The 288,358-nt window shown below is 42.0% G+C and overlaps 1 protein-coding gene across 2 annotated transcripts; it reads left to right on the top strand.

Annotated features, from left to right (window-relative positions):
• Nucleotides 1–62,367: 62,367 nt before the first annotated feature.
• LOC106564712 (VPS10 domain-containing receptor SorCS1) lies at nucleotides 62,368–219,924 on the top strand. Of its 2 annotated transcripts, none has more exons than XR_006757943.1 (27): nucleotides 62,368–63,359; nucleotides 143,704–143,771; nucleotides 146,925–147,024; nucleotides 163,124–163,282; nucleotides 171,824–171,897; nucleotides 174,130–174,194; nucleotides 175,148–175,266; nucleotides 176,961–177,050; nucleotides 179,416–179,595; nucleotides 183,041–183,187; nucleotides 184,242–184,344; nucleotides 187,340–187,416; nucleotides 192,303–192,394; nucleotides 193,145–193,252; nucleotides 195,049–195,166; nucleotides 197,195–197,328; nucleotides 198,354–198,467; nucleotides 200,541–200,712; nucleotides 200,994–201,180; nucleotides 202,320–202,453; nucleotides 202,996–203,119; nucleotides 204,071–204,183; nucleotides 209,076–209,210; nucleotides 215,896–215,995; nucleotides 216,670–216,775; nucleotides 217,656–217,821; nucleotides 218,179–219,924. XR_006757943.1 is itself a non-coding variant. In XM_045691193.1 (27 exons), exons 1-27 carry the CDS (start codon nucleotides 62,547–62,549, stop codon nucleotides 218,241–218,243), a joined length of 3,867 nt encoding a protein of 1,288 aa, XP_045547149.1. In that variant the 5' UTR covers nucleotides 62,368–62,546; the 3' UTR covers nucleotides 218,244–219,924. The 2 variants fall into 2 exon arrangements, 1 of the variants encoding a protein (XP_045547149.1); XM_045691193.1 differs by having other exon boundaries at nucleotides 217,652–217,821.
• The last annotated feature ends 68,434 nt before the right edge of the window (nucleotides 219,925–288,358 follow it).

The raw sequence follows: 288,358 nt of genomic DNA, 5'->3' as shown, positions 1-288,358 counted from the left end.
TATTTCCAACAAAGTCACAACAGGGTTTGTGAAAGCTGAGACAAAAAGGAATATTTGCAGACTACAGTAACAATGACAGATACACGTTTATTATTTATTTGTCACATGCTTCGTAAACAACTAACTAACAACTAGACTAACATGGTCCTTTTCCAACAATGCAAAGTTAAAGATACAAAATAAATAAATAGTGACACAATAAATAAATACACAGTGAATAACGAATAACAGTAAAAAATAACTTGGCTATATACACAGGGTATCAGTACTGAGTCGATGGGCAGGGGTATGAGGTAATTGCGGTAACTATGTACATATAGGTAGGGGTAAAGTGACTAGGCAATAGGATAGATAATAGACTGAGCTGTAGCAGCAGCGTATATGGAGCAGTGGCAGCAGTGTGTGTGTGTGTGTGTGTGTGTGTGTGTGTGTGTGTGTGTGTGTGTGTGTGTGTGTGTGTGTGTGTGTGTGTGTGTGTGTGTGTGTGTGTGTGTGTGTGTGTGTGTGTGTGTGTGCGCGTGTAGTGTGTGGGCGTGTGTGTTGGGGTGTCAGTGTAAGTATGTGTGAGTGATTGGGTAGAGTCTAGTGTGTCTACAAGAGAGTTAGTTAAAAAAAAGGGTCAATGAAGATTGTCTAGGTAGCCATTTTGATTAGCTATTTAGCAGTTTAACTCTTACTAGCTTATGTTATTATTATCCATGTTATATTCTGTGGCTGGATTTGCTAATCGACATATGCCTTCTCCCGGGAGAAGAAAGATGCCAGCTCATGTAGCAAATCTAGCCACAGCAAATAGCTAATGTCAAAGTGAATTTAAAAAACTAACATTTTGGGCAAATTCATTGAAAATGAAATACAGAAATATCTCATTTACATAAGTATTCACACACCTGAGTCAATACATGTTAGAATCACCTTTGGCAGCGATTACAGCTGTGAGTCTTTCTGGGTAAGTGCTTTGCAGACATGGAATGCACAATATTTGCACATTATTCATTTTGAAATTCTTCAAGTTGGTGGTTGATCATTTCTAGACAGCCATTTTCAAGTCTTGCCATAGATTTTGTAAGCGTATTTAAGTCATAACTGTAAGTAGGCCACTTAGGAACATTTAATGTCATCTTGGTAAGCAACTCCAGTGTTTTTTTTGCCTTGTGTTTTAGGTTATTGTCCTGGTGAATTTGTCTCCTGGTGTCTGTTGGAAAGCAGACTGAACCAGGTTTTCCTCGAGCATTTTGCCTGTGCTCAGCTCCATTCTGTTTCTTTTTGTCCTAAAAAACTCCCTAGTCCTTGCCGATGACAAGCATAGCCATAACATGTTGCAGTCACCACCATTCTTGAAAATATGAAGAGTGGTACTCAATGATGTTATGTTGGATTTGCCCCAAACATAATGCTTTGTATTCAGGACATAAAGTTAATTTATTTTCCAAATTTTTTGCAGTTTTACTTGAGTGCCTTATTGCAAACAGGATGCATGTTTTGGAATATTTTTGTTCTGTATAGGCTTCCTTCTTTTCAATCTGTCATGTAGGTTAGTATTGTGGAGTAACTACAATGTTGCTGATCCATCCTCAGTTTTCTCCTATCACAGCCATTAAACTCTCTAACTGTTTTAAAGTCACCATTGGCCTCATTGTGAAATCCCAGAGCTGTTTAATTCCGCTCTGGCAACTGAGTTAGGAAGGACACCTGTGTCTTTGTAGTGACTGGGTGTATTGATACACCATCCAAAGTGGAATTAATAACTTCACTATGCTCAAAGGGATATTCAATGTCTGTTTTCTACCAGTAGGTGCCAATAGTTGCACTTCTTTGCGAGGCATTGGAAAACCTCCCTGGTCTTTGTGGTTGAATCTGTGTTTGAAATGAACTGCTCAACTGACAGACCTTACAGATAATTTTATATGTGGACTACGAAGATGAGGTAGTCATTCAAAAATCACACTAAACACTATTATTGCACACAGAGTCCATGCAACTTATTATGTGACTTAAGCGGATGTTGTCATGACAGAGGGGTTGAATAATTATTGACTCAAGACATTTCAGCTTTTCATTTGTAATTAATTTGTAAAAAGAAAATTCCACTTTGACATTAAGGGGTATTGTCTGTAGGCCAGTGAAGAAATCTCAATATAATCCATTTGAAAGTCAGGCTGTAACACAACAAAATGTGGAATACTTTCTGAAGGCTGTGCATTGTTGGTTAACACTTTTAATGCGGGGATGAATAGCCTAAAAAGGTTACCAATGTTATTATTCACCAAGTAATAAGAGGGGGGAGGGAGAGGGACTGTGGTGGGAGATAGAAGGCAAAAATATTTGAATTGCCTTGCTTTGCCAAGCACCCACTTTGTATCAGATTATTGGACTGGTATGCTACTCTGTATATCATACTTAATTCATCACATCCGAGACCTTTAGAAGAGACATGATCAAACAGAATAGACATGACCAGACAGACAAAGAAATTGGAATTGCTGAGACATCTTCTTGTTTCTGATCTTAGATTACCCCAACAAAATGGTCTGGCATTACAAAATAAAACTGAAGCGTGGTATTTACTGTGACCTATCTCAACTCCCCGTTGAGGTGTCGGTCTCTTGACGTGTGTCCATAATGTTTAGACACCAACCAGGGATCTCAGACTTCAATGCACTCACAGCAACCGTGATCAAAATGACGCAACTAGAAAGGAGTAGCTGGAAGTATATGTAGGCCTACACGTAGTAACTGCATAGAATAAGCTGCTAGTAGAAGTTGTAATAGCTACATGTAGAAGTACAGTAGCAGTAGAAGTGGTAACCAGTGGTAATTAGTAGTAGCTAGATTTGCTATCGAACTACGTTTGGTGTTCAAAAGGACAAGATGAAGGTCTCCATGTTTCTCAACACCGTGGCTACCTTCCGTTTGAACTCTCACCTCTAGAAAAGCCTTTCTGAGACATTCCTGTAAGCCCTGTGTCAGCGGTTATAGGGTGGCTTGGCTCGATACACAAAAGCAATTAATCTGGCCCTGTATTCCTCTGTGTGTGATTTGAAGCCTGGGTGACCTTCACCAGTAAATTGACCGCCAGAAAGACCTCTTTTATAACCTTACATGGCAGTCTTGAACCGCGTGTCGGCATGAATGATCTGACTCTGGGTTTGTTGGACTGAAATAGTCTTTCTGGAAAAGGGGGGGTTGAAGAGCGCACTGGTGGTGGTGAGTCATGGCTAGTTGTTTTCCGCTAAGGATTGTGCTATGGCAAGATCACATTGGTTTGATCTACAATGAACAAAAAGATAAATACGTTTACATTATGGCAGAGGCTCTTATCCAGAGGGACTTACAGTAGTGAGTGTATACATTTTAATTCATACTGGTCTCCCGTGGGAATCAAATCCACAACCCTGGCGTTGAACGTGTCATGCTCTACCATCTGAGCCACATGGGACCTGCAACATGTAAAGTGCTGGTCACATGTTTCATGAGTTGAAATAAAAGATCCCAGAAATGTTCCATACGCACAAATTAGTTTACATACCTTTTAGTGAGCATTTCTCCCTTGCCAAGATAATCCATCCAACTGACAGGTGTGGCATATCAAGAAGCTGATTAAACAGTATGATCATTACACAGGTGCACCTTGTGCTGGGGACACTAAAAGGTCACTCTAAATTGTGCAGTTTTGTCACACAACACAATGCCACAGATGTCTCAAGCTTTGATGGAGTGGTCAACTGGCATGCTGACTGCAGGAATGTCCACCAGAGCTGTTGCTAGATAACTGAATGTTAATTTCTCTACCAACGTCGTTTCAGAGAATTTGGCATTACGTCCAACCGACCTTACAACTTCAGACCACGTGTATGGCGTCGTGTGGGTGAGCGGTTTGCTGATGTCGACGTTGTGAATAGAGTGCCCCATGGTAGGTGTGGGGTTATGGTATGGGCAGGCATAAGCTACGGACAACAAACACATTTTATCGATGGCAATTTGAATGCACAGAAATGAGATCCTGAGGCCCATTCTGAGGCTCATTTTTTTTAAGGTATCTGTGACCAACAGATGCATATCTGTATTCCCAGTCATGTGAAATCCATAGGTTTTGGCCTAATTAATTTATTTCAATTGAATGATTTCCATATAAGGGAAAGGAAAAGGGGGATACCTAGTCAGTTGTACAACTGAATGTATTCAATTGACATGTGTCTTCCGCATTTAACCCAACCCCTTTGAATCAGATATGAACTGCAACTCAGTAAATTCTTTGAAATTGTTGCATGTTGCGTGTATAGTTTTGTTTAGTATATTTCTTGGGTGACTCAATAGCTGTACGTTTGCCATTGCCTCAAAATGGCGGTCTATAGTAATGGACTCATCAAACCTAATGTGGATTTCCCGTTTGGCAGGAAAACGCTGTTGATGTGTCCGAGCCCTAAAGTGGAGATAAGATAAGATCATATTCCCTAATTAACCAATTGCTCTTTTGAATTGAGACAACTGCTTTTGCACGATAGGCATTATCTTTACACATACAAAACATTGATGATAATAATTTTACCATCTCCTTGGTTTTATCTACAGACAATGCAACACACATTACATTCTGGATGAAGTCATCACAATTGACTAAGTTTGTCCAAAGACGATATTATCACCTAGGCCTCTTTACTCAATCATTATTCTCCCTCCCTCCTCATTATTCTCCCTCCCTCCCTCCCTATTTCTCTGTCTGTCTGTGTCTCTCACTTTCTTTCTCTCTACTCTCTCTGCAAACAAAATGGCTTATCCAGTGTTCCATCTGAATGACATGGAGATAATTATCGAAGTAAGGCCTCATCGGAATTCACCAGAAGCCCTCTCTTTCTATGAGACAATGTTACTATTGTGCTAAAATCCCTGTCAGCTATTTTTATCATATCAGCAGCCAGATCTGGTTGTCACTGAATTCATAGCAGAGAGTAATGAGTTTATATGCTCTGGAAAAATAGGGCGGTGGCAGTTGACAGCTTGAACGAGAGGAGTTTCTCGATAAACCAACCAACACCCTAGGGTTGTCTGGCAACTGAGGGGAGGGATGGAAGGATGGGGGGGGGGGGGCAATGAGAAATATAGTTATAATCAGGGGGGAGAAAATGAGATGAAGAAAAATATTGCATGATTACTATTCTGTCCAATGAGTGTTTACTGCGAGGAAACAAAATGACGGACGGCGGCCTGTGATGAGTGTGATTAAGTCGTAGTCCCTGATCGAATTAGAAGGTGAGCCACTGTGCATTAGGTTGGATTGCGGATTTGGAATTGTGCAAATGACTTGTCGCTGTGTTCTGGTAGGAAAAACACTTAGAATTTGTGCCATTTTATGGTGATGTTTGGAAACTGGGGTCTCCAGAACGGTTGTAACGAGATACATTTCTCATGAAGTTAATGTACATTATCTGTCATTACAGATTGTTGGCGGTGATGTTTTTGATAGTTTTCGATAGTCCTATAAGCATCCAAAGAGACACAAAAACAGCAATGGTGTTATATGTAATGATAACTGACCTTAAGCTATACGGAATCACCAGTGCTTGACTTGAACTGAAATAGGCGCCGGTACTCATTTTGGTTGGCGGTACTGTTTATATTTAGGTGCAGGAGCTCCACACTACTTTCTATAAGAGGAACAGGAGCTCAAGCAGTAGATAGTGTGAGGTGCCGTTACTCGGCTCCGGTGAGCTCCTGCCCAAGTCCTGAGAATCACAGTAACATACCTTTATGGTTGAAGAGAACAGCCTACATAATCTGTAAGCCTCACGTTCACTACAAAAACACAGAGGAATGATTCAGTCTGTTTTATTTCCTCGCACCCTATCCATCACCATTCAGGTGAGACACCTTTTTAATGAATCTGGATCACATCAAATGATCACATTCATCATGTAGACACGCACAATTCGCCAAATTGTTGTTTGAAATGGAAAGAGGGACTGACAGGAGACATATTCCCCCATCAATCGTCCCTCCATCCTGGGACTAGAATAGATTTGAGAAGTGCCGAATAATAATGTTTTGTTCTCCCCATAGACACATACTTAATGAAACGCGCTTTTGGAAATGTCGTTTTGTAAAGTAGCATGGAGTAGTCTGAGTAGTGCTTTATTCTCTTATCATCAAGCTGAACTGTATGTAGCTACTACAGAGGAAGACAATGAACAGCACAGGTCATCAAACTCGAACCAGGCTAACATTTAGTCGTGCAATTAATGAGAGGAAGCTTAAATAAAAAGGAATGTTGATAACAGGACACAGAGCATTTATTATGTAGCAACCTCCAAGGATGATTGGGTGGGAAAACATGGTACATTTGACAAGATTATTTGAAAATAATCCCCAAAATGACATCTAGAACCTAAATAGCCTCAACATCACTACAGTAACTCCAAATATATCACAGCATTTGACGACTGTGGCATGACACTCAAATCAAATCCAATTGTATTTGTCACATGCCCCGAATACAACAGGTGTTGAACTTACAGTGAAATGCTTACTTACAAAACCTTAACCAACAATGCAGTTTTAAGAAAAATACCTAAAAATAAATAAATAAATAAAAGTAACAAAAAGTAACAGTCTACACCCGTCTCTCGCAAACGTCAACATGAAAAACCCAGACACCTATCTGCGTCCTATCAACTGGTGGCAATATGAGGCAGTACAATCTCGTCATAAAGACTTCCTTGTTTTTCCATGGTGGTACCAATGATCCAACGGTCCGCAGCCCTCTCTATCTTTCACAGCCCAATCAGAGCTTCCCATTCTGGAGGCGTGCCAGGTGAGAGAGTTGGTGAATAACCAGCTAGGCAGAAGACCACCCAGTGTTTATTTAGTACTGAGAAGAGAGAGAGAGAGAGAGAGACTGAGAGAGAGAGAGAGAGAGAGAGAGAGAGAGAGACAGAGAGAGAGAGACTGAGAGAGAGAGAGAGGGAGAGAGAGAGAGAGAGAGAGAGAGAGAGACAGGGTTTGTTGGCAGGGAAGATGGCATCAGGGAGATTGATGAGGTTGCTGGATTTAATTACTTTTATTGGTGTTTTTGGCACAAGGTATCTTTGAGCTGTTTTTAGGGAATACAAATCACAGGCGTTGCAGGATTCACAGAATGGGCTAATCTCTCTTCTTCTCTCTAGCTTGTCAGTCATCATACCTGGAGAGAGACATATGTAAGACATGCGTTCCTCTCTAGGAGGTGTGGAAATATCAATGAAATACAAAGGTTTGGGAGAATTTCGGACACGTTTTGTGTCTGTTTGAGGTATCAGGATAGAATGAGCAGCTGTCCTTACATGCACCCAATATAGACCTCTATAAAGTTTTAGTTCAACATGATGTTGCCCAATAAAAACACACCGTAATATTGATATCTAGGGGTCATCTCTTTATTATGACAGATGTTACGCCCAGTGAGTCAATGGACAGATGTTGAGAGAAAGAGAGAGAGAGAGACATAGAGACAGAATAACATAAAGACAGGGACAAAGAGACAGAAAGGGACAGAGAGACAGAGAGACAGAAAGACAGGGACAGAGAGACAGAAATACCAGGACAGAGAGACAGAAAGACAAGGACAAAGAGACAGAAAGGGACAGAGAGACAGAAATACAAGGACAGAGAGACAGAAATACAAGGACAGAGAGACAGAAATACAAGGACAGAGAGACAGAAATACAAGGACAGAGAGACAGAAATACAAAGACAGAGAGACAGAAAGGGTCAGAGAGACAGAAATACAAGGACAGAGAGACAGAAATACAAGGACAGAGAGACAGAAATACAAAGACAGAGAGGTATATTGTTGAAAGGACTCCTATAGGTTGGCTGGTAATTATTTAGCCATATTGTGTGGGAGCAACAGTGAAGGATCTCCTCAGGTTTCTCAGCTGGCAGGAGATAAAGAATAGCTGCATTAGAGGAAATTCATTGGGGTCCTGTGTGTGTGTGTGTGTGTGTGTGTGTGTGTGTGTGTGTGTGTGTGTGTGTGTGTGTGTGTGTGTGTGTGTGTGTGTGTGTGTGTGTGTGTGTGTGTGTGTGTGTGTGCATGAGTAAGTTAGTCTAGAGAGGCTGTGTGCGTGTGCGTTTGGTCGGTCTAGATTTGGTCGGTCTAGAGAGCCATAACCTTCAGAAGACTGGTGATCACCCCCTTAGCTGTCGGTAGTAGAAGAGACACTCAGTACAGGAGTCTCTGTTGATGTGGTGATGACTGATGACAATAGGTGTTATTCTGAGGTGTGGATTGTACAAGCAGGTAGGGGGGATTGTAAAGAAGTATCCACTACTAGATAAGTCTTGTTTATGGAAATGATGGCATGGGTGTGTGTGTGTGTGTCTGTGCTTCCGTTTGTGTGTGTGTGTGTTTGGGTATGTGTGTGTGTTTGTGTTTGTATGAACTAACTATTCAGCACATTGTTTTTGATAAGAACGGATATATGAGGTCTCTTAGGAGCCACAAGTACTGCAATGTTTTATTGACTCGATAGAGGATTGTGAAACTCCTGTCAGATGTGGAGAGGACGAGCAGAAACAAAGGAATGATGCACCCGCGAAGAGAGATAAATAAGAAATGACCTTCGGTTATTAGTGTTCATTTTGTGTGCTGCTGGAGTCAAAGCGTAAATTATTACTTCACATGAACATCATGATGCCCTGAGGGCAGTTCACTACTTCCATTTTGAGGCAAATGTCCTCACTGTCAGATTTCAGTACCGTATCCCTCACCTTGCTCAGCTAGCATAGCAAGTATGATGGAAATGTGGAAAGTCAGAGTTTATCAGGAAATAGGGATCCCCAACCTCCAATTCCAAAGAAATGCATGAGATTACAGTGATCTTTTTCTTTGTTAGAGTGAAGTAATGACAGCAGGGAGAAAGAGCTTCAAATGAGACAACATGGACTATATCACAGAAAAAGTATTGAATATGTAACATATTAATCAGAGAATTTGGCCTCTTAGTTTACATGTTAATCTCCTGCAAACAGTCAGACACACATATAGAGTACAGAGCCAAAACAACCAAAAATGTGTCACTGTCCTACTACTTTTGGACCTCAGTATATAACCACCTGTTTAGCTGCGGAGCCATACTGCTTACTAAGTATTGTTTGGTAAGGACAAAACATAGCATCCCTGAGGCGTTACTGTTTTCAGTGCATCAGAAGCAATCTGCCTTGCTCGATACTGTCTGTCACCACATCCCGTTTCTTTTCTCCTCGCAAAAAAAAAAATAGGGTGCGTCCCGAGTGGTACCTTGTTCACTTTTAAGTGCACTTGGCAACACTTGCCCCTATGGACCCTGGTCAAAAGTAGTACACTATATAGAGAATAGGGTGCAATTTGGCACATTGCCTAGTCCTAGGTCTTCATTAGTGATGAAACACTGCAAAAGAGGTAATTTGCAACAGATTTGTACCTCGAGGGCCAAACCATTGTCACCCAATTTCAGCTGTATTATTCTGCACCCCTAGAATCAAGTGACCTGTCCTCTGCCTCCTCTCCCTTTTTCTCCTAATCATTTTCTCTAAAGAGAGAGGCATAGACGTGTGAAGAGTTCTGTTTGGGAGGTTATTTTGTCCTGGCTGGTGATTACATAGGCTCCAGATAGTGTGTGTGTGTGTGTGTGTGTGTGTGTGTGTGTGTGTGTGTGTGTGTGTGTGTGTGTGTGTGTGTGTGTGTGTGTGTGTGTGTGTGTGTGTGTGGGTGTGAGAGTGCGTGTGGTGTGTCCAACTTGAAGTGGCCCTTTGGTTGATAGCGCCTCACAGGACGCCCTGCTCTCTCCAAGAAACGGGCAGGTTTTCCAGTCTTCAATAACATCCCTCCCCTGAGGAAAAGTCATTGTCATTTCTAGTTGTTTGTCTGCTCAGTTTTGAGGACGGCTACGTGTTCATCAGTCCCAATTCTGTTCAGTTTGACACTTTGCTGATACCTCGGTGTGTCTGGTTCCTGGAGAGGAAACGGGAAACCGAAAAGGATCCCCATATAAGACAGTCATAGGTGTGTATGTTTGATAATGAGTGTCGGGGACTGAACCAGGCAAGTGCACCAAAACATAGGACAGATTGATGAGGCATTACGTGATGTAATCTGGCACAAAATGGCAGAACATGGACAGATTGATGAGGCATTAAATGATGTCATTTGGCACAAAATGGCAACCCTGCACCTGAGACTATTTCTCCCAGTTTCCCTAGGGATCACTGATTGATAGGTGTCACCGTGGTGGTAAGGTTTGTCCAGAGTACCGCCCATTAACCTGACTAGGAAGAGTTATTCACCTCAACTTCAGTTTAGAGAGATGGAGGAGCAGGTCAGAGGTATTGAAATAATAAGCAACTGAAGATAAAGTTGATATAAACTTTAAAGGTCTCAACCTATTACAAAGTTTCCATTGTATAACTTGAACTATGTTGATTTTTCTGTTCAAAGAAGATAGGTTCATGCCTTGTGGGTATATTTACTGACTGCAATTGAGAGCTACAAGACTGATTAATTGAATGCATGTTTCCAGATCCGCGAGACTATGTTGTAATAGGTCAACAGGAATATTCCATATACTTTGAGGGAAGAGGTCTTAAATTGTCAAAGTGTTCTTGTCCTAGCCAATTGAAGGATTAAGCTGGAGGGATTAAGGGGTGTGTGCATGCATGAATCAAAGGTCTTGTTCAAATACACCCTCTCTGTTTGGATTTCAAATGAGTTGAGGCATCAACTACTTTGATAATGCGTATTGGTTCTTTTCTTCTACTTTCACTTTGCATTTCAAGGACTTTTGCCGAAGTGTACATATCACTTGGCTACACTTGCAAAAAATACTATATCTTACAGATGACAGAGAAAAAAATATGCTTTGCTTTTAGATGTCAGGTTCGCTCTTGAAGTGAAAAAGATTTGTTTGCAGGTGAATTTGTTCTTTGATTGTGACAAGGCTCCATTTCTGAAAAACATGTCCTGATCATAAATTAATCTGATGACAACTGTACAGAGGCCACAGGCAGAAATTGTCATATGGCTGGGCCTGAGTAAAAGTGACTGGGCCAACATTTTCCAGCCAAAATACAGCAAAAATACCCAAACATCAGTCGTGTAGTCGTGGTGCATGGAGAAGTGGGTATACTCCAATTTTTTCCCAACATTTCCCAAACGTCCTGCCTGGCGAATGAAAGGCGTGAAATATTCTATGAGAAACAGATGTAGGCTACACTGAATGACCTAAAATCATGGCAATGAGAAATACATCCACCATGATATCCAGAACTAAATAATAGACCTAGCCCTTATGGCTGATATGTTAAGCTAAGGGACCAGATAAGCACAGAGGTAAGAAAATAAACAGATTTCTGTGGTGGTGCGTTACATGAGACCGGGATACTGGAGGAGTTCCTACACTTTACAGCAGCTGAAAGCTTGGATGCTAGTCGCTGTTTGTTCATCTCTGTATTGTGCGTTTTGCTAGAGGAGAATTATTGGTTACAAAAAAAAGCCTAGGCCACATTAAATTCCATACACCATGGTTTTCACATATTTCTGCCCTAATATTACTATTATTGTATAACTTTTCTAGGCTGTAGTCTTTGCCACATGATGTCTGTCGGCCTAGGCTATTTCATCTATAAGGGAAATGGTGATCGCTACCTGGTCAGGGCCCTGGCCTAAACCTCATAGCCTGTCCCTAAAGCTCTTCTATCGAGAAGCAAAATGAAGAGGCTAAACAATAGAACTCGTGAGACATGGGAATAAATGCACAACTCTCTTTTTGAATGCGAATATTAGGACTCAGAAAACAGAAAAGAGTGCAGAGCTGTCCAGTTCTGACATCTTTGATCTGATTCTCGTGCGCTCAGCCAGCACCGGCCAAGTCACATTACCTGCCCATGTGGCTGAATGATATAGGCCTTATGCTATGGTTTCACACTCACACTTTTCAAACAAATATTGATTTGTGTTTTTGTAGGCGCCTTTGTTCATGATTTCTCTAGTGTACGACATAATTGATAGGGCGTATGCCTCCGCTACACCACTTTGAGACGCATTAGTGGGGGATTAAGAAAAACTTGACTATACACTCCACTGCCTAACGTATTTATGGGAAAATGTGTGTGATCACATTGCATCATTTAACGCATAACACAGGATAAATGTGACCAAAAAACATAACAAAGTTGCCTCGACAAACAAGCCCGTTGTAGCAAAATAGGCAACGACAGAGCCTTTTAAAACAACATTGCTTACAAAACAGCCCGATGAATGTCTGAATCTGACAGTAAACAAACATAATGAAATACACAACATGTCTATCACTTACATATTCAGAGAGAGAGAGAGAGAGAAGAGAGCATCAGGCAAGTGTGCAGAGGTAAAATGGGAAATAATATGCTGTCACAAAATACAGATGATGGATGAAGCGTTCAGTCTGACAGTCCAACCTCATGAAATAATCAACATATTATCAGATCAGGTCGACCACTCCCACTCAAAGGAGCGATCTACAGTACAGGTCGGTGGATTCAGGACCATGGTCAGCGCATTGGCCGGACACCAGCTCGGCACTACATTGGAATATGGGCAAACAGCTTATTGCACAAGAAAGAATATAATGCCCTGAAAGTGTCACCATTTTTTCCATATGAAAACAGCCAAACACAATACAATGCAAACACTTTGGGCCTGTATCTCGAACTGTATGGCGGGCATAAAATGAATAGATTACTTTGAATTAGCAAACGCTGCTGTATAGGCATTCAGACATGAAAACATATTATCATTAAATATAATACCACAGAGGGTATGAATATAATTGCTCACTTTAATAAAAAAGCCTGGCCTACCAAGGCAGGCATGAAAACATGAAAACATCACACATAGCCTAATATCACGGTGGGTATGAATACAATAGCCCACTGGAATCAAACACATACAGTGCCTTCAGAAGGTATTCATACATACGTATTCCACATTTTGTTGTGTTACCACCTGAATTCAAAATGTATGAAAAAAATAAAATAATTCTCACACATCTACTCATAATACCCAGTAACGACAAAGTGAAAACATGTTTTTCAAAGTTTTTTAAAAATGTATTGAAAATGAAATACAGAAAATCTCATTTACATAATTATTCACACTATTTTTCTGTGACACTCCAAGTAGAGCTCAGGTGCATGCAATTTCCATTGATCTTCCTTGAGATGTCACTACAACTTGATTGGAGTCCACCTGTGGCAAATTCAAATGTTTGGACATGATTTAGAAAGAATCGCATGCGTCTATATAATTTCCCACAGTTGACAGTGCATGATAGAACAGAAACTATACCATGAAGTCCAACCGGGCAAGAAGGACCTTGGTCAGTAAGGTGACTGAGATGGGAGAACCTGCCTGAAGGGCAACAGTCTCTACAGCACTTCACCAATCTGGGATCCCAGCCACTCCTGAGAAAAAGGCACATGGAGGTTGCAAAAGGGCACGTGAAAGACTCTGAGAGCATAAGGCAAAATATTATGTGGTCTGATGAGACAAAAATATAACTCTCTGGCAGGAATGCAAAGTGCTAGAGAAAACCAGGCACAGCTCATCACCCGTCTAACACCATCCCTACTGTGAAGAATGGTGGTGACAGTATCATGCTATCGGGATGCAGGGACTGGGAGACTGGTAAGGATAGAGGGAACAATGAATGGAGCCAAATACAGGCAAATCGTTGATGAGAACCTGCTTCAGAGTGCAAAGTCCTTAAACCAGGGGCAAAGATTTACGTGGACAATGACCCCAAGCCTACAGCAATAGCAATGCTGGAATGGCTTCAGAACAAGAATGTGAAAGTCCTTGAGTGTCCCAGCCAAAGCCAAGACTTGAATCCCATTGAAAATCTGTGGAAAGACTTGAAGATTGCTGTTCACCGCCGCTCCCGATCTAACTTAAAAGAGCTTGACAAAATCTGCAAGGAAGAATGGGAGAAAATCCCCAAACTCAGATGTGCAAACTCAAAGCTGTAATCGACACCAAATAATGTCATAACGTCATAATGTCATAACAGCTGACGTAACTTGTCATAACCTGTCATAATATGGTCATAACACTGTCCTTACACATATATTTAGACCTGGTGTGACATTATTGCATTATTTTATGACTGGTTATGACACCTACATAAGAGTGTAAAAGCCTACAAAACCTACCACACATGGCAAAACATTCCATTACACCATAGCCTACTTGTCAACAGTATGTTTATGTTATATAACATTTTATGAAATTGTCCATAATAAATGAACATTGAAATTATGCACACATTGATGTCAGACATGCACCTACCCCAATGCTCTGTTCCTGATGACTGGGATGAATGCAGGAGCAGATTTCAGGAGCAGGACAAGACACCATCTTTTTTTACTGATGACTATAAGGGCATGTACAGTACGTGATAGGCCTATCTGGCTTATATGATTATGATGGTCATAATGCTTCTTGACAGTGCCACAAGAATGGCGCCAAAGGGGATGGCTCACGTTCGCGTTGTTTAGAACTTATTTTTTTACTTATTTTGTACATAATGTTGCTGCTACCGTCTCTTATGACCGAAAATAACTTCTGGACATCAGGACAGTGATTACTCATTTCGAACTGAACAAACATTTTTTCTTAAACGAGTCCGAAGCGAAGGATGTATTGCTTCTCGGGAACGGGCCCAAATCCCTGTCATTTGCGTGAAGAAAAGACAGAGAAAAAGGGGGCGGAGGTCAGGCTGCCTTCTGAGAATTCGTAGGCGAGTGAGTAAACCTCCACTACCATCCATTCTATTGGCCAACGTGCAATTATTGGAAAACAAAATGGATGATATATAAAATCAAGACAATCCTACCAACGGGATAGTTGGTAGGACTGTCAACTCTCCTTCCAGACCCACATTAAGCATCTCCAATCCAAAATGAAATCTAGAATCGGCTTCCTATTTCGCAACAAAGCCTCCTTCACTCATGCTGCCAAACATACCCTCGTAAAACTGGCTATCCTACCGGTCCTCGACTTCGGCGATGTCATTTACAAAATAGCCTCCAACACTCTACTCAACAAATTAGATGAAGTCTATCACAGTGCCATCCGTTTTGTCACCAAAGCCCCATATACTACCCACCACTGCGACCTGTATGCTCTCGTTGGCTGGCCCTCGCTTCATACTCGTCGCCAAACCCACTGGCTCCAGGTCATCCACAGGTCTTTGCTAGGTAAAGGGTTGAATAAATAACTGCTATAGCCTACTGCTCTTCTTTCAAACTACTCGTGTATCAGGGCACAAGGCGAGACCCAGATGCAGACACAGGAGGCAGATGGTTGGAGTGTTAGATGTTTAATGATCCAAAAAGGGATAGGCAAGAGAATGGTCATGGACAGGCAAAAGGTCAAAACCAGTTCAGAGTCCAGGAGGTACAGAGTGGCAGGAAGGCTTGAGGTCAAGGCAGGCAGAATGGTCAGACAGGCGGGTACAGAGTCCAAAAAAAGGCAAGGGTCAAAACCGGGAGGACAAGCAAAAAGAGAATAGAAAAGGCAGGAGCATGGGAAAAAAACGCTGGTTGACTTGGACATACAAGACGAACTGGCACAGAAAGACAGGAAACACAGGGATAAGTACACTGGGGAAAACAAGTGACACCTAGAGGGGTTGGAGACAATCACAAGGACAGGTGAAACAGATCAGGGTGTGACACCGTGAGTTCTATTGGGTGCTGAATATAACATTCAGCAAAAAATAGCTTGATCTGTCACATGATCTCAGTATATATACACCTGTTCTGAAAGGCCCCAGAGTCTGCAACACCACCAAGCAAGCGGCACCATGAAGACCAAGGAGCTCTCCAAACAGGTCAGGGACAAATAATATGGCACCACAACAAACCTGCCAAGAGAGGGCCGGCCACCAAAACTCACGGACCAGGCAAGGAGGGCATTAATCAGAGAGGCAACAAACAGACCGAAGATAACCCTGAAGGAGCTGCAAAGCTCCACAGCGGAGATTAGAGTATCTGTCCATTGGACCACTTTAAGCCGTACACTCCACAGAGCTGGGCTTTACGGAAGAGGGACCAGAAAAAAGCCATTGCTTGAAGAAAAAAAATAAGCAAACCTGTTTGATGTTCACCAAATGTCACGGCCGTCGTAAGGAGTAGATCAAAATGCAGCGGGTCCGTGAAGGCTCATATTTACTTTATTTAGAACACTACACAAAACAAGAAAACGAAGAAACCAACGACAGCTAAACAGTTCTGCAGGCTAACCATAGCAGTGCAAAAACAACACCCACAAAAGACAGGTGGAAAAAGGGCTACCTAAGTATGACTCCCAATCAGCAACAACGATGTACAGCTGTTCCTGATTGAGAGCCATACCAGGACAACACAAAGAAATACACAACATAGAAAGAACATAGAAATACAAAACATAGAACAATACCCAAAAACCCCTGACAACACAAAACAAACACACCCCTGCCACGCCCTGACCAAACTACAATAACAAATAACCCCTTATACTGGTCAGGACGTAATAGTACCCCCCTGCCCCCAAAGGTGCAGACCCCGGATGCACCTGAAACAAAAACTAATAAAAAACAATAACCCACAACAAAACAAATCCCCAAAACTACAGGGCAGGTAAGGGAGGGTGGCCACTGTCACCGACGGTTCTTGTGCAACACCCCCCTCCCCAATCCTCCTACCACGGAGGTGGCTCAGGCTCCGGCCTTAGTCCCCAACCTAACCTGTCCACCCCCGCTGAAGGCTCAGGGCTAAGGCGCGTCGCTGGAGACCTCAGGCTGATGCGCATCGCTGGAGACCTTGAGCTGATACGCGGCGCTGGAGACCTCGGGCTGAAGCGTGACTCTGGAAGCTCCGTACTGGAGGGCATCTCTGGCTGTGCCGGTTCCGAACTGAAGGGCGACTCTGGTTGCGCTGGTTCCGGACTGAAGGGAGACTCTGGCTGCGCCGGTTCCGGACTGAAGGGTGACTCTGGCTGCGCCGGTTGTGGACTGTAGGGAGTCTCCGTCGGCTCCGGACTGTGGGCCGTTTCTGTCGGCTCCGGACTGTGGGCCGTCTCTGGACTGTGGGCCGTCTCTGTTGGCTCCGGATTGTGGGCCGTCTCTGTCGGTTCCGGACAGTAGGACGTTGCCGGACGCACTGGATGGGGAACTGTCGCCGGAAGCTCTAGACGGGGCACTGTCGCCGGAAGCTCTAGACGGGGTACTGTCGTCAGAAGCTCTGGACGGGATACTGTCGTCGGAAGCTCTGGACTGGAGCTGCGCACTGAAGGCCTGATGTGTGGGGCTGGCTTAGGAGGCGCCAGACTATTTTCACGCACCACAGGGCTAGTGCGAGGAGCAGGAGCAGGACGAACTGGACTGGGCTGACGCACTGGAGGCCTGGTGCGTGCGGCTGGTACTGGAGGTACCAGACTGGAGACATACACCCTAAGGCTACTGCGAGGAGCGGGAACAGGACGTACTGGACTTGGCTGACGCAGTGGAGGCCTGGTGCGTGGTGCTGGCTTTGGAGGCGCCAGACTGGAGACACGCACCTCAGGGCTGGTGCGGGGAGTGGGAACAGGATACACTGGGCCGTGGAGGCGCACTGGCGATCTCGAGCGCAGGACTGGCACCACCCATACTGGCTGGGTGCCCGCTTCCCCCCGGCAACGCCAGCAACGCTGGCACCGAGCACACCGGCCTGTGGATGCTCGGCCTCAACGCCGTGCGCATCACCCCATAGCACGGGGCCTGACCAGTACCACACTGCCTCCGGTAAACACGGGGAGTTGGCTTAGGGCTCAACCCTGGCCCAGCCTCTCAGGCTTCCATGCCAGCCGGGTTCCAGCATAACACTCCCGGTCCTCTCCAGCCTTCCTCCATGGTCCCTCTCCGGCTAGGATCTCCTCCCAAGTCCACGACTCCAGATAGCTCCTCTCCAGCTCCTTACCCCGCTGCTTGGTCCATTTGTGGTGGGAAGTTCTGTCACGGCCGTCGTAAGGAGTAGACCAAAATGCAGCGGGTACGTGAATGCTCATATTTACTTTATTTAGAATACTACACAAAATGAAAAAACGAACGACAGCTAAACAGTTCTGCAGGCTAACCATAGCAGTGCAAAAAATAACTTCCCACAAAAGACAGGTGGAAAAAGGGCTACCTAAGTATGGCTCCCAATCAGCAACAATGATGTACAGCTGTTCCTGATTGAGAGCCATACCAGGCCAACACAAAGAAATACACACATAGAAAGAACATAGAAATACAAAACATAGAACAATACCCAAAAACACAAAACAAACACACCCCTGCCACGCCCTGACCAAACTACATTAACAAATAACCCCTTATTCTGGTCAGGACGTGACACCAAAAGGCATGTGGGAGACTCATACATATGGAAGAAGGTACTCTGGTCAAATGAGACAAAAATTTTGCTTTTTGGCCATCAAGGAAAACGCTCTGTCTGGCACAAACCCAACACCTCTCATCACCCCGAGTAAACCATCCCCATAGTGAAGCATGGTGGTGGCAGCATCATGCTGTGGGGATGTTTTTCATTGGCAGGGACTGGGAAACTGGTCAGAATTGACGGAATGATGGATGGCACTAAATACAGGGAAATTCTTGAGGGAAACCTGTTTCAGTCTTTCAGAGATTTGAGACTGGGACGGAGGTTCAACTTCCAGCAGGACAATGACCCTAAGCATACTGCTAAAGCATCACTCGAGTGGTTTAAGGGGAACATTTAAATGTCTTTGAATGGCCTAGTCAAAGCCCAGACCTCAATCCAATTGAGAATCTGTGGTATGACTTAAAGATTGCTGTACACAAGGAGCTGGAGCTGGAAGGGTTTTGCCTTGAAGAATGGGCAAAAATATCAGTGGCTAGATGTGCAAAGCTTATAGAGACATATCCCAAGAGACTTGCAGCTGTAATTATACAAAAGGTGTCTCTATAAAGTATTGACTTTGGGGGATTCAATTGTTATGCACACTCATGTTTTCCGTTTTTTTGTATTATTTCTTGTTTTTTCACAATAGAAAATATTTTGCATCTTCAAAGTAGTAGGCATGTTGTGAAAATCAAATGACACAAACCCCCCAAAAATCTATTTTAATTCCAGGTTGTATGGCAACAAAATAGGAAAAATGCCAAGGGGGTGAATACTTTCGCAAGGCACTGTACATAGGGCTACAGTGAGGGAAAAAAGTATTTGATTCCCTGCTGATTTTCTACGTTTACCCACTGACAAAGAAATTATCAGTCTATAATTTTAATGGTAGGTTTCTTTGAACAGTGAGAGACAGAATAACAACAAAAAAATCCTGAAAAACACATGTAAAAATGTTTAGAAATTGATTTGCATTTTAATGAGGGAAATAAGTATTTGACCTCCTCTCAATCAGAAAGATTTCTGGCTCCCAGGTGTCTTTTATACAAGTAACGAGCTGAGATTAGGAGCACACTCTTAAAGGCAGTGCAATTATTCGCAAATGTAAGAAACACAAAAGAACTGTCAATCTCCCTCAGCCTGGGGCTCCATGCAAGATCTCACCTCGTGGAGTTGCAATGATCATGAGAACGGAGGAATCAGCCCAGAACTACACGGGAGGATCTTGTCAATGATCTCAAGGCAGCTGGGACCATAGTCACCAAGAAAACAATTGGTAACACACTTCGCCGTGAAAGACTGGCAGTGCTCCTCCTGCTCCTCCTTGCACAAAGGCGGAGGTAGCGGTCCTGCTGCTGGGTTGTTGCCCTCCTACGGCCTCCTCCACGTCTCCTGATGTACTGGCCTGTCTCCTGGTAGCGCCTCCATGCTCTGGACACTACGCTGACAGACACAGCAAACCTTCTTGCCACAGCTCGCATTGATGTGCCATCCTGGATGAGCTGCACTACCTGAGCCACTTGTGTGGGTTGTAGACTCCGCCTCATGCTACCACTAGAGTGAAAGCACCGCAAGCATTCAAAAGTGACCAAAACATCAGCCAGGAAGCATAGGAACTGAGAAGTCGTCTGTGGTCACCACCTGCAGAACCACTCCTTTATTGGGGGTGTCTTGCTAATTGCCTATAATTTCCACCTGTTGTCTATTCCATTTGCACAACAGCATGTGAAATGTATTGTCAATCAGTGTTGCTTCCTAAGTGGACAGTTTGATTTCACAGAAGTGTGATTGACTTGGAGTTACATTGTGTCGTTTAAGTGTTCCCTTTATTTTTTTGAGCAGTGTATAGATAGATTTTAAGCCATCTTGATTGGGTGGGCCAGTTCAAGCTGGCCCTGCCATGGCTTCGCCTCGGCAACTGTGTAAATGAACTGCAAAAGTGACTATATTCTGATTTTAAACCATATTCTCAATATCTAGCTCTCAGCAGTTAGCAAACCATTTCACATAGAGCAAGCACACTCTTACAATATGTTATCCCTTTGTTAAAAGAGACATTATACAAAAGCTTGTAATCATGAAAATCACCATTATTTTGTGAAGTTTACACATTACCCTCTTCATGTGGCTATATAAAACAGTCTTCACACGAACATGAAACATCAACGATTTTGCCAGCTTATGATTATGAATGAGGTTTTGAATGTTCAATAATGTTGTTCCTAGGAGATAAATTAATTCCAATAAAGCAATCTCCACTAATCGTTTTAATAATCACCTTGGCTGAAGCACACTTCAGGAGCGGTAGCTACTCCTACGTATTGTACTCAGGCTTCATGTTGAGAGGAGCACTTGTACAAACACCACAGGGACTCTCAGTATGGTTGAGAAAAGGCAGCAGTCACTAGATTCTTTGATAGGTATTTCTCTCTTATATACCAACCTGAGTCATTACACAATAGATTGAAGAGTCATTTTCTCTGGCACTAACTTACCAGTCATTTTGGATATTTTCCATTCAGTTTGGATTCAAATCCTGCACTTTTAAGAGTCTACTAGGAATTGTAGAACAGTGTGCCTTATTATGACAATTTAATATAGTCAGCTCACTATAGCACCCCAACATGATTGGTTAGTTGATTGATTGACAATTGATTGACCCATTGGAAGGTCTCATCTACTGTCTACGGTCCTTTCCCTCTATCCTGGGTAGGAACTGTTATGTTAGCTGATGAATGATTGTAAGGAGGCTTGCGATTCCATTACAGTATTGACTATAGCTACTGGATCAATATAATACACAAGTGGACATTAGATGCAATTGCATGTTGATTGGGTTGATCCGCATTGATGAACACCCATTCACCCAACCATGGTTCATCCACCCTGACCACATGACCAATCCCTCTGTGTATCAATCAATTAGTGACCAGTTGAAACTAGTATTTCTCACATATACATTACCAGATGTACAACCCTTCTAATTTATGTGAAGTTAACATGCTTGGATATTTCAGTTACCTATTTAGCTACAGCGCCTTTAGAAAGTATTCACATCCTTTGGCTTTTTCTGCATTTTGTTGTGCTACAAAGAGGGATTCAAATGGATTTCATTGTCATTTTCTGTCAACAATCTACACAAAATTCTCTGTAATGTCAAAGTGGAAGAACATTTCTAAAATGTGTAATAAAATACTAATATATCTTGATTAGATAATTATTCAACCCCCTGAATCAATACATGTTAGAATCACCGTTGGCAGCCATTACAGCTGTGAGTCTTTCTGGGTAAGTCTCTAAGAGCTTTCCATACCTGGATTTTGCAGCATTTGCCCATTATTCTTTAAAAAAATTCGTCAAGCTCAGCCATATAAGCTTGATCATTGCAACACCACCACTTTCAGGTCTAGCCATAGATTTCCAAGTAGATTTAAGTCAAAACTGTATCTCAGCCACTCAGGAACATTCACTGTCTTCTTGGTAAGCAACTCCAGTGTAGATTTGACCTTGTGTTTTAGGTTATTATGTCTGGTGGAAAGCAGACAACCAGGTTGTCTTCTAGGATTTTGACTCTGCTTAGCTCCATTCCCCAGTCCTTAACGATTGCAAGCATACCCATAACATGATGCAGCCTCCACTATGCTTGAAAATACTGAGAGTGGTGCTCAGTAATGTGTTGTATTGGATTTCCCTTTGTATTCTTTGTAGTGACTGGGTGTATTGATAACCCATCAAAAGTGTAATTAATAACCTCAACATGCTCAAAGGGATTTTCAAAGGCATTTTTTACCCTTATTTTTCCAGGCAAGTTGACTGAGGACACGGTCTCATTTACAGCAACAACCTGGTGAATAGTTACCAGGGAGGAGAGGGGATGATGAGCCAATTGGAAGCTGGGGATGATTAGGCGGCCATGACGGCATGACACCAGGGTTAACACCCCTACTCTTACAATAAGTGCCATAGGATCTTTAGTGACCATAGAGAGTCAGGACACTGGTTTAACGTACAATCCAAAAGACAGTGTCCTACACAGGGCAATGTCCCCAATCACTGCCCTGGGACATTGTGTTATTTTTTTATAGACCAGACAAAAAAGTGTCTCCTTCTGGCCTGCCAAGACTACTTCCAGCAGCGTCTGGACTCCAGGGACAGACCAGGACCAACCCTGTTTAGCTTCAGAGGCAAGCCAGCAGTGCGATGCAGGGTGGAAGTGGGATGCACACTTCCATCTACCAATAGGAGTTTTTCTTTTTACATTTCTTTTTTGTTGCCTGGTCTTTGTGGTTGAATCTGTGTTTGAATTTCACTGCTCGACTGAGGGACCTTACAGATAATTGTATGTGTGGGGTACGAGATGATGTAGTCATTCAAAAATCATGTTAACCCCTATTCAAATCAAATCAAAGTTTATTTGTCACGTGCGCTGAATACAAAGGTGTAGACCTTACAGTGAAATGCTTACTTACAGGCTCTAACCAATAGTGCAAAAAAGGTATTAGGTGAACAATAGGTAGGTAAAGAAATAAAACAACAGTAAAAAGACAGGCTATATACAGTAGTGAGGCTATAAATGTAGCGAGGCTACATACAGACACCGGTTAGTCAGGCTGGTTGAGGTAGTATGTACATGTAGATATGGTTAAAGTGACTATGCATATATGATGAACAGAGAGTAGCAGTAGCGTAGAAGAGGGGTTGGCGGGTGGTGGGTGGGACAGAATGCAGATAGCCCGGTTAGCCAATGTGTGGGAGCACTGGTTGGTCACGCAAATTGAGGTAGTATGTACATGAATGTGTAGTTAAAGTGACTATGCATATATGATAAACAGAGAGTAGCAGCAGCGTAAAAGAGTGGTTGGGGGGGGTGCGCATACAATGCAAATAGTCTGGGTAGCCATTCAATGACCTGTTCAGGAGTCTTATGGCTTGGGGGTAAAAACTGTTGAGAAGCCTTTTTGTCCTAGACTTGGCACTCCGGTACCGCTTGCCATGCGGTAGTAGAGAGAACAGTCTATGACTGGGGTGGCTGGGGTCTTTGACAATTTTTAGGGCCTTCCTCTGACACCGCCTGGTGTAGAGGTCCTGGATGGCAGGCAGCTTAGCCCCAGTGATATACTTGCGGTCAGAGGCAGAGCAATTGCCGTACCAGGCAGTGATGCAACCAGTCAGGATGCTCTCGATGTTGCAGCTGTAGAACCTTTTGAGGATCTCAGGACCCATCCCAAATCTTTTTAGTTTCCTGAGGGGGAATAGGCTTTGTCGTGCCCTCTTCACGACTGTCTTGGTGTGTTTGGACCATTCTAGTTTGTTGTTGATGTGGATACCAAGGAACTTGAAGCTCTCAACCTAATCCACTACAGCCCCGTCGATGAAAATGGGGTGTGCTTGGTCCTCCTTTTCCTGTAGTCCACAATAATCTCCTTAGTCTTGGTTACGTTGAGGGATAGGTTGTTATTCTGGCACCACCCGGCCAGGTGTCTGACCTCCTCCCTATAGGCTGTCTAGTCGTTGTCGGTGATCAGGCCTACCACTGTTGTGTCGTCTGCAAACTTAATGATAGTGTTGGAGTCATGCCTGGCCATGCAGTCGTGGGTGAACAGGGAGTACAGGAGGGGACTGAGCACGCACCCCTGGGGAGCTCCAGTGTTGAGGATCAGCGTGGCAGATGTGTTGCTACCTACCCTCACCACCTAGGGGCGGCCCGTCAGTCCAGGATCCAGTTGCAGAGGGAGGTGTTTAGTCCCAGGATCCTTAGCTTAGTGATGAGCTTTGAGGGTACTATGGTGTTAAACGCTGAGCTGTAGTCAATGAATAGCATTCTCACATAAGTGTTCCTTTTGTCCAGGTGGGAAAGGGCAGTGTGGAGTGCAATAGAGATTGCACCATCTGTGGATCTGATTGGGCGGTATGCAAATTGGAGTGGGTCTAGGGTCCATGCAATTTATTATGTGACTTGTTAAGCAAATGTTTACTCATAAACTCATTTAGTCTTGTCATAACAAAGGGCTTGAATACTTATTGACTCAAGATCTTTCCATTTTTTATGAATTAGAAAAATAATTCAAAAACATAATTCCACTTTGACATTACGGGGTATTGTGGGACAAAAAAATCTAAACGTAATTCATTTTAAATTCAGGCTGTAACACAACATAATGTGTAAAAAGACAAGGGCAGTGAATACTTTCTGAAGGCACTTGATAAAACAACGTTTGGCTAAATCGCCATTAAATCGGGACATTATCACCAGCATTGATCTGCGGCCAATTTGTGAATCAGCAAAAAAGGTGTTGGGTGTGGGGAGGGAAAAACCAATCGGCCCCCTGTCCGCCATGATATTCACTCGTTTATGAATCCTCGGAGGGTGTAAAGGTTAAGAACTGTCATCAGATTAGCCATTGATTTCAATTAGTGCTGCCTGCTACTGAACAACCTTTGTCTGTCTGCGATCACTGCTCAGGTATTGATTCGCCAGGCTTGTTCCATTACGTTTGATTGCTGCCGGGGCACTGTCAGTTCTGAGAACCTGATTACCGTCTTTTCTTGCTCCCTCACATTTCCAACCACCCCTTTTTAGATAGATCCATGAATAAAGGTTTATAAAGGTTGCTAATAAGGTTAACCCCCGCATTGCATTCATATATGTATTTCGAAAGGTCAAACGGAGATATTATGGCTGTGGTAAAGGAAACAAAAAGGCTGGGAATGGCTCATTATGAACAGGGTACAGAGAGGCCTGGGTACCTGCCAACAGCACAGTCAGGTCAGACAATACACTATATACACTGGCTGACTAAGAATAAGGACACAATACAAATAGTCTTACAGCAGTGTTATAATAGGACAGTAGCTAGTTGAAATACATAGAGTTGTAAAGTGATAAACCAGTTTCTGGTTTCAAAACATTTTTTCGGATAATTCTGATTTCATGTAAAGATTTTGTTATATTATTGAAGAGCAAGGCTAAAACATTTCATCATTTCTCCAACATAGAGAAATATACTGATATCTTTTCCCACACAAACTGAAGTCAATTAATTGGGCCCCCACACTGGTCTACAGTACATCAATATTTTAGCCTATTCCACCATAGACTATACTCAGTGACAGCCATGCTAGTACAGGGCATTCAAATTGGAACTGAGCCTAGTCTCAAAATAGCTGCATCTACAAATCCACAAACATCACCACTCTGCTTGGTTAAATTAAATGCATTTCAGGCAATTAATGTCGTATAAATACCTATTACCATTCTGACGCTTGGAAGTTATGGAGTTTCTTGAAACTTTGAAATTAGTTTATTGATCCTCTTTGTTCTACCTATAACACGTTCTCTCGTCGAAATAAGTATTTTCATAGAAAATGTTTTATGTGTTTTTTCCCTTTGTTTTGCAGCAGAAATTGGTTAAATGAATACCAATGTAATTATTATTTACTTGTCTAAGTTAACGATCATTTAATAAAATTCAGCAAATGTATAAGTGTACATGAAATAATTCATTTTTACTCTGTGATCTGCACCACGGTTTTACATACACCAAGTTAACCACTAATTAAGGCTTTAAAACTTCCAGCAAATGTTTTTTTTTACATTGGTAGAACACTTTAGCAGAAGATGAATGCTTTTGTCAGACCACACTCCCACAAACTCCCCCAAAATAGAAGCATGACTGTCATTTACAAGTGTTCAAGCCTTCACCCACTTCCTAGCTGCCCAAAATCAATTCTAGAACGTCGCTAATTGGCCAGTAATTTTTGAATTTCCAGGTGGACGTTCAGAGAAGAAAAGTTATGTTTGAACTGTATAGAATCAATCAAAATAGTCTTCTATAAAAATATACCCATTTTCCTTTATTTGTCATTAAGGACCCAGGAGTTTCAAATAAAAAGGAATACTTCATACAAAATATTCCAACTGCCTACAAGGCCACTCATTGCTGCCCATTCACTGGGCTCTCATTTGAACACATTTTTAGCTCAAGAGAAGTCGGGGTAAGGCATGAAAAATACGAATCAATTACGATATTTTTCAGCTTTCGCTTTTGTTAAAGAACAAGAAACGACTAGTCTGGAATCCCTGGAATCCCTGGGAATCCATGGTGTGTCAGTATATTTTCTCTTCTGAGGTCTGGCATAACACAAAGATACAGTTCAAAGCTCCTCCATAGCTCAAAACCATTTAGTATTAAAATAGAGAGGGATAATCAGGATTTTTGACATGTATCTTTTTCTTTTATTCTCTGCAGGCCATGGCGTTATAGAGGACAGAGGACATTCCAGTACAGCTATACACAGGAGGAATCACGTAACCCTAGAAATGTCATCATCTTAATCACCTTTACCAAGCCCCAAAAATGGAAAACAGCATTGTTACACAGTACAGTAGGAGCCTACGATCTAGATATAGTCCACGTCTTATACGTCCAATGAATGTCCTGCTTTGAAAAGCCTCCATGACAGAGGAGGACGCCACAGACCTGTTACACCAGAGGACTGTCTCTCTCAGTGTGCCCGTCCATTCAGGTCACCCGCTGGAAAAAAATATGAATGTTTTTCATCCATATTAAAAGTCCTCTCTGTAGCTCCCTTTGGGGGAGTGCTTCACCCCTTCAACATTGTGGAGGGAGAGTGGTTAGTATTCCGATTGATAGATTACAAGGCTATAATCTCACCTCTTGAAAGGCACACAGTGTTGTAGGGATGGGATGCCACAGTGGGAGATAAAAGGATCTTCATGTCTAGAGCATTGGGCTGATTTAAATATAAGCAATGCTAAAACACAAAGTAGAATAGAGACGAGTTGAAGAATATATTAATTTTCAAATATGAGCAAAGTGTAGCCTATTCCACTGTGACCAGTTTCGGCCCAGTTTGGGAAACATGTTTGATTTAAATGTGTTTTTTAAATATCTGAATAAGTCTAGGTTGGCTCTGTCTTGTGGTTAAGTAATGCATTAATACTAAGTATAGTTAATTACAATAAATTGAGTCCATGTTTTATGCACAAGGGTAAACAGAAGAGCAGATTATACAGTATTTTAAAAATAAATCTAAGTATATTGGAATTTTTTGGATCAAAATCTTATTGTTAGATCTTGTAAATCATATTAATATGATTGAAGATTAAATTAACATTATACATTCATTTAAAATTAAAACAGCTCTCTATATTGTCATAACTGGTGAATGAACAATAGCAGTATCAAAGGCAGGTAAGATAGCTTCATAAATCATATTCAGGGCTAAAATATTTGAGTCCAAATTTGATACTTCCCATTGAATTGTTTGTTTCATAGGTACCTACCTATAGGCCAATATGAAGTCATGAGTTTTAACCAGAAATTCATTTGAGTTCTCTCCTTTCAATCCCACTCCCGTTTACTGACAAGGGAGTCTAGGACATTTGTCTGTGTCTGTAATAAGCTTGTGGTTTTACATATTGCACAAGTAAGGATGTTTGATTTGTAACTCCAAAGTCTATCAAGAGATATTTACGCCTGGTTGATTTAATACATCTGTAGTGCTGTAGCAGCTATAGGGCTGCTTCCCAAATGGCATCCTATTCCCTATATAGTGCAAGAGCCCTGGTCAAAACTAGTGTACTAAATAGGGAATAAGGATGCCATTTGGGATGCAGATAAGGATTTCTAGGACTAGGAGGTAAAGGAGGCCAGATTTACGGCATAAATTTGCCAGTTCCAATGTTCAGCCCTTTTCAGTAGATCTGAAGGATTAGTCGACAGCTAACGCATCTGCTCAGACATAACTACATGTATGACTACATCTGTATGGAATCAATATCTCATACTTTTGTGAAATTGAGTTTGGGAGCGGGTATGGAAGAGATGCTGAGATGGCCAGTTATTGGAGAACTTAGAGAATGTGATTTCACCCACAAAGGGGTTGGAAGAATTAAGATTCTTGTTTCTTTTCATTGTTTCTGTCTCCTTTTTATGAAAACATGCTTAGCATTTTAACTAGATAATCGCCTTCATAAGAGTCTAGCATGCTAAACAGGTATTTATGGTTGATACATGATTCCATATGTTCCTATGCTGTTCTTGACTAGGTACAGTATAGGCACTACATTTTGGGGATTATTCTAATACAATTTATGCAACAGTACAACACAACAACACCTACATGTCTCAACCATCCTACTTACTGTACCCCTTACCGCTATCTGGTCCAGTTTCATCATCACAAACTTCATACTGAATACTGATAGACCCGTATACCAACACACAAAATAGACAAGGAGTGCACATTCACTTTTTTTGTCCCCATGCAGTGTAGGCACTGCAGATAACCGGCTCTGAATGATTTGCACTTTCTTTTCCCAGTAGGACAAAAGCGACATGAGAATCCTCTCAGACTTCTAATCAGCGCTTTGGCTTTAGTCTCTGCATGGAAAACACTTGGGCAGAGAGATCTACTCTTAATAAGGATGGATTGTTAGATCATATGCTGTCTAAATTTGATCACTCTGTTATCGCAGAGAATTTTAAAATGCAAACGTGTAATGTATTCTATGTTTAAAAAGGCTTCAAAGTTTGCCATTTAAAATGTCAGATTGCCCTAATGAAAAATGTATCAACCCCTTCAAAATTATAATTCACATAATAATGAAAATGTCCTGTTCTTACAATTATTTTCCTGCTGTGAGAAACTGATCAAATTAAGACATACTATGTCTGTAATATAGGCCTAATCAATACAATTATCAGCAAACTCGGAAGCACTGTAGCTATACAGTCTGTTGATGTAGATCCAGGTAAAGCCCCCCCATATGTTACAAAACCAGCCAGCCAGCCTGTGAATACATCTACTCTTGCTATGTCTTAGGGTCCTAGGCCTGCCTATCTATGCCTTAAAGCAGTGTTTCCCAACCCTGGTCCTCAAGTACCCCCAACAGTATACATTTGTATTGTAACCCTGGACAAGCACACCTGATTCAAATTGTCAGCTAATCATCAAGCCCTCAATGAGTTGAATGAAGTGTGTTTGTCAAGAGCTACAACAAAACTATACACTGTTGGGGGTACTCAAGGACCACTGTTGGGAAACATTGCCTTAACCTGTCTGAATGTGTGCATTTGTATTTAAAATCATACATTATTTCCCTATCCATTCAACTCTATTTGGATTTTCTGAATACCCGGTATGTATTAGGGAAACAGGGCTATACATTTTGTTCAACAAGTGACTTAGTTTGACAACATTTGCCCTTGTAAATACATCTATAATGTATTCACATTGCACAGAAAATGTCATTGCACAACCCCCCCCCAAGTGCTAACCAACTGCTGATTTGTAATTCTAATACAAGGCGGAAAAAAGCGGTGTTGTTTTCTTGTGCGAGGTCTAGCTGGAGCAACTGTGATTTAGTTTGCTCTGATACCCACCTCATTATAATGACAGCAGCTCTTGCAAAACAACAGGGAAATAACCATCACCTAACTATTAACTCTAATTAGTAACTTCATGCAGACTTCTCAAGCCTCTAACAGCCATGTTCATATCAGAGCGTCTTGATCCATCAACATACGATACAGTATGTTACACATGTAAGACATGATAATACAAGGTTCTTCCCTTGCTGCTTCGGTCCCCGCTTGTCACAGAAACGATTATCTCTCACACTAACCGCATCAACAGTAGGGTTCCCCATTTAATTTGCTCAATGACGGAGGATAGTAATGAGCCTTATTCAATTTTCTAGCATGTTGTACAGTACATTAAGGCTGCGGGTAGAGCTTCAGCCTCTTTATCAATGTTCTTGGACATTATGAAGGTCCACATGTGTAGTGTTAATGTCTTTATGATAAACTCTACCACCCTGTAAACCTTCAACCTTGTAAACTGGAGCAAAAATAAATCCAACATGTATCTGCATTCATCAATGTGATCTAATTCTGATGAACAATTTTTGATTACTGGATGACTATGTAACAACATATTACTGGAGTAGTCACACAGTTATTGCACAGGTATATGATCAACTTAATGTAAAATAGAAAATAAACTTAATGTAAAGGTAGAAGAAAAACATACAGCAAAGGTATAAGAGAAGCTTAATGTAAAGGTACAAGAGAAACGTAATGGAAAGTTATAAGAGCAACTTAATGTAAAGGTATAAGAGAAACTTAATGTAAAGTGTTACCCAATAGCATCATAGTTTTGACATGTTTTCATATGCTAATTAGGAACCATGGCCTTCTCCACTTGTAATCTTACTGGCAAGAAGCCTACATAGCTCTCAAGGCTTTTCACACTGATGAATAAATGACAAAAATTCTGCCGTTCCTTTCAAAATCCCCTGCAATATCTTAATTCACCCCTTTCTCCTGGGAGTTGTGTGAGCAGCAAAGGGCCCATGATTGGCTTCCTTCTTGTCTTATTAAAGGAGAACGCGCCAGGTAGGCTCCCCTAAGCCTTTCCTCTGGCCTTTATTAGAATCTTGTGCAAACACAAGCCACACAGAGACGGATAAACGGTTGTATACGTAGCCCTTACCTGCAATCAAATGACCTAGTGGCCTCATGGGTGGAAGGTTATTCATATTTTTCATAACTTCATATTTAATAAACATAAAAAAAATATCAAATAAACACAAAAAATCTGGTGTTTCTATGTCAAACAGTTTAGTTATAGTTCAGTCTTCTGTACAGTATATAGAAAGTGTAATATTGGGAGGCAAACCCAAAACTGAATACATTTCAACTGTATATCTGACATGGTACAGGTGTCCTCTTTTTAAGCCCATAACCATGTGTGTGAGGTGTAGACTTTTGTTTCAAAGTAGATTTGTTTAAGACAACCAAGAAACACTCTGTGTGACCCTGATTTAGCCCACAGCAGTAAAAGGTTAGGTGTTTTTAATTTTCTCTGTTGTTCATTAAGGGTAAATACTACTTACGCATTATACGACAAGGCTTAGAAGATGTTAATTGGACTCGTTATGTGAAAGTTTAATGAATTATCGCAGTAAATTGACTGAAATAACAAAAACATACAAACACTGCATTCCTTTCAGTTATATTATGCACATTGTCATTGATTCAATCATCAACTTGATTTTTGGGATGATAAATGCAATTACAATTTGTGGCCGTTTCAGCCACATGATCTGTCAATGTTAAATCAAACGCCATATCGTGTCTTGGGCTAGTTGCTTCGTCTATCCTTCTCATTAACCTCTTGGCCCCAAAATGAAGTCTAACTGTCATCCAAAATGCTCAGCTCACATTTCATATCAAGATTCAGAACTGGGGACTTATTGTTCCTATCCAAAAACGTACATTTTTGGAGCATTTTCTTTCTACTTTCTCCTTCTGTTCTCTTGATCTGTCTTGAGGCTTCTTAATGCAGCAGTGATTTGTGAGGTCCACAGACGAAGACAGGGTTGATGGACTCACAGCAGCCACCCTACTATAACATCCTTCTGGTTCAGTAAAGCGTGTTGGTTTAACAAGTTCATGACAGCCAATGTTCAAGAATTGAATCCCTCCGGGGAGGCAACAGAAATATCCAAACTTTTTCCTGTTGCCTCTGTTGTGTGTATCTTACCTCACACGCACACAGAGATGAGCACATGCACGCACACACACACACACTACAGCACTTCTCTGCTAACAGTAGAGAGGCAGTACAGTAAGCAATCTTAACTGACCCCCCCTCTCCCACCTCCACCTCCATTAACGCTCTTGGCTGCGCTGGCAGATTTCTTCTTCATGGCCCTATTTAAAATAACGCTGACGTGCTAACAAATCTGACAATTAGCTATTTTTCTGTTTTAGTAACTCCACTGCAGTAACAATGAGTTCATATTTCCTTCTACTCCACCACACGCCGAGGAGGAGGGTGGGGACCTGAAGGAGAAGACGGCCCCGGAGAAGAGTTAATATAGACGTCCTTGTACGCAGCTACTTCGGCTTCGCTCTGCGACAGGCGTTTTTTAAACGGTGGTTATTAAACACCACCAGTGAGAAAATCACTATACATAGCACATGTCTCTGACCACACTATTAGCAGTGCAAAGCAAGACCTTTCTACAGTGTGTATCATCAGTGGCTGTTAACAATGTTTATTTTACACTTTTGTCATTTAGCAGAGAATCTTATCCAGATCAACATACAGTAGTGAGTGCATACTTTTTCATACTGGTCCCCCATGGGAATCAAACCCACAATCCTTGCATAGCAAGCACCATGCTTTGCCAACTGAGCCACATGGGACCATATCTGACGTTTATGAAAGAGCAAGGGATGTTGTGTTAACATGCCCTCAGCCTGGCCTACTGTGGAGGTATATTATCTTGATGTACTGGCTACTGGAGCCTACTCATCCTTCCTTACATTCATTTGACTCCCTGTGCTATAGCAAATTTGTGTTTGCATTATCGGCATGGATCTGGACTTCTGCGAGGGATTGCAGACAAAGGCATTCCATTTTCTTGACGAGTGAATATTTAGTGTTCATTGCAGGCCCAGTTGAATGGACCGGGTCCTTTTGAAGAGAAATCCTTCACAAGCGGTGCTACTGTCTCTATGCCTCCGGGTCTCCCAGTGTGTCTGAATGCACCGTCTCCCTGCTTGGTATTTCTATTCACCAAAATGATGTTTCTGACACTCCGAATATAAGCAATAATTGAAAACCGTCTTTGAAGAGGTTTCTTGCAACGTTGTGCAAAAAATGACAAGGACGTAAAGGCCTACAGTGTCACTCTCTAACAAAAGGGCATTGTGCTAATGCATCTAAGCTACAAAAGGCACATTATAATATTTATGATTTGATCTAATTAGTTGGGCAGAGGCATGGCATTGGCTCTTGGTAACGGTTGCTGTGCTTACTGGCACATGCTAATTTCTGTAATTGTGTGAGCGGAACAAGACCATTTATGGGCATTAATTTGAAAAACAAATTAAAATAGTTTTTACGTGGTACCTTCTCAATAAGATACATTCATTTGTTAAGGGTCAAACATTCATTTCAGTTTATGTGACTGGGAGAACCCTTAGCCTAGCATATTCCACTTTATATTAAGTTGTCCTACACCTGTGGAGTTACACTGTAATTAATCGAGTAATAACATGTTAATAACTGTGACTTTGATGTGAGGTTCTGCTCACATTATGTGCATAACGTGGTAAACTATTGGTGAATATTTGATTTTCCATACCACTTCCACATTTACAAAGGTAACTCTCCCATATATAGTCAGGATGGTAACCATTCACAAGATACCAAGACCGAAGAGTATTAAATTAATACAATATAAGAACTCTGATGATACAACCGGGAGAGTACTTTTTCAAGGACGACATAAAACATATTTCATTTACATGGTTTTTAAAGATGGTGTATATTAAAGGTATAAACTAATCCAATCAGAACAGGCTGACAAAGAGCTTGATATTTCAATAAACATCAAAGCCTCAAAGAGCCTGCGTTCGGTTTTGATGCTGAAAAGAAATGTTATTCAAGATACTGACAATGTAATTTCTGAATAATATGCTCGTGCAACCTTGATGTGTTAGCCACGTAGATTGTTTCAAAGAGGGTTTTGAGTTAAAGCTCTGTTTTTTCTTCCTGAAGGCAATTTCGTTGTTAAGAATCTCCTCATCGACAAGATAATAGTCAACAGTGTAAGGGTAGTTGTCGGGCTTGAGATAAAAGGAAGAGGACATGTAACTGGTCACTGGTGATGACCAGAATCACTTGGTCTCTGATAACCGTACTAGGTCATGTAAGGGTCTTAAAGGGAAGTGCAGTATTTTATAACATAATGCTGATAACCGTACTAGGTCATGTAAGGGTCTTAAAGGGAAGTTCAGTATTTTATAACATAATGCTGATAACCGTACTAGGTCATGTAAGGGTCTTAAAAGGAAGTGCAGTATTTTATAACATAATGCTGATAACCGTACTAGGTCATGTAAGGGTCTTAAAGGGAAGTTCAGTATTTTATAACATAATGCTGATAACCGTACTAGGTCATGTAAGGGTGTTAAAGGGAAGTTCAGTATTTTATAACATAATGTTGGATGGTTCCTCACATTGACAGCAGTCTATTGGCCTGGAGAAACCATCAACCATGGTTTGGTTTTCTTCAAACAGCCACTGCCATGTCAACTACCAGGTCATGTAAGGTGCTTAATTCAGTTGTATACCAGCATTGCCTGCAATGTGTTACCCAAAAGTGTGTTACCCAAAAGCCTATACAAAGCGAGTGTGACCAAAATGTGTTTTCATCAATGAATTCTCAACTTATGTCACTTAAAACCATTTAAATGCCTTCAATCTTAATCAGCAAAGTGGTCCGTCAAGGAGCAGGAAATACGTGCCAAATTCTATCTTTCACACACGAGCAATAAAGCATGTCGACTAGTCTAGTGGCTGTCTTAATATTGGCAGACGTAGGTGAAAGCGCTTTCATGACTATAGAAAAAAAACGTCTCTCGAGTGTTATTGTCTGTGACAACTAATCTCCATGCATTATTAAGAGACTAAACCAGAGAGTGATTGAGAGGAAGGAAGGAGAGAGAAAAAGGAGAGAGAGAGAAAGGAGAGAGAGAGAAAGGAGAGAGAGAGAGGAAGGAGAGAGGGAGAGGAAGGAAGGAGAGAGAGAGAGGAAGGAAGGAGAGAGAGAGAGGAAGGAGAGAGGGAGAGGAAGGAAGGAGAGAGAGAGGAAGGAAGGAGAGAGGGAGAGAGAGGAAAGAGAGAGAGAGAGAGAGAGAGAGAGAGAGAAAGAGAAAGAGAGAGAGAGAGAGAGAGAGAGAGAGAGGGAGAGAGAGAGAGAAGATATGCAAGCCGATGCAAGCCATGGCCCCAGATTTTGATCTGGAGGACTTGTGTCAAAAATGGTGACATAAACAATGTATCTCGCAGGGCCCATCAATAACACCCAAAGAGCTCCTAATGGAGGTATAAAGCTGGACAGATAAGAAGTTTGGCCAGGGGCATCCATAAATCACCGCCTCAGAATGACCTATATAAAAGTGAATGGCCGTGACAGGCGCACATAAATTACAAATGGATACTGTATTATAAGAAGTATTACTATTATTATAATTATCAAGGAGCCATGGACACCTTAAGTACATATAATATATTAAATATTCGGGGTAAGTGCTGCGGGTTACAGCACATTGGGGCAATGTGATTTATAGTACATAGACAATATTGTCAGCAATTGAGGCCTATGCTATAGTGATTGATTGATTTGTCCTATTAATATCAACACTACAGTTGTCATTGTTGGTGTTAGATATCTGTTTTTGCATGACCATTATCTCTGGGCAATTTCCTAGAACAACTATATGTCTGGTTTACCAAATACCAAATATCCTTTGTACAAGGATTTATAACTAACTAAACTAACTAACTAATCCCTGTTGTTTACATGTGGCTGTATTTGTTTGATTAATCAGCCAAAACAGTTTGATGCGTGAGGATCAGGAACATTTGTATCATGACCTTGAAGAGATGTTGACTTTGCGGTTTAGAGTTGAATCCCTGGGGGATACTCCATTATACTCCATGAGATATATTATCACCTACTTCTTCAATCTAACAAGAAAATGACCTTTCAACATAACATAGAGTTGGAGATGAGAATGAACTCATCAAAGATGAATTGCAAAACCGTGTACACTGCCTTCGTACATCAAACTTCACATCTTGCCTCAAGCCACCATTCCAAACCCCAGACAAAATTATTTCTGAATCTTCACTGTGGAGCCAAACATGGAACAAATGCCATTTGTGATGAAATTCTACATGATCGGTTTGATCTCACAGTGCATTACTTCACTGTTCTTTTAATCTTTCATCAGCATCAACCGCTTAAAGCTCCAACTGTACTGTCCCAATCACTATTACTATAATGAAGAACGCTCCAGCCGGCCCATTTATGACTAGAGCCTACATCAGCAGTATGGAACTGAGTCAGACAGTAGTTGCAGTGAAGCCTAGGCTTTAATGCTTCCTACTTCAGATAAATGTCTGTTTTTTAGTCAGAAAGGTTAATTTCCCAAAGACATCAGGTTAAAACTTTTTGGATGTGCCAAAACTTCTATCAGACTCCTTTTTCCCCATCCAACCCATGATAAGATGTCTGGGATTTGCAGGAAATTCAGCTGAACTGCAAACTTGCATCATTCCCCGTCCTCTAGCATAGGCCCGGTAATCAAGTGGAACTGGTTGAGACAGCTCTTCCACCTTGCATTGCTAACAGAGCTGAATGAAAGAGTTCTGGCCGCTGACTGGTCGGTGAAGTAGTTTGTCCCATTCTGTAACAAGTTCTGTCCAACGCTTGAGCAATGGGAAAGGCAGCTGCCTTTACCTCACTTGCCACAGAGAACGATAAAGAGAGTGAGAGATGGAGAGACCGAATGAGTGAGAGAGCAAGAATGAGGAGAGAAGGAATGACAGACAGAGAGAGAGAGAACAAGACAGAACACCAGAGAGAGAGAGAGAGAGTTAGAGAGAACAAGAAAAACGGAGAGAGAGAAAGAGAGAAAGAGAGAGAGAGCGCTGAAAATCATTTAAAGCTAAATGGCAACTAAGAATAGACTTTGAATCAATCAAGCACAGCTGTCTGGTGGCAGAATTAATATGTCCCTTAGAAAGCAACGCCTTCCCCCAAAGTCTGCAGCCTGAGCCAGACATACGTTTTCACAGCACATCGCTGAAATATTAGCACGGCCAAAAGACCAACATTTTTCTACTTCTAGAGCTTCACTTTTGTGAACCATGTAAAATGAGATAACAAATTAGGCATTTCTGAGGACGATAATAGCCTTCCCTGTGGCTCAGTTGGTAGAGCATGGTGTTTGCAACGCCAGGGTTGTGGGTTCGATTCCCACGGGGGGCCAGTATGAAAAAAAATATATATATGAAATGTATGCATTCACTACTGTAAGTCGTTCTGGATAAGAGCGTCTGCTAAATGACTAAAATGTAAATGTATAGTCTAACGGTCTCCCCTATAATTACTTTCAAAACTATGAAATGGTTGATAAACAGAGCATCTCTAAAACATTAGCAGTCAAAGCACTTTTTTTTTTTTTTACTTCTTCTGCTTCACTTCTGTGTCTAGTACCAAACATGTAAAACACAATATCCTACACAAATTGTGATTAAGTATCATTAAAGAAGAGTTGATAAAAGACGAGAACATAGTGTTTTGTTGATTCCTGTTGCCTTTTAGCATGCCTTCAAGCATGTTTTCACCAGATACAAATACCCAGATGAAAATAACTTTAACACATTCTATTTTTGACCACTTATAAAGAACATGAAATCCATCATACAGCAACTGCATTGAAAATGTACCTCCAAACAGCTCCCCTGTCTTTGTACCAGTATGTCAGTTACTGGTCTTGTGTTCTTGCTTTGATTTAACAACCCAGAGCTGCTAGCTACCTATCTCCTGAGAGTTAGAGTGACCTGTCTTGAAGGACCACTGTGATTCTAAGCCTGTGTGATGGACTCTCTGTATCCCTTCTCTCCAACAAAAAGGTCCCTTTAAACCTTACAAGCTAGTTGGAGCCCTGCAGCTTTGCACATTTCTCAGATGTATTTTGTGGAATACAGGTCTAGTTTCTCAGCACTTACAGCTATTGAGAAAGAAGCTAAAAGAAGTCCTGGAGTCTAGACACAGTGATCTGGTGTAACATCTCTGTTATGTGTCAAATAATGAGAAATTCACATGTGCAGAGGTTAACGCCATTAGTTCATTGCATGCATAATGCCATGAACATTAAAGACAACAAAGTCTGGTCCTTAACTTGCAGAAAGACACTTTTTGCATGTATCTCTCAGAGAGCTACGTAGAGTTTTACAAAGAATACTTAAGCCTCCTTCCACTTGCGCTTGTGAAAAGCTCATCGCTGCCAACGATGATATAATGGATGTCAAGTGAAACTCAGGCTCGCAAAAATCCCCACGTCCCATTTATCACTCTAAATCATTTCCTGCAGATTTCTCAAGACTACATTTATTGAATGCATCCATCTTTCTCTTGCTGGAGCTGCAGACAGAAATGGATGGTCAAGGAGCCTGGAGATTAAAGGACTACCCTAGCCCCACAGAGCAAGGTTGACAGTTCCTAAATGCTAACCACTGTTCATATCAGGTGCACATTTTGCCAGCACACTCACACACAGGCACATATGACTTGAGAGATAAAAGTGAAATGGCTGTATATTCAACTCTGTTGATTGGAGTGCTTGAGATCAACAATGCTTGTTTTCAGTGTTGTGAAATGTGAAGTGCTTAGTACAAATCAAAGACATGTCCTGTAGCCTACTGTAGTAACACAGCTGCAAATTTCAGCTCATCAAACATTGATTACATTTTGCTAACTTTAGGTAACCATGAATTGCTGTGACAGGTTGATACCAGTACAGAAACAACATGTGTGATGCTATGCTTTGTCATTTAAAGTCTGCATTAAGATAGTGCTTAACACAGCACTGTGCCCGGAGTCTCAAGCTCAACCACTAAATGGGTTAAAGAGATTTTGCACAATTGAAGATATTGACCGCAAGTGTTAACTATGCCCCCTCAGTGTTCTGTAGCTTAAAATGACTTGAAATGTATTCCGCCATTATGCATGGGTGCACCCCACCTCGCACCCTCTCGACCGACCCTCCGTAGAAATTGTTTCCTGCTTTTGCATGTGACCAGCCAAGAGGTCGTGACCCTCATTAAAAGATGGAGAAGCGGAGAGGGACCTTTTTTAGATTGCTGAATAGACTGCAGCCGAATTAGAATAAAGCTTTGAATGTCGAGCTGGCTGCTGCTGGCTGCTGAGAAAATGTTTCCTGTTTCGCCCGCAGTACCATTTCTATACGTAATCACCTAGCTCATGAAAATTGCAAAGGTAGCGGTGAATTATTTAAAGTGCCTAGCGTTGAAAATGATGTGTTGCACAGTGTCATAACTATCTATGGTGGTCCAGAGTAGACATGGAAGTCAAAGAAGCGAGGGAAGTAGATAAAAAGAAATCTTCGTAACTGATTTTTCTTTCTCATTCATTTATAGTGCTTACATTGGGTATTCCTCTGTTCTCAATATTTCTTTATTGGTACTCAAGGGGCTTTCTTAAACCCGAGCCAGGGTACTGTAGGACTCGAGAAGAGATGGAACGAGGAGAGAGGGAATGGAATAAGAAGTCGGAATAAAAACATATATGCATATTTGACATTGCTAGAAAGGGGTATTATATACTTATATGTTTCCTAAGGGTTATTCATGTCCAAGATTGTTTACCATAGATACACTACAAATATGTTGTTTTTATCTCATTATAATATATTCATTAACAGTATAAGAGTTCCTTGTTTTCTTTCCGCTGACCAAAGAGGAAACCCAGTCATTTTACCTTTATTTAACTAGGCAAGTCAGTTAAGAACAAATTCTTATTTTCAATGACAGCATAGGAACAGTGGGTTAACTGCCTGTTCAGGGGCAGAATGACAGATTTGTAGCTTGTCAGCTCGGGGATTCAAACTTGCAACCTTTCGGTTACTAGTCCAACGCTCTAACCACTAGGCTACCCTGCCGCCCCATTAGGAGAGAAAATATTGAAAATAGTTTGGTGTTTAACACCAGGGGAGTTCTGGGCTGATATGAGATGATTAACTGCAATCTTAATGTAATCCTTCAGGTTTCTGACCTCTTCCTTGTAATACAACCTTTTGCAGTAAGAATATAAATAGGTACGAGTCAAGCTAGGAGTAAATTAAAACTATGTTTCATATTGTGTTAGTGCAGATATATAGGTTATTAACTACGAGAGTAATGATGCAATGTTTTATGATATAAGGTAATGGCTATATTGTGTAATCGCAACAGCTATCAAACCAAGCCAGGCGTGCATTAACTATGGGTTGATTCAAACAATATTTATTTGTAATGAGATCATAAAGCATTATTGGTCATAAAACTGTGCATATCTGATCCAGTGGTTCTTGTGCTTGTTGAGTCATGCTTAGGTCCTCATAATTCTGGTGGCTTATGAGGTCGGTCGCTATAATGCTGGTGGTTGATGAGGTCCTTATAAATACATATTAATCACTGAAATATGAATCCCTTTCTGTCTGCGACGACAGGGAAGAGGATGGAATGGGAATCTGGCATTTTAATGAAGGTACAGTACAGGCTAAAAGTCATGACCACTACAGCAGAGGGGAAGTACCTTAGGTCTTGGATTTGGTTCCCCTAGCAACCTTTTCCTGTCTTTTCAATGCAACTAACGACTCACAACCAAATAAGTCAATTAAGACCTAGTTCATTCACAATGATGTCTTTAAATACAGTTATGGGGTTTGGCCAGGAGAATAAGTGTGATGACATTATATTTCAACACAGATATGTAATTAGGCAATGACCTTTTTATGCTGTCTGGTGATTTTATCTGTTGTTTTCTTCCGCCGAAAAGATATTCTAGTCAACTCACTGCAGCTACGGTGATTTGCTTTTCCCTCAGATCTAGTCACTCAGCCCAGGGTAGCAACTGGCCTCACATAATCACTGCCTCATGGGCATAGCCTTCACAGCATTTATATGCAGATTGCTTGTTAAACATTTGAAGACCGAACACTACCAGTGCCTTGGCAATTTCCCAACCCCCTAATGTCAAATGCAGTGCGCGTTTTAAACTGAGCCTTCACCAATTCCAGAGTATCTATTTTTTCTTACAGAAATCTTTAATTAACTTTCCATAACTACCTAATAAAATGGACAAACTTTGTCAACTTCTGCCACCTTTTCCCCTGCTTCATTAGTGAGTTTTTCACTGCCCAAGTGTCACTGGTACATTTGCATGCTTTAATTAATTTGGCTTTTTATGATAATAAGACACCTGAAATATTATCGGTGACATAATCCATTTAAACAATGACCCTATGGTGATGTATGTTTCATTCCGAAGTCTTTATGATGAGCCATTTTCCCTGCAATATACGATCCGAGGGTGTGTGTTTGTGTTATGAATAACCATCCATCTCACTCCTATTTAAAAAGCCAGTTACCCAGCTGTATTCTCAAATATATTTTAATACTGCAATGGATGAATAAGAGGTATAAATTGTGCATAATGGCTCATATTTCATGGCAACCCTGCAAAATATTAATGGCTATATACCGAGGTGTTGCTATGCCGTGCACATCAATAGTGGAATCAACAAGCAAGCAATCATATTTCTTAGTAGTTTCTGTGACAGGCCTACTGGAATGCCTGTTTTGCATTGTTTTCCCTAAAGTTTAATTTTGGCTACTACATGACGGTTAAGTTTTGCAGAATGATGATTGTTCAAAACAAATCTTTCGTTTCCCCATTTGCCTTTTAAATGTAGGTCGTGCCTCCCGAGTGGAGCAGCGGTCTAAGGCACTGCATCGTAGTGCCTAGAGGCATCACTACAGACCCGGGTTCGATCCCGGGCTGTGTCACAACCGGCCGTGATCGGGAGTCCCATAGGGCGGCGCACAATTGGCCCAGTGTCGTCTGTGTTAGGGGAGGGTTTGGTCGGGGGAGCTTTACTTGGCTCATCACGCTCTAGCGACTCCTTGTGGCGGGCCGGGCGCCTGCAGGCTGATGTCGTCTTCAGTTGAACGGTGTTTCCTCCAACAAATTGGTGCAGCTGGCATCCGGGTTGAAGTGAGTGGTTTGGTGGGTCATGTTTCGGAGGACGCATGACTCGACCTAGGCTGTTAGGGAGTTGCAGCGATGAAACAAGAACGAAATTGGGGATATAAAAAAAGGGAGTAAAATACAAAAAATTCAATAAAAATTACACAATTGAATTTTATGTCTAAAAGTAGGACGTTTTAGTTACTCAGTGGCATATAGTGAATGACTTGGAAACACTATTAAGTCATAACTTGTAATAAAGTATAACTGATAATAAGTATAACTTTTCTGTGATGCAGATCCTTCAGGTCTTAAACAGTTGATCAACTCAAACCTCTACTAGTTGTTGCAACATGTTGGCTGCAGCACCATGTAGCACACTGCAGATTCTAAGAATACTAAAATAACGGAATAGAGCTTTTGCTCCATTCCAAGTTCTCTCAAATTCAAGTCTGTCGACACCTGTGTTTAGTCAAGGTGTCAAACACACAGAACGCTGCAATTTCTACCTCCTCATTACCCATCATCCTTTGCTCCCTTAGCTCCTTCTCAACCCACACGTTACAAAGCAAAACAACAACCTCGATCCGACACAACCCTATTTAGGCTGCCACAGTGAAATACGCACTGACACAGATTTGGCACCTTGCCCTTCCAACCAATTTGATTAAATATAATCTCATTGTCCAGGCCGGGCTAATGAATGAGTCACCTTTGTCCAATAAACACTACAGCCGGCTAGAGGAACATGATCTCTTGAAAATGCATCCAATCTGATGATATATCAGCCAAACAGAATGATTGATTAACTGTTTTGCTCACCAATGCCCTTTTATAAAGCCATAGATTGCCAAGCCGCCGTTTTAGCAGCCTTACCCAAAACAACGATCCCCGCCGATAAATCGTCCATGCCGACCGATAGGGCGACTATTTAGTCATAAATATGCATAGTGAACTCAATCACTCAACATGTCATATATACACAACGGTCCTAGCCAACAATCTAAGCCTCTGCGTAAACAAATGTGTTATTTATTTAGGTTCATGTGTGGGTGTGAAGACGTTTGCGGTGTGAAATGTGAGGGTCAGCTGTTTTCAGGTGATTTGTTTTTCTACTGTGTGTGGTTTGGGCCATGTTAATATGGCAAGTGTGTACGAGCTATTTCCATGATTGAAAATGTTCTAGTTATAGCCCTACTGGAAATAGAACACTTAGTTGTTTTCCTTTAAGGAACACGGTTTCTTCCATCATGTACACACTGCAGTATGTGTATCTAGCGTGTTGGGTTTTCAGACGATTTGGTAGTAAACTAAAACCAAAATGCATTTAATATGTACAGAGCTCCGTCTGCTTTAGGGAATAAACACATTATCAACACATTGAAAATTCCGAACCACAAACTCTCTGAGTGAATACATTAGGAGGAGCATGGCCATGAAGAGCCCCAGGAGACCCAGTACTAGTGCCCCTTGATGAAACCAAAGGAAACCCCAAGTGAGTGGATCTATGTGTATTGGTAACAGCTTGACTCTGGGTCTGAGCTAGATAGTTTACGGTCACAGAGCTGTGGAGCCGGGTGCTGCGATGCAAACCAAACCATGAGATCTCTCTACAGGCTACGAGCATTTTTCACCTCTTAATTACAAGACATGATGCATTAAACCTGAATGTTACATGTTGACAATCTGCATAGTAAACAGGTGGGATAGTCAGCATCATTAACACTTTGAAAATTCCTCCCTTAGACATTAATATTGATACATCCACTTGTTCTATTAATTGAGTTAATGTGAAATTACACAGTCAAAACATTGAGGGATAATTTTGTGATCGTTTCTCACATTGGTGGTCAAAGAGGGACTAAAGGTGAGAATGCAGTGATGGCAACAATAATATTCGACTAGCTTCTCTGTGCAATTATTCACCAACGCATCACAACAGGGCATCACTGCTAACAGTTCGTGAGAAGCAAGACACATCTCTTATTAAACGGTTTTCTCAGACTGGCACAACAAGAACACTGACCGTGTTGCAATTAAATTCTGGCCCATGCCTCATATTAGTGCTTAATTAAACTTTTCACAATTATATCATTTGCAAACTCTTCCCTGGGTCAAAGTTGTCAGGGTGGCGAGGGGGGTAGAAACTTAAAGACATCATTATCTCGGTTCCACTAATAATTATTCTCTCAGGCTGGTGACTCTGTTCAGATGTGAGGTCAATTACAAATATACTGCATAGAGGTGCATGCAGTAGATGCATATTCAACCTGAGGAATGACGACATTGCTACCCTGCTGCATAAATTCCTCCACTGAACACGTTTGGTACATGGTAATAGGAGGTGGTGTGTGTATGGACCAACTTGGCATATTAGCTCAGTTTTGTTTTTAGTCAATACATTTAACAATTTTGTTTAAAGGCTTTTTAAAAACGAGTTTTCGATCGCCTAACTGTAAAAATGGACCCCTGCACAATCGTCACTTGCTGTAAATAAACTTCAAGGCCCAGGCATTTCAAGGATCGGTTGCGTGCAGGGTCTTCCTATCAGACTACCTATGCCCTTAGCGTTGGATATCCTGACTCCATTCATATGCAGGTTGAAGCTCTTGGATCGTGATCCATTGATCTGCTGGTTTAAGAACAGCCAGTGGTCGTGAAAAATAAGACGTCACTCTTTCAGCTTTAACAGGGGACTGAAACACTGTCACAGTGTGTAGAATAGCGGACCCAGAGTAGCCAATGGAGGTGATAGGTGGGAATGAGGAGGACCTGTGGTTGCAGAAAAAAATTGTATACGATATATTGCACATTTGGGATTTTCAGGAAGCATGGCTTGGCTTGAAAAACAGTTGTCCATAGCAACTTTTAGGATACAAGAAACTCACAAAAATGACGGATGATGGCGACTCTAAAGCTCAGCCTCTCAATTAGCTATAAAAAATATTTCCTAGTCAGACCATCATTAATCTGTTCAAAACAAATCAAATTGTATTTGTCACATGCGCCGAATACAACAGGTTTAGACCTTACCATGAAATGCTTACTTACAATCCCTTTACCAACAATGCAGTTCAAAAAATAGAGTTAAGAAAATATTTACTAAATAAACTAAAGTACAAAATAACACAATAAAATGAGGCTATATTCAGGGACTACCGGTACCGAGTCAATGTGCGGGATTACAGGTTAGTCGAGGTAATCTGTACATGTAGGTAGGGATAAAGTGACTACGCACAGACAATAAACAGGTGTCCTGGCTAATAGGCCTTATTTAGGAACATACTGTTAACCTCTCTGGTATCATTGGGACGCTAGCGTCTCACATCGACAACAGCCAGTGAAATTGCAGGGCGCCAAATTCAAACAACAGAAATCCCATAATTAAAATTCCTCAAACATACAAGTATTATACACCATTTTAAAGATAAACTTCTTGTTAATCCAACCACAGTGTCCGATTTCAAAAAGGCTTCACGGCGAATGCACACCATGCGATTATGTTAGGACAGCGCCTAGCCGTCCATACAGACATTTTCCAGCCAAGGAGAGGACTCACAAAAGTCAGAAATAGCGATTAAATTAATCACTAACCTTTGATGATCTTCATCTGCTGGCACTCCCAGGACTCCATGTTACACAATAAATGTTCGTTTTACATTTACATTTACGTCATTTAGCGACTTACAAATTGGTGCATTCACCTTATGATATCCAGTGGAACAACCACTTTACAATAGTACATCTATATCTTTTTTTTTTGGGGGGGGGTAGAAGGATTACTTAATCCTATCCCAGGTATTCCTTAAAGAGGTGGGGTTTCAGGTGTCTCCGGAAGGTGGTGATTGACTCCGCTGTCCTGGCGTCGTGAGGGAGCTTGTTCCACCATTGGGGTGCCAGAGCAGCGAACAGTTTTGACTGGGCTGAGCGGGAACTGTGCTTCTGCAGAGGTAGGGAGGCGAGCAGGCCAGAGGTGGATGAACGCAGTGCCCTTCTTTGGGTGTAGGGACTGATCAGAGCCTGAAGGTACGGAGGTGCCGTTCCCCTCACAGTTCCGTAGGCAAGCACCATGGTCTTGTAACAGATGCGAGCTTCAACTGGAAGCCAGTGGAGTGTGCGGAGGAGCGGGGTGACGTGAGAGAACTTGGGAAGGTTGAACACCAGACGGGCTGCGGCGTTCTGGGTGAGTTGTAGGGGTTTGATGGCACAGGCAGGGAGCCCCGCCAACAGCGAGTTGCAGTAATCCAGACGGGAGATGACAAGTGCCTGGATTAGGACCTGCACCGCTTCCTGTGTGAGGCAGCGTTGTACTCGGCGAATGTTGTAGAGCATGAACCTACAGGATCGGATCACCGCCTTGATGTTAGCAGAGAACAACAGGGTGTTGTCCAGGGTCACGCCAAGGCTCTTAGCACTCTGGGAGGAGGACACAATGGAGTTGTCAACCGTGATGGCGAGATCATGGAACAGGCAGTCCTTGCCCGGGAGGAAGAGCAGCTCCGTCTTGCCGAGGTTCAGCTTGAGGTGGTGATCCGTCATCCACACTGATATGTCTGCCAGACATGCAGAGATGCGATTCGCCACCTGGTTATCAGAAGGGGGAAAGGAGAAGATTAATTGTGTGTCGTCTGCGTAGCAATGATAGGAGAGACCATGTGAGGATATGACAGAGCCAAGTGACTTGGTGTATAGCGAGAATAGGAGAGAGCCTAGACCTGAGCCCTGGGGGACACCAGTGGTGAGAGCACGTGGTGCGGAGACGGATTCTCGCCATGCCACCTGGTAGGAGTGACCTGTCAGGTAGGACCAGGGGCGGAAATCCCGGGGGGGACGGGGGGGACACGACCCCCCCATCCTGGGAAAAATATGATTTGTCCCCCCCCAATATATCACTGAAACATAACTATGTAATTTAAATAATATTAATAATACGCAATGAAAGCAATTGTGCTGATTATAGACACTTAATAGTGCATTTTTAAGTTTCAAAACATTGCGACCCCCCCACCCTTTGCCTCACAATGGTTTGATCCACTGCCAGATCCTTAGTTGGCAAGGTAACAGAGGGGTCGTGTCCATTGTCTGAAAGGCACTCAATGAACGTAACTGACATAAGGTTAATCCAGTCAATCGCGCACACACAATAGCTAAATATGCAGAGCTAGCGCGCAAATATTAACTATTAAGCTAGCTAGTACCTATTCCATTTATGTGGCGTCGTCAAAGATGGAATCTTTGCTATCGTCAATTTATTCCAAGATCAGCATGCAGAGTCCCTGTGATAAGGTTAGCGATACACTGAAGTCCAAACTGAACAGAACTACACTCTCTTCTACCATTGTCTTAAATATATTTAATGGTCTCGTTGCAAAAGCTAAATTGTCGCAAGGGAACTTTTATTTATTTATTTTATTTCACCTTTATTTAACCCGGGTAGCAAAGATTATAGCAAACACCACTGAAACTGAATTGGTGCTCGCTAGCTTTGCAAATTCAGCTATTGTTGGAAGCCAGCCAATATGAAACAAACTATTAAAATTACAAAAGGTTGCAGCATATGTTGTGTAAATGGTGAACTCATACAGCTGTCAACTCTTGTCATTTTAATCCGTTTCACATTTGCTAGCTACCTTTTAGATCGAAGCCCAAATAGAATGATAGAAGATGATAGAAGCCCATCTCCTACTGTAAATAACCTACACACTGTGTGTGTGTAGCCAGCCAGCCAGCCAGGTAGAAAAATGGCAGAAAAATAAAAGACGGACATCAGAGTATTTTTCAATACACCAAAATGCATAGTAAGAACCCTAGTAGCCTAATATCTCAAAGACTAGTTGATAAAATGTTCATAAGAAAGAAATGAAATTCTAATGGAAATGTTTCACAATGATGTCATTAGGCAGAGCAGGCAACATATGGCACACAGACAGCAGAGTTGGGGACAGATATGCAGGGACAGACTGGCAGAGACAGGGAGTCTCAGGTAAGTTTGTTGAGTCTTTGTTTGGCAACATTATGAAAGGTTCTCCATTTTTTTGACTTGTAAAATAGGAACATAATTGGAAAATGCCATGGATACCCCCACTCTCAACTTAAACTGGTGACTGAACTAAGATTTGTTAAAGGCAATGGTATTGCTGTTGTGATTAGTTGTGTAGTTTTGGGTACCGGTAGTTAGGAGTACGGCAAACACCTTATTTCTTTGGTTCCTCAATATACATTTACCATATTACAATGTAGGCTATGTGTTACAGCACTACTTTCGGTGTCCCCCTCAGGAATTGCTCTTGAGAAAATTTCATGTAATTGTCCCCTCCAAAGTTAATATCAGATTTTCGCCCCTGGGTAGGACGCAATTCAAGAGTGAGCCACGCCGGAGATGCCCAACTCGGAGAGGGTGGAGAGGAGGATCTGATGGTTCACAGTATCAAAGGCAGCAGATAGGTCTAGAAGGATGAGAGCAGAGGAGAGAGAGTTAGCTTTAGCAGTGCGGAGAGCCTCCGTGACACAGAGAAGAGCAGTCTTGAAAACTGACTGATTTGGATCAAAAAGGTAATTCTGAGAGAGATAGCAAGAGAGCTGGCCAAGGACGGCAAGCTCAAGAGTTTTGGAGAGGAAAGAAAGAAGGGATACTGGTCTGTAGTTGTTGACATCGGAGGGATCGAGTGTAGGTTTTTTGAGAAGGGGTGCAACTCTCGCTCTCTTGAAGACGGAAGGAACGTAGCCAGCGGTCAAGGATGAGTTGATGAGTGAGGTGAGGTAAGGGAGAAGGTCTCCGGAAATGGTCTGGAGAAGAGTTGAGGGGATAGAGTCAAGCGGGCAGGTTGTTTTGTTCAATAAAGTCCCTCTTTATGTCCAAAAACCTCAGTTTAAATTGACGCGTTATGTTCAGTAATTGCAGAGAGCCAAATCAAATTACAGAAATACTCATCATAACCATTGATGAAAGATACAAGTGTTATACATAGGATTAAAGATACACGTCTTGTTAATCCAGCCGCTGTGTCAGATTTCAAAAAGGCTTTACGGCGAAACCACACCATGCGAGTATGTTAGGACAGCGCCTAGCCACAAGAAACCATACAGACATTTTCCAGCCAAGGAGAGGACTCACAAAAGTCAGAAATAGCGATTAAACTAATCACTTACCTTTGATGATCTTCATCTGGTGGCACTCCCAGGACTCCATGTTACACAATAAATGTTTGTTTTGTTCGATAATGTCCCTCTTTATGTCCAAAAACCTCAGTTTTGTTGGTACGTTTAGTTCAGTAATCCAAAGGCACAAAGCGCGCTCTCAACATCCAGACGAAAAGTCAAAAAAGTACAATAAAAGTTCGTAGAAACATATCAAACGATATTTAAAATCAATCCTCAGGTTGTTTTTGTCATAAATAATCAATAATATTTCAACCGGACAAAAGCTTCGTCAATAGAAAAGGAGAAACAAGAAAGGCACGCTCCCGATCACGCGCTGGACTCATGTCTGGAAATTTCCACTGTCCACTCATTGAAAGTGCTCTATCTCCCGCGTTTTTCAGAGTAAAAGCCTGAAACAATGCCTAAAGTCTGGCCACATGTAGAAGAAGCCAAAGAGATTGTGAACTGGGTCCTAAGTCTTCGTATGGTGGATAGGCTGTCAATGGAAAAACAGCCTTTCAAAATAAATCAAATCAAATTTATTTATATAGCCCTTCGTACATCAGCTGATATCTCAAAGTGCTGTACAGAAACCCAGCCTAAAACCCCAAACAGCAAGCAATGCATGTGAAAGAAGCACGGTGGCTAGGAAAAACTCCCTAGGAAAAACTCCCTAGAAAGGCCAAAAACCTAGGAAGAAACCTAGAGAGGAACCAGGCTATGAGGGGTGGCCAGTCCTCTTCTGGCTGTGCAGGGTGGATATTATAACAGAACATGGTCAAGATGTTAAAATGTTCATAAATGACCAGCATGGTCAAATAATAATAATCATAGTAGTTGTCGAGGGTGCAACAAGCACGTCCGGTGAACAGGTCAGGGTTCCATAGCCGCAGGCAGAACAGTTGAAACTGGAGCAGCACGGCCAGGTGGACTGGGGACAGCAAGGAGTCATCATACCAGGTAGTCCTGAGGCATGGTCCTAGGGCTCAGGTCCTCCGAGAGAAAGACAGAAAGAGAGAATTAGAGAGAGCATATTTAAATTCACACAGGAAACCGGATAAGACAAGAGAAATACTCCAGATGTAACAGACTGACCCTAGCCCCCGACACATAAACTACTGCAGCATAAATACTGGAGGCTGAGACAGGAGGGATCAGAAGACACTGTGGCCCCATCCGATGATACCCCGGACAGGGCCAAACAGGCAGGATATAACCCCACCCACTTTGCCAAAGCACAGCCCCCACACCACTAGAGGGATGTCTCCAACCACCAACTTACCGTCCTAAGACAAGGCCGAGTATAGCCCACAACGATCTCCGCCATGGCACAACCCAAGGGGGGGGCGCCAACCCAGACAGGAAGACCACGTCAGTGACTCAACCCACTCAAGTGACGCACCCCTCCCATGGACGGCATGGAAGAACACCAGTAAGCCAGTGACTCAGCCCCTGTAAAAGGGTTAGAGGCAGAGAATCCCAGTGGAAAGAGGGGAACCGGCAAGGCAGAGACAGCAAGGGCGGTTCGTTGCTCCAGCCTTTCCGTTCACCTTCACACTCCTGGGCCAGACTATACTTAATCATAGGACCTACTGAAGAGATAAGTCTTCAGTAAAGACTTAAAGGTTGAGACTGAGTCTGCGTCTCTCACATTGGTAGGCAGACCATTCCAGAAAAATGGAGCTCTATAGGAGAAAGCCCTGCCTCCAGCCGTTTGCTTAGAAATTCTAGGGACAATTAGGAGGCCTGCGTCTTGTGACCGTAGCGTACGTGTAGGTATGTACGGCAGGACCAAATCGGAAAGATAGGTAGGAGCAAGCCCATGTAATGCTTTGTAGGTTAGCAGTAAAACCTTGAAATCAGCCCTTGCCTTAACAGGAAGCCAGTGTAGGGAGGCAAGCACTGGAGTAATATGATCAAATTTTTGGTTCTAGTCAGGATTCTAGCAGCCGTATTTAGCACTAACTGAAGTTTGTTTAGTGCTTTATCCGGGTAGCCGGAAAGTAGAGCATTGCAGTAGTCCAGCCTAGAAGTAACAAAAGCATGGATTAATTTTTCTGCGTCATTTTTGGACAGAAAGTTTCTGATTTTTGCAATGTTACGTAGATGGAAAAAATCTGTCCTTGAAACAGTCTTGATATGTTCTTCAAAAGAGAGATCAGGGTCCAGAGTAACGCCGAGGTCCTTCACAGTTTTATTTGAGACGACTGTACAACCATCCAGATTAATTGTCAGATTCAACAGAAGATCTCTTTGTTTCTTGGGACCTAGAACAAGCATCTCTGTTTTGTCCGAGTTTAAAAGTAGAAAGTTTGCAGCCATCCACTTCTTTATGTCTGAAACACAGGCTTCTAGCGAGGGCAATTTTGGGTCTTCACCATGTTTCATTGAAATGTACAGCTGTGTGTCGTCCGCATAGCAGTGAAATTTAACATTATGTTTTCGAATGACATCCCCAAGAGGTAAAATATATAGTGAAAACAATAGTGGTCCTAAAACGGAACCTTGAGGAACACCGAAATTTACAATTGATTTGTCAGAGGACAAACCATTCACAGAGACAAACTGATATCTTTCCGACAGATAAGATCTAAACCAGGCCAGAACTTGTCCATGTAGACCAATTTGGGTTTCCAATCTCTCCAAAAGAATGTGGTGATCGATGGTATCAAAAGCGGCACTAAGATCTAGGAGCACGAGGACAGATGCAGAGCCTCGGTCTGACGTCATTAAAAGGTCATTTACCACCTTCACAAGTGCAGTCTCAGTGCTGTGATGGGGTCTAAAACCAGACTGAAGCGTTTCGTATACATTGTTTGTCTTCAGGAAGGCAGTGAGTTGCTGTGCAACAGCTTTTTCAAAAAAATTTGAGAGGAATGGAAGATTCGATATAGGCCGATAGTTTTTTATAATTTCTGGGTCAAGATTCTGCTTTTTCAAGAGAGGCTTTATTACTGCCACTTTTAGTGAGCTTGGTACACATCCGGTGGATAGAGAGCCGTTTATTATGTTCAACATAGGAGGGCCAAGCACAGGAAGCAGCTCTTTCAGTAGTTTAGTTGGAATAGGGTCCAGTATGCAGCTTGAGGGTTTGGAGGCCATGATTATTTTCATCATTGTGTCAAGAGATATAGTACTAAAACACTTTAGTATCTCCCTTGATCCTAGGTCCTGGCAGAGTTGTGTAGACTCAGGACAATGGAGCTTTGGAGGAATACCCAGATTTAAAGAGGAGTCCATAATTTGCTTTCTAATGATCATGATCTTTTCCTCAAAGAAGTTCATAAATGTATTACTGCTGAAGTGAAAGCCATCCTCCATTTGCGAAGGCTGCTTTTTAGTTAGCTTTGCGACAGTATCAAAAAGAAATTTAGGATTGTTCTTATTTTCCTCAATTAAGTTGGAAAAATAGGATGATCGAGCAGCAGTGAGGGCTCTTCGATACTGCACGGTACTGTCTTTCCAAGCTAGTCGGAAGACTTCCAGAAGACTTGAATACACTATCCAATCTCGGAAGACTTCCAATATAATAGTACTTCCTGGATGGATTTTCCTCAGGTTTTCGCCTGCCATATCAGTTCTGTTATACTCAGACATTATTTTAACCTCTATGGGCTAGGTGGCACGTCACCGTCCCACTCTATTCAGCAGCCAGTGGAAGAGCGTGGCGCGAAATACATAACCTCAAAAATGCAATAATTTCAATTTTTCAAACATACGACTATTTTACACCATTTTAAAGACAAGACTCTCGTTAATCTAACCACATTGTCCGATTTCAAAAAGGCTTTACAGCGAAAGCAAAACATTAGATTATGTTAGGAGAGTACATAGCCACAAATAATCACACAGCCATTTTCCAAGCAAGCATATATGTCACATAAACCCAAAACACAGCTAAATGAAGCACTAACCTTTGATGATCTTCATCAGATGACACTCCTAGGACATTATGTTATACAATACATGCATGTTTTGTACAATCAAGTTCACATTTATATCCAAAACCAGCTTTTTACATTGGCATGTGATGTTCAGAACATGCATTCCCACCCAAAACTTCCGGTGAATTTACTAAATTACTCACCATAAATGTTGACAAAATACATAACAATTATTTTAAGAATTATAGATACAGAACTCCTTTATGCAATCGCTATGTCAGATTTTAAAATAGCTTTTCGGCGAAAGCACATTTTGCAATATTCTGAGTACATAGCTCAGCCATCACGGCTAGCTATTTTGACACCCGCCAACTTCGGGGCTCACTAAACTCAGAATTACTATTAGAAAAATGGTATTACCTTTGCTGATCTTCGTCAGAATGCACTCCCAGGACTGCTACTTCCACAAGAAATATTGTTTTTGTTACAAATAATCCATAGTTATGTCCAAATACCTCCATTTTGTTTGTGCGTTCAGGTCACTATCCAAAGGGTAACGCGCGAGCGCATTTCGAGACAAAAAAAATTGAAATGTTCCTTTACCGTACTTAGAAGCATATCAAACGCTGTTAAAAATCATTTTTTATGGTATTTCTCTCGTAAAATAGCGATAATATTCCAACCGGACAATAGTGTATTCATTCAAAGAGGAAAAGAAAAAACAGCATGGTCGCGGGACCGCGCATATCCAATCTCTTTGTCACCAGGCAGACCACTGACAAACTGAGCTACCATACTCTGCCCAGAGACAGGAGACGCCTCAATACACTTTCTGAAGGCTTTAGAGAGCCAATGGAAGCCTTAGAAAGTGCAACGTTACCCCAGAGATACTGTAGTTTCGAAAGGGACTAGAAAGAAGAACTACAAATTGTCAGACAGGCCACTTCCTGCTTGGAATTTTCTCAGGTTTTTGCCTGCCATATGAGTTCTGTTATACTCACAGACACCATTCAAACAGTTTTAGAAACTTCAGAGTGGTTTCTATCCAAATCTACTAATAATATGCATATTCTCGTTTCTGGGAAAGAGTAGTAACCAGTTTAAATCGGGTACATTTTTTATCCCGCCGTGAAAATACTGCCCTCTAGCCCAGACAGTTTAACAGTTTTGGAAACTTTATAGTGTTTTCTATCCAAATCTACCAATTATATGCATATCCTAGCTTCTGGGCCTGAGTAGCAGGCAGTTTAATTTGGGCACGCTTTTCATCCAAAATTCCAAATGCTGCCCCCTACCCTAGTGAAGTTAAGAGTAGCACCGAAAATTTTCGACCAACCTTTAATTGGCGATACTCCTCAATTACCAACTTGGAACACATGTCATTTTAAACTTCCATGGCTAGTTTCAAGGGGTTTGTTTGAATTTACAAAATGATGTGTTATTTATTTTGCTACATGAAGTACAGTGCATTTGAAAAGTATTCAGACCCCTTGACTTTTTCCACATTTTGTTAAGTTACAGCCTTATTCTAAAATGAATTAAATATATAGTTTTTCCTCATCAATCTACACACATTACCCCATAATGACAAGGCAAAAACAGTTTTTTAGAAATGTTTGCAAATTTAATAGAAAAGAAAATGGAAATATCTAATTTACATAAGTATTCAGACGCTTCACTCAGTACTTTGTTGAAGCACCTTTGGCAGTGATTACAGCCTTGAGTGTTCTTGGGTATAATGCTACAAGCTTGGCACACAAGTATTTGGGGAGTTTCTCCCGTTCTTCCCTGCAGATCCTCTCAAGTGCTGTCAGGTTGGATGGGGAGCGTTGCTGCACAGCTACAGTATTTTCAGGTCTCTCCAGAGATGTTTGATCGGATTCAAGTCCGGGCTCTGGCTGGGACACTCAAGGACATTCAGAGACTTGTCCCGAAGCCACTCCAACGTTGTCTTGGCTGCGTACTTAGGGTCGTTGTCCTGTTGGAAGGTGAACCGTCACCCCAGTCTGAGGACCTGAGCACTCTGGAGCAGGTTTTCATCAAGGATCAATCTGTACTTTGCTACGTTCATCTTTCCCTCAATACTTATTTGCCTCCCAGTCCCTGCTGCTGAAAAACATCCCCACAGCATGGTGCTGCCACCACCATGCTTCACCGTAGGGATGGTGCCAGGATTCCTGCAATGTGTCACTTGGTCTTCAGGCAAAAGAGTTCAATCTCAGGTTCATCAGACCGGAGAATCTTGTTTCTCATGGTCTGAGAGTCTTTAGGTGGCTTTTGGCAAACTCCAAGCGGGTTGTCATGTGCCTTTTACAGAAGAGTGGCTTCCATCTGACCACTCTATCATAAAGGCCTGATTGGGGGAGTGCTGGAGAGATGATTGTCCTTCTGGAAGGTTCTCCCATCTCCATAGAGGAACTCTGGAGCTCTGTCAGAGTGACCATAGGGTTCTTGGCCACCTACCTGACCAAGGCCCTTCTCCCCTGATTGCTCAGTTTGTTTGGCCAGGCGGCCAGCTCTAGGAAGACTCTTGGTGGTTCCAAACTTCTTCCATTTAAGAATGATGGGGGCCACTGTGTTCTTGGGGACCTTCAATGCTTCAGACAATTGTTGGTACCCTTCCCTAGATCTGTGCCTCGACACAATCCTGTCTCAGAGCTCTACGGACAATTCCTTCAACCTCATGGCTTGGTTTTGCTCTGACATGCATTGTCAACTGTGCGACCTTATATAGACAGGTGTGTGCCTTTCCAAATCATGTCCAATCAATTGAATTTACCACAGGTGGACTCCAATCAAGTTGTAGAAACATCTCAAGGATGATCAATGGAAACAGGATGCACCTGAGCTCAATTTCAACTCTCATGGCAAAGGGTCAGAGTACTTACGTAAATAGGTTTTTCTGTTTTTGATTTTTAATACATTTCTAAACATTTCTAAAAACCTGTTTTTGCTTCGTCATTATGGGTTATTGTGTGTAGTTTGATAAGGATTTTGTTATTTCATATATTTTAGAATAAGGCTATAACGTAAGAACATTTGGAAAAAGTCTAGGGGTCTGAATACTTAACAAATGCACTGTAATCCATCAATGTGTATGCCACCATCTTATCTATTTCAAATCTTCTCGTATTGATCAACACAGGCGAGTGTCATGACATGCAGCCGTTTCCGGCACACACCCACCCACCGCAATCAATGAGAGAAGATTAGACATAGACAAGATGGTGTCGTACACATTGTTGGACTACATCATGGAGCAAACATTTATTTAATTTAATAACGGGGCAATTTCTCAATTCTAAGTCCCTGCAACTTGACAACATCACCTACCTAATAATGCCTTCCAGCCAGCTGGAACAGTAATAATGGTCTGACTAGGCAATATTTAATAGCTCCCACTGAATAGGGTTCCTACTGCAGCGAAGACGAGGCCTAAACACTAAACAGCATAACTAGGAATTACCCCTTTTCCAGCTCTAAACAGAGCCTACTGTAACTCTGACCTTTACTAGGACTAAAGAGTCAATCAGGACAGCTAAGGTCAACATGGAGACAGTTGTAAAATGGAGTTCAACCCTGAGCTGAGAGAAAAGGACAGCATTTCTACCTTTGCTCCTGAAGCTCAACACAACGATTAACCAATGAGAATGTACATTTAATTAGCTGAACTTTACTTTGTTAATTAGACAAGGCAATACTGTAAAAAACTTGATTTAAGTTAATTGCATGTATTACTTTAAATTACCATATTTAGTCAAGTACACTAAAAGACATAGAGCTGCATAAAATAGAACATGATTAGAGCTATTACTTAGGCACACTGAAAGCAAGGCTGAGAAGCACACTAATTATCTAACTCACCACACCTGTGCAATCAACTTGGTAGCAAACAATAATGTATATAAACCTTGGATTACAGATGGTATGTATTGGCCAATGAGAGGCTTAGAAGTCACCAGTCGACCATATTGGCACTTCCCAGAAGAAACAGTCCTCCATAGGAATGTTTCAAGGACAACATTTCATGTGTTTAAGTCATTTTTGTTGTTGTAGTGGGGACAGTAACATTAGAACTTTCAGAAAAATGACACTTTAAGGAAAAATAGTTTTTTATATTTATATGTTTAGCTCACATAATATAATTTAAAAGTATGCATTAAGGTGTCTGTAACAAAACAAACGTGGCAAAAACAAATGTAGACATTAATATATGCATTTCTTAAGCTTCCCAAAAAAAAATATTACGGTGAGGAAGTGTCCAGATGGAGGCACATTGTCTTCAAAACAGCGCCCCCAGTTAACCATCTAGTGTATATATAAATTATTGGTAGCAAACAATTAAAAAAAGGTCTATAGCCAGAGATCTGCATATAATGATGAGGTGCTCATGTCTCCACTCTAACAATGGGAGTCGTTGTCTCAAATGTAAGAAGGCAGAAGGTCATTAGTTACCAAAGCCAAAGTCATAAACCCCGCCCATTTCTACAATCTTTGAAAGGACATCCCAGCATCAGTGCAACAGAGCGAGAGACTGATGCGCCTATTGAAATAAAAGCCAGGCATCTGTCCTATTATTTTTAAAGACACTTGATTCATGAAAAAGTCATCATAGCATGGTTGAGGTAAACAATTCAAAAAAAAAGTCACAACTGCAAGATCTAAAACTGTGATCCCATAACAGATTGTTCTGTTCTAGTCTGGTGAGTCCAAATTTGAAGCTATGCTTTCCTCTTTCAGTACAGTGGGCTTCTGAAGTAAGAGTCATTAATAATTATCATTGCTTCACTCCGAAGACTCCCGGTAATGTTCAGTCTGCAGCAAAATATTAATATTTCAGCCCCGGTAGTGAAAGCTTTTAAAGTAGTCGCTCATCTAATCCCTCAAATGGATTAAGAGTGATCTTTTTCCCCCTCTTACCTGGGCTCCTCCAAAAAACTTTTCAGCAGCAGATGATGTTGATGAGAGTGCTAGGAAGTTTAGTCTAGAGCTCTGTTGACAGACTGCTTTTTTTTCTGATGGTGGATGGCTCATCTTCAGTCCCTTTGTTCTTTCTTGTTAGCAGGGCACTTAGGAACTGAAATAAGTTGAATTAAATAAAAATGAACTGTATGTAACAAGTTGAACTAAATACAACGGAATTGTAAGAAGTTTAAATAAATACAATTGAACTGTAATAAGTTGAACTAAATGAACAATAGGGCTTAAGTGTAAAAATTGTACTGTAAATAACAGTAAATCAGACATCAAATCATTCACAAACTGTCTTTATGGAAAGGACTCTGTTAATATTCCGGAAGATAATTATTTATTCTCATTGTTGTTGATAATAACTGCAACCATTTACAATTTGCAGCTCTATAGTCCAATTAAGCACCCTGAAAGAAAACATACATTTGGAGGCTTAAGTGAATTAAGGAGAGTACAATAAGTGCTTGATCAAGTACAAGTCGGTTGCTCCCGAACTGCACAGAGTGGCAAAACAAACCTTCTTCAAGATCACCCAATGTGAAAAATTTGGAACAATTTTTTTTTTTTATATTAACTTTCCACAAGGTAATCAAAACAACAATAACAACAAAAAACTATCTGGTATTCTAACACCATTCAGTGTGTTGAACAAGAAAGTCTCTGATGATAAATTCTATTGGCTGGCTTCAGTGGGTCCTTGTTATAAAAGCTACTGTACATGTCTAATGCTTTTATGACTGAGGCTTTTGGTTTTAGCTGGGTGACATCATTGCTAAGCTCTGGCTTGGTTCATTAGGGGAGATCTCTCATTGCCATAAAACCTGGGTCTCTCAGTTCTGTTTAAACGGATAATCCAATTAACCATGTCCCAATGTCTCACTATATTCACTAGACATTGGGGTCGATTCAATTCAAACGGAGCCAATTTAGAAGAAAGGAATTGAAATTTGAATCATGAATTGGAAACGGGGGTCTTAACATAACCACCCACGGTCAAGCCTACTTTTGTGACTTTTCATTATAGCAATTGGGCTTCTGATTCTCCCAAAGTCTGACTTTGGGTTTGAAACCTCATATTGTTATGGATGGACGGTCGGGCAATTAATCTTTCTGAGAAACAAACATCCCAAAACAGTGGAAATTGAAAGTGTTGAACTCTGCTGTTGAACTCTTCTCAATGAGTCACTGCCAACTGATTGCTCCTGACCTGATGATTGAACCCGGCAGAACCACACAGAGGGTGAATACCAAATAAAGGCTGTAATACGGGAAACATCTCTATTCAATAGAACTCTCTGTTTGAGACTCCACAAAGTAGAAAGAAAAGAACCATTCACTTGATCTCTTGTCTTTTCTAGCTTTTCCTGGAGCTGGAGACATTCGATTTTTTTCCCAAGACTTCAGTTCTTCCTTTTCCCTTTATTCTAGTCACCACTCCTTTTACCCCTTTAGAAAAAGATCCATTTGGCTGTGTTTAGACAGGCAGCCCAATTCTGATCTTTTTTTTTTTAACAAATTGGTCTTTTAACCAAAATATCTGATGTGAAAGGATCTCATGTGATAGGTCAAAAGACCAATAAGTGGAAAAAATATCAAAATTAGGCTGCCTGTCTAAACGCAGCCTATATGTAGATCATGTATTGGACAACTTCCTTGTTCGAGAGCTACTTTTATGAAGGGAATGTTTTGGCAGATAACTATATAAAAAGCCATGGCTTTTCTAGGTTGTGTCTGGCGATTTCAATTACTTGTTTGTGTTGGTGTTGCAGGCCTGTTTAATAGAGCCTATGGTTTTTATGATAGGCTATCTGTTGCTGTGGTGTTGAAATGTGGCCCTGGGAGCTTCACTAGGGAAATGCAGGGCTGCAGTAAAAGTAATTGAATCCCAAATGTATGAGTAGAAGTTGTAGCTATGTAGCATGGAGGCCCAGTTGATCATCGGTCACAGAAACTTCTAACCTGAAATAACAATTATAGCCTAAAAAAGGAGGTTCCGTGACTAAGTTACATTTCAATCAACTATTTGGATTACAAACGAGACATACATTTTCTTGTTTTTGAAAGAGTCCTTCAGTGAAGTTTCTTGTATGTCCTTCAGAAATCTTACTCAAAATATTCAAAGGGTAGTCTGAATCACCCACGCTTGACACACCTCTACAGTCACCTTCAGTCAGATGGCATCTTATACTTAACCGCCCTCCTTATGCGTCATGATACTGTACCTCCTCTCTCCCAGTCCCTCTTTCTGTGTGACTCATTGACCTTGTCGTGCATTCATAGTCCAAGTGCATACGAGAACACTACAACTGGGAACAAATCAGACAAAGTAGGGTCTGAATATCATATTCCGCAACATCCTCCAAATCAATTTCTGCTATTGACAGGGCATTGATTCTATGTGAATGGATGGCGTGTCCAGACATGGATGTGAGATGATGGGGTGTGAGACTCTACCACCCACTCACACACACACACACACACACACACACACACACACACACACACACACACACACACACACACACACACACACACACACACACACACACACACACTCTCAGCCAGGCAGCCATCTCCTCAATCACTCCCATCATCATGTCTATTGCTGTCTGCCTCAGTGTGTGTGTGTGTTTGTGCCTGTGTGCACACTGGGGGAAGAAAGGTGTGATAAGTGTCTTCCAGCCACGTGGGGCCTGCCCATCGCAGGACCATTAATCCAATCCAAAATGTCTGCTTAATGCAGTGTGCCATGGAGAGAGGCAATACTTAATATATTTTAGGTCTATGGTAGGACGTCAGGGGATTTAACACTTTAGGCCACCAAGAGAGGAGAAACATTCCAGTACAATGGGAATTCTATACCAATGACGGTGAATGAAACATTAAAAATACACATTGGGAATTGGATAGCCCACCACTGATCTAAAACCTTAACAAATACCATTAGATCGGTTTTTCATCTGAGGCCGACGTTATAGGCTACTTGGATGAAAGCCAAGAAAATCCATATTTTTATATCTCCATTTATTGTTTCAACAACTCTTTATGTTCTGAATATTAAGAAAAAAACAACTATCAAGGTGGTTTGTGTTAGTTTGTATTTCACGCTATGCATTTAAATGCTCATCAGCGCAACAATTATCGCATACATAATATATAGCGTATCACGTCATTAAAAGGCAGAGAAAAACAAACAGCTACATTTCTGGCGTGTTTGTGTTTCCCCCCCAAGTTACTGACATTGACCGTTTGCCCAGTCTAGGGACCTATGCCTTTTAAATGGTAACACTCTTCTTTCTGATGTGTGAAGAGAAATTAACATTATCTCATTATGATAAACGTACCTAGGCTATATGTTTACTCCAGTGTTCTTCACTGGCGGCATCTCTCACGTCATGAAATATTTTCAGATAAAAAAAATATTTACGGCGTCAATTTGGCACGGAGGCACGTTCTAGCAAGTCCCAGGTGACCTTGAGTCTCTTTTAGATGTCGGATGTATCGTGTAGGCAAGTGAACGACCTCACATTTCTTATGATGTTCTCACATCACACGTAGAGAGATAATCTAAAGCAGTGATTTCAAACTCATTCCACAGAGGGCCGCGTGTCTGCGGGTTTTTTGGTTGTTCCTTTCAACTAAGACCTAGACAACCAGGCGAGGGGAGTTCGTTACTAATTTGTGACCTTAATTCATCAATCAAGTACAAGGGTGGAGCGAAAACCCGTAGACCCTCGGCCCTCTGGAATGAGTTTGATACATGTGATCTAAAGTATATATTCTATAATAATTGTCATGCCCATATAGAGGTTATTTAAATCTTAATTATTGCTTAATACGTCATACCTCTGTGATCCGTAACATTATGCATAATTTGAGTTTAATTAATATTTTCTAATTTCGGACCCCCCCCAAGAGCAATATCACGACTATAACTTTAAAGCAATTAAAAAGATTCATCTTTCATCTTCTGAGAAATGTGATTGAGAAGTTGACTCTTATGCACAGTAGACCTAGGCCTACTGGTAGATACAATCTACAGCTGTTAGGGACATTGTTAACAAGACCATAGTAATAGCCAACAACATTGACAAAGGAATCATATAAACAATAGTATTTAAAGAGAGAGCGAATAAGATTACATACGTACGATAAATGCTAACAAATTATTTAATGCGAAATTATTTATTAATGCGTCGTTCTTGGTGAGGGGAAAAAACACAGACGCAAGAAGAAATCTCGCCTATCTTTTCCCCTGGATTCTACCAGCTCCTCCCCCGCGCGCGCAGGGCTTCATTTGATCATATCCTTCATCTGGGACCACTTCGCCGAGTCGCACTTTTTAACGCTGCAGAACAATTGGACGAGCCACAATTTGCGAGGAGGTCTGTTGCTTAACATCAATTACAGTCACAAAGGGAAGAGAGTAAAAAAAAAAGTATTGTATCCAGACTGAGCATCTTTCTTTGCCACCAGCTATGGAGAGGGTTGTCAGATTATGCCCTATTTGGCACAATAACGTTTTTTGGTTTATGCTTTTGATAATCATATATTTCTTTCTAGCCGCTAAATCAGAGCTAACTTGCAGATCATGTCAGCCGGGAGATAAGGGGCGTATTAAGGAATTACTGTTTAAAACGGACACACGAGAATTCGCAACAGGGTACGGAGAGGAAGTTATTGGAAATGGAGACGGGGCAATTGCTTCACGGAGTTTAAATTCTGCTAGTGCAGAAACTCAACAGCTTGATTGCGCAGCTGGGTCCGATGAATGCATCCAGGGGAAATACATCTACTCAAGGCGAAAACGGAATACTGACATGCTGTTCCGTTCCAAGAACGCACTACTCGATGGAGGAATGCACTACGGTGGTGGTAAACAGAGAAAATTCACCCCGCGCGGTGAGTACAAAGTTTCCAACCTGAAAATGAACCGTCATGCAGGAAATACAGATGTCGGGAAGACTCGCGCAGATTTAATTCCCGACATCTCACACAAGCACCGAGTTCGTAGGAACAGCCCGAGAGCTAATATTGGGGACGATAAAGTGAAGTTCTCCGGCTCACCCAAGAGAAGGGAGACACTACCTCTGAGTTACTCTCGAGAGGGCATCACCTCACCGGCTGGGCGCAGCAGAGTGACACGGTCCGAATTGCGATGGAGCAACGAGGACAGGAGAGCGGCCAGTTCGAGGCAGGACGAACTCAAACTCACCAGTTCAACCTTCGCTTTGACCGGAGATTCCGCTCACAACCAAGCCATGGTGCACTGGTCTGGGCAAAATAGCAGTGTAAGTGAATACTTGTACAGTTGTCTTAAAATAATATTGGTCTATGTGCACATTCACGCAGCGCATCAATGGAGAGAAAATGTAGCCATCAGTTTGACTTTCGTGAAATTGCGTGTGTGTGTGCGCGCGATGGTGCGCTTATAGAGTGTGGGATTCACAGGATAATTGCCAAAGCCAATTCGACATGCATCTCTTTTGTTGTTAAGTGATATCATCAAGTGCCTGAAGAAATCATGGCAGAGACACTCAAGACAGATAACACAATCACCTCAGCATTTGCTTATATGAGACAGTTTCCCCCATACTTTTCAGAGAGAGTCTGTCTGACCCTTCTCCCCATTCCTCATTACCCACACTTACTCCTGTCTGGAACGAAACTGATTTCATTTCAACACATCACCAGCTCTCATGCCCCCAGTGTTTCTGAGGGGGCTTGAAAAACCATCTTCCAAAGTGTGACCTTATGCATTTGAGGCGGGGGGATATCAAATACACCAACAGTATGACCTATTTATTCTGAGGCAGTAGTTAAATGGTCATCCTTGTCTCTTGCTAAGGGTTTCCTAATACACAGTGGTGCACATTTTTGTTCCTACCCAGCGCTAACACACTCTACTGAACTGTACTCTATACTGTACTGAACTCTACTGTAGTGTACTGAACTGTACTCTATACTGTACTGTAGTGTACTGAAATGTAGTGTACTGAACTCTACTCTATACTGTAGTGTAATGAACTGTACTCTTCTGTGCTGTACTCTACTGTGCTGAACTTTGATGTCCAAACTTGTGAAACATAGACATCTATGATTGGTTCAGATTTTGTCCAGTCTGGACCAACCAAATTTGGTCTTATTTGGGGGCAGAGCTCATAAAAATAATAGCCAGTGTGTAGAGTTATACCCAGGGACCCATGATGAAATTCCATTACTGTAATTATGTTACCGGGTGTAAATTCAAGTCAATAGCTGTTTGAATACTTGCACTAACCATACTATTTGTGATGTAAATTGAGAATGTAGTATACTTATTGGTCATAGTATGGAGAGAGTTAGTATGCCAAAAGTTCCCAGATGTCATACTACATTCATCAAAATATGAAGTATACACGCAGTGGACACTTTTTTTCTGTACTTTTAGGGCCCATAATGCAATTCTTCAGGAAATGGGCATGGCTTTACAACCATTTTCAGATTTGAAGAAAATGGCAGAAAATATGCAGCTGAAGTCCAACGAGAGCAGATAAAAATAAATTGCTTTAACTAATTATGACAAATGTTGAGCAATTTATTAAAGTAATGACTTTTCAAGTAAGTTAAGTTACACGTTATGTTGGCTGACAATGTGTTGGCTACTCTATCCTTGTGAACCGCATATCATTACACCAGTAGGTACTACTGGTATGGTAGCTAGCTACCTCGTTAGTTGGCTACTAATACATTGAACTTGCCAGTATATTAACTATATGCTAGCTAACTACCCAACGTTTATTAACTTGATTATTCACATCATTCTTAGCTAAGTGGTAGAGTCATTGTGAGTTCTCAGTGGACATAAATTCGCTCTGGCTATCTACTCCGATTTCAGAGCACTCTCGTCTGAGTGTACCAGAGCGAGAATAACTGATGAATTTACGACCGCTCAACACCTGTTGAATATGGCCGGTGTCAGTAAACATCAGCAAAAAAGCTCAATTAAATTTTTGCCAGCAGGACAGTTACAGTCACCAACGCTCTGGATAACATGAAAACAGCCCAACCAGCTCTGCTGTGGCGAGGAGTAAAATGGTCATAGTGAGGTGTTTTCTCATTTGTCTCTGGAAGTAGCTAGCCTGTTGCTCGTGTGCTTGACTGCAGTGCCGTTGTGATGGTCAGAATGCTTGGATCAACCCTACCCCTTGGCCAGTGTGCGCTCTGAACGCTCAGAGGGGAAACGCTCAGAATTTACAAATGGACAAAAATGTCTAGCTAGTAATTTATGCTAACAAGCTAGCAAGAGGTTGCATAGCAACAGAATCAACTTCCGGTAGACAGGCTTAGATCTAGTATGCTCAACTGAAAGGATACCATTCGTTTAGAGTATACTAAAAGGAACTAATAGTAAGTAGTATATACTCATTAAGTATGCAGTATGTTGGTATGGGATTTCGAACACAGCCAATGTGTCGTGTCATAGCTGACACCCCATTCTTTCTGCAGACATCGTTGAATCTTAATTCGGAGCAGATATTTACGATTTTTGGGGAAAACGTGGACCCATAAAAAATGAAGGGAGTTTGGAAACATAATTTGTCAACTTTGCATCTGCACAGTTCTTCCAGTAAATGTGTTGGTTTGTTGAACTTTGAATTCAATGTTATTTTTTATTTTTTTTGATATACATTTGTTGAATAGAAAAATTTGAGGCACAGCATAATTCTGTTACCGTGGAATTGCCCAGCAGCATCACCGCCATATGGAACCTGTGCTGTTTTGTGATATGAATAGATTGGGTTCTAATTGTGTGCAACTGTGAAACAATTCCCCCCTCTCTTCTCACTTGTGACGCAAGTAACTTTGTAATGAGCAAGAATAGATCTACTGCATTAAATATGTAGAGTTGTTGCTGTATGCAGAAATAAATAGAGACTCTTAGATTTTTCCCATCTCAGCGCTGCTGCAAATAAACAGATAGTTGACAATGCTTCGTGGAGCAGAAATGGAGGTGTCTATGTGTCTTTTTATTGGATGTGTGCTGCTGCTGTATATCTAACCTATTGGGCATTTACATAGTTAAGGTTATTAATGTTCCCACATGCTGTGTTTGTGCCAGATTGGAATATGAAGGAATATGCCTTCTCATAATAGCCCAGGAGACAGTGGTGGATTAAGTGATGAGGTCATGCAGTAGAGGAGATGAAGAGGTGTGTGTGTGTGAGAGAGAAATACTGTATGATTTTACATGTAGATGATGGATGATTCAAATGTTAGCCTCAAAATTGAGCTGAGATAATTTGTACATTCTGATCATTGTTTGGAGAGACGTTGGGACAGGCTTGGGATTTTAAATCTCATGGAAAGGTTACAGCAAACACACCAGAGTCCCAACGGGGGATATGTGGCACTAGCATATTCCTTGCATGCACATAAAAGTGTGCCAGGAGACTGCATATTTACATTATTGAAATGTCAGGGTATTAAATACTTTGCTTGTCATTCAAGATAACAAGATGCAGCCTGACACAGTCAATCCATGTAACAAGTTTACTCCGCATCTTTGGACTGCCTCAGAAGATATAGAATGTGCCCACATGCATCATGGGTATTTATATGGATTGAGTGGTATGGAAGTCAACGGCCCAATGCCGAATTTACCCCTTTGCCTAAGCACTTGTGGAGATCTGGTAGGTTAGGTAGAAGTTTAAACTACATTGCTTACACCAATCAAATTCTATCGGTTCTCCACAAGTGCATAGGGTGTAGGGCTTTGGGGTCCATTTGAGATTGGGCCAACATAGTGTTGAAGCTTCATCCTTGAATTCATGTTGCCACAGTACTCATCAGTATCGAGTATTGCTCAGAAACGTCTTCACTTTAGTCATAGCAGATCTGGGTTTAAATAGTATTTGTTTTCTGTCAAATATTTCAGCTGTGCTTGCCTGGTGCAATGGAACCAATGGAATCGTCCCAAAAGTGCCAACCCCGCCCATCTGGGATTCCATGAACCCAGGTCTGAGTCATATAATCAGAATCAATGAGCCAGAACCAAAGCCAGACTTGAACCAAGCTAGGAGCCATACTCTGGTTCCATTCGCCCAGTTGAGGCAGTTCTTTCTTAAGACAAAACCCATACTGAAAATGAAATGAGTTTTTAGCTATACAATGATCAAACATACTTCGAAACAAAAGCATTTCTCAGAGAAGTTTCTTTATGAGCCGAACAGAAGAAGAAAATCAAACGTTTTAGTAGCCAATTAGTGAGTGAGTTGATCACAAAGTTGGTGGAGAAGTGTGTTGTGAGAAACCAGCTGTCTCGGTTTGACGACGGTCTCTCTCTGGCTGTTCCTATGTGTTGAGGGAATCTATTTATGGTTCTGTACAGCAGTCGTCTCATACAGAAGTGGTGGCACATTTGCAGCAAAAAAATAAGAAAGTCCTCTTTCAAACTAAGATCTGTTTTTCTACCACATCAAATGTTCTGTAATTTGCTTGTGTACCAACAATTTGATGGTGTCAAGTTGACACGGGTCCTGCTTGCAGTAGTGGCCACGGCGTAGCCAGTCGTGTTAAACCGAGCACATTTACAACCTGTTATCCAAGATGGCTGAAAATCAAACAGGCAATTTAAATGAGCCGTATGCTAAACTGACAGACCCACACAATCAGGGCCACAGCAGTTAAACAAGGGAACACAACCATAGAAATGTACTATTACATATTCATTGGCCCTGCCAGAAATGGCCAGAGAAGAGTTTGTGTTTTCTGTTGCTATTTCTTTCCAGTCATTTGGCACTTTATTATTATCCTGCACCACCAACTGTGCTGTTCCTGTATTCCCACTCCTCACACCCCAACTCCCATGTACAAAACAGTGAGTCACAGTAACATCACTTGAATACGAACAACAATAACAGCAGCCTAACAAAGGCGCAGTGCAATCCACTCTTTCAATTATCCCCCATCTCCAAAAGGAATTAGCGATAGAAACAAATTTACTTGCATTGCAATGGGATTCCCTTCGAACTACAGTGGCAAAGGGGCTAATGGTAGTACTGAGCAACTGGTAAATATCTAGTCATATTCTATAATAGATACAAATATTTGTCATAATGTGCTACATTCAACAGTTGGTTGGTGGTTGTGGTACTGTACACACTAATATTTATTTGTATAGACAGACATACAATCTTGTGATAACTACTGTATCAATACCATATGATTGGCTTATCTTAAGGGAGAACATTTCCCAAGCTCTGTTCCCCCCTCCACCACCTCCCACTGGTAGGAGAGTTAACTCTGGTGTCTGTCTGGGATAATTGAGCCGCAGGGTATGTGCTGGGTCAGGCACTGATCAGGCGGCGGGCCCGCGGAGGCCGTCACGGTCCACTAGCCAGCGTTTATTTACCAGTCTGGCTAACAGCCCTCCCTCGTTTGCCTGTAAACAAAACCCACCAGGCCCAGGTTTGCTCTTCGCTTCTCACTTTTCTTTCTCAGACAACTCCCAGAGGATTATTCACAAATAATAGACGGCCTGAGTTGGAAAACCTTAACAAAATCTAGTAGCGATATTGAAGGCGTCAGCTTTCCTTGTTGTTATAGAGCCCCAGACTCTGCATGCATGGACAAATAATAAAACTGAGTTTATAAGTAATGTACCTGGGTGGCACTCTAATCCAACCCTAGGAGGCCTCAGGAGTGCACACTTCATTTCAGTAAGTGCCCTTTTCCCCTGCCTTCCACCCTCCTCCACTCACTGTTGGATCCTGTCGCAGTCATATTTTGATGATTTCATCATCTTTCATGTTTGCTTGCCCTGGACAATATTCCAGGTTCCTGTAGTGTTAAGTGAAGTAGATTAGTTATTTACCAATAGAGATTGAATCAAGTAAAAGCCAACTGGTAGATGATGCTTGCTGAGAGCTTGGGGGTAAATAGATTGCAGGGCTGTAAATGTAGGTGAAATAATAGTGTTTTTCATGCATGGTTTGGTGTCAAGATGTTGGACAGCAGGGATGGGAAGCCATTGGAGCACATTACTGCTATAAAATATACTTATCTGTCATTAACTATACAATTTATTTAATTCAAACCCATTCATTTTGAATATGTTTACAGATTTTATAGTTTTCACCAGCCAATTCAGCTGAAATGAACAACAAAACATTTTGTCACTTTCCTTTTTGAAAGTACCCCTAGTTTACCTTTTGACAAATGTTGGTTCATTCGGATAACTAACTCGCACTCAAATAACAGTCAGTGGTGCAGTCATACAAGTGCTAGTTCTCCCTCTCAGCACATCACACGTCTGGATGGATTCCCTCTTCATAATATCCAGTGACACGTCATATACCAGGCAGGTGGTGGTAATGGCATATTATCCTCTCTGGTTCCCCTCTCCTGCTCACTGGTGGCATTTATTTAAAGCCATCTCACATGCACTCATACACACTTAGGCAGACGGCGATGGACATGATGATGGGAGTGATGGTGATTGAGGAGCTGGCTGTGTGTGCTGTGTGGGAGAGATGTGAGGTGTGCTTAGCAGGGCCATGACATTAGAGGTGCATTGAAGCGCGATGGAAAGGCCTGGCTTCAAGGTGGAACACGATCAGTCTCTGCGAGAATTCATCCCTGTTCGGATATCGGCCTATGATTTATGTATATACTGAAGAGTAGGGAGACATCTGAGGATGACTAAAATATGGAAGGGGTTAATCAGAATGACTGAGTTATGAATCAGGTTTTTCCCTCTGCATGTGTTTCAGGAAAATGCTAAATGACTTGACAGTGAGTAGGAAATAGTAATATGTATATTTGTTGTGATGGGTGTTATGGTTGGTGTCATGCATCAGGTTAGACTACTTTAAAACAAAAACCCTGTTGACTTCTGGTAGAAAAGTTATGTTCACTATGATGTGGGTACTGTTGATGTCCACACCTGCTTCAAAACTGCAAAAAGGCACAGAAAATATGAATCATTGGTGGCATCATATTCTTACAATTACTTGAGCAGGGAAACACAATGCATTTTGTGACTCAAGTGTTGGATTTCCTTGATTGCCATGTTATTGAGTTGATTATCTTCTGTGTGTGTACGTCTCTGCTCTCCGTATGGAATAGAATGTGCCCAGTGCAGAGTTTTCATATTAGATTTGTTTGGTCAGATGTATTATTTCAGATTTGATTGTAAATGTTGAGTTTCACATTCAAGGCCTAGCCACTTTGGCAGTGAGTTGAACCACTCATGTTCGTAGCTCCAGTAAGTGGAGTTTGTCCTTTAACCAGAACTGGACAGAAATAGTAGAGGTTCCAACCTCCCAGTAGGAGGATGGTTGAGTATCTGGACCGTTCATATACTCACACATCCTGCTAATCCCATTGACATTTTGGACGTTTGATACAGCATGAGGAACATTTTGATGCATCAAGCCACTTTTCCACGTCTATCTTGCTAATCACATCGAGAAATTGAACGTTTTATACGTCCATCCAGCAACTTTTTCCCCAGTCGCGAGATAAGGCATTTGAACGACACCTTTTGTAAAGCAATCCACGGGAACAGCTGCATGATTCCAGATCTGATGATTATGTCCCTTCAGTAAATAGCTACAGGAAGATGGAGACGGATGGAAAAGAAACAAGATGAACATTTCTGGAATAGGTTGTGCTGCAACACACAGAGATACAACACACTCCTCCAGACACATACAGTAGGCCCTATATCAAGATGCCAGAATGGGTTCAGCTTTCAGCTAGTCTTCTTCTCTCTCCTCCTTAAACTCAGGCAAATAGGAATGAATTGGGATGAATCGCCGTGCACAGAGTGTGTACACATTAGTAGTTTCCTCGGAGCTCGTAGCAGCTCGTGTCCCCTTTCGCCATTCAGATTGACAAGGATGATTGTTGGCAGCTATTGAAAGACAGTCGGATGTCCTCTTTAGGCAGCCAGACAGTCCCATCTAGGCCCATCTCCGCACTGATCAGGTGCAGAATTGTATGTGGCACAAATTGAATGCCAGGCAATCTGTGACCCCGAGGAGTATGGCTGAAAGCGAAGATAAAAATGATTATTTTTTTTCAATGAAGAAACGCTGGGGAGGCAGACGGGGTGAAAGAGATGAGGTGGGATGAGATGACTGGCTCCAGTTAATTGACCAGGTCCAGATAAAACAAGGAGACCGAGAATGGTAACCCACCCCCCAAAAAATATAGAATGGCATTTGCTCTCCTTAGGAACCATCAGCCGACATGTGTTTCTCCTTTCAATAAATAGCTGGTTATGTCTGGCGCCGTCTATGGGCACTGCGACAAGATCAAACTCGAGATTAACCTTGTTTTTGCCCCACTTACGCTCTGGAAAACCGACATCTCACAATACAAGGGACTTTCAAAACCAAAAAGCGAACGGCAAAGTTCTCTTCTCCTTTTCTACCACACCCACTGGAGGTAGTTTTTTAATAGATTACGACTTTCTATGAGGACAGATAGGATTACTGTGCATTAATATCTATACGTTCCCCTCTGTACGTGACTTGGCTCTGTATCAGCTTCAGCTCAGAGCTTCTTTTTAATCGTGGGCTGAGAAATGACAATGCTATTATATAGAACATATATACAGTTTTTATTTTTGTCACCCATTTTAAACGAAAAATAATGTTATTTTTTTTTTATATTGCACCGGTTAATTAAGTCCACACAATATTTCTCCAGCTGGACGTGAGAGAGAGATCTTACATGTGTTATTGAAATTCCCCCTAAATGTTATTAAACATGCAGCTCGCTTTTGCCCAGAACAGAGAATTCTAGTTGCCCGCTTCCGCTGCTACCCACTGACAACATTAAACAACTGGAAAAAGGTTTACCACAGTGGTGTGGTTGCACACAAAAAGGGTTGAGTACCAGCTATTAATACAGTACAATACTGGATAGGTTCCGCAAATTAAAAGAGAGATTAGTTAATTTCCTCTTCCGTTTTTCTAAAAATGAACTTGTTCATTTAGATGATCTCAGTTCTTAAAGTGAAGGAGAGAGGATGAATATGTATAGGTAGAATCAACAAATGAACATGATGATTTATCTGTAGAATTAACCTTTTAGTGAATGAATTCAACTCAATCTTTTATGGTATGTAAATGACATCCTATCCGATGTTAGATGAAAAAGCACATTGGCTGTACCTGGCATGCATCGGTGACTGTTCACACTCTACTGATCATTTCAGTCTATATTCCCTTGGCAACATAGATATTGGACAAACTCTACTTACATTTTCAGTATACAATATTCCCTTGAGAATATTGCAGATTGGACTGTGAAGAAGTAACACTTTCAGCTGTCCTTTTGTGAACCTGTAAGGACTCAATTCTTCCCTCGGTAGCTTTAGATATTCTAGTCAGGTGAGTGGTGGCCCTATTAGCAGATTGAATAGAGGTATTAATATTAAATGAGGATTTATGGAAGAAAAAACCTTCCCTAGAATGCAACATCAAACAGCTGTGAGCGTGGAGAGGAAGGGCCCCCTGTCTTGATAAGGTGAGAGACATATCAAAGGCAGGTGTGAATTAATATGTTAAATAAATCATGCCCAGAAAATGTTAATTCCTTTGAATCTCTAAGCTGGTGCGTGCATATGAAAAAATACATAACTTTGAGGTGCAAAAACAAACCGATGTCTAATCTCATTGTTTACACAGTAAGATAATGTTTGTTCAGTAAATTAGTTTAGCATGTTTTTTTGGTGTGAGAAATCTGAGACTGACTGGGGTTGTAAAGCTTTTTTTAGCGTTCTGATATGTGCCTTGGACTGGTTCCCACCGGATTTGGTAGATCTGGAGACCGGGCGGCCATTTTGGTTCTGTCTTTGAAGTAAGGAATGGTTTGGATGAAATTTGCAGAGATAAGCCTGGTGCTTTTGGCAGCTCCCATCTGTGTGAAACCTCATTGAAAGACATGTCGGAGACTGATGAAGACATCTGGAGATACTACCTGCCACATCTGCCTGCCACAACTACCCGCATCCAAATGCGTTTACCTCAACAGCCCTCATCACTGCCAAATTACCATGTAGCCTTCAGATGAAGCTTTGATCGGGCTGCTCTCAATGTCGCAGCTCCCGGAGCCAACCGTCAACCATCAGTCTCCATTAGCTGCCACCAAAGTGACGGTTTTGACACCACACATAGGCTAGGCTACAGTAGAGGCATCCTGACTGGACTTTGTCTTTTAATCTCTACTCTCATAGTCTAGAGACCGGATATGGATGTCCGTTTCTCTTGTTGTTTTTCCTGGTCATTGACCCCATGTGTGTAATTGAGCCGTAGGTGTTCAGTGGCTTTGAATCCCATCACCATGTGCTAATCACCATCATCCACCAACCTCACGGTCATCCCCATCTCACCGATCTGATTTCCTGCATCTAAATGTTGTTACATATTAAATGTGCCTAGAATATAGTTGCATTAAAAGGGATGCTTTTTGGTGTGTCATTTCAATGTAAAGTTGTAGAGGGGGACAGTGGGAGTGCAGGTGGTGGTTGATTTCATAGTGTCTGACTACAGCGGGGCTTAGCTCATTAGTATTTCTGGGCTTTCGATTGGTGCACCAGGAAACAGGGACTTAATTAGTTCATCCACTCAGCAGCGATATGCTCATGGGGTTCACCGAGCCTAAATAAAGGCTTCTACCATTCAGACAAAGATGAATTCTCAGCCCTCTTCGTTGACATGGAGTTCAAAAGAAATCATCCAAGACTAGATACGTCTGGTGGTCTTGGTCAATTTAGTTCTGTCTCTGTGTATTACCTGTTTCATACTTCTTTGTAATGCCAAGATGCTCCAGATAGATGGGAGAGATTAGAGAGACGGGGATAGGGATATCTACCTTCACTCTTTCCCAAAGACCTTCATGGAGGAAGCTTGAGTGAGTCCTCTTGCGAGATTAGGTGATACTGTATTAGATTATTTTAGCATGAGTTGCGATAGAGAAGGGACATATTTCAACCTGCCAGATAGGGGGCTCATGGGAGCCCTGGTGGTGCGACACTGTATTACCTCCCAACTGCCTCCAACGTGGAGGATCGAAAGGAGTTTGTACATTCCATTATTCATGAATCAGTCATTTATTCATTATACATAGGTGGGGTTTTTCTAAAGCAGGTGGGCCTTTTTGATATTTAAATGATTTTTTTAATGGGACCCGGCCTTTTATTTTGAGGAAAAACAACATAACGTGCTTGACCAAACATCTCGAGTGTTTCTTTGTTTGGTGCTTCAATGACTATCTTTTCTAGGGATGTTTAAGAGGCAAAACCAGACCAATGTTTTCAGTCATTTTAACAATATACATCACCAAGTCTGTTTCATGCCCTTTCTTACTTATCTGAAGATTGGATCAATTTACACAACCACTGTATTATAAAACCTTATTGCTATTCACTGTTGTAATATAATTATGGTAATTTCAAGTCATTTTGTAATTTTAACAGTTAAAGAAGATTACATCCATTTTCATTTAATTCTATAAAAGCAGACTTACTGAACCATAATCACACGTCATTTTGTAATTTTCAATTTGACAACTGGTTAAGATGTTTTTTCACACGCTGCTAATTAACATCTACTTTTTAATCAAGTAATGATCTAATTAGGGGAACTTTTGAAACTAGGTTAAAAGCCTGTGCTAGCAGACATTAAACCATAATGATTCCTTCTAACACACAATATGATTATAACTTAGGTCTTTGGAAATGAAATCACTCCTACACGTACAATGGTTCATTCATAATCTGTCCATTCAATGCTTCCAATTCCAACTTTTATGTGGTTTTCCTCTTTTTAACAGAGAAATACAGAGGCATATGTACACCGGCAACCAGTAGGAAGTCACCTTTGACCTTTCCTCTCTACTTGGTACACTTCCAGTCAGATGGTGCCATACTGGGATGTGCCATCCAAATCAAAGTGGACTCTTTCCTCCTCTGGCGGCCTGCCAGATCCTACTATGCCAGGTTTGCCAGGTGCTCAAGGCCCCGATGCAAGGACCGAAGGCAGGTAGCCCTCCCCATGCCAGATGGCCCAACCCTGGGGCTACGTCACCGAGACCTCCCCCTGGGGCCGTCTGCCACTGCCCGCTGGTCATCACCACCAGGGGTGCCAAGAAGACCCATAACCATCCCGTTTAAATTTAAATCAGAGAGATCAAAGAATCAAGAAACTGTGCTTTTAGTGAACTTAGGTAACTGATGGTGCCTCAGAGTAGTCACTTTCCTAGCACTGCGCTTCCTATGTCTTATACCCTGCCCATTGTGATTTAGCTCACAGAAGGGGCAATCAAGGCGGGGTTCATCTCAAAATGACTTTGCCATTAACATTAAAGCTTATCAATGTAGGATAGCAAGGCAGAGGACTCTAGGCTTTAAACATACTGTACCAGCAGTGCTTGATTGTCCGTGGCTTGATTTACTTCCAATCAAATAGAAAAAATACAATGGTATGCAGAGGATGGCGAGAGGAGCTAGAAGCAAAACCGTCCAGTCTTTCCACATAACGCACACATCCCTCCAGGCTTGTCCAAGGTCAAGGTCGGCCGGCAGAACTGACTGCAAGCATATCTATTCACTTCATATCTGTAAAAACCTCGACTGGTTGTCTCATGCGAAATAACCCAAGGTCTGCAGAGCTGTTGCCTACAGTGGCATCTCTTTGGATGAAGAGATTGTGGAAGCAGATAACAAGTTTAAAATGGTGTTTTATACAAATGCGGATAATTCCCTGAGACGATAAGTGTTGTTTAAACAATACGGGGGGACGCAATCCCACAAACAACGCACTTTTGTGAATGTTGAATGTGATTCGAAATAATTGTTTCACTACCAAACCATTTGCACAAAGACAAAAGATTCAATTGAATTTAATCAATTATGCTGACATAAACATAATATACTCAATAAAAATATAAATGCAACATGCAACAATTTCTATTTTCCCTTCTAAAGGGCTTTATTACAGCTGTCCGGGTGGCTGGTCTCAGACAATCTCACAGAGAAGAAGCCAGATGTGGAGGTTCTGGGCTGGCTTAGACATGGTATGCGGTTTTTAGTCCGGTTGGATGTACTGCCAAATACTCTAAAACGACGTTGGAGAAATGTACATTCAAATTCTCTGGCAACAGCTCTGGTGGACATTCCTGCAGTCAGCATGCCAATTGCACACTCCCTCAACTTGAGACATCTGTCATTGGGTTGTGTGACAAAATTGCCCATTTTAGAGTGGCCTTTTATTGTCCCCAGCACAAGGTGCACCTGTGTAATGATCATGCTGTTTAATCAGCTTCTTGATATGCCACACCTGTCAGGTGGATGGATTATCTTGGCAAGGGTGAAGTGCTCACTAACAGGGATGTAAACAAATTTGTGCACACAATTTTAGAGAAATAAGGTCTTATGGAATGTTTCATGAAACATATGACCAACACTTTACATGTTGCTTTTTATATTTTTGTTCAGTGTAGTTTGTAGGATATTGTTTGCACTTTTCCATTTTGTTATTTCATTTTTTTTTTTTGCTGGATAAGCTATGTACAGAGGTGGATGGCATCTCACCAGGGAATAGTACCATCAACTCAACATCATTGTCTATAGGGATTAACAGTAATTTTAGAGACCAGTAAAGGTACTACTACAATACACTCTTAGAAAAAAGGTTTCCTAAAGGGTTCTTCAGCTGTCCCCATAGGAGACAGCCGAAGACCTTTCCCCAGAGGGTTCTACATGGAACCAAATAGGGTTCTCTATGGGGACAGCCGAAGAACCCTTCTAGCTTCTAGATAGCACCTTTGTTTTCCCTAAGATTGTATGGTAGCTCTTGTATTCCTCTGTTGATCGGAGAAAGAACAATATTTGCTTTGTGTGTTGCCACCTCAATGCCAGATCCCTCTGTCCTTTCTCTCTCTCCTGTCAGATTTTGACTGAATTGGGTTAGACATGTGAGGCACAAAAACAGAAGCATCGCTGATGAAAATGACAATGCATCTGTCGTGTTGTTATATTGAGATGTAAAAAAAGAAAACTACCTTCCAAGCAACAGCAACTTATGTAACCCTGGCTAACCACAAGCTTCTGGGACAGTTGTGTTGCTTACATACAAATAATACTGAATATACATTGTGAAAAAAGTTGATCGCTTATAATATTCAAATATGGAATGGCTATTATGAAAACTATTTGGCACTTAAAGGGAAAATCCACAAAAAAACTATCTAGAAAATGAAATGCAAAACAGTTTGGGACTGTATCAACAGTAAACTAATTAATTAACAAAAACAGAATTCAATATATATATTTTTTTACTAAACCCTATGGATATCAATGCCTGATAGTGTGCTGCAGACTAATATATTCAAAGTATATTCTGTTTGGAGTGGTAGTGTGGCATCTATATTCAGTGTTCAAATTCCATGGATCGCGGTGTCGTGCACAGGGACCTGTCTTGTCTGTCTCCTTCCTTGTGTGTGCTGGTGAGTAGACAGGGCCTGAATCCTCCTCCATGTTTTCTCTAGTTTCCCTGCCTGCTCCTTCTCCTCCTCCCTGGTTTATCTTTGCCACATGCTTTCCCACCTCCCAGAATAAATGTGACAGCTAGAAATGACATCGTGCCAATGTGTAAGATGCCTAAGATAAACTGCTGAACATGTTCAACTGTTAAACACTGATGTTAACGTCTGAAAAACACTGATGCTCTGAATCCTCTGACAGAAGGGTAGATGTGAGGAAATACAAATAAATGGTGCATTTGTTTAAATTTTGAGCTAATGTGCTTCAGACGTCTAGCTCCATCTTGAATTTGTGTTTTATGACTCATGCCAGAGAGCTGATTAGATTGCATCATAATACAGTCTGCTGTACAGCGTAGTTTACTGACTTAGCAAATTTCACCATCCAGATATTTGTTTGTAAACAGGTAACACATTCAGCCGGCATTGTCACGTGAGATTAAGTTATTGCATTGGATTTACTTCTCACTACTGGAGATCCATTTAAATATTGTGTTAAAGATGTCTCCAACAAGGGAGTGTGTGCGCGTGTTTTTTGTGTTGGGATATCTTCCCTTTGCGATCCTTGAGCATTCACAAAGTCTGGACTTGTTTGAAGTGATCTATTTTTATCTGAGGGAAATTTTTGTTTGTGCCTCATATGCAAGCGCTTCCTCCACCTGGGACTCTTAAATATTGCTGGTTTGAGCATTTTTTTTACTTTTTAACAAGCAAATTTGCAGTTGCTGCAGCTTTTTTTATGCCTCTGTTTCCACTGCTGCTGAGGTCTTATGAAGCGCTCGCGCTGTGTTTATAAGGTTTCCCTCTCCTCTCGCTACACCTCTTCATCTGAATAACACCTTAAAACCTGAGTACTTCAGCTTCCCCCAACTCCTATGGCAGGGCCATGTAGATAGAAAACAGGTATGCTACCTAATGAGATTTCCTCTATCTTTTTCCCCTTGCCCGGGGGTCTACGAAACGAAAGCCTGCTTAGTTCAAACGGGTAGCTACCTTATTACCGTATTCCTCAGTCGAAGGACTCCTTCAGATTCACACCTCAAGCAAATTCCCATCGTGTTTGATCCGTCAGCCCTGGCTGAATTGATCGGAGGTAAATCAAAGGTGCTGTACTCCAGCAGCATGAAAGGGAGGAGACACGCTGCACACCAAAAGTCTTCTACTTTGGCTTTCCAAGCTTTTTAAAATTAATTAGAAATAAAAAATCTATAGATTAACAGTTAAGTTTTGGTCAGAACTAACGAAGACGTTGGCTCGTTAGACAGTAGTCCACATGACGTTATGTCATTTTTGGGGCATCAAGTCCCTGTATGTAGGGTAATTACAGTAGAATAGTTTGATACTTTTTCATCACAGGCTAAAAAGTCTACATACATTGATCGGCATTGGGATAACACTGATTGGTAACTAATTATTATTATCTTGAAGATGTCAGTTTATGGTTGGATTAGGTCAGTTTTCATCCATTTATATCATGAAATTCTTCAATTGAGCACTTTATAATAGGCACCTATCAAATGGTGAGGTCTTCGCAATTGGATAGCACCTGTCTGATCTTTTGTACTGTGCAATACTTTGACATAGACTTCAACCCCAACGCTCAAAGGATGGATTTTCTGCTCAAGGTTTGGATTCTTTTTTCCCATCCAGAGGAAATCGGGGAAGTCGTGATTGCCAAACAGATGACTTATCGGAGAATTCCCCAATATGTTAAGTCTTTGGCATTCCTTAGTTATTCATGAGGTTGTTATGGCAATAGTATTAGAGACAACGTTAGGATTCGTAGGAGAGAGAGAGAGTGAAGTCTCTGCTAATGGAATCTGCTAATGAATAGAGTGAGGGCAGTCTTTTCATGACCATCAATCATTTAATTGTTAATTTCAATGATTAATGTTGGCTTCAGTTTCATCCACCAGAGTTGCCTGTCTGTTGCTGCACATATTCTGTTCAGAGGATGATTTCAAAGCCTGTGTAACTTGGAAGGGATCCACAGATCACACTCCAATGCAGTGTTTGGTGGTACAGTACATGGACTTACACAGTGATGGAATGAATATGAACTTATGACCAATGTCGACTAAAGAGGGAATACATTTTTCCATGTACTTCAAGTTAAGTTTAACTGGATTTATTAAACATGAGATTGAAAACTCATGAATTTATTGATGCAGCTACAAGACAAGAACCACCTTAGTAATAACACTATATACAAAAGTATGTGGAAACCACTTCAAATTAGTGGATTCGGCTATTTCAGCCACACCCTTTGCTGACAATCGAGCACACAGCCAGGCAATCTCCATAGACAAACATTGGCAGTAGAATGGCCTCACTAAAGAGCTCAGTGACTTTCAATGTGGCAGTGTCCTAGGATGCCACCTTTCCAACAAGTCACATTGTAAAAATTTTGCCCTGCTAAATCTGCCCCGGTCAACTGTAAGTGCTGTTTTTGTGATGTGGAAACGTCTAGGAGCAACAACAGCTCAGCCGCGAAGTGCTAGGCCTCACAAACACACAGAACGGGACCGCCGAGTGCTGAAGCGACACTCACTACCGAGTTCAAAACTGCCCCTGGAAGCAACGTCGGCACAAGAACTGTTTGTCGGGAGCTTCATGAAATGGGTTTGTATGACCAAGCAGCTGCACACAAGCCTAAGATCACCATGTGCAATACCAAGTGTCAGCTGAAGTGGTGTAAAGCTCGCAGCCATTGGACTCTGGAGCAGTGGAAACGTGTTCTCTGGAGTGATGAATCACGCTTCACCATCTGGCAGTCCTACAGACGAATATGGGTTTGAAGGATGCCAGGAGAACGCTACGTGCCCGACTGCATTGTGCCAACTGTAAAGTTTGGATGAGGAATAATGGTCTGGGGCTGTTTTTCATGGTTCAGGCCCGTTAGTTCCAGTGAGGGGAAATCTTAACGCTACAGCATACAGTGCCTTACAAAAGTATTCACCCCCGTGGCATTTTTCCTATTTGTTGCAGGTTGTATCATTTGATTTACACAACATGCCTACCACTTTTGAAGATGCACAATATTTTTTGTGAAACAAACAAGAAATAAGACAAAAAAAACTTTACTTGACCATGCATAACTATTCAGCCCCACAAAGTCAATACTTTCTAGAGCCACCTTTTGCAGCAATTACAGCTGCAAGTCACCTGGGGTACGTCTCTATAAGCTTGGCACATCTAGCCACTGGGATTGTTGCCCATTCCTCAAGGCAAAACTGCTCCAGCGCCTTCACGTTGGATGGGTTCCTGCGTGTGTACAGCAATCCTTAAGTCATTAACCTCTCTAGGCTAGGCGGGACGAATTCGTCCCACCTACGTAACAGCCACGGCTATCCTGTGGCGCGATTTTCAAAACCTTAAAAATCCTATTACTTCAATTTCTCAAACATATGACTATTTTACAGCCATTTAAAGATAAGACTCTCGTTAATCTAACCACACTGTCCGATTTCAAAAAGGCTTTACAACGAAAGCAAAACATTAGATTATGTCAGCAGAGTACCAAGCCAGAAATAATCAGACACCCATTTTTCAAGCCAGCATATAATGTCACCAAAACCCAGAAGACAGCTAAATGCAGCACTCACCTTTGATGATCTTCATCAGATGACAACCCTAGGACATTATGTTATACAATACATGCATGTTTTGTTCAATCAAGTTCATATTTATATCAAAAACCAGCTTTTTACATTAGCATGTGACGTTCAGAACTAGCATACCCCCGCAAACTTCCGGGGAATTCGCTAACATTTTACTAAATTACTCACGATAAACGTTCACAAAAAGCATAACAATTATTTTAAGAATTATAGATACAGACCTCCTCTATGCACTCGATATGTCCGATTTTAAAATAGCTTTTGGTGAAAGCACATTTTGCAATATTCTAAGTACATAGCCCAGGCATCACGGGCTCGCTTATTTAGACACCCGGCAAGTTTAGCACTCACCATAATCATATTTACTATTATAAAAAGTTTGATTACCTTTTGTTGTCTTCGTCAGAATGCACACCCAGGACAGCTACTTCAATAACAAATGTTGGTTTGGTCCAAAATAATCCATCGTTATATCCGAATAGCGGCGTTTTGTTCGTGCGTTCCAGACACTATCCGAAATGGTAAAGAAGTGTCACGCGCATGGCGCAATTCGTGACAATAAAATTCTAAGTATTCCATTACCGTACTTCGAAGCATGTCAACCGCTGTTTAAAATCAATTTTTACGACATTTTTCTCGTAGAAAAGCGATAATATTCCGACAGGGAATCTCCTTTTCGGCAAACAGAGGAAAAAAATCACAAAGGCGGGGGCGGTCGGGTCATGCGCATAAGCCTAGAGTCCCTTGATCGGCCACTTGAGAAAGGCGATAATGTGTTTCAGCCTGGGGCTGGAATGACGACATTCTGTTTTTTCCCGGGCTCTGAGCGCCTATGGACGACGTGGGAAGTGTCACGTTAGAGCAGAGATCCTTAGTAAAAGATAGAGATGGAAAAGAAGTTCAACAAATGGTCAGACAGGCCACTTCCTGTAAAGGAATCTCTCAGGTTTTGACCTGCCATTTGAGTTCTGTTATACTCACAGACACCATTCAAACAGTTTTAGAAAATTTAGGGTGTTTTCTATCCATATGTAATAAGTATATGCATATTCTAGTTACTGGGTAGGAGTGGTAACCAGATTAAATCGGGTATGTTTTTTATCCAGCCGTGTCAATGCTGCCCCCTAGCCCTAACAGGTTAACACAGATTCTCAATTGGATTGAGGTCTGGGCTTTGACTAGGCCATACCAAGACATTTAAATGTTTCCCCTTAAACCCAATGAGTGTTGCTTTAGCAGTATGCTTAGGGTCATTGTCTTGCTGGAAGGTGAACCTCCGTCCCAGTCTCAAATCTCTGAAAGACAAACAGGTTTCCCTCAAGAATTTCCCTGTATTTAGCGCCATCCATCATTCCTTCAATTCTGACAAGTTTCCCAGTCCCTGCCGACGAACAACATCCCCACAGCATGATGTTGCCACCACCATGCTTCACTGTGGGGATGGTTATCTTGGGGTAGTGAGAGGTGTTGGGTTTGTGCCAGACAAAGTGTTTTCCTTGATGGCCAAAAAGCTACATTTTGGTCTCATCTAACCAGAGTACCTTCTTCCATATTTTTTTCTTTAAAACCTCTTCAGCGTCTGATTCCCGTTAGTGGGATCAAAATCCAGCGAAAAATCATATCGGCAATTAGCATTAAAAAAAAATTATATTTTTTATAGATCCACCTCTCCTGAATCGACCCACGTCGTCCGATTTCAAAAAGGTTTTACAGGAAAAGCAAATCATTAGATTATGTTAGATGAGTCCATCGTAAAAAGCAGCAACATAGCCATTTTCCGACCAACCACTTGCATCACAAATAACCAAAAAACAGCTAAATGCAGCACTAACCTTTTACAAACTTCATCAGATGACACACCTAGGACATCATGTTATACAATGCATGCATTCTTTTGTTCAATAAAGGTCATATTTATATATAAAAACAGCATTTTACATCGGCGCGTAACGTTGACTGACTATTTTCCCCTCAAATGCGTCCCGGGAAACAATGCTACAATTCCCTAAATTACTATCCGATAACGATTTTTAAAATTTATATTGTCAATCTAACATTTTATAGATGAATATCTCTTGAGAACACCTGTCATACCAGATTTTTAATTAACTTTACTGGGTAATCACACTTTGCGATAAAAGGAGATGCGATACTCAGAAAATGAGCTAATATACAGAGCTCGGCGCCATCTTGGAACAATCGCATGTCACATCTCATCTTGTATAATATTGTCAATAATCGCCTACCTTTAGTTGTCTTCATCAGAAAGCACTTCCAGGAATCCCAGGTCCACAACAGATGTATTTTCGGTCGAAAAAGTCCTTCCTTCACGTTCCATTAGCCTGCTGTTGGTAGCGCGTCCTAGGGCTCTCTCCAAATTCTCCGACGTGCGCAGCCTGAAGTTTCGGATAAAATGAGATTTTCCCGCCTGTAGGTTCGTTCAAACATGTCAAACGTTGTAAAACATTAATCTTCAGGGCCTGTAACACCAAGAGAGCCAATAAGATTCGAGGGGGATGATTTCATTGTTTCAAACCGTTTACAAAGTTGGGGGTAGACATGGCCGCCGGCGTCATAATGGTGATGGCCCATCCCCTGTGACCAATTTCCAATGCGTGTCATTCACTGAGTTTCGACTGTATAAGGCTCAAACCACTGTGAAAAGACTGGCGACATCTAGTGGAAGCAATAGGAAGTGCTCACTGAACCATTGTTAACGGTGTGATTAATAGGGAAAGATGAGAAGTCGAGTCCACAATTCAGAATTCCACTTCCTGTTTCAATCGGTCTCGGGGTTTTGACTGCCATTTGAGTTCTGTTATACTCACAGACACCCTTCAAACAGTTTTAGAAACTTTAGGGTGTTTTCTATCCATATATAATAAGTATATGCATGCCCTAGCTTCTGAGTTTGATTAGTAGGCCGTTGAAAATGGGAACGATTTTTTTTCAAAATGCGCTGTGGCGCCCCCTATCCTAGGGTATCCTCGAGGTTTCTTTAAGCAATGGCTTTTTCCTGGCCACTCTTCCGTAAAGCCCAACTCTTTGGAGTGTACGGCTTAAAGTGGGCCTATGGACAGATACTCCAATCTCTGCTATGGAGCTTTGCAGCTCCTTCAGGGTTATCTTGAGTCTGTTTGTTGCCTCTGATTAATGCCCTCCTTGCCTGGTCCGTAAGTGGTGGTGGGCGGCCCTCTCTTGGCAGGTTTGTTGTGGTGCCATATTCTTTCCATTTTTTTAATAATGGATTTACTAGTGCTCCGTGGGATGTTCAAAGTTTTGGATATTTTTTGTATTTTTTTATAACCCAACCCTGATCTGTACTTCTCCACAACTTTGTCCCTGACCTGTTTGGAGATCTCCTTGGTATTCGTAGTGCCGCTTTCTTGGTGGTGCCCATTGCTTAGTGGTGTTGCAGACTCTGGGTCCTTTCAGAATTGGTGTATATATACGGAGATCATGTGACACTTAGATTGCACACAGTTGGACTTTATTTAATGAATTATGTGACTTCTGAAGGTAATTGGTTACACCAGATCTTATTTAGGAGTTTCATAGCAAAGGGGGTGAATACATATGCACGCACCAGTTTTCAGTTTTAATTTTTTTAGAATTTTTTGAAACAAGTTATTTTTTTCACTTCACCAATTTTGTACTATTTTTGTACGTCCATTTACATGAAATCCAAATAAAAATATATTTAAATTACAGGTTGTAATGCATACAAAATAGGAAAAATACCAAGGGGGTGAATACTTTTGCAAGGCACTGTACATTGACATTGTAGATGATTCTGTGCTTCCAACTTTGTGGAAGGCCCTTTCCCGTTTCAGGATGACAATGCCCCCATGCACAAAGCGAGGTCTGTACAGAAATGGTTTGCCGAGATCAGTGTGGAAGAACTTGACTGGCCTGCACAAAGCCCTGACCCTCAACTCCATCAAACACCCTTGGGATGACTTGGAATGCAGACTGCGAGCCAGACCTAATCACCAAACATCAGTGCCCGACCTCACTAATGTTCTTGTGGCTGAATGCTGCGAGGACTTGCTCCCAATGTTCCAACATCTGGTGGAAAGCCTTCCCAGAAGAGTGTCCACATATCTTTTTGTATGATATATTTTGATTTCTTGGTCATTTCAACTATAAATAGTATACACACTCTTGTCTAACAAGTGTCTTGAAAGATTTTATAGCTTTTTTTCACTGTTACTTGCAAAGCTCATCAGGTGTGCAAATTGACCTACTCTAATTTGACCTACGGTAAACCATATCAACTGTCAAATGTGTGAAAGGAGTGGAAAGGCCAACTCGTATGAACTGAATTATACTTAGGAACACTCTACCCGAACCCCCAGTCAAACAGCCCACGTTATTAAAGTACTATTAATTGTAACAAGATACCTTCTTGAGTTGTCACGACCAACTGTCTGTTTATTGCACATCGTCATTTCCAACTATGTTTATGTTGTTGGTGGTAAAACAACAACATTATATGAAAACATTGAACGATATATAAATGAGTATTCATTATGGGGGCGGCAGGTAGCCTAGTGGTTATAGCATTAGGCCAGTAACCGAAAGGTTGGTGGATTGAATCCCTGACCTGACAAGGTAAAAAAAACTGTAGTTTTGCCCCTGAACAAGGCAGTTAACCCACTTTTTCTAGGTTGTCATTGTAAATAAGAATTTGTTATTAACTGACTTGCCTAGTTAAATTAAAGGATAAATACAAATTATTGTACATAAAGCAAGTGGTGGTAAAACAGCGGCAACAACCCATTTGTTTATCTTTACTGTATGACTAAGTTTTGTTAGGCATGACACATCCAAAGAAGGTGGGGAAATTGAGTGAATGAATCGCAATCAAACTCCAATTAGCCACAAATTGGATGGACATCTGTTCCCCTCACCTGATTGTTGAAACATTTCTGTTGATTTACCCATTTCTCTAAGTAGATGTGATCGTCAAGCTCAATATTGTCATTTGGAAAGTGTTTTTGGACTTGATTTCTCTAGTGTAGGCTTGTTGAGTGTTTTCTATGGTCTTTTCCCCCATAGGGCCGTAACTCTCTTTTAATGTCGGCGTCATCTTTTATTTTGACTCCGACCTGTCAGCAGCCAAGGATTGCAAGAGGCTGTTTATCACCATAAGTCACTGTGTGTAGGGTGTTATTACACCTAGCTTCAGCATCAAGCAGGTAGGGGGTTCCTATCGCTTTGATATACGCTATGTTCTATGCACATTTACATCGGAAGCATTGCTTTTATAAAATTTTATTGGTCACATACACATGGTTAGCAGATGTTATTGCGAGTGTAGCGAAATGCTTGTGCTTCTAGTTCCGACAGTGCAGCAATATCTAACAGGTAATATCTAACAAATACCTAATACACACATTTAACTTCTTTGGGCTAGGGGGCAGTATTTTCACATCCGGATAAAAAACGTACCCGATTTAATCTGGTTACTACTCCTGCCCAGTAACTAGAATATGCATATAATTATTGGCTTTGGATAGAAAACACCCTAAAGTTTCTAAAACTGTTTGAATGGTGTCTGTGAATATAACAGAACTCATTTGGCAGGCAAAAACCTGAGAAGGTTTCATGCAGGAAGTGGCCTGTCTGACAAGGAGTTGTTGTTCTTGCTTCTGTTTATTGAAGAGTCAGGATCTTAGCTGTAACGTGACAATTCCTACGGCTCCAATAGGCTATCAGAGCCCGGGAAAAACCTGAACGATGACGAGGCAGCCTCAGGCTGAAACACATAATCGCCTTTGCCAAGTGGCCCATCAGAGGACAATGGAATTAGGCGCGTGCCCGATTCGACCCAGTGATATATTTTCCTTCGGCTGTTTACCTAATTGCAGATTCCCGGTCGGAATATTATCGCTTTTTTACGAGAAAAATGGCATAAAAATTGTTTTTAAACAGCGGTTGACATGCTTCGAAGTACGGTAATGAAATATTTAGAAATCTTTTGTCACGAAATGCGCCGTGCGCGCGACCGTTATTTACCATTGGGCTAGTGTCTAGAACGCACAAACAAAACGTCGCTGTTGGAACATAACTATGGATTATTTTGGACCAAACCTACATTTGTTATTGAAGTAGAAGTCCTGGGAGTGCATTCTGACGAAGAACAGGAAAGGTAAGACCATTTTTCTTATAGTAAATCTGACTTTGGTGAAGGCTAAACTTGCCGGGTGTCTAAATAGCTAGCCCGTGATGGCTGGGCTATGTACTTAGCTTTTCGGTGAAAGCACATTTTGCAATATTCTATTTTAAAATCGGACATATCGAGTGCATAGAGGAGTAATGTATCTATAATTCTTAAAATAATTGTTATGCTTTTTGTGAACGTTTATCGTGAGTAATTTAGTAAATTGTTAGTAAATTCGCCGGAAGTTTGCGGGGGGTATGCTAGTTCTGAACGTCACATGCTAATGTAAAAAGCTGGTTTTGATATAAATATGAACTTGATTGAACAAAACATGCATGTATTGTATAACATAATGTCCTAGGTGTGTCATCTGATGAAGATCATCAAAGGTTAGTGCTGCATTTAGCTGTCTTCTGGGTTTTTGTGACATTATATGCTAGCTTGAAAAATGGGTGTCTGATTATTTCTGGCTGGGTACTCTGCTGACATAATCTAATGTTTTGCTTTTGTTGTAAAGCCTTTTTGAAATCGGACAGTGTGGTTAGATTAACGAGAGTCTTGTCTTTAAATAGCTGTAAAATAGTCATATGTTTGAGAAATTGAAGTAATAGCATTTCAAAGGTTTTGAAAATCGCGCCACAGGATTCAACTGGCTGTTACGTAGGTGGGACGAATTCGTCCCGCCTAGCCCAGAGAGGCTAAGTAAGGAATGGAATAAGAATATATAAATATATGGTTGAGCAATGTCAGCAATTGACGTTTAACCGGGAACTTTATTGAAGTTTCCAGTTACACTTAACATTAGTGTTCTTATTTTGGTGTCGTTATTCACAGATTCTTGCAATCGGAGGACTAGTACAAACTATATTAGTTTAGGATAAGATTATCTTCTTTTTACTTATATACAGTTGACGTCAGAAGTTTACATACACCTTAGCCAAAGACATTTAAACTCCGTTTTTCACAATTCCTGACATTTAATCCTAGTAAAAATTCCTTATCTTAGGTCAGTTAGGATCACCACTTTATTTTAAGAATGTGCAATGTCAGAATAATAGAGAATTATTTATTTCATCACATTCCCAGTGGTACAGAAGTTTACATACACACAATTAGTATTTGGTAGCATTGCCCTTAAACTGTTTAATTTGGGTCAAACATTTCGGGTAGCCTTCCACAAGCTTCCCACAATAAGTTGGGTGAATTTTGGCCCATTCCTCCTGACAGAGCTGGTGTAACTGAGTCAGGTCTGTAGGCCTCCTTGCTCGCACATGCTTTTTCAGTTCTGCCGACAAATTTTCTATTGGATTGAGGTCAGGGTTTTGTGATGGCCACTCCAATACCTTGACTTTGTTGTCCTTAAGCCATTTTGCCACAACTTTGGAAGTATGCTTGGGGTCATTGTCCATTGGAAGAACCATTTGCGACCAAGCTTTAACTTCCTGACTGATGTCATGAGATGTTGCTTCAATATCCTCTCTAGGCTAGGCGGGACGAATTCGTCCCACCTACGTAACAGCCACTTGAATCCTGTGGCGCGATTTTCAAAACCTTTGAAATGCTATTACTTCAATTTCTCAAACATATGACTATTTTACAGCCATTTAAAGATAAGACTCTCGTTAATCTAACCACACTGTCCGATTTCAAAAAGGCTTTACAACGAAAGCAAAACATTAGATTATGTCAGCAGAGTACCAAGCCAGAAATAATCAGACACCCATTTTTCAAGCCAGCATATAATGTCACCAAAACCCAGAAGACAGCTAAATGCAGCACTCACCTTTGATGATCTTCATCAGATGACAACCCTAGGACATTATGTTATACAATACATGCATGTTTTGTTCAATCAAGTTCATATTTATATCAAAAACCAGCTTTTTACATTAGCATGTGACGTTCAGAACTAGCATACCCCGCAAACTTCCGGGGAATTCGCTAACATTTTACTAAATTACTCACGATAAACGTTCACAAAAAGCATAACAATTATTTTAAGAATTATAGATACAGACCTCCTCTATGCACTCGATATGTCCGATTTTAAAATAGCTTTTTGGTGAAAGCACATTTTGCAATATTCTAAGTACATAGCCCAGGCATCACGGGCTCGCTATTTAGACACCCGGCAAGTTTAGCACTCACCATAATCATATTTACTATTATAAAAATGTCATTACCTTTTGTTGTCTTCGTCAGAATGCACACCCAGGACAGCTACTTCAATAACAAATGTTGGTTTGGTCCAAAATAATCCATCGTTATATCCGAATAGCGGCGTTTTGTTCGTATGCGTTCCAGACACTATCCGAAATAGTAAAGAAGTGTCACGCGCTTGGCGCAATTCCTGACAATAAAATTCAAAGTATTCCATTGCCGTACTTCGAAGCATGTCAACCGCTGTTTAAAATCAATTTTTACGTCATTTTTCTCGTAGAAAAGCGATAATATTCCGACAGGGAATCTCCTTTTCGGCAAACAGAGGAAAAAATCCCAAAGGCGGGGGCGGTCGGGGTCACGCGCATAAGCTAGTGTCTCTTGATGGGCCACTTGAGAAAGGCGATAATGTGTTTCAGCCTGGGGCTGGAATGACGACATTCTGTTTTTTTCCCGGGCTCTGAGAGCCTATGGAAGACGTGGGAAGTGTCACGTTAGAGCAGAGATCCTTAGTAAATGATAGAGATGGCAAAGAAGTTCCAGAAATGGTCAGACAGGCCACTTCCTGTAAAGGAATCTCTCAGGTTTTGACCTGCCATTTGAGTTCTGTTATACTCACAGACACCATTCAAACAGTTTTAGAAAATTTAGGGTGTTTTCTATCCATATGTAATAAGTATATGCATATTCTAGTTACTGAGTAGGAGTGGTAACCAGATTAAATCGGGTATGTTTTTTATCCAGCCGTGTCAATGCTGCCCCCTAGCCCTAACAGGATATATCCACGTACTTTTCATTCCTCATAAAGCCATCTATTTTGTGAAGTGCCACCAGGCCCTCCTGCAGCAAATCACCCAACAACATTATGCTGCCACTCCCATGCTTCACGGTTGGGAAGGTGTTCTTCAGCTTGCAATCCTCCCCCTTTTTCCTCCAAATATAGCGATGGTCATTATGGCCAAACTGTTCTATTTTTGTTTCATCAGACCAGAGGACATTTCTCCAAAAAGTACAATCTTTGTCCCCATGTGCAGTTGCAAACCGTAGTCTGGCTTTTTTTTATGGTGGCATTTCAGGTTATGTTGATATAGGACTCGTTTTACTGTGGATATAGATACTTTTGTACCTGTTTCCTCCAGCATCTTCATAAGTTCCTTTGCTGATATGGGATTGATTTGCACTTTTCGCACCAAAGGACGTTCATCTCTAGGAGACAGAACGTGTCTCCTTCCTGAGCTGTATGACGGCTGTGTGGTCCCATGGTGTTTATACTTAAATTCTATTGTTTGTACAGATGAACGTGGTACCTTCAGGCTTTTGGAAATTGCTCCCAAGGATGAACCAGACTTGTGGAGGTCTAGAATTTTTTTTTCTGAGTTCTTGGATGATTTTCTTTTGATTTCCCCCCCCCCCATGATTTCAAGCAAAGAGGCACGGAGTTTGAAGGTAGGCCTTGAAATACATCCACGGGTACACCTTCAATTGACTCAATGATGTCAATTAGTCTTTCAGAATCTTCTAAAACCAAGAAATCATTTCCTGTAATTTTCCAAGCTGTTTAAAGGCACAGTCAAATTAGTGTATGTAAACTTCTGACCCACTGGAATTGTGATACAGTGAAATATGTCTGTAAACAATTGTTTGAAAAATGACTTGTCATGCACAAAGTAGATGTCCTAACTGATTTGCCAAAACTGTAGTTTGTTAACAAGAAATTTGTGGAGTGGTTGAAAAACGAGTTTGAATGACTCCAACCTAAGTGTATGTAAATTTCCGACTTCAAATATGGGTATATATAGTTGGGAAAAAAAAAAGCTTTCAGAGCTTTTTATTAAGTGATTCCACTCTCTTTTTCTGCCAAGTGGACACCGTGTGATATGAGGTGACAAAATGTGTCTTGCATATATTTCCTGCAGTGTCTGTTAATGGTTACGCATAAAGTGCATTACTAGTTCCTTCTTGAACATGCTTCGACATCACATACAAGTGCATCAGCAATTTCTTAAATTAAAGTGGTTGTAAAGGAAAGCCAATTTAATTTAATCTATAGGTTTAGGCGGAAGGCCCCAGTTGTAGCGAAAATGTAAGTTAAATGACTTCATTTATCCTTTGCTGGTGAAGATGCCACAACCCTGCTGAGTTGTTTGACAAAAATATAAAACTAAGTTACAGCAAAAAAAAAATTAAGTCAAAATTGTTACTCTTCACTTGGATTCAAATTAATATATTTATATGGGTATTTTTGGATTCATATGAATATAACAGGAGAGTTACGAAGATAAGTAGTTGTGCGAAACAGACGTACTAATGATTTTTAATTTGACATCTGAAGACTGTATGATAATTAAGTTATGCTAGGTCTTGCTGAAGGCAGTGTATCTCAAAACATCTAAATATAAGTAAAAAATTGTTTTCACAAATTGAGATTATTATTATTTGACTTTTTAAACAGTCATATGCATTTATGGATGTATTATGAAACATTGTAAGTGCTTATTTGGCTGTAAGTAAAGGTGTTACCAGATAGTTAAACATTTATTTTTTGTGGTATAACTTATCCTGGACACGTAGGAAAGCAGTTTGATTGAAAAGTGCTAGCTTTGATTCGTTTTCTTTAAACACACAGCTTGCGCCAAGGCAACCTGGCTCGCTGTTGAATTTGATCGCTTTGTGTTTGGAGTTGTTGCAGGAAAGGGAAGCCAGTTTGGATTTCGCTTCACACCAATCACTTCACATCAGGAGCCAAACTTCATTGACAGAAAACTTGAATTGTTGAGTCTCATTGTGTCGTTGTCCTCCGGTGGCTAGCTAGCTAAAATCGGCCATTTTAGCCATGGATGGAGATAAGGATTTGGACTGGTGTTTTTCTTTAATTTTACTTTAATTCTCCGTACTGGTCAATGATTATAATGGTGGTTCTGATCCAACCATACATTGTGCTCCTGCCCTGAGAGGATGGAAGTTCAAGATGGCGCTGACAGAGATGGCAGCATCGCGACTAGCTCTTAGGAAACATTGCAGTAGTTTATTTTTTTTTATGTACATTTTTTTTTTTTTTGTACATTATTAGCTCAGGAAGAACTATTGGAAATTATAGCGGCGGTAACTCGCCAGAACTACAAGCATGATGACCAGGAATACGACTTCCCTGGAGCAGATCCTTTGTTCAATCTCCCCAGAGCAATTGAACTTATTCCAGAGGTCGACCCAAAACATCGCCGGCTGAAGAGAGGCACTCGAGGTGGCCTGCTGGTTCGACTTAGGAGGTGCACACACCACCCACCGCTTCCAAGTATATTACTCACTAATGTTCAGTCTTTGGATAACAAAGTTGATGAGCTAAGAGCAAGGATTTATTTCCAGAGAGACAAAGCCTGTTACATACTTTGTTTCATGGAAACATTGCTCTCTCGGGATACTCTGGAGTCGGTAAAGCCAGCAGGATTCGAAGTACATCGCGCAGACAGGAATAATCATCTCTCTGGGAAGCAGAAGGGCGGAGGGGTGTGTTTCATGATTAACAACTCATGGTGTAATTCTAGGAACATACAGGAACTCAAGTCCTTTGTTTCGCTCAACCTAGAATACCTCAATTAAATGCCGACCGTATTATCTCCCAAGAGAATTCTCCTCCATCGCCACGGCCGTTTACATCCCACCTCAAGCCGAAACCTTGACGGCCCTCAAAGAACTTCACTGTACTTCATGCAAACTGGAATCACATATCTAAGGCTGCATTTATTGTAGCTTGGGATTTTAACAAAGCAAATCTGAGGAGTAGGCTGCCGAAGTTCTATCAACATATTGACTGCACTACTCGCGCTGCTAAGACTCTCGACCATTGCTATTGAAACTTCCAAAATGCTTACAAGGCCCTCCCCCGCCCTCCTTTCGGCAAATCTGACCACGACTGCATCTTGCTCTTCCCGTCCTATAGGCAGAAACTCAAACAGGAATTGCCCGTGCTTCATACTATTCAACTCTGATCTGACCAATCGGAATCCACGCTTCAGGATTGTTTTGATCACGTGGACTGGAATGTGTTCCGGGTAGCTTGTGAAAATGATCTAGACACATACACGGATACGGTGACTGAGTTATAAGGAAGTGTATAGGAGATGCAGTACCCACTGTGACTATTGAAACCTACTCTAACCAGAAACCATGGATAGATGGTAGTAATTGTGCGAACTACTGCATTTTAACCATGGCAAGGCGACTGGTAATATGGCAGAATTTAAACAGTGTAGTTATTCACTCCGCAAGGCAATCGAACATGCTAAACGTCAGTATAGAGAAAGTGGAGTCACAATTAACCTCTCTGGGCTAGGTGGGACGTTTGCGTCCCACCCTAGTCAACAGCCAGTGGAATTCCGTGGCGCGAAATACAAATACCTCAAAAATGCTATAACTTCAATTTCTCAAACATATGACTATTTTACACCATTTTTAAAGACAAGACTCTCGTTAATCTAACCACACTGTCCGTTTTCAAAAAGGCTTTACAATGAAAGCAAAACATTAGATTATGTCAGCAGAGTACCCAGCCAGAAATAATCAGACACCCATTTTTCAAGCTAGCATATAATGTCACAAAAACCAAAACCACAGCTAAATGCAGCACTAACCTTTGATGATCTTCATCAGATGACACTCCTCGGACATTATGTTATACAATACATGTTTTGTTCAATCAAGTTCATATTTATATCAAAAACCAGCTTTTTACATTAGCAGGTGACTAGCATGTGACTAGCATTCCCACCGAACACTTCCGGTGAATTTACTAAATTACTCAAGATAAACGTTCACAAAAAAATATAACGATTATTTTAAGAATTATAGATACAGAACTCCTTTATGCAATCGCTATGTCCGATTTTAAAATAGCTTTTCGGTGAAAGCACATTTTGCAATATTATGAGTAGATAGCCAGGCCATCACAGGCTAGCTATTTTGACACCCACCAAGTTTGGTACTCACCAAACTCAGATTTACTATAAGAAAAATTGGATTACCTTTGCTGTTCTTCGTCAGAAGGCACTCCCAGGACTTCTACTTCAATAACAAATATTGGTTTGGTTCCAAATAATCCATAGTTATATCCAAATAGCGGCGTTTTGTTCGTGCGTTCAAGACACTATCCGAAGGGTAACGAAGGGTGACGCGCCCGGCGCGTATCGTGACAAAAAAATTCAAAATATTCCATTACCGTACTTCGAAGCCTTTCAAACGCTGTTTAAAATCAATTTTTATGCGATTTCTCTCGTAAAATAGCGATAATATTCCGACCGGGAGAAGTTGTTTTCGTTCAAAGACTCAAAGAAGAAAATGGACTCTTCACCTGCACGCGCGCACCCGTCTCATTGTTCTCAGATCGACCACTTACCAAATGCGCTACTGTTTTTCAGCCAGTAACTGCAGAGTCATCATTCAACGTTCTGGCGTCTTCTGAGAGCCTATGGGAGCCTTAACCTCTTGGGGCTAGGTGGGACGCTAGCGTGCCACCTGTGGTGCACTCCATCAACAGCAGGTGCATTTCAAGAGCGGCAAATTTGAATCCAAATAAATGTCAAAATTCAAATTTTTCAAAAATACAACTATGTTACACCATTTGAAAGATAAACATCTCCTTAATCTAACCACGTTTTACGATTTCAAAAAGGTTTTACGGCGAAAGCATAAATTTAGAGTATGTTAGGACAGTACATTTACAAGAGTTGTGTGTAATGTTTTGTCAAGTCAAAGACAGGGTCACCAAAACCATAAAACCAGCTAAAATGATACACTAACCTTTTACAATCTCCATCAGATGACACTCCTAGGACATTATGTTAGACAATGCATGCATTTTTAGTTCTATCAAGTTCATATTTATATACAAAAACAGCGTTTTACTATGGCATTGATGTTGAGGAAATCGTTTCCCTCCAATAACCGGCAGTCAAGTCAGCGTCACAAATTAAATAATTAAAATTAGAAAACATTGGTAAAATATTATATTGTCATTTAAAGAATTATAGATTTACATCTTTTGAACGCAATCAACTTGCCAGATTTAAAAATAACCTTACTGGGAAATCACACTTTGCAATAATCTGAGCACTGTGCCCAGAAAAATACGCGTTGCGATACAGACTAGACGTCATGTTGGGGAGATCTAAAATCGAAAATACTATGTAAATAATCCATTACCTTTGATTCTCTTCATCAGATGTCACTTCCAGGTATCACAGGTCCATAACGAATGTAGTTTTGTTCAAAAAAGCTCATCATTTATGTCCAAAAATCTCCGTCTCGTTAGCACATGATGTAAGCCAGCCGGACTTCTCGTCATGAACGAGGGGAAAAAAATATATTTCCGTTCGTTCAAACATGTCAAACGTTGTATAGCATAAATCATTAGGGCCTTTTTTAACCAGAACATGAATAATATTCAAGGTGGACGAATGCATAGCCTTTTATAACGTATTGGAACGAGGGTACCCAACATGAAGTAGCGCGCCAGGTGTCTAATGGGACATCACCGTTCCATGGCTCTTGTTCGGTCAGATCTCCCTCCAGAAGACTCAAAACACTTTGTAAAGGCTGGTGACATCTAGTGGAAGCAATAGGAAGTGCCAAAATATTCCTAAACCCCTGTGTTTTTCAATGGGAGAGGTTTAAAGTCAATACAACACATCAGGTATCCACTTCCTGTCAGAAAATGTCTCAGGGTTTTGCCTGCCAAATGAGTTCTGTTATACTCACAGACACCATTCAAACAGTTTTGGAAACTTTAGAGTGTTTTCTATCCATATATAATAAGTATATGCATATTCTAGTTACTGGGTAGGATTAGTAACCAGATTAAATCGGGTACATTTTTTTTATCCAGACGTGCAAATGCTGCCCCCTAGACCCAACAGGTTAAAGTGTCACGTTACAGCAGAGATCCTCTGTTTTGGAAAGAGATGACAAAGAAGGCCAAGAAATGGTCAGAGAGGGCGCTTCCTGTTTGGAATCTTCTCAGGTTTTGGCCTGCCATATGAGTTCTGTTATACTCACAGACACCATTCAAACAGTTTTAGAAACTTTAGGGTGTTTTCTATCCAAATCAAACAATTATATGCATATTCTAGTTACTGGGCAGGAGTAGTAACCAGATTAAATCGGGTACGTTTTTTTATCCGGCCGTGCAAATACTGCCCCCTATCCACAACAGGTTAAACGTGTTAACCCTCGCAAGGCTGCCAGTCCAGACGGCATCCCTAGCCACGTCCTCAGAGCATGCGCAGACCAACTGGCTGGTGTGTTTACGGGCATATTCAATCTCTCCCTATCCCAGTCTGTTGTCCCCACATGCTTCAAGATGGCCACCATTGTTCCTGTATCCAAGAAGGCAAACTATGGATCATTACTATGCCTAATTGATGGTGTTTCATGCAGACCTGGGTTCTGATACTATTTTTGAATACTTTGTTTGTTTGATTTAACCTGACTAGAGTGCCAGATGGGTAGAGTTAGCAATTTTGGGTCAATTCCATTGTCAGACAAACTCAGTTTAGCACAGTTAACTATTTAACTTCTATGGGCTAGGTGGGACGGCAGCGTCCCACCTGCGGGACACAGCCAGTGAAATATCAATATAAACAACAAAATGTCATTCAACTTTCTCAAACATACGACTATTTTACACCATTTTAAAGATACACGTCTCCTTGATATAACCACATTGTCCGATTTCAAAAAGGCTTTAAAGTGAAAGCAAAACATTAGATTATGTTAGGAGAGTACATAGGCAAAAATAATCACAAAGCCATTTTCCAAGCAAGGACATGTGTCAATAAAACCCAAAACACAGCGAAATGAAGCACTAACCTTTGAAGATCTTCATCAGATGACACTCCTAGGACATTGTTACACAATACATGTATGTTTTGTTCGATAAAGTTGATATTTATATCCAAAAACAGCATTTTACATTGGCGCGTGACGTTCAGAAAATATTTTGCCTTCAATACTGCCAGTGAATCAGCACAACAATTTGCAAAAATACTCATCATAAACGTTGCTAAAATATTAAACTGTTATTCAAAGATTTATAGATGAACATCTCCTTTATACAACCGCTGTGACAGATTTCAAAAAAGCTTCACGGGGGAAAGCACACTTTGCAACAATCTGAGTACTGCGCTCAGAAAAATACACTAGGCAATACAGATACCCGCCATTTTGGAGTCATCTAAAATCATAAATGGCATTAGAAATATTCACTTGCCTTTGATCTTCATCAGAAGGCATTTCCAGGAATCCCAGGTCCAGAATAAATGTTGTTTTGTTCGACAAAGTCCATAATTTATGTCCAAATAACTCATTGTTTGCGCGTTCAGTAAGCTACTCCAAATGTAGGAAGCGCGCCGAAAATTTCACGACAAAAAGTTATATTTACGTTCGTTGAAACATGTCAAACGTTGTAAAACATCAATCTTTAGGGCCTTTTTAACTTAGAACTTCAATAATATTCCAACCGGACGATTCCAGTGTCTTGAAAAACATTTTGGAACACAGCTACCTCCTCACGTGAATGCACGTAATTGTGGCCTGTCATTCTCTCGGTCATCAGACTCCAGGAGGTCTTGTTCACTCTCTGTTGACTGCAAAAGCCTGAAACACATTCTAAAGACTGTTGACGTCTAGTGGAAGCCTTAGGAAGTGCAAATTGAACCCTAAGTCACTGTATACTGAATAGGCCCAGTCTTGAAAAACTACAATCCACTTCCTGGTTGGATTTTTTCTCAGGTTTTTGCCTGCCATATGAGTTCAGTTATACTCACAGACACCATTCAAACAGGTTTAGAAACTTCAGTGCCTTCTATCCAAATCTACTAATAATATGCATATTCTAGTTTCTGAGCCAGAGTAGTAACCTGTTTAAATTGGGTACGTTTTTCCTCCGGCCGTGAAAATACTGCCCCCTAGCCCAGACAGGTTAAAAGATTCTAAATACAATTTGAACACGGGTCTTGTTTCAAGACAACATTTTGCCAAATAATAAGCAATGTGTACTGATTTCAAATATGCTAAGACTCAGATTATCCAGAGCCAACCATGACAATATCATAGCACAGCAGAGAGCGGTTGCTAGGAGGAGAGAGTTAGGTTTCATTCCATGACAGGTTGTTCTGCTCCTCAGACACTGTTCATTGGATTTTCTTCACTGAATAGGGATTTTGGTGAAAATCCACATAAATCATGTGTGGTATGTTCTGGAATGCCCTGAATTGAGTAGAGTGTCTATTCTCGAATCCAACTTTCTACAGACAGCAAATTTAGCTCCGGCCTATAGCTCTGGATCTCTAGAGGCCAGCGAGTGACAGATTTAAGACTGGTAGCTCAAGCTGCTGTTATTTAGGGTTTAATTTAATTGGCTCAGGGCTTGGTGGGAATAATGTAGATAAGGTAACCAATTTCTATTATTCAAAGGGGATCTGGATTGTATCATACTCCAATTGAAGTGATTCACATTAATCTAACCTTGCCAATAATGTGCTTCTGTTTCCTCAGAACATTAAAAACAATATTGGTCAAGATGTAAATCCCTATTCATATTGCGTTAAGCGGACATTTTTATTTAATTTATTTTAAATCCATTGCAGAATGATGAGCTTTGCAATGTTTTCAGACATTTCAGAACAACCCCAATGCAATACGAGAAAGAAAAGGCTACAGACAGAAGCTTCTCCTTAACCCACCAATAAGGCTCATAAGTCATTTATAGGCATACATAATACACTTTTCCTTTAAATAAGATGGCAGCCCACACCATGTAGTGTATGTGTTGGCAGAAGTCACTGTGGTGTCTTAAACCTACAGTCATAATTTAATAACATGTGTTCCCAGAAAAAGGCATTCTTTACGTAGGTCTTTCATTTTGAATTCCATGATCTGTGCCAAAGAACAGGGAGGAAAAAAAGGTAATAAAACCATTGATCAATAAATGCATAGAGGTTGTTAGATCTCTTAGGAGGTTATTTTATACCACTGAGTGAATGTTCTTTCCATAATGCAATGTAACCTACAGTTGCAACTCAAGAAAACAAACATTGACTTACAAGATTTACAGTTAGGGCTGTGACAGTTAATTAATTTTGGATGGTAATTGGCCCGCCAAATAGCACTATATTACTGTGGCATATGCTGCCATAGTAATAGAATGAGTAGACCAGCATCATTCAAGTCAATGATGGCATAATGCGTGCAAGTTTACCCTTAAGAGCAAAGCAGGAGGTGCACCCATCAATATTTGCTGATTCAACTCACAAAAAGAACATTCCATTACATGAGCCACATCATTTGAATTAACATTCTATATTACCATGAAAATTATTGCATCACAATACAAGGCAGCCATAGTCCGAGTCGATATTCACGTAATAATAAGGAAATCCCCCTCTACCACGCACACAAATTGGGGAAAACAAACATTCTTTCCCATTGACACCCAGTGGAAAAGAGCCAACTTCGTCCATTAGTGGTGCGTGGGTAAAATCCCTGGGGAAATTCAAGTCAGGGGGAAAAAGTCAGATTTCAACCTGTGTTGTGATAATTGCGTTGTTAGCTCTATAACCTGTTAGTTCATATGCCTTGACATTGTGCTATATAGGTCTAAGGCCGAGACAGTAAGAAGCCAGTGGCAAAATAAATTCAACCACACCTTTGCTTCATCAAAAAAACGGAGAGTAACATCTGTCCGGTGAAGTCCACAAAACATTTCATTACATGACCTACAGCATGGTCAAACAAGGTAATGTTTCCAACAATTTCAAACCACTAAACAACTATTGATTTAGAACCACGGAGAGTTATCGCTAGACGCAAAGAAAACAGGAGCTCTACCATTTCAACATCATCAAATCACCTATGCTTAGTCTAATACGGTAACAACTAAAAGATACCAAAAACGATTTAGTCCAACGTAAACTATATATGATGTGGCTGTCCATGGAACTGATGTGTGTGTGTGTGTGTGTGTGTGTGTGTGTGTGTGTGTGTGCAAGTAGAAGAAAAAAAACATGTCCTAGGCAACCTGGTTAAAATGCTTGCTCACCAGCCAAACTTCTTTTCATGTGCAACTATGCACCAGGCCAGCTAGTTAACAGCACATTTTATTGGTCACATACATGTGATTATCAGATGTTATTGCGGGTGTAGCGATGTGCTTCTAGCTCTGACAGTGCAGTAATAGCTAACAAATTACATAACATATACTCAATACACACAAATCTAAGTAGGAATGAATAAAGACTATATACATATGGACGAGCGACGTCAGAGCAAAACGGAATAAAATACAGTAGAATAGAGCATATACATATGAGATGAGTAATGCAAGATATGTAAACATTAAGTGAATGAGATACCGTAGAATAGTATAGAAAACAGTATATGCAGTTGAAGTCTGAAGTTTGCATACACTTAGGTTGGAGTCATTAGAACTCGTTTTTCAACCACTCCACAAATGTCTTGTTAACAAGCTATAGTTTTGGCAAGTCGGTTAGGACATCTACTTTGTGCATGACACAACTGACTTTTTTCCAATAATTGTTTCAGACAGATTATTTCACTTATAATTCACTGTATCACAATTCCAGTGGGTAAGAAGTTTACATACACTAAGTTGACTGTCGTTAAACAGCTTGGAAAATTCCAGATGATGTCATGCTTTAGAAGCTTCTGATAGGCTAATTGACATCATTTGAGTCAATTGGAGGTGTACCTGTGGATGTATTTCAAGGCCTACCTTCAAACTCAGTGCCTCTTTGCTTGAGATCATGGGAAAATCAAAAGAAATCAGCCAAGACCTCAAAGATAATTGTAGACCTCCACAAGTCTGGTTCATCCTTGGGAGCAATTTCCAAATGCCTGAAGGTACCACGTTCATCTGTACAAACAATAGTATGCTCAGGAAGGAGATGCGTTCTGTCTCCTAGAGATGAATGTACTTCGGTCCGAAAAGTGCAAATCAATCCCAGAACAACAGCAAAAGAACTTGTGAAGATGCTGGAGGAAATGGGTACAAAAGTATCTATATCCACAGTAAAACGAGTCCTATATTGACATAACCTGAAAGGCAAGGAAGAAGCCACTGCTCCAAAACCACCATAAAAAAGCCAGACTACGGTTTGCAACTGCACATGGGGACAAAATCGTACTTTTTGGAGAAATGTCCTCTGGTCTGATGAAACAAAAATAGAACGGTTTGGCCATAATGACCATCGTTATGTTTGGAGGAAAAAGGAGGATGCTTGTAAGCTGAAGAACACCATCCCAACCGTGAAGCATGGGGGTGGCAGCATCATGTTGTGGGGGTACTTTGCTGCAGGAGGGACTTGTGCACTTCACAAAATAGATCATATCATAAGGAAAGAAAATGATGTGGATATATTGAAGCAACATCTCAAGACGTCAGTCAGGAAGTTAAAGCTTGGTCACAAATGGGTCTTCCAAATGGACAATGACCCCAAGCACACTTCCAAAGTTGTGACAAAATGGCTTAAGGACAACAAAGTCAAGGTATTAGAGTGGCCATCACAAAACCCTGACCTCAACCTTATAGAACATTTGTGGGCAGAACTGAAAAAGTGTGTGTGAGCAAGGAGGCCTGCAAACCTGACTCAGTTACACCAGCTCTGTCAGGAGGAATTCACCCCACTTATTGTGGGAAGCTTGTGGAAGGCTACCCAAAATGTTAGATCCAAGTTAAACAATTTAAAGGCAATGCTACCAAATACTAATTGAGTGTATGTAAACTTCTGACCCACTGGGAATGTGATGAAAGAAATAAAAGATGAAATTAATCATTCTCTATTATTCTGATATTTCAGTCTTAAAATAAAGTGGTGATCCTAAGACAATGAGTTTTTACTAGGATTAAATGTCAGGAATTGTGAAACTGAGTTTAAATGTATTTGGCTAAGGTGTATGTAAACTTCCGACTTCAACTGTACAGTTGGACGAGCGATGTCAGAGCGGAATGGACTAAGATATTATAGAATACAGTGCCTTGCAAAAGTGCTTTTTGGCCATCAAGGAAAACACTATGTCTGGCGCAAACCCAACACCTCTCATCACCCCGAGAACACTATCCCCACAGTGAAGCATGGTGGTGGCAGCATCATGCTGTGGGGATGTTTTTCATCGGCAGGGACTGGGAAACTGATCAGAATTGAAGGAATGATGGATGGCACTAAATACAGGGAAATTCTTGAGGGATACCTGTTTCAGTCTTCCAGAGATTTGAGACTGGGACAGAGGTTCACCTTCCAGCAGGACAATGACCCTAAACATACTGCTAAAGCAACACTCGGGTAGTTTAAGGGGAATCATTTAAATATCTTGGAAAGGCCTAGTCAAAGCCCAGACCTCAATCCAATTGAGAATCTGTGGTATGACTTAAAGATTGCTGTACACCAGCAGGAACCCATCCAACTTGAAGGAGCTGGAGCAGTTTTTCTTAGAAAAATTGGCAAAAATATCAGTGGCTAGATGTGCCTAGCTTTTAGAGACGTATCCCATGAGACTTGCAGCTGTAATTTCTGCAAAACGTGGCTCTACAACGTATTGACTTTGGGGGGCTGAAATAGTTATGCACGTTCAAGTTTTCAGTTTCTTTGTTATTTCTTGTTTGTTTCACTATAAAAAATATTTTTCATCTTCCAAGTGGTAGGCATGTTGTGTAAATCAAATAATACAACCCCCCCCCAAAAAAAAAAATTCCAGGTTGTAAGGCAACAAAATAGGAAAAATGCCAAGGGGGTGAATAATTTTGCAAGCCACTGTATACATATGAGATGAGTAATGCCAGATTTGTAAACGTTATTAAATTAACTAGTGTTCCATTCCTTAGTGGCCAGTGATTTCTAGTCTTTGCCTATAGGCAGCAGCTTCTAATGTTCTAGTGATGGCTGTTTAACAGTCTGATGGCCTTGAGATGGAAGCTGTTTTTCAGTCTCTCGTGTCCCAGCTTTGATGCACCTGTACTGACCTTGCCTTCTGGATGATAGCGGGGTGAACAGTCAGTCGCTCGGGTGGTTGATGTCCTTGATGATTTTTTTTTTGCCTTCCTGTGACATCGGGTGGTGTAGGTGTCCTGGAGGGCGGGTAGGTTTCCCCTGGTAATGCATTGGGCAGACCACACCACCCTCTGGAGAACCTTGCGTTTGTGGGTCGGTGCAGTTGGCGTACCAGGCTCTGATACAGCCCAACAGGATGCTTTCAATTGTGCATCTAAAATTTTGTGAGGTTTTTAGGTGACAAGCCACATTTCTTTAGCTTCCTGAGGTTGAAGAGGCTCTGTTGTGCCTTCTATACCACACTGTCTGTGTGGGTGGTCCATTTGTTTGTCAGTGACGTGTACGCCAAGTACCGTGAAGCTTTCCACCTTCTCTACTGCAGTCCCGTCGATGTAGATAGGGTGGCGCACCCTCTGCTGTTTCTTGAAGTCCACAATCATCTCCTTTGTTTAGTTGACGTTGAGTGAGGGGACGTTTTCCAGGAACCACACACTGAGCCCTCACCTCCTCCCTGTAGGCTGTCTCGTCATTGTTGGTAATCAAGCCTACTATTGTTGTGTTGTCTGCAAACTTGGTGATTGAGTTGGAGGTGTGCTTGGCCACGTGGTCATGGGTGAACAGGGAGTACAGAAGGGGGCTGAGCACGCACCCTTGTGGGGCCCCAGTGTTGAGTCTCAGCGGAGTCAAGGTGATGTTTCCTACCTTCACCACCTGGGGGTGGCCCGTCAGGAAGTCCAGGACCCAGTTGCACAGGGCGGGGTTCAGACCCAGGGCCTCGAGCTTGGAGGGTACTATGTTGTTGAATGCTGAGCTGTCATCAATAAACAGCATTCTTACATGGGTATTCCTCTTGTTCAGATGTGATAGGGCAGTGTGCAGAGTGATGGCGATTGCATCGTCTGTGGATCTATTGGTGCGGTAAGCAAATTGAAGTGGGCCTAGGGTGGCAGGAAAGGTAGAGGTGTTACGATCCTTGACTAGTCTCTCAAAGCACTTCATGATGACAGAGGTGAGTGCTACCTGGTGATAGTCATTAAGTTCTGTTACCTTTATTCTGTACCCAAGAAGGCAATGGTGGCCATCTTGAAGCATGTGGGGACAGCAGACTGGGATAGGGAGAGATTGAATATTGTAAAGTGGTTGTTCTACTCGATATCATAAGGTGAATGCACCAATTTGTAAGTCGCTCTGGATAAGAGCGTCTGTTAAATGACCTAAATGTAAATGTAATATGCCCGTAAACACACCAGCCAGCTGGTCTTCGCGTGCTCTGAGGATGCGGGCTAGGGATGCCGTCTGGGCCGGAAGCCTTGTGAGGGTTTTACTCACGTCGGCCACAGAGAAGAAGAGCCCACAGTCCTTGGTAGCGGGCTGCATTGGTGGCACTGTAATCCTCAAACCGTGCGAAGAAAGAATGTGTTCAACTTGTCCCGAAGCAAGACGTCGGTCTCGGCGACGTGGCTGGTTTTCCTTTTCTGCCATATTATCAGTCACCTTGCCATGGTTAAATGTGGTGGTTTGCGCTTTGTTTCCTGCGACTGCTACCATATATCTTATATGCTTTCAGGTTATGGTATGTTTTTTTGTAGTCAGTGGGTACTGCATCTGCTATACACTTCTTTATAACTCAGTCACCGTATCCGTGTATGCGTCTAGATTATTTTCACAAGCTACCCGGAACATATCCCAGTCCACGTGATCAAAACAGTCCTGAAGTGTGGATTCCGATTGGTCAGACCAGCATTGAATAGTACGAAGCACGGGCACTTCCTGTTTGAGTTTCTGCCTATAGGACGGGAGGAGCAAGATGGAGTCATGGTCAGATTTGCGGGTGGGGGATGGCCTTGTAAGCAATCCAGAAGTTTGAATAGCAATGGTCAAGAGTCTTAGCAGCGCGAGTAGTACAGTCAATTTGTTGATAGAACTTCAGCAGCCTGGTCTCAGATTTGCTTTGTTAAAATCCCAAGCTACAATAAATGCAGGCTCAGGATATGTGGTTTCCAGATTGCATGAAGTCCAGTAAACTTCTTTGAGGGCTGTCAAGGTTTCGGCTTGAGGTGGGATGTAAACGGCCATGGGGATGACTGAGTAGAATTCTCTTGGGAGACAATATGGTCGGCATTTAGTTGTGAGGTATTCTAGGTTGGGTGAAAAAAAGAACTTGAGATCCTGTATGTTCCTAGAATTACACCATGAGTCGTTAATCATGAAACATACCCCTCTGCCCTTCTGCTTCCCAGAGAGAGGTTTATTCCTGTCTGTGCGATGTACTTCGAATCCTGCTGGCTTTACCGACTACAACAGAGTATCCCAAGAGAACCATGTTTCCGTGAAACAAAGTATGTTACAGGCCTCTTAGTTTGTTGATCGTAGGCTATAGATGGGCATATCTGTAGATGCTCTATCAGGACTATCCAAATAAAATGTGACCCACAATCCTTCTCAATGCTTGCGAAACCGGACTTTTCTCAGTGAGATGAGTTAGCAGCGTTCCCTAGACCTTGCCTTTGTCAGTGGCTAACGACCAGCGTTCCTCCCATCCGATCGTGTGTTGTTTTACCTATAATAGTGGATTGATTTATGACTCCCAGGCAAACTGTCTGGGAGTGAGCGAGTCGAAAGTTGGCATTGAACTCATTAAAGTTTATATTATCCAGTGTTTAGCACACTGATTATGGAAAGAGGAGCCATCTGCTTGAGGGACCAGTGCTCCCCTAACAGCCCTGTGTAATTCAACCAAACAAAGTTTGCCTCTCCATCCAAGATGGCCGCCCTGAGGGGAATAGCCAATGCTTCTGTTGCTCTGCGCACTACAGGAGCAGGTGTATCTTGTGATTGAATCAACAGTAGTATGTGGCTGTTCCTTTGATGTCTTCCCTGCCCGCTGCTTTCGTAGCTATCCTATCGGCCAAACGTTTATTAATGAAGTCTCTCTCATTAATCAGTTCCACACAATTGGATTGGCTGATTTTAAATTGAGTCACGGTGCCTCGTCATGGGGTAATATCTCAGGGTGTGTCCCCCACTCTAGACACACTGACACCATTTTATCTTTGGTTCCTGTTCACAGGCTTTGACTGCTGTTTGGCAGCTGTGGATGACACAATGCTGTTGATAGGGTGATATTTAGGATAATGATCGTTTTCGCCTAAATTTGTGTTATGCTTGCTTTTTCTGGAATTGATAGGAGGGGAGTTGACACTGTTGATTATAGATGATGGTAACCTTTAACGGAGTAAATAAGATAAGCCAAATAATGAATCACTAGCAAGACGAATAGTGCCACCACTAGATAAAGAAAGCTGGAGGTCTACTTTTACCGTGTCTCTTAAAACTTTTATGAAAACTAGGACGGCAGACAACCGTTAAGTACCTTTGTACTTTTGACAGAAGAGGTGGGAGTGAATTGATTTAATGTGGCGGATTTCTTTGCTATTTCTTCGATTACTGCTAAAACATTCAACAGAGATGATGGAGAACACACACTGGTTGATTGCTGTTATTAAATCAACAGAGATGAATGATGAATTAGAAAACTATTATTAAAGTGACACGCCCCGTTCTTATCCCACAGATGGGCTTTCATCACTCATGTATTTGAGAAGACGTTTGAGGAAGTTTGAACAAATCATGGTTGAGGAAGTTTGAGGAAGTTTGACAGGAAGTTTCAACAAATCATGGTTGGTTGAGCATCTGCCCAGACCACAGCTGTTCATTTGTTCACTGCAAAGCCTGACCAATACGGTCAGCTGATATGTTTACGGGTATCTAATTTATTTAGTAGTCAATTTTAGTGTCTTATTTAAGTGCTCACTCCATTTCTCACGGCTAATAAAGCTGGAAATCTTGTCAGGGGATAAGAAATGTTCATTACCTTTCAAAGTTCAATGGGTTTTTATATTTTCTGTTAAGAGGGTTTTAAGCGCCTTGTTAAGTTGGCCATTAATTCAGTCCATATTGATCTCTCATCGTGCGCTGGAGTGCTGGCCAACTATCATATTTCCCCAAAACTACCTCTTGATAAAATGCTTACATACTAATCATTTTTGAAAAGTTGAACCCGCACAACCCCTTACTCAAACCATTACTGATCAATGTCGTAAGTGGTAATTATTTGTGCTAGTGTTACAATTAGGTACTGATGTGAAGCGGCTGCTCTTTACTCAGGTATTGATGTACATGTTTAACTTATGGCACAGAAGGGAGAATTTGACCAGAAAGTCAGGATTAATCATTAGCACTTGTTAGCTTCTTTTTTTCCTCTCACTCTCATGGGTCATCACTTCATATTTCTTCAATAGTCTGCCATATTGATCATATGTCATGCAAACGTCTTCCATGTTTCCCTTTACTCTATCCAGTCACTATTCCTTATTGCCAACAGCACCAATGAGCAGTACAGTAACACTCCTGTCATTCCCGAACCAATCAACACAACTTTTTTCACCAGCCACCAAAACTCCCAAGTTTACATCAGAAAGCAAAGTCGGGCACCGTTGTCATAAACGTTCCTTCCTAATATTTCCCTCTGATTCCCTCCAAACCCATCCTTCTCTATCCTCCCATCCATCCCCCTGCTGGGAGATGTAGTCAATTATAGCTGTAGGCATCCGTCCATCTAGACCCCTCCCGGCCCTGCCAGGCTCTAGGTGATTGATCCTGGTTCCACAGCGAGGCTCGGCCCCAGCCATGGCACCGGCCCAAGGCACCGCCACACGGCCACCTCTCAGCCTCCCTTCCGGGGGAGACCTTTTGTTCTCATCACCTCTGAGAACGATGACCTGTCTGAAGTGATTGAGCTCTCCAGCATGTGAAATGGAGGCGGAGGAATACATTTCGTACCTAGGAAGGAGGGGGAGGGATGGAGAACTGTACGCTAGGGGGATGGCAAAGACGAAGGTCACGGGCAAGGCAGGTAGGCAGACAGGCATCACTCAGAATATATGACTGCTGGTTTGACACTTGTTGGAGGGTTGAAACGGTGATGGAAGTAATACGTGAGCTTAGTGATTCAATGGTGCTTGTTCTAGCGCATTTGTAAGATAGTAACTTTTTGATTGGTCATTTCTTTTCATCTAGAAATCCTAAATGATCCCAAAATAGTTCCAACAGATGTTGACTACTTGAAGTACTTCACTTTGTCACATAGGTTTATACGGTCATCTTTTGGATATGATCATGTTTTGTGTCCTTCATAGTTATTAAGATGCCTGTAGCAGCCCAACATGATGGCTTTGTTCCAATATAAACTCTAGCATGCCACTTAGCATGAAGCAATGTATCGAGATAGTGGTATGCTACTGCAGTATAGACATTGGAACGTGGCCGATGTTTTGGTTTACAGCTGTGGATAGATACCACTTCAACGTCAGAGAAAGGACACTTGAGACACACACATTCTGTCAGAACCAAAACAGGAAAAACACAATTATTGATTTCTATGCTGTATTGCCAGTTATGCAGAGACTACCTTGAGTTGGCACGTCCATAGCGTACTCTGTGTTGATCCTTTGCTGTGCTTTGTACTGTTTACTGTTAACGTCCTGTTATCTTGAGAGAAGTTGGCTGTGAGTTTATAACTAAGATACATCAGTCTTTCTAGAGCTGACCAATAGTATGTAAATGCTTGAAAGGCTGCTGTAAGTGTATACAACATACATCAATCCAGTTGCATTATTGAGGGAGAACTGATCATCTAGCTCACGCTTGATCTTTCTACACTCTCTACTCATTGTTTACACTGAGTGTACAAAACATTAAGAAACCTGCTCTTTCCATGACAGTCTGACCAGGTGAATCCAGGCGAAATCTATGATCCCTTATTGATGGCCCTTGTTAAATCCACTTCAATCGGTGTAGATGAAGCGGAGGTTGACATGTTAAAGAACGTTTTTTTTATTTTATTTTTTAAGCCGTGAGACAATTGAGACATGGATTGTGCATGTGTGCCATTCAGAGGGTGAATGGGCAAGACAAAAGATTTAAGTACCTTTTGAATGGGGTGTGGTTGTAGGTGCCAGGCGCACCGGTCTGTGTTAAGAACTGCAACGCTGCTGGGTTTTTCACGCTCAAAAGTTTCCTGTGTGTATCAAGAATGGTCCACGATCCAAAGGACATCCCGCCAACTTGACACAACTGTGGGAAGCGTTGGATTTAACATGAGCCAGCATCCCTGTGGAACGCTTTCGTCACCTTGTATAGTCAGTGCCCTGACGAATTGAGGCTGTCCTTAGGGTAAAATGGGGGTGCAACTCAATATTAGGAAGGTGTCTTTTAATGTTTTGTACACAGTGTATATTTCCATTATAAAATGACTAAGTGGTATGCAGGGACACATTGTGTATCAATGCGTTAGTAAAAGTTCAGTCAAACCCATAATGACAAGCAATTTATATAGAAAACAATTTCCAAAAATGCTCATATGCAACTTAAGAAACGAAAGCTCCAAAAACCCACCTTTTAATTCATACGGGTTCTAAATATGATGCAGCTGCTCCCGGCTTCTCCAAACCTGGTTTAGAGGGGGAAAATATGGCATTGATGCATGATCATTTGCTGGTGGAAATGATTGATACCAGCCATTGGATGGACTAAATTGCCACAATTTGTTTAGATCCCTCTGCAGAGAATATCTGAGCATTAATAAATCATTATCAGTCATTAGTATGGAACTGAGAGGGATCGTGTGAGCCTCGGCGCAAATTTGTCTCTTTTTCTATGGGAGACGTGCCACCCGGCAGACCTAAACATATACGTCTTGTCACTTACGGTCCACCCATGCCTGAAATTTTAAACAAGCCAAAATGGTTGCTGTTATGTATGAGGATTGTCGTGCTTATCGTATGTAAGTGAGGATTAATGGGAACGTGACTTATTTTGTGGAATGGCTGTCCGTCCCATCTTCTATCACCGTTCATTTCGGTATTGTCACTCAATGCTCATAGGATTTACCTTTAATTTATCTCTTTAGAATATTATTAGATTAGTATTGACTCATGTCTGTGAACCTGTTTTGATGTATATCCGGAGGTACGGTGTATTAAGTGAACCTATCATTTTATGTTCAATTGGCTAATGCCCCAAGTGTATGATAGGGCAATGCTAATGATACAGAACAAACAACCTGCCAGCGTGATTTCATGACACTTCAACCTATTATCGATTCATTCTAAATATAAATGACCTGCGGTGTAAGCAGCTAACCAAGAGCCTGTGAGAAAGAAATGTGTGGAAAAAGAACAAAAAACTAAAAAACACCTCTGCAGAATCATTTTTCTACCAAATCGTATGTTAAATATAGAGGACAGCGTCAAGGAATGGAGAAGGCTTCAGAAAATAATTAGTCTCCATAGAGGGAGAGAAGAGACACTCATTTCTTTCCATCCCTTGGCCTTTTATTGTACAGGACTTTCTTTTCCATCAATCCCCGAGAACAGAGTTACCATTCTGTTCTTCTTACCTGTGATGTTTGCCTCTATTTGCTCAGACGTGAGCATCTGAGGTAATTAAACAGGCAGGAAAACTGGGGAGGAAATCATTTTTGCCGCTGTCGCTCCTTCGAGAGCTAATCGGGCAGATGATACTGCTGTCGATCTGGTTGCTGTTCCTCTAAATGTCACTTGAAAAAGTTGTGCAGAATAACAGACTGTCCTCAGCATGGGACGCCATTTATCGACCAATGATTATTAGATACATAATGCTTTGTGGAGGAGCTTGTAAGTGAAAATTATAGCTTCATCAACTTCGCAGAGGTTCCTCCTGCGTTATCTTACACATTTCCCTGTCTCATTTTGCTATGAACAACATCCCCAAACTGAAAATGTCTAAAATGATCTAATAGGGACATCACTATTATAATCACAACCAAGAACAAAAAAAAAGTCCAACTGTCGAATAGCAATTCCCTGTAGTTTATTTCCTGGGTCTGGTGTAATAAAAGGATCTAGGCGATACTCTCCTCTCCTGATTTAGCGACCGATATCGACACTGCTGGCGTCTATGCAATTTGGCAGTCACCGGGGCCCCGACAATGGTCCAAATGCAAATTGAGGAGACAGCATGACATTTAAGTAAGCACCATGCCTTCTCCTTTGACTTCAGCTCTCCCTCCAGCCTCTAACCCCTGTCTCATCTTGAAAGCTGATGCAAGCGGTGCGAATGCTTCGGTATTGGATTCCCTGAAGGAGGGATGGAGAGAGACGCCGTGTCAGTCTTTTATTCGGAAGGCACTGTGCTAAAGGAACAGGCAATCCGGAACAGTATGAGAGATGCATTGTCCATTGCATGGCTTTTATAGTGGGAATGGCAAAGATGGGTTTTGAGAAAATCATGTTAGACTCCATGTAGAGTTCATTGTAGAAGACTTACTCTGGGCGGACTGTGGTTAAGGCCAATCTATGGTTACCACTTGTGGCTGAGTGAACCATGTTCACAAAGGTGAAAACCCCCAGATATTACAGGCGCTATTCATGAACCTCAATGGACAACAGTAGAGCGTCAGCCTCACATGGGTAGCCTAAAAGCAGTAGATATCAAAGATGTTGGATAAATGAGGATGGTTCACTGAGGCTGTTTACCATTGAAATTGTAGTTATTTGTACTTAACTGGGTGTGTCTCCCATAGACACCAGTGCAATAGCAGCTGGATCTGGTCTACATACTTCATTGACCTTCATTGGACCAGAAATTAAACTGTGAGTGGGGTGTCTTGCTTCCTCTTCCATCTCTGGTAGATATCTTTCCAACACTTCCCAGTTTGGTTTTCAGTACTTACACCTTAGCATGAAGAGTTTCTACAAATCTGATGAATCTCCACCAGACTGGTTGCTTGAATAGCCTCTTAGCTTTCTCCTCATGTACCTGTAATACACTTTTAAAAACTCCAGTGCTAGCCCTTTAAAGAGTATGAGGTGTGGGCTGTAGGTGTCTGGTTCACTGGCCTCAATGCAACAGGGCAGAGGAGAGGTAGAGAGGTAACTGAACTACCCACTACCCATCAACCCCGCTGAGGCCTTTCATTGGACCCCAGCTGACAGCTCCTACACTGTTCCCCAAGAGCCTCCACTTCCAGGTATTTAATATAAGGTCCAGGAGGAGAGGAAAGGCTGGCAGAGGGAGGATAAAAAGTGAGGTAGCTAAAGTGCGAGGGAGAGTAGAAAGAAAGGAAGGGAGACGGACAGAAAGAGTGAGTGGTAGACGGGTATTCAGAGAGCGAGAGGGGTAGTCACAGGAAAGTAGGGAGGGAAAGCGAGAAAAGGAAAATGCTAGACGAGGGAGTGAGAATTTTATTTTGTTATCAACCGTGCTGGCGGCTGCATGGGATTTCCCATGGGACTGAGTGCAAATAGACTATGGGGAGTTGAGTGCTCTCCTAACTTCTCCACCTGCTTCTCCGCAAACCATTGGGGCTTAACGTTTAGGAATTTTAGTAGAAAAACTTTAATGAAGCAAATCCAGCTGAGTGAGGGTTTGGGTGAAATTTAGTTAACACATTTTGGGTGACTTCTTTACTTACATCTCCCCAGATTTGAATTGGCACTGTACATATTAACCCCCCTCCCTCCCAAATGATAACCTCCCTTTTGAAATCAAAGAATCTAGACAAAGTTGTCCCAGAATGTGAGTAGTAATACAATGCAGCGTGGATGACTTGGCCCTATGTAGCCACAGAAGCCAGCATTAGGGTTGAGATTTAGTTGATGGCATAGTGCCCTTAAAGTCCTTGGCATATTGGGTCTAAAGTCACAGTCCTCGGTTAACACACCGTTAGCACTAAATGAGTATTATAAGCTATTTGGTATCATTTGAATGCTCAATGGCATGCAATCATGCTTAAAGGACCAGTGCAGTCAAATCATAATTTCCTGCTTTTTGGATGATATTTCCACACTATGATGGTAATGCCCTTTTTGTGCAATAGCTGTATGAAAAAACAAATGCCAGGAATTTCAGCCTTTTCAGGTGGGATGGAGTTTTTGGCCGTCGCATATTGTCACGATCTGATTACTATAGACCAATGAATGTTTGTCGTTGAATTTACTTATATTCGTTTTCTATTATAAGTAAAGGATATGCTAATCATGAGTTGCATGCTTCGTCACTATATTGTTTTGAACGTTCTCTTGAGGACTGATTCCCGAATAAACGTTCTACTACTCAATCAATGCATTTTCTGAGCTACACTATATATGTATATCAAAGTACAGTACCAGTCAAAAGTTTGGACACCTACTCATTCAAGGGTTTTTCTTTATTTTTACTATGTTCTACATTGTAGAACAAAAGTGTAGAACAAAAGTGAAGACATTTAAAACTGTGAAATAACACATGGAATCATATAGTAACCAAAAAAGTGTTAAACAAATCAAAATATATTTTATATTTGAGATTCTTCAAAGAAGCCACCCTTTGACAGCTTTGCACACTCTTGGCATTCTCTACAACCAGCTTCACCTGGAATGCTTTTCCAACAGTCTTGAAGGAGTTCCCACATATGCTGAGCACATGTTGGCTGCGTGATTGGATTAGTAGCTACTAGCCTGCCAGCCAGAAGAGGGTGGGCATTATTATTAGCTAGCTAGATATCTCATTAGGTGTATAGATCTTTGATATGATTCCTAAAAAATAGTAAGACTTCTGGCTGTTGAATGAATATATAACCCTTATGATGGATCATATGACACAGAGACTGAAAAAATCTGCAGGCCATCAGGCTGTTAAATAGTCACCACTAGCCGGCCTCCGCCCTGTACCTTGTCTGAACCTTGGTCACTGTTACTAGCCGGCTACCACCCGGTACTCAACCCTGCACCTTAGAGACTGCTGCCCTATGTACATAGTCATTGAACGCTGGTCACTTTTATTAATAATGTTTACATACTGTTTTACCCACTACATATAAACTCAGCAAGAAAAGAAACGTCCCTTTTTCAGGACACTCTTTCAAAGATAATTTGTAAAAATCCAAATAACTTCACAGATCTTCATTGTAAAGGGTTTAATGAACCATAAACAATTAACCTCTATGGGCTACTCAACAGCCAGTGTAATCCCGTGGCGCATTATTGAAATACCTTAGAAATGCAAAACCTTAAATTTTTCAAACATATGACTATTTTACACCATTTTAAAGACAAGACTCTCGTTAATCTAACCACACTGTCCGATTTCAAAAAGGCTTTACAACGAAAGCAAAACATTAGATTATGTCAGCAGAGTACCCAGCCAGAAATAATCAGACACCCATTTTTCAAGCTAGCATATAATGTCACATAAACCCAAACCACAGCTAAATGTAGCACTAACCTTTGATCTTCATCAGATGACAACCCTAGGACATTATGTTATACAATACATGCATGTTTTGTTCAATCAAGTTCATATTTATATCAAAACCAGCTTTTTACATTAGCATGTGACTAGCATGTGACTAGAATTCCGACCGAACAATGCCGGTGAATTTACTAAATTACTCACGATAAATGTTCACAAAAAGCATAACAATTATTTTAAGAATTATAGATACAGAACTCCTCTATGCACTCGATATGTCCGATTTTAAAATAGCTTTTCGGTGAAAGCACATTTTGCAATAAGCTCAGTAGATAGCCCGGCATCACAGGGCTAGCTATTTAGACACCCAGCAAGTTTAGCACTCATCAAAGTCAGATTTACTATAAGAAAAATGTTATTACCTTTGCTGTCTTCGTCAGAATGCACTCCCAGGACTTCTACTTCAATAACAAATGTTGGTTTGGTCCAAAATAATCCATCGTTATATCCAAACAGCGGCGTTTTGTTCGTGCGTTCAAGACACTATCCGAAAGGGTAAATAAGGGTTACGAGCATGGCGCAATTCGTGACAAAAGATTTCTAAATATTCCATTACCGTACTTCGAAGCATGTCAACCGCTGTTTAAAATCAACTTTTATGCCATTTTTCTCATAAAAAAGAGATAATATTCCGACCGGGAATCTGCGTTTAGGTAAACAGACAAAAGAAAAGAAAGCATTCGGTCAACTCGGGCACGCGCCTAAGCCCATAGTACTCTGAGCGGCCACTTGCCAAAAGCGATAAAGTGTTTCAGCCAGAGCCTGCCTCGATATCCTTCAGCTTTTTCCCGGGCTCTGAGAGCCTATGGGAGCCATAGGAAGTGTCACGTTATTGCAAAGATCCTCAGTCTTCAATAAAAAGAGCCAACACCCATAAAACACACCTTGTCAGACAGGCCACTTCCAGCATGGAATCTTCTCAGATTTTGGCCTGCCATTTGAGTTCTGTTATACTCACAGACACCATTCAAACAGTTTTAGAAACTTTGGGGTGTTTTCTATCCAAAGCCAATAATTATATGCATATTCTAGTTACTGGGCAGGAGTAGTAACCAGATTAAATCGGGTACGTTTTTTATCCGGCTGTGTCAATACTGCCCCCTAGCCCTAACGGGTTAATGAACATGCACCTGTGGAACGGTCGTTAAGACACTAACAGCTTACAGATGGTAGGCAATTAATGTCACAGTTATGAAAACTTAGGACACTAAAGAGACCTTTTGTACTGACTCTGAAAAACACCAAAAGAAAGATGCCCAGGGTCCCTGCTAATCTGCGTGAATCTGGCTGCAAAGCGGCACGAGGACTGCAGATGTGGCCAGGGCAATAAATTGCAACGTCTGTACTGTGAGATGCCTAAGACGGCGCTACAGGGAGATGGGATGGACAGCTGATTGTCCTCGCAGTGGCAAACCACATGTAACAACACCTACAAAGGATCGGTACATCTGAACATCACACCTGCGGGACAGGTACAGGATGGCAACAACAACTGCCTGAGTTACACCAGGAACGTGCAATCCCTCCATCAGTGCTCAGACTGTCCGCAATAGGCTGGACTGAGGGCTTGTAGGCCTGTTTTTGGGCAGATCCTCACCAGACATCACCGGCAACAACGTCGCCTATGGGAACAAACCCACCGTCGCTGGACCAGACAGGACTGTCAAAAAGTGCTCTGACGAGTCACGGTTTTGTCTCTCCAGGGGTGATGGTTGGATTCGCGTTTATCGTTGAAGGAATGAGCGTTACACCGAGGCCGGTACTCTGGAGCGGGATCGGTTTGGAGGTGGAGGGTCCGTCATAGTCTGGGGCAGTGTGTCACACCATCTTTGGACTGAGCTTGTTGTCATTGCAGGCAATCTCAACGCTGTGCGTTACAGGGAAGACATCCTCCTCCCTCATGTGGTACCCTTCCTGCAGGCCCATCCTGACATGACCCTCCAGCATGACAATGCCACCAGCCATACTGCTCGTTCTGTGCGTGATTTCCTGCAAGGTAGAAATGTCAGTGTTCTGCCAAGGCCAGCGAAGAGCCCGGATCGCAATCCCATTGAGCATATCTGGGACCTGTTGGATCGGAGGGTGAGGGCTAGGGCCATTCCCCCCCAGAAATGTCCGGGAACTTGCAGGTGCCTTGGTGGAAGAGTGGGGTAATATCTCACAGCAAGACCTGGCAAATCTGGTGCAGTCCGTGAGGAGGAGATGCACTGCAGTACTTAATGCAGCTGGTGGCCACACCAGATACTGACTGTTAAATTTTGATTTTGACCCCCCCCCCCCCCCCTTTGTTCTGGGACACCATTATTCAATTTCTGTTAGTCACATGCCTGTGGAACTTGTTCAGTTTGTCTGTTGTGGAAATATTTGTATGAACATAAGATTAAACATGTTAAGTTTGCTGAAAATATACGCAATTGACAGTGAGAGGACATTCATTTTTTTTGCTGTGTGTGTGTGTGTGTGTGTGTACGTACATGCATACATACATACATGCATACATACATACAGTACCAGTCAAAAGTTTGGATACACCTACTCATTCAAGCGTTTAGAATAATAGTGAAGACAAACTATGAAATAACATACATGGAATCATGTATTAACCAAAAAACTGAATCAAATCAAAATATATTTGAGATTCTTCAAAGGAGCCACCCTTTGCCTTTGACAGCTTTGCACACTCTTGGCATTCACTCAACTAGCTTCAAAGTCATTTGTGGAATTTCTTTCTTTCCTTAATGTGTTTGAGCCAATCAGTTGTGTTGTGACAAGGCAAGGATGGTATACAGAATATAGCCCTATTTGGTAACTTTGTTTTCAGGTTTGAATGAGACAATGTAGTCCCCTAACCTTATTCTTTCAATAAAGTTATTTTTATTAATATTATATTAATAGTGTGTCTTTCCTTATCATATGTAAGACTCAATACTTTCTGTAAATTGTTTTGGTGCAGATGTGTATTGAATTTACTATCAGGATAAGAATGTGTCTGATCATGAAAAATTCCATAGAATCAGACACAAAAACAGAATCAGTCACTAAGAAAGGTCTTCCTTATTTTGTCAGGATCAGAATAGAAATACTTTTTACTGTGAGTTTAACCTTCCAGAGCTTGAGTTGTAAAACAAGAACTTAAAAAGATACTTAAATGCCATGATTTTGACTTTCATTATAACCTTGTTTACCATCTGTTTTTATTATGTAAATAACTGACGAGAAATTATTACTTTCAACAACAGAAAACATTCCGAAATGTCTAATTCAAGAATGTTTACTCATTAGAAACATTTAAACAACTTATAATCTCCAGTATCATCACAAAGTCTATTTTGCAAAAATATGAAAGACTTTGATAATACTGCAGATTATATCATGGGCCTCTGCATCTGAGGCCTAAAACAGCAAGTAGTACTTAGTGTGTCAGGCCTCTGAGGCGCAGTGACCTATAGTCTGCCCTGTAGATAATCATGGCATTCTGCAGTTAATAGATGGCAGACAGGGTATAGGCCAGACAGGCTGTTCTAGTCCTGCATCTTCTGGTGAGCTAGTGCTTGGTTTCCCAAACTCCCCTCCCCCCTTTAACATGGGCATCTCAACAGCAATCGAAGAAAAACACTGAAGGTAGCCTCCCTCCCCCAAACCATTTGTTAAGCTTACTCTGGAAAGGAGGATCTTTTTATTCCTGGTTGTGTTCTGCTCTCAAGGGGAAGAATAAACATATTCTTTTTTTTTTTGTGTTTCGGGTTGTCAGCCCTCAAAGGAAAAGTGGTGAGCAGACGTAGAAGAGGAATGATTGATGTGTGACCTATGAGATGTCTTGATGAAAAAATAATGTAATTCGATAGTCTATTTACTTTCAGAGAAAATCTTTATATGAAAAGTCACTTATGAGATTGCGGATTTCACTTGGCACCAGAGAAGAGTGTGACATTGGCATCTAAAGCAAAGTCCCCAACCCCCTAGTGGGACGAGGACCCAATTTACATAAGTAACATCTTCATTTGCTGTAACACGAAATTAGTGCCTCTGTTATGTTCAATTAACTCTGCGGTTCTCGTTGTAATTAAAAACTCCCGGTCCCCTACTGTTCAATAAGAAGCCCTCGCCAGGACAGAAGGAAAGGAAGAAAAAATAGAAGCGTTGAAAGATAAACTGCTGGTTCATCAGGTTTTCATCAGAAACGACCTTGGCAATCATAAAGGAGCCGGGTTCAAGATATCTTTGGAGGAGAGCCACACTATCCATACGTTGAAAGTTAATGGGGGAAGCATCAGCTGTGGCCAGTCCCCTGACTCCGTTATGGAAGCCCTTGCCAGCTGTTACATGGAGGAAGTGGCGCTTGGCTTTGTTGCGCCCCCTTACTACACATTTCTCTTTAAATTGATTACATTGGGGAGGGATTATGTTCTGCCGTATTATGCTAAGTAGTTTAGCTTTTTTGAGGTAAACAATTCTCCGAATTCCCACTCGAGCCTCTGGAGCTTCTTTGCTCATTGGTAATTGCCGAAATGACCCTCTGTGTTCCGTTTCGCTTTACGTTTTTATCTTACAATCCCACTGGATGTGTTAGGAGGGAGAACCAATGAACTTCTGCTGACTAATCACCTGTTTGATTAGTGTTTTGATTGTCCATAGTCTACATGAGGGGGTGTTTCAGGGTCCCCAGCAATACTCCATAGTCTCTCGCTATTGTAACGGTGCCTCATTGTCAATGATATACTGCAGAGTAGGGAACCCATGCTGTCATTGTAATATGTGGCTATTCCACAACACGCTATTTAGCTCACATGCTTTTATTTTATGCAAGCCATTACTCTTTATTTTACACTGAAGCTGAAGACTTGCAAAAAGGAAAATGCCCGTGTGTCTCTCTCTCTCGCTCCCTGTAACATTATGCATCTAAAGTGGTTGTTTTATGGGATCAGTTGCAGAACTATAAGCCATAATCCCAAATATTTTAAAATTGCTTTCAAATACTTTTTATGTTTAATTCATGAAGTGGTAATATGCAGGTAATAAATCTGGGAGTGAGAAAAGCCAACCCAAACCATATTCATTAGGCATCTGCACCACTTACACGGCGTTGTCTTACAGTATAGGTGGTACCACTCTTTGCTTCACTTACTTTTATGTAAAAGGCTTTGCTGTATCTACAGTTTCTTTGAGTGGATGAATATTGGCCTGTTGAATGCCCTAGCTAGCTGGATGAATATAGGCCTGTTGAATACCCTAGCTAGCTGGATGAATATTGGCCTGTTGAATGCCCTAGCTAGCTGGATGAATATAGGCCTGTTGAATGCCCTAGCTAGCTGGATGAATATAGGCCTGTTGAATGCCCTAGCTAGCTGTCAATTCTCCTTATGTCTATCAAAGTTTGGTGCCAGGAGTTCTTCCTGGTCAGCTCACACATTTACATAGAATTTGGGGCTAGGAGTTATTTTCTTGACATATGTTTGACATTTTATGCTTGACATTTTAGTCATTTAGCAGACGTTCTTATTCAAAGTGACCTTACTGCATTCATCTTAAGATTGCTTGGTGAGACAACCACATATTACAGTCGTAGTATGGCCTGACCCGGAAAACTTAATTCATCGTGAAGCTAACATAAATAAGTGAATATTTTGGTTTCAATGTGACCATAGCAGTTAACATAAAAAAATGTAAAAAAGATTGTCCCAAATTGCCAGATTATTGACCTTACCATGTCCCAAGCCCCAGACATATTAGAGTTCCACGGCACCCCAGTTACCTTGAAACCATGTTTTATTCATCACAGCAGAAAATGTGGCCTTGAATTTTTCCATGTATTTATATTTAAAAAAAAGTTATGCTCATTAGGCTTGAGGTACGGTTATTTAAGTCCGTGTCCAATTTTGGGACCTTGAACATTAGAATAATCTAAGTTCTCATTACCATGTTGGTAAAGACCAGCTTGGCATGTTTGCATCCAAGTTGGCAGAGCTGCTTACACCTGCAATTTCCAATACAAAGCCCAACAGGCCCAGTTTACTCTAAAATGATCTGCATAAATTACTTCTATATTAAATTCTGCATCCTTGCTGCTGTACTCAGGAAATGCAGTCTCTCCGTGGGGATACCAATGCACTCTATTTATACATAGTGGAGTCATAATAGGCTAATCTGAGACTGTACTGCTAGTCCACTTTCAGAGATAATGAACATTTCCTGTCATGAATCCAGATTTGGCCAATTAGCTAGATTGACATTAATGGCATGCAACATGACTGCAGTTTCCACTGTATACTTATACAACCAAGTAGTTATAGATTATTAGGTATTGTCTTAAAAAGATCTGAAATCAAAGTTGAATGGTCGCGCAAACAGATTTGCAGGTGTGATAGTTGGTGCAGTGAAATGCTTATGTTACTAGCTCAAATACAAATGCACAAATACGGAAAAATCAAAACAAGAAATGACAGAACGAGTCCAATTTAACTATCCAGGGGTATTGGAGTACGTGTCAGAATCCATAACAGAACATCACATTTACACACAACCTTTAATGAATACCACAGCTATGTATTATAGAACAATTAGGATGACATCATTCTAAAAACTATAAAGAAGCCTCCCAGGTCAGGTGACCATTTTTTAAAAGAAAGGAAAAACCACCTGTATTTTTGGCACAAGGTATACTGTAAGTGCATCTTCAGAACCAAGCATCATGCTGTGGAACGCTGCTCGTGGGTATTATAGGTTGCTGACGACAACCTGTCAGGGACCGGGAGGCGAAATGCACGTTAGTCTAATGGAGCAGGCTACCCGTGGCAGGAAGACGGGCATGCGTGCAGTGCCTCTGTGAAAGAGTAATTTATCACCCAAAAAAGTTAAGTCCCAATCAATGAAAATGTAAAGCGAGGCCCCCTTTTATTCTATTTGTGCTGATACCAGCTCAAAGCACCATTATTGAAGGGGCTCAGAATCCATTTGCAAGCCCCTGGCACAACTCCTAGTCATGTTCCGAGCCGAGTAGCCGACACAGATACTGTTAAAAAGACTCCCTTTTATATTGAGGAGCTGGGAGATGGAGACAACAAGGGCAGATGGAAAGCAGTAGAAGAAGTGGAATCAATGGGAAGAGGGGCACGTGCACCAATTATGGCCGTGATTTAAAATGTAATCTCATAACAGGTATTAAAATACTTTTCCTGTTGAATTAATTTTACATTGCCGAGGTGATTATTCCCAAGTCTGGAAGCCAAATAGTGTGACACGGTCTTTTTGTAGCTGGAGTGTTAGCGGTACCCTCTTAGCATCGAATACATAATGAATGTAATTTCAAAAGCTGCTGTTTCGGTATAACAAATTCTTCCTTTCCCCCCTTTTTTGTCTCCTGATCGGGTTATGTATGTTCTCATACTCCGACACAGTTTATTTCGCTGACGCAGGTGACTTTTTTCCCACTTAGTCGTCAAAATGCACGGCGCGGCATGTTAGGGGTAAGCTAGTGTGTCAGCCACTGATAAGGGAAACTTGAGATATAATTCACCCTTGAATCTTTATGGTTCTCGCTAAGCGCTAGCGTTTGAAAGTTCCAAAGGAAGTCTTGATCAAAGTGAATAAGGCTGTGCAATAATGACGAACATTAATCTTCGCATTATGTATTCTACTAATAATATACAGATATTTTCAATGAACAACAAACAGTACATACCCTGAATACAACAATGCTGATCATTTCTAAGACAAACCTTCAGCCAGTGTCCCTCAAACAATTGACTATTCCTCCTTGTTCATTTAGCCGTTTTTATGGTCCTCAAGCTCCGCTCGACAAAGACATAAAGACCTCTTTGTTGGATACTGAGGAAAACACACTCTGTGTTTTAATGGCCACTTTTATAGTAAACGAAGGCATACAGAATGATGATGCCATGCTATATAATATCCAACTGTTGTGGTGTAGTGGATGGGTTCACAGTCAATGTAATGCTGATGACATAAGGTGGAACTATCGACAACTCGCCCTGATTTAAAGCTAGAATTCTTAGTTGCTACATCCATTTCTGGACTTATAGATTATTGATATGTACCTATTGGTTCTTGAAGAATATAACTTATAAATGCCTCATGAGCTTAGTTCTGTTGTACCCCATCAAAACCCAAAATACAAGCTTGTTTTACTCCAATGTTTGTAAACAATGTAAATGTTTAGCACTGTATAGCCTCAAAACATGGTTAAAACTATAATTGTTATCATGTCCTTGCATCCAAATCTTTGTGTATGATTTTGAGTGGTTACATTTCTCCAGGCCCATCCCTCAGCTTTTTATCCCCCCCAAAAAGTAAACTGTTTCGATTTAAGGATTTTAGCTTTAACAGTGATCACAAAAATTCTGAGTAACAACTTTCAAAGCAGAGTTACTTTCCCATTGTTCCTCAAATGCAGTGTATGATATAACATTTTATAGCTCTGAGTCTCTACTTTTGTATAATGTAAAAAGCACAATTTCAAAACTTGCTGAATCCAGTTGGTGAGTCACGTATATGAAACTCAGACTGCTGAAAACTTAGACTGATATTGTCCTTCTAATAACCAAAAACGTTAGGCCTTTTACTGTAGTTTGTGATGATATGGCATCAGCGGATACTTGAGTGTCAGCTGCATCTTGACACTTCTACCCCATAAATCATCTATGCAATACCTTCCAGAGTGGTTCCTGGGTAAAGCTGTACAACTCTACCATGATAATCAGGTTTACCACCTGTTTGAATAGCTGGAGGTACGCTGTTTCACCTCCCAGAAATCAAATTATGCATCATTTGATGCCATTTTCACAGCGACGTAATGCAATTATCCCAAAGGTCTCCAAGCTTATCCGTTCACTTTTTTTTTGCTTTATGCCTCCGTTGGTGTTTTACCAAGAAACTGTTGTCTTTGAGGGTTGTTGTTTTTGTGAAGGTTGAGATTTTTTGAAAATGTCTTCTCTTTAAACTCTCCAGATTTGTTGGTCTGGTAAGGAGGGATTTGGAATACATTTAAAGCAATCATGTTATGTTTTTTTTTTTAAAGGCACTGCGCAACAGTTGCAGTCTTCTCCAGAGATGTCTGCACAAACCAAGCCATCTGTTCAGAATCATTTATGCACAAATTGCCCTAGCACTTCACTATGTGATGTAAGACATTCCATTTCATTTTACCCCCATTACATTCATATTCTCTTCAGGGTTTATTGCTACAACTAAGGTTATGTTGTTTATAAGGCTACTGACCAAATAATCTAATTTTACATTTCCTCTTCAGGTATTGTCCTGGAGTTATATTCCATATATATGACACATGTCATTTAGATGTCAATGTAAAGATGTCATGCAAACACATAGGCCTACTTATTGTCCAAATAGATTATACCACGGATGTCATTTGTATGTGAAAAGTAGATGTCTACCGGCATACTGAAGGCTGTCATGCATTCACATGTCGACAATGGAATAAGGGAAGGATGACATTTTAGTGTTCAGGGGAATCACAGGAGGGATCAGGCTTTAGAGAAGGGAATCGGTCAGAACATGGACAGATGAAATTGCAGACAGATTAGATATCAATAGGCTTCATGTTCACAGTGGGAAGGTAATCAGAGAAGATGTGATTCCATCTCAATGGACTCATAAGCTCCTTGGCCAGCGGTGAGGATTCGCTGATCCCTGACCTTCTGTTTTAAAGGCTGAGGATTTTTAAGTCATGAGATACATGCTCTATGATACAGCTTCTACCCCCAAGCCATAAGACTTCTAAACAAGGCTGCTGAATGGCTAATCAAATGGCTACCTGGACTACCTGCAGTGACCCTTTTTGCACAAACTCTTTTGCACTGACTCGATGCACACACACTGGACTCTAGCCACACACACTGACACTGACATCCCAACACACACACTACACACTTACACACACACTTACACACTCACCCCATACACTGCTGCTACTGTCTATTATCTATCCTGTTGCCTAGTCCCTTTACCCCTACCTACAGTATATGAACATAGCTACCTCAATTACCACGTACCCTTGCACATAGACTTGGTACTGTTACTCCCTGTATATAACCCTGATATTTTCTACTCCCTATATATAGCAATGTTATTTTTACGCTTTATTTTTATTATTTCACTGTTGGTCTACACCTGTTCTCTACGAAGCATGTGACAAATACAATTTGATTTGATCCTGATGAAACGGCTATATCGCAGACTTATACAGACAGATGCTAGGCTCCACCATAAGGTGCGAGTCTAAGCACATCAGATGAATTTTCCCGTATTTAGAAATGCGCCGTGCCAGCGACGACGCTAGGGTTCCAGGGCAGAAGAGGGGAAAATTCACATTTTCTCGGCAGGAAATAGCCAATCCAACCAGGTATGATAGCTTCAGAGATGGGGGTCAGATGGATTTGCCATGATATTTAATGTGGAAAGCTTTCTCCCCTCCTTTGCAAATTACACCATATTGGAAAAATCAGCTGGTTTAAGAAATCCATGAGATTAGATTCTGATACATTATGGACCGAAAGGGAACAATATAATCACAACACTTGATTCTGCTGAAGAGACAACTGTGTTTGCGCTCTCCCCCGGAATGCTGAATGTGGTTTTAACCCTCTCAGCACAACACAACCGGTCTATAGGTCGTTATCAATACAACGTCACAATAAGGTGCAGAGTGTTCGATTTGCCTGCAGGGGGGCAAGGATCCCCAGTTTAAGGGACTGTTAATTATTTGGCTGTAATATCATCACCTCTTTAAGAGCATACACTCTTAGAAAAAAGGGTTCCAGAAGGGCTTTTCGGATGTCTCCATGGGAGAAACCCTTTTGATTCCAGGTAGAACCCTTTTGGTTCCATGTAGAGCCCTCTGTGGAAATGGTTCTGTATTGAACTCAAAAAGGTTCTACCTGGAACCAAAAAGGGTTCTTCTATGGGGACAGCCGAAGAACCCTTTCAGGCTCTTGATAGAAAAAAAGGTTCTAAGAGTGTAGTCAGAACATCAAATTTCCCATTATTCCATGCAAAACAATTGCACACATTTATTTCTATCATCGGAGTTATACAGCAAGTAACTGTTTGTTTTTCATAATCAGTAAACCTCAATTGATCAGGTAATTTCAGATACGGAGGGTAGCCTCATGATATCTCTCAGTATTTGCTAACCTAAATTGTATATTTGAGTGTTACAAAATAAAAGTGAGTTATACCAGACGCGTATGAGTGGTTTAGTTTAATTTCCCATCCTTTGTGGGCTCTGCCTGTAAAGCAGCAGAAGGGCACATTTGCCGATGTACTGTTAGCTGATAATGTTTACTTTGCAAGCTACCAGTAGAAACTTTGTGCAGTTGGATAAACATACAGTATAGTGGTATGTAGATCTAATGTGCTTTTTCTCTCCAGCTAATGTAGGCCTACCTAGCGAAGTTAGCTAACAGCCCATTTTCAACATTGTTTTTCTGAGTGTTTAATCACAATTGCTGCTGACAGACATGATAGATGATTGATTGATGGACCAGGTCAAATTGGCTAGCAGCCAAATTGAACTCTGTACCATATTGTGAAGTTTTATTGATAGGGACCTATAGTTTCCCACACTCATTTAGGAACCTAAATGGACAAGTAAAAACACACACGAATGACAAAGTGATGAAACCACATCCTTTTTTGTAAAGGTGCTAAAATACAGATAGTCGGCGAATAAATGGAGATGTCTCATAGACTCTCACTATCCCTTACTGTACCCACGTTCCACTATATCTCAAAGATATTAACTAAATTACTTAAGCCTTAGCTCATTAATGTATCAACAGTCTTTCCAATGAACTGTTCATGTGTTAGCATCCTTGTTTTCTAAGACATCATCTCTAGCATCTCAAGGTACAATAACAAGGTCAGAAAGTGAACGAGGCAATGCATCAGAAGTCTCCTCTAATCCTCCCAACCATCCCATTAGACCACCTCTCCTCTTTGCCTTTCCAGGCAGTACCTAATTGGTCCCTGCATGTTATTTCAGCTTATAAATGATCTGATAGTTAAAAAGAGGCAGTCTTTTTCATATCAGCGTGGAAAGATGTGAAAGCTCATTAATAAAATTCTGCAAAGTCTTCAAGAAGGTCAGACAGGTCAATATGGGGAATTACACACGCACACAGTCTTAAAAAATGCTGCCAGCGGTAGCATTTATTCCATTCATCTAATTAGACAAAAAAATCAAGACCATGCATCCTGTTAATTGGTCTAATTTATATCATTCTTTCTTTTCAACTGAATGTGGGAGTTTTAACTGGTTGGAGGCATATTTTAGTGTCAGATCTGCTTAACATTAACAAGCATTTTAATGTGATGTGGGTGGTGTGTCGGCATGACTTTGTGTGTGTGTGAGAGAGTGTGTATCTGTTTAAAAAGTCATGCTGTCTTTCCTTTAGCACTCATCACCAGCCCTGGTGTCAGATCCTATGATGTCGAATATCGGCGCTACTCTGTCAAATAACTTCTTTCTCCATCACTAATGAAAGTCTGATTCTCTCACTGTAAATTCCCCATCGCTCTGATTTCCCCATCGCTCTCCTATAAAGGAGTACCCTCAGTTAATGCATTTACATGTATATTAACATATAACAGATCAATAAGTGTCAATTCCATTTAGAGGGTTAGAGGGTTACTCATCATAATTTGTTTTGCTGTTAAAGTTCAGTGAGATATATTGACTGTGTATTACTAGGCAGTAATAAGGCATCAGTTTTATTATCTCAGGGGAATATTTGCAATAGGGATTAGACCAGATGTCGAGGGAAGTAATTTACTAATGTTTGTGTGAATATCCCGAACATTTACCTGTATGACAGACTGTCTGATGACAGAGAAAATGTTTCATATTAGCTAACTGTAACACGCCCACTGTTTTTAGTTCTCCTTCCAATCAGTTTGTGGTGAGACAGGACATCCATGTCTTACCACTGATTATGCAGCCGTCTGCATAGATTCTGTTGGCTCAGTCATTGTTTACCTATGCAAAGATATGATGTTGTGTAGGTTTATAATCCACACACATCTGGCAGGTTAGGCAAACATCGATTGGAAACTGTAACGGCAGCAGCAGAATGCCTAGCATGTTAAACACTTCAAGTTTTCTCTTCTGGCTCGAAAGAGCTCGGATTGGTCTGCATTACTTAAGTTTTACCCCCTTTTTTTAACACATTACTACAATTAACACTGAAATAGTTATACACTATGACTGACTTGACTTATTTACTTGACTTATTCAATTTAGCTCCCAGTGGAGCAAAGAGCCTCAACAGTGTTTATCCACTTAGCCCTGTCTGCAGTAATACACTAAAGATATACAGATCTAGGATCTTAATTTGATCACTCTTTTGTTTCTGAGAATTCTCCTGTGCCCGCACTAACACATGGTTGTATTGCACTTTTCATGTAGCCTACTTTTGGCCAGCTAATAGGTTAACCACTGATCAAACAACAAAAATGTACTAAAAGTTCAAACTCTGTTATTGCAGGATTATTTTTCTGTCACATAGGTCAAATTAAGATCCTACATCTGTATCAAAATATATTGTAAGGGTATCATTTGAGTGGAAAAATGACAAAATCAACAACTATCCAAAATCTACCCGAAGACACAAACATTGTTCACTGCAGAACTCAAATCCACCATCAACCCAGATTCAGTCATTCGATGAACACCAGGTTTTTCATGCCGTTTTAGCCTCGTCACATGTTAGCCGCCACTCCATAATCTAGTGCCTAGCGCTAAAATGGCGGATGGGATTCTTATAGCGATCATCCCATAGCATGCTGATGGGCCCTGACGTCTGCTTGCTCCAGTTAGCTCCCTGCCTCTAGCCTAGCCGTGGAAATCTGTCTCGTCTGTCTATTTCTGCACATCAATATGAAAAAAAGAGCTGTGCCTGCCATCACCATCGAATGCCGGTACAAAGAGATGGAAATGATTGGATTGAAGAATGGAGGTAGGGGATGAGAGGAAGGCTGGAAAGCTTGTTTGGGTATGCACAGAGATTGGATGTATACTGTATTTATATATTAGTCAGTCGGAGAACAAACTAGTTGTGGTTCTGATGAGTCCTCCGTTTTGTGTAAGTACTGTATCTGTACTAGTATAAAATTATAGTGTTGAATAGTTTCAGTAACATTTATACAGAATCATTACAACTATTCCTGAGGAACCCAAATAATGATAATGGCAAACAACTGTGGACATTTGCCAAAATATATTATTATTTCAGATAATATTCTCATTTGCCATTCATATCACTTGAAATCAGGAGAAGTGGCTAGTTTGTAGTACAGTGGATTCCGTCTCATACATGGGTAACAATTACCTCCTGTGACCTCGCCAAGTCAATACATCCACTTATTACTAATTCCATCTGGTAAATACGGTGGACAGTACGATTGGTAAGGTAAGCTAAGTGCTGAATTGGCAGAATTTGGAATGCTGGAAATGAATTGGAATGAATGGATCAGGCTTGTTTTCTTAATTTCAGATATTCTCTTGCATCCCTTTGCTAATAATAACCATATCCCCAGGATACACAAAGTGAATTACATCTAACTGAACTTTGCGTAGCTGTATTGTACATATTGTACAATAAAGCCGCTCTCTACATTTCTTTAATCATAAAACACATTTCAAATGCGAATTCCCTCCATGTGTTTTTCAGATTTATAATGAATTTCTTTGGGGGCCCACAAATCAAATTAGCTGGCGACCTTTTTACAGTTAGCATACATTTGAGATTGAAGATTTAATCATCAGGTAACAACTGTCTAGGGAGAGGGAGTTTAATTTCACAAAGTCAGTGTCAAAAAGGACAACTTCATGAAGGGTTTGTTTCAAGTGTTTGGATTTAAATGCATCAATTTAGAATGGTATTAGTACATACTGAACAACAGTATGTTTTTAGAGTTTATTAATTAGTATGCTCAATCTCTTCCACTGACACTTTTCTCCACAGACCGGGCTGACTTTTTGTCCCTGAAAAGTAAGCAGAATGTCCCTATCCGCCAACTTGTACACTGTATTCTGCAGAGCAGCTTATTTTAGCCGTGCCTTTCAAACGGGACTTTTCTCCCCTGCATTACAAGAACACGTGGAACAACCTGCAACAAAAAGGTCAGCTTCCCTTGGCTTTCTATGGATCCTGCCTGAGTCTTTGTCGATTAGTCAATAGATAAAACTTTAAACCAGTTATGCGTCTCTCAATTGTTAATTCCCCTTTCCATAATCTCCCTGCTATCCCTAAGGACTCATTCGCTCTCCATTTTAGCTGACCAAGGAGAATCCCATTCCCTTTCTCCTTTCTCGGGCCTATAGAGGTGAGTGGATCTGTGTGTGCTGCTGTTTGTATATGTGAAGTCACAATAAATAGACAAGAGGATAAGGGGAGTGGAGGTTTATGTCCTACCAATAACCTCCAGGGTTTATTGCTTTCAATTGTCTCGTCACTGAGGAGTTCCTTGTATACAGTAGCCTCCTCTCTCCATGAGAGATTGAACAACTCTCCTCCCAGTGGCCTGGTCTATTAATTTATGCATTAACTTGGACGCAATCCAGTCTCACATTTCTAAAATGCAGCCAGTCATCAGCTCTCCAAGCCCAAATAATTATTCTAAGTAATTGGATATAGTGTCAAGAACACCATTAAAAACAGTAAAGGGGGCCGGCGGACGCGGGTCAACCAACCAATCAATCACTCCCGATCCCGAACCACTAACCAATAGTGGCCTCCCGCCTGTCCGTTACACAACAACTCATTATTGTTGAGATTTTAAATAGCCGTATGGTTCTGCCTGGACTTGCCCAGGCATGTCCCTCTGTAGTAAACAAATACACCACGGCTCACTAACCCCACTATTTACATGATTCACTGGGACATCTATGCAAAGGTCAACGCTAAAGGTGTCGCGGCAATTCCCGAGCTTAGAGTACTACTGTTCGTGGCGTGGAATGCGCATCCATATGATGATATACCATAAGTAATCAAGGAGGTGATAGAGGCCTATAAATTGTACTTGAATGGAGTTTACATTACAGTGAAGCTGAGGCTATTTATTAAGCGCTGTGTTGAAAGGAGAGGCCTTGGGGAGACGGACATTGATCGTGTTTACATCATGTCCCCTGTATTACCTAGTTAATGACACCGTTCAGATCAATGAATCTGATTGCACCCCCTGTAAATGGATTTGGTGGATGGTAGCCAATGAGATCGTCTCCAGATGACACTTTAGAAATGGGTGCCATTGACTCGACAACTGGTTGTGTTTTCCCCCTTGCTGGCTACAGTGTTGGTCTCGTCTGGTCCTATCAATCTTTTGGTGTTTCTGGCCCTAGCATGGCGGCTTCCCTTCTGTCCTTGTTTGTGTGTGGCCTCCTCAGCCAAGGCTGGCGCTAACGGCCTGGCCTTGAATGATTTCCTGTGTCGACTGGGTTGAAGTCTTGGTCAGATCTGACATCATGGGGAGATTGATCAAACTCCATTGGACTGTGATTGAAACCAGAGTTCTGTCTTCTCCTTCCTCTTGTTTTTATTTGTTTTGCTTTATACAGGAAATATTGAATATTCTGAATACTGCTATCTCTAAAATTGACGACATTGTTGACTATTCGGAATACTGCTATATCTCTGACATTGATGACATTTTTGACTTCTGAATGCCATACATTTTCTTACTGTAGCTTATACAATGCTCTCTTGTGCTGAAATTGAGTGTGCCTATTGGTGTGCAGCGCGTGTCTCTTATTCTATTACCAGAGTATGAAGCTCAGCAGCAATTGCTCCCGTATTGATACAGCTTTCTGTGTACACGCTAGAATACGGCTTGTTCCAACCCCCCGGGGATCCGTTTTATCATCTCATTACAGTGACGTGCAAGACAAGGTTAAGACCCCCGTTGATTGCAATTCTCATTCCTCTGTGTTCTCGTGTTAACGGCTATCTCTTTAGCCACCGCGTCAAACTCAGCCACTTGAAAAGCTTGTTTCTAATTTGTATCGTTTTTATCCCTCAACGTAATATCTACTTTGGTTTGTCTTTTTTCCAACGTGTTTTATTTGACGCAAATTAAGCACGTGAATGATGTAGATATTGAGGTGCCTCACACAATGGTTACACAACAGAGCTGAACAACAACAAAAAGGTGGTCTGTCATGGCGGTGGTGATTGCAACAGTAGCAGTAGGTGGGCCGTGATGAATCCAAGGGAGGGAAGTGTTGGTTTAGACTGTGGAGCTGTACTGCTAATCACCTTTAATCACATGCAAATGCTGGGAATCAGGAGTCTTTGATTCTGAATAATGGGAACAAAGCGAGAGATTGACAGAGAAGAGCTTGTTAGCTACTACCACCATCTCTCTCCCCCCTCTCTCTCTCTCTTGCTCTCTCCCTCTTCCTCCTTCGCTCTCTCTCTTCTCCCTTCTTTTCTCTCCCTCTTCCTACTTCTCGCTCGCTCTCTCGCTCTGGCAGCAAAGCCTGGAGGGAGTGTTCATCTGCCTTCGGCCCCTACTACTTAAACTACCCAGCCCCAAACTGGAGGCAAATCAAGTGAAATCAATGAGAAAAAGTGGACTGATTATTTTCCCTCAGATAGAGAGAGGGGGAAGAGATTGCCTTTGCGGGATGGATGGATGTAGCTTTGTAAATACCTTTTATCATCCCATTAGTGAGCTGATGCTACTTCTGAGGATGACCATCTGAATAATTAATCTGCAATGAGCGAGATTCTTTTTAGCTTTATTTGTCACGCTCCATGTGTCTAGTAGTGTAGCGACTGTAGTTAATAATCTCATGTAGGTTGTGTTGTTAACACAGGGGGAAAACAGCCGCTAGACTAGCCTCTTGGGCCTCTGTAGTCTAGTACCAAAATCCAAGTCAGCCACAGCATTTTACTCATAGACTCGGTTTTGCATCCAGTCTCAACTTTGAGTATGTATGTGTTGTGTAGTGCTTTCATATCCGCACCTTTCTGTCACTGCTAACATAAAACTTGATATTCAAATCATTGAAAATCATATACCCACAGACTTGTCATTCCCATTCAATACCACTAGAAACTTTGAGAGTGTCTGAGTTTCATAGTGCTTTCATATCTACACCTTTCTGTCACCGCTAACATAAAACTCGATTTTCCACGTTGACAGTTCAAGGTTTTATGGGTTATTGCAATATTCCCCGGGGATATGTGAACGGGTTCATTGGATTAACATTCATATATTCAGTTTTATTTGTCAAATGATCAGGAGTGAGCAACCACATTCCTCTCTCGCGGCACGGAAGTGATGTACTATATTTAACCAGTGGGTGGATTGTAACCTACTTTGGAAGTTAAAACTCAATTGTTGGAGCTCTGGCTTTTCATTCTACGCAGGCAGGAACCTTACCTACTTGGGATAATGTGAATAGTCCTGTTATCTTTTGTCTAGAGCGAGAGTGTCCATGAATTCAATTTCAATAATTGTGTCAAGTGTTATCTTCCCCTTATGGCAAAGTACTAAACAATGATTTATTACCCAACTCAACATTTTCAGACACATCATTCATTTGAAGACCCACGTGCGCACATACACACACACACACGCTCATTTGCACTCGCGCGCACACACACACACACACACACACACACACACACACACACACACACACACACACACTCAAACCCCAAAAACAATAGATTGTTCACAATCTCTGCAGTCTATATGCATAATTCATGGAGGTATACAGTACCAGTCAAAAGTTTGGACACCTACTTGTTCAAGGTTTTTTCTTTATTTTTACTTTTTTCAACATTGTAGAATAATAGTGAAGACATCAAAACTATGAAATAACACATATGGAATTGTGTAGTAACCAAAAAAGTAGCCACCCTTTGCCTTGATGACAGCTTTGCACACTCTTGGCATTCTCAACCAACTTCATGAGGTAATCACCTGGAATGCTTTTCCAACAGTCTTGAAGGAGTTCCCACATATGCTGAGCACTTGTTGGCTGCTTTTCCTTCACTCTGCGGTCCAACTCATCCCAAACCATCTCAATTGGGTTGAGGTTGGGTGATTGTGGAGACCAGGTCATCTGATGCAGCACTTCATCACTCTCCTTCTTGGTCAAATAGCCCTTCCACAGCCTGGAGGTGTATTTTGGGTCATTGTCCTGTTGAAAAACAAATGATAGTACCAATAAGCGCAGACCAGATGGGATGGCATATCGCTGCAGAATGCTGTGGTAGCCATGCTGGTTAAGTGTGCTTTATATTCTAAATAAATCAGTGTCACCAGCAAAGCACCATCACACCTCCTCCATGCTTCACGGTGGGAACCACACATGCAGAGATCATCCGTTCACCTACTCTGGGTCTTGCAAAGGAATGGCAGTTGGAACCAAACATCTCAAATTTGGATTAACCAGACCAAAAGACAGATTTCCACCGGTCTAATGTCCATTGCTCGTGTTTCTTGGCCCAAGCAAGTCTCTTATTGGTGTCCTTTAGCGGTGGTTTCAGCAATTCGACCATGAAAGCCTGATTCACGCAGTCTCCTCTGAACGGGCTGTAATCTGAGGTGCAGTTAGTTAATTGCTGATTTCGACTGGTACTGTATAAAAGTAAATTCAACAGTGTTCAATTTAAATGAAGTCGGGGAGCCCAGTAGTTTATATATATATATATATATATATATATATATATATACATACATACATACATACATACATACATACATACATACATACAGTGAGGGGAAAAAAGTATTTGATCCCCTGCTGATTTTGTACATTTGCCCACTGACAAAGAAATTATCAGTCTATAATTTTAATGGTAGGTTTATTTGAACAGTGAGAGACAGAATAACAACCAAAAAATCCAGAAAAACACATGTCAAAAATGTTATAAAATGATTTGCATTTTAATGAGGGAAATAAGTATTTGACCGCTCTGCAAAACATGACTTAGTACTTGGTGGCAAAACCCTTCTTGGCAATCAGAGGTCAGATGTTTCTTGTGTGCAAACCTGGTGGCCAACTACATCTCAGGAGGGATTTTGTCCCACTCCTCTTTGCAGATCTTCTCCAAGTCATTAAGGTTTCGAGGCTGACGTTTGGCAACTCGAACCTTCAGCTCCCTCCACAGATTTTCTATGGGATTAAGGTCTGGAGACTGGCTAGGCCACTCCAGGACCTTAATGTGCTTCTTCTTGAACCACTCCTTTGTTGCCTTGGCCGTGTGTTTTGGGTCATTGTCATGCTGGGATACCCATCCACAACCCATTTTCAATGCCCTGGCTGAGGGAAGGAGGTTCTCACCCAAGATTTGACAGTACATGGCCCCGTCCATCGTCCCTTTCATGCGGTGAAGTTGTCCTGTCCCCTTAGCAGAAAAACACCCCCAAAGCATAATGTTTCCACCTCCATGTTTGACGGTTGGGATGTTGTTCTTGGGGTCATAGGCAGCATTCCTCCTCCTCCGAACACGGCGAGTTGAGTTGATGCCAAAGAGCTCCATTTTGGTCTCATCTGACCACAACACTTTCACCCAGTTGTCCTCTGAATCATTCAGATGCTCATTGGTAAACTTCAGACGGGCATATATATGTGCTTTCTTGAGCAGGGGGACCTTGCGGGCAGTGGCAGGATTTCAGTCCTTCACGGCGTAGTGTGTTACCAATTGTTTTCTTGGTGACTATGCTCCCAGCTGCCTTGAGATCATTGACAAGATCCTCCCGTGTAGTTCTGGGCTGATTCCTCACCGTTGTCATGATCATTGCAACTCCACGAGGTGAGGTCTTGCATGGAGCCCCAGGCCGAGGGAGATTGACAGTTCTTTTTGTGTTTCTTCCATTTGCGAATAATCGCACCAACTGTTGTCACCTTCTCACCAAGCTGCTTGGCGATGGTCTTGTAGCCCATTCCAGCCTTGTGTAGGTCTACAATCTTGTCCCTGACATCTTTGGAGAGCTCTTTGGTCTTGGCCATGGTGGAGAGTTTGGAATCTGATTGATTGATGTGGACAGGTGTCTTTTATACAGGTAACAAGCTGAGATTAGGAGCACTCCCTTTAAGAGTGTGCTCCTAATCTCAGCTTGTTACCTGTATAAAAGACACCTGGGAGCCAGAAATCTTTCTGATTGAGAGGGGGTCAAATACTTATTTCTCTCATTAAAATGCAAATCAATTTATAACATTTTTGACATGCGTTTTTCTGGACTGTTTTGTTGTTATTCTGTCTCTCACTGTTCAAATAAACCTACCATTAAAATTATAGACTGATCATTTCTTTGTCAGTGGGCAAACGTACAAAATCAGCAGGGGATCAAATACTTCTTTCCCTCACTGTGTGTATGTGTATGTATATATGTGTATGTGTGTGTAAAATATATATATATATATATATATATATACATACATACATACATACATACATACACACAACACACACACACACACACACACACACACACACACACACACACACACACACACACACACACACACACACACACACACACAGTAGCTCACTGTGAAGAAAGTGAATCCTGCCATCTAATCAGGTCATTAGCATTGTAGGTGGCAGAGTCAAACTACAGCATTGAAAATCTGCATTTTCACCTTGGATGTGTATTAGTAACTTCAGAGTTGTCTTCCCACCATGGTGTCTTTTTGTTTCTGTTCTTCTGCTGATGGGACTAAGCACATACAAGCATGGCAGATACCTACTAAGTACATCAGTACAATATAACATCTTATTAACATAGTATCCAACCTGGAATATACACTGCTCAAAAAAAATAAAGGGAACACTTAAACAACACATCCTAGATCTGAATGAAATAAATAATTTTATTAAATACTTTTTTCTTTACATAGTTGAATGTGCTGACAACAAAATCACACAAAAATAATCAATGGAAATCCAATTTATCAACCCATGGAGGTCTGGATTTGGAGTCGCACTCAAAATTAAAGTGGAAAACCACACTACAGGCTGATCCAACTTTGATGTAATGTCCTTAACCTCTATGGGCTACTCAACAGCCAGTTGAATCCTGTGGCGCGTTATTCAAATCCTTAGATATGCTATTACTTCAATTTTTAAAAAATGTGACTATTTTACACCATTTTAAAGATAAGACTCTCGTTAATCTAACCACACTGTCCGATTTCAAAAAGGCTTTACAACGAAAGCAAAACATTAGATTATTTCTGGCTCGGTACTCTGCTGACATAATCAGACACCCATTTTTCAAGCTAGCATATAATGTCACATAAACCCAAACCACAGCTAAATGTAGCACTAACCTTTGATCTTCATCAGATGACAACCCTAGGACATTATGTTATACAATACATGCATGTTTTGTTCAATCAAGTTCATATATCAAAAACCAGCTTTTTACATTAGCATGTGACTAGCATGTGACTAGCATTCCCACCGAACACTGCCGGTGAATTTACTAAATTACTCACGATAAACGTTCACAAAAAGCATAACAATTATTTTAAGAATTATAGATACAGAACTCCTCTATGCACTCGATATGTCCGATTTTTAAAATAGCTTTTCGGTGAAAGCACATTTTGCAATATTCTGAGTAGATAGCCCGGCATCACAGGGCTAGCTATTTCGACACCCAGCAGGTTTAGCACTCATCAAAGTCAGATTTACTATAAGAAAAATGTTCTTACCTTTGTTGTCTTCGTCAGAATGCACTCCCAGGACTTCTACTTCAATAACAAATGTTGGTTTGGTCCAAAATAATCCATTGTTATATCCAAACAGCGGCGTTTTGTTCGTGCGTTCTAGACACTATCCTAAAGGCTAAATAAGGGTGACGAGCATGGCGCAATTCGTGACAAAATAATTCTAAATATTCCATTACCGTACTTCGAAGCATGTCAACCGCTGTTTAAAATCAAATTTTATGCCATTTTTCTCATAAAAAAGCGATAATATTCCGACCGGGAATCTGCGTTTAGATAAACAGACAAAGGAAAACAAAGCATTCGGTCGAAGCGGGCACGCGCCTAAGCCCATAGTACTCTGAGTGGCCACTTGCCAAAAGCGATAAAGTGTTTCAGCCAGAGCCTGCCTCGATATCGTTCAACGTTTTCCCGGGCTCTGAGACCCTATGGACGACGTAGGAAGTTGCATCAATGCCTTCCTCTTGCAGGAACTGCTGACACACTCCAGCCACATGAGGTCTAGCATTGTCTTGCATTAGGAGGAACCCAGGGCCAACCGCACCAGCATATGGTCTCACAAGGGGTCTGAGGATCTCATCTCGGTACCTAATGGCAGTCAGGCTACCTCTGGCGAGCACATGGAGGGCTGTGCGGCCCCCCCAAAGAAATGCCACCCCACCATGACTGACCCACCGCCAAACCGGTCATGCTGGAGGATGTTGCAGGCAGCAGAACGTTCTCCACGGCGTCTCCAGACTCTGTCACGTCTGTCACGTGCTCAGTGTTAACCTGCTTTCATCTGTGAAGAACACCGGGCGCCAGTGGCGAATTTGCCAATCTTGGTGTTCTCTGGCAAATGCCAAACGTCCTGCACGGTGTTGGGCTGTAAGCACAACCCCCACCTGTAGACGTCGGGCCCTCATACCACCCTCATGGAGTCTGTTTCTGACCGTTTGAGCAGACACATGCACATTTGTGGCCTGCTGGAGGTCATTTTGCAGGGCTCTGGCAGTGCTCCTCCTGCTCCTCCTTGCACAAAGGCGGAGGTAGCGGTCCTGCTGCTGGGTTGTTGCCCTCCTACGGCCTCCTCCATGTCTCCTGATGTACTGGCCTGTCTCCTGGTAGCGCCTCCATGCTCTGGACACTACACTGACAGACACAGCAAACCTTCTTGCCACAGCTCGCATTGATGTGCCATCCTGGATGAGCTGCACTACCTGAGCCACTTGTGTGGGTTGTAGACTCCGTTTCATGCTACCACTAGAGTGAAAGCACCGCCAGCATTCAAAAGTGACCAAAACATCAGCCAGGAAGCATAGGAACTGAGAAGTGGTCTGTGGTCACCACCTGCTGGGGTTGTCTTGCTTATTGCCTATAATTTCCACCTGTTGTCTATTCCATTTGCACAACAGCATGTGAAATGTATTGTCAATCAGTGTTGCTTCCTAAGTAGACAGTTTGATTTCACAGAAGTGTGATTGACTTGGAGTTACATTGTGTTGTTTAAGTGTTCCCTTTATTTTTTTGAGCAGTATACATATCAACATACAATTTCCAGCCATGCATTTTGACTAAAACCCTTTGGGTATGTCAACAAGTGGGTTTACAACACTGAAAATGTTGGTCTTAAAGTATACAGAAAACGATATCACTGTGGTTTCTGGGTAATATTGTCAGAAGAAAAAAAAAAAGAAAAAAACATTTTTAACACAAGACTGGCTAATTAGGCCCCAGAAATAGGCATCCCAAAACCCAGAACATTACTATAAATGTTTGGTATTTATACTAACATTTCCTACCCTGGGACATTGCTCTCAAATGACACATTTTGAACCTCAATGGAGACAAATTTTTGGTGGGATATCCAAGAATTTGACAGTTGACTTGAAAATCAAGGTTTCGCAGCTACATTTTACTTTCATATCTGGGATTGGCATGGATTGTGAAATATTTCCAAAATATGAAACGACAACAGCTAATCCTACAGAGAGAAGGCATGTTGTCACGATGATCCCTCCGGAGTTTGACAGATTCAGGTTTTTGAACATCTAGGAAGATGAATCATGTTTAGATATGATATTTATATATTTGACTTGTTTTTTCTCAAGACTATAATAGATATGAGGTGTAATGCATTCCTTATAGATGAAAAACACGGAGAAGCATTGAGTGCGAGCGGTGTTTACTACATGGTTACGAAATTGCATCTTGAACACTCAAGACTCCAGAGTGCATCCACCTACTACAGTATCTGAATATCTGAGACGATACCTGAAACATTAACGAGAGTGAGGAATACGAGATTGTACTTTAGCATGCAGTCAGAAAAAAACATGACAACTCTCTCTCTCGTGATTACAATTTAGTGAAAGAAATACAGAATAAAAAGGGGATTTCAGGAAAAAAATTGTTTTATATGAATGCCCTGAATTGTGTGCTTAACATGTCTCATTTCTGGGAGTTTCACAGTCAGACAAAGCTGTGGCTAGGATCCCTATGTTTTCTATTTGTTTACAGTTCTGGGCTCTCTTTTTTTCTCCCCTTGTCAAGGACAATCACCAGATAGCGGGAAACACAACGAGCCGTTTTCTGGCAACAAAGGCACCCAGTGTGTGTGCGTTTTTCTGTGTGTGTGTGTATTTATGTGTGTGTTTGTGTGTGAAAGAGAAACTCTAAGCACTTAAGTCTTTGCAGAAACACAGCTGTTATTGATCCGCACCCTGAGCTCAAACCTCTCTGCATTTCTAATACCCCCTAAAATTCTGCCAGCCAGAGTCTTAGCATAACATTTGCAAACTCCCTCCAACTGGCCTTCAATGCACTTTGAAAGTTTTACTTATTCGAAAGGGGACACTTATCTTAATACAAACCTCACCAGGCCCACCACCTCGAACATTTTCTGAAGCCCAATGATTTACTTCAATGTGGGGTTTTCAGCATAATGCATCCATAAACAGAGCTGCCGCCTCAACCTGCCACAGCCACGTAAACCCAAACACCTTCCAAGCTAATGAAAGTCACAGTCCTCCATCTTCTCTCCTTCAAACAACTCCTAACCGCTTCTGGTAGAATGACCTTCTTGTTGTTCTTTTTCTCTCCCTCACACAACTCTCTCCCCATCGTTAGTCCCTCTCAGATATCTTCATTTTTAAAAGTCTGTCTTTTCCTTCTATTGCTCGGCAAGGTAATATTTACAGTAGGAGTCTACCCACGGGCCTAATTGGCAAGCTCGGTAATGTAGCATATGCACTTTCCAGCGGGGAGACCATCTGACACGGACGCACGCTGATGGCCACCCACATTAGGCTCCATATGTGGCAGACAGAAGGGTCCGCATGCACACTGTCCTTCAGCTAATGATGCCAGCTACACAGCCAGCCCCGCCTGGCCTGCTCCGCTTCTACAGCTCTGCTTACTTTGCTTTTAAAGGACTTTATCTGTCCAGGTTATTGGTTGTTTGAGCGAGGGCGAGGTGATAGAGAACCTGGCTCTAGTACACAGAAACAGGTGGAGGAATAGGCATGGAGTACAGAGATACATTGGCACAAGGGCAACTGCTCTGTCAAACAGATATAGAAAAACTGAATTTAGAGGTTTGGTAGAATTTAGGAGAGAGCAAGGAGGGACAGAGCTAGAGAGAGAGAAGCCTTGTGGAGGTGGTTGTGTGTGGGTGTGTGTGTGCGCCTTTGTGCACGTGTGTACGTGCCTGTGTGTGAATTCTCCCTCCAGCTGGCCAGCAAAATGGACTGGGTCATTAGCATGCATTGGTCTCATCTGCACATGTAAGGTTATTCGTCCCCTGGGGTAATTCTCTCCTCACCGTAGTATCTACCACTCAGACGCTTAGAGGAGACACCGGGCTACATTGTGAACAAGCTCTTAATTTAAACGAGTTTTGTGTTGATGGGTTCTTCTCTCTAACCTAAACTCCTCCACAGGTCGACCCAAAGCAGCCGTGTGTGTGTGTGTGTATCGGTTCAGTGCGTTCCGAGGCCGCAGATGTTCCATCATACATAATACAGGGTGATCAAAGGGGCCTGCCTCACAGTGTAATTCCCCACTGCAGAGGTGCATCTGTTCTGGCGTTGTAACTCACTCGCGGGGCCCCCACGCTGGCGGAACACACTTCACAAAGTCACACAACTCCCACGGTGACTCCTCCTCCGCCACGCCTGCCTCCACAACATGCAGCGGGAGGTAGACTCGAAGGTATCCGAGGGACAGGGAAACAGTTGGATATTGCCATGACGCAGCGTGCAGCCAAGGAACATTGTGTAGCCGGTCTTGGAGACGGCATGTACAAATTGTTTATAGGCTCCGGTTTTTGCTGTACACTATGGACTTTTTCTCCCCCCTGAATATGCATACAGTGCAGTTCCTCTTAGACGTTTCAGACCGCCTATGGGTTTTTGTAGGGAGAAAAATAAGCTATGTAGATGATGCTAAGCTCATCTGGATGACATGAGGCTGATAAAGAAGACATGTTGTTACTGACCTCTGCGTGTTGTATGACATCCACAGCATTTGAACAATCCCGAAACTGTCAAACCCATGACGTCATACTCCAGGCGATTCCACACAGTTTGCAACATGCTAACAGACAGACAGCAAACATTGCGTGACATGTCAGGGGTCTGTAGTACCATGTTAAAGTAGACTGGTAAACTACAGATGTGCTTGGTGAATAGCTCCACCGCCACAAATTGCAATGAATTTGAAATATACCTCTAGTCATAAAGTAAATAGATTGCGAGTGCTTCTGTAGTTCTGTGCTTCTGTAGTTTTGTGCTTCTGTAGTTCTGTGCTTCTGTAGTTTCCGTGCTTCTGTCGTTTCCGTGCTTCTGTCGTTTCCGTGCTTCTGTCGTTTCCGTGCTTCTGTCGTTTCCGTGCTTCTGTCGTTTCCGTGCTTCTGTCGTTTCCGTGCTTCTGTCGTTTCCGTGCTTCTGTCGTTTCCGTGCTTCTGTCGTTTCCGTGCTTCTGTCGTTTCCGTGCTTCTGTCGTTTCCGTGCTTCTGTCGTTTCCGTGCTACTGTCGTTCCCGTGCTTCTGTAGTTCTCATTCTGCTTCGGGCAGAATGCAATTTATCTGTTTTTTCATTTTCCCTGAAGACTTGGCTCGACCCAGATTTTCCTTCTAAATCCCATGCACTTTAAGGGTGTTACAGTTATAAAGAATATTTACAGTGCCGCGTTTAGATTGAATAGGATATGATTAAGTAATGAGCTCTTAATAATTAGTCGTCACACGCTGTTCGTCTGATGTATCTTTTAGTTATTTTCGCTGACAGTTCAGCTGAGCTTGCTAGTCAGTAGTCAGATCCCCTGAACAAGCTAGCTGGAGGACACATTTGTGTAATGTGTTCTCTATCAGGTAGACCGTGAGTTTCCCAAAGACAGAACTATGCCTTTTCAGTCCATTTTCATGTGTCGCTACAGAGGTTACATATCCAACATTTAATATCTTCCTGTCTGTCCCTTCTGTTTTCTACTTTGAAAGGATGTGATGGGTGATTTTAGAAAGTATGGAAGAAGCATCTTGTATTACACAAGTGATCATGAAATAAAGGGACACCACTTGAACATGGGAAAGGAAAGGGGTTGCCTAGTCAGTTGTACAACTGAATGCATTCAACGGAAATATGTCGTCCGCATTTAACCCAACCCCGCTGAATCAGAGAGGTGCAGGGGGCTGTCTTAACATCCACGTCATCGGTGCCCGGGGAACAGTGGGTTAACCGCCTTGCTCAGGGGCAGAATGACTAATTTGTACCTTGTCAGCTCGGGGATTTGATTCAGCAACCTTTTGGGGATGTAAAAATTGTTGATGACCTGTGGCTTGTAACTCCAATAACAGATAATTTCCTTGGATTTCGCATACTGTAGAAGAAACACGATCTCCTTGACTGCTGACAATGTAATTCAGGACGAATCATCAAATGTTTTGAAATGCTATGTGAAATGTGATTACACTTATGTTTAAGATGAATTGTGTGTTGAAACGTGCATTTTTTTGTAGGCTCTGTATTAGTGTATTAATAAGGAATTCTCTTCATGTCTTGCAGGTGATTCTCATGCTGACCAAGCTGTTTGACTTCAACCTGAACAGTGTCACAGAGAGCTCATTGTGGAGGTAAGCACATCATACTTTGTCATTGCAAGTCTTCTGTGTACATTTCTGTGTAAAGTCTTCAGTGACTGCCTGTATATCGGATTTTAGCAGCAACAAGGTTGTTTCATGTTCTGTCTCCTTTGTATACCACATTGTAAATACATAAGTGCATCACCATAAGAGGTTGACAAATCAAAGGCTTACACGAAATCACCTTGAATATTTAAACGGTGCAACTTGCCCCCTCCTCATTGAGGAGACTTTTCGCCAGAAAAACGTACACCTGTCGCCAGAACCTTCCAGCCGACCGACCAGATGTTTAACTCAGCCCAAAGCAAACAGGCATTAGTGTGAATATGAGTCACAGCTACTCAGACAGCCAATGTGCTCTCCAGTGTTGTCCAAGTGCACTTACTTTGACTGGCCTTGAGTGCAGCTCAAGCGAGTCTCATTGCACTTTCAGCTCAAGGGGCTACTCCGCATTACTGAAAACTGAATTCAAACATAATCCACTCCCTTGGCTATAGTTGTAATATCTTGTATTTGTAGGTCTACAGGTTGTGTTCTTGCTACCTTGAGATTCGGTGCCCAATAGGTTATTTGTGACGTACAAGTATGTTTGAGACTTGGCTGAAAATAGAATGTGTTTGACTGTCCATTGGGAACTCCGCGGTTAGAGGATTTTAGTTGTTCTTCTATAGACTCCTTTCAGTGGAACATGTTTTATGACGTCTCGCCTTATTTTACCCCAGGCTTTCGTAGAAAGAGGGACAAATTGAATGCTCTTACATTTGTTCCACTTGGCATTCATTAAAGTTGATAGAATGCGGTTTTGGCATTTAAGAGACTTTGTAACAGGAGGCCTGTCAAATCTGTACAAATCTCAGCGGTGCGGGGCTGCTGGAACATTGCGGCCCTCATATGAGAAAGAGGAAAACAGAAAATGGCCCTCAGGACTTTCCAGTGATTTCAGCGGCCTTGTCCACAACAGATCCATGGGTCACCCCAAGGCCTATCTCCCAACCACAGCAGTGGTAAATGTAGCGTTAAATGACTGTCTCCACTTAAGTCCTAACCACTAGCCTTTAGTGGCTTAAGTTGTGGATGGCTCAAACGTGAACGGGCGTGACACCTCCTTACCCTGTTAATGGTGCGTCTAACATTGACTGTTCCCTCACTTCATGAGGGAGAGACGGAGACGCTGGTAGTTTAAGAATGGAAGACAGCCATCAAACCTGGGGCAGAAATGGGAGGGGGTACAAGCCCAACCTGCTGCTCTCAAAGCGGAGTGGAGAGAGAAATGCTATCGGAGTGCACCGAGGCAGTCATGAATTAATTTGGAATACTCAGCAAAGCTGCCATCCGTTGGACGTTTCAAGCTGTTTATTGTTTACGTTGCACCCCGCTAATGCGATTAGCGACCTCTAGCTAACCATCTCCAGATACCCCCCACTCATTGATTAATCAAACTCCAATAGGGAAGACAACAGGGCTTCGGGCTGCTGCTGCTGTCATAGTACAGTAGATATATGGGGGAAATCTAATTGGGTGTGTACTGGGGGTGCTCTAAGTCTCCTCCCAAAATAAAGTTGTTGTCCTTGAAAAGAACTCAACAAGGCAGTATCACGCTAGTCCGGTATGAATAAAAGGGCTTGAAATTGAACCCTCAGCTAAAACAGCTAGGTATATGATGTGAGGGGGGGTGGCCGATAGTATTGGTTTCATTGGTTCATGTCGAGAGTTGCTGCACCACTAAAAGCAAGTCATTGGGCCTTAAATCACAGCAGCCATATGATGGGGTTCTATGAGGAGCAGATCAATAGCCAGATGATGTCATTGTCCTGTGGTCCAAAGTGTCGATGGATCCACCCGTTGATAGATGCTACCGCTGGTATTCAGGAGTTCGCCCATATTTAATCGACATGGAAACCATCCCATAATAAATCTGAAAAAGGGAAAATGAAAGTCACCAGGCTGGTGTCATGGGGCTGGGCTATTTGTGTGTTTCTGTTTGTTCTTTGTCAACTTCACTACAAAAAAAACAACTTCAAAGTTGTAACGCTTCCATTTCATTTGAGTTTCCAAAATCAGGATTTAACATTTCTATAAGCACAGGATGAATGAAAACCCTCTATCGAAGTCAGTGATTGCTTTGTTTGTAGTAGTAACAAGCATTGAAGGGTGATGCATGCATGGTGTATTTTTTAAGCTTTGCCTGCTTTGTGTGTGTGTGTGTGTGTGTGTGTGTGTGTGTGTGTGTTTTAGCTGAACATGAAATAGCTCCTTGATTGAGCCTCGATTCTCTATGAATAAAATGAACCTGGCAGGGGAGATAAGTTGTTCAAACTTCGAGACGTTCTGGAATGTCACATCCCAGACGGAACACAAATTTCACATTAGTACTCTGACCATCGCTTAAATATTTCAGCACAATCCCCTTTCATCCACTGTTAGCTTTGACTCAACTGTTGGGATCCAAATTGGGTTAGTAGTTTTATGCAGACAGATATGGTGAGACTTTGAAACAACAGAGTTGTGCTACCTAGACACGACCTCCAAAAAACTTCACACATTATTTTGCCTTTTCAGTATTCTTTTCAAAATCCACTCAAACATTGCTGTTACTTCCTTTTAAAACAGGAAGCTTTGTGTGAATGACAATGTAGGAGGCCACGTGAAAACTTTACATAAAAGCTAGTCTCACTCATGGTTCAATGGCTTCATCTTTGACCAGCCATAGAACAGTCCACTTGAGACTACGCAGCCAGTCTTTCAGCTTTACGTGAAGTTTTTCACTTTGTGCCTTTTTCTCCTAACAGTTTGGACTGAAGGAGTAAATGACATGATTTGACTTAAAATCTTTTCCTGGACCATAACAGAGAAACTATTCCAGAACAATTGCTATTGTTTCTGGTGATGCTGTTTTGAATTCTGTGCTGTTTTTAAAAGAAGAGCTGGACATTGGTCAGATAGTTGGAGACATATACACCCTGGCTAGGTTATGGTTGTTTATCCCTTGTAATCTGAGCGTGTCGTCGTAGAACAGCGAACCACAAGGAGGTGGGACTTAATTGTGCATGCTTTTTTTTTCTCCTACTAAACATTCTCCAGAAGATTTTTAATTACAACAAGTAATTCATCAAGTCTTCATCAAACACTCTGATTAAATTCCAGGTCAACCGACTACGGAACCACTTACCAGAAGCTCAACGAGAAAGTGGGGACGAAAACAATCCTCAGCTACTTGTACGTCAGTCCCAACAACAAGAGGAAGGTAAGGTGCATTTATGCGTCTTTAGTGTTGTTTTGTCTTATCTCATAGTTAACATTCTAGTTTTCTGCCTGCTTTCTAAATGCCACTCTGTGTGGGGTGTTTCTTACACTGTAAATGCTGACAAATGTCCTAACTCATATAAAACAGCCCACTTGACTCAATTTCGAACGATCTGTCAGTATAACTTCAAAGTCATTTTGTAGTAGAAAATGTTGATCTACTCATTGCGGTGCAGTTGGATACACTTTTTATTTTTTTTATTTCACCTTTATTTAACCAGGTAGGCAAGTTGAGAACAAGTTCTCATTTACAATTGCGACCTGGCCAAGATAAAGCAAAGCAGTTCGACAACATACAAAAACACAGAGTTACACATGGAGTAAAACAACATACAATCAATGATACAGTAGACAAAAATAAGACTATGTACAATGTGAGCAAATGATGTGAGATAAGGGAGGTAAAGGCAAAAAAGGCCATGGTGGCAAAGTAAATAAAGTATAGCAAGTAAAACACTGGAATGGTAGATTTATAATTTGAAGAAAGTTCAAAGTTAAAATATAAATAATATGGTGCAAAGGAGCAAAATAATAAATAAAATAAATAAATACAGTAGGGGAAGAGGTAGTAGTTTGGGCTAAATTATAGATGGGCTATGTACAGGTGCAGTGATCTGGGAGCTGCTCTGATAGCTGGTGCTTAAAGCTAGTGAGGGAGATAAGTGTTTCCAGTTTCAGAGATTTTTGTAGTTCGTTACTTACAAAGGCACGTCAATGGACTTGCAATGCTGATGTCAACTGCCAATATAAAACGAACATACGTTTTTGAAGTTAGTACTGCCATGTCTGTTTGGTGCCTCTGTCATCTTCAACAGTATCCGCCACATCCATTAAGCCATGCTAATCTCCACCCAGAGAGTTTGCAGTGATCTTCTAAGAAAATACTTCCAATCGTTAATATTTATACCGACCCTATAATTTCTCTCTTTCCGGAACTAATGAATTATAGACCAGACAAAACAAAAAGGAAGGAAGAAGAAGGATTTAATAAATTCCAGTGTTTTTTAATCAAAGGATAGACAAGCTCTTCATATTTGTGACCGTTGCCCCCCCCCAACCCCTGCACCCCCAACCCCTTCTCCCACAACCCTCAAGAGGAGCCATCCTGACGATTTGAATCATTAGTCCCATCTCCCTTCATCCTTCCATTCTCACATTCCTCCCTTTTAACAAGACTCTAATCGGAACAGGTCATTTTCTCCTAGTTAATTCTTGTCTAATAATGAAGATGAAATGTGCCCCCTAACCTCCACTCCACCTCTCCTCACCCCCGTGTACAGTCCAATGAGAAAGCTTCTGTCATAGACCAGGAAAGAGGTGTCAAGCTAATGTTGAGAGGACGGGAAAAACAGCAGTGAGCTTTATCATTGCTGTGGACTGTCATGTGGAATGCTAGTCCGTTTTGTTTGGAACATGAACACTTTGTATTAACAAGAGGTAGGAAGTAAGCCTAGATAATCGTGCAAAATAAAAAACAAAGTCCAGGAAAAGCTTGTCAAGCTAACAGATGTGGATAGTGAGACGTACAGGGAATACAGTATAGTGAGCTTTACCATTTCCTTTAAATATAGTGTGGACTGTTAGCCTGTGGAACATTAGCCTGCGCTGTTTTGAAAAGTTTTATTGACAAGAATGGAAGGTATAGGCCTTGACAAGAATGGAAGGTATAGGCCTTGATGTTGCTACAAAATAGAAACTAACAAGCTACTAAGAGTCAAGTAGCCTGTAATCTTACAAAGACCTTACTGGGCCGTACCAAGTAATTCAACCCGTCTCTGCAGCAAACCTTCTAGCTTATACACTGACTGTACAAAACAGTAGGAACACCTTTTGTAACATTGGTTTGCCCTCAAGACAGACTCAATTCGTTGGGCCAATGGACTCTACAAGGTGTTGAGTGTTCAAAAAGGATGTTCATAATGTTTTGTACACTCAGTGTATGTCTCTCTAAACAAAACACAGCTAGTGGGTTTCTAAAATGGCAACAGCATACTACTGCAGAGCCACCCCTTTAACACAACTCAGGTGATATGACGTGTAAAAATTAGTAACTGGGTGCTAATGACACACACACACACACACACACACACACACACACACACACACACAGCCTGTTGGACCCAGGTTACCTTTGTCATCATCACTCTAGCTAGTTGTCACCCACGCTGTTGGGGTAAGTCAACCTTCTGTTGCTGCAGGGGATGGAGGAGTAGAGAGGAGTGGAAGAGATGCATGGGGTCACTGGTGTACAAGGACCAGTGGAGACCAGTCAGAAACAATGGACCACTATTTTATCACTGAGATCAGAACACTGCATGTATTCTGACTCATTCTGAGTATGAGAATGCTTATAAGGGAAACACTTGCGAAGGCAAATAACCGTACTATCAGTAGTTTCTAGTTTTATTACTTGTATGTATGGGATACGCATGGTATACATCATCCAACTAAACACTTACTGGCAGGTTGTCACGTCCTGGCCAGTATAAGGATTAATTGTTATTGTAGTTTGGTCAGGACGTGGCAGAGGGTATTTGTTTTATGTGGTTCGGGTGGTGTTTTGGTAAAAGGGCGTTTGATTTAGTATTTCCGGGTTTTTTGGTTTATGATCTATGTTTATGTAATTCTAGGTTTAGTCTAGGTAGTCTGTTTCTATGTAGAGTTAATTGGGGTGGACTTCCAATTGAAGGCAGCTGTGTGGTGTTGCCTTTGATTGGAAGTCCTATATTAGTTGGGTGTGTTTGTCTGTGTATTTGTGGGAGATTGTTTCTTGTCTAGCATGTATGAGCCTGAGAAGACTGTCGGTATATCGTGAGTTCGTTTTGTTGTTTTTGTGTTCATTTTGATTTAATAAATGTTCAAAATGAACAAACACAGTCCTGCTGCACTTTGGTCCTCCCTCACCGACGATAACCGTGACACAGGTTCCTTCTGGACAGTGCAACCGCAATAAAACATAATACAAGATGATAGAAACATCAAGTTAATGCTTCCATACAATAGAATAAACATTTTAGCATAAGTATAATACAGGAAGGCACAATTTACAGTCCAATATTTACACATTTGGGCGGGGCACAGTGTATAAATTGAGCAGTATAATAAGTCTTGTAGCAGCCGTTGTGATATGTCTGTGTGGGTGAGTGCATGTGTGCTAAGGTGCAGAGAATCAGAGCAGAGCAGTCCAGTTGACGAGTAACCACAAGCAAATAGTGGATAAACAGGTTTTAATACAGAGAAACGTAAGAAATAACGCGTAATGACGGTAAATATCGAGAACCCCTCTGACATGCTTGCAGATCATTATCTTGTATAAATGTTTGGTAGGGCGGCTAATGCTTCCAGAAAATGAAAGGAATTTGATGGGGGGCTGATTGAGCGACGGACAGATTCAGACAAACAACCTCTCTGGTTCATTCTCAGAAGCAGTGATATTTTTTGGGGAAGTAATAGCTCTGTTTTCTGTGAAAATGGCAGAACAAGCTCAATTTTGGTGGCCTCTGGTACATTCTAATGCCTTGATTCCATCCAAAATACACCCCTAAATTATAGAATAATTGAATGACTTTTCCTCGCATTTTGGTAAAATTTGTTGTGGTATTAAGTAGAAAGACATTACTTTATAGTAAAATGATTGAAATGTAGTGTGTTAGTAGTTTTAGATATTGTCTAGGCCTAGTCCTGAGCACAACTATTTTCTAAGTAAGATAACCTCTTTAACATTAAACCTGTCTTGAGATTCAAGTCACATTTACAGTCTTAGTTCAACAGGTATGATTGAAGAATGAAGCAGGTGTTAGACATGGGCTTTGCTAAACAGAAAGCAGCAGTTTCCTATTAACTTTAATTAAATCAGTAGGCCTATATCAATATCTTTCATACTAGCGTATAAGTATAATTTACTTGAACTTTTGTATCCTTCAATCTGTATCATATTTTGGACCAGAATGAGGCTCTCTCCACTTCTTATTGTTCCTGCAGTGAGAATTCAACATCTTCGTTGAATGTTTTCATAATTTATCTGCAGATAATCGACAAAAAAGCAGGAGTAACCTACCAGTATGCAAATTAGGGAGCCAAAACACAGTCTTTTACCGATGAGATTCGGTTCCATTCACCTAACAGATCCATTAAAAAAAAGAGCTGTTAGTTCGCAAACAACCCATCACTAGGCTACACTGACGAGTCATTTTACAGTCACTGGCAAGTTTTATTATTATTTAATTTTTTTCATGGTCTTCGAATCCTAGGAAAAAACAAACTATCTTTTGGTTTACATGTCCCGATGCGATACCATGGACATAACTACATTGTATGATTTATGAATAGCAAAGGGACATAGGAGATTGACTTTATTCAGTCAATTCGAAACCTTTTATAAACTAGTCAACACTTACTGTTCAGTAATCAATCAAAGCACAGTAAATAGCCTATGCTCCCCGACTCATGCGAAAGACTGACAGGCGTCTGTCCTATCAATAGATCACTAGAAGATGCATATCATTCATTTTAGTGGCAGAGGGCTATATGGACTTTTCTGACTATTTAATTGAAACTTTTAAATGAAAAAATGCCTAGTTAATTTATGAAGTGGAAAAAGTAGCCGGCTTACAATGAGTGTTATCGGCTATTTAGCCGACGGCCGGCGCTTATGGAAAATACTGAAGAATGCTTCCTCTCATGAACATATTGACTAAAGCAGCAGTCATCGGCACAAATGTTTCAGGCGAAGGCCTTAATTATTTCTGTGTGTGTGTGTGTGTATGTGTGTGTGTGTGTGTGTGTGTGTGTGTGTGTGTGTGTGTGTGTGTGTGTGTGTGTGTGTGTTGTGCTCCAAAACAATGACAGCCTCTGTCCAGCTCAGACAGCATCAACAGGCAGGTGGGTGGAATATGAATTTGCTTCAGATGAGATCTCTCCCACTACAGAGTTCAAATACTTGCATTCATTGCCACTCTTTTTGGAACAAGCACGTATTTAAGTGCACATTTATTTTTAATGTCCTCAAAGTAGTAAAGACAAACTCTTTACAAATGTTCCCATCACTTCCCAAAGAAGTACAAATGAGGGTACGTACAGATGTAGGATCTTCATTTGATCACTCGTTTGTTGCTGAGAATTTCCCTGCACTGCAGGAAATGCAAACTTCTAGTGTATTCCATGTTCAACCCCCACTAAAAAATGTCCATTAATTATAATCCACATAATCCACATTTCATGTTGCTGCAGGATTATTTTCCTGCTGTAGCACACTGGTTCAAATCTTTAAGTGTCTATTCACGTACCAATGCGTCAATCTAAGTAACATAATAAAAAAATCCCCATTAAAATCTGTCAGTTTAAGCTAGAGATATTGGCTGCATCTGCGGTGGAAGGTGACCGAGCTACAGCGGTATTTGTCAGACCATGAGACATCCCGAAAATCGGTCTTCTCACGAAAACATCTGTAGCATCCGAACGGTTTGGTCAATAACCTCTGGAAAGGGGAGAATCTCACAAACACGATGGTGTTCTTCGTTTTGCTCTACAACCCCCACAAGTGTCACAGGACTCATCGAAGGTAACCCATGTAATTGAGTGGAGGTTGCTTTGTGAAAAAAAAACATAAGGGGTTATTAAGTATGTGTCCAAAAAAACTAAAATATTCCCGGAGCTTTCTTATATTACCCAGATATAGACATTTTACATTTACATTTTAGTCATTTAGCAGACGCTCTTATCCAGAGCGACTTACAGTAGTGAATGCATACATTTCATACATTTTTGTTTTTCTGTGCTATAGGACAGACACTTTGAAACCTTTTTCCTTATGATTTATTTTTTGACTTTTTTGGGACATTTATGAATGTTTTTCTATAGACTATAGTAGCAAACAACAAATTCAATATTTTTTATTTAAAAAAAATTACAATATTTTTTGGGATACCTAAAGGGCTCCTAAAATGTTAAATCAAATAGCTAAATGGTCCATCATATTAGCATCTTTAAACAATTCCAGATGTCATTTTAGTACTAACCTCATACATCAGTAAATTGACTAACCAGTGTCTGTATATAGCCTTGCTACTCTTATTTTCAAATGTCTTTTTACTGTTGTTTTATTTCTTTACTTACGGACACACATACCTTTTTTCCACCCTCCTATTGGTTAGAGCCTGTAAGTAAGCATTTCACTGTAAGGTCTACACTTTGTATTTGGCGCACGTGACAAATAAACTTTGATTTGATTATAAAGCAGCTCCACTCCCATCACTTAAAGTCTTACTTTCAGCCTTGACTGTAAGATAACACGCCAAGGTTACAACACGTGATTATTTAATATGAATGCTAAACTCCGTATGCAAGGATATCATTAACTGCAAACATCTGTCTTAATAGCTATAATGGATGATTAGCTAGCTGCAACACATGGTGTGATAACTTCTGTATGCAGGATACATCCCTAATACAGGAACACTCCAAAAGCAAAACAGGGACGTGGATCTACCATGGGAGCCAGCTAGCACTAGTATGTTAGTTTAGCGTGCTAGCAACTGGAACTGCCATGGGACCCAACTGGCTCTAGCATGATAGTTTAGCATGGTGCAATTTACCTGTTCCTCACCATCCTTCAGCTGGTGGAGGTAAACACTAGCATGGGAGTGGTTACTCATCTCACTGTTCTTTATGGGAGACAATACAGTCGTGATCTGAGTCGAGGCGAGTTAGCCATGCTCTGGATGAAGGAAGGGAGTATCTGTGCATGTGGTGGTAAATGTGATGGAAGCGAATAACCTAACGGTGGAAAAATATATAGAACATCTGTCAGCCCTAAGGCACAATCTACAAATGAGAGCGAGGCAAGAACACTAAGGCCCATGAGCAGGCTGAGAGAGAGGCGGAGAAAGACGGAGGGAGGGAGAAGCCCTTGGAGTGCTTCCATAATCTCAAACAGATCGCATCGCATGACGCCACGTGCAATTATTCTTACATTCCCTTCTGATTTATTAATGTTCCACGTATCGTGATTGTTTGTGACGAAACAAAATCAAGGGTGTGGCAAAACAGCATGCTTCCTTGCCCTTTAAGTAGACCTACCTCAAACTTTGTTGCGTGCCTTCCTTGTATGACCTCATTATGTGATGCAGTGGAGAGGGTCTGCACTCCAAAAAATATAATTTACATATTTGTTTAATTCTAGAGGCAACGCAAACAGTATTATCATTAATATGCTTAATATTATCCATCAATCCCCGATTAGATGTGCTTGTTGTACACAACACTCCACCAAGTCTTCCAATTTGTTTTTGTGTGTGTGTGTGTGTGTTGGGTGGTAGGGGCTAGAATGGGAGTCATAAAGCCCCAATTACCGTCAGTGTGAAGATGCAATGTTAGTGTTGGTGAGGTCTGGGCCGGAGTGCAGTGGAAATGTCAAGGAGATAGTCAATTAGTCTAGACTTCAAATGCCTGGGCTCAAGAGACAGTACTTGTGTTTAATAAGGAGAGTTCAAAGTGTTGCAACTCCTGGTTGGCTGGTGGACTCCATCAGGGAAGGAAAAAGAAAGAGAAGAACTCATTATGTAGTCCAGAATAGAGAGCTGTAATAGTGTATGCAAAAGACAAGACAAAGTTTTAAGGGAGTGATCAAATTCGGGTGAAATGAAGAGGTGAACTAATGACAAGGTAATAATGATACAGCGCCTCTGACTAGAAATCCAAAAAGATGATCCATGCACCATTTTCTGTAGTGTGTTCTCACTTGTTCAATGTCCCTCTTTCTCTTCCTCCCGCTTGGCCCTCATTTCACTTTGGTGAGACCTTTGCCCGAAGCATCCCAAGTCTCCCGGCTGACATTTTTATTACCCTCCTATGAAGACTTCACTTCTTTTCCCATGCCAGACCTTGTCCCTGCTTGATTGCCCTTTTGCCCGTAGCCTCAATTGGGCATCTACTCGGTCTCCCATCCAAAGCAAGACCTGGATTGTGTTTAACTGGACAAAAACGGACTGAAACAGAGGAAGAGACTACCTGGACCTGTCCACTAAGAAATGCTCATTTTAGTTTTCCTTTGTAAAAACATTTTAAAACCTGCCCTAAATGAACATAACCCTGTAGTTATTAAACCCATTCAATCCCTTTCTATTGCTAACATGTTCTCCATAAATAGGTTATGCCATGGGTTCAAAGCAGCAACTGCTAAATAACGCCTAGGGTAGATCTTTAGTAAGCGCAAGTACAGTACATTGTATTAGCAGATGAAGAGACTGAAGTCCATTAGGCAGAAATGATCTCTCCAAGGCATTGTAGGGCTTTTCATTAAAGATGTATTATCTTTCCTAGGTCTTAGTGTGTTAGACTGAGATTTCTTACAAAGGAAAGAGGAGGCCATTTTTATTACTTCCAGATAGGCATACAAAGGAAATGAAGCAATTCTGCCCGTAATTAAAATGCACTGTGGACAATTAACTCAGTTGTAATAGCATTATTAAGATACATTCTTAAGACATTAATATAGAATGTCCATGTGAATATTGGAACATTTCACTCACAGTCGATATGTACATTCAGATTTACTGTAGTTCAAGAGCATTATGTCTTAAAAGATTTACGCAATATGATCTTGCTGCCTTTTCTCCTGCCAAGTTGGATGGTTTCTATTCATGATTTTCCCCATGGGAAAAACCCATAAACTTCCTATCCATCAAACTCTAACTTATTTGCTGGGGAGGTTTCTTCTGTTTTTGGACACATTTTGGAATCGCATTAACTCAAAATATAAATTGGACTATCTGACCAGGTGATGCAGAACTCTGCCAAATTGTTAAGTTTTAAACAGAGGAAGTTGTTATTTTAAAACTCTGGGGGTCCGCGAAAATATATATTTTATGAACATCGCTAGAAACAGAATGAACACATTTTAAAATTACATACCTACAGTAGAAAATAGGATATTGTCTTATTTCTAATGATGTCAACTTTATTTCTCAACTCTTAATATTGAGCAAGTTACACTCATTGGAGCCAATTACACTCACTTGAGTATCTGACATAGGCTTTGAAAAGCACCTGCGTTATAGGCTACCAGTGCAGCAAGTGCCACTGTCTGCTGGTAAGCTTTCTTAACTCGGACATGCTGTTTTGCCAACACATGGCTAACCTTTGTTTGAACAGCTGCTCTTAGCCACTGGTGTAGCGGAACCCCCCCCCCTCTGGGGGCTGATTAGCTCGTCAACTCGCACCTATGTCTAAATTGAATTCATGTTTTTAATCATTTTCACAGTAACCCTCATTTTTTAATTTCCACATGTAGCAAGCGACGTGTTTGTTGTCCAACTACATTTACATTTACGTCATTTAGCAGACGCTCTTATCCAGAGCGACTACATGGCAGTAGGTTAGTCAGACAATATAGTTGTCATGCATCTAATTAGCCTATTTCTCAGCAGCGCCGGAGGCAGCCAGCCTCGGACTCCTCACCTAATTGGCTATCAACAGTTCAAAAAAGTTCGGTGAATCAGGTCAGACTCGGATGGAGAGTGAGTGCATTGTTCAAGATGGATGAACAAAAGGCAAGACCAACTGGTGCACAAAAACGCAGTGAAACGAAACACCAGGTGGAAGCTAGTAGGCCTAGCTATGCAGCAGCAAGCACTAGCAGCCTGCCAGTCCAGACTGAGACCTCACTGCCCGGGCCCCGCTAGTGCCTGAGACCCCCCCCTTTCTGTGAACATTGTTTAGCCTACGAGTGATGAGACGGATAGCCCACAGTGTGGAGTCTGAGTTTCAGTGTGTAATATAAATAGGCTACCATGCTAAATACTGTATATAGCTATAGATAGGCTAGTAGGCTAGACTGCATTGTCTGCATAATGAAACAATCCCTAGAAAGCTATTGTTTTGATCATTGGCATTAATAGACTGGTTTTTCGCAGCATGAACGTTCTACCCAAGCTGTGCGAGAGCGTGTGGACAGCAAAGGTAGGCTATAGGTCTACAGGACAGTTGTATCCTATTAAAAACATACATTGGTTACTGATTAGTATGTTGTTGCATAGAACATGCATTTTACAATCTGCAATGTTTGAATGTCCTACTTTAATTACCCAGCAAGTAAATACCTAATTGCAACCAGTCAGCATTCTAAATAGCAGCATTGCAACACTGTAGGCCTATAGCTTAGTGAAACATACATGTTAGGCTTAACATGAGAAAAGGACCACCCAAAAAAACAAAACATGTATCCAATAAAGCAAAGCTATAGGCTACTACAAGCACTAGCACCAATCTGAATCCTATCGATAGGCAGCCACATATACGTTGCAACTTCAGAACCACGGACAGCGATCGGAAGTCTATACTGAGGGGCTGACGCATTAGACTTTGCGGGGGACCAGAGAAACTGCGCTACACCAGTGCTCTTAGCCAAAATGTGTTTGGAGTTACACTTCCTCTTCCAATTATAATGTGGGGAAGTCAAAATGTATAAAAACTATACCAAATATATGAATTACTTCTCCTTGCCATTTATCATTCACCTGATAAGACAAGACGTGACAGAAAAACGTTTTTTCTAACGTATGATGGTGGTTCCTGGGTCGCTGATTTGCCTGGGAGGGGGGTCCCTTGGCAAGAAAAGGTTGAAGACCCTAGGTCTAGTTATGTTGGGTATTGTGTAATTTTGACATGGGCCACTAGATGGTGGCTGATTCATGGCTTCTACACTACTGTGCTGCTCTTCAGACATCTCTACAAGGCTAAAGAGACAGTCGAGACTGACCTTTTTGTCTGAGGAGTTCACTTACTGGTCACCGACAGTCCATCTATGACATGAGCGAACAAGAAACTCCTATTGTTTTCTGTTCAACAGCAAACGCACCTGCTGCTGGTTTACAGGAAGTAACATCTGCCATGTTGCCCATTCAAACTCTCATAATCACGTCTGGGTAGTCAAACTAGTAGCAACATGTCAGCCTAAAAGTGGGTGTCTGTTGTTAGGAGCTACAATTTAGTGAGTTCTACTTTCCCTCCACTCTTCTCCATGAATTTCCTTGAAATCTTGCCATTTGAACTTCCTATAATGCAAAGAGAGTATATTTGTCGCTTGTGCACCGACTGTGTTACGCTTGGATTTAGAGAGATGCTTCAAAATCCAATTACTGTGACTGGAGTGAAATGGAAAATATGGGCCTAATTTCATTAATATTCTATCACTGAGTATTTACTGCTGCACGACTATTAACTCACTGTGTTATTCCTCGCACACTTCTTAAACGTCTTGCAGTTGGTGGCTGCTTCATTATCCTTTGGTCATTTTGAACCTCTTTGGCCTCATAAACTAAATACATGCACATGCCCATACATATACACACACTGGCGCGTGCACACACATGTACACACACACAATGGTAGCAATTCAGGCATGCCCTCTCTTTTCCTCGTGCTCCATCAGGGGAAAGTGTGAAGTGTCGAAATGAACAAAATGCCAGCGTTTGTGTGGATTACAGAGCATGGAACTCTGGAGAAAGTTTCAGGGTCAGCATGATTCCTTTTTAGTTTTTCTCTTATTTAGAAAACTCCGGTAAAGTGAAGGATTTAATTGGGCGGCATAACATTACGCAACATTTGGATATGCATTTTCAGAGTTTTTTTGACCAGAGTGAGATGGTTCCTTGAAATTACACTTGGAAAAGTTGATTGAGTCAACATGTTCAGTCTGTCATTTCCTGTCTAAACATGACACCGTAATGTCATGTGATGAGGATGTTGACATTTCTATGCAGTTTTTAATATAAATCTGTTAAATTACGAGGTGAAGCTCCAAGATAGCGTATCTAAAGATACAGCTATGTCTAAACAGTCATATAATTTTGCATGATGAGGATGTTGTTGAAATGTTTATACAGTTTTATATGAATTTGTAAAATGACAAGGTAAAGCTCTGTCATAACATAGGTCTAAAGGTTTGACGCTAAACGTATATTATCCATGTTAAGTGAAGATTAGTTTTTAGATAAAAGTATGACAGCTGAATGCTTGGCAACTTCATTGCCCTGTTTACTGCTCATGGTTAATGTCATCTTATGAAGCAGAATATAGTATTCAACACAACTCCTACAGGATTCATTCCCTCACTGCCACATCTGTCCAACTCTTTCCCTCATTTCTCTCTCATCTGAAGGTTATAAGTGGAACTAATCAGATACACAACCACATCCCCGAGACGCTCACCAGAATCTTCCTAACCCATTTTCACGTCGCACTAGGATATATCGATTTCCATATTCTAACAACAAATTATTGAAATAAGTCGTCATGTGAGTGTTCCAGAATTCATGAAACCGCTTATAATCCTCCCTTCACAATAGCTGCATTAGCCTACATAGGCTAGGCTAGAATAGGGCTGTATCGCCATAGGGTGTTGTTTCCATATTTATAGGAGCAGACAAAGTTTTAATAGTGCCCAGAGTTAAAACACTGTTAATTGTGTATGGAATGTAAAAATAAACCGTGTTGGGTGCTGCATTTGATATTTGATTGGATTGGTCAGCATGTGGATCACGTTTGGTGCTACGCTAGCTAGCTCACTGTGATTGATTAACTTGTGTTTGGGGTCGGCCCACTATAGCTACCATTACCATGCATAGTTTGACAAATGACTTAGTCTCAGCCGCGCCTGCTCAAGCTTGCTATGTTATACAGCCAATGGTGCCTGCTGGAAGTGTGTTAGACGTTTTACCTCATGCCCCATTCCCAAATCCACCCCTATTGATGGTAATCAGGGAAACTTAGGAGATTTGTCAAATGGGGAAACCTGTTTAAATCACCTTGGGTTGTTGGTTGAAGGTTGTGTCTCCCTACTCTGTTAACCTTTTCTCTATCCTCTATAACCCAGTCAGCATGGTTCCATAGCGGTGGGATCCCTGCACAACTGATTTCATTAATGACAATTTGCTACTGTAATGCGACCAGTGGTTTTGCTGGGGTTGGTGAACTCCCGAAATATGGTGGTGTGAGGAGACTCCTAGACTTCGACGGTTTGAGGGTTCCATAATGTCTTGACACTGAAACTGTGGAGGTTTCAGTCGTTGTCTGACACTGAAACTGTGGGCACTACTGGGATGGATGAGTTAGGATAAGTGCCAATCAGTTCATGGTTTTATTAACATAGTGACTCGAGAAACGCATATACACACACACACACACACACACACACACACACACACACTTCCTTCCCACTGTGCTACTGATAAGGGGTTATGTAAGTGTTCAGGATGACTGATTCAATTACATTTGCTGCTGATTATATCTTTTGATATATGTGTTTTTTTCTCTCTTGGCACAATCACAGGGAAAAAATTGTGAACCTCCAAGAAAAGAACAAAGCTTGTGGGAAATTAGAGCTTTCAAAGCCTGACTGAACAGAGAGCAGGAGAAAAAGGGAGAGAAATCTGAATGCGTTACCCATACACACTCGCTACAAGATAGGCAAAGGGTGTGTTAAAAGTCTGTCTGTACAACAATAATTAGGATCTAGCAGAGCGAAACACAGGTTTATAAATGAGATGTCTAACAAGCAGGAGATGACAGTGAGTCTAAAGACGCCAATTTAGAACCACAAATTACTGACATATCTGTTATTAAATGTAGACTTTATAATCAAATCATTTAATTTAATAATAATATATATTTTTTCAATCAACTTCAAACTCTCAAGCTGCCCATCACATGGATTCACTGGCGGTCGGTGACGTTTAAGATGAGGGAGGATGAGCATGGCCTTATTTCTGTTACCAGCTCAATGTACAATCGATCGGTTTAGGTTACTACATGATACTAGATTTTTCCCTACCCCCCTCATGAGGTTGCTACAATCTAACCTATGAAAAGTTTAGAACTTGGTTGCAAAGGTTGAGAGAGACATTTGAGTAAATCAAGGTGACAGACAGTGACACATTCAATACTTTGCACACTCTTCGCTGCATCTAGCTGATCTAGGGTGTAATCATTAGTCCAACAGTTGCAAACGATAGTTTTTATTCAGGTATGTTTATCCCTGTTTCATTACGTTTGCTTCTGTTTAAGAAATGTTTTTCCAACATAATTGGCGGAATAAATACACCCTAATCACACGCAAACACAGTTCACTTTCATAGCAGCCACATACAAACAGCATGATTATTTTGCTCATTGTATAATTCTTTCTTGCATCTACACACTCTCCTCCGCTCACGTTTTCCCTTCGCTTGTGGACTTCAGTACACAACACATCAGCTGTCTGTGACCAGGCGAAAAAACCTTTCCAAGCCAAACCTTCATATCATCATAACCGCTAACCGCGACACACAGCCTACATCATTGTCACAATACTAGCTAAGGTCATAGTCAACAAGGTTACTAGAACTAACGTGTTAGTAAACCTGCTACAATCATGCAGTACAGTGTACAGGCAGCAAGCAGTTTAGCAGTTACACCGATGGGCCCTGGTAGCAATACATTAATAAAACCAAAAGCTTACCTTGACTTGGAAGAGTTCCAGTGTTGGATAGCCATAGCCAGCTAGCTAACATAGCATCCCTCTCTGTTTGAGCCAGGTGTTTGTGTAGGCTAAACTAAACTCAGCAAAAAAAGAAACGTCCTCTCACTATCAACTTAACATGTGTAAATATTTGTATGAACATAAGATTCAACAACTGAGACACATAAACTTAACAAGTCCCACAGACATGAGACTAACAGATTGGAATGTGTCCCTGAACAAAGGGGGGGGGGGGTCAAAATCAAAAATAACAGTCAGTATCTGGTGTGGCCACCAGCTGCATTAAGTACTGCAGTGCATCTCCCCCTCATGGACTGCACCAGATTTGGCCGTTCTTGCTGTGAGATGTTACCCCACTCTTCCACCAAGGCACCTGCAAGTTTCCGGACATTTCTGTGGGGAATGGCCCAAGCCCTCACCCTCCGATCCAACATGTCCCAGACATGCTCAATGGAATTGAGATCCCGGCTCGTTGCTTGCCTTGGAAGAACACGGACATTCCTGTCTTGCAGGAAATCATGCACAGAACAAGCAGTATGGATGGTGGCATTGTCATGCTGGAGGGTCATGTCAGGATGAGCCTGCAGGAAGGGTACCACATGAGGGAGGAGTATGTCTTCCCTGTAACGCACAGTGTTGAGATTGCCTGCAATGACCACAAGCTCAGTCCGATGATGCTGTAACACACTGCCCCAGACCATGACGAACCCTCCACCTCCAAATCGATCCCGCTTCAGGCCTCGGTGTAACACTTTCTTTTATTGCGGAGTTTAGCTAGCTGCATTCGCTATCTAAGTGAAAGTGAAAAAAAATACAACAAAATATAGCTCTCTCTCTTGCTGCTTCATTTTTAAAGAAATTAATTTGTTAAACTGTTCAACTATTGTCTTTCTCTTTGAGTCAACTACTCACCACATTTTGTGCACTGCAGTGCTAGCTAGCTGTAGATTATGCTTTCAGTTCTAGATTTCTTCTCTGATCCTTTGATTGATTGGGTGGACAACATGCCGGTTCATGCTGCAAGACCTCTGATAGGTTGGCGGACGTCCTCCGGAAGTTGTCATAATTAATGTGTAAGTCAATGGAAGGGGGTGATTTTGTATGGAAGTCGTTGTACCCAGAGGAGGACGGAAACTAGCTGTCCACCGAGTACACCATGGTGCTACCCTATAGAGTGCTGTTGAGGCTGCTGTAGACCTTCATTGCAAAACAGTGTGTTTTAATTAATTATTTGGTGACGTGAATATGTTTGGTATAGTTTTTTCTAAAAAGGATAACTGTTTTAATGTTACACAATTAAAAAAAAATAGATATTTACTGAGTAGGATGGTCCTCCCCTTCCTCCTCTGAGGAGCCTTCACAGCATGGATTACCAAAATATATACCATTTAAATCGGAGTTATCTGTATCCAACACTGATTCAAACTAAGCCTCACTCCCAAGCAAACAATAATATTTCCCAGTCTTCCAGGACCAGCTCCCTCAATGGCTAGCTCTGATTATATTTCTGTCTGCTCTCATTCAGATCATGCTTCTGACTGACCCAGAGGTGGAAAGCAGCCTGCTGATCAGCTCCGATGAGGGAGCCACCTATCAGAAGTACCGCCTCAGCTTCTACATCCTCAGCCTGCTCTTCCACCCTGAGCAGGAGGACTGGATCCTTGCCTACAGCCATGACCAGAAGGTAAGAGGAGAGGGAGGAGAGAGAACTGACTGACACACGCGCACACACAGAGATCACTTAACTACTGTATCTGGTAGCTAGCTATAGTCTCTTTTTGTCATCAGAGTCTTTCTGTCTTTCGTTGGTTTTGCCCTCTGTCAGACATCAAAACAAGACGAGCTGTTATGATTTTTTTTTTTTCTAAGTGTCAAATCGCCAATTGGCAACCCATCCCGTAAGGGATTAATTGACACACAAACAAACATTACAATGATTCACTATGGTAAGTAAATGACCATTCTTCTGAGTCAGGCGGTGGGGTGATTGATGTGGTGGCATCATCTGGGGACTATTTAGTCTGCAGTTGAGTGAGGTGCGTTACCGGGGCGGGGGGACGGGACGTGATTAGCATATCCAGTGGATTTAAACTTATGATAGCCCTCAACTAAGAAACTGAGTGGGTTTTAAGGTTGATTGCCACTCGTCTAAACTACAATATATTACATCGATGTAATAAATTCAGTTTCTGTGTCTGAGACTAGAGGCATATACTCCATACATACAGTTGAAGTCGGAAGTTTACATACACTTAGGTTGGAGTCATTAAAACTCGTTTTTCAACCATTCCACAAATTTATTGTTAACAAACTAGAGTTTTGACAAGTAATTTAGGACATCTACATTGTGCATGACACAATTTTTCCAACAATTTTTTTACAGACAGATTATTTCACTTATAATTCACTGTGTCAGAAGTTTACATACACTAAGTTGACTGTGCCTTTTAAACAGCTTGGAAAATTCCAGAAAATTATGTCATGGCTTTAGAAGCTTCTGAGAGGCTAATTGACAACATTTGAGTCAATTGGAGGTGTACCTGTGGATGTATTTCAAGGCCTACCTTCAAACTCAGTGCCTCTTTGCTTGAGATCATGGGAAAATCAAAAGAAATCAGCCAAGACCTCAGAAAAAAATTGTAGACCTCCACAAGTCTGGTTCATCCTTGGAGCAATTTCCAAACGCCTGAAAGTACCACGGTCATCTGTACAAACAATAGTACGCAAGTATAAACACCATGGGACCGTGCAGTCGCCATACCGCTCAGGAAGGAGACACGTTCTGTCTCCCAGAGATGAATGTACTTTGGGGCGAAAAGTGCATATCAATCCCAGAACAGCAAAGGACCTGGTAAAGATGATGGAGGAAACTGGTACAAAGTATCAATATCCACAGTAAAACGAGCCCTATGTCGACATGACATGAAAGGCCGCTCAGCAAGGAAGAAGCCACTACTCCAAAACCGCCGGACTACGGTTTGCAACTGCACATGGGGACAAAGATTGTACTTTTTGGAGAAATATCCTCTGGTCTGATGAAACAAAAATAGAACTGTTTGGCCATAATGACCATCGTTATATTTGGAGGAAAAAGGGGGATGCCGAAGAACACCATCCTAACCGTAAAGCACGGGGGTGGCAGTATCATGTTGTGGGGGTGCTTTGCTGCAGGAGCAACTGGTGCACTTCACCAAATAGATGGCATCACGAGGAGGGAAAAGTATGTGGATATATTGAAACAACATCAGTCAGGAAGTTAAAGCTTGGTCGCAAATGGGTCTTCCAAATGGACAATGACCCCAAGCATACTTCCAAAGTTGTGGCAAAATGGCTTAAGGACAACAAAGTCAAGGTATTGGAGTGGCCATAACAAAGCCCTGACCTCAATCCTATAGAAAATTTGATGGCAGAACTGAAAAAGCCTGTGCGAGCAAGGAGGCCTAGAAACCTGACTCAGTTACACCAGCTCTGTCAGGAGGAATGGGCCAAAATTCACCCAACTTATTGTGGGAAGCTTGTGGAAGGCTACCAGAAACGTTTGACCCAAGTTAAACAATTTAAAGGCAATGCTACCAAATACTAATTGAGTGTATGTAAACTTCTGACCCACTGGGAATGTGATGAAAGATGTATAAAAGCTGAAATAAATCATTCTCTACTATTATTCTGACATTTCACATTCTTAAAATAAAGTGGTGATCCTAACTGACCTAAGACAGGGAATTTTTACTAGGATTAAATGTCAGGAATTGTGAAAAACTGAGTTTAAATGTATTTGGCTAAGGTGTATGTAAACTTCCGACTTCAACTGTAGGGCCATATATTCAATCTACTACATATTGCTGTATATGGAGCCATACTCCATATATAGTGCCATACTGTATACTCAATAGTCCCCATATTTCCCCAAAATAGTGCCATACACTCAATATACTCCACATTCTTCATAGAGTCCTACTGTATATGTGGCTCAGGTGGCCCTACATGAGGATTTTCCGGTGCAGTTTGGGGACTTCAGAGGACGAATCCCTAAGTCCCTTAAGCTCCTCATCCGTTAAATGTAGGCCCGGCATCCCTTCCAATAACTTTAGGAGAAAGCAAAACCAACAGAGGTGAACCCCGATAAACAGTCATAAGCACCTTTAATAAAGGTTAAACGTGTGTTAGATTCCCTTAGACCGAGCGTTTGACTAATTCCTTTTCTCCATGACTCAGGGATTTGATATCCCCTACAGTATTTTCAGGCAAGGCATCAAAGGTATAAAAAATGTGGCGATTAATCATCAACATTCTAGTCCATGGGAATGAAGTGCATATGTTTTAAGAATAAATAACCATCTAATATATGAGACGCTGTCTGATGATGGTAATTACCGATGAACTACTGAGGCAAGAGATGGTAATATGTAAAAGATATATTCCAGACCTGCGATTTATAGCAATTTTGAGAATGACCATTACCATTAATAAATGCCTTGCTTGCAGCCAGAGCAATTTGGGCCTAATGTTTCACATCTGATAAATAATTAATGTTTCTCTTTTTTTTCCTGAGGTACTTAGTGTACCTTGGGAGGTGTTTGGCTGTAGTTATAAGATGCACCTGGCCATGCATATACACCGGGTGTAGAAAACATTAAGAATAGCTTACTAATATTGAGTTGAAGCAATGTCAGGGTATTGACTCTACAAGGTGTCGAAAGCATTCTACAGGGATGCCAGCCCATGTTGACTCCAAAGTTTCCCACAGTTGTCAAGTTGGCTGGATGTCCTTTGAGAGATGGACCATTCTTGCTACACACAGGAAACTGTTGAGCATGAAAAACCCTGCAGCGTTGCCGTTCTTGACACAAACCGGTGCGCCTGGGCAAACGTACAAAATCAGCAGGGGATCAAATACTTTTTTCCCTCACTGTAAATGCTACGCCACGCCCACGAGTGTTAGTTCATTCTCCGCAATGAGTCTGAATACAAGTACCTCCCCCGACGATTTCTTGAATGCAAACAAATTCTAAACATTTTGATTGGTCCCAGAAGACTATGGGTTGAGCCAGAACACACGTGGGTAAAGCAGTGGGTTTGAATACTGGCTTTGATAACCTGATTGGTTAGAAATGATCCTATCACTGATGACTTTGTTTTGTACAACACCCCTCATTTTGACGTCACGACAAATGGCTTCAATGATGGCAGTCTTAGACGAGCAGCGGAAGAATTCAGTTTGAGTCGTCAGGCAACCTCTCTACCTCCCTCCATTCCTTCCTCACTCCCTCTCCCCTACTCCCTTTCCTTCATTTCTCTTGCAGTGGGCCCTTAGAGCTATTTCTCCTCATTATTTGCATGTCCTAGATTGAGGGACTTCTAGAAAACACACACACACACAGAGAGATCACTTAACTACTGTATCTGGTAGCTAGCTACTGTCTCTTTTGTCATCAGAGGCTTTCTGTCTTCTGTCGGTTTTGCCCTCTGTCAGACATCAAAACAAGGTGAGCTGTTATGAGTCAGGTGGAGGGTGAGGGTGAGGGGTGAGGCAGCATCAGTTGGACTATTTTCTCTGCCGGTGATTGAGTGGCGTAACCATGGCGAGAGGTTATTGTCTGACTCATTACTCATATTCAGATATGACAAAGGGAGAGCGAGAGATTAGACGAATTAGAGACTTCATTGGTGTCTGTGGATGTAAGCTAAAAGTAGTCCTGAATGTAGCCCTGAACTTTCCTGAAAGCGAGTAGCATTCACACAGTGGGTTGATGATTGTTGACATAACGACACTAGACTGTGTAATATTGGTCCCGTGTGGCTCAGTTGGTAGAGCATGGTGTTTGCAACGCCAGGGTTGTGGGTTCGATTCCCACGGGGGACCAGTACGGGAAAAAAAGGGTTGTGGGTTCGATTCCCACGGGGGACCAGTACAGGGGAAAAAATGTATAAAATGTATGCATTCACTACTGAAAGTTGCTCTGGATAAGAGTGTCTGCTAAAACGTTTACAAAAAAAATATATAAAAAATAATATGTTAAGTTCAACTGAGTGGCAAAGTCCATTAGTCATAACTTGCTCAAACTGATTTGCTCATACTTTAATTAATTCAGTTCTTGTGGCTGAGACCAAAGCCGTATATAGAGCCATATACTCCATATCAGTGCATTCAGAATGTATTCAGGCTCCTTGACTTTTTCCACATTTTGTTACGTTACAGCCTTATTCTAAAATTGATTAAATAGTTTTTTACCTCATCAATCTACACACAATACTCCATAACGACAAAGCAAAAACAGGTTTTTAGATATTTTTGCAAATGTATTAAAAAACAACATATCACATTTACATAAGTATTCAGTCCCTTTAGTCAGTACTTTGTTGAAGCACCTTTGGCAGCGATTACAGCCTTGATTCTTCTTGGGTATGACGCTACACCCTTGGCACACCTGTATTTGGGGAGTTTTTCCCATTTTCCTCTGTAGATCCTCAAACTCTGTCAGGTTGGATGGAGAGTGTTGCTGCACATCTATTTTCAGGTCCAGAGATGTTTTATCGGGTTCAAGTCCAAGCTCTGGCTGGGCCACTCAAGGACATTCAGAGACTTTTCCGAAGCCACTCCTGCGTTGTCTTGGCTGTGTGCTTCGGGTCGTTGTCCTGCTGGAAGGTGAACCTTCGCCCCAGTCTGTGGTCCTGAGCGCTCTGGAACAGGTTTTCATCAAGGATCTCTCTGTACTTTGCTCCGTTCATCTTTCCATCAATCCTGACTAGTTTCCCAATCTCTCTACGGTGAAGCATGGTGGTGGCAGCATCATGCTGTGGGGATGTTTTTCAGCTTTGTCATTATGGGGTATTGTGTGTAGATTGATTGAGGGGAAAGAAATTGTTGTATCCATTTTAGAATAAGGCTGTAACATAATAAAATTTGGAAAAAGGGAAAGGGTCTGAATACTTTCCAAATGCACTGTATAGTGCCATACACTCAACATACTTCATATATTTCATAGATTCCTACAGATGGCCCTACATGAGGACTTTCTTTTGCTGTATGGGGACTTTTGAGGACCAATACCGAAGTCCCTTAAAAGGAAACTTCACAATTTTTAAACTTCAAATTCATCATCTCCAGCACCACACCCAACATCAACATATTTGACAAATGTTTGGTAGTAAAAAAAATTTAGAGGAAGATGTGCATCGTGTGATTCTGACCAATTGTGAGTAGGCATTGACTACTAATTCTCTACTAATTGGTTGATGTCTTTGGAAAGACTAATCTTTCTCTATTGTTTTTACTACAAAACATAGAAATGCGCCATTTTCACATATGTTAATGTTGGGGTGGTGCTGGAGATGATGAATAAGAAGTAGATTTCCCTTTAAACTCCTCGTCCGTTAAATGTAGTCCCGGCATTCCTTCCAATAACTTGATGAGAAAGCAAAACCAACAGAGGTGAACCCCGATAAACAATCATAAGCACCTTCACAAAGGTTAAACGTGTATTATGTACCCTTAGACCAATGGTTTGACTAATACCTTTTCTCCATGACTCAGGGATTTCATATCCCCATTTAAGCTCGATGAATCAGACAAACATATAAACATTGTGCTTATAATTAATTGATATCGGAGTCTAAGGGAATGAAGTGCATATTTTTATCGAGTAAATAATCATCTAATACATGAGACACTGTCTTGTGATGGTAATTGTTGGTGAACTACTGAGATAAGAGAGAAGGTTATTATGCAAAAGATATATTCCAGACCTGCGATATATAGCCATTTTGAGAATGACCATTACCATTAATAAAATGCCTTGCTTGCAGCCAGAGCAATTTGGGCCTAATGTTTCACATCTGATAAATAATAATAATACTTTTTCCAGGGGAGATGCTTATTGTACTTCGGGAGGTTTTTTTGCTGTTGTTATAGGATGCACCTGGCCGTGTGTGTGTGTATATATATGCTAGGCTCTATACACCCTCACTACTGTCTTGACTTTTCTCTTTCTATCTCTGCCTATCTCTGTCTATTTTAATCTCGCTCTCTCTCGCTCTCAATCTCTCACACCCTCCCCTCGTCTCCCTCCCTCCCTTTCTCTCCTGCTCCCGTCTTTCCCCTTCTCTTTATTTACTCTCTATGGTGCCTTGGAGCTATTCCTCCTTGGCATTTCCTAGATTGAGAAACTGGCTCTCTAGCCAGTCTGTATTTCAATGTACAAATCCCTCTCACTCTCCTTCCTCTCCGACTTGCCTGACTAAGTGCTAACACTGCATGTCTCTCAAATGGCACCCTATTCCCTATATGATGCACTACTTTTGACCAGATCCATATGGGCCCTGGTTAAAATGATTGCACTAACTAGGGAATAGGGTGCAATTTGAGACACAACCTCAGTGTGGGGGTTAGCTAATTAGCCAGAGTGATTTCCTGCCTCTCTACCCCTTCTTCTTGCATCTGTTTAATTTAACTCTGTTCCTAATGAAAGTCATAGCTCAGTTCAAATAGCATTTTTCACATTTTCCACTGCCATGTATTGACATAGAAATATATTGACCATGTTCTGTGGCCAGAATAGCATATGCTCATAGGTAGATATTTTATATGGCACATATGGTATGGAAGGAACAGACTGTATAGTACATATGCAGTGCAGTGCAGTACAGTACATGCATAGTAGCATGTTCAACCTGATCTAATGTTATGGAATGGTTAATGATGTTACAAATGGTATTCGTATGTGTTGTGGACTGAATACCTTAATGGTTGGCCGTCACTGGTGTCCTTTGAAGACTATTGTGTAAAGACCTTACGTAATGGAATATCAATTCACTACAGTTCAAATGCCTGCAATTCAGCTTGGCATTAATAGTGGTTCGGATTAGTTTGATAAACATGATTATCAATTGAATAACAATAATTGTCAAGGGGATTATTTGAATGAAAATGTGCTGATATGGAGGTCTGTTAACTGAGGCCTTGACACCCTTCAGGAAAGAGTAAATAACTACAATTTAAAAAAATAAAGAAATATAAACAAACAGTATCACCATTCAGTCGGCCGTTAATAAATTACTGTTTACATGTTATGCTTGATCGCTCACGTTTAAAATGGAAAAAGTCCACAAACTAAAACAATTAAATAGTCTTACGCCTCGTTGACTTCTCTGCTGTAATCAGTAAACTAATACATAATTTGGTTTAGCTGTCGCAGCTGTTTTTGTAAAAAAAAAAAAAAAAGTAACACATACAAACTTTCACAACTTGACCATTCTCTCCTCATTGGCTGGACAGCAGTAAACACATTAAGCTCAGAAAACAACAAACAAAAAACAAAGCCCAATATTGACATTATTCTATCCAATTACCTTGGATAGTTCACAGTAACCAGTTAGTAAGAAAAACAAATACTGACTCCACTATAAATAGTGAAAGAAGCTGCAAACAAAAGGCATTTATTCCATGCTTATTCAGGATATTCAATTGTACCATGCTTCCTTCCCCAAATAAGCTTTCCTGTTTCTTGAAAGAATCCCCCCTCGGCTCATACCATCTACCGATAGAGACTGTGATATCTCTCTGTGTGTGTGAACCATCTCTGTGTAGCAGCTCTCAGTAGAGATTGGGATATCTCAGCAACCTACCGAAGTGCTGACTAGTGAAACAATGCTCACATTGGGACCACGGGCTGTGCCGCGGCTCCCCTGCTAGGCTCCCCAACACACACACGCACACACATCAGCCCCCCCCCGCTGTTCTCTAGCCTTGTTAGGAGTATGTAGCCATATCTCCAGTACAATGACACCCTCACCATACTCAATCCCTTTAACAGCTTCATATTTAACATAGGAATGTGTGTGGGGTTTTCACATGGAAGGAATGTGTGGAGAATTGACAGATCGTGTCCTCAGCTTCAGCCCTGTTCTGGTGATTCTTCTGAGGCACATTTTTGTTGCCCTCTTGTGCCATGTAGGTAATATAGCTTCTCAAGAATGTAAATGAACTTGAGAGCAATTTTTCCTACGGAAGTAGAAGTAATTGCATGATTGCATTATTTGTGAAGTGAACAGGACTAATTATATAACGAGTTATGCTCATATTGTATCACATTGACTGTAATGGGAAAATGCTAAACTATATCTGGACTTTTAGGGTTTGTGTTGAATGTTTATTTTACAGTATTCATTTAATCTGTCTTGTCTGACTGAATACAGTATGTAATTCCCATCGGCTTTGTCCCCACAGCTGTACAGCTCGGTGGAGTTTGGAAGGAGGTGGCAACTTGTCCATGAGAGGGTGGCCCCCAATCGATTCTACTGGTAAGCACAGCAACCTATAACCTTCTTCCTGTCTTTCCTAATGTCGAGACTAACTATACATTGAAATCCTTTTTGGTCTTTCCACATTCTTAATGGAAGGATATATGCCAGAGTGAATCCTCTTCTTTGCATTACATTATTGATGAGTCTGCGCCTGTTCTTTCTCAACATGAGATAGCAAGGTACTGACACTCCAAAGAGGTTCAGACTTCTAACGAATGCAGCGGCCCGTTAGGGCTTGTTAGTGAACTCACTATGCTGAATGGTTCAGCATTTGGAATGCAGCTAACGATGTGGTCTTCGTTTGGTCGAGCGTGGCTAGTGAACAAGGGAATGTGAACAGACAGAGTAGTCAACACATGAGTTGGATTTTGGATGAGTTTTGTGATTTCAGTTGGACCTGTTGGAGCTCTGGAGGGTCCTGTTCAATGTTATTCCTAAAGCAAGGTTATATGCAAGGTTTTGGAGTTACGTTTGGAATGTTAATTTGAGGGCGTTAAATGGATTTGGATATGCATGAATTACCTTGTACAATTAATACTGCAAAAAATATATTATTCTTTTGTTTTTTACTTTTCTGTCATGGGATACAGCAGTCCTTGATAATACTTGATAATAAGAGCATTGTAGTTTGATTTGATCTTCTGTTTGAACCATATAGCCCTAGGTCTTTCGAAAGCATGACCTTACTTGACCGTGTCAGTCAAATCCACCCCATGAGAATGCTCTTGTCTTCTATCTATATTCTGCAGGGATTTGATCTTCCTTTTACTGTTTCGTTTCTTGTTATCCTCCTCTGTTCTCCATCTGTTCTACTTCGTAGCTGGTCCCACGTAGCTGGCCAGACACGAACTGTCAAATCCAGTCATTTTTAACACAACTGGCTTAAGTCGGATGTATAAAAAAAGCTTTTGTTGAGTAAATTCGTGAGAAACTGTCAGTGGTAACAAGCTAGGCAGTTCTGGGAGGAGGATGCCTAGAGGGTTTGCTTCTGCACTCCTTGAGTGAGTGAGATGTATTTTTAGGACTGTGTGAACCCTGTTAATAAGGTTTTGGGAAACTTCCTTTCTGACTCAGACCATTGTAGTTGAAAAGAAAAGGCACAGTTGTGAGCAGGTTAACATGTTTCGTCATGAATCTTGTTCTAGAGGCAGCTTTGCAGAGTGTTCGCTAGCACAGCCACAAATTCATAAAATCAGATTTTAAATCTAACCCTAACCTTAACCACACTGCTAACCCTGATGCCTAACCCTAACATTAAATTACAATATAGCCAATTTTGACTTTGCAGCTGGCCCATCAAGTGGAAATCGCTCAGTTCTGACTCGAGGACAGGACTCGTCCCCAAAAAATGTCAACCTGCCAGTCGTGAGCAGATTTTCATCTAGAATCTGGATCACATCTATAGATCACATCCTCTCTGAGTTTATGTGAGGCAAGAGCTCCGTCTCATGACAATCCTTCTCCTAATTTTTACCACTAGTCTCAAGGGAGACAACATCACAGCTAATGAAACGTCAAATCATTATTACTGCCCCTTACATCTTCTCACATTGTAGATGCTGTAGGTTCAAACTCACCCTCTAGTACAGTCTGAGACTTGAAATAGGTGAGCTTAAAGAATGGTTGTTCACCCGTAGAAGAGCAAATGAGGGAGAACTAGAGATGATGCATTTTATCTGGGAAATCAACAATACTGACAAAAACTGCCATATTTAAGATCGGGGGGTGGGCTCTGTGCGTGACATCCTTTCCCTTTGTGTGCTGTCTCCTTTGCTCTATGAAGATATCCCTCTGATTTCCTTTAAGTAAATATTTCAGGCCTGTAATGATTTTGTGTAGCTGCACCGTGTCTGCGGGTGTTCTGAGCAAGCAAATCAATTACTTTCCCTCTTACTAATGATGCCCCATCAATCTGTCAGGAAAGTAAGGGCAGTTTTGTAAGGTTTTGCCTTGAACACGGTAACATCACATGCAACACCTGAGGAAGTTTTCCTTTTTACCTCATTGTACAACCTTTTGAGGTGTTCCACAGGGGTATAGCCTGGGCCCTTGAAGTTTCTGGCAATTGTCATTCTGGTTGTCATTTCCCCTCTGTTCTGAATTTATCTGACAAGCAATGTCATGGATAAGAAGGTACGTATAGGCTCGGTAGCATCAGTGATATCCTTCTGTCTTTCCTTGCTAAAGAATAGTGATGTACCTGAAAGAAATGTGTCTTTTCCCTCGCAGGTCAAAAACGGGTTTAGACAAAGAACCGGGCTTAATTCACCTGGAAACCATCATCTCTGAAGGACGTGAGTAATTCAAGTTTCAGAGTTCCTGCTCTGTTCCTCAATTTTTCCGGTGTCTCTACTGTACCATGAGCCTTGAACTAAAGTGGAAAGGGATTGAGAGGGTATGAAGGGCTATGAGCCACACGATTTAAAGGCGTGGGGGACACACAATGACAATTGAGAAAAGTAATGCATATATTAGAATGCCTTTAAAACCAGAGTGATCCGGATGCTCAACATTCTGAATGTCAATGGAATGGATGGAAACCCAATGGCCAGCTGTCTGTGGTTTGGCAGAACATAATGGAACATTTGAATGGATCTACCTGATACAGTGACGCAATATGCATGATACAATACCAATTCACAGTTGATATTTTTCTACTCTGTCATGAACATGTTATATGTATCCTAACGTCAAAAGGTTGATACAGATATGGAGGTAACCTCATAGTTAATCTACGCCATTGTACTGGGGATACATCTCTCAAAACTTAAGGGGTATTCTCCCCGGTCCTCAACTCAATAGACAAAAATAGAAACTTCCCTCTAATCCCTGACAGAAAGCAAACAACCACCCTTTTGGCCGGAGTGGCAGAATCACCCCCAGTTAGCAGCCACCACAGATACAGACACCCTTGTGACAGTGCAAGCCTTGCCCCTGTATGGCCATCACCATTGGTCACGCGGCTCACTGTGTAAACCAGACAACATAGTTAGCTGAAGCCTAACACACAGGGACAGCCAGTCCCACACCTCGCTCCCCACCTCACACCGCTGTTGAAGGGAAAGAAAGCAATTGTCCTCCCTGGTCCACCATCTGCTTTCCCCTCGCTTTTTGCTCGCCACTTTATTGATGCAATTAATGTGAGACACCTGATGGAAGGCTGGCTCGCGGTGAAGGCTGCCTGTCCCCCATTGGCTAATATGATCATTGGTTCAATGGCTGCGGTTTCTTCTCTCCTTGTGTGCAGAGGCGCTGTACGTCACCTGCAAGCTGCAGAACTGCACCGAGGCCAATAAGGGCAAGCCGTTCCCTGGCTACATTGACCCCAATTCCCTTGTGGTGCAAGACGAGTATGTGTTTGTCCAGGTAGGTAATTGCCCATATCTGACTTGAACCAGAACAGAGGTTTGTGTGTAAGAGAACATGTAATAGGATTATCAGAAATGTTGAAGATCATTTTACTCTTAACCTCTATGGGCTAGGTGGGACGCTAGCGTGCCACCCGTGGTGCACTCCATCAACAGCAGGTGCATTTCAAGAGCGGCAAATTTGAATCCAAATAAATTTTTCTAATTCTAATTTTTCAAACATACAACTATTTTACACCCTTTGAAAGATAAACATCTCCTTAATCTAACCACGTTTTACGATTTCAAAAAGGTTTTACGGCGAAAGCATAAATTTAGAGTATGTTAGGACAGTACATTTACAAGAGTTGTGTGTAATGTTTTGTCAAGTCAAAGACAGGGTCACCAAAACCATAAAACCAGCTAAAATGATGCACTAACCTTTTACAATCTCCATCAGATGACACTCCTAGGACATTATGTTAGACAATGCATGCATTTTTAGTTCTATCAAGTTCATATTTATATCCAAAAACAGCGTTTTACTATGGCATTGATGTTGAGGAAATCGTTTCCCTCCAATAACCGGCAGTCAAGTCAGCGTCACAAATTAAATAATTAAAATTAGAAAACATTGGTAAAATATTATATTGTCATTTAAAGAATTATAGATTTACATCTCTTGAACGCAATCAACTTGCCAGATTTAAAAATAACCTTACTGGGAAATCACACTTTGCGAAAATACTATGTAAATAATCCATTACCTTTGATTCTCTTCCTCAGATGTCACTTCCAGGTATCACAGGTCCATAACGAATGTAGTTTTGTTAAAAAAAGCTCATCATTTATGTCCAAAAATCTCCGTCTTGTTAGCACATGATCTAAGCCAGCCGGACTTCTCGTCATGAACGAGGGGAAAAAATATATTTACGTTCGTTCAAACATGTCAAACGTTGTATAGCATGAATCATTAGGGCCTTTTTTAACCAGAACATGAATAATATTCAAGGTGGACGAATGCATACTCTTTTATAACGTATTGGAACGAGGGTACCCAACATGAACTCGCGCGCCAGGTGTCTAATGGGACATCATCGTTCCATGGCTCTTGTTCGGTCAGATCTCCCTCCAGAAGACTCAAAACACTTTGTAAAGGCTGGTGACATCTAGTGGAAGCAATAGGAAGTGCCAAAATATTCCTCAGCCCCTGTGTTTTTCAATGGGATAGGTTGAAAGTCAATACAACACATCAGGTATCCACTTCCTGTCAGAAAATGTCTCAGGGTTTTGCCTGCCAAATGAGTTCTGTTATACTCACAGACACCATTCAAACAGTTTTAGAAACTTTAGAGTGTTTTCTATCCATATATAATAAGTATATGCATATTCTAGTTACTGGGTAGGATTAGTAACCAGATTAAATCGGGTACATTTTTTTTATCCAGACGTGCAAATGCTGCCCCCTAGCCCTAACAGGTTAAGTGTTTATTTTAAGGCTATTATGTATTTTTGGGATTGGTGCGTTTTACTGATAAACGTGTTTTATTGATGTAATCCAAAGGGGGGTGTGTGTGTGCGAGAGAGACCATGTAATACGTTTATTGGAAATGTATTATAACAGGTTATATTAATCAGGGCTTTAGTATGTAGTACGCTTGATGGGTCGTATATCTTGAATGTGTTTTCATTCAATGGTTTCATGACCTGCAGGTGTCAACTGGTGGGCGTCCAATCTACTACGTGTCAGCCAAGCGGGAAGTCTTCACACCCATGAAGCTACCCAAATACACCTTGCCTAAGGTATAACCCACAGACACACATGGGCATACAATGGTCGATCAACATTCCAGGATAGAAGCAGGGAGACCGAGTAGAGGCAACAGAAGCAGGGAGACCGAGTAGAGGCAACAGAAGCAGGGAGACCGAGTAGAGGCAACAGAAGCAGGGAGACCGAGTAGAGGCAACAGAAGCAGGGAGACCGAGTAGAGGCAACAGAAGCAGGGAGACCGAGTAGAGGCAACAGAAGCAGGGAGACCGAGTAGAGGGTGCAGAAGCAGGGAGACCGAGTAGAGGGTGCAGAAGCAGGGAGACCGAGTAGAGGGTGCAGAAGCAGGGAGACCGAGTAGAGGGAGCAGAAGCAGGGAGACCGAGTAGAGGCAACAGAAGCAGGGAGACCGAGTAGAGGCAACAGAAGCAGGGAGACCGAGTAGAGGGTGCAGAAGCAGGGAGACCGAGTAGAGGGTGCAGAAGTGTCTAGGGCTCATGCCGGGAACAAACCGGGATCCCTGCTGCAGGAAGAAGTATATGGTTCCGGAAGCAAGAGTGTTACCCACTCGACCAGACTCCAGTCCAGTGGTTATATAGCTATCTTTCAACCTACCTTAAATGCATCAAAAGAATAATCTCTATGGGAATTCAAACCTAAGCCATCATGAGACCAATACTGGAAACAACACAGGTAGCTTTCTATCCAGCATCCCTTTGTTATTTATGAGTGAACTGAGGCCAAAACCAACTGCCATTGTTTCTGGCATTGTTATTCAATGCACCTATATGCCTGTGGCCTCTCTTGTGTCCTTCCCGCCTCTCCGTTGACAATTAAACATGTTTTATTCAATCAAGCCATGGGCCATCCTAATCTCTCTCGCTCTCTCTCGCTCTCTCTCGCTCTCTCTCGCTCTCTCTCGCTCTCTCTCGCTCTCTCGTTCTCTCGCTCTGTCTCGCCACACTGAGGTGTTGCAGGCGCAGCCAGAGGTAGATGAAATTCACTAGCGAGAACAGCTTGTGTCCCTCTGTGTTAGTGCGGGCCGACGAGCACACAATTCAAGTTAATAAGTGTAATATCCTCCTCGCTGGAGTTACGTTGGTGAGAATGAGGTCGGATACTGATTTATTCTTCTGATTAAACCCAGCGGGGGTGCGATGGTAAATTGGGTAGACGGAGGTTCTCGAAAGGCCACTGTAATACACCGTTGACATATTACTATTAACAGGCGTTGATTGTGGGTACATGGAAATCAAAACTGATTCAAAGTGTCCATTTTTCAGGTTAATCAAGGGAGAGGTTAGATTCGATTATAATTAGTTATTTTCGTATTTTTTTATTACGTTCCTTATTATGTGCTGGATTTAATAGAATGCATTCTAAATGGGTAGATGCATGCAAAAGTTGTCAGGGTTGAACTATCATCTCCATGGGGGGGAGCTACAGTAGTTAGAGAGAGTATCAGATCACTTACTTCTGAAGCAGTAGATTGTTTTTCTGTTACCATTTTGAGAGTTACATACTGCATCACCTCTGTAATTTGATAATTACATGGGGATTTTAAAATTAGACGTTTGAGTCTGTTGCTTGATAATCTCTTCATTAAGTTGTTCATTCCAGTGTAATTTCACTGTAATTACTATTGTGTCATTATTTTATTGTGTAAGTGAAATTACAGTTGGCCTGCATGTCATTAATTAAACCTGATTGTTTCACCAATGCAATCTAATTGAAATTGTTAGCTACCAACTAATTAATGAATTGTAATGAAACAAAATCGCTGTAAAAATGATTAATTTAAATGTTCATTTAACTCAATGTACCAAACATTAAGAACACCTTCCTAATATTGAGTTGCCCTCAGAACAGCCACAATTCGTCGTGGCACGGACTCTACAAGGTGTTGAAAGCGTTTCACAGGGATACTGGCCCATGTTGACTCCAATGATTCCCACCGTTGTGTCAAGTTGGCTGGATATATTTTGGGTGGTGGACCATTGTTGACACACACAGGAAACTGTTGAGCGTGAAAAACTCTTGACACAAACCGGTGCGCACGGCTGGCACCTACTACCATACCCCATTCAAAGCCACAAATATTTTGTCTTGCCCATTCACCCTCTGAATGTCACACATACACAATCCTTGTCTCAATTTTCTCAATGCTTAAAAATCCTTCTTTAACCTGTCTCCTCCCCTTCATAAACACTGGTTGAAGTGGATTTAACAAGTGACATCAATAAGGGATAATAGTTTTCACCTGGTCAGTCTGTCTTTGAAAGAGCAGGTGTTCCTAATGTTTTGTACACTCAGAGTATATTAGTCTGTAATTAATTACATGATACAGTATGTATGCAACTTAATGTCAAATGTAACCTGCTGACGTTCTTTCTCTGCTAGGATCTGCATGTGATCAGTACGGATGAGAACCGGGTGGTTGCGGCGGTACAGGAGTGGAACCAGAACGACACCTACAACCTGTACGTGTCAGAGACTGGAGGGGTCTTCTACACCTTGGCCCTGGAGAACGTAGTCAGCAGCATGGGGCACGAGGGCAACGTCATGATAGACCTGTATGAGGTAAATGTACAATGTCATGATCAACCTGTATGAGGTAAATATACAACTCAATGATAGACCTGTATGAGGTAAATGTACAATGTCATGATCAACCTGTATGCGGTAAATGTACAACGTCATGATAGACCTGTATGAGGTATATTGTACAACGTCATGATAGACCTGTATGAGGTATATTATACAATTTCATGATAGACCTGTATGAGGTATATTATACAACGTCATGATAGACCTGTATGAGGTATATTATACAACGTCATGATAGACCTGTATGAGGTATATTATACAACGTCATGATAGACCTGTATGAGGTATATTATACAACGTCATGATAGACCTGTATGAGGTATATTATACAACGTCATGATAGACCTGTATGAGGTATATTATACAACGTCATGATAGACCTGTATGAGGTATATTATACAACGTCATGATAGACCTGTATGAGGTATATTGTACAACGTCATGATAGACCTGTATGAGGTATATTGTACAACGTCATGATAGACCTGTATGAGGTATATTGTACAACGTCATGATAGACCTGTATGAGGTATATTGTACAACGTCATGATAGACCTGTATGAGGTATATTGTACAACGTCATGATAGACCTGTATGAGGTATATTGTACAACGTCATGATAGACCTGTATGAGGTATATTGTACAACGTCATGATAGACCTGTATGAGGTATATTGTACAACGTCATGATAGACCTGTATGAGGTATATTGTACAACGTCATGATAGACCTGTATGAGGTATATTGTACAACGTCATGATAGACCTGTATGAGGTATATTATACAACGTCATGATAGACCTGTATGAGGTATATTATACAACGTCATGATAGACCTGTATGAGGTATATTATACAACGTCATGATAGACCTGTATGAGGTATATTATACAACGTCATGATAGACCTGTATGAGGTATATTATACAACGTCATGATAGACCTGTATGAGGTATATTATACAACGTCATGATAGACCTGTATGAGGTATATTATACAATGTCATGATAGACCTGTATGAGGTATATTATACAACGTCATGATAGGCCTGTATGAGGTATATTGTACAACGTCATGATAGGCTTGTATGAGGTATATTGTACAACGTCATGATCGACTTGTATGAGGTAAATGTACAACGGCATGATCAACCTGTATGAGGTAAATATACAACGGCATGATAGACCTCCTGTACATGTACAAAGTAAATATACTGGAGATAAGATAGATGCACCTGTTTGTGTGGGTAACACTGATGCCTGCAGCACAAATACGTCATCCTGTCTCCACTGCTTCTCTGAATCGTCCTCCCTCTCTGTCTCTCTACTCATCTCTACCTATCTCTGTCTCAATAATATATACATATAGAATATATATTTATAATTTGTATATGTATACAGTGAATATACTGTAAACAAGGCAGGAGTGTGGTGAAGGAGCATGCTTAATTTCATGATTGATCTGTAAATACACTGGAGAAAAGGTGTAATACACATACAGGTTGACAATGCTCAAGGTTGGCATGTAATTTTAGAAACAGAGGTGGTTTGCACAAGAGTGTAACCTTGAGATACCAATTGCCTTCATCTTTCCTGAGACCGGAAGTGAAATGCTGCCTGTGGAGCTATGCTCTGGAACACCTATATCACATACTCTAGTGGTACAGTATATAGGCCCAGGCCTATAGTAGGCTTTGAAGTGTGGAGTCCCTGCGGGGCCATGATATCGAATGTTGGCAGAAGTACAAACTATACAGTTTCAAGGTGTTCGACCCCCAAGTACAAGGTGTATTGAAGGATTTCCAATCACACAGTTGACAGATGGAATGAATAAATCACTGATAATAACCATCACACACAGCCTCGTTTCAATGCAATCTTCCCAAATAGACCTATTCTTTCTCTATATTACCTACTCCGGTAATATTAGATTATATTGACTAGCGATCAATGTGGGAGAGTTTAAGAACCGGGAGGTGTAGAGAATAAAGTCATCTCCTGTCACTTTTGGAAGTAAACCGAGTTGCTGTTCCATTTTCAAACGCGCTTTGGAATGAACACAGAAGCAGTTTCAAACTGCTGACGCGCACATTCTTTTCTTTGATGAGTAACTGCAGACATTAGCTTACATACCTGATACAAACGAGGGGCCCGCTGTAAACCAGATTGCCAGGGAAGAAAATAGCAGCTCTGAATGGATATCAGCTCCATGGAAAATCAAATAATTAGGCTGTTGATGATATACCAGCCGTGTCTAAACCCCTCATTTGGCCTTGCGGTCGGCGATAGAATCAAATCCAGTCCCTTGATTGGGGTCGGGGACCCGAAACACAGCATATGCTAAAATCTGAGCTCCAGGCGAGATTGAAGTATCTGTCAATTATTGACGAGAAGGGAGTGCTTGGCAGATGCACGTGAGGACTTCAACTCAGTTTCATATTCAGAGTTATTTCCCAAGCCCCCAAGTCAGATTAAGTTAGGACACACGTATCTTACTACGGTCTCTAGAGTCTAGACGATAAATCGCTTCTTACTTATTTTGTAATAAATGGATTTTAGCAAGATGTTATCACGCTTTTATGGTTCTAGGATGTTTGTGTGTAGTTCTAGAGGGGATCTACTGTAATGTGCATCATAATATATTGTGCTCTGCTTAATTAGGGAGATGTGATTGTGTTACAGATGTTGGATCTTAATTTGATCTCTCGTTGCTGAGAATTTTCCTGCGCTGCAGAAAATACATATGAGCTTTGTGATTGACATAAAGGAACTGAAAACCCGCACTAACACACAATTATGTAGCCTACTTTTTGCCAGCTAACAGCCTAACCACCGATCAAGCAACATTTTGGACTAAACGTTCAAATCCTGTTGCTGCAGGATTATTTTGCTGCGATTAATATAGGTCTAATTAAGATCTGACATCTGTATCACAATCATATCTCCTGCATTAAGCAGAGCACAATATATTATGAAGCATATTACAGTAGATCCCCTCTGGTGCTGCACACAAACATCCTATAACCATAAAAACGTGAATACATCTCGATAAACACCATATAATATATGTTTGTATTACAAGATAAGTAAGACGTGATTTATTGTCTAGACTCTATGAAAATGCGTAATATTAGTCAGGTATTTTTATCCCTCATCCATTGTTTTGATGAGACAGCCTGCTCTCGTATTTTGTTCATAAAAAGTGCAAAATGTAAGTTTGTTATGTTAATAAAAGACAAAAAATACCATAAGACCACTTTCAGTTGAGAACAATGTGTCTGACCGTTTCCCTAGAAATAGGTCTAGAACCTTCCTTGAAGTAACCACTCATTATTAGACCAGCTAAAATGTGGTGCTGATAGCAGGATATAAAATAAGAATTACATCTTCCAAACATGTTTTCCCTAATCTCTATCTCCTAGGTGGCGGGTATAAAAGGGATGTTTCTCGCCAACAAGAAGATGGACAACGTGGTGAAGACTTATATCACCTACAACAGAGGGAGAGACTGGAGGCTACTGCAGGCTCCCACTGCTGACCTGAGGGGCAACAGCATCCGCTGTGAACTAGTGAGGACACACAAAAACACACACACACAGATGCACGCACGTACCAAACACACATGGATACACACACACACACGTCATAACACTGTTGGACTTGTCAACGGGGCCTTGTCAGAAGTTGACTGAGCCGGGCCGTTGCCGCGGTGGTGAGGGAGGGGGGATAGAGCTCTGAAAGAGCACTGCTCGTCAAAGCTGAGCGCTCCGGAGGTTGTGCAGTGGAGGAAGCTAGCGGAGCTGAAAGGTCAGCCATTTTGATTTTGATCCAGTCCAATAAACTGATCTCACGTTTAGAGCTGGATATGTGTCATAAAGAGAGAGCCAAACAATGCCCTTCTTTTCTTTGTTTCTCCACAAACTTGAGTGTTGATTGTTCATGCTAGCTAGTAGCTACTTTCAGTGGCCAAAGTTGAGACCTTTGCTGTGTTGTTTGTGGATATCAACTCTATTCGGTGTCTTTCTAATAGTTAAGTGTGCTGGCCGTCTAAAAGTAACACAGATTTGCTCTAATGGTCAGCTTTATTACAGTGTACATTATAGATACAGGTCCCAGTCAGCCAAGGGGTAGAGCATAGCCCCCTTTTAGCTCCCTTTATACACCCCAAAATAATTACCCTTTGATAAAGTAATTAGTGATTCAAAAGCGCACCTCGCCTTCACCCAGTATGATGCAGTCATTTGTCAGAAAATGTCAGCCTTTTAATAAACTTCTAAACACACACAACACACATGCTCGCACTACTGGCATTTGCAGTGTCCTAATGAGAATTGTGTAGCTAAAGGTTATTCCAATCAAAACTAATGGTGGAAGGAGCCAATGGGGAGTAGTGTTTGTGTGAGGATTTATGATGGGGGGGGGGTGGGGGGTGGGGGGGGTGTGGGGGGTTGTGTGTGTGCACATGCGTGCGTGTGTTCCTGTGCGTGCGTTCCTGTGTGTCAATAAATCCCACCTCGATTTGCTTGGGGGTCTTCTCTAATGAGTGTTTGTGTTGACATACAGTTAAGTCTATTCTGTTGTTAATGAGTCAGGCTAACTGTTCTGTTTGTCCTTCCTCCCCAGCCATACTGCTCCCTACACCTCCACCTACATGTGTCGGCCAACCCCTACACGTCGGGGAATATCGAGAGCAAGGACTCTGCCCCGGGGATCATTGTGGCCTCAGGTAGGTGAACATGGTATTTTCTTTAGTGACAGTGTGGATTTTTAAAGTTACGTTTATTGCGAAAATTTTGTGAAGCTCAGATACTTGAGGTGTTTCTTTTGACTTTATGAGTTGAGTTTAGACAATTTACATACCTTATCGTTCCGGGAAGAACATGTCCTGTGTTAAAGTTTTCAAACTCTGGCAGTTATACAACTCGGGGGGCTTCATTCACGTTGCAAATATATCTGGATTTAAATGATGTACTCAGCCCAAAGCACTTCCTGAAAAGTTTCTGATCCAGCATACTTTAGGACGGCCATGCATAATATTTGTTGTTGGCCCATACTGACGTCCCCGCGCTGTCACCACTGTGCGTTGTATACAGATAGATTTACTAGCTAAGTGCTACACTTGGGAATTCTGGAGTGGGACAGAATCTTCAGAGTGCCTGCTGTTCCTCTTAAGTGCCTTTTCTTTTTCTCCTCCAGTCACTGCCTGACTAGTGCCCTTCTATTGTCTTTTATATTGTGCTGTATGGAACTGTTGACTCTTTGTGACACACTGCTCATCACTGGCTTCACATGGCCCTTTGTCAGATATGACATTCTCCCATTTGCACATGAACAGAGACTAAATATATGGTTTCGCAATGTTAAAATACCACCTTTGCCACCCAACTGAACATGTTTCTATTTCAGTGATAATGCAGAGAAGCCGGTGTTTGGAGGATATATTGGCACGGGTGTTGTTAGGCCCGAGATGAAGTCAATCACTTCAAACTGAAGCTGGAAAGACTGCAAACTAGCTGCACTTTGTTTCGTTTGACCTTTTTTTCAATTGACATTTCTTTGTATACATCAATAAAAATGATGCCAGCTGATTCATGATTTAAACTGGCTGAGAAACGTTGCCTGCCTGCCTGTCTATCTGTCTCGTCCTGACTCCCGACACGTTCATTACTATGGGACAGCTGGAGATTGAATTTGAATATTGAATCAATGAGGGACAGACAGCAAGGTTTCTCTGCTGTTGAAAACTAAATATTAGTCTAAAAGAAATGTGAGATAATGTCTAGATTATCTTTTTATAGTGGAGATAAAGTTTATGAAGTGCCTGCCTGGGCTGATGAGACGGTGGATTGCGCAGTCAGATGGAACAGAGTAAATAGGCATTATAACGTCTAGCTTTAGCCGGTGGTAACTTGTGGAATAGACACCAGCTGGAATTCAGTTTTAACCAATCAGCATTCACTATTAGACCCACTTGTTGTATGAAAAGGGACAAAAACAAAACACCAAGCCCTACCATCCACAGTGAGTTTTTCTCTCCCACAGGAACCTAGGTGGCAGCCTGTCTGTGTCAGCTCAAATTTGTGGCCTAACACAGGAAACCATATTCCAGAAACCCACAGTGGTGCCCAAAACTATACCCATCATGGTTTAGCCCTTTATGGCTGCCGAATGGGCATCCAGGCACAGGAGTGCATATCCGCTCGATGCACTCATCATCTCCCCACCGTTAGTGGAGTAAAACAAACACCACAGGAGGATCAGCGACATTGATGTGTCCCAAATATCACCCTGTTCCCAATATAGTGCACTACTTTTGACCAGAGCCTATGCACTAAATAGGGAATCGGGTGTCATTTTGGACTCACGATCAGCATCAGTCTCAGAATGGCTTCCCATTTTAGCAGCATTTTAATTCCTGCTGGGCTAGACTAGTCTATGACATATCTCCACACTCCTTAGGAGTCAGGAGTGGGTCTAGTCTACTACTAGACAGTGCCATGGGGTCTCTGGAGAACTCTACGGGGTAGTATAAATGGCATAGTATGACAGAAGGTCTATCGCTAGTACAAGTAGAATTGTTATTACAGAACATCTCTGTATCCGTTATATAGAATATTATTACATTTATATTTTACATTTTAGTCATATAGCAGACGCTCTTATCCAGAGCGACTTACAGTAGTGAATACATTTCATACATTTTTTCCCCGTACTGGTCCCTCGTGGGAATCGAACCCACAACCCTGGCGTTGCAAACACCATGCTCTACCAACTGAGCCACACGGGACCATATATCCATAATGTAACTGACTGACTGTGTTCAGCTGAGTCATGGCTCTGGGACAACAGCTGTGGGACCAGTCATTCACATACAAACATACAAATAGTGTTTTCACATCTCTGTATCCATTCAAAGTAGGCTACTGCAACCGACAGTGTTTTGCTGGGTGATAGATCTCTAAAGCAACAGCTATAGGGTACTTAAGAAGAGCACTGTTTCACCTCGACACTGGATAAAAGCCCTTAATCCTAGGGTACAAATCTAATTCAATCACGTTTCATTTGTCACATGCGGCGAGTACAACAGGTGTAGACTTTACCGTGAAACGCTTGCTTACGAGCCCTTCCCAACAATGCAGAGTTTAAGAAATTAGAATAAAAAGAAAAATAGTAACACAAGAGGGATATAATATAGAAGAATGGAGCTGCATACAAGGGGTAGATCAATGTGCAGTAGTACGAGGTATTTGAGGTAGATATATACATGAAGGGGAGAGCAAGAGGGAGACTTCTTCTCCTCTAGCCTCCTGTTAAACCACCTGACTAATTAGCCACTAAATGGGAGTAATTATAGTAGACTCAACAGCCTCAATCTGATAGAGGATTCTGGATGGTTAATACAGCACAGTAAATGGACTATATTACTGTAATGTGTGTTAGGAAACCGTTTTAGTTGTCATTGTATGAAAGGACATGACTGACTTTGACTCTAGTGTACAATCTGCGTCCTTCAGGGAGAAATAACATCAATCACTTCTGTAATTTAAGAAACATATTTTATTAAGGTTATGGAATTCCACAGGCAGCTGTGGAATTTTGGATTTGATTTAAATCAGCCCCACACCCACAAGGATATCAATAGTTTAGCACTTGGCTAAAGTCATACGGGACTCTCTCATCCTGAACACTTCACCCAACCTCCCCCCCACTCCTCTCCTCAGGCTCCATCGGAGCGGAGTTGACCACCAGCAACGTGAGCATGTTCATCACCTCGGATGCCGGCAACACGTGGAGACAGGTAAGAGGGAGGGAGGGAGAGAGAGATCCCCAGGATGGTGTTTAATCCACCACCTTGCCACCCGCCGCTGTGATTTAGTGTAGATAAACCCTGCCTTTGCCCGTACAACGATGCCTGTGGGTGGATTTCAATTTAAGGGACCTCGTGTCTAATTAAAGGAGGTAGATGATGAAGGGATGGAGGGAGAGGGAGGGAGAGGGAGGGAGAAGGGAGGGAGATGGAGGATGGAGGGAGGGAGATGGAGGGAGGGAGATGGAGGGTGAAGGGAGGGAGATGGATGGAGGGAGAAGGGATGGAGGGAGGAGGGAGGGAGGGAGAAGGAAGGGAGGGAGAAGGAAGGGAGGGAGAAGGGAGGGAGGAGGGAGAAGGGAGGGAGGAGGGAGAAGGGAGGGAGAGACGGACGGATGGACGGACGGAGAGGGGTGGAGGGAGAGACGGATGGACGGACAGACGGACGGAGAGGGGTGGAGGGAGAGAGGGAGACAGACGGACGGACGGACGGGACGGACGGACGGACGGACGGACGGACGGCGAGGGGTGGAGGGAGAGACGGACGGACGGAGAGGGTTGGAGGGAGAGACGGACGGAAGGACGGAGAGGGTTGGAGGGAGAGACGGACGGACGGACGGAGAGGGGTGCTAGGGAGAGACGGACGGACGGAGAGGTGTGGAGGGAGAGACGGACGGAAGGACGGAGAGGGTTGGAGGGAGAGACGGACGGACGGACGGAGAGGGGTGGAGGGAGACAGACGGACGGACGGACGGACGGAGAGGGGTGGAGGGAGAGACGGACGGACAGAGGGGTGGAGGGAGAGACGGACGGACAGAGGGGTGGAGGGAGAGACGGACGGACAGAGGGGTGGAGGGAGAGACGGACGGACGGAGAGGGGTGGAGGGAGAGACGGACGGACGGACGGAGAGGGGTGGAGGGAGGGACGGACGGACGGAGAGGGGTGGAGGGAGGGACAGACGGACGGAGAGGGGTGGAGGGAGAGACGGACGGACGGAGAGGGGTGGAGGGAGAGACGGACGGACGGAGAGGGGTGGAGGGAGAGACGGACGGACGGAGAGGGGTGGAGGGAGAGACGGACGGACGGCCGGAGAGGGGTGGAGGGAGAGACGGACGGAGAAGGGTGGAGGGAGGACGGACGGACGGAGAGGGGTGGAGGAGACGGACGGACGGAGAGGGGTGGAGGGAGAGACGGACGGACGGAGAGGGGTGGAGGGAGAGGCGGACGGACGGAGAGGGGTGGAGGGAGAGAGCGGACGGACGGAGAGGGGTGGAGGGAGAGACGGACGGACGGAGAGGGGTGGAGGGAGAGACGGACGGACGGGAGAGGGGTGGAGGGAGAGACGGACGTTCGGACGGAGAGAGTGGTGGAGGGAGAGACGGACGGACGGAGAGGGGTGGAGGGAGAGACGGACGGACGGAGAGGGGTGGAGGGAGAGACGGACGGACGGAGAGGTGTGGAGGGAGAGACGGACGGAAGGACGGAGAGGGGTGGAGGGAGAAACGGACGGACGGACGGAGAGAGGTGGAGGGAGACGGACGGACGGACGGACGGAGAAGGGTGGAGGGAGAGACGGACGGACGGAGAGGGGTGGAGGGAGAGAGACGGACGGAGAGGGGTGGAGGAGAGACGGACGGACGAGAGAGGGTGGAGGGAGAGACGGACGGACGGAGGGGGTGGAGGAAGAGACGGACGGACGGACGGAGAGGGGTGGAGGGAGAGACGGACGGACGGAGAGGGGTGGAGGAAGAGACGGACGGACGGACGGAGAGGGGTGCAGGGAGAGACGGACGGACGGACGGAGAGGGGTGGAGGGAGAGACGGACGGACGGACGGAGAGGGGTGGAGGGACAGACGGACGGACGGAGAGGGGTGGAGGGAGAGACGGACGGACGGAGAGGGGTGGAGGGAGAGACGGACGGACGGAGAGGGGGTCGAGGGAGAGACGGACGGACGGAGAGGGATGGAGGGAGAGACGGACGGACGGAGAGGGGTGGAGAGAGAGACGGACGGACGAGAGGGGTGAAGGGAGAGACGGACGGAGAGGGGTGAAGGGAGAGACGGACGGAGAGGGGTGGAAGGGAGAGACGGACGGACGGAGAGGGGTGGAGGGAGAGACGGACGGACGGAGAGGGGTGGAGGGAGAGACGGACGGAGAGAGGGGTGGAGGGACGGACGGACGGAGAGGGGTGGAGGGAGAGACGGACGGACTGAGAGGGGTGGAGGGAGAGACGGACGGACGGAGAGGGGTGGAGGGAGAGACGGACGGACGGAGAGGGGTGGAGAGAGAGACGGACGGAGAGGGGTGAAGGGAGAGACGGACGGAGAGGGGTGAAGGGAGAGACGGACGGAGAGGGGTGGAGGGAGAGACGGACGGAGAGGGGTGGAGGGAGAGACGGACGGACGGAGAGGGGTGGAGCGAGAGACGGACGGACGGATGGAGAAGGATGGAGGGAGAGACGGACGGAGAGGGTTGGAGGGAGAGACGGACGGACGGACGGAGAGGGGTGGAGGGAGAGACGGACGGACGGAGAGGGGTGGAGGGAGAGACGGACGGACGGAGAGGGGTGGAGGGAGAGACGGACGGACAGACGGAGAGGGGTGGAGGGAGAGGGGCGAAGTGAGAGGGACAGAGGGGTGGAGGGAGGGAGAGGGACGTGGAGGGAGAGGGAGGGGTGGTGGGAGAGGGGTGGAGGGGGACAGAGGGGTGGAGAGGGAGGGAGGGTGTGGAGAGGTGGACAGAGAGGGCTGGAGTGAGGGGTAGAGAGAGGGAAGGAAAGAGGGACAGAGGGGTTGGAGGGAGTGGGGTGGAGGGAGAGAAAGTGGATTGAGAGGGGTAGAGGGGGACAGAGAGGGGTGGAGAGGTGGACACAGAGGGCCGGAGGGAGAGGGCCGGAGGGAGGTGGATGGAGAGAGCGAGAGGGGTGAGTCAAGGCAGGGAGGGAGAGGGGTGGAGAGGGAGTGGTGGAGAGGGAGAGAGCGGGGAGAGAGGGAGGTGGAGGGATAGCGATGGGGTGGAGAGAGGGGGAGAAGGTGGGAGAGTATTGGAGGGAGGGGGGCTGGAGGGAGGGAGTGCGGGTAGGAGTGGGGAAGAGGGGTGGAGGGAGAGAGGGTGGATTGAGAGAGGGAGAGGAGTGGAGGGAGGGGTGAAGGGAGAGACGGACGGACGGAGAGGGGTGGAGGGAGAGACGGACGGACGGAGAGTGGTGGAGGGAGAGACGGACGGACGGAGAGGGGTGGAGGGAGAGACGGACGGATGGACGGAGAGGGGTGGAGGGCGAGACGGACGGACGGAGAGGGGTGGAGGGAGAGACGGACGGACGGACGGACGGAGAGGGGTGGAGGGAGAGACGGACGGACGGATAGGGGTGGAGGGAGAGACGGACGGACGGACGGAGAGGGGTGGAGGGAGAGACGGACGGACGGAGAGAGGGTGGAGGGAGAGACGGACGGACGGAGAGGGGTGGAGGGAGAGACGGACGGACGGACGGAGAGGGGTGGAGGGAGAGACGGACGGACGGACGGACGGACGAGAGAGGGGTGGAGGGAGAGACGGACGGACGGACGGACAGAGAGGGGTGGAGGGAGAGACGGACGGACGGACGGACAGAGAGGGGTGGAGGGAGAGACGGACGGACGGAGAGGGGTGGAGGGAGAGACGGACGGACGGAGAGGGGTGGAGGGAGAGACGGACGGAGAGGGGTGAAGGGAGAGACAGACGGAGAGGGGTGGAGGGAGAGACGGACGGACTGAGAGGGGTGGAGCGAGAGACGGACGGACGGATGGAGAAGGATGGAGGAAGAGACGGACGGAGAGGGTTGGAGGGAGAGACGGAGGTAGAGGGGTGGAGGGAGAGACGGACGGACGGAGAGGGGTGGAGGGAGAGACGGACGGACGGACGGAGAGGGTGGGGAGAGACGGACGGAGAGGGGTGGAGGGAGAGACGGACGGACAGACGGAGAGGGGTGGAGGGAGAGGGGCGAAGGGAGAGTGGGATGTGTAGGGAGAGGGGCGAAGGGAGAGTGGGATGTGGAGGGAGAGGGACAGAGGGGTGGAGGGAGGGAGAGGGACGTGGAGGGAGAGGGAGGGGTGGTGGGAGAGGGGTGGAGGGGGACAGAGGGGTGGAGAGGGAGGGAGGGTGTGGAGAGGTGGACAGAGAGGGCTGGAGTGAGGGGTAGAGAGAGGGAAGGAAAGAGGGACAGAGGGGTTGGAGGGAGTGGGGTGGAGGGAGAGAAAGTGGATTGAGAGGGGTAGAGGGGGACAGAGAGGGGTGGAGAGGTGGACAGAGAGGGCCGGAGGGAGGTGGATGGAGAGAGCGAGAGGGGTGAGTCAAGGCAGGGAGGGAGAGGGGTGGAGAGGGAGTGGTGGAGAGGGAGAGAGCGGGGAGAGAGGGAGGGTGGAGGGATAGCGATGGGGTGGAGAGAGGGGGAGAAGGTGGGAGAGGATTGGAGGGGGGGGGGCTGGAGGGAGGGAGTGCGGGTAGGAGTGGGGAAGAGGGGTGGAGGGAGAGAGGGTGGATTGAGAGAGGGAGAGGAGTGGAGGGAGGGGTGAAGGGAGGGAGAGGGGTGAATGGAGAGAGCGAGGGGGGTGAGTGAAGGGAGGGAGGGCGAGAGGGGTGGAGGGAGGGAGAGTGGGGGAAAGGGAGGGAGATGTGGGGAGGGGTGTCTGATGTATTCTCATCATGCTGATTTGAGCCATAACTCATTTCAGGTTTGTGTGTGTGTGTGTATGTGTGTGCATGCCTATGTGTGTGTACTTTCATTCATTAGGTTGCTCTTTCATCAACATTAAAGTCCACTACTAAAACAAAAATGTTTTGGTAATCAATAACGCTAGTAATTTAATGAGTTTATAATTTATACCTTTTGTCTTTCAGATTTTTGATGAGGAGTACAGTGTTCTCTACCTGGACCAAGGAGGAGCCCTGGTGGCTATAAGACACACTCCACTCCCCATCCGACACCTATGGTGAGTCTCTATCCCTCTCCCTCCCTCTCAACCCCTCACTCTTCCTCCCTCCGCCCCTCTCTCGATCTCTCTCTCTCTCTCTCTCTCATTTTTCTCTCTCTCTTTCATTTCTCTCTCTCTCTTTCATTTCTCTCTCTCTCTCTTGCTTTCTTTCATTTCTCTCTCTCTCACTCTCTCTTTCATTTCTCTCTCCCTCGCTCTCTTTCTCTTTTCCTCTCTCTCTTTTCCTTCCTCTCTTTCCCGAGGAAGACTCAATCCTCACGTTCCCACAAGCCCGATAGCGTAATGAGTATGTCTAAGAACATAGGAAGTGATTAGTGTAATTCCAAACCAATAGGCCATGAGATATTCTCCTCCTTTGACGATTGCCATTCAATTTCACCTTTCCCTGCTTGTTACGTCATGTAAGCCTTGCCTTTCAGTGCCTTTTAGAATGCAGTGCTCATATCCTGTGTCATGGTGGAATAATTTAACCTCAGTTTATCAGTTTGATGAGACACTGGAGAAGATTTGTGTTTTCTCCCATAGAGATATATATAACACTGTAATATTATACACTGTAATATGTTCTAATTCTGTCCATCAGTTATGGTATGTGTTATTATATTGCTGTGGTTTCTACCATAAAGATACAGCATAAAATACTATAATACTGTTAAATACACTAATGGAGTTTTTATTCTATTGCTATGGTCTCTCCCATAGAGATACAGAACAAAAGTAGTTATATTTCTATGGTTCCTCTCGCAGGATGAGTTTCGACGAGGGGAGACAGTGGAATAAATACAGTTTCACCATGTCGCCCCTGTTTGTGGATGGGTTACTAGGGGAGCCGGGGGAGGAGACTCTCATCATGACGTAAGTCAACTTTATTTACCCACTTTTGAATGAGAGGGAGAGACCGGTAAAGGGGAAACTCGGAGCCGAAAAGGGCTGGATGCAAGATTCAAACGTTGGCCCAGAAGTGTTACTGTATGTTGTCCGTATAGACTAGAGCGCTACCACTACACCACACAGTGAAACCAAATCCCATCTGATTGCAGATAAACATTATGTTTGATATGTTAACATAGTGAATTGAGATTGAATGAACCGTAACCGTGTTAGATGTGTTAACATTATGTGCGAGAGTGGGAGTTTGCTCGTATCCAAACCCTGGTAGTAACGGCAGCGCTGACTGCTCATTTTCCCTAACATGAATGGAATAGATCCCTCTCAAGGTTTAGCCTCACATCAAAACCATCTGTCTCGGGATTATGATCACAGAGACATCAGTGGTGTTGGGAGACCGGCGACAGCAGAGCACTCCGTTTGAAGAACACGAGGAACATCATCAAAAATAAAATAGACTATGTCTGAAGGACCGAAGAGGAAAGTACGACTCTACAACTTCTTTCTGCATTATGTAGCAACATTGACTCAATAGTTTTAAGAAACACAGCATATGAAGTTTTCTGTCTTTTCGATAACTTCTTTCGTTCTAGAATGACCCACTTAGCTATACTACATGAGATGATACTGCTCTTATTGCACTTTTTGGTGTAAAAATTTGACGGCTGCTGCATAAGGTTTCCCATAGCCCTTACATCAGTCTTTTGTAACACCTGTCATCACCGTAACTGAGTGACGGAGAGACAGTTGACTTTGTAGTCGGCTCGGCAACAGAAGGATAGGCCACAGCTGCTGAGACTGGGAGAGGGAAGGACAGAAGTGGGGCGAGAGAGAGATGAGGGGAGAGACAGACAGATGATGGGAGGGAAGGAAAGAGAGAGCGGGGAAGATGGAAGGAATTTATAGGATAAATGACTTTCTCCCTGTAGGCCCAGAGTGCTATACACTTCTCTGAACCAGCTGAGACAGACAGGACTGTGGGATATGATACTTTTAGGAGATTGTTGACAGCCTACTACAGCTGTTCTGCATCTCTGTGTATGGACACCTCATTATTTATCATTTTCTTATCAATTAATAATGATTTTACAGTTAGTGACAGTTATGGACCAGCGCCTCAGTCCGTTAATTGATGGATTGATTGTGATAAATTTGTTGTTTGGTTAGCAGAGAGAGGAGGTCAATTCCAGTTAAACTCCCACCCAATTTTCTCTGAGAAGGAATGTTTTCTGAGACGTGTGAATGTTAATTTGATGTGGTGTTATAACCTTGACTTTCGGTTGAAGTTTTTTGTTGAATCTGAGGGAAATACACACCCTGTAAGACATATCTCTTCTTTTAAAGTGATTCATTTAGATTCCATAGTACACATTCCATTAGTTGCCAAATGCCGTTTCTCTAAAGCTTTTAGTAACAACTGTCCTGTTCGTCCAAGTCAAAGAAAGAAAATATGTTGAGTCCACACTTTTTACATTCCTCTAGCCAACTACTCCTAAGTATATTTTATTCAGCTCAGAAGTGTCTTGTCTTGACTGATGCCTCGGTCTGACCACTGAGGGACTTCCTAATATGGGTGCCATACCTGACACACCTTAGTTTGACTAGTGTTTTTCCCTCTGCCACCTTCTGTACTTATAACCAGACTGCTGTGTTTCAGTGTAGTGTACCTATCAGTGTTCACAGCTGCTGTGGCTTTGCTAACTGACAACCAGATACCAGTGTACCTTTTCTGCTGCAGCTGTAAGGTTCTTTGCTGTTTGCAGGATCTTTGGCCACGTCAGTCACCGGTCCGAGTGGCAGCTGGTCAAGATTGACTTCAGGTCCATCTTCAACCGGAGATGTACAGAGGGGGATTACCAAACATGGCACCTACACAACCGGGTAATGGCACCTACATAACTCTGTCTGCAGAAGAACTAGCTTCACAGGCCTACCTCAGCCTGGTCATTTCAGCCATGGATAGCTCCTAACATGTAGAACACTAACAACCCAACTCTGTGCTTTATGACCAAAGAACTTCCATTGCAAGAAGTTGTGAGCACTTTATATTTTGCACTTACCTCTATTTTGAAGTGTCACCCAAACTTTTAACATGGGGATAAAACTTGTAACTTACTCTGACTTCTTCAAAAATATGTCTAACGTCAGGAAAATGTTATCAAGTTAAAGCTGCAATATGTAACTTTTTGGGCGACCCGACCAAATTCAGTTATAGATCTGTCATTCTCATTGAAAGCAAGTCTAAGAAGTGGTAGATCTGTTCTATGTGTCCTACTTCTATGCTTCCTGTTCATAAGTTTTGTTTTTGAGTCTCACTTACAATTTTGTACACCAGTTTCAAACATATTTTTGGTTACGGAAAATATATTCCACAGTGGTTTAGATATTACAATGATTCTCTACACTATACTTGCCACATAAACTGAAATTAGGCAAACTTTTAGAATTTTAGCAACCAGCGGAGCAATTTCTGCATAATGCGTCTTTAACCTGCTACATGAACATTTCTGTCATTTCCCAGACTCTCTTATCCAGGTTAAGTGCCTTGCTCAAGGGCACATCGGTATATTTTTTCTCACCTAGTCGTCTCGGGGATTCGAACCAGCGACCTCTCGGTTACTGGCTCAGCGCTCTTAACCACTAGGTTACATGCTGCCCCTACTGCTACTATGTGTGTTCTGGGGCCATTCCCACAAACCTCCATCTCTTATCATATACTTGACAGAGAGGTCTAGATCGACCGAGACCCTTGATAGAATGAAAAACAGTTTTGGCATGCAGTGTACTTGCTTGATCACTCCCTTACCTCCACCCTCTGCTTTGCGTTGAGCTCTTGAGTGTGGGCTGGACAGGTGCCGGGCGTTCCTCTCCCTCAGGCCCAAAAGCACTTAGGCATAGTCCCTCTAATTCTTGCTGATGTCTCTACAACGCTCCTTATAAAACACTGCATACGTTTGAGCCAGAGCGAATGCTCTACCTCATGCCTAGACAGACCCAGAGCCAAACATAAGGATGAGACGGAGAGGGCTTCTTTATTCTGACCAAGCTACCATAATTGACTCAGACAGCTATATGATTGGGCTGGCCCTAACGATCAAAACATATAGCCATGGAAGTGGACAACAGTCCAATTCAATTATAGAGGTAAACATTGCAGAACAGATTGGGAACTGGCCCAAAGGAAAGGCTGTGGTGTGTGTGTGTGTGTTTTATAAAGCAACAGTCTGTGGCAGGGTAAGGTGTTGAAATAGCAGATTGGTTCCAAATGGTCTTAAAGCCACAATCAGGCCATTTGTGTTATCACATCGAGAGAGAGAACCAACTCTGCCTCTGAAGGGTACACTCCTCGAGCCTCCTGTTAAACCACCTGACTCCACATTCAGTGTATTTGCTGTCATAGTCCAAATTCATATGTATGTAATCTACATAGGTATCCCTATTTGAAACAAGAGAGAGACACCAACTCTGCCTCTGAAGGGTACACTCCTCGAGCCTCCTGTTAAACCACCTGACTCTACGAGAGAGAATGGCAGAACTACTGTTTTGCCCCTAAAAAAACCCCATTTTGATTCATCCAGCACGGCCCTACGTACCAAAACGAAAAATCTACATGTTTTTCCGAAACTAAGTCAAGCGAGCTGTAACAGCTTGGGTGTAGGATACATGAGAGAGAGGTGTCTTAAGTTTAGCAACGCTTACCGCTAGCACACCACACATGAGCCTCAGTGGGCAGCGATGCAAAATAAGCCCATGTAAAGGAAAAAGCAACGGCATGCCTTTTCACACACAGTATGATACATGCATGGTTCACCGCACTGCAGTAAATTATGTATGGCGATGGGGTGAAATGTAACAAAAGAAACCCATTTTCTCCAAAATATATTTTCAATTTGGAAAATATATCCACAGGGCGAGCCGTGCATCATGGGAGTGAAAAGAATCTACAGGAAGTTGAAGCCCATAGCCAGGTGCGTTATGGGTAAGACATACTCGGTCACGATGACCTCGGCGCCCTGCGACTGCACAGAGGCCGACTTTGAGTGGTGAGTAGACAGATGTGTCCCACTTCACATTAAGTACCCCTAAATTATGCATAAATTACGCATAAGTAGGTACAGTGTAAATACAATGTAAGTAAACTGGCACATAATACACATAGTAAACATTACACAAGTTAACGGTTTACTTGAATGGAATAGATAGATCAACTAACCGGAACTGGCTGATGGTACTTGAGGAGAGACTCCAACACACTACTCGACCACAAACACATCTAGCGTTACAACTTCTGCCTAAGCCGCCCTATCAATATACCACTGGCATATGGAGTGGAGGATGAAAAAAAGAAGCCTGGAAGCGAAGGTTGAAAAGATAAGGGATCACCGTCATGGTGAAGCTCACTCCAGATTAGAATTGCAGAGGAGACTTAGCTTCTGGATTCTCTTGGAGGCTGCCCCGGCTAAGTGGAATGCAGTCAACTGCACCACTCCAAGCTGTGTGTGTGTCGAAGAATGAAGGAAAAAGCACAGAGAGAGAGGAGGGTTGACAGGATCCAAGTTTGCATGGGGATAGGGAGTGGGATAGGAAAGTGTGTGTGTGTGTTTCTCCTTGAATGTCACCATACGTTTAAGAAACCAACTTTGTCACTGCTTTTGTGGTTTTCTGCTTTTGCCAGTGACTCTGTTCATCAAAGACGCATTTCCAAAGCATATTTGCTACAAACTTCACAATCCATTTCTTTTAATTATCTATCAGTATTATTAATGTTGCTTTTGTTAATTCCCAAATCCGTGGGCCCCTTGAGTGAGGCGGTGAACTTGGAATGAGTTTTAGTAAGAGACAGTTAATCATCGGGCTTAATAGTGTTCATTAACTATCACAACACTTCTGCATGTCGGCCTAATTGGGCCAATTTGTTCCTATCATTTTGAGGATGCGCATGCTGGCAACGTTGCCTTTTAATGATAGGACAAACAAACCAGGGACGGGAATTGAATCACTTATAAAAGTTTACTGTGTAGCATTTCACTCGACTGCTGTTTATTTTGGTATGATCCAAACATTACAGTGACTATGGCTACGAGAGGCGGAGTGACGGCAAGTGCACCCCTGCCTTTTGGTTCCTCCCATCGTCCATGTCTAGAAGCTGTACCACAGGGACTACTTTCATCAACAGCACTGGGTAAGCAGATTTTCCCCAGGACTCTCATTAGCCTCTTACAGATGTTGGATCTTAATTTGACGCAAGCGTCCCACCCGTGGTGCACTCCATCAACAGCAGGTGCATTTCAAGAGCGGCAAATTTGAATCCAAATAAATGTCAAAATTCAAATTTTTCAAACATACAACTATTTTACACCCTTTGAAAGATAAACATCTCCTTAATCTAACCACGTTTTACGATTTCAAAAAGGTTTTACGGCGAAAGCATACATTTAGAGTATGTTAGGACAGTACATTTACAAGAGTTGTGTGTAATGTTTTGTCAATTCAAAGACAGGGTCACCAAAACCATAAAACCAGCTAAAATGATGCACTAACCTTTTACAATCTCCATCAGATGACACTCCTAGGACATTATGTTAGACAATGCATGCATTTTTAGTTCTATCAAGTTCATATTTATATCCAAAAACAGCGTTTTACTATGGCATTGATGTTGAGGAAATCGTTTACCTCCAATAACCGGCAGTCAAGTCAGCACCACAAATTAAATAATTAAAATTAGAAAACATTGGTAAAATATTATATTGTCATTTAAAGAATTATAGATTTACATCTCTTGAACGCAATCAACTTGCCAGATTTAAAAATAACCTTACTGGGAAATCACACTTTGCAATAATCTGAGCACTGCGCCCAGAAAAATACGCGTTGCGATACAGACTAGCCGTCATGTTGGGGAGATCTAAAATCGAAAATACTATGTAAATAATCCATTACCTTTGATTCTCTTCATCACATGTCACTTCCAGGTATCACAGGTCCATAACGAATGTAGTTTTGTTCAAAAAAGCTCATCATTTATGTCCAAAAATCTCCGTCTTGTTAGCACATGATCTAAGCCCGCCGGACTTCACTTCATGAACGAGGGGAAAAAATATATTTACGTTCGTTCAAACATGTCAAACGTTGTATAGCATAAATCATTAGGGCCTTTTTTAACCAGAACATGAATAATATTCAAGGTGGACGAATGCATTCTCTTTTATAACGTATTGGAACAAGGGTACCCAACATGAACTCGCGCGCCAGGTGTCTAATGGGCCATCATCGTTCCATGGCTCTTGTTCGGTCAGATCTCCCTCCAGAAGACTCAAAACACTGGTGACATCTAGTGGAAGCAATAGGAAGTGCCAAAATATTCCTCAGCCCCTGTGTTTTTCAATGGCATAGGTTTAAAGGTAATACAACACATCAGGTATCCACTTCCTGTCAGAAAATGTCTCAGGTTTTTGCCTGCCAAATGAGTTCTGTTATACTCACAGACACCATTCAAACAGTTTTAGAAACTTTAGGGTGTTTTCTATCCATATATAATAAGTATATGCATATTCTAGTTACTGGGTAGGATTAGTAACCAGATTAAATCGGGTACATTTTTTTATCCAGCCGTGCAAATACTGCCCCCTAGCCCTAACGGGTTAAAAAGGCTTCTGAAGTTTGTAATTTTCCCTTACAAAAATGTTCAGTAGCCCTTTCCTGCCGTCAACGACCAAAATAGCTGTTTTTGGTGGAATGTTATTAATATTTTTCATAGAAACACCGGATTTTAGATGTTTTTATGTCAAACAGTTTTGGTATATTTCAGTCTTCTGTGATGTGTATATAAAGAGTAATTTTGGGATGCAAACTAAAAATGGAATACATTTCAACTCTATGTCTGACATGGTACATGCGTCTTCTTTTTTTAAGCCCATAACCGTGTGTGCGAGTTGTATACTCTTGTTTCAAAGTAGATTTGTTTAAGACTACCAAGAATCTCACTGTGTGACCCTGATTTAGCCCACTGCAGTAAGATGTTATTTTCTGGCTCAAATTAAGTTCCTACATCTGTATGTACACTCATTCACTATTTAATTAAAACTGACTGCAAAGGTACACTTGGAATAAGGATATTTCAAATGACAGGGCATTATTGTAAGAGAACGTATTCTCAATATCCAACCTGCCAACCTGCTAAGGTCGTCCTTCTCTATGCTCATGTATCCATCAGCAAAGCTTCTAACCGCGGTTGTGACCTATGTACATTCAGCTACAGGAAGGTTGTGTCCAATAACTGCACAGCGGGAGTGATAGCAGAGTACACGGCCAGGAGGCAGCACTGTCCTACCCAGGCCCCCAAAGGCCTGCACCTCGTCACCAGTGAAGGAAAGCTGACAGCTACGCTGGGCACCAATGTCACCTTCCTGGTGTTTCTTGAAGAGGTGAGCGTTTTTTTTCCTAAGGAGCAATACAGTAACTGGCTCCCTGTTCATTCAGACCGGGCGCTGACTTTTAACTCAGTATTGTAAAATGTATGTCAACTCTCCACTTCTGTAATAGCAACAAAATACTCTCTATTATATTACTATGCCATTACATCTTCATATAAAGTGTTAGCAAATAACATGTTCATGGAAATGTTATTTCAAACATACCTACAGTAGCTACTGTAAGAATACCGTTTTCTTTCTTCAATCGTTGATGACTGTTCCCTCCTGTATAGGGCGACGGAGCCAGGACGAGCATCATGGTGGACTTCGGTGACGGTCACGCTCTGACCTACTCCAACGTGAGCTCCATAGAGGATGGGGTCAAGCACGTCTACAAGGCTGTGGGGATCTACCGTGTGACCGCTACGGGAGAGAACAGCCTGGGGTCGGAGAGCGTGGTGCTGTACCTCCACGTCACATGTGAGTCCGTCTCTCTCACTGTGGGTTCACCAAGTCATGGTCTTCATCCTCCGTACTTCATGTTTGGTCTTCAACCTTTAACATGTGAGTGTAGTTTTATCCCTTACCGTACCTTACCTTATGTCAGTGTAGCCCGTAATCTACAGACATATGAGTGAGGTAGTTATACAATTCTGACACACAAAATTGTTCCTTTGCAGACTTTTACTTGCGTAGAACAGTGTTTCCCAACCCTGGTCCTCGAGTACCCCCAACATTATACATTTGTATTGTAGTCCTGGACAAACACACCTCATTCAACTCATTGAGGGCTTGATAATTAGTTGACAAGTTGAATCAGGTGTGCTTGTCCAGGGTTACAATAAAAATGTATACTGTTGGGGGTACTTGAGGACCAGGGTTGGGAAACACTGGCATAGAACGCTATATTTGTTATCTGTTTGTGTAATATGCATGTCATGGTCCGACATCAGTGGAGATGAAGGTAGCCTAAATCCATTACAATTCCAGTCAAGCCAAAGCCATTTTCTCTATATAATACCCTTTCAGGGTACCCCCACTCTAACTCTAACATGCAAGTCATTCCCGTCTTCTCTGTGATGATGGGGCTGACCACCACTGGTGGTTTCATGGGTGACAGATGTAACGTAGTTGACTTATTGATCAGGGAGCTGTGGGACCTTGCAATCTGTCCATCTTGATGTGCCAGCCGTTCCAAATGGGACCAGCCAGGCCTCAGGAGTGCCAGGGATGAAAAATAACACACAGATGGTGACCACAACGTCCCAGAATGGACCAGATCCTCTGAATGCAGCGCACTTTTTGTTGTTGTTGTTATGTGCCTTCAATTCATAAGGGCCCCATAGACGGATACTCTGAAGTTTTCTGCTTACCTTCATTTAATTCAAGGCCACAAAACTTTAAGGAGTCAATTGGTTCACTGTAGTATGTATTTTGTGTGCTTTCATTTCATATCATAAGGGGCTACAAACTTACTTTGTGGATTCAGTCATTTCACTGTGATGCATTTTTGGGGCAGATCATTTTGAATGCAACTTCATCCATTTCATAAGAGGCCCCAAAACGTTGTGGAGTCAGTCTCGGTGGGTTCACTGTCATGTATTTTTGTGATTGAGTAGGTCAGCTGGAGTATATCCATCTCTCCGCTCCCTTTGTGGCAGTGAAGAGCAAGGAAGTCAACCTCACCGCTGTGCTATGGCCTAGCCAAGTGGGAACAGTCACCTACATCTGGTGGTTCGGAAATAACACTGAGGTAAGATACTTCAATACTGCTGGGACTTGTAGTTTTATTGTATGCTCATCCTTCACACTGTAAGATAAAGTGACGTGAAGAAAGATTTGTGCCAGATTTACAAATTAGAGCAGTATTTGTCTGACTTAATTCAAAATTTGTTTTGTTTGGTTGGGCAATGAGCTACTAATGCAGCTGCTAGCTATTCTAATACATGAGGAAATGATCCAAAATTAGCATGTCTGAGCCATTTCAAGAACAAATGGAGATCCAAGTAACGACAGAGAGAACTGCTGGTGTCTCATGGAACTCTCTCCGGACAGTTCTATGTAGCACAGCTGCGATCATGGTTCCTTGGGGGGCGATGTGGGTTGTGTTTATGTCTGTGGCTGCCTGCCTGCCTCCCGGCTGACACCTCTGTAGTGTAAATAGTGGTGTGTGAGATGTTAACAAGGTTGATAAGGGCCTCCCATGGGAACCCCCTTGCTCTCTCGCTCTTCCCCTTTCTCGCTCTTCCCTTTTTCTCGCTCGCTCTCTCTTTCTCTCTCTCTTTCTCTTTCCAGCCGATAATCACCCTGGAAGGGAGCGTGGCGTGCACATTCTCCCAGGAAGGCGTCAACACTGTCACTGTGCAGGTGTCCGCTGGGAATGCCATCCTGCAGGACCGGAAAACCATCGCTGTCCACGGTGAGCTGTTTTTTTGTTTGGTTTGTATTGTAAACAGCCAGACAGCCATGTATACTGCCAGAGGTTGGTTTCTAGTTGACTTTGTAGATTTTAATGCACTGGAGGTTGGCTAGTAAGTATGATTTTAAAGTACCGTAATTTCCGGACTATTAAGCGCACCTGAATATAAGCCTGAATTAAAAAAAAATTTATTATTTTGAACATAAGCCGCACATGTCTACAAGCCGCAGGTGCCTACCGGTACATTGAAACAAATGACCTTTACACAGGCTTTAACGAAACACGGCTTGTAACAAAAATAAATAGGCTTTAACGAAACACGGCTTGTAACAAAAAATTTAAAATGAGTAGTAAGCTTTAGTTGTCTTTTTACACTGAGTCAATTCCTCACGCTGCTGTTTCCAACGTCTTAACATCGACTCATTAAGACCAAGCTCCCGTGCAGCAGCTCTATTTCCTTTTCCAACAGCCAGATCAATCGCCTTCAACTTGAAAGCTGCATCATATGCATTTCTCTGTGTCTTTGCCATGATGAGAGTGACAAAATGACTACCGTAATCAGAATGATGGGAAGTTTGAGAGCGCTCGATTTAATCTAAACAGTAAACAAAAAAGTTGTTTGACCGTAACCCGTTTGTCAATTTCATTGGTCTAATGAAAGCTTCATGCCGCCAAAAAACTGAGCACGTCACAGAATGTGTTTTTAAAAAAAAAAAAAATTGAAAGCGGGAAAAATCCATATATTAGCCGCGTCATTGTTTAAGCCGCGAGGTTCAAAGCCTGGGAAAAAAGTTGCGGCTTGTAGTCCGGAATTTATGGTAGCTATTTAGAGGTAGTTAAAAGTATTGTTTACTACTCATTAATTTGACACATTCATTATTTCAGACAATAGGACAGAAATAGAAAAGCATCATCATCAGCTGATCATCATATAGTTGTTTCTCTGTGTAGAATATTTCAGGTCACATCTACTAGCCTTCTCATCTAACCTGGATGACCACAACCCCGACGTGGCCGAATGGAGACTGGACGTCAGCAGAGTCATCAAGAACTCCATGGTCAAAGTGAGTGGTCCTTGTATCTAACTGTATATTACAGGCATACACTCACACACAGAGTATATACCGAGCAGAAATATAAACGCAACATGCAACAATTTCAATGATTTTACTGAGTTACGGTTCATATAAGGAAATCAGTCAATTCAAATAAATTCATTAGGCCTTAATCTATGGATTTCACATGACTGGGCAGCGGCACAGCCATGGGTGGGGCTGGGAGGGCATAGGCACACCCACTTGGGAGGGCGTAGGCACACCCACTTGGGAGGGCGTAGGCACACCCACTTGGGAGGGCGTAGGCACACCCACTTGGGAGGGCGTAGGCACACCCACTTGGGAGAGCATAGGCACACCCACTTGGGAGAGCATAGGCACACCCACTTGGGAGAGCATAGGCACACCCACTTAGGAGCCAGGCCCAGCTAATCACAAATCCCCCCCCCCCACCTCAAACGATCCCACAGGTAAAGAAGCCAGATGTGGAGGTCCTGGGTTGGCGTGGTTACGTGTGGTCTACGTGAGGCCAGTTGGACGTACTGCCAAAATCTCTAATGGAGGAAGCTTCTGGTAGAGATATGAAAATGATCTGGCAACAGCTCTGGTGTACTTTCCTGCAGTCAGCATGCCAATTGCACACATGTCAGGTGGATGGATTATTGTAGCAAGGAGCACTAATGGGGATGTAAACAAATTTCTGCACAACATTTGAGAGAAATAAGCTTTTTGTGCATATGGAAAATGTCTTTTTTTTAATTTCAGCTCATAAAACGCTTTGTTTATCAACACTTTGGCGTTTATATTTTGGTTCAGTGTATTTAGTCTGTGGTCCACTTTACAATACATTCCCTGTGACCTCAGGTCGTGACTGAGATGAATCCACGTTTTATGATAACTGGCAAGGGAAAATTACTTCAAGTACATTCTAAATTGCTGTTGCACTGCCTTCCCTGTCACATTGAACTATGGAATTGCTGGTCGCCTGTGAGTTCAGGGTCGTATTTGTGGAGGCCATACATGTTCAAATAAATCTCACTGAATGTCTGATTGTCATGGTTTAGTGAATTTAGGACAAGCTGGACTGTAGCTCCGAATGTAATCAACCGTCAGTGTGAGGGACATGCACTGCATGAACGAAAGTATGTGGACACCTTCTCGCTGAATGTCACATTCCAAAATCATGGGGATTAATATGGAGTTGGTCCCCGCTTTGCTGCTACAACAGCCTCCACTCTTCTGGGAAGGCTTTCCACTAGATGTAGGAACATTGCTGTGGGGACTTGCTTCCATTCAGGTCACAAGAGCATTAGTGAGGTCTATGGTGGAAATTCTAACCAAGTTAGAGAGACTTTGTCATTTCTTCAAACAATGATCATTATTTAATATCGATTAATTATTGCAATAATGAAGCTGGTCGACCCCACACTCTTGATTGATGGACCGAGAGCTCAACAATACTTAAAAGAATTGAGGCCCCATATAGCAGACCTAAAAATGCTTAGACATGGCTGGTTCCACCCCTCCCATGCAGATTGGGGCATCATAAGCCACCTTGGGTCCCTCTTGTGGTTATGTGCACCGGGTGTTGTTTACCCCTACCTGGCATAGTTTTTCAGAAACAAAGATGATTAGGACAAATAGGGGTTTGCTCTACTCCGTCCAGGCTCTCTCTATCTCAGGTCACCCCATGTCCTTGAGTAAACTCACAGACCAGCTGCAGGGAGCTAGAGGAGAACTATCCCTTTACAGAAGCACAGCATTAGTAGTTATGAAAATCTCTTAGTATTTGTTAAGCATATAATTGTTAACTATTAATATTAAAACAAAGCAGGTAAATGCGTAATCTTTCTCTCACAGGTCGGGCACTGATGTTGGACGATTAGGCCTGGCTCACAGTCGGCGTTCCAATTCATCCCAAAGGTGTTCGACGTGGTTGAGGTCAGGGCTCTGTGCAGGCCAGTCAAGTTTTTCCACACCAATCTCGACAAACCATTTCTATATGGACCTCGCTTTGTGCACGGGGGCATTGTCATGCTGAAACAGGAAAAGGCCTTCCCCAAACTGTTGCCACAAAGTTGGAAGCACAGAATCGTCTAGAATGTCATTGTATGCTCTAGCATTAAGTTTTCCCTTTTCTGGAACTAAGGGGCCTAGCCCGAACCATGAAAAACAGCCCCAGACCATTATTCCTCCTCCACCAAACTTTGCAGTTGGCACTATGCATTGGGGCACGTAGCATTCTCCTGGCATCCACCAAACCCGGACTCGTCCGTCGGATTGCCAGATGGTGAAGTGTGATTCATCGCTCCATAGAACGCTTTTCCACTGTGTTGGGACACTAACCGAGGCCAATGGCAGCAAGCTTTACACCACTCCAGACGATGCTTGGCATTGCGAATCATGATCTTAGGCTTAGCTGCTCGGCCATGGAAACCCATTTCATGAAGCTCCCGACAAACAGTTTTTGTGCTGATGTTGCTTCCAGAGGCAGTTTTGAACTCGGTAGTGAGCTACGCACTTCACCACTATTTGACGAACTGACTTGTAGGAAAGGTGGGATCCTATGACGGTGCCACGTTGAAAGTCACTGAGCTCTTCAGAAAGGCCCTTCTACTGCCATTGCTTGTTTATGGAGATTGCATTGTTGTATGCTCAATTTTATACACCTGTCAGCAACAAGTGTGGCTGAAGTAGCCTAATTCACTAATTTCAAGGGGTGTCCACATACTTTTGTATATACAGTTGAAGTCGGAAGTTTACATGCACCTTAGCCAAATACATTTAAACTCAGTTTTTCACAATTCCTGACATTTAATCCTAGTACAAAAATCCCTGTTTTAGGTCAGTTAGGATCACCACTTGATTTTAAGAATGTGAAATGTCAGAATAATAGTAGAGATACATTTCAGCTTTTATTTCTTTCATCACATTCCCAGTGGGTCAGAAGTTTACATGCACTAAATTAGGATTTGGTAGCATTGCCGTTAAGTTGTTTAACTTGGGTCAAACGTTCGGGTAGCCTTCCACAAGCTTCCCACAATAAATTGGGTGAATTTTGGCCCATTCCTCCTGACGAGCTGGTGTAATGGAGTCAGGCTTCTAGGCCTCCTTGCTCGCGCTCGCTTTTTCAGTTCTGTCCACAAATTTTCTATAGGATGAGCTCAGGGCTTTGTGATAGCCACTCCAATACCTTGACTTTGTTGTCCTTAAGCCATTTTTCCACAACTTTGGAAGTATGCTTGGGGTCATTGTCCATTTGGAAGACCCATTTGCGACCATGCTTTAACTTCCTGACTGATGTCTTGAGATGTTGCTTCAATCTATCCACAAAAGTTTCCTGCTTCATGATGCCATCTATTTTGTGAAGTGCACCAGTCCCTCCTGCAGCAAAGCACCCCCACAACATGATGCTGCCACCCCCATGCTTCACGGTTGGGATGGTGTTCTTCGGCTTGCTAGTCTCCCCCTTTTTCCTCCAAACATAACGATGGTCATTATGGCCAAACAGTTCTATTTTTGTTTCATCAGACCAGAGGACATTTCTCCAAAAAGTACGATCTTTGTCCCCATGTGCAGCTGCAAACTGTAGTCTGGCTTTTTTATGGCAGTTTTGGAGCAGTGGCTTCTTCCTTGCTGAGAGGCCTTTCAGGTTACTGTGGATATAGATACTTTTGTACCTGTTTCCTTCAGCATCTTCACAAGGTCCTTTGCTGTTGTTTTGGGATTGATTTGCACTTTTCACACCAAAGGACGTTCATCTCTAGGAGACAGAACGCGTCTCCTTCCTGAGCGGTATGATGGCTGCATGGTCCCATGGTGTTTATACTTGCGTACTATTGTTTGTACAGATGAACGTGGTGCCTTCAGGCATTTTGGAAAGTGCTCCCAAGGATGAACCAGACTTGTGGAGGTCTACAATTTGTTTTCTGAGGTCTTGGCTTATTTCTTTAGATTTTCCCATGATGTCAAGCAAAGAGGCACTGAGTTTGAAGGTAGGCTTGAAATACATCCACAGGTACACCTCCAATTGACTCAAATGATGATAATTAGTCTATCAGAAGCTTCTAAAGCCATGACATCATTTTCTGGAATTTTCCAAGCTGTTTAAAGGCACAGTCAAATTAGTGTATGTAAACTTCTGACCCACTGGAATTGTGATACAGTGAATTATAATCTGTCTGTAAACAATTGTTGGAAAAATCACTTGTCATTCACAAAGTAGATGTCCTAACCGACTTGCCAAAACGATAGTTTGTTAACAAGAAATTTGTGGAGTGGTTGAAAAACAAGTTTTAATGACTCCAACCTAAGTGTATGTAAACTTACGACTTCAACTGTATAATGTACTTCAAATCCGCACATGACATGTTGGATAGACATTGTAGTATCCACAAAATGTATTGAATTGCTCATACTATTCAGTATATTTGAGAACGGAAATCATACCATATTTGATACAAACAGCTCAGGACCAGAGAAGTATGATAATTTCACATCTAAGATGTTAGTAATAATGTATCACAGTGAGTATCACAGAAATGTATCACAGTCACACTAATTATGATCATACAGACAATTCCTATTTTTCGATGCCACTGCTTTCCACTTTGATGTGCTTAGTGACATGAAAAGCGATCCAGTCTGGTCCTCTTTCTGTTCTTCCCTTTCCTCTTCCTCCTCTCCATCTTCCTCCTCCTCTTTATCTTCTTCCTCTCCCTCTTCTTCCTCCTCTCCCTCTTCATCTTCCTGCTCTTCCTCTCCATCTCCCTCCTCTTCTTCCATCTTCCTCGTCTCCATCTCCCGCTTCCTCTTTCCCCTTCCTCTCCCAAATCCTCATCCTACCCCTCTCCCTTCTCATCTCTCTCTTCTTTCTCTCCCTCCTCCCCATCTTTCTCTAGGCCACAGGGGTGAGCCCGGAGCAGCTCCTTGTCACCGTCCTACCAGGGTTGCCCACGGCAGCAGAGGTTTTCCTCCTGCCAGACAAAGAGTTAACGGAGGGCAAGCCAGAGAAGAACTCAGCTCATTTAGACCAGGTATGATCGATTAAATAACAGGCATTTTCTGTGAGTTTGAAACATAGACATAACATATTATAGGCCTTAGCCTTATTCAAAATACATGATATAAAGGTTTATTCATGCTTGTAACAGGTTAAAAAAGCATATGTCAGTGTTACCTGTCAGTTAACTATTAGCAAAATGGGTATCTGACAACTAAGTTTTCAGAATTTCCATAAAAGTAAACTATAAAATTGAATACATCATGTTCCTATATTGATTCATGCCAGATGTTTGAGTAGGAGCATACTTTTTATGTGTTAATTTGACAAATACTTATCACTGAATGACATTTGGAGCTATATTTTAGGGGGATATTACTCTGCTTGTTGGATGTTTGGGTTTGACAGCTAAGCACTTGTTTTCTTGCACCAACATGTTCGCCATCTGTTGATTTCCTTGTTATCCCATTTGGCATAATTTAGAGGTCTCCACTGAACTAAACATGAGTAGGCTTAGAAATATTCATTTTTCTAACATTCTTCAATACATAGCTGTGTTGGTCTATACTGCTACATGGTCTGAAAACTGAATTGCAACGTATTTGTATGGCTTATAAGGCTTCATATTTTCTCCAGTAGATGTCAATATTGTCCACATGGGCTTACACGCACACACATGCACACACATGCACACGCACACACATGCACACGCACACACATGCACACACACACACACATGCACACACACACACACACACACACACACACACACACACACACACACACACACACACACACACACTACAGAATATCAACTAGCCTCATCAATAAGTGTGACACGCTTTTAAAAGTCATCACTGTGGACAACTTTACTGTAGAATACCCCGAGTCATCTCTGTGAGAGGGCGGGGGTTGCAGTCTTTCACAGGAATAAACCCTGACAAAGATAGTGTCTCTGCTAATACTGGCCACTGAATCACCAGCAGGTATCAAGATGTACTGAATTAGCTCCAAGGCCCATATAATAGATCATGGATGATTATTAAAAAGATGTGAGTAGAATAGAACCAGGAAGAAATGAATTGTATTCCCCCCCCCTTCAAATCTACCTGGCTATGGCAAGACCCTTCTCACTCAGGCCCCAGCAATACATCTTTATTCAAGGTTTGCATCTTGAAAGTGTAATGTGCGGTTGTGCTTATTAGAATGTATAATAGATTTAGTGACCCCGATACACAGTGAGGAAAAAGTAATTATTCATAGCTATAGTCTAATTTTAAACTTGGTAAGAAATAAAAGAGGGAGCAATGTGAAGGACTGGGAGAAACTACTCATATCACAATTCATTTGGTAAATGAGGCAGATAAAATTAATGAAGCCTAGCAAAGAAATAAAATTGATTCCGCAGGGAAAAGGGAATTTGTTTAGCCAGGGTCTTTCTATGCATGACCTGCATATATATTCTCTGTTTTAGTCTTTGGCCTGAATGCAAAGTAAAAAGGATACAACTTTGTTAAATGACACATCTGACATAATGTATTACAGTTTAGATATATAATGGTACAAATCATAATTTGTGTGATTTGATATCATATGGACGGTATAGTTCAGGGGACTATGTCCAGACTAAATTGGAAGCATCATGAAATGGAACATTGTATTCCAGCTGTAGCCTCAAGGTCAGGGTGATATGTCTGATTTATGTCCAAACTGCACGTTCTCTGTGCAGAAGGTTACTTGTCGCTCTAAAAACCGGAGTAAAAGCAAGGTTTTTCATCAAATAGCCCTGCATTATGTATTAAAGTGGTGAGAACCTGCATGGATTCATCTATAGATATTTCACTTTAAATGGGTTTCTGGATGGAGGGAGCGTGCAGTGAGCCGTGGGGGTGTGTAGTATCAGCGAGTCGTGGGGGTGTCTAGTATCAGCGAGTCGTGGGGGTGTCTAGTATCAGCGAGTCGTGGGGGTGTCTAGTATCAGCGAGTCGTGGGGGTGTCTAGTATCAGCGAGTCGTGGGGGTGTCTAGTATCAGCGAGTCGTGGGGGTGTCTAGTATCAGCGAGTCGTGGGGGTGTCTAGTATCAGCGAGCCGTGGGGGTGTCTAGTATCAGCGAGCCGTGGGGGTGTCTAGTATCAGCGAGCCGTGGGGGTGTCTAGTATCAGCGAGCCGTGGGGGTGTCAAGTATCAGCGAGCCGTGGGGGTGTCTAGTAGCAGCGAGCCGTGGGGGTGTCTAGTATCAGCGAGCCGTGGGGGTGTCAAGTAGCAGCGAGCCGTGGGGGTGTCTAGTAGCAGCGAGCCGTGGGGGTGTCTAGTATCAGTAAGTATGTGGTGGAAAGATCTGCCTCAGCATGATATGCATGAGATGAAACTCATTCTGAAACGAACCAATACTATGACTAGAGTAGGTATACTATTTAATGATGTCTTATATTCTGTCTCTTATACTGTATGGTGAAGTGTATTGAGAGGTTATATGCAGTTTAGATACAGTTGGATTTGATTTAGTGTTGATCTATAGACTAGCGGTCAAGAGCATTGGGACAGTAACCGGAAGGTTGCTCGTTTGAATCTCTGCTCCGACTAGGTAAAACATTTGTTAATCAGTCACATGCGCCGAATACAACAAGTGTAGACCTTACCATGAAATGCTTACTTACAAGCCCTTAACCAACCATGAATGCAGTTCAAGAAAGAGTTAAAAAAATATTTACCAAATGAACTAAACTAAAAAATAATAAAAAGTAACACAATAAAATAACAATAATGAGGCTAATAACGATACAGTGGTTTAGTCTAAGGTAATTTGTACATGTAGGTAGAGTGACTATGCATAGATAATAAACAGCGAGTAGCAGCAGTGTAAAAACAAATGGGGGGGTCAATGTAAATAATCCAGATGGCCATTTGATTAATTGTTCAGCAGTCTTATGGCTTGGGGGTAGAAGCTGGATAAAAAACATACCCGATTTAATCTGGTTACCACTCCTACTCAGTAACTAGAATATGCATATACTTATTACATATGGATAGAAAACACCCTAAATTTTCTAAAACTGTTTGAATGGTGTCTGTGAGTATAACAGAACTCAAATGGCAGGTCAAAACCTGAGAGATTCCTTTACAGGAAGTGGCCTGTCTGACCATTTATTGTCTTTCTTTGACATCTCATTCCATTACAAAGGATCTCTGCGGTAACGTGACACTTCCGACGACTCCAATAGGCTCGCAGAGCCCGGGAAAAACCTGAATGTCGTCATTCCAGCCCCAGGCTGAAACACATTATCGCCTTTCTCAAGTGGAGATTCCCTGTCGGAATATTATCGCTTTTCTACGAGAAAAATGTCGTAAAAATTGATTTTAAACAGCGGTTGACATGCTTCGAAGTACTGTAATGGAATACTTAGAATTTTATTGTCACGAATTGCGCCAAGCGCGTGACACTTCTTTACTATTTCGGATAGTGTCTGGAACGCACGAACAAAACGCCGCTATTCGGATATAACGATGGATTATTTTGGACCAAACCAACATTTGTTATTGAAGTAGCTGTCCTGGGTGTGTATTCTGACGAAGACAACAAAAGGTAATGACATTTTTATAATAGTAAATATGATTATGGTGAGTGCTAAACTTGCCGGGTGTCTAAATAGCGAGCCCGTGATGCCTGGGCTATGTACTTAGAATATTGCAAAATGTGCTTTCACCAGAAAGCTATTTTAAAATCGGACATATCGAGTGCATAGAGGAGGTCTGTATCTATAATTCTTAAAATAATTGTTATGCTTTTTGTGAACGTTTATCGTGAGTAATTTAGTAAAATGTTAGCGAATTCCCCGGAAGTTTGCGGGGGGTATGCTAGTTCTGAACGTCACATGCTAATGTAAAAAGCTGGTTTTTGATATAAATATGAACTTGATTGAACAAAACATGCATGTATTGTATAACATAATGTCCTAGGGTTGTCATCTGATGAAGATCATCAAAGGTGAGTGCTGCATTTAGCTGTCTTCTGGGTTTTGGTGACATTATATGCTGGCTTGAAAAATGGGTGTCTGATTATTTCTGGCTTGGTACTCTGCTGACATAATCTAATGTTTTGCTTTCGTTGTAAAGCCTTTTTGAAATCGGACAGTGTGGTTAGATTAACGAGAGTCTTATCTTTAAATGGCTGTAAAATAGTCATATGTTTGAGAAATTGAAGTAATAGGATTTTTAAGGTTTTGAAAATCGCGCCACAGGATAGCCGTGGCTGTTACGTAGGTGGGACGAATTCGTCCCGCCTAGCCTAGAGAGGTTTTAAGGAGCCTTTTGGTGCTCTGGTACTGCTAGCCATGTGGTAGCAGAGAAAACAGTCTATGACTTGGATGACTGGAGTCTCTGACAATGTTTTGGGCTTTTCTCTGACACCGCCTAGTATATAGGTCCTGGATGGCAGGAAGCTTGGCCCCAGTAATGTACTGGGCCGTACGCACTACCCTCTGTAGCGCCTTACGGTCAGATGCCTAGCAGTTGTCATACCAGGAGGTGATGCAACGTGTCAGGATGCTCTCGATGGTGTAGCTATAGAACGTTTTGAGGATCTGGGGACCCATGCCAAGTCTTTTCAATCTCCTGAGGGGGAAAAGGTTTTGTCGTACCCCGGCTTGGTGTGTTTGGACTATGATAGTTCGTTGGTGATGTGGACACCAAGGAACTTGAAACTCTTGACCCGCTCCACTACAGCCCCGTCGATGTTAACGGGGGCCTGTTCGGCTCGCCTTTTCCTGTTGTCCATGATCAGCTCATTTGTCTTGCGCACAAATATATGAGCAATATACACTGCTCAAAAAATAAAGGGAACACTTAAACAACACAATGTAACTCCAAGTCAATCACACTTCTGTGAAATCAAACTGTCCACTTAGGAAGCAACACTGATTGACAATAAATATCACATGCTGTTGTGCAAATGGAATAGACAACAGGTGGAAATTATAGGCAATTAGCAAGACACCCCCAATAAAGGAGTGGTTCTGCAGGTGGGGACCACAGACCACTTCTCAGTTCCTATGCTTCTTGGCTGATGTTTTGGTCACTTTTGAATGCTGGCAGTGCTTTCACTCTAGTGGTAGCATGAGACGGAGTCTACAACCCACACAAGTGGCTCAGGTAGTGCAGCTCATCCAGGATGGCACATCAATACGAGCTATGGCAAGAAGGTTTGCTGTGTCTGTCAGCGTAGTGTCCAGAGCATGGAGGCGCTACCAGGAGACAGGCCAGTACATCAGGAGACGTGGAGGAGGCCGTAGGAGGGCAACAACCCAGCCGCCTTTGTGCAAGGAGGAGCAGGAGAAGCACTGTCAGAGCCCTGCAAAATGACCTCCAGCAGGCCACAAATGTGCATGTGTCTGCTCAAACGGTCAGAAACAGACTCCATGAGGGTGGTATGAGGGCCCGACGTCCACAGGTGGGGGTTGTGCTTACAGCCCAACACCGTGCGCCACTGGCGCCCTGTGCTCTTCACAGATGAAAGCAGGTTTACACTGAGCACGTGACAGACGTGACAGAGTCTGGAGACGCCGTGGAGAATGTTCTGCTGCCTGCAACATCCTCCAGCATGACCGGTTTGGCGGTGGGTCAGTCATGGTGTGGGGTGGCATTTCTTTGGGGGGCCGCACAGCCCTCTGTGCTCGCCAGAGGTAGCCTGACTGCCATTAGGTACCGAGATGAGATCCTCAGACCCCTTGTGAGACCATATGCTGGTGCGGTTGGCCCTGGGTTCCTCCTAATGCAAGACAATGCTAGACCTCATGTGGCTGGAGTGTGTCAGCAGTTCCTGCAAGAGGAAGGCATTGATGCTATGGACTGGCCCGCCTGTTCCCCAGACCTGAATCCAATTGAGCACATCTGGGACATCATGTCTCGCTCCCTCCACCAACGCCACGTTGCACCACAGACTGTCCAGGAGTTGGCGGATGCTTTAGTCCAGGTCTGGGAGGAGATCCCTCAGGAGACCATCCGCCACCTCATCAGGTGCATGCCCAGGCATTGTAGGGAGGTCATACAGGCACGTGGAGGCCACACACACTACTGAGCCTCATTTTGACTTGTTTTAAGGACATTACATCAAAGTTGGATCAGCCTGTAGTGTGGTTTTCCACTTTAATTTTGAGTGTGACTCCAAATCCAGACCTCCATGGGTTGATAAATTGGATTTCCATTGATTATTTTTGTGTGATTTTGTTGTCAGCACATTCAACTATGTAAAGAAAAAAGTATTTAATAAGATTATTTCTTTCATTCAGATCTAGGATGTGTTGTTTAAGTGTTCCCTTTATTTTTTTGAGCAGTATATTTCCCTCACTAACTTTAAACATCAGCTTTCTGAGCAGCTAACCAATAGCTTCAACTGTACATACCCCATCTGTAAATAGACCATTCAATCTACCTACCTTATCCCCATATTGTTTTTATTTACTTTTCTGCTCTTTTGCACCGCATCATCTGCACATCTGTCACTCCAGTGTTAATTTGCTAAATTGTAATTACTTCGGTACTATGGCCTATTTATTGCCTTACCACCTCATGCCATTTGCACACACTGTATATACTCTTTTCTCTGATATAAAAAGCTCCAATAAGTTGATTTAGAAATCCTAATACTCTAATTATTATGTAAATCGATGCGCATATACTTTAAATTGATGTTTTTTTGTTGTGTTTGTCTCTCCCTCTCTAGCTCTCTGAAATCTTGCTTAGCGCCCTCAACCAAAACCTGGTCCAGTTCACCCTTCGGCCTGGGGTCCAGGTCACAGTATACGCTGCACATTTGTCAGCAGGTAAGTGTCTGCATCTCTTCGAATACAAATACCTGCATTTTGTTTGTGTTTGCTCGGTGTATTGAGGATAACTGGGTCTTTTTAATGACTATATAGATCGATAGAGATAGTTCTAGATAGAAATAGAGAGCCAGGGCCCGTATTCAAAAAGTGTCTCAGAATACGACTGCTGATCTAGGATCAGTTTTGCATTTTAGATCATAACAAATAAGATTATATGGAAAGGGAGGACCTGATCCTAGATCAGCACTCCTACACTAAGACTCTTTGTGAATACAGGCCCAGGAGGTCTATTTCCTGCCCAGCGACTAACACCCCCCCCAACCCTGTTGTCTGATTGGCTCCCATCATGTAGCTACACAGAGACATTCAGAGAGTGAGCATCGTTACAAGTATGTGTGCCTCTTCCTTTTGGGGATGCTGCTACTGTCCTAGGGGCTTATAAGATAAAGAGTAAGAGAAGTCAATAAATACTTACCGTATCAAAAACGTAATCACAATACAATTTTATGTATTTTTTAATAAATTATTTTGTTATGTTTTGTATTTTATTAATTAGTAGGTGTCACTTTTCATGTTGACTTCTTAAACGCATGATTTACTTGTTCTCTATGGAAACTGTTTGGAATTCAATGTATACTGTACTGTGTGACTCTTGTCTCCCACTTCTACAGCGCCCCTAGTGGACACGAGTGAGAACCACAGCGGTTCGGCCATGCTGATGCTGCTGTCAGTTGTGGTTCTGGGTTTGGCGATATTTGTCGTCTACAAATTCAAAAGGTACAGTGCTCATGATATACTATAGAGATGATCTCTATAACCCATATCTGGTTGTAAGTTGCCAGGACGTTGGGAGAATGTTACTAACCAAGTGGGAACGTTCCTGAGTGTTGACAAAACATTTTGAATTGGCTAGGACACTGAGGAGTGATCTATGATCTCACTGTTCGACTAGGGTCTAATCCCACTTCTGACACCAATTGTGAGCTATGAGCTACAGTATAATTATGGTTATACATCAGAAAGTACATTGGGGAAAATTACTAACCAAATGGGAGTTACTGAGTGTCTAGACATTTGGCATTTAACAAAAATACTGTCTATCAAACGTCTGTGTGAAAACTTTCAGTTTCAAGGGAGAAATGGCTTATCTCTTTCAACTTTCTTAGAATCCTTTTGTCGAGGCATTTTCTCTGTCCGCAAATGAAATGCCAGTCAGCCTTCAGGCATTATCAATATTTAGCCCTTTGAGCTTTGCTAGTTGACCTTTCTGAAATGTTAAATTATTTCCATCCACCATGGTACAGTTCTGTGTGAAAGGGCAGTAGGGGTCAATGAGACGAGATCTATAGAGAGAAACAGAAGAGGGAGAGCGAAACAACGCATAGGTCTTAGAACATAAATGTGTTTATACAGTAGAATGTCTAATTGCGTTTTTACATACAACTATATATACAAAATTAGACATAAGGCCGGAAGGCATTGAAACAAAGCATTTAAGTCAACTGGGTATATCTCCTGGGTGCGGCTACACATTATTGGGTTGTAAAGAGGAGCATCAGAATTATTTGGTCCCCGAAGCAGGCAATCCCTCTCCCATTTTATTAGTCTGGCAAATTTCTTTATCCCCCGTCTCATTGTAAATCTTTCCTCAAGGAAGATCCCAGGCCTCAACGTCTATGCGCAGATGCAGAACGAAAAAGAACAAGAAATGATCCCGAGTCCAGTAAGTCCGACGGAAAGCACCCTGGTGTCCCCGAACACTCCGAGGGAGCTGGTGACTTCTCCGGAGCTTATGGACACAGAGTTGAACATACGGCCCATCGGTGAATGAATACGCCACTTTTATAAAACTGTTTTTCTTTTTCTTTTCTTTTTTTTAATGAGTTACTAAGTCTAGTACTACAAATTTTATTTAACTTCTACTGCAATTTCTTGTCATATAATTACATTTGTTCCATCGCTTTCACATACTATATCGGTTGCCATGAATATAATCTTTTGTCATTCACAAAAGATACTGTCACTGAGGTTTTGATTAATAAATTGATAGCCCCATTCCACTCAAGGTTTGAGCAAGAGCCTCATTCATTGTGGAGAAATGTGACTTAACTCATACTGACTCGAATGTCTTCTGACATCTTTCCTCATGTCTCTGTCTCCCATCATTTTCTCCTTTAAAGGATGCATCAAACCTCACGCACATGTCAAGTTCTCAACGGAACTCCCCACGTACATCAACGTTTAAAAACTCTGGACAACTCCGAAAACAGCAACTCCATTCTGTGTCATGGACTTTTTGAATCATTTGAGCGGACACAATGGTTTTGAGCTTTATACCTGTGCATGTTGGACTTTACTGACTTTGCTGACACTTACTGTGCTCTGTGAAAACCAGAAGAAACTGTATACAGGTTTTTTTTTTTATACATAATATATGTCTATCCAATAAAAAATAATTTTTAATGAAATGTATTTATACAAAGTCAAGTACATAACTACAAATGGAAAGCCAGCATGATCTAAAGAAAAAAATGCATAAAAAACAACTCTTTTGGTTAGCTTACTGTAAGTGTCTTACATCCTTTTTCGCTACTGTGTGTCGCTAACAGAGGTGGTACACTATTTATTCATAAGAATATACTTTAAAGTATATAATTGAATTTAAAATCACATTTATTTTGTAAATCATGAATGTCTGTGATATTTGTGTATTTTAATAACAAATTGCAAACTGAAAACGATATCAATTATTAATACAACCATTTTGTTTCCGTTCCGTTCACTGTCTCGCGAAAAGCTGATTATGGCACAATACACTTTTGTACTAAAATGTTTTGTTTTTGCTTACAATGTAGTAATTCGAAGACAGATACAGGGTTTGGTTGTCTCTCTTGATTTGGTGATTTTATTGAACTTTGCTGTTAATCTCTACACTATGAGCTATATTTAACGAGAAACACTAGTTGTATGACACTTTGTTTTTTTCCCAGTGTAATAGCTTGCCTGAGAACCATGGTGCTAGCCTGCTACCATGATAGGGACTTCAAGATAAGTCAATGTAGATTCATTAAGTTTTCAGTTCCCTCTGACACCATGCATTAGTTACACTTGATTTCATAGAAGAGAAATGGGCAGAAGACAGTTATTTGGCGGGCATCAAAATCAGTCAATATCCTCTCAAAGTAACCTTTTTTCCCGAAGTTAACTGATGTCCCAATTTGGAGGTTGCGAAAGTTAAAATGAAAAACAGCTGCTTTAAGATGAAATATCAAATGGAGCGTTCAGAGTGAAACAAGAGTGGGCTGCCTTTTAGAGCAAGACACACCAGGGCATTGAAATCGGGAGAACAGAACAGCAAGTCTAGTCGGGAATTTAGTTAATGTAGCCAGTCAAGCTCAATGCTGGTTAAGGTTGGTGACACATTTAGGCTAATGTCCCCCAGTCTTGGCCTCGTGTTCTCCATCTCTGTAGCGTATTATACCCCCTTTCAAGAACCAAAGGAAATAGAGCGCAGACAGTAGAGGATGGTAGGGTACATGGATGGTTAACTTGTTTTGAGAAGCAGGGTTAGACGCAGTCGAACCCTGAAGTGTTCTGACAGACGTGATTGTTTGGTTGATGGTTATGGCATTTCAGAAGGCCCTTATTGTCCTTGTCGTTCCATAAAGACAATTATGGTGGAAAAATGTGGATATTTCTGAAATGTTCATGTAACCATTATTCTACTGTAGCTGGACAGTGATGCTAAAATATTCCAAGTGACTTGAACTATGTAGCATACATATTGTATACACACATACGAACACCCACCCACCAACACACAACCTAGAATGTACAGTACCAGTCCAAAGTTTGGACACCTACTCATTCAAGGGTTTTTCTTTATTTTTACCTTGTATAATAATATTGAAGACATCAAAACTATGAAATAACACATGGAATCATGTAGTAACCAAAAAAGTGTGAGATTCTTCAAAGTAGCCATCCTTTGCCTTGATGACAGCTTTGCACTCTCTTGGCATTCTCTCAACCAGCTTCACCTGGAATGCTTTTCCAACAGTCTTGAAGGAGTTCCCACCTATGCTGAGCACTTTATGGCTGCTTTTCCTTCACTCTGCAGTCCAACTCATTCCAAACCATCTCAATTGGGTTGAGGTCGAGGGATTATGGAGGCCAGGTCATCTGATGAGGCACTCCATCACACTCTTTCATGGTCAAATAGCCCTTACACAGCCTGGAGGTGTATTTTGGGTCATTGTCCTGTTGAAAAACAAATGATAGTCCCACTAAGCGCAAACCAGATTGGATGGTGTATCGCTGCAGAATGCTGTCATAGCCGTGTTGGTTAAGTATGCCTTGAATTCTAAATAATTCACAGAGTGTCACCAGCAAAGCACCATCACACCACCACCTCCATGCTTCACGGTGGGAACCACACATTCAGAGATCATCTGTTCACCTACTCTGTGTCTCACAAAAACATGGCGGTTGGAACAAAACATCTAAAATTTGGATTAATCAGACCACCGGTCTAATGTCCATTGTCCATTGCTCATGTCTCTTGGCCCAAGCAAGTCTCTTCTTCTTATTGGTGTCCTTTAGTAGTGGTTTCTTTAGAGCAATCCGACCATGAAGGTATGATTCACACAGTCTCCTCTGAACAGTTGATGTTGAGATGTGTCTGCTACTTGAACTCTGAAGCATTTATTTGGGCTGCAATTTCTGAGGCTGGTAACTCTAACGAACTTATCCTCTGCATCAGAAGTAACTCTGGGTCTTCCTTTCCTGTGGCGGTCCTCATGAGAGCCAGTTTCATGATAGCGCTTGATGGTTTTTGCTACTGCACTTGAAAAAAACTTTCAACGTTCTGGAAATGTTCTGCATTGACTGACCTTCATGTCTTAAAGTAATGACGGACTGTTGTTTCTCTTTGCTTATTTGAGCTGTTCTTGCCGTAATATGGACTTGGTCTTTTACCAAATATGCTATCTTCTGTATACCACCCTAGTCACAACACAACTGATTGGCTCAAACTCAGGAAAGAAGGAAAGGAAAGAAATTCTACAAATTAACTTTTAACAAGGCACACCTGGTAATTGAAATGAATTCCAGGTGACTACCTCATGAAGCTGGTTGAGAGAATGCCAAGAGTGTTTAAAGCTGTCATCAAGGCAAGGCAAAGGGTGGCTACTTTGAAGAGTCTCAAATATATAATATATTTAGATTTGTTTAACACTTTTTTTTTGGTTACCATATGATTACACATGTTATTTCATAGTTTTGATGTCTTCACTATTATTCTACAATGTAGAAAATAATAAAAATAAAGAAAAACCCTTGAATGAGTAGGTGTGTCCAAACCTTTGACTGGTACTGTAAATCAAGAAAGAAACAGGACAGTGTTCATGTCTATGACCTTAGAAATAAGAGGCCTTTTCACATAGATATGGACTGGACTAACTCATTGTTACATTGCGATCTTCCAATAGTGTTTCATAACAAAGCTTCTTAGATATTTCAATATAAAAAATACAGCCCATTCTCTGGTTTAAATAATGTATATTTGAGGCTGCATGCTAGTACTTTTTTAAATAACAAACCTAATTTCATCTTGTTTATTTTGTTTAATTTTTTACTTACAAATCGACAAGAACACAGTAATTTCCTCTCAGAAAGAATACTATAAAGTTGCTATTATTTTATGTATATCAAAAACTATGACATTGTAACAGCTTTTGGCTAATGTTTTAACAAATGACTGGTTGAACTACAGAATATATAACTCCATCAGAGCAGCAGGAAACTCTAGCAATATGACCCTATATTTACTCCTGATTATCATCACATTAAAGGATTTGAGAGACTTTTCTGAGTGAATGGTCTCTTTTAACGTAGGTCCTCGAATAACAAGCTTTCGTGCTCCATATAAGTATTTTTGACCTATAGAACAATGGCGGGGCTCTCAGAACCACCCCTTAGGCAATATTCAGCTGAGAACGAATCCACCAGGCCCAAGTTAAGCACCTTCTGCCTTTGAATCCTTCAGGTTCACATATGGAGGCGGACAGGTGGAACTTCCTGGAAGCTCTCCTGGCAAGTGATAGGGAAACTCTGGGCCAGGATGTTCAGACATATTGTGATGTCACAGGACAGGATGTTATAACATACTGTGATGTCACAGGACAGGAACCCAAGGTGTGGGCTGGGCTGTATACGAACGACAGACTAGCTAGAGTAAGAAACGGGCATGTCCAGTTCTCAACAGCCCGAATGTCTTTGTTTCTAAAGCAGTTCTAATATGGACATTGCAAAACCTTGTTTAACATCTGAAACAAGGTCTGATTTCTACCAGTGAAACCAGCAGTATGGTGTTCATTTTAGGACATTATCCAGATGTGTGAAGGCATTAAAAGGAAACCAGCAGACACTCACACTTCACGAGGACTTGATTTTGTTCATCCCTAAGCTATAACTTCGCTCTCTTCCCCCATAGAGTTAGTGAGATTATTTTTGTAGACAGAGTTTTATTACTGTAAAGCTTTTATATAAAAATACAAAAGTTTAGGTGTACAATGTTTTTTGTTTTGACCTTAAATGTGCTGTGTGTAATTGTTTTATGCATTTACAATCATATTTATTAAATGGAAAGAAAGTTGATGTTAAGTGTTTTCATTTTCTTACAATATTTGTAAAAAAAAACAATACTATGTATTTGAGGGAAGTTATATTCAACCTATAAAGAAAATTGAATCAAACAGGTGTTGGTATTTTCTTATCCAGGCATACATGACAAATACATTGACAAATGTTGCATTTACCTTTACATGCATACTTGGTAAATACAATGACAAATTTATTTTCTCATATGCATACTTCGAGAGATATATAAATTGACATGCAGATGTGACTTAGCATCTCATAAGTGATTCCAGTAATGGTGTACTTGAAAATATGTCAACTTTAAGTAATAGCACAAACCTTACCATGCATAAAGCACTCAATATAGCCTATTCTTTTATCACAACAATGACTTCACTATAAAATCCTCATCACGCTTCCTGTCCTGTGAGGGTATCTGAGGCAACATAACGCAAGAGTGGTGATAATTCTGACGGTAATACAGAACCCTGTGTCCCTAACAAAGGGTTAATGGGAGAGGGAGAAAGAGAGGGAGCGATGGAGAGCGTGACAGAAAGAGAGAGGGAGTGAAAGAGGCAGAAAGATGATCAAGCGATAGAGACAGATGGAGAAGAGATGGGGATAGGGACAGAGATATGGAGGGAGGGAGAGAGAATGATGTAGGTGAGAGAGAGAGCGAGAAAGACCGAGAGGGGGAGAGGGAGAGCAGAATTGAGAAAAAGAGAAAGACAATGGAAAGAGAGATGGAGACTAGAAAAGTAACGTCCGGGGCCATTAGTGATGCATGGTGACGCTGCATCAGACTGACTTGAGGGACTCTTTAATCGTTCAAAGTCAGACCAGGGCCGGTGCCCTGGGAGACGGAGGGGAGATTAACAAAAGATCAATGCCAACAGGGGGCCAGCCCAGCGCTCCCTACTGCTGCTCCTGACATCTCAAGGAAATGGACTGCAGTGCCCCCAGAGACCCAGCAGCTAGAGCACACATCACAGCACAGTGTAGCCCTGCTGCCTATATAGGGCTGGTATTATTAGACTGACGGTAGAGACACACAGACACAGAGTAGGGCGTTTAACACTGTTGAAGTAAAACATGCGATGATGACGTTCAGCTTGCAATGCCAATATTAGCCCGAGAGAGAGAAGGAAACCAGTGAGACACAGGGGTAGCCAACTCTGCCTCCGACGTGTATACTCTGGAACACTTCTCCTCTAGCCTCCTGTTAAATCACCTGACTCTACGAGAGAAAGAGAATGGCATCAAACACTTTTAAGTTAATCATGTGATTGCATTTCTAGTGTGACTTCAATGGTTCATCACCCCAGGAACATGATACCTACAGGGACATGATACCTACAGTGCCTTGTGAAAGTATTCACCCCCCTTGGCATTTTTACTATTTTGTTGCCTTACAACCTGGAATTAAAATAGATTTTCTGGGGGTTTGTATCATTTGATTTACACAACATGCCTACCACTTTGAAGATGTTTTATTGTGAAGCAAACAAGAAATAAGACAAAAAAAACAGAACTTGAGCGTGCATAACTATTCACCCCCCCAAAGTAAATACTTTGTAGAGCCACCTTTTGCAGCAATTACAGCTGTGGATGTGTTTCTATAAGCTTGGCACATCTAGCCACTGGGATTTTTGCCCATTCTTCAAGGAAAAACTGCTCCAGCTCCTTCAAGTTGGATGAGTTCCTGCTGGTGTACAGCAATCTTTAAATCATACCACAGATTATCAATTTGATTGAGGTCTGGGCTTTGACTAGGCTATTCCAAGACATTTAAATGTTTCCCCTTAAACCACTCAAGTGTTGCTTTAGCAGTATGCTTAGGGTCATTATCCTGCTGGAAGGTGAACCTCCATCCCAGTCTCAAATCTCTCTTTGTTGCCTCTCTGATTAATGCCCTCCTTGCCTGGTCTGTGAGTTTTGGTGGGCGGCTCTCTCTTGGCAAGTTTGTTGTGGTGCCATATTCTTTAAATTGTTTAATAATGGATTTAATTGGTGCTTCTTGGGATGTTCAAAGTTTCTGATATTTTTTTTATAACCCAACCCTGATCTGTACTTCTCCACAACTTTGTCCCTGACCTGTTTGGAGAGCTCCTTGGTCTTCATGGTGCCGCTTGCTTGGTGGTACCCCTTGCTTAGTGGTGCCCCTTGCTTAGTGGTGTTGCAGACTCTGGGGCCTTTCAGAATTGGTTTATATATACTGAGATCATGTGACAGAGCATGTGACACTTACATTGCACACAGGTGGACTTTATTTAATTAATTATGTAACTTCTGAAGGTAATTGGTTGCACCGGATCTTATTTAGTGGCTTCATAGCAAAGGGGGTTAATACATATGCACTTTATTTTTATTTTATTTTATTTATTTATTTATTTTTTGAAAGAAGTTATTTTTTTCATTTCACTTCACAAATTTGGACTATTTTGTGTATGTCCATTACATGAAATCCAAATAAAAATCTATTTAAACTACAGGTTGTAATGCAACAAAATAGGAAAAATGCCAAGGGGTTGAATACTTTTACAAGCATTGTACACATAGCGTTTGATCATTGATGATCAGTAATACATCGGTTTTAGCAATGACTGTAATCCTGGTCCCCTATCATCCCTTATAGAGTTAGCCACCCCTGATAATGTCAACTTCAATAGTCCATGATGTCATGTTGAGTTAAAGCCCAGGCTTAAAGTCAGGGAGTCTAGCGCTGAAGAAAAGAAGACGTAATTGCTTGAAGAGAGAGGAGGTTTAAAGGGAAGGACAGGAGGAGGACAGGAGAGTGTGTGTGTTTCTGGTGGAACAGCGCCCTGGGTAATTAAAGCCCCTTCTTAGCCTTTACATCAATCAAAGACAAGGAACTGCATAGTTATAACACAGTCTAGGAGTACACCCCCCATTCTCATCGACAGGTCTGCAGTGGAGCAGGTTGAGAGCTTCAAGTTCCTTGGTATCCACATCACCAACAAACTAACTTGGTCCAAGCACACCAAGACAGTCGCGAAGAGGGCATGACAAAACCTATCCCCCCTCAGGAGACTGAAAATATTTGGCATGGGTCCTCAGATGCTGAAATGGTTCTACACCTGCACCATCGAGAGCATCCTGACTGGTTGAATCACTGCCTGGTATGGCAACTGCTCGGCCTCCGACCGCAAGGCACTACAGAGGCAACCCTAGTCATAGACTGTTCTCTCTGCTACCACACGGCTAGCGGTACCGGAGCGCCAAGTCTAGGACCTAGAGGCTTCTAAACAGCTTCTACCCACAAGCCATAAGACCCCTGAACACCTAATAAAATGGCTACCCAGACTGTTTGCATTGCCCCCCCCACACCTTTACACCGCTGCTACTCTCTGTTGTTATCATCTATGCATAGTCACTTTAATAACTCTACCTACATGCACATATTACCTCAACTAACCGGTGCCCCTGCACATTGACTCTGTACTGGTACCCCCCTCTATATAGTCTCGCTATTGTTGTTTTACTGCTGCTCTTTAATTACTTGTTACTTTTATTTCTAATTCTTATCCTTATTTTTTTAAACTGCGTTGTTGGTTAGGGGCTCGTAAGTAAGCATTTCACTGTAAGGTCTACACCTGTTGTATTCGGCGCATGTGACTAACACAATTTGATTTGATTTGATATTCCTCTGAAGGCAACTCGAGAAGTAGCCCTTTCCTGCAGTCAAATTACCTAGTGGTCTCATGGATGGAATGTTATTCATGTTTTTCAGAATTTCATAAAACCCGCCAAAAATCTGGTTTTTCTTTGTCAAACAGTTTTGCTAAAATACAGTCTTCAGTGATTTATATAAAGTGTAATATTGGGATGCAAACTATTTTCATTTTATTTTACCAGGTAAGTAGACCGAGAACATATTCTAATGTACAGCAATGACCTGGGGAATAGCTACAGACGATGAATGAGACAATTGGAAGCTGGGAATGATTAGGTGGCCATGATGGTCAGATTGGGAATTTAGCCAGGGCACAGTGCCATGTGATCTTTAGTGACCACAGAGAGTTAGGATATCCGTTTAAAGTCCCGTCCCATCATGACTTTGTCCTGTTGGGTGAGGGTCATAACCCCCCTTCTCACTCTCCCCCCACCAGTTTATGACCCCCCGAAACTCTCTCTCTCCACTCTACAGAATGGACTTTTGGAAAGCCTTTGTTACCACAGAGAAAGACTCTACAGGATGGTATCATCAGACAATATTTCTGTAATGGAAGGGTCCGTCCCGTATGCGGGATCAACATCCAGCGTAAAATCATTTCGCCATATTCATAACCGAACAATAGAAACATTTCATATATATATTTTTTCAAATATAGGACTATTTTATATCGTTTTATAGATACACCTCTCCTGAATCGAACCACGTCGTCCGATTTCAAAAAGGCTTTACAGCAAAAGCAAAACATTAGATAATGTTAGAGGAGTATATCGTCAAAGTATTCACATAGCCATTTTCCGACCAACCACATGCATCACAAATAACCAAAAAACTGCTAAAGGCAGCACTAACCTTTGACAATCTTCATCAGATGACACTCCTAGGACATCATGTTACACAATACATGCATTCTTTTGTTCGATAAAGTTCATATTTATATATAAAAACAGCATTTTACATTGGTGCGTGACGTTGAGAAACTATTTTCCCTCAAATGCATCCGGTGAATCAGCGCTACAATTTACTATATTATTATTCTAAAACATTTTTAAAACGTAATATTGTCATTCAAAGAATTATAGATGAACATCTCGTGAAAGCACCTGCATTGCCAGATTTTAAAATAACTTTACTGGGAAATCACACTTTGCAATAAACGACGTGGTATGCTCAGAAAAATAGGCTAGCAATACAGGTCTGCGCCATCTTGGAACAATCGAATATCAAATCTACTCTTGTATACTATTGTAAATATTCCCTTACCTTTGATTATCTTCATCAGAAGGCACTTCCAGGAATCCCAGGTCCACAACAAATGTAGTTTTGTTCGAAAAAGTTAATAATTTATGTCCCAATAGCTTCTTCTTGTTAGCGCGTTCCCGAAGGCTACACAAAATGTTCCGTCATGCGCGGGTCTTCTCATCACAAAAGTGCAAAAAAATTATATTTAAGTTCGTTCAAACATGTCAAACGTTGTATAACCTCTCTGGGCTAGGCGGGACGAATTCGTCCCACCTACGTAACAGCCAGTTGAAGCCTGTGGCGCGATTTTCAAAACCTTTGAAATGCTATTACTTCAATTTCTCAAACATATGACTATTTTACAGCTATTTAAAGAGAAGACTCTCGTTAATCTAACCACACTGTCCGATTTCAAAAAGGCTTTACAATGAAAGCAAAACATTAGATTATGTCAGCAGAGTACCAAGCCAGAAATAATCAGACACCCATTTTTCAAGCTAGCATATAATGTCACAAAAACCCAGAAGACAGCTAAATGCAGCACTAACCTTTGATGATCTTCATCAGATGACAACCCTAGGACATTATGTTATACAATACATGCATGTTTTGTTCAATCAAGTTCATATTTATATCAAAAACCAGCTTTTTACATTAGCATGTGACGTTCAGAACTAGCATACCCCCGCAAACTTCCGGGAATTCGCTAACATTTTACTAAATTACTCACGATAAACGTTCACAAAAAGCATAACAATTATTTTAAGAATTATAGATACAGACCTCCTCTATGCACTCGATATGTCCGATTTTAAAATAGCTTTTGGTGAAAGCACATTTTGCAATATTCTAAGTACATAGCCCAGGCATCACGGGCTAGCTATTTAGACACCCGGCAAGTTTAGCACTCACCATAATCATATTTACTATTATAAAAGTTTGATTAACTTTTGTTGTCTTCGTCAGAATGCACTCCCAGGACTGCTACTTCAATAACAAATGTTGGTTTGGTCCAAAATAATCCATCGTTATATCCGAATAGCGGTGTTTTGTTCGTGCGTCCCAGACACTATCTGAAATGGTAAATCAGGGTCGTGCGCATGGCGCAATTCGTGACAAAAAAAATCTAAATATTCCATTACCGTACTTCGAAGCATGTCAACCGCTGTTTAAAATCAATTTTTATGCCATTTTTCTCGTAAAAAAGCGATAATATTCCGACCGGGAATGTCCATTTAGCTAAACAGAGGAAAGTAAACAAAGCTTTCGGTCGACGCGGGTACGAGCCTGAGTCTCACAGTACTGTAACCAGCCACTACCCAAACGCGCTACTTTTTTTCAGCCAGAGCCTGCAAAGCCACGATTCAGCTTTTTACCGCCTTCTGAGACCCTATGGCAGCCGTAGGAAGTGTCACGGGACAGCTAAGATCCTCACTCTTCAATAAACAGAGACAAGAAGAACGACACCTTGTCAGACAGGCCACTTCCTGAATGAAACCTTCTCACATTTTTGCCTGCCAAATTAGTTCTGTTATACTCACAGACACCATTCGAACAGTTTTAGAAACTTTAGGGTGTTTTCTATCCATATGTAATAAGTATATGCATATTCTAGTTACTGGGTAGGAGTGGTAACCAGATTAAATCGGGTACGTTTTTTATCCGGCGGTGTAAATACTGCCCCCTAGCCCTAACAGGATAACATAAATCTTTAGGGCCTTTTTCAACCAGAGCTTCAATAATATTCCATGGGGACGGTTGCATTGTCTTTCAAAACGTTTCGAAAGGGGAGGGTAGCCAGGGGCGCCCGCATCATAATGGTGATGGCCCTCCCCATGTGACCAAGATCAACAGCCTCTCATTCAGTCAGTTTTCACAGTAGAAGACTCAAACCACATTGTAAAGACTGGGGACATCTAGTGGAAGCAATAGGAAGTGCTCAATGAACCATAACTCACGGTGTGATTTATAGGCAAAGTGCTGAAGTTGAGTCCGCAATTCAGAATTCCACATCCTGTTACGATCTGTCTCGGGGTTTTGACTGCCATATGAGTTCTGTTATACTCACAGACACCATTCAAACAGTTTTAGAAACTTTAGGGTGTTTTCTATCCACATCTATTAATTATATGCATATCCTAGCTTCTGAGTTTGAGTAGGAGGCCGTTTAAAATGGGCACGTATTTTTTTCAAAAATCGCTGTAGCGCCCCCTATCCTAGGCGAACTTCAAGAGGTTAAAGAATATGATGTCAGATCAGTCATTGTTTTGGTAGATTGTTACTGATGATAGGATGACATAATTGTATCTTTGAAAGTCTACACATTCTAGTTATCAGATTTACATCAAAATGTTACAAAACGTATGTGATTAAACATGAAAGTATTTGTGAGAAGATAAAATGTGATTTTAGCTTCTAAATGAGAGAATTGTTTCATAAGTAAACTTATGCTCAATCAGTAACCCCACCCATGGGAGCACAGACATTGGTTAGAAGGATGAAACACGCCCCTTTTCCTCCCCAGTACAAAAGCCCCCGTAACGATCATTAACATTTAGTTCCAGAAATGTGAAGACTGCTGTCCGAACGTTAAAAAGGGCGCATTTCAACGTGGAGGTGACGATCACCAAGCTGGAATGGTGAATTTCGACTAGACTAGCCAGAATACAGCATGAGCTGATTATGGAATCTCGGTATGAACTTTGAACTATTATTCACTAAAGAAGAAGTGGTACATCCTAGACGTCGAGTTATCAGCTGCAGCTGTGAACATATGTGGCCTAGGAAATAACAGACAATCTCCTAAGAACGACAGGGTACTTCAACGTATCCGCTCTACAACACTACGACCAGAAAGATTATTCAAAGGACAATGGCGATCTCTGCTGGGCAAACCAGTATTTCACCTTTGACCCATCTATCAAAGTGCAGCTGAGTAAATATATATATCTTGCATTCTCCTTTTCTGAATGAGTGGTTATTAGAATGCAAACGATTCTGCGTTTACAGAAGCATAGCTTCTCAAGGTCCAATAGAGACCCAATTCCTTTGTCCCTCAGTCTTCCCTCTCTTTCCTTCAAAACCAACCCCCTTCCTTTGTGTAACCAGCCATCATATTGGGTTAGTTCATGATTTCATAACATGATTAGTAATCGATGTATGATCAATCCTGTGTATATACATGTAATTCTGTGTGATTAGTAAATAAATAATTAAGCCAATTTGTGTATTGCTGATTCAACTTGTTAGCCAGGGTTCGTGCAGATAACCAAGTACTTTATGACAATCAGAATGAGACTGAATGAGGTGACGGTTAATAATTGACTACTATTGATACAAAAGGTCTTCAGATCTTTAAGAGAGTTTATTCGGAAGACAGCAGCTCTATAAACACTCTTCCGTGGTGCCCCAGGTTATTAATGAGTTAATTGTTGCATGGTTTAATTCAATCACGTAATCAATTAAACGTTAGGTAATTGATTTGATAAAATAGCCTGTCATCTCATTTAATCAGTCAGAGACACAACAGCACCCTATTTTATTTAATCAGAGGAAAGAGTGCCTCCTACTGGCCCTCCAACACCACTTCCAGCAGCATCTGGTCTCCCATCAAGGGACCAAGCAGGACCAACCCTGCCTAACTTCAGCGGCAAGCCAGCAGGAGGATGCAGAGTGGTATGCTTCTGACATGGTACAGGTGTCTTCTTCATTTTTAGCCAACACCTCAAAGTCTAGCAAACACACACCACCCAGGAACTGTAGAAGTACATCACACAGTGAACCATTGAGGTTAGAAACGGGACCTCTAATACAGGGACGCCAGCGTGCAGTGTAGCAGTAACAAACCAGCCATCCTCTCTCTATTAACTCCACATGATGGAGCCTGTGTCGTGTACTTTAGAGAGGGAGCTGGCTGTCCCTCGAGGAAGGAAGGAAGTAGGGAGGAGGAGGAAGGGCGAGTGAGGACACTGGTGAGGGAATGTCACTTTGGTCCTCTCCTCAGTGATTTGCATGCTCTAATATTAATTGCCATTGGAAATGCTTTATTTCAGTAAAGGGGGTTCCCTGAGGGGACAGGTCTGCAGAGAGGCTTCAGAGCAGAGAGTTGGAGGGAGAAATGCCTTTGCTGGTAACCTTCTAAAGCAGCAGAGTGGAGAGGGACTGGTAAGAAGTCTGCAGACAGAAGCATGCACACATACATACACACAAACACATGCATTCCAAACAAACACACACACCCATATGAAACACAATGGCAATTTTCTTGGGAGGAGGGTTGTATATGAAAGGGAAACATTCGCAGAAAGACAACACACACACAAACACACCAACCCATACAAATAATTAATTTTATAGTTCTACTGATTACTCCTTTAATTCATTCTAGGGGCGTTCTGTGTATGCAATATTTTGAATGAAGACTAGGCTGCTACAATAGGCCTTTTGTTTTGACTACAGAGGGTGTTTATCCATTGAGCTTACAATTAATGTGATTTGACGATGATGTCCCTACAGGACGCTCGACAAGGATTTGACAATACAACAGACACACACACACACACACACACACACACACACACACACACACACACACACACACACACACACACACACACACACACACACACACACACACACACACACACACACACACACACACACACACAGTAGGCCAGCTGTACGTAAACAGGCACACGGGCATGCATATGTGTACACCCTCCCATACACATGGTCGTGCACACTCATACACACTCAAACACACAGAAACACACGCACAGTAGGCCAGCTGTACGTAAACAGGCACACACGCATGCATACATGCACACCCTCCCACACACATGGTCGTGCACACTCATACACACTCAAACACTTACACACACACACACACACTCCTCACCGCCTTCCCAAGATCATTAACGTACAGTACCCGGGAGTTTAATGGTCTTACATGTTAATGTTCTCTCCTTGGAAGAGGAGCTTACAGCCAGGTAGTTAAAACTGAGTTCAATGCGGTTGGACTCTTTAGTTATTGGGCCATGGTGCTGAATACTGAATACACACACACACACACACACACACACACACACACACACACACACACACACACACACACACACACACACACACACACACACACACACACACACACACACACACACACACACACACACACACACACACACTTTCTCGCATAATGATTGGTGAACTCATAATACCTTCAGACTATTTTACGATAAGTACAACGGTAAAAAGAAAAGACAGACAACATTCAGAGAAATAAAGGCAATAGTCATTATGAAGCAGTTTATTGTGCCACTGTTTGCTTTTGGTGTTTAAACGTTACTAGCAACTCAAACAAATATGAAGCCAAGATGCAGTAAGACTGACAGGTTTTCATTAGAATCCACTTGGGTGCCTCATATTCCTCGCTTATCTCTGTTTCTGTGATAGCTCTGTTTAAAACTCATTTGCATTGTGTTATGAATGCTGTAGAGTAGAAGTCTTACTTTAAGTTGAATAATGGAGTCAAATCTAGTTTTGTTTCTTAAAGCGTGTATTCTGAATTGAAAAAGATGATCCAGCTGATAATCAACACAATTCTTCCCAAAAAGCTTCTTTTTAACTTCCTGTTCATCTTTTCTGTGATTCAGTTGAAAGGAAATCTAAGAGATTAAAATGGATTCATAATTAATTGAGGAAAAATGAAATTCTCATTAAACCTGAATCAAACGAATTGGCGCACAGACAGTCATATTATCTGATAATATCCCTGAAAGCCATATCTCTTGATGATTGCCAATTAAATGCATGACATTTTTCCTTTCCTTTGGCACTTGTGAGTGCAGAAACCAGGAGCTATCGTAAGCTTTTAGTCAAACTAAACGTTTTCATCATTCATGGGACTAAAATGCAATTTATGTGAACTATACCAGCGCAGGGAATTCTTCCATTAGACAGCTGGAAATGAAACAGAGCGTAAATTATCAGAAGTGCTCAACATGGCGCAACATGTTGGCAAAACATTTGTCTAATGTAGGGTTTCTTAAACTATGGGTCGGAACCCAAACTGCGCCCTGGGCATGTGAGAGGTGGGCCTCGAGTTATGAGAATACGTCTATAATTACCCACTATTTCTTCTTAATTTGGGTCATTGGATGACGATTTGGGTCCTGGGAGAATGGTCAATTTCTCTTTTGGGTCACGAGCTAAAAAGTTTAAGAACCCCTGGTAATGGGTACAGTACTTTGCTTGGACTTTAAGACCTTTTAGTAGAACATCATAGAGAGTTTATTATGTGTATTTGTTGAGCAACAGTCATTGGAGTACCATTATTTATCCAATACTCTGACGATATGAAAATGGTCATGTTTCAGTTTGATGGTGTAGGGCCTGGAGTTTTTCCTGTTCACATCCTTGTCACATGATCAGGAAAATCTCCTGGCCCTAGTTATGAGGGGTTTTAAAGTTAACAGTAACAGTGGTTATGCTTATCAAGGTGTGGAAACTGTCTGCAGCAGTACACTTTTCCCTCAACAGGGGGAGGTGTGGCTCTGTCATGTTAAAGTATCTTACACTGTGAGTAGATCTGCAACATACTGAGAGAACAGACCATAGTAAAGAGTTCGGTATGGCTTATCAAACAGTGGCAGTTCACCTCCATAGAAAGGTTAGGTCTATACATTGAGCATGTATTTATATTTATTATGGTACAAGTTCTTTATAGATCACTGTACTGTATGTTCCATGCAGGCACACGTCTGTGGTACAATATCAGTAGCTTATTGTTGTATGAAGTTTGATACGGAACAACAAAACAACATCAAAACAGAACCAGAGAGAAAACGGGTGGACACCCACTGATGGGCGCCGGGTTAGTGTGTACCATATCGTAGCACCGAGAGTGACGTCACTGATGGGCACTACGACTAGAACTCACACTGAGATCCCGTGCCTGGGTTCAGAGACATCTTACATCTGCAGCAATTGCAGATTCTCCTGCTTTCTGCATATGCTTCTTCTGACGGGGCTACTTTTACCCCTGCAAGGATAGAGGGATGAGTGGAGAAGAGAGCAGGATAGAGGGGGTATAAGTAAGGGGAGTAGGGAGGGAGAGGGAGATGTGGGAAGAGAAGAGAAGAGGATAGAGGGAGGGAGGGAGGGAGGGAGGGAGGGAGGGAGGGAGGGAGGGAGGGAGGGAGGGAGGGAGGGAGGGAGGGAGGGAGGGAGGGAGGGAGGGAGGGAGGGAGGGAGGGAGGGAGGTTTGTGAGAAAAGGAGCTGTTAGGTCATGTTGTAATTATTGTATTATTACCCATCAGAAAGATATCTAGCAGGAGGCTGTCTGACAGAAAGATCACCGACTGGGAGGTGAATCATCATCTTCTTCTCAAAACCTCATGCCTCTGTCATAAAGGCTTTGGAAGAATGGGAGTTAAATTTAGACTTATACACAGAATAGGAACAGCACACAACTGTGGTTATATCCAGGCGTGGTATGTGTCATACGATATTGGCACATAGCTGAGTAAAAGACTGCCTCTATCATGCAGGCTAAGGCTCCATGGAAGTTGGAGAGAAATTAAATAGACACATCTGTTGTTATATCCAGGTGTGCTGTATGTGATAAGATACTGGCACATAGATATAGGACAAGACAAATGTCTATATCTGTATTATAATACACTAAGGATTTTAAGATGAGGGAGGATCTCCTCCTACAATGTTGGGACGCTTTTCTTCCTTTTACACTCAAAAGAAGTGTGTCATCTTCCCACATGGTATTGTCCACTTTACACTGAGTATGCCAAACATTAGGAACATTTTCCTAATATTGTGTTGTATTTTTGTGTCCCACTTTAAACAAAGTACAACTTATAAAGGTTTTATATAGCATACAAAAGGCTTCATAAGCACTACATAAATGTTTCACAAATCATCTATAATCATGTGTCATACTCTATAAATGGTGTGTAAAGAATGACATAGCCATTCCAACCAAAGGGTGAAATGCCAAATGTGACATAACGCACTACGTATGTTTATACACCATTTATAGAGTATGACATATGCTTATAGATGAAGCCTTTATGTATACTGTATATTAAGCCTTTATAAGCTGTACTTTGTTTAAAGTAAAGTGTTTTCAGGAAGGCAGTGAGTTGCTGGGCAAGAGCTTTTTTTTTTGAGAGAGAGGAATGGGAGATTCCTGGGTCAAGGATTGGCTTTTTCAAGAGAGGCTTTATTACTGCCACTTTTAGTGAGTTTGGTACACATCCGGTGGGTAGGGAGCCGTTTATTATGTTCAACAAAGGAGGGCCAAGCACAGGAAGCAGCTCTTTCAGTAGTTTAGTTGGAATAGGGTCCAGTACGCAGCTTGAAGGTTTAGAGGCCATGATTATTTTCATCAATGTGTCAAGAGATATACAGTGCCTTGCAAAAATATTCGCCCCCTTGGCATTTTTCCTATTTTGTTGCCTTAACCTGGAATTAAAATAGATTTTCAGCAAGGGCTGATTTCAAGGTTTTACTGCTAACCTACAAAGCATTACATGGTGTAAGGGCTGTCGTCGGAAGAAGACCAAGGTGCAGCGGAGTTAGTGTTCATCATTGAATATTTAATAAAGAAAGAACACTATACAAACAAAACAAGAAAACCGACAGCCAAACAGTCCTGTCAGGTGCAAAACACTAACAGAAACAATTACCCACAAAACCCAAAGGAAAAACATGCTCCTTATGTGTGACTCCCAATCAGCAACAACGAGCTTCAGCTGTGCCTGATTGGGAGCCACACACGGCCCAAAACAAAGAAATACTAAAACATAGAAAAAGGAACATTGAACGCCCACCCAATGTAACACCCTGGCCTAACCAAAATAAAGAACAAAAACCCCTCTCTATGGCCAGGGCGTTACACATGGGCTTGCTCCTACCTATCTTTCCGATTTGGTCCTGCCGTACATACCTACAGGTACGCTACAGTCACAAGACGCAGGCCTCCTAATTGTCCCTAGAATTTCTAAGCAAACAGCTGGAGGCAGGGCTTTCTCCTATAGAGCTCCATTTTTATGGAATGGTCTGCCTTCCCATGTGAGAGACGCAGACTCAGTCTCAACCATTAAGTCTTTACTGAAGACTCATCTCTTCAGTAGGTCCTATTACTGAGTGTAGTCTGGCCCAGGAGTGTGAAGGTGAACGGAAAGGCTCTGGAGCAACGAACCGCTCTTGCTGTCTCTGCCTGGCCGGTTCCCCTCTCTCCACTGGGATTCTCTGCCTCTAACCCTATTACAGGGGCTGAGTCACTGGCTTACTGGTGTTCTTCCATGCCGTCCCTAGGAGGGGTGCGTCACTTGAGTGTGTTGAGTCACTGACGTGGTCTTCCTGTCTGGGTTGGCGCCCCCCTTGGGTTGTGCCGTGGCGGAGATCTTTGTGGGCTACACTGCTATACTCGGCCTTGTCTCAAGATGGTAAGTTGGTGGTTGAAGATATCCCTCTAGTGAGGGGGGCTGTGCTTTGGCAAAGTGGGTGGAGTTATATCCTGCCTGTTTGGCCCTGTCCGGGGGTATCATCGGATGGGGCCACAGTGTCTCCTGACCCCTCCTGTCTCAGCCTCCAGTATTTATGCTGCAGTAGTTTATGTGTCGGGGGGCTAGGGTCAGTCTGTTAAATCTGGAGTATTTCTCCTGTCTTATCCGGTGCCCTGTGTGAATTTAAGTATGTTTCTCTCTCTCGGAGGACCTGAGCCCTAGGACCATGCCTCAGGACTGCCTGGCATGATGACTCCTTGCTGTCCCCAGTCCACCTGGCCGTGCTGCTGCTCCAGTTTCAACTGTTCTGCCTGCGGCTATGGAAACCTGACCTGTTCACCAGATGTGCTACCTGTCCCAGACCTGCTGTTTTCAACTCTCTAGAGACAGCAGGAGCGGTAGAGATACTCTCAATGATCGGCTATGAAAAGCCAACTGACATTTACTCTTGAGGTGCTGACTTGTTGCACCCTCGACAACTACTGTGATTATTATTATTTAACCATGCTGGTCATTTATGAACATTTGAACATCTTGGCCATGTTCTGTTATAATCTCTACCCGGCACAGCCAGAAGAGGACTGGCCACCCCTCATAGCCTGGTTCCTCTCTAGGTTTCTTCCTAGGTTTTGGCCTTTCTAGGGAGTTTTTCCTAGCCACCGTGCTTCTACACCTGCATTAGTTGCTATTTGGGGTTTTAGGCTGGGTTTCTGTACAGCACTTTGAGATATCAGCTGATGTAAGAAGGGCTATATAAATACATTTGATTTGATTTGATTTACAAAACATGCCTACCACTTTGACGATGCTGAATATTTTTATTGTGAAACAAACAAGAAATAAGACAAAAATCTGCCACCTTTTGCTGCAATTACAGTTGCAAGTCTCTTGGGATATGTCTCTATAAGCTTGGCACATCTAGCCACTGGGGTTTTTGCCCATTCTTCAAGGAAAACTGCTCCAGGTCCTTCAAGTTGGATGAGTTCCTGCTGGTGTACATCTTTAACCCCTGTGCGACATCCAGCGAAAAATCATATCCCTATTAGCACAACAAAATGTAATAATTTTTTTTTTTCTTTTTTTTTTCTTCAAATGATATCGTTTTATAGATACACCTCTCCTGAATCGAACCACGTTGTCAGATTTCAAAAAGGCTTTACAGCAAAAGCAAAACATTAGATTATGTTAGAGGAGTATATCGTAAAAGTAGCCACATAGCCATTTTCCGACCAACCACATGCATCACAAATAACCAAAAAACAGCTAAATGCAGCACTAACCTTTGACAATCTTCATCAGATGACACACCTAGGACATCATGTTACACAATACATGCATTCTTTTGTTCGATAAAGTTCATATTTATATATAAAAACAGCATTTTACATCGGTGCGTAACGTTGACTAACTATTTTCCCTCAAATGCATCCGATGAAACAGAGCTACAATTTACTAAATTACTATTCGAAAACATTTTTAAAATGTAATATTGTCATTCTAAGATTTATAGATGAATATCTCTTGAAAGCACCTGCAATGCCAGATTTAAAATTAACTTTACTGGGTAATCATACTTTGCGATGAAAGGGGATGCGATACTCTGAAAAATAGGCTAACGTTACAGGTCAGCACCATCTTGGAACAATCGCATATCACATCTAGTCTTGTATACTATTGTCAATAATCCCTTACCTTTGGTTGTCTTCATCAGAAAGCACTTCCAGGAATCCCAGGTCCACAACAAATGTATTTTCGTTCGAAAAAATGACTCCTTTATGTTCCAAGAGCTTGTTCTTGTTAGCGCGTCTGAAGGCTGATCCAAAACTTCGTCGGCCACGGGACAGCCATTTCGAGAAAATGCATTTTTTTCCCATTTAGGTTCGTTCAAACATGTCAAACGTTGTATAACATAAATCTTCAGGACGTTTTTCAACAAGAGAGCCAATAAGATTCGAGGGGGACGATTGCATTGTTTTTCAAAACGTTTCGAAAGGGGAGGGTAACCAGGGGTCATAATGGTGATGGCCCTCTCCGTGTGACCACGTTTCACAGCGTCTCATTCATTCAGTTTTAACAGTAGAAGGCTCAAACCACTTTGTGAAGACTGGGGACATCTAGTGGAAGCAATAGGAAGTGCTCAATGAACCATAGCTCACGGTGTGATTAATAGGCAACGTGATGAAGTTGAGTTCGCAATTCAGAATTCCACTTCCTGTTTCCATCTGTCTCGGGGTTTTGACTGCCATATGAGTTCTGTTTTACTCACAGACACCATTCAAACAGTTTTAGAAACGTTTGGGTGTTTTCTATCCACTAGTATTAATTATATGCATATCCTAGCTTCTGAGTTTGAGTAGGAGGCCGTTTAAAATGGGCACTAAATTTTTTTCAAAAATCGGTTTAGCGCCCCCTATCCTAGGGGAACGCCAAGAGGTTAAGTCATACCACAGATTCTCAGTTGGATTGACATCTGGGCTTTGACTAGGCCATTCCAAGACATTTAAATGTTCCTCTTAAACCACCCGAGTGTTGCTTTAGCAGTATGCTTAGGGTCAATGTCCTGCTGGATGGTGAACCTCCATCCCAGTCTCAAATCTCTGGAAGACAGAGACAGGTTTTCCTCAAGAATTTCCCTGTATTTAGCGCCATCCATCATTCCTTCAATTCTGACCAGTTTCCCAGTCCCTGCCAATGATGAACATCCCCACAGCATGACGCTGCCACCCGCATGCTGCACTGTAGGGATGGTGTTCTCAGGGTGATGAGAGGTGTTGGGTTTGTGCCAGACATTGCGTTTTCCTTGATGGCCAAAAAGCTCAATTTTAGTCTCATCTGACCTTCTTCCATATGTTTGAGGAGTCTCCCACATGCCTTTTGGCGAACACCAAATGTGTTTGCTTATTTTTTTTTTCTAGCAATAGCTTATTTCTGGCCACTCTTCCGTAAAGCCCAGCTCTGTGGAGTGTATGGCTTAAAGTGGTCCTATGGACAGATATTCCAATCTCCTCTGTGGAGCTTTGTCGCTCCTTCAGGGTTATCTTTGGTCTCTTTATTGCCTCTGATTAATGCCCTCCTTGCCTGGTCCGTGAGTGTTGGTGGGCGGCCCTCTCTTGGCAGGTTTGTTGTGGTGCCATATTCTTTCCATTTTTTAATAATGGATTTAATGGTGCTCCGTGGAATGTTCAAAGTTTCGTGTATTTTTCTATAACCTAATCATTATCTGTAGTTCTCCACAACTTTGTCCCTGACCTGTTTGGAGAGCTCCTTGGTCTTCATGGTGCCCGCTTGCTTGGTGGTGCCCCTTGCTTAGTGGTGTTGCAGACTCTGGGGCCTTTCAGAACAGGTGTATATATACTGAGATCATGTGACAGATCATGTGACACTTAGATTGCACACAGGTGGACTTTATTTAATTAATTATATGACTTCTGAAGGTAATTGGTTGCACCAGATCTTATTTAGGGGCTTCCTAGCAAAGGGGGTGAATACATATGCACACACCACTTTCTGTTTTTCCGTTTTTAAATGTGCTATTGTAGATGTTAGCAACAAGTCCGCCTCTGTGGGATGTGCGGGGATATGGTCACTAGTGTAACCAGGAGGTGAGGCCTCATTTAACCTCTTACATCTTGACGTTCCGCTCCCGGAACACCTGCTCCAATATCCAATGATAGGAGTGGCGCGAATTACAAATTCCTCAAAAATACAAAAACTTCAATTTTTCAAACATATGACTATTTCACAGCATTTTAAAGACATGACTCTCCTTTATCTAACCACACTGTCCGATTTCAAAAAGGCTTTACAGCGAAAGCAAAACATTAGATTATGTCAGCAGAGTACCAAGCCAGAAATAATCAGACACCCATTTTTCAAGCTAGCATATAATGTCACAAAAACCCAGAAGACAGCTAAATGCAGCACTAACCTTTGATGATCTTCATCAGATGACACACCTAGGACATTATGTTATACAATACATGCATGTTTTGTTCAATCAAGTTCATATTTATATCAAAAAACAGCTTTTTACATTAGCATGTGATGTTCAGAACAAGCATACCCCCGCAAACTTCCGGAGGAATTCGCTAACATTTTACTAAATTACTCACGATAAACGTTCACAAAAAGCATAACAATTATTTTAAGAATTATAGATACAGACCTCCTCTATGCACTCGATATGTCCGATTTTAAAATAGCTTTTTGGTGAAAGCACATTTTGCAATATTCTAAGTACATAGCCCAGCCATCACGGGCTAGCTATTTAGACACCCGGCAAGTTTAGCCTTCACCAAAATCAGATTTACTATTACAAAAGTTTGATTACCTTTTGTTGTCTTCGTCAGAATGCACTCCGAGGACTGCTACTTCAATAACAAATGTTGGTTTGGTCCAAAATAATCCATCATTATATCCAAATAGCGGCGTTTTGTTCGTGCGTTCCAGAAACTATCCGAAATGGTAAATCAGGGTCAAGCGCATGGCGCAATTCGTGACAAAAAAATTCTAAATATTCCATTACCGTACTTCGAAGCATGTCAACCGCTGTTTAAAATCAATTTTTATGCAATTTATCTCGTAAAAAAGCGATAATATTCCGACCGGGAATCTCCTTTTCGGTAAACAGAGGAAAAATCACAAAGACGGGGGCGGCCAGTGCACACGCCTAAGCCCACAGTCCCTTGATCGGCCACTTGAGAAAGGCGATAATGTGTTTCAGCCTGGGGCTGGAATGACGACATTCAGGTTTTTCCCGGGCTCTGCGAGCCTATTGGAGTCGTCGGAAGTGTCACGTTACCGCAGAGATCCTTTGTAATGGAATGAGATGTCAAAGAAAGACAATAAATGGTCAGACAGGCCACTTCCTGTAAAGGAATCTCTCAGGTTTTGACCTGCCATTTGAGTTCTGTTATACTCACAGACACCATTCAAACAGTTTTAGAAACTTTGGAGTGTTTTCTATCCAAAGCCAATAATTATATGCATATTCTAGTTACTGGGCAGGAGTAGTAACCAGATTAAATCGGGTACGTTTTTTATCCAGCCGTGAAAATACTGCCCCCTAGCCATAACAGGTTAACACAGTAAATTCATCAGGCATAAGCCATGTTTTAGTCAGGCCAATCACATCAAGATTATGATCAGTGATTAGTTAATTGACTATAACTGCCTTGGAAGTGAGGGATCTAACATGAAGTAGCCCGATTTTGAGATTTGAGATATCACAATCTCTTTCAATAATGACAGGAATGGAGGAGGTTTTTATTCCAGTGAGATTGCTTAGACGAACACCACATGTTTAGTTTTGCCCAACCTAGATCGATGCACAGACACGGTCTCAATGGGAATAGCTGAGCTGACTACACTGACTGTGCTAGTGGCAGACTAAGCTGGCAGGCTGGCTAACAGCCTGCTGCCTGGCCTGCACCCTATCTCATTGTAGAGCTAGGGGAGTTGGAGCCCTGTCTATGTTCGTAGATAAGATGAGAGCACCCCTCCAGCTAGGATGGAGTCCGTCACTCCTCAGCAGGCCAGGCTTGGTCCTGTTTGTGGGAGAGTCCCAGAAAGAGGACCAATTATCTACAAATTCTATCTTTTGGGAGGGGCAGAAAACTGTTTTCAACCAGAGATTGAGTTGTGAGACTCTGCTGTAGAGGTCATCACTCCCCCTAACTGGGAGGGGACCAGAGACAATTACTCGATGCCGACACATCTTTGTAGCTGATTTACACGCTGAAGCTATGTTGCGCTTGGTGACCTCTGACTGTTTCATCCTAACATTGTTGGTGCCGACGTGGATAACAATATCCCTGTACTCTCTACACTCGCCAGTTTTAGCCTTAGCCAGCACCCTCTTCAGATTAGCCTTAACGTCGGTAGCCTTGCCTCCCGGTAAACAGTGTATGATCGCTGGATGATTTGTTTTAAGTCTAATACTGAGGGTAATGGAGTCGCCAATGACTAGGGTTTTCAATTTGTCAGAGCTAATGGTGGGAGCCTTCGCCATCTCAGACCCCGTAATGGGAGGAGGAGAGACCAGAGAAGGCTTGGCCTCTGACTCCGACCCGTTGTTTAATGGGAAGAACCGGTTGAAAGTTTATGTCGGCTGAATGAGCGACACCGTTTGTGCATTCCTACAGCATTTCCTTCCAGAAGCCATGAGAAAATTGTCCGGCTGCGGGGACTGTGCGAGGAGATTTATACTACTATCTGTACTTATTGGTGGTACAGACGCTGTTTCATCCTACACTTAAATTACCCTTGCCTAACGATTGCGTCTGAAGCTGGGCTTGCAGCACAGCTATCCTTGCCATAAGGAGATCGTTCTCCTGTATATTATGAGTACAGCGACTGCAATTAGAAGGCATAATGTTAATGTTACTACTTAGCTTCGACTGGTGGAGGTCCTGACGAACCACGTCCAGATAAAGCGTCCGGGGTGAAAAAGTTGAATGAAAAAAGTTGAGCGAGGGAAAACATTGAAATATAAAACGTAAAGTTGGCAGGTAGCAAAGTAAAGTTAGCAACAAACCGCACAGCAGCATGTAAACAAGTCTACACGCCGTGATTTGATATACAGTAGGCTACATGTAGGCCTGGATTATTTTAGATTTCAATAGTCTAACTTCTAGGATCCTCTGCACTCCAGACTCACTCATTGCTATGTGTGAATTTCAATGACTTAACAAGTCAATAGGCTAACATTGTTTTATGTTCACAGCTCAAATTTGAAAGCAGTGCTTCATTGTCCTCAAAGACAAACTGCATTAAACAGAATTAAATACTTTTCTTACCGTCAGTAAGGTATCCCATCATCAGCACTGCTGCACTTATAACCTTTGGCTTAGGTCAACTAGGCCTACATAGTTGAAGATTGAGTGATGCCTTGCTGTCCTGTTTATCCCAACTTTTAAATTGGTAAACCCACTATTTTTTGCATAAGACCACTGTTGATACAGACCCAAAATGTTTTGTTTGTCAGCAGTCAAGTTTTCAAGATATTGGATATTTGTGCCCGGGGACACTTTGCTTCTTGAAAGTCTAATATCTTGAAAATGTACAGTGACTTCAGAAAGTAGTTAATACCCCTTGACTTATTCCACATTATGTTGTGTTACAGCCTGAATTGAAAATTGATTAAATATTTTTTTAAATGTCACCCATCTACACACAATACCCCATATTGACAAAGTGAAAACATGTTTTTAGAAATATCTCATTTACGTAAGTGTTCACACCCCCGAGTCAATACTTTGTAGAAGCACCTTTGGCAGCAATTACAGCTGTGCATCTTTCTGGGTCAGTCTTTAAGCGCTTTCCACACCTGAATTGTGCAACATTTGCCCATTATAATTAAAAAAATTCTTCAAGCTCTGTCAAAGTGGTTGTTGATCATTGCTAAACAACCATTTTCAGGTCATGCCATAGATTTTACAAGTAGATTTAAGTCAAAACTGTAACTTGGCCACTCAGGAACATTACCGTTTTCTTGGTAAGCAACTTCGATGTAGACTTGGCATTGTGTTTTAGGTTATTGTCATGCTGAAATGTACATTTATCTCCCAGTTTCTGGTGGAAAGCAGACTGAACCAGGTTTTCCTGTAGGATTTTAACTAAGCTTAGTGCCATTCTGTTGATTTTTTTATCCTGAAAAACTCTGCAGTCCTTAACAAGTACAAGCATACCCATGACATGATGCATCCACTACTATGCTTGACAATATGGAGAGTGGTACTAAATAACATGTTGAATTGGATTTGCCAAAAACATAACACTTTGTATTCACTTTTTTTGCAGTATTATTTTAGTGCCTTATTACAAACAAGATTCACATTTTGGAATATTTGTATTCTTTAAGGACTTCCTACTTTTCACTCTGTGAACTGCACTGTTGTTGATCCATCCTTAGTTTTCTCCTATCACAGCCATTAAACTCTGTAACCGTTTAAAAGTCACCATTGGCCTCATGGTGAAATCCCTGAGTGGTTTCCTTTCTCTCCGGCAACTGAGTTAGGAAGGACCCCTGTATCTTTGTAGTGTCTGGGTACATTGATAGACCATCCAAAGTGTAATTAATAACTTCACCATGCTCAAAGGGATACTCAATGTCTGATTTATTTTTTATCCAACTACCAATAGGTGCCCTTCTTTGCGAGGCATTTGAAAACCTTCCTGGTCTTTGTGGTTGAATCTGTATTTGAAATTCACTGCTTGACTGTGGGACCTTACAGATAATTATAATTGTGGGGTGCAGAGATGAGGTAGTCATTCAAAAATCATGTTTATTCAACACTTTTATTGCAACTTTTAAGTCCATGCAACTTATGTGACTTATTAAGTACATTTTCACTCCTGAACCTATTTAGGCTTGCCATTACAAAGTGGTGGAATACTTACTGACACAAGACATTTCAGCTTTTCATTAAAACATTTTTTTTATTATAAAACATAATTCCACTTTGACATTATGGGGTAGTGTGTGTAGGCCAGTGACACCAAATCTCAATTGAATACATTTTAAATTCAAGCTGTAACAAGACAAAATGTGGAAGAAGTCAAGGGTGTGAATACTTTCTGAAGGCACTGTAAATACCAAAATATACATTTCTGAGGGGATTTTCCCTTCAAACTAACTCTAAATTCTTTCAATTAAGGTTGTCAAATAAAGCCAGATACCTGAGTCAAATAAGCACTAGGTCCAAAACATAGGCAACAAATGTGAGCTGTTAGATTAGTCACCCCAGAAAGGTACAAATACAGCATGCACAATGGACATGCAGGACCAGACCGAGCCTACAATACCATGACCATTTTGTCTCATTATTCCCATTTCGCTGTTGTGACAGTTGGAAAGAGGAGGGTCTCGGCTTTCTGTAGGTATGACATTTATTTCCCAATTCTCAATATTGACCGTTTTAGCACCGATTTGACTTTGAACCGAATTATACTGCTATTGTTGTTGTAATACCTCAACAGGGAAAGAAATGACATTGAACACTGCAGTCTCTGAGAAGCCAACGTGTATGCTAAACCTTATGTCTGTTCTTTCCTTCATCCTCGGAGTATGTCCAAAATACTGAACACATTTGTACAGTACCTCTACTTGAGGTATTTTTACCACATGTGGTAAATGTGCAATTTTTTTTAAAGAATTAACAATCATACCCGCCACCAAGACTGGCATATTCTCATACCCACCTATAGTACACATAGTTACATCTCCCATATATTCCATCTATGCATTTTACTTGACTTCCATTAGGTGGCACTGTGCACACAGTCTTGAGCAAAAGTGTAATGAATAGTCTGATGACTTTATCCATCTTCAAAGTTTAATTAAGCCATTATTGACTCATCAGTTTGTCTGTATTCTCAATTCACATCAATAAAATCATCACTTTATTATCCACTTAACATTTTATGGCCGCTGCAGTTATAATAATTTCATAATTACAGAAAGAAACCCCCATCTTACCAAAGTAGCCTAGTCGACACTCTTACACAATGCAGACTTGAGTCAGCAAAAGAGAATGGCCTATACCATGTTTGGTGACACACAGTGTATTAGATAGGGACTTCTCCATCACTTTAGGTGCTGAGTACATCAGCTCATGCCAGACTGTCAACAGTTGGTGCAGTACTTGTATGCTAAAAGTGATTAGCTGGATGTGCACTGTCAATGTTTGGCACTAACTATATGACTGCTTTGTCTATCGTCCGATTGGATGCAACCGGTAGGTGTTCATCCAATAGAAATTGGGGCTCATTTTGGGCTTAGATTTTCTTCTCATGCATTTCTATGGTGTAGAATTGATGGTGCTGTCTTGTCTCGAATGAGCCAAGGCATCTTATTGGCCCACATGTACGTCTTGGAATACTCAAAAATGCCAACTCTCACTTATAAAATATTATAGTGTTGGTACCTTAATTGGGGAGGATGGACTCGTGGTAATAACTGGAGCGGAATCAGTGGTATGGTATCAAATACATCAAACATACTCCGTTCTGGTCATTATTATGAGCCGTCCTCCCCTCAGCAGGCTCCTGTGAAAGTAATGTATATATATTTCTACGATTGGTACTGCAATTGGATTGAATGTTGCACAGTGGGTGTTATTGAGAAAGAATGGCTGTTATAGCCCCTTGGCCTCTGGTGATAGACAAAACTCTCATAAATAAACATGTGTGTTTGTTGGAAACTATGCAGGTCTTTCTTGACACTCTGTAGCCCTTCCAGGATATAAAAAAATATACATTTCAAAGGATTTAAAAACAGGTGGTGCAGGTTCAATGGATGCCACTGAAAGCTGCGACTGACTCGTGGTAAATACATCTGTGATATCGGCCCTGATTTTCATGTTCTCAAAATGAGTGTTCATCCGCAATACTGTATCACCATTCCCCATCTGGGTTATGCATGTATTCAACAGCCTTATACTATCAGAAGAGCTGGCAGCTCCAAAAAGAATCCCATTGAGTTCTTAATATTGAATTTGTCTTGGATCATGACAACCCCAATGAAGTTTGAGTGGTGTGTTTAAAAGCAACATCAAATGACACCAGAAGAGCTACATAGAACAGTCTGGTAGCAGCTCAACATCCATGCTTAGTTAGGCCAACTGCATAAGCTTGAATATCACGCAGGACAAATGTCAATGAGGACTGTATAATAATAATTTTGAGATGCAAAGGGAATCCCAGATCTCTCTCGCTCTCTCTCATGTGGTCCCAGTCTAGTGTGGTGTTGACATTGGCCCTTTGAAAGACAACTGCAGCTCAGCAGCCCAATGCTGCTCCTGACTGTCAGACCTGGGTTCAAGTATTATTTGAAATCTTTCAAATACATATATTGTTTGCTTTATTCTGCCAGGAGTGCAAGATGGGCGGGGTTTACACTTTTGCAACTATTCTAATAGTTCCACTGCACCAGACAACCTCAATCAAGCCCAGCTATTTGATTTCAAATAGTCAGCAAATATGGGTTTAAATACAATCTATAAAGAAAACATTTCACTATTACAACATGGCAACATGGCTAGCTAGCTGCAATCGAGTGGCTACTGTTAGCTAACACCTCTGTCCTGAAGCAAGCACCAGTTATCCTTGAGCTAGCTTCGAGCTAGGCCCATATACCAGCTAACTTCTTGGGCTACAGTACCTCTTTTACCAATTGGCCTGACCCTTTATTGTCGACACGGAGCCCCGCCGATCAATCACGACTGGTCTGCCGACGTAATCATCCGATGTGGTTTCAACAGGCTTTTCCGTTGCAATGTTGCCGAAGACCCATCCGCTATCCCTGGCCCGCTAGCTTTCTGAACGCCATTGTCTCCCACTCACCTAGCGTAGTAGCAACTACCGAACAGCTCCCTGACTCACCTATTGCTGCTCTTTGGACCCTATGATGAATCGACTACACAGCTGATGCCTGCTGGACTGTTCACTAATACGGTACGTCTTTTTTTTTCTGTCGGCCCCAGCCTCGAACTCATGTCATGTGCATACCTAACTGACCCTCTTTGCCCATTCATCGCCATTTACCCGTTGTTGTCTTAGCTCACCCGATCAACACCCGTGATTGCTTTATGCCTCCCTCTAATGTCAATATGCCTTGTCTACTGCTGTCTTGGTTAGCACTTAGTGTTTTATTTCACTGTAGAGCCCGCAGTCCCGCTCAACATATATTAGGTGATGTGATGCCCATGTGATACCCACTGTGACTATTAACCTGTTGGGGCTAGGGGGCAGTATTTTCACGGCTGGATAAAAAAACGTACCCGATTTAATCTGGTTACTAATCCTACCCAGTAACTAGAATATGCATATACTTATTATATATGGATAGAAAACACCCGAAAGTTTCTAAAAGTGTTTGAATGGTGTCTGTGAGTATAACAGAACTCATTTGGCAGGCAAAACCCTGAGACAGATTCTGACAGGAAGTGGATACCTGATGTGTTGAATTACCTTTAAGCCTATGCCATTGAAACACACAGGGGCTTATTAATGTTTTGGCACTTCCTATTGCTTCCACTAGATGTCACCAGCCTTTACAAAGTGTTTTGAGTCTTCTACTGTGAGATCTGACCGAACAAGAGTCTTGGAACGGTGATGGCCGATTAGACTCTGGCGCGCGAGGTCATGTTGGGTACCCTCGTTCCAATACGTTTTAACCTCTATGGGCTAGGCGGGACGAATTCGTCCCACCTACGTAACAGCCAGTCTTATCCAGTGGCGCGATTTTTGAATCGTTTGAAATACTATTACTTCAATTTCTCAAACATATGACTATTTTACAGCCATTTAAAGACAAGACTCTCGTTAATCTAACCACACTGTCCGATTTCAAAAAGGCTTTACAACGAAAGCAAAACATTAGATTATGTCAGCAGAGTACCAAGCCAGAAATAATCAGACACCCATTTTTCAAGCCAGCATATAATGTCACCAAAACCCAGAAGACAGCTAAATGCAGCACTCACCTTTGATGATCTTCATCAGATGACAACCCTAGGACATTATGTTATACAATACATGCATGTTTTGTTCAATCAAGTTCATATTTATATCAAAAACCAGCTTTTACATTAGCATGTGACGTTCAGAACTAGCATACCCCCGCAAACTTCCGGGGAATTCGCTAACATTTTACTAAATTACTCACGATAAACGTTCACAAAAAGCATAACAATTATTTTAAGAATTATAGATACAGACCTCCTCTATGCACTCGATATGTCCGATTTTAAAATAGCTTTTGGTGAAAGCACATTTTGCAATATTCTAAGTACATAGCCCAGGCATCACGGGCTCGCTATTTAGACACCCGGCAAGTTTAGCACTCACCATAATCATATTTACTATTATAAAAGTTTCATTACCTTTTGTTGTCTTCGTCAGAATACACACCCAGGACTGCTACTTCAATAACAAATGTTGGTTTGGTCCAAAATAATCCATCGTTATATCCGAATAGCGGCGTTTTGTTCGTATGCGTTCCAGACACTATCCGAAATAGTAAAGAAGTGTCACGCGCATGGCGCAATTCGTGACAATAAAATTCTAAGTATTCCATTACCGTACTTCGAAGCATGTCAACCGCTGTTTAAAATCAATTTTTACGACATTTTTCTCGTAGAAAAGCGATAATATTCCGACAGGGAATCTCCTTTTCGGCAAACAGAGGAAAAAATCCCAAAGGCGGGGGCGGTCGGGGTCACGCGCATAAGCCAGTGTCCCTTGATCGGCCACTTGAGAAAGGCGATAATGTGTTTCAGCCTGGGGCTGGAATAACGACATTCTGTTTTTTCCCGGGCTCTGAGCGCCTATGGACGACGTGGGAAGTGTCACGTTAGAGCAGAGATCCTTAGTAAATGATAGAGATGGAAAAGAAGTTCAACAAATGGTCAGACAGGCCACTTCCTGTAAAGGAATCTCTCAGGGTTTGACCTGCCATTTGAGTTCTGTTATACTCACAGACACCATTCAAACAGTTTTAGAAAATTTAGGGTGTTTTCTATCCATATGTAATACGTATATGCATATTCTAGTTACTGGGTAGGAGTGGTAACCAGATTAAATCGGGTATGTTTTTTATCCAGCCGTGTCAATACTGCCCCCTAGCCCTAACAGGTTAATTATTTAATTTGTTGTGCTGACTTGACTGCCGGTTATTGGAGGGAAACGATTTCCTGAACATCAACGCCATAGTAAAAAGCTATTTTTGGATATAAATATGAACTTGATAGAACTAAAAATGCATGTATTGTCTAACATAATGTCCTAGGAGTGTCATCTGATGGAGATTGTCAAAGGTTAGTGCATAACTTTAGCTGATTTTATGGTTTTGGTGACGCCTGTCTTTGAATTGACAAAACATTACACACAGCTATTGTCAATGTACTCTCCTAACATAATCTAACTTTATGCTTTCTCGGGAAACCTTTTTGAAATCGGACAACGTGGTTAGATTAAGGAGATGTTTATCTTTCAAAGGGTGTAAGATAGTTGTATGTTTGAAAAATTTGAATTTTTACATTTATTTGGTTTCAAATTTGCCGCTCTTGAAATGCACCTGCTGTTGATAGGGTGCACCACGGGTGGCACGCTAGCGTCCCACATAGCCCCAAGAGGTTAAATCCTTCCCCAACCAGAAACCAGTTCTTATAGCCTTTAGCCGTACCCTTATCCTACTCCTCCTCTGTTCCTCTGGTGATGTAGAGGTTAACTTGTTTAGGATAGGGGGCAGTATTTTCACAGCCGGATAAAAAAACGTACCCGATTTAATCTGGTTATTACTCCTGCCCAGAAACTAGAATATGCATGTAATTTTGATTTGGATAAAAAAAAAACTAACGTTTCTAAAACTGTTTGAATGGTGTCTGTGAGTATTACAGAACTCATATGGCAGGCCAAAACCTGAGAAGATTGCATACAGGAAGTGCCCTCTCTGACCATTTCTTGGCCTTCTATAGCCTCTTTATGGAAAATAGAGGATCTCTGCTGTAACGTGACATTTTCTAAGGCTCCCATAGGCTCTTAGAAGGCGCCAGAACGGGGAATGATGACTCTGCAGTCCCTGGCTGAAAAACAGTAGCGCATTTGGATAGTGGTCGATCTGAGAACAATGACACTGGTGCGCGCGTGCACGTGAAGAGTCCATTTTACATTTTCAGTCTTTTAATGAAAACGACATCTCCCGGTCGGAATATTATCGCTATTTTACGAGAAAAATGGCATAAAAATTTATTTTAAACAGCGTTTGACATGCTTTGAAGTACAGTAATGGAATATTTAGAATTTTTTTGTCACGATATGCGCCGGCGCGTCACCCTTCGTATAGTGTCTTGAACGCAAGAACAAAATGCCGCTATTTGGATATAAGTATGGATTATTTGGAACCAAAAGAACATTGGGTGTAAAGTAGAAGTCCTGGGAGTGCATTCTGACAAAGAACAGCAAAGGAAATCCAATTTTTCTTATAGTAAATCTGAGTTTGGTGAGTGCCAAACTTGGTGGGTGTCAAAATAGCTAGCCTGTGATGGCCGGGCTATCTACTCAGAATATTGCAAAATGTGCTTTCACCGAAAAGCTATTTTAAAATCAGACACAGCGATTGCATAAAGGAGTTCTTTATCTATAATTCTTAAAATAATTGTTATTTTTTTGTGAACGTTTATCATGAGTAATTTAGTAAATTCACCGGAAGTGTTCGGTGGGTATGCTAGTTCTGAATGTCACATGCTAATGTAAAAAGCTGGTTTTTGATATAAATATGAACTTGATTGAACAAAACATGCATGTATTGTATAACATAATGTCCTAGGAGTGTCATCTGATGAAGATCATCAAAGGTTAGTGCTGCATTTAGCTGTGGTTTTGGTTTTGTGACATTATATGCTAGCTTGAAAATGGGTGTCTGATTATTTCTGGCTGGGTACTCTGCTGACATAATCTAATGTTTTGCTTTCGTTGTAAAGCCTTTTTGAAATCGGACAGTGTGGTTAGATTAACGAGAGTCTTGTCTTTAAAATGATGTAAAATAGTCATATGTTTGAGAAATTGAAGTTATAGCATTTTTGAGGTATTTGTATTTCGCGCAACGGGATTCCACTGGCTGTTGACTAGGGTGGGACGCAAACGTCCCACCTAGCCCAGAGAGGTTAAATAATTGTTATATATTTTGTCAACGTTTATGATGAGTATTTTTGTAAATTGATGTGCACATTCACCGAACGTTTTGGTGGGAATACATTTTCTGAACATCACGCGTCAATATAAAATGCTGTTTTTGGATATGAATGTGAATTTCATCGAACAAAACATACATGTATTGTGTAACATAATGTCCTAGGAGTGTCATCTGATGAAGATCGTCAAAGGTTAGTGCTTCATTTAGCTGTGTTTAGGGTTTTATTGACACATGCCCTTGCTTGGAAAATGGCTGTGTGATTATTTTTGTCTATGTACTCTCCTAACATAATCTAATGTTTTGCTTTCGCTGTAAAGCCTTTTTGAAATCGGACAATGTGGTTACTTCAAGGAGAAGTGTATCTTTAAAACGGTGTAAAATAGTTGTATGTTTGAGAAAGTTGAATTATGACATTTTGTTGTTTTTGAATTTGCCGCCTTGATATTTCACTGGCTGTGTCCCGCAGGTGGGACGCTAGCGTCCCACATAGCCAATAGAAGTTAACACCCTGGCCGTCCAACAATCTAAGCTAGATGCCCTCAATCTCACACAAATGATCAAGGAACCTTCCAGGTTCAACCCTAAATCCGTATGCACGGACACCCTCATAGATATCATCCTGACCAACTTGCCCTCTAAATACACCTCTGCTGTTTTCAACCAGGATCTCAGCGATCACTGCCTCATTACCTGCGTCCGTAATGGGTCAAACGACCACCCCTCATCACTGTCAAACATTCCCTAAAACACTTCAGCGAGCAGGCCTTTCTAATCGACCTGGCCCGGGTATCCTGGAAGGATATTGACCTCATCCCATCAGTAGAGGATGCCTGGTTATTCTTTAAAAGTGCTTTCCTCACCATCTTAAATAAGCATGCCCCATTCAAAAAATGTAGATCTAAGAACAGATATAGCCCTTGGTTCACTCCTGACTTGTTTGCTCTTGACCAGCACAAAAACATCCTGTGGCGTACTGCATTAGCATCGAATAGCCCCCATGATATGCAACTTTTCAGGGAAGTTAGGAACCAATACACACAGTCAGTCAGGAAAACAAAGGCTAGCTTTTTCAAACATAAATGTGCATCCTGTAGCACAATTTCCAAAAAGTTTTGGAACACTGTAAAGTCCATGGAGAATAAGAGCACCTCTTCCCAGCTGCCCACTGCACTGAGGCTAGGAGACACTGTCACAACTGATAAATCGACAATAATCAAGAATTTCAATAAGCATTTTTCTACGGCTGGCCATGCTTTCCACCTGGCTACCCCTACCTTGGCCAACAGCTCTGCACCCCCCGCAGCAACTTGCCCTAGCCCCCCCACTTCTCCTTCACCCAAATCCAGATAGCTGATTTTCTGAAAGATCTGCAAAATCTGGACCCCTACAAATCAGCTGGGCTAGACAATCTGGACCCTCTCTTTCTAAAATGCAATTGTTGCAACCCCTATTACTAGCCTGTTCAATCTCTCTTTCATATTGTCCTAAAGACTGTAAATCTACCGTGATCATCCCCCTCTTCAAAGGGGGAGACACTCTAGACCCAAACTGTTACAGACCCATATCTATCCTGCCCTGCCTTTCTAAAGTCTCCGAAAGCCAAGTTAACAAACAGATCACCGACCATTTCGAATCCCACTGTACCTTCTTAGCTATGCAATCTGGTTTCCGAGCTGGTCACGAGTGCACCTCAGCCACGCTCAAGGTCATAAGCGATATCATAACCACCATCGACAAAAGACAGTACTTTGCAGCCGTCTTCATCGACCTGGCCAAGGCTTTTGACTCTGTCAATCACGGTAGACTCAATAGCCTTCTCAAATTACTGCCTCGCCCGGTTCACCAACTACTTCTCTGATAGAGTTCAGTGTGTCAAATCGGAGGGTCTGTTTTCCGGACCTCTGGCAGTCTCTATCGGGGTGCCACAGGCCTCAATTCTCGGGCCGACTCTTTTCTTTGTTTATATCAATGATGTCGCTCTTGCTGCTGGTGATTCTCTGATCCACCGCAAGGCAGACAACACCATTCTGTATACTTCTGGCCCCTCTTTGGACACTGTGTTAACAAACCTCCAAACAAGCTTCAATGCCATACAACACTCCTTACGTGGCCTCCAACTGCTCTTAAATGCTAGTAAAACTAAATGCATGGTCTTCAACCGATCGCTGTCCTCACCCGCCCGCCCGACTAGCATCACTACTCTGGACGGTTCTGACTTAGAATATGCGGACAACTACAAATACCTAGGTGTCTGGTTAGACTGTAAACTCTCCTTCCAGACTCAAATTAACCCTTTCACGCGTGAGTTCCAAATATCTCTAACGGTCGCCCCAGCGTGAGTTTTTTTATGCACGTGATGTTCGAACGTTCTCTCCATTCCAGGATGTGATTGTTACATAAACAACAACACTGAATGGCTCAGAGTGGGAGTGAGAGGTTACCGTGATTGACTGCCTAAACGCGCAATTTGTATCAATAAATCACTATCAGAAAATGTTTTGTGTGGTATTATTGATATATTTACTATTTTATTTACGTTTTTCAATTACCCGTGATAAATCATGCGTTCCGATTTTTGCAAAAATTGTAAAGGGCGCATAGTATGTGTGTAAAATAATGTTTTGAAGGTTGTACTGATTATGATGAGCTAAGCTAATTCCAGCTTTGTGTATGGAGCCATGTTTGTTGACATACAATGCATTCTGGGTTTCACTTGATCGTCTGTCGGACCAAAGATGCTATAACCTGTTGGGGCTAGGGGGCAGTATTTTCACGGCTGGATAAAAAAACGTACCCGATTTAATCTGGTTACTAATCCTACCCAGTAACTAGAATATGCATATATATATGGATAGAAAACCCCCTAAAGTTTCTAAAACTGTTTGAATGGTGTCTGTGAGTATAACAGAACTCATTTGGCAGGCAAAACCCTGAGACATTTTCTGACAGGAAGTGGATACCTGATGTGTTGAATTACCTTTAAGCCTATGCCATTGAAACACACAGGGGCTGATTAATGTTTTGGCACTTCCTATTGCTTCCACTAGATGTCACCAGCCTTTACAAAGTGTTTTGAATCTTCTACTATGAGATCTGACCGAACAAGAGCCTTGGAACTGTGATGGCCGATTAGACTCTGGCGCGCGAGGTCATGTTGGGTACCCTCGTTCCAATACGTTTTAAAAGAGAATGCATTCGTCCACCTTGAATATTATCCATGTTCTGGTTAAAAAAGGCACTAATGATTTATGCTATACAACATTTGACATGTTTGAACGAACGTAAATATATTTTTTCCCCTCGTTCATGAAGTGAAGTCCGGCGGGCTTAGATCATGTGCTAACAACACAGAGCTTTTTGGACATAAATGATGAGCTTTTTTGAACAAAACTACATTCATTATGGACCTGGGATTCCTGGAAGTGACATCTGATGAAGAGAATCAAAGGTAATGGATTATTTACATAGTATTTTCGATTTTAGATCTCTCCAACATGGCCGTTTGTCTGTATCGCAAAGCGTATTTTTCTGGGCGCAGTGCTCAGATTATTGCAAAGTGTGATTTCCCAGTAAGGTTATTTTTAAATCTGGCAAGTCGATTGCGTTCAAGAGATGTAAATCTATAATTCTTTAAATGACAATATAATATTTTACCAATGTTTTCTAATTTTAATTATTTAATTTGTGGTGCTGACTTGACTGCCGGTTATTGAAGGGAAACGATTTCCTGAACATCAACGCCATAGTAAAACGCTGTTTTTGGATATAAATATGAACTTGATAGAACTAAAAATGCATGCATTGTCTAACATAATGTCCTAGGAGTGTCATCTGATGGAGATTGTCAAAGGTTAGTGCATCATTTTAGCTGGTTTTATGGTTTTGGTGACGCCTGTCTTTGAATTGACAAAACATTACACACAGCTATTGTCAATGTACTCTCCTAACATAATCTAACTTTATGCTTTCGCCGTAAAACCTTTTTGAAATCGGACAACGTGGTTAGATTAAGGAGATGTTTATCTTTCAAAGGGTGTAAGATAGTTGTATGTTTGAAAAATTTGAATTTTGACATTTATTTGGTTTCAAATTTGCCGCTCTTGAAATGCACCTGCTGTTGATAGGGTGCACCACGGGTGGCACGCTAGCGTCCCACATAGCCCCAAGAGGATAACAAAATGAGGTGAGTAAGGGTTCACTCATTTTTTGAGAACTTCAGGAAGTGAATGTGGGATGTGAATGATGGTAGACCACACCCCTTCAACAACTCATCTAGTCTTCTCTTATTATCTTCGGTTTCTGTGAGGTAAAAAAGCATGGCTGCGCGCTGAAACTAATCGTCGGATTACTTTCGATTTCTAGAAAGTGTTTTACTCAATTATTTTGATCAACGGTGAGCTCACCTGTGATGTGATTAATTGTACATAGTAATTGCTATTAGCTAATTCAAAGTGTAGTTTATGTCAGCCGAGAGTTAGAAAATATGACCGCTTGTGTTGCGTCAATCTTTCCTCAGCGCTAGGACAAATGTAGCCTACATTTTTCCGGTTAGGATGATTGTGTTATGCTATAGATACTTCTGTGAATATCTGAACATTGCATCCAAAAATAAACTGCTCACATTCTGGACATAACTTTGTAAGGACTGTGTTTGTGTAAATAGTTTCTGAAAAAAGTGTGGCCAGCTCAAATGTTGATTGTTGCGTCATTCGAAACTGGCCGTTCTAAATGAGCGTTCTAAATGAGTGTTCTAATCACCCGGGGTGTGATTGTACGCTTCAGGGACCACTGTAGAACGATCACACCCCGTGTGATGGTACGTGTGAAAGGGTTAAGCATCTCCAATACAAAATGTAATCTAGAATCGGCCTCCTATTTTGCAACAAAGCCTCCTTCACTCATGCTGCCAAACATACCCTCGTAAAACTGACTATCCTACCGATCCTTGACTTCGGTTATGTCATGTACAAAATAGCCTCTAACACACTACTCAGTAAATTGGATGTAGTCTATCACAGTGCCATCCGTTTTGTCACCAAAGCACTATATACTACCCACCACTGCGACCTGTATGCTCTCATTGGCTGGCCCTTGCTTCATATTCGTCGCCAAACCCACTGGCTCCAGGTCATCTATAAGTCTTTGCTAGGTAAAACCCTGCCTTATCTCAGCTCACTGGTCACCATAGCAGCACCCACCCGTAGCATGCGCTCCAGCAGATATATTTCACTGGTCATCCCCAAAGCCAACACCTCCATTGGCCACCTTTCCTTCCAGTTCTCTACTGCCAATGACTGGAACGAATTGCAAAAATCACTGAAGCTGGAGACTTACAGTGAGCACCATAATTCATTGGACAGCTTCATTTGCATCGACACTGCTGTCTTCCTCATGTTGTCACACCCCAACAACTGTCATGCCCTGACCTGAGAGACGTGTTTTATTTCTCTATTTTGTTAGGTCAGGGTGTGGGGTGGGCATTCTATGTGTTATATTTCTATGTTGTTTTTTCCTTTGATTGGCCTAGTATGGTTTCCAATCAGAGGCAGCTGTCTATCGTAGTCTCTGATTGGGAATCATACTTAGGCAGCCCTTTTTCCCTCCTTCAGTGTGGGATCTTGTTTTTGTCCAACTCAGTAAGCCTGCAGAACGTGACGTTTGTTTTCATTATTTTGATTTAGTGTTCTGAGTTACAATAAAGAAATATGAGCACTTACCACGCTGCACCTTGGTCTACTCCTTTTGACGATCGTCACAGAAGATCACACCACCAAGAGACCAAGCAGCGTGGTCCGGAGCAATGGACCTGGGAAGACACCCAGGAGGAAATGGCATCCTGGTCTATTGAGGAGATGAGGAGGAGTATATCCAGGGATTTGGAGGAATTAGGGGCAGGAGAAAAGTGCCTCCCATGGGAACAGGTAGAGGCAGCGAAAGAACGGCAATGAGGGAAGCATGAGAGGCAGCCCCCCAATTTTGGCGGGGGGGCCACACGGGGAGATTGGCAGAGTCAGGTTGGAGACCTGAGCCAACTCCTCGTGCTTACCGTGGGGAGCGAGTGACTGAGCAAGCACCGTGTTATGCGGTGATGCACACTGTGTCGCCAGTGCGCATTCACAGCCCGGTGCGCTCTGTGCCTGCCCCACGTACCAGGCCTCCAGTGAGTATATCCAGCCTGGTGCCTGCTCCTCGCACTTGCCCTAAGGTGCGTGTCACCAGTCTGGCGCCACCTGTGCCAGCCCCACGCATCAGGTCTCTAGTGCGCCTGCCCAGTCCGGTGTGTCCTGTTCCTGCTCCTCACACTCGCCCTGAGGGGCGTGTCACCAGTCTGGCGACACCTGTGCCAGCCCCACGCATCAGGCCTCTGGCGACAGTTCCCAGTCCAGATTTTCCAGCGACAGTTCCCAGTCTAGAGCTTCTGGCAACAGTTCCCAGTCCAGAGCTTCCGGCGACAGTTCCCAGTCCAGAGCTTCCGGCGACAGTTCCCAGTCCAGAGCTTACGGCGACGTCCCCCAGTCCGAAGCCTCCAGCAACGTTCCCCAGTCCGGTGAGACCTGTTCCGGCTCCACGTAAGAAGCCTCCAGTGATGATCCATGGCACGAAGCCTCCAGTGATAATCCATGGCCCGGAGCCTTCAGTGATAACCTTTGGCAAGAAGCCTGTAGGGAAGATCCATGGCCCGGAGCCTGTAGGGATGATCCATGGCCCGGAGCCTCCAGTGATGATCCATGGCACAAAGCCTCCAGTGGTGATCCATGGCGCGGAGCCTGCAGTGACGATCCATGGCATGGAGCTTGCAGCAACGGTCCCCAGTCCGGAACCTCCTAAGACGGCCCACAGTCCGGAACCTCCTGAGATGGCCCACAGTCCGGAACCTCCTGAGATGGCCCACAGTCCGGAACCTCCTGAGATGGCCCACAGTCCGGTGTCTCCAGCGACGGTCCGCAGTCCAGAGTCTTCAGCGACGGTCCGCAGTCCAGTGTCTTCAGCGACGGTCCGCAGTCCAGAGTCTTCAGCGACGGTCCGCAGCCCAGAGCCTCCAGCGGCGGCCCGCAGCCCAGAGCCTCCAGCGGCGGCCCGCAGCCCAGAGCCTCCAGTGGCGGCCCGCAGCCCAGAGCCTCCGGCGATGATCTACGGTCTGGTTCCTCCTCCGATGATCCACGGTCCGGTGGCACAAAAGCGGAGGGATCAGTGTGCTACGCCCCGAACCGGAGCCGCCACCATGGGTAGATGCCCACCCGGACCCTTCCCTATAGTTTTAGGTTTGCGGCCGGGAGTCCGCACCTTTGGGGGGCGTACTGTCACGCCCTGACCTGAGAGAGACTATTTTGTTAGGTCAGGGTGTGGGGTGGGCATTCTATGTGTTATATTTCTATGTTGTTTTTTTCCTTTGCTTGGCCTAGTATGGTTTCCAATAAGAGGCAGCTGTCTATCGTTGTCTCTGATTGGGAATCATACTTAGGCAGCCCTTTTTCCCTCCATCATTGTGGGATCTTGTTTTTGTACAGCTCAGTAAGCCTGCAGAACGTGACGTTTGTTTTTCGTTGTTTATTATTTTGATTTAGTGTTCTGAGTTACAATAAAGAAATATGAGCACTTACCACGCTGCACCTTGGTCTACTCCTTTTGACGATCGTCACAACAACAACCTCCAAAGGCAATAGCAAAGTCTAGAATCAATACTATTCATCAACAGCTCTCCTGCATTCACTAACGACACAAATGAATACACCTGCCTAACGACACACATCTGTGAAGCCAATTCAACAAATACTTGTAGTATCTTAACATGGGGGGACCATGTACAAAAGGTGCTGCCATTTCTAATCGGTTCATCCGATATGTATGAAAATACCCTCAAATTAAAGCTGACAGTCTGCACTTCTTCCTCATTGTCATTGTATCCTTTCAAATGCAAGTGCTAGGGTACAGAACCAAAATAAAAAAATGGTCACTGTCCAATGAGTTACCCACTGTATATCTCCCTCACTAACTTTAAGCATCAGCTGTCAGAGCAGCTTACCGATCACCTGCCTGACGCTCTTTTCCTCTCCACTACAGTTCTGCCCGCTCTGACTCTGGTCCCTGATTCCTGTCCCACATCTCGTCATCCTGCTACTCTGTCCTGGATTCCTCACTCCACTACTCCCCTGGATTCCTCCTCGGACCTGCTTACCCTATCTCAACCCCTCTCGCTCCAGCCTCAGCCTCCGGACCTGGTCTCCAGCAACCCGCCCGATCTTCCCCTGACCTGCACTCCATCTTCCCCCTGTGTTCCAATAAATACCTTGGTTACTTCATCCCCGTCCCCTTGTCCGAGTCTGCCCTTGGGTTCACCTGTTCCGCTCCGCCTAACAATATGGATGTTTATCAAAATTGGATTTGTTTTCGAATTCTTCATCTGTGTAATCTGAGGAAAATATGTGCCTCTAATATGGTCATACATTTGGCAGGAGGTTCGCAAGGAGATTAGAACTGTGCATCTAGCCTGTCTTCTCTTGAGAGCCAGGTCTGCCTAAGGTAGCCTCTCTCAGTACCAAGGCTATGCTCACTGAGTCTGTACATAGTCAAAGCTTTCCTTAATTTTGGGTCAGTCACAGTGGTCAGGTATTCTGCCACTGTGTACTCTGTCTCTCTCTTGCTCTCTTTCTGTCCCTCTCGCTCTGTCCCCCTCTCTTTTCTCTTGCTCTCTTTCTGTCTGTCCCCCTCTCTCTCTGTCCCTTCTCTATCTCTTTCTGACCCACCTTTCTCTCTCTGTCCCTTCTCTCCCCGTCCCTTCCTTTGCCCTCTATATTCATCACACACGTTCTGTCTCTTCCCCTCTCTCTTACCTTCGATAGGTATTCTTCCGGTGTCTTCTGTGATTGGACATTAGCTTTTCGCTCTAACTCTGAGAAGCTGTGATAACTTCAAACGTTTCCTGGCTTATTTGCATTAGCGAGGCTACGATGACAGAGAACAAAAGCGAGGTGAAATGCTGCCACGGGAGATGCGACTAACAGGCTATTTGCACATGTCCTTGCACCGTGCAGCCTAGAGTAATTATCTATCTCTCCGGGAGTCAAACGCTGAGCTCTATAATGGCAACATTCTGCTACAAATGTGATCATCTTTTAGATATGCATCATTATTCTTCCCTTTCCCTCATCTGTCTTTGAGGATATTGAAAGTTGATGGTACAAGGTCCATCACAGACATCAGAGACTGTGCTAGACAAAGGCTTTGTACAGTTGAAGTCGGAAGTTTACATACACTTAGGTTGGAGTCATTAAAACTCGTTTTTCAACCACTCCACACATTTCTTGTTAACAAACTATAGTTTTGGCAAGTTGGTTAGGACATCTACTTTGTGGATGACACAAGTAATTTTTCCAACAAATGTTTACAGACAGATTATTTCACTTATAATTCACTGTATCACAATTCCAGTGGGTCAGAAGTTTACATACAGTAAGTTGACAGCTTGGAAAATTCCAGAAAATTATGTCATGGCTTTAGAAGCTTCTGATAGGCTAATTGACATCATTTGAGTCAATTGCAGGTGTAATTGTGAATGTATTTCAAGGCCTTCCTTCAAACTCAGTGCCTCTGCTTGACCCCATGGGAAAATCAAAATAAATGAGCCAAGACCTCAGAAAACAAATTGTAGACCTCCACAAGTCTGCTTCATCCTTGGGAGCACTTTCCAAATGCCTGAAGGTACCACGTTCATCTGTACAAACAATAGTACGCAAGTATAAACAACATGGGACCACGCAGCCGTCATACTGCTCAGGAAGGAGACGCATTCTGTCTCCTAGAGATTAACGTACTTTTGTGCGAAAAGTGCAAATCAATCCCAGAACAACAGAAAAAGACCCTGTGAAAATGCTGGAGGAAACAGGTACAAAAGTATCTATATCCACAGTAAAAAGAGTCCTATATCGACATAACTTGAAAGGCCACTGCTCCAAAGAAGCCACTGCTCCAAAACCGCCATAAAAAAGCCAGACTACGGTTTGCAACTGCACATGGGGACAAAGATTGTACTTTTTGGAAAAATGTCCTCTGGTCTGATGAAACAAAAATAGAATTGTTTGTCCATAATGACCATCGTTATGTTTGGAGGAAAAAGGGGGAGGCTTGCAAGCCGAAGAACACCATCCCAACCGTGAAGCACTTCTGACCCACTGGGAATGTGATGAAAGAAATATAAGCTGAAATAAATCATTCTCTCTAATGTTATTCTGGCATTTCACATTCTTAAAATAAAGTGGTGATCATACCTGACCAAAAACAGGGACTTTTTACTAGGATTAAATGTCAGGAATTGTGAAAACTGAGTTTAAATGTATTTGGCTTAGGTGTAACAACAGGTTAAACTTCCGACTTCAACCGTATGTGTTTTTTCAGTTTCCTCCGTTGCTACCGTGGTGGCCACTAGCTCTCTCCACATCTACATAGGCATCAGACAGATGCATTATCGCCCTTTGTCTCTGGGGTAACGCAATCTATATCACATTGGCAGCACTAACAGATTATCAATATCAGTGTCTTCCAAACTCTGCAAAAGGCCTAATTCAATTTGCTATAAAGATCACACTAGTGGTCATTGAACTAGAGCAGCTAGGCCCCAATACTCTTAATTAGCTGCATATCTTTGCATCAATGTCAGTATAGAAAACAAAAAAGATGAGCAAAGGAGAACATGTATTTGTAATTAACATTGGGCCGTTAGCCACCAAGCTAACGTTTGCAACAACAAATTGGAATTCCTAATATGTCATGTATATAGTAAATTCGTAACATATTGTACAAATTGCAATTCATAATATATCATTCAAATTCTAATTCGTAACATATAATACAAAATGGATGATGGACATCCACAAATTAATACATACCATACGAAACGTAACATATCATACAAAATGGAGGGAGACAGATTTAAGATTTTGTTATGTCTAGTTGGTATATACTGAACTGCCAATCCACACAATTTAATAACTTCAGTAATATTACGACTTTGTATGATTTGATTCTGTAGCTATTATTAATCATCAGTCAACACTTGTATTATACCTATTACAATGTGTGTATAATGTGATAAATGTATCCCTGGAATCCTCTGTGAGCCAAAACAATTGTACTGCAGCAGATACATTAATTCAACATAATTCATACCATAAACAATATGACAGCACATGATTCATTGGCGGTGATATATACATTGCCAATGTAGGACAACAACAGTATGTTTACCAACAAGCCCGACTCAATCAAATCAACAAGAGCATCAACAAGTTTTTTTGTGACTACCTCACAAAGCTGTGGCACATAAAAGGAAGAAAAATGTAATATTTGGAGTCCCATCCTCCTACACTGCTGGTGATGAATGGGAGCGAGGCAGCAAAAGCTGAGGTCATCAATCATAGACTAGACAATTAATACATTTTGTATGAGGTAAGCCAGCAAAGACCTGTTCCACATCAGCAGAAAAAAGGAAAGCTATTCCAAACCAAACCTTAGCTATTTTAGCTATCGAAGCAACAACACAGAGGATTAAATGCAGTTCTTACAAACAAATGCATGTCTAATAGATACACACACAAGCACACATGCACACATACAGACACAAATACATGCGTGGACTCACATACACACACACACACACACACACACACACACACACACACACACACACACACACACACACACACACACACACACACACACACACACCCAACAGCCCTCCCACCACACACACCCTTGTATTACGCCTGTCAATTTGGAATTGAGCTAAGAGCTAAGACAATCCAGCTTGTACTGTAATAGCCCTAGCCATAAACCTCATCATTATCAGGCTTGGCATGTAACTCACAGTATTTTTACGCTAACATGTGATTCAAGCCAGTGGTCGTTCACAGCCAGCGTTTGACAGCTCTAAAGAGACGCTCAACCAATATGCAAGAAGGATCACCAAAAACGCAATAGCAGAGGTGAGTGACACTGTAAAATAGAATCTGTAATCATAATCAACTGCTCCCTATAACTTAAGTTCAAATAAACACTGATTATATACACACACACACACACACACACACACACACACACACACACACACACACACACACACACACACACACACACACACACACACACACACACACACACACACACACACACTCTAGGTCGAGATAATGTGAGAGAAAGTAAGAGTAAGATACAGTGTATTCCCGTGGTAAAATAAATATACTTTTTTTTGTGTTAGTCTGATTTTTTAAATGAGGCACATGGAACTGCTCCATACACCCTATACATTTGATTTTGCAGAAATGTACAATACCGGTCAAAAGTTTTAGAACACCTACTCATTCAAGGGTTTTCTTTCTTTTTACTATTTTCTACATTGTAGAATAATAGTGAAGACATCAAAATGATGAAATAACACATATGGAATCATGTAGTAACCAAGTGTTAAACATGTCAAAATATATTTTATATTTGAGAGTCTTCAAATAGCCACCCCTTGCCTTGATGGCAGCTTTGCACACACAGCTTTGCATTCTCTCAACCAGCTTCACCTGGAATGCTTTTCCAACAGTCTTGATGGAATTCCCACATATGCTGAGCACTTGTTGGCTGCTTTTCCTTCACTCTGAGGTCCAACTCTTCCCAAACCATCTCAATTTGGTTGAGGTTGGGGGATTGTAGAGGCCAGGTCATCTGATGCAGCACTCCATCACTCTCCTTCTTGGTCAAATAGCCCTTTCACAGCCTGGAGGTGTGTTACGTCATTGTCCTGTTGAAAAACAAATCATAGTCCCACTAAGCCCAAACCAGATGGGATGGTGTATCGCTGCAGAATGCTGTGGTAGCCATGCTGGTTAAGTGTGCCTTGAATTCTAAGTAAATCACAGAGTGTCACCAGCAAAGCACCCCCACACCAAAACACCTCCTCCTCCATGCTTCACGGTGGGAAATACATATGCGGAGATCCTCCGTTCACCCACACCGCGTCTTACAAAGACACGGCGGTTGGAGCAAAAATTCTCCAATTTGGACTCCAGACCAAAGGACAAATTTCCAACGGTCTAATGTCCATTGCTCTTGTTCTTGGCCCAAGCAAGTCTCTTCTTATTATTGGTGTCCTTTAGTAGTGGTTTCTTTGCAGCAATTCGACCATGAAGGCTTGATTCACACAGTTTCCTCTGAACAGTTGATGTTGAGATGTGTTTGTTACTTGAATTCTGTGAAGCATTTATTTGGGCTGAAATTTCTGAGACTGGTAACTTTAATGAACTTATCCTCTGCAGCAGAGGTAACTCTGGGTCTTCCATTCCTGTTGCGGTCCTCATGAGAGCCAGTTCCATCATAGTGCTTGATGTTTTTGCGTCTGCACTTGAAGAATCTTTCAAAGTTCTTGAAAATGTCCATATTCACTGACCTTCATGTCTTAAAGTAATGATGGACTGTCATTTCTCTTTGCTTATTTGAGCTGTTCTTGCCATAATATGGACTTGGTCTTTTACCAAATAGGGCTATCTTCTGTATACCCCCCCCCCCAACCTTGTCACAACACAACTGATTGGCTCAGTTGGAAAGAAAGAAAGAAGGAAATACATTCCACAAATTAACTTTTAAGAAGACACACCTGTTAACCTCTATGGGACCGGCGGGACGAATTCGTCCCACCTACGTAACATCCACTGCCAGCCTGTGGCGCGATTTTCAAAATCTTCAAAATCCTATTACTTCAATTTCTCAAACATATGACTATTTTACAGCCATTTAAAGATAAGACTCTCGTTAATCTAACCACACTGTCCGATTTCAAAAAGGCTTTACAACGAAAGCAAAACATTAGATTATGTCAGCAGAGTACCAAGCCAGAAATAATCAGACACCCATTTTTCAAGCCAGCATATAATGTCACCAAAACCCAGAAGACAGCTAAATGCAGCACTCACCTTTGATGATCTTCATCAGATGACAACCCTAGGACATTATGTTATACAATACATGCATGTTTTGTTCAATCAAGTTCATATTTATATCAAAAACCAGCTTTTTACATTAGCATGTGACGTTCAGAACTAGCATACCCCCCGCAAACTTACGGGGAATTCGCTAACATTTTACTAAATTACTCACGATAAACGTTCACAAAAAGCATAACAATTATTTTAAGAATTATAGATACAGACCTCCTCTATGCACTCGATATGTCCGATTTTAAAATAGCTTTTTGGTGAAAGCACATTTTGCAATATTCTAAGTATATAGCCCAGGCATCACGGGCTCGCTATTTAGACACCCGGCAAGTTTAGCACTCACCATAATCATATTTACTATTATAAAAATGTCATTACCTTTTGTTGTCTTCGTCAGAATGCACACCCAGGACGTCTACTTCAATAACAAATGTTGGTTTGGTCCAAAATAATCCATCGTTATATCCGAATAGCGGCGTTTTGTTCGTGCGTTCCAGACACTATCCGAAATAGTAAAGAAGTGTCGCGCTTGGCGCAATTCCTGACAATAAAATTCAAAGCATTACAGGTGACTACCTCATGAAGCTGGTTGAGAGAATGCCAAGAGTGTGCAAAGCTGTCATCAAGGCAAAGTGTGGCTATTTGAAGAATCTCAAATATATCATTTGTTTAACACTTTTTTGGTTACTACATGATTCCATATGTGTTATTTCATAGTTTTGATGTCTTCACTATTATTCTACAATGTAGAAAACAGTAAAAATAAAAATAAGCCTTGAATGAGTAGTTGTTCAAAAACTTTTGACCGGTAGTGTACATTGGACTGTTAAGAATACAGCATGTTCTGGCTGTAAATAAACTACAAATATTGTGAGTAGTTGACACTTGCTCCAGATGAGCAGTGGAGAGAGCAGTCTGTACATGTTCAGTGAAAGATAATCACAGAATTGACATTAAGTTGCTTGTTCCTGCGTAAAAATATTGTCTCTAAAATAATTTTCTTTATAACAACTTTGTAATATTTAAACTATTCATTTACCCTGTGAAATATTTAACAATATTGAAAGTAAATAGCAATTTCACTTTTAAGGTGAATTAACAACGTTTTTCTAAGATTTGAGATGGATTCCCATTGATCACAACTACAAGTACAATACTGGGTGTCTGGCATCATTGTCATATAATAACTACATAGTACTTTACATTAAGTTGCTTGTTCCTGTGTAGAGACATTGTAGTTCCTATACTTTTCTTTTTAACAACAATGTAATAACTGACATTTTGATATATCCTGTGAACCATGTAATTGCATTGAAATCGCATTGTAATTACACTTATTGGCGCTGTAACAACAGTTATTCTAAATTGAAGTGTATTTTCCCAATGATTGTAATAAAACGGTTTACCCTAATGTTTTTCACTTAACTTGAAGCTGCTTGCTCATGAGGACCCACAGTGCCTTGCAAAAGTATTCACCCCCCTTGGCCTTTTTTTTATTTTGTTGCATTACAACCTGTAATTTAAATGGCGTTTTATTTGGATTTCATGTAATGGACATACACAAAATAGTCCAAATTGGTGAAATGAAATGAAAAAATTACTTGTTTCAAAAGATTCTAAAAAATAAAAAATGGAAAAGTGGTGCGTGTATGTGTATTCACCCCCTTTGCTATGAAGCCCCTAAATAAGATCTGGTGCAACCAATTACCTTCAGAAGTCACATAATTGATTAAATAAAGTCCACCTGTGTGCAATCTAAGTGTCACATGATCTGTTACATGATCTCAGTATATGTACTCCTGTTCTGAAAGGCCCCAGAGTTACTGTAGATACTACACTGTATCTCATGATTGTAGATACTATATTGTATCCTGTTATTGTAGATACTATACTGTATCTTGTTATTGTAGATACTATACTATACTGCATCTTGATATTTTAGAGAAGTGATATTTCTCCACTTCCTGTATGGTAGCAAAGTCGCTGCGTATCTCCTTCCTGAACCCGAACAAGTTAGAGTTATTCCCATGAGGCACTGGTTTAATTATCACCACGGCGACAGGATGACCTCACGGTATCATGGGATGCCACCTCCCCTTCTGATCTATTCCCTCGACATTCTTTGCACACTGACAGCTAAATCGTCTCTAATTTGACATCTGCGCCGTGTGACACCCGCTACCACTCGAACATCAACAATGAGCGTTGTCTAAGTGGCCACGTTGTTTTTGTTCATTATCCTCAAGCCGCCTGTAGACGGTAAGAGCTGAAGAAGCGGTGAAGAATTGATTGGAGGCAGAATATTTGCACTTGATAAAATACCCTTTGTCAAGAAAGATGGCAGCATTGTCATCTGGAAAGCCACAATCCCCTCAAGGGATTGGGTCTTCACCAAACTATAAAAGTACTCTGTCACTTATATATGAATAAACGCTCTCCTTCGATTACAGTTTATTTCACTTTCGCAGTTTTCAGGCGTAGTTGGCAGATTGTTCGACTTGGACATGAAATGGATACTGCTGGACGCTAAAGCCTTGTCTTGACTCCTTCGGAGCAGCCTCATTGTACCTAGGGTTAGATTATTCTTGGGGCTTGTCTCTCCCTTTCGCATTGGGACCCCATCACAATGTATTACAGGTCTCTTAGGCTGCGTTCACACAGGCAGACCAATTCTGATCTTGTTTCCACTAATTGGTATTTTGACTTATCAGATCTGATGTGAAAAGATCTGATGTGATTGGTCAAAAGACCAATTAGTGGACAAAAGATCAGAATTTGGCTGCCTGTGTAAACACAGCCTTAGAACCCCAAACACATACTCTAACCCTTGGCGAGGGTTGCTGATAGACCTGTGGGATGGGTAATAGGAGCTTGGAGCTAGGCTGGAATGTATTTACACATTGTTTAAATGTGAGCTGGGCTACCACACATACAGTATGCAGAGATCCCACACATAGTATAACACTGATATTTGGTTAGGATGATAGTGCGGTAAAGAGGTGGTTTGATAAGGATGTAGATTTTGTCAAGACCGTACAGGGCTCGAGAATGTGTTTTTTGGTGTTTAAAGTAGTTGATTGTGAGTAATCATAATGAAAACGCTCATTTCACCAGCTAGCGTTTTCTGTCATAAACCATTTTATAATAGTTCCATGTCTCCCACATATAGTTTATCACAAAAGGTGAACAAAAAATGACTGGCGTTTCAGTGTAATCACTCAAATATTAACTTTTGGGCGGCAGGTAGCCTAGTGGTTAGAGCGTTGGGCCAGTAAGCGAAAGGTTGCTGGATTGAATCCCTGAGCTGACAAGGTAAAAATCTGTCGTTCTGCCCCTGAGTAGGCAGTTAATCCACTGTTCCCCGGGCGCCGTGGATGTTGATTAAGGCAGCCCCCTGCACCTCTCTGATTCAGAGGGGTTGAGTTAAATGCGGAAGGCACATTTCAGTTGAAGGCATTCAGTTGTACAACTGAGTAGGTATCCCTCTTTCCCTTTATCAAAATACTTATTACTATAGGTCCACTGGGGTATTGCACAAACAGTGATGACTACTCGCTTCCGGGTTTGGAGTGAGTAGTCGTGCTGCACTTCGCTCCGCAGGGAATATTACATTTCATTACATTACAACGGTTTGATTTGTTTGATCTGAGCAATTTTTTAGCTAGCTACATAGCTGTCTTTGTATCAAAGATAATTGTGTAGTTTAGAGTAATTATCGAGGTTAGCTAGCCAGCTATTTTCGTCCCCCGTGACGCCGTTCTCCAAAACTTAGTCAACACTGCTAGCTAGCCAACTTCTACCGACTAGCAGCACTGTAGAAACTAATACATTACAACGGAACGATTTGATTAGTGTAGTGTTAGCTAGCTACATAGTTGTCTTTGTCATAGGTTGATAATTGTGTAGTTTAGAGTAATTATCGAGGTTAGCTAGCCAGCTATTTTCGTCCCCCGCGACACCACTTTCCAAACCTAGCCAACTATTACCGACGAGCAGCATTGTAAAACTAAATACATTACAAAGGAACGTCTTGATTAGTGTTATGTTAGCTAGCTACATAGTTGCCTTTGTACCATGATAAAGGTGTAGTACTGAAACTATCGAGGTTACCTAGCCAGCTACACTTTCAAACAAAGTCAACAACGCAGCCACTGCTAGCTAGCCTACTTCACCAGCCAGCAGTACTGTATCATTCTAGTCATTTTAGTTTAAGGTTTTTGCAACGTAAGCTTAACTTTCTGAACATTCGAGACGTGTAGTCCACTTGTCATTCCAATCTCCTTTGCATTAGCGTAGTCTCTTCTGTAGCCTGTCAACTATGTGTCTGTCTATCCCTGTTCTCTCCCCTCTGCACAGGCCATACAAACACTTCACACCGCGTGGCCGCTGCCACACTAACCTGGTGGTCCCAGTGCGCACGACCCACGTGGAGTTCCAGGTCTCCGGCAGCCTCTGGAACTGCCGGTCTGCGGCCAACAAGGCAGAGTTCATCTCAGCCTATGCTACCCTCTAGTCCCTCGACTTCTTGGTGCTGACGGAAACATGGATTACCACAGATAACACTGCTACTCCTACTGCTCTCTCCTCGTCTGCCCACGTGTTCTCGCATACCCCGAGAGCATCTGGCCAGCGGGGTGGTGGCACTGGAATCCTCATCTCTCCCAAGTGGACTTTCTCTCTTTCTCCCCTGACCCATCTGTCTATCGCCTCCTTTGAGGCGATAGAACTTATCAAGCTTAACATCCTTATCATTTATCGCCCTCCAGGTTCCCTTGAAGAGTTCATCAATGAGCTTGACGCCTTGATAAGTTCCTTTCCTGAGGATGGCTCACCTCTCACAGTTCTGGGTGTCTTTAACCTCCCCACGTCTACCTTTGACTCATTCCTCTCTGCCTCCTTCTTTCCACTCCTCTCCTCTTTTGACCTCACCCTCTCACCTTCCCCCCACTCACAAGGCAGGCAATACGCTTGACCTCATCTTTACTAGATGCTGTTCTTCCACTAATCTCATTGCAACTCCCCTCCAAGTCTCCGACCACTACCTTGTATCCTTTTCCCTCTCACTCTCCTCCAACACTTCTCACTCTGCCCCTACTCGGATGGTATTGCGCCGTCGCAACCTTCACTCTCTCTCTCCCGCTACTCTCTCCTCTTCCATCCTATCATCTCTTCCCTCTGCTCAAACCTTCTCCAACCTATCTCCTGATTCTGCCTCCTCAACCCTCCTCTCCTCCCTTTCTGCATCCTTTTACTCTCTATGTCCCCTATCCTCCAGGCCGGCTCGGTCCTCCCCTCCTGCTCCGTGGCTCGACGACTCATTTCGAGCTCACAGAACAGGGCTCCGGGCAGCCGAGCGGAAATGGAGGAAAACTCGCCTCCCTGCGGACCTGGCATCCTTTCACTCCCTCCTCTCTACATTTTCCTCTTCTGTTTCTGCTGCTAAAGCCACTTTCTACCACTCTAAATTCCAAGCATCTGCCTCTAACCCTAGGAAGCTCTTTGCCACCTTCTCCTCCCTCCTGAATCCTCCTCCCCCTCCCCCCTCCTCCCTCTCTGCGGATGACTTCGTCAACCATTTTGAAAAGAAGGTCGACGACATCTGATCCTCGTTTGTTAACCTGTTGGGTCTAGGGGGCAGCATTTGCACGTCTGGATAAAAAAAATGTACCCGATTTAATCTGGTTACTAATCCTACCCAGTAACTAGAATATGCATATACTTATTATATATGGATAGAAAACACTCTAAAGTTTCCAAAACTGTTTGAATGGTGTCTGTGAGTATAACAGAACTCATTTGGCAGGCAAAACCCTGAGACATTTTCTGACAGGAAGTGGATACCTGATGTGTTGTATTGATTTTAAACCTATCCCATTGAAAAACACAGGGGTTTAGGAATATTTTGGCACTTCCTATTGCTTCCACTAGATGTCACCAGCCTTTACAAAGTGTTTTGAGTCTTCTGGAGGGAGATCTGACCGAACAAGAGCCATGGAACGGTGATGTCCCATTAGACACCTGGCGCGCTACTTCATGTTGGGTACCCTCGTTCCAATACGTTATAAAAGGCTATGCATTCGTCCACCTTGAATATTATTCATGTTCTGGTTAAAAAAGGCCCTAATGATTTATGCTATACAACGTTTGACATGTTTGAACGAACGGAAATATATTTTTTCCCCTCGTTCATGACGAGAAGTCCGGCTGGCTTACATCATGTGCTAACGAGACGGAGATTTTTGGACATAAATGATGAGCTTTTTTGAACAAAACTACATTCGTTATGGACCTGTGATACCTGGAAGTGACATCTGATGAAGAGAATCAAAGGTAATGGATTATTTACATAGTATTTTCGATTTTAGATCTCCCCAACATGACGTCTAGTCTGTATCGCAACGCGTATTTTTCTGGGCACAGTGCTCAGATTATTGCAAAGTGTGATTTCCCAGTAAGGTTATTTTTAAATCTGGCAAGTTGATTGCGTTCAAAAGATGTAAATCTATAATTCTTTAAATGACAATATAATATTTTACCAATGTTTTCTAAGTCAAACGACACCGCTGGTCCTGCTCACACTGCCCTACCCTGTGCTTTGACCTCTTTCTCCCCTCTCTCTCCAGATGAAATCTCGCTTCTTGTGATGGCCGGCCGCCCAACAACCTGCCCGCTTGACCCTATCCCCTCCTCTCTTCTCCAGACCATTTCCGGAGACCTTCTCCCTTACCTCACCTCGCTCATCAACTCATCCTTGACCGCTGGCTACGTCCCTTCCGTCTTCAAGAGAGCGAGAGTTGCATCCCTTCTGAAAAAACCTACACTCGATCCCTCCGATGTCAACAACTACAGACCAGTATCCCTTCTTTCTTTTCTCTCCAAAACTCTTGAACGTGCCGTCCTTGGCCAGCTCTCTTGCTATCTCTCTCAGAATGACCTTCTTGATCCAAATCAGTCAGGTTTCAAGACTGGTCACTCAACTGAGACTGCTCTTCTCTGTGTCACGGAGGCTCTCCGCACTGCTAAAGCTAACTCTCTCTCCTCTGCTCTCATCCTTCTAGACCGATCTGCTGCCTTTGATACTGTGAACCACCAGATCCTCCTCTCCACCCTCTCCGAGTTGGGAATCTCCGGCGCGGCCCATGCTTCGATTGCGTCCTACCTGACAGATCGCTCCTAACAGGTGGCGTGGCGAGAATCTGTCTCCGCACCACGTGTTCTCACCACTGGTGTCCCCCAGGGCTCTGTTCTAGGCCCTCTCCTATTCTCGCTATACACCAAGTCACTTGGCTCTGTCATATCCTCACATGGTCTCTCCTATCATTGCTATGCAGACGACACACAATTAATCTTCTCCTTTCCCCCTTCTGATAACCAGGTGGCGAATCGCATCTCTGCATGTCTGGCAGACATATCAGTGTGGATGACGGATCACCACCTCAAGCTGAACCTCGGCAAGACGGAGCTGCTTTTCCTCCCGGGGAAGGACTGCCCGTTCCATGATCTTGCCATCACGGTTGACAACTCCATTGTGTCCTCCTCCCAGAGTGCTAAGAACCTTGGCGTGACCCTGGACAACACCCTGTCGTTCTCCACTAACATCAAGGTGGTGACCCGATCCTGTAGGTTCATGCTCTACAACATTCGCAGAGTACGACCCTGCCTCACACAGGAAGTGGCGCAGGTCCTAATCCAGGCACTTGTCATCTCCCGTCTGGATTGCTGCAACTCGCTGTTGGCGGGGCTCCCTGCCTGTGCCATTAAACCCCTACAACTCATCCAGAACGCCGCAGCCCGTCTGGTGTTCAACCTTCCCAAGTTCTCTCACGTCACCCCGCTCCTCTGCTCTCTCCACTGGCTTCCAGTTGAAGCTCGCATCCGCTACAAGACCATGGTGCTTGCCTACGGAGCCATGAGGGGAACAGCACCTCCGTACCTTCAAGCTCTGATCAGTCCCTACACCCAAACGAGGGCACTGCTCTCATCCACCGCTGGCCTGCTGGCCCCCCTACCACTGAGGAAGCACAGTTCCCGCTCAGCCCAGTCAAAACTGTTCGCTGCTCTGGCACCCCAATGGTGGAACAAGCTCCCTCACGACGCCAGGACAGCGGAGTCAATCACCACCTTCTGGAGACACCTGAAACCCCACCTCTTTAAGGAATACCTAGGATAGGATAAAGTAATCCGTCTAATCCCCCCCTAAAAGATTTAGATGCACTATTGTAAAGTGGTTGTTCCACTGGATATCATAAGGTGAATGCACCAATTTGTAAGTCGCTCTGGATAAGAGCGTCTGATAAATGACTTAAATGTAATGTAAATGTAAATGTCAAATGAGGTGGTCTTGCTTGAAAACTGCACGGTCATCATCTTGTGTCTCCCATTGAGTTTAACATAGAGATGACAAAATACATTTTTGAGGAAAACAACCTTCATAAGCATCTGTAATTGCCTCTGACTTGGAGTTATTTTCCTCTACTAACAGCAGCCAGGCTAGAGGAAAGCTTTCCATTGTCTTACATCCCACAGGGACCGGAAGAGGACAGGAAGCCATGCATATTCTAATAATAATATTCATTTTATTAAATCTACCACTAAATCACATTCACAAAGAAGCCGATTACATAAACAGAGGCACTTAGCTTGATGAAAAGCCCTTCTAGTCACTCAAGAGTTCAGCAAACACTTATCCTGAAGAGAGGGTATACAAATAAACCATGTCGATTATCATAAGAGAATCGGTTTGATATCAAATCTAAATGAGCTCAGCAACTTTTTGACTCTGCCAAGTGGGAGTAATCTTATACATTTAACATAGAAAAGTGAAGTGAGTGCCAGGCTATAACAACAATATATTTAGTATTCCTTCTGGGGTCCTACTACAGACTGAAGTATCTGAGGAGATGTGCTGCTGTCCACAATATTTGAACAATATCTCTCCCAGTTTAGCATAAATCAATTCTCAAAATCACATAAAATCAGTTATGAAACATAAACATTGTCTCGCTTTTAAAAACAAAGGAATATTTATTCATGATTTCACATGCTCAGCAGATTATATTATACATATGAATTGTCTACCTCTCGTCAAAATGGAGCTTTCAGATATCCAGTAATTGTTTATCAGTTAGCACAACAACACCGGAGGCTATTTGTCATAATTCAAAAGCTGAATATATATCATTGTACCCATCATTGTACCCAGGTAACAAATCTGTCATCATCCGTTCTGGTGAGGATTTTTGTCACCCAAGGGGATACGTTTGGGAAACCACTGCATATACAGTCACTTGTTGACATCTTTCCTCTGTTGTGTGTTGATTTACATAACTTAGATACAAAATACAGTTGTCAATCAAATTAAAATCCCCAATTTATCTTAATTACAATAACTCTACTCATCATTCATCAGTCTTATCTAAAGCATGACTTCTCCCGTGTTGTAACAGCAATCCATTGGCCAGAACAAAAAAAATCTTCAATACTAGGACTGAATCATGGTATGATGTATGAAAAAATTATCTGCACTAACACGTTTGGACATGGGCTCCAACTAAATAAAAAGGAAATGCATTATCTTCTAATTTAACTTCAATTTATGATAATTTAACTTCAATTTATGAAGGTAATATAATTGTCTAAGCCTGATATCAACTCTACAGGGTCATAGAGGAGCATGGGTGAGCAGAAGGTCCAGCTTCACTGCAGAGATTTAGAAAATAGCTAAATAAGGGAGATATGGAGGGTCCGTTAGAGAGATATTGAGCTCATTGTCAATATGATTATATTGATGGTAATGTAGATATTTAGATTAGTAATATCCATTAACCTCTTGGGGCTAGGTGGGACGCTAGCGTGCCACCCGTGGTGCACTCCATCAACAGCAGGTGCATTTCAAGAGCGGCAAATTTGAATCCAAATAAATGTCAAAATTCAAATTTTTCAAAAATACAACTATGTTACACCATTTGAAAGATACACATCTCCTTAATCTAACCACGTTTTACGATTTCAAAAAGGTTTTACGGCGAAAGCATAAATTTAGAGTATGTTAGGACAGTACATTTACAAGAGTTGTGTGTAATGTTTTGTCAAGTCAAAGACAGGGTCACCAAAACCATAAAACCAGCTAAAATGATGCACTAACCTTTTACAATCTCCATCAGATGACACTCCTAGGACATTATGTTAGACAATGCATGCATTTTTAGTTCTATCAAGTTCATATTTATATACAAAAACAGCGTTTTACTATGGCATTGATGTTGAGGAAATCGTTTCCCTCCAATAACCGGCAGTCAAGTCAGCGTGACAAATTAAATAATTAAAATTAGAAAACATTGGTAAAATATTATATTGTCATTTAAAGAATTATAGATTTACATCTCTTGAACGCAATCAACTTGCCAGATTTAAAAATAACCTTACTGGGAAATCACACTTTGCAATAATCTGAGCACTGCGCCCAGAAAAATACGCGTTGCGATACAGACTAGACGTCATGTTGGGGAGATCTAAAATCGAAAATACTATGTAAATAATCCATTACCTTTGATTCTCTTCATCAGATGTCACTTCCAGGTATCACAGGTCCATAACGAATGTAGTTTTGTTCAAAAAAGCTCATCATTTATGTCCAAAAATCTCCGTCTCGTTAGCACATGATGTAAGCCAGCCGGACTTCTCGTCATGAACGAGGGGAAAAAATATATTTCCGTTCGTTCAAACATGTCAAACGTTGTATAGCATAAATCATTAGGGCCTTTTTTAACCAGAACATGAATAATATTCAAGGTGGACGAATGCATACTCTTTTATAACGTATTGGAACGAGGGTACCCAACATGAACTAGCGCGCCAGGTGTCTAATGGGACATCACCGTTCCATGGCTCTTGTTCGGTCAGATCTCCCTCCAGAAGACTCAAAACACTTTGTAAAGGCTGGTGACATCTAGTGGAAGCAATAGGAAGTGCCAAAATATTCCTAAACCCCTGTGTTTTTCAATGGGATAGGTTTAAAGTCAATACAACACATCAGGTATCCACTTCCTGTCAGAAAATGTCTCAGGGTTTTGCCTGCCAAATGAGTTCTGTTATACTCACAGACACCATTCAAACAGTTTTGGAAACTTTAGAGTGTTTTCTATCCATATATAATAAGTATATGCATATTGTAGTTACTGGGTAGGATTAGTAACCAGATTAAATCGGGTACATTTTTTTTATCCAGACGTGCAAATGCTGCCCCCTAGACCCAACAGGTTAAAAGACAAGCGTATGTACGTAAGTATATTGAGGCATATGCAACATTTGATCATTTAAGAATATAAGGAAACGGAGGTAAACTTGTTAAGTTTGTAATATTCTGTAATCTATGTCTTTGAGTGAGAGAAAGAGAGAGAGAGACCCTACCAACTAGCTCAGAGGGCCTTCCGTTGTCACGTGTTGCTGACGAAACTCCGAGGGTGACTTTCAGAGATTGGGGATGTGATCAATACACCCAGCAATTTCAGGACACACTCCTCCTGACTTGAATGATGCAATTCATGTTCCACTTTTAAATAATAAAACGAGCATGAAATTCAAATTGATAAATCTGCCTAATGTGTTACAAGATATGACCTCAGTAACCTCAGTTAAACATTTAATTTGGGAGGTATTTAATCTGTTACATGTCAAGTCTCGAAATCAGACATAAACAAATGTACGTTACATAATTAGGCACACCTCTCCATTATTTTGTATGACATTGTGCAAACTCCAAACATATCGCAGGGTGTTGGGATAGCGCATTGCTCTGAAGCCTACAGACTTGCTGGCTCGTCCGAAGTAACTATCTGAGGGTCTACTTAGCCCCTACACCCTCTACACCTTCCCTCAGCTTTGGGACACTTGTGCAAATTGCAGAAGCAAACGTGAATGCGCAAATGGAGGTCTGAGTGGCGAGGGGAAGCTGGTGATTTGGGATGCAGTCAGAGAGAACATGGTGCTTTAACAGTATATGGAATAGCTACTTTTCATTATTGGGCCAACTAGATAGTTGGTTCATCGCTAGTTCAAGGACAAATCCCTGTACATTTGTGTGAAAGAACCAGCACACACTAATGCTGCACATTACACTGTCTAACATTGGTCTGTGGAGACAAGATAACATAACCTGTTTTCAGATAACATAACCTGTTTTCAATTGCTTTCCCTCAATGATAAGATTCGACTCACCTTGGAGAGAAAATGTAACTGATTCCTTATGTAATTGGGGTTGTCATCCGCCACTGCACTGAGCTACATACACTCAATGGTATTAGAATTTCATGACACTTTTAAAAACTATTTGATGAAGTGTGATCCCCAAACGTACAGGATCTGTGCTTTCGTTTTCAATTTCTCCATCTCCAAAGGACCATAGGGAATGTGTCTAAAGCTATTGTGTCTGAAGCTATTGTGTATTCAGATCATCCAGCTGCTTACACAATGCTGCAAGGTTTCACCTCTGAGTTTTAGCATGTCATCAAGGCAAAGGGTCCCTACTGTATTTGGAAGAATCTCAAATATAAAATATATTTTGTTTTTGTTTAACACTTTTTTGGTTACTACATGATTCCATATGTGTTATTTCATAGTTTTGATGCCTACAATGTAGAAAATAGTAAAAATAAAGAAAATTCCTGAATGAGTAGGTGTCCAAACTTTAGACTGGTACTGTATATCAAAGGGTATAAAAGTGTTGCACACATAGAAATTGTTTTGTAATTTCACACCCAAAATGGAGATGTGCAATAAACATGCAATGTGCATCTGCCTGCAGTTGTACTCAGTCAACGGAAAATGAAAGTCAATTCCAGATGATTGGGCCAATGTTACATCAACGTAATACAGTATCTTTCCTCTCATGATTTCAGCAATTGCTGGAAGATTTTGAAATATTCGACTACTTTTTCAAAGCCAGTTTATGTGATTGTTGATGAAAATCGATTTCCATAAAAAAACAAACAGTGCAACCTGAGTGGAGTGCAGATGTCGAGCGCTACAGAATAACATGAAAGAATAATGATGAAAGACATCAAGTCCTAATGAAGCATCTGGAATCATCAAATAAGAAGACAAACTGGTGTACTCCTTCCCACCGTCCCTCCCTTGTGGAATGGATGCTTGTCCTTGATGGTTAGCGCCTTGTAAAAAAGCAACAACAAAAAAACAAAGTGGATGCCGTAGGAGAGTTACCAATACAGGTAAGGGGGTTGGAAAACTCATAATTTTCTATGAGTTTGTCTGAAACATTTCTTAAATGTTTGAAGTAGGGGACAAGAGTACAATAGAAGCTCACTGGGCTAGGTTGAACTAGACCCTGCACATTGGAAACTGAGCGTTTAAGACGTACTTTGCATTTCACAGAGTTGTGTGTCGAGTGGGGAGATGTGGTGGCATTTGTTTCATCACAGCAATGATAGACACCAGAACACAGGGAGATCTTCAATGCAGGTATAGCTGTGTGTAACGATCAGGCGCTTAACTTTGGTGTTAGAATTGGGGGGGGGGGGCATACAGTACATACATATACATATATATATATAGATCGTGAAATGCTTTACAACTTTTAATGGACTGAGTTATAACACATTGCATCTAAATTATGAAACACCTTCAAAAGATGAATATATTTATAGGATGAATATATTTATCAAGACATCACGCAGCAGTGGGATATTTTATAGTATAGATGAAAAGTATAGATACAGTGCCTTCAGAAAGTATTCACACCTCTTGGCTTATTCCACATTTTGTTGTGTTACAAAGTGTGATTAAAATGGATTTAAGTGTCCTTTTTTGTCAACGATCTACACAAAGTACTCTGTAGTGTCAAAGTGGAATAAAAATTCTAACATTTGTAAAATGAAAAATGAAAAACACACAACACTAATATATCTTGATTAGATAAGCATTCAACCCTCTGAGTCAATACATGTTAGAATCACCTTTGGTAGCGATTATAGCTGTGAGTCTTTTTGGGTAAGTCTCTAAGACACACCTGCATTGTGCAACATTTGCCCATTATTCTTTCAAAATTCTTCAAGCTGTATCAAATTGGTTGTTGATGTAACGCCCTGGGCATAGAGAGGGTTTTTTTCTTCTGTTTTTGGTTAGGCCAGGGTGTGACATGGGTGGGTGTTCTATGTTCATTTTCTATGTTGGTGGTTTAATTTGTTTCGGCCGTGTATGGCTCTCAATCAGGAACAGCTGTAGATCGTTGTTGCTGATTGAGAGTCATACATAGGCAGCCTGTTTTTCCTTTAGGGTTTGTGGGTGAATATTTTCTGTCTAGGTTTGTGTTAATCCTGACAGGACTGTTTAGCTGCTGTTTCTCTTCGTGTTTTGTTTGTAGTGTTCATTCGTTTATTAAAATCCTTTATGATGAACACATCCTCTGCTGCACCTTGGTCTCATTGCGACGACGGTCATTACAGTTGATCATTGCAAGACAACTCTTTTCAGGTCTTGCCATAGATTTTCAAGCAGATTTAAGTCAAAACGGTAACTCAGCCACTCAGGGACATTCACTATCTTCTTGGTAAGCAACTCCAGTGTAGATTTGGTCTTGTGCTTTAGGTTATTGTCCTGCTGAAATGCGAATTAATCTCCCAGAGTCTGTTGGAAAGCAGACTGAACTAGGTTTTCCTTTAGGATTTTGCCTGTGCTTAGCTCCATAATGTTTATTTTTATCCTGAAAAACTCCCCAGTCCTTAACAATTACAAGCATACCCATAACAGCCACCACTATGCTTGAAAATATGGAGAGCACTGTATTTGCCCCAGACATAACACTTTGTATTCAGGACAAAAAGTTAATTGCTTTGCCACATTATTTGCACTATTACTTTAGTGCCTTGTTGCAAACAGGATGAATGTTTTGGTATATTTTTGTTCTGAACAGGCTTCCTTTTTTTTTAAATCACACTGTCAATTAGGTTAGTATTGTAGAGTAACTACAATGTTGTTCATCCATCCTCAGTTTTCCCCTATTACGGCCATTATACTCTGTAACTGTTTTAAAGTCACCATTGGCCTCATGGTGAAATCTCTGAGCTGTTTTCTTCCTCTCCGGCAAATGAGTTAGGAAGGACGCCTGTATCTGTGTAGTGACTGGGTGTATTGATAGACTATCCAAAATGTAATTAATAACTTCATCATGCTCAAATGGATATTCAATGTCTGCTTTTTTCTACCAATAGGTGCCCTTCTTTGCGAGGCATTTAAAAACCTTCCCAGTCTTTGTGGTTGAATCTGTATTTGAAATGCACTGCTCGACTGTATATGTGGGGTACAGTGATAAGGGACTGTAGTCATTCAAATGTAGTCATGTTAAACGCTATTATTCCATGCAACTTTTATGTGACTTGTTAAGCTAATTTGTACTGCTTAACTGATTTAGGCTTGCCATAGCAAAGAGGCTGAATACTTATTTGTAAAAAAAATTGAAAAACATCAGTCAATATTTGTAAGGTTTGACACTGGAGACAGGAAGCAGGTACAGGGAGAACATTTAATGAACAAGGGATATGAAACAGGACAGGAACAGCGTCTGGACAGGGGAAAAATATGCAGGGAATAACATGCGGAGCAGACAGATAAAGAGGGGGTAATCAACAAAGTAATGGAGTCCAGATGAGTCCAATATTGCACAGTGGAGTGTAATGATGGTGACAGGGGTGCGTAATGAAGGGCAGCCTGGTGCCCTCGAGTGCCAGAGAGGGGGAGCGGGTGCAGGCGTGACAATTTTGACATTATGGGGTATTTTGTGTAGGCCATTGACGAAAAAAATCTACATTTAATTAATTTAAATTCAGGCTGTAACGTAACAAAATGTGGAAAAAGTCAAGGGGAGTGAATACTTTTCGAATGCACTGTATCTGAATACATTGGTCTAGTAATTCAACAAAATATGATGTCAATAACTCAATCGGGCAAACATTTGTTTGATAGTGGTTCAATAAAATCAATTGTGACTTCACTAAATTGATAGTGGTCAATAAACTCTCAAATGTCCACAAATATGCTCAACTGTGCGCAAGTTACTGTGTTCTTTTCACAAAACGATTGACATAAATACCTGACAGGGGATAACGATGGCACATTAATGTAGAAGGAAAAAAACAGTAGGTCTCAGCGGAGTTAATATTCATGCACAGAAGACAAGCAGAAGCAAATGAGCTGTGAACAAGGGCAGCTGTCCCTGCTGTTGCATGGAGAACTCTGGACTTGGAGGATACAAGAAGTAGTATTAGTGCACTTTAGACTAAAGCTTATGCTAAACTATTAAATACTTCTCATTGGAGGATTGTGTGTTGAGGTAGGAGAGGGTGAAGTGGCGGTGAGAGGGACTCATTATTTTTTCTCAGATTTGACAGTTGCTGTTCCGGAAATATCTCCTCTAGTCTAGCTAAGAGAGACTTGATAGAGAATAGAAAATAAAATGGTTTGTGGCGTATCCATTCCTGAGATTCTGATTGAGCCTGACAATGTTTTTCTTTTAGCTATTCATGTGATTGTAAACAATGGAGGGCCCTACAATACTGTAGCGACAAAACAAACAGTATGGAACAGAACAGGCTGTCACGCTGGTATGAATGATTCGGGAGACAGCCGCAGGAATACGTTTATTTGTATTTTATTAAGCCCAAATTACGATGTGCCGTGTAAAGGCACGGGGACGAAGACCAACAAACACGTAACAAAACACAGGTTGGAAACCCAAAGAAAAGAGCGAGGAGTACCTCGTAGAAATAACACACGCGCACAATGATTAAGAACGGGACGAGACCCGTAATCATCTGCGCAATCCACAATGGCATGAAAGCCCGAAACACACAGCGCAGGTACTCACACGACCAACGGACATAGTAACAATAAATCGACCGCACCATGGTGAACAAAGGGCACATATATACAAATACTAATCAAATGGGAGTAGGGACCAGGTGTGCGTAATGACAGTTCCGGAGGGATCCGTGACACACGCTTTCATTTGATCCAATATCATGAATGTAGTTCTTCTGAGCCAGGAGGTTGGTAATTCAGGCTATTCATGTTCAGGCACTTCCAAAGAAACTCTGAAAATGGAACTGTGAGACTGTGGCCAATGAAATATGTAGCTCTTGTCCTATCCTTCTGTAAAACATGTAACACATTCCCTGGTAACTGACAATTGAATCTGGCTCACATCAGCCTTTTAAACCAGAACCTATGATGCTCCTTGATCCTGACAAAAAGTGCTTAAAATGTTCACTCACAGCTATACACAAAGGGAGTGCTCTTAGACTGTTTTTAAAAACAGGGATGACTAGATAACTGGAATGACTTTAAGCAGCAAAGTAACCGAAATACCCCTTTCACACAGTTGACCCGAATTTTTGTTGTTGTTGGGGGGGGGGTATTAGAGAGCTGTCAGCTCAGCAAGGCCATTCCCCAGTGTTTCCCAACCCTGGTCCTCAAGTAACCCCAACAGTACACATTTTTATTGTAACCCTGGACAAGCACACCTGACACAACTAATCATCAAGCCCTCAATGAGTTGAATGAGTGTTGAGTGTTTGTCAAGAGCTACAACAAAACTGTGTACTGTTGGGGAACTTGAGTACCAGGTTTGGGAAACACAGCCATACTCTATAGAACTGTTTAATAAGTAAATATCCCAAACCCATGTTCAATTAGGCTTCAACTCAGCGACTTCAGCCATTCAAGAAACTGACCATTTACATTACTCATGAATACTTCTGCATTTACTTTCATTCCAGTTATCGCCATTCCGAGGTGAAATATTAACAAACAAAACCATCCTCCAGGCTTCTGAAAGAGAATAATCATCACTGACTCACACCATTCATCTGTCAAAATTCTTTTTTTTGCCCAATATAGTAGTATTTTTGTCCCCCCCACATTCTGAAATTGTCTTTTTGTCCCCCCCAAGAAAACGTGTGCTTTAGGACCATGGGAAGCCTCCGAGCAGTCGGGTAGGCTGTTTGGAGTGTTTATCCAACTGGATAAAATTGAAAATATATACACTGCTCAAACAAATAAAGGGAACACTAAAATAACACATCCTAGATCTGAATGAATGAAATAATCTTATTAAATACTTTTTTCTTTACATAGTTGAATGTGCTGACAACAAAATCACACAAAAATAATCAATGGAAATCCAATTTATCAACCCATGGAGGTCTGGATTTGGAGTCACACTCAAAATTAAAGTGGAAAACCACACTACAGGCTGATCCAACTTTGATGTAATGTCCTTAAAACAAGTCAAAATGAGGCTCAGTAGTGTGTGTGGCCTCCACGTGCCTGTATGACCTCCCTACAACGCCTGGGCATGCTACTGAGGAGGTGGCGGATGGTCTCCTGATGGATCTCCTCCCAGACCTGGACTAAAGCATCCACCAACTCCTGGACAGTCTGTGGTGCAAAGTGGCGTTGGTGGATGGAGCGAGACATGATCTCCCAGATGTGCTCAATTGGATTCAGGTCTGGGGAACGGGCGGGCCAGTCCATAGCATCAATGCCTTCCTCTTGCAGGAACTGCTGACACACTCCAGCCACATGAGGTCTAGCATTGTCTTGCATTAGGAGGAACCCAGGGCCAACCGCACCAACATATGGTCTCACAAGGGGTCTGAGGATCTCATCTCGGTACCTAATGGCAGTCAGGCTACCTCTGGCGAGCACATGGAGGGCTATGCGGCGCCCCAAAGAAATGCCACCCCGTCTCCAGACTCTGTCACGTCTGTCACATGTGCTCAGTGTGAACCTGTTTTCATCTGTGAAGAGCACAGGGCGCCAGTGGCGAATTTGCCAGTCTTGGTGTTCTCTGGCAAATGCCAAACGTCCTGCACGGTGTTGGGCTGTAAGCACAACCCCCACCTGTGGACGTCAGGCCCTCATACCACCCTCATGGAGTCTGTTTCTGACCGTTTGAGCAGACACATGCACATTTGTGGCCTGCTGGAGGTCATTTTGCAGGGCTCTGGCAGTGCTCATCCTGCTCCTCCTTGCACAAAGGCGGAGGTAGCGGTCCTGCTGCTGGGTTGTTGCCCTCCTACAGCCTCCCCCACGTCTCCTGATGTACTGGCCTGTCTCCTGGTAGCGCCTCCATGCTCTGGACCCTACGCTGACAGACACAGCAAACCTTCTTGCCACAGCTCGCACTGATGTGCCATCCTGGATGAGCTGCACTACCTGAGCCACTTGTGTGGGTTGTAGACTCCGTCTCATGCTACCACTAGAGTGAAAGCACCGCCAGCATTCAAAAGTGACCAAAACATCAGCCAGGAAGCATAGGAACTGAGAAGTGGTCTGTGGTCTGTGGTCACCACCTGCAGAACCACTCCTTTATTGGGGGTATCTTGCTAATTGCCTATAATTTCCACCTGTTGTCTATTCCATTTGCACAACAGCATGTGACATTTATTGTCAATCAGTGTTGCTTCCTAAGTGGACAGTTTGATTTCACAGAAGTGTGATTGACTTGGAGTTACATTTTTTGAGCAGTATATATGTATGTAAAGCATTTCACGATTAAGTTATTAACTGTTGTCAGTGATAATTCCGTGTCATTAATTTAAGTATTGGCGTTCCGGCTACGGGACAGTTGTAAATCATGCAGCGCATCATGTCAAGATCGCATATTTTAGAGAAACAACAAATGTTGGTACATATGTGTCTTATATCAGCTGAAAGCTAAAATCCTTGTTAATATAAAAATCCTTGTAAACACTTTTCCACTGCGATAGGTTTGATAAATTCACCTCTGAAGGTGAAATGTGTACTTGCATTCTGAAATCTTGCTCTGATTTATCATCCAAAGGGTCCCAGAGATAACATGAAGTGTCGTTTTGTTAGATAAAATCCTTTTTCATATCCTAAAAAGGTCCATATAGCATGCACAATCTATTTTGTATTTCCACTCGTTCAATTTGCAAAGAAAGGAATCTGTGAAAATCTCACCCTAAACGTTGTTTCAACGAGTCAAATCACATTTGTATCTATTCCTCAGAGACCCTAGAAGGTAACAAGACTTCACTATTTCATTAGGGGTGCAGTATTTCCTATAGGACACCATATTTGGTGAGAGAGCACGTCGATGACGCTGGTGGCCATCACTTGAAGAACTGTATCTTTGTCAAATAAGCACGTATATCTCGTAAAATGTAGCAACTAACCTTGTAAGACAGCATGCCTTTTCATTTTGGACAAAAATTATAAGGATATTTAGAGTTATGAAGCTATGAATACTGGTTGATTTGCAGATGTTGAACTTAAAATATGGCTACTAATACTTGGAATGCTAAATCAAAGTCCAAGTATACAGATTTGACAATATTCTTGCAGAAAAATGGAATATGAATGCGAATGTCTCTTTCACAATTTACCCAAATGTACCTGGGGACTTCACACTAAAAGTCATTTAGTTCAGTCATACTTCAAGTTATCCATCTTTGTTATCCACCCAACTTTGCACATGCACTGCTGCCATCTTGTGGACACTATCGGAATTACAACCAGAGTGATGACTGGAACTAGGAACTTTCTCTTGCACTTCAAAGATGGTGGTAGAAAAAGGCCGGTTTGTTTTTTCTTTGTATTTTCTTCTACCCGATCTATTGTGTTATATTTTCCTACATTCAATTCACAATTCCACAAACTTCAAAGTGTTTCCTTTCAAATGGTACCAAGAATATGCATATCCTTGCTTCAGGGCCTAAGCTACAGGCAATTAGATTTGAGTATGTAATTTAGGCGAAAATTGAAAAAAAGGGGGCTATCCCTATTATTAAGAGTCAAAATAACAAGTCCTTTAATAAAAATGAATTAGTCCTTTGAGTTATCGTCGCGGAAAGACTGATAAGGGGGACATGGGGGCTCAAATTGATAATGAGTGATGCTTGCTGGGTCAGCATTCCCATTTCCATTTTGTCTATGGTGTCCCTCCCAAATTCTACAAGGTGATGCATTCATTAATTTGGAGAAAGAGCGACCGGGCCTTCTAAAGGTAAGTACCTACTTCAAAAGAAGACAGAAGACTTGTATTAAGATGCAGGGAAGATTAACATATGCTTCTTCTTTGGATGTTTTATTTGTGTGAGAGGGAAAATGAGTGTCAACATGTTTGCAGTAAGTGGTAGGGTCTTCTCACTGGTGCTCTGAGAGGTTTGTCAGATAGCACTACATAACATGTGTTTGGTATGTATGTTTACAACCTGTAACATTTGTGGGAACAGGGAATAACATTCAATGTTATGCTACTTACCATAACACAGTGGTGGTCTACCCTCCTCCTGGATAACTGGGGATTGGGAATTTCCGCCACACCCTTGCCATTCCTTGTTACAAAATGGGGGCCAAAATGTGTCTGAACGGCACACTTAAACATGCACTGTGACTCGAAGTTCGGGACACTGCAATTAAAAATGCACTACCTAGTCTTCTCCTCCAATGATTCTCTTGGTGGAGGTGGATGACTGGGTTGTGTCCTTGTGAAGAGGAAAAACACTTGACTTTATTTGTCAAAAGTGAGTGTTTACAAGCCTTAGTTTTAAGATTCA

This window comes from Salmo salar, chromosome ssa12 (assembly GCF_905237065.1).
Source record: "Salmo salar chromosome ssa12, Ssal_v3.1, whole genome shotgun sequence".
In the NCBI taxonomy this organism is placed as follows: Eukaryota; Metazoa; Chordata; class Actinopteri; order Salmoniformes; family Salmonidae; genus Salmo; species Salmo salar.
Note: the sequence above shows the minus strand (reverse complement) of the source record. Positions and strands in the feature narration are given on the sequence as shown.

What these genes read in the sequence shown, in the direction of transcription:
- LOC106564712 (XM_045691193.1), top strand. Translation starts at nt 62,547, where the DNA reads ATGGAGAGGGTTGTCAGATTATGCCCTATTTGGCACAATAACGTTTTT. An exon ending in TCCTGGTGTTTCTTGAAGAG is followed by an intron (nt 200,713 to 200,993) that starts GTGAGCGTTTTT and finishes CCTCCTGTATAG; the next exon opens with GGCGACGGAGCCAGGACGAG. An exon ending in CGCTGCACATTTGTCAGCAG is followed by an intron (nt 215,996 to 216,669) that starts GTAAGTGTCTGC and finishes CCACTTCTACAG; the next exon opens with CGCCCCTAGTGGACACGAGT.